General features: G+C 36.0%; 5 protein-coding genes and 3 long non-coding RNA genes across 22 annotated transcripts; 4 read left to right on the top strand and 4 right to left on the bottom strand.

Annotated features, from left to right (window-relative positions):
* Nucleotides 1–722: 722 nt before the first annotated feature.
* On the top strand, nucleotides 723–122,030 carry ChLD3 (Chitin and LDLR binding deacetylase 3). Of its 2 annotated transcripts, none has more exons than XM_043414876.1 (10): nucleotides 723–825; nucleotides 1,773–1,910; nucleotides 30,505–30,609; nucleotides 30,905–31,048; nucleotides 31,126–31,308; nucleotides 31,994–32,132; nucleotides 32,223–32,344; nucleotides 34,723–34,952; nucleotides 121,056–121,226; nucleotides 121,346–122,030. In XM_043414876.1, exons 1-10 carry the CDS (start codon nucleotides 804–806, stop codon nucleotides 121,622–121,624), a joined length of 1,533 nt encoding a protein of 510 aa, XP_043270811.1. In that variant the 5' UTR covers nucleotides 723–803; the 3' UTR covers nucleotides 121,625–122,030. The 2 variants fall into 2 exon arrangements, with proteins under 2 accessions (XP_043270811.1, XP_043270810.1); XM_043414875.1 differs by having other exon boundaries at nucleotides 734–861.
* Nucleotides 116,402–117,458, bottom strand: LOC122408226 (uncharacterized). The gene is made up of 2 exons (XM_043414877.1): nucleotides 116,962–117,458; nucleotides 116,402–116,880 (listed from the first exon to the last, which is right to left on the bottom strand). Exons 1-2 carry the CDS (start codon nucleotides 117,284–117,286, stop codon nucleotides 116,669–116,671), a joined length of 537 nt encoding a protein of 178 aa, XP_043270812.1. The 5' UTR covers nucleotides 117,287–117,458; the 3' UTR covers nucleotides 116,402–116,668.
* An 8,482-nt stretch (nucleotides 122,031–130,512) lies between the features above and the next one.
* Nucleotides 130,513–132,611, bottom strand: LSm7 (U6 snRNA-associated Sm-like protein LSm7). The gene is made up of 4 exons (XM_043414878.1): nucleotides 132,373–132,611; nucleotides 132,274–132,288; nucleotides 132,004–132,187; nucleotides 130,513–130,859 (listed from the first exon to the last, which is right to left on the bottom strand). Exons 1-4 carry the CDS (start codon nucleotides 132,376–132,378, stop codon nucleotides 130,720–130,722), a joined length of 345 nt encoding a protein of 114 aa, XP_043270813.1. The 5' UTR covers nucleotides 132,379–132,611; the 3' UTR covers nucleotides 130,513–130,719.
* A 1,406-nt stretch (nucleotides 132,612–134,017) lies between these two features.
* Nucleotides 134,018–142,502, top strand: LOC122408230 (uncharacterized). 10 transcript variants are annotated; one of them, XR_006260398.1, is made up of 16 exons: nucleotides 134,018–134,266; nucleotides 134,543–134,755; nucleotides 134,872–135,045; nucleotides 135,349–135,606; nucleotides 135,781–136,060; nucleotides 136,180–136,263; nucleotides 136,330–136,679; nucleotides 137,195–137,561; nucleotides 137,642–137,852; nucleotides 137,930–138,087; nucleotides 139,726–139,925; nucleotides 140,041–140,299; nucleotides 140,986–141,193; nucleotides 141,521–141,674; nucleotides 141,776–142,065; nucleotides 142,301–142,502. It is a non-coding gene; the product is annotated as an uncharacterized lncRNA (long non-coding RNA). The 10 variants fall into 10 exon arrangements; XR_006260399.1 differs by lacking the exon at nucleotides 136,330–136,679 and having other exon boundaries at nucleotides 134,020–134,266; XR_006260403.1 differs by lacking the exons at nucleotides 136,180–136,263; nucleotides 136,330–136,679 and having other exon boundaries at nucleotides 134,026–134,149; nucleotides 134,231–134,266.
* Nucleotides 142,503–144,451: 1,949 nt separating this feature from the next.
* On the bottom strand, nucleotides 144,452–151,924 carry LOC122408231 (uncharacterized). Of its 3 annotated transcripts, none has more exons than XR_006260408.1 (3): nucleotides 151,879–151,924; nucleotides 146,629–147,048; nucleotides 144,452–146,488 (listed from the first exon to the last, which is right to left on the bottom strand). It is a non-coding gene; the product is annotated as an uncharacterized lncRNA (long non-coding RNA). The 3 variants fall into 3 exon arrangements; XR_006260407.1 differs by lacking the exon at nucleotides 151,879–151,924 and having other exon boundaries at nucleotides 146,629–146,786; nucleotides 146,856–147,436; XR_006260406.1 differs by lacking the exon at nucleotides 151,879–151,924 and having other exon boundaries at nucleotides 146,629–147,436.
* A 10,094-nt stretch (nucleotides 151,925–162,018) lies between these two features.
* Nucleotides 162,019–167,439, top strand: LOC122408481 (uncharacterized). Its single transcript, XM_043415274.1, has one exon. It carries the CDS (start codon nucleotides 162,019–162,021, stop codon nucleotides 167,437–167,439), a length of 5,421 nt encoding a protein of 1,806 aa, XP_043271209.1.
* A 2,488-nt stretch (nucleotides 167,440–169,927) lies between these two features.
* Nucleotides 169,928–234,398, bottom strand: LOC122408223 (uncharacterized). 3 transcript variants are annotated; one of them, XM_043414871.1, is made up of 10 exons: nucleotides 231,993–234,398; nucleotides 231,060–231,291; nucleotides 202,232–202,322; nucleotides 200,102–200,197; nucleotides 199,876–200,013; nucleotides 196,122–196,204; nucleotides 193,568–193,698; nucleotides 190,908–191,073; nucleotides 187,659–187,728; nucleotides 169,928–177,137 (listed from the first exon to the last, which is right to left on the bottom strand). In XM_043414871.1, exons 1-10 carry the CDS (start codon nucleotides 234,147–234,149, stop codon nucleotides 176,666–176,668), a joined length of 3,636 nt encoding a protein of 1,211 aa, XP_043270806.1. In that variant the 5' UTR covers nucleotides 234,150–234,398; the 3' UTR covers nucleotides 169,928–176,665. The 3 variants fall into 3 exon arrangements, with proteins under 3 accessions (XP_043270806.1, XP_043270807.1, XP_043270808.1); XM_043414872.1 differs by lacking the exon at nucleotides 190,908–191,073 and adding an exon at nucleotides 189,407–189,566; XM_043414873.1 differs by having other exon boundaries at nucleotides 231,144–231,291.
* On the top strand, nucleotides 197,738–199,134 carry LOC122408232 (uncharacterized). The gene is made up of 3 exons (XR_006260409.1): nucleotides 197,738–198,010; nucleotides 198,118–198,250; nucleotides 198,417–199,134. It is a non-coding gene; the product is annotated as an uncharacterized lncRNA (long non-coding RNA).
* Nucleotides 234,399–243,793: the final 9,395 nt, after the last annotated feature.

Here is a 243,793-nt window from a genome sequence, read left to right as displayed (position 1 = left end):
GCGTTAAAAATAGTCCGCTGTTCATTTTTAAATAACGGTACCGAAAAAAGAAAGAAAAAAGATGTTAGTTACACAAATGAAGTGTTTACTAATTTTTCATGATACGGTGAATTTTCACCTCACACACTAAACATAACTAGAAATTATCCGTTGGAAAGATCATGGTAAATTGTTACTTTAAAAGAATGGATGCATTCTTTTCCAAAATCAAAAATGGTTCTTTGAATTGATATATCAACCAAGAATATGCGGTTTCTAGCTGAAAAATGGAAAACATTGAAGCAACTGTCTTAACATGCAATACCCCCGTATGCTTTGAGAAAAAATTATCTAGTCAAACTGGAGACTTTTCCCATAATGGCCATCCTGATATTACTCACGCACAATAATATATAATATATATTTTTTCAAGCGCCACGGAATCAGTATTCAATAAGCTTGGTAGAGGATGATTTACACTTCAATGATCGCTTTGATCGGTCGTAAATGAAAAAAAATATATTTCGAAAGTTATCGAAAACGGCTGAAAAACTCTATCGCTTCTGTAAAGCTTCTCTGGAAGGGACCCGTAATAACATAAATGTACTTGTCTCAGAGTCGCTACCGCGACTCTAGATTAAATGAGTATAAAAAAAAACGGTCAGCAACGATTGGAATGGGAGACTGGCGCTGTAAAACCAGCTATACTCATCATATAAGGCTGAGGTTTCGATGGGAGGTGTATCAGTTCGAAAGTTTCAAGCTACTTTACACGAAGGTGCTCGTACACTTTGATTCAAGTTTTGCAGGATAACGCTTGAGACATGGAGAACCCTTGGATATTGGGTACAGTGTTTATCGTGACATTTATTCTTCATCCTGGTAATTACTTACACCAATCAAACATCAAATTTTTCGGTGTATAAAATATAATTATAGGATAATATTTATTCTTTATTATACTAACGGAGTGCTAATGTTTTTGAAACTAATTTAAAGACACTGTGACCTACTCTATAAAAAAGATGAGCAACGCAGATTCGTGTTCATAGACTCTCGAGCTATAGTGGACGCTTCCTGCTAATGATTCATTCTGTACAATCATCTTAATGCAACAAATAGATGCAATTACTACAAAAAAATGAATCATTATCGAAAAAAAGTATCACACCAGAGGTTTCACTTGCTCTCGTGTTACAAAGTGAAAACGCTACAAAGACTATAGGACAACCGCTGAACGTTTTCTCCCACTAAATATTCCAGAATGTCTCATTATACTAATATTTTTATTATTATGGCTGTACATTTGCACGAGTTAAGCACCTGTCAAAATAAGAAAGTTCTCGTGAGAAATCTTATTTACATCGTGAACATTTTACCGATGTTACCTTCTGTCTCTCCATGGAATGTTTACTCTGTGCGCGTATTGGCTGTGCAGCGTATTATTTCTCCTCAAATAACAAAAATTATCAACTCATGTTTAGAATCGTTTGATGAATGCATTTTATCATTACTATTTTAATTACAAAAAAATCAATTAGAAACAAACGTTAGACAGTGAAATGACAAAAACACATGAGAGAGGAATGCATTTTCACCAAATTAAAGAGAAATAGTTGGGAATCTACAAAATGGTAATATTATTGTTGATGATAGTAATAAAGATAATAATAAATAGGGAAACAGGTGGTATAATTTTTCCCGTTATTATGAAAAAAGACAAAAAATTATGGTTAAAAAATTCAGGATACGCATCGACGTAACGTTTTCTCTCTTCTGATTTTTGTGGACAGAAATCTTAACGGTAAGAGGAAGAGAAACTTCAACTCAGACGCCTTGTATTGAGGACAGCAAATTCTACAGAAATCCGAATACCCCGGCCCACAGCATTTGGTCACTAACAGAATGTGCCAAGTACTACTTGTGCTTAGGTAAATTTCATTTTAATTACAATATCATTAATACGAGTAATTACGAGACAATCAAGAAAATAAATAGGATAAATCAAACTCATTAATAACAACGTCGATCAGAAGATTGAATTGTCGTATTTTTATGAAAATCCATTTAAAATGGCCTTTTGAACGACTCATTTTTGATGATTTGAGAAAATATCTACGAAATTGTGATAATCTAACTTATTTAGGTTCGATTCAATTATTTGGTCTAGTAAAGAATTTAGATTCTGTTTCAGTGATAAAAAAAAGAAATATGTTTATTGAAAATGGTTAAAATTTAAAAATCTTAATAAGAAAAAAAGAAAAGCCAAAAGCATGTTCAAAAGTCCACTAACCGTCAGAGCAGTCTGCCAATATGATTATTATTGTAATCTTAAAGATTATTAGAAAAACGGACTTGATCCCTAGAGCATCGTGACGTTAAATATTCAATATGAAATTCTCAACATAAGGTAAGGTAAAACTCGCTTTAAACTCCAAGTTGTAGCTCGAGTTGTTATCGAAAAAAAACTTGTTAGAATTCAAATTTGAAGGAAATAGGACCCTAGGTAAAACTCGATTATATATTATGAGAATTGCGGGTTGAAAGTACGTAATTGAAGAAACGATTTTCCCAATGATGACGGTAATCCAGTTTACGAAAGCTTCGTGCACGGAAAAATCCATTCTCCGCAATAAGATTTTCTCGCACCCAACACCTCTCAAGTGCAATGTAAAATGGTGTGTAACGAAAAATAATTACAAACATAATTTGTAGAACTTCATTGAAATTTCATACAATCATAGAGTAAAATTAAGAGTAATGTATTGACAGTTATATAATATATATATAATATATTAATATATGTACGGATTCTGTCGTACAATTTCCTTTTTTTATAATTAATTTTTATTTTGAATGGAAAGTGATGGGCCGGATAAGTACTTTTAACACATATTTAAATATAATTTGTATTGATCCGATCGACGTCGACTTTTGTAAATAATACCAGAAGATCCTGAAAGAATCAGTTTTCTTATAAGTCTCTGTCACCGTGGAGTAACAAATGACTTTAGCTTTCAGGTGATTTATTTGGATTTAAAATCTTCTCAGAACAATTTCATAATGTTGAAATTTGGAGTTACTCATAAATTATTTGTTCCCGAATGATGTCATGAATTTTAGTGCTGCGCGTAACTCAAGTGGTAACTTTTTTCAATTTATTAGAAAATACTTGGCCTCTAATTGATATGATAAATTCTAATGCTGCAAGTAATTTAGATCGAATTTTTGATTCGATTGATTTCGTTGTTAGAATAAGATAAGAAGAGGGGCATCGTTTTTCAAAATGTTTTCAAGCGCGATATTTCGGTTTTTTATTTCTCATGTTTTAGTTGAATTTTTTTCACTTTACAAAAAAATTACAGATTCGTATTTTTTTCCAATGTGATGTTTTTCAGGATTTGTGAAATTTTTTTCGAATTGTTCCGTTGAAATTATTTACAGTTGGTTTCATAATTTTTTTTATGGTTTTTTTTTTACATTTGTCGTGATATGGTCAGTAAACAAGGGACCATCAATGTACTTGTCCCAACTTTTTTTTCCCCTAGGGGAATTTTGGAGGTTTTATATCACGTCTTTTTTCTCAAGAGTTCTGCAATCTTGTTTTGGGAATCAAATTAAGCTAAACTAACCACAATCACGCTAAATTCGAAAAATAAAAATAAGAACTATATATATCCTGCGATCAGAAAATTGAAAATTCGATTAAAGCTATCTCTTAAAAAATATTCACGTACGAGACAAAAGTGCTCGTCACATCTAGATATTCTTATACCTCCTTGCTCATTTATTTTGCAAAATCAAAAAAATCAATTGACTATTAGTATGCAAGAATTTCAATATTTTCAGTATAGTCGTAATAGTAAAAAATTCTCTTTTAAATCTCATGTAACTTGCAATTAATGAGCTCAAGAACAAAAATCAATAGAGTGTGGAATGCGAAATTGAAACATTGGTTGATCTATCAAGGAATACTCTGCCATATATGCTGAAATAAATAAAATTTTCGTAAATAATGATTTTCTCATTTATTTTAAACCAATAAATCCAAACGCCGTATAACCACAAATAAATAATTATAGTCAACAATTCAAACCATGGACGTTTGTTTCATATGTCCAATGTTTGAAATTCGATTCAAAACTCTCATTAACATTGAAAATACCGCATAATCGGTATATTAGTGGATAATATTATTCACTAATGCTGTAGGATTGTAGTGGATTCGAATATTTTTTCACGGTTTGAAATCATTTTCATTATGAGGTTTGAGAATTTTTGTTTACATTTTTTGTGGTATAATGCGAAAACGGGCGATCATCGATCTACTAGTCCAAATTTTTTTTCCCAAGAGAAATTTTTCGGTTTTATATCAAATCGTTTTTCTGTGATAGTTCTAAACGATATCAAAAATTTTCAATAAGGTGTTTTAAAGTTTTAAACATTTTGATTGTGATTTTTAAAATTAATTTCTCCAATGATTTTAGTCAAGTTCTGTCCATTTCATAACAATTTTTATATTATTCAAATGTTCGTGGTGATCTCCATAATTTTTCAACGATTTTGAATGTTTCCTCCATTTTGTGAGATTTAAATCATTTTTCGTAAAGTTTACGAATTTTTTCCATCTTCGTGAAGTTCTTTCGCCTTATTTAGAAATGTTGCTTTCAATTTTTTTGATGAAATCATTTTGAATGAAACAAATGTATTCGTTGATTTTCCCCAAAATTTACCGGAGAGAGAGAGAGAGAGAGAGAGAGAGAGAGAGAGAGAGAGAGAGAGAGAGAGAGAGAGAGAGAGAAAACATATAATGCCCACCAAGTCCACCAGAATGGGCCTTTTTAAGAAAAATATATTGCATTCCGAGGCTATAAATTTCTATTTCATTAAAAAATGTGCTTTCAATAACTTTTTGAAGAATTCTTTTCTATTCACATTACGATACCCAAAGATAGAAAGTTGATGCCCACATTTCGATGCATAAAATTTTCAGTCTCTATGTAGACACCAAGATTCAACCGGAGAAAGAAAAAGTATAAAACGTTTCAAAACCAATAAAGTTGCTTATTTTTCTATATATGCATTGCATTCTGAAACCATAAATTCTTATGTCATTCATAAATGAGCCATTGGTGACTTTTTGTAGCATTTTGAATTATTCTTATTATCTATTTTTTCTATTCACATTCCAAATCAAATAATAGGAAGTGATTATACTTGCTGCACATGTCAATACACAGAATTTTCATAGTTTGCAAGTATCCACTGTGGTTTATTCAGCTAAATTTTCTTACCACAAAATCATTAAATTAATCATGCCAAAACTAAAAGTAAAGAGACAGCGTACTGAAAAGCGAACAGAACTTCAAATTACTTGATGTATATCTGCATTGGCTTTCGACGACAACAATTACAGCCCTATTCGCTGAATAGGGCTGCCTTTTGTTAGCTACGAATTTTTTTTGAATATTGTTTTTTTTTTATTTGAATATATATAATGTTGTGTCCGCGAAGACCGTCGCGAAGGGACGAGTTATCAAGGACGAGTAGTTAAGGGATTTAGGCCAAAAAAGCTGAACTCCAACTCGATACTTTTACAACAAGTTAACAATAGGTTATTTAAGAAGTTACAAATTCGAGGTTTTATTACCTCGAGACCGATCGTTACAATTCTCGTCAAAGACTGCCGAATTTTGCTTAGTCGGTAAATTTATAGAATCGGGGGTTTTCCCCTTCTCGTGCGAGTATAACTTAGATTTCCTTCTGGAAGTTTCAATGTTGATATCGAGGGTCGATGCGCTCGTTCGGGAGCATCGATATTTAGCCACTACTGCGTTTGCGCTGTGAGTGCTTAATTCGTTTTAATGAGTGCGATGTACGGACACAACAATAACTTAGTGAAAAATCAATCGAAACTAATTCACCGGGGCTCAAAATTTTTGTTTTCTAATAGCCTTATGTTTGATACTACGTCAAAGATTATCAACGAATTGATTCAAGCAATCATATCCGTTTTAAGTCAGAATTTTTTTTGTTCACTGTGTTAGTCCCCCTGGATTTTCTTTGTAATTTTTTATAAAAAAGGTTTATTTTTTATGAATTTTAAGCCTAATTACATCATGGGAAAATGCTAAGTTCTATTTTTCAAGAATTATAATAATAGTTTCGTCTCCAATTGCCTGTAAGGCGATCATAAATTAAATAAAGTGAATGCATGAAAAGCTAAAAATTCGTGATTTGAAAAGTATTTCCACTTAAACATACGTCATGAACTATTGAAAAATTATGTTTTCGAAATTTTTTTCGAACAAAAAAAATATAACGATTTTATAATTTTATCTGTCAAGAATTCATATCTTAAAATTAAGTTGGATTTCAGACTAGTGGTTTTTAACATTTCTTTCGAATTATTTATTTTTGGCTTTTAGTTTTATCGGTTGTAAAATTTTATTCAACTATCAATTTATTCATTCAATATTCATCGATATTTAATTTTCACGAGATAAATTTTGGAAGTTGTTTAAAACGTGGCTCGAACTCGTGTTATGCCTGCCATACGTGGTTATCGGAGCTGGCCTGTTCTCCACAAATATACAGGTATAACTACTTGTCCTTAGTAGCGGTCAAGGATTTATGTGTTATTGTTTTCGAGCGCTTTGTCGTTTTCATTTTTCACGATTCTTTGATGCTTCAATTTTTTGACGATTGATGGAACCCAAAAATTGCATAGTGTGATTCCAGCCGGAGATGGTGCGTTAAGGGTGAATGATACAAAAATCGAAATAATTAGAAATTGATCAAATTTGGTGATAATGTTCTTCAACATCAAGTGCGAAAACACAAATTTTTTCAAAATTTTCTTCTGTTTAGTTATCGAGTAATTACGCATTAAAGCAGATTTTTTATGTCTGGAATGTATACCTATATATATGGAAACGCTATGCTTATACACGTGAACTTTAGTGATCAATTACTCGATAACTGTACAGAAGAAAAATCTTAAAAAATTTGTATTGTCAAATTTGGCACTAAAGAATATGTTGACCAAATTTTATAAAATTCTGATCATTTTGAATTTTTTTATGTTTTTAGCATGGTTTTGCATGGCAACATTGTATCGCCTGTGCAATATATCCTTAAAGGTGAAACTATTTTCACGGTCAGACAAATTCCGCCTGTGTAAAATTTTTAAACGTAAAAGAAAATGAATATCGGTTTCGCAATAAACATGGGGTTGCTCAATTTTTTCCACGACTAAATTTCTATTATTTCAGCTTTTGGAGGTGGGGAATCATCATAACAATTCTTTATACACAATGGAACTGATAAATATTTTATAATGGTAGTGACTACAGACTTACGAAAATTTATAAAAGAAATCGAAGCGACTTTTTCAGTATTTTTTTTATTCTGAAAAAAGTTATTGAAAAATAATTTTTTAATATTTGTTCGCGTATGTTTAAGTAAAAGTTTTATCATAAAACACGAGTTTTAAGACTTTCATGCATTTGCTTTAATTAATTTATGAACGCTTTGTAAATAATTGGAGATGAAACTATTATTATAATTATAAAAAAATAGAACGGAGCATTTTTCTACGATGTAACTAGGCTTAAAATTCATCAAAAAAATAAACTTTTTTTATAAAAAATTATAAAGAAAATCCAGGGGGACTAACACAGTAAACAAAAAAAAATCTGACTTAAAACGTATATAATTGCTTGAATCAATTCGTTGATAATCTTTGATGTATTATAACCAGTTTATTGTAATTTCGTAGGCCATGCCTTAATTTCGTATACTAAATTGTGAGGTATTATTGTAATATAAAAATTTTCGCTTTACAAAAAATCTCCTGAGCTCTGCAATTCTAGAAAATGACATGCCAACCCCCACCACCGCGAATCGTTTTATTCAGAAAAAAGATAGTCTCGGCGAGAGCCTCAGCTCAGCAGACGACAGGGCTGTTAAGGTAAGAGTCGCGCGGCAGGGTGTCAGTTGGACACCATGCAATTCTCCATCGTGGCATTTGCCCCGTGCTATTCTCCACTGTGTAACTCTCCTAATGTGTCATTTGCCCCCGGTGCCAAATGCCCAACCGGGCATTTGCCCCGTAGTTCTATTGACCACCGTAGCAGTTCGACATTTCCCCGACGCTCAAGTATTCCCACTTTTCGCACCGTCAGGCTCAGCCATCCCCACCATGCCCGATATGCCTTCGTTGTACATCCCCTCTACTGTGGCAATTGGACACCGTGGCAAATGCCCAACCGTGCATATGCCCCGTAGGACTATTAGCAATTCGGCATTTTCCCGACTCACAGATGTCCGTATTCCCTATCAGCTGTACTTTCCGAATAGAATCACCCGTACCCGATGAAAAACGTCATTCGCGAGAAAATAGAAAAATTTTATCGTTTGGTAACGATTAAGAACACATCCTAGGCAAAGTATTGTTCACTTAATAAAAAGAATTGGCAAGTCATGGAAAGATCGTGTGAGAAGAAAATTGTTTGACGAATAACTGGAAAATTATTTATTGTCATTAGACACGAAATTATATTTCGTAAAAGGATGCTGGATTCTTTTTTGAATTTCTTTCGACTATCATCTTATTTTGAAATGTTTGTGCAATAATGTATGCAAAATAAAAATTTTCCTCTATTGAATTTTTTGCAAAATTTTGTAATCAACTTTTGAACCAATAATATTCCGTATGATAATTTACAAGAAATTTACTTCATGGAACGATTAGTAATTAAGATCTTTTAAAATATTCTTTATATGTAGAAAATCAAATTAGAAATGAAACCATTATAAAAATATGCAGAGCATCTTCATCAGCAGAATCTTGCAAAAAATTTTCCTTGCAAAAAGTATTTCATTGATTGGTATAAGAAAATTTTTTGATTTTCACAGAGCTTCTGCATATTTTTATAATGGTTTTATTTCTAATTTGATTTTCTACATATAAAGAATATTTTAAAAAATCTTTATTACTAATCGTTCCATGAAGTAAATTTCTTGTAAATTATCATACGGAATATTATTGGTTCAAAAGTTGATTACAAAATTTTGCAAAAAATTCAATAGAGGAAAATTTTTATTTTGCATACATTATTGCACAAACATTTCAAAATAAGTTGATAGTCGAAAGAAATTCAAAAAAGAATCCAGCATCCTTTTACGAAATATAATTTCATGTCTAATGACAATAAATAATTTTCCAGTTATTCGTCAAACAATTTTCTTCTCACACGATCTTTCCATGACTTGCCAATTCTTTTTATTAAGTGAACAATACTTTGCCTAGGATGTGTTCTTAATCGTTACCAAACGATAAAATTTTTCTATTTTCTCGCGAATGACGTTTTTCATCGGGTACGGGTGATTCTATTCGGAAAGTACAGCTGATAGGGAATACGGACATCTGTGAGTCGGGAAAATGCCGAATTGCTAATAGTCCTACGGGGCATATGCACGGTTGGGCATTTGCCACGGTGTCCAATTGCCACAGTAGAGGGGATGTACAACGAAGGCATATCGGGCATGGTGGGGATGGCTGAGCCTGACGGTGCGAAAAGTGGGAATACTTGAGCGTCGGGGAAATGTCGAACTGCTACGGTGGTCAATAGAACTACGGGGCAAATGCCCGGTTGGGCATTTGGCACCGGGGGCAAATGACACAGTAGGAGAGTTACACAGTGGAGAATAGCACGGGGCAAATTCCACGATGGAGAATTGCACGGTGTCCAACTGACACCCTGCCGAGTCGCGCGACTCTATGGTCAAATGACTATTTATTAATCGTCGAAATAAAATAGGTTATAAGAAAGGTTTTCTGTATTGAATAAATCTTGGGGCCTATGATTAGAAATATCTCATGATTGCTTATTTGACCCGGTTTTTCAATATATACATATATATATCGGTTCTGTTCTCACCTGAAAGTCGAAAGATATCATAGCCTCCAAACTCGCCGGCTATCACGAAAAGTATTGTAACGAGACGTCCCACTGGCACGACCCCTGGGTTATGACATCCATCCTTACACCTCAGCGCTCTACGCTCTGGCGTGATATCCTTCGAGGGCTCGGCGAGGCCTCGTGAGACCGAGCTCTTAGAGCCGACGCCTCGCAAGAAGCCCCGCCTCTTAGCACCATCGGTAGTCGTTCTTGCCGAACTCCGCCTAATTGACAACCATCGACGCTCTCTGAGCCGCACCTCTAAGATCCTAAGAGCAAGAAGTACCTCTTGCTATCTGATAGACGCCTGATAACCCAGCGGGCTGGCTCCCGCCACAAATTGTTTATACCAAGCTCTCTGACCGATCCAGCAGGGGGATCTTTGCAAAACCTCCCCTACCCGGACCGCTCGAGCCCCTACCCGGTAATCCCACCGGTCACCGATCGACCCACTAAAGAAGGGAGGATTCTCCTCTCTTCCCTGAGGCTATTTAAGGACGAGCACGCCGATCTCCGCACGTTTTATTCTTCAAATATTCAATTGTTCAAAATCACCGTGGGCAGTCCTCATCGGGTAAAATCCCGATATTTATTATAGAGCCCATCTCGCCCTTACTAACTTCGCCCTGGAGCTCGTGATTAGGACTCCAACTCCTGAGAAAGCCCCAGCATTGCGTCTGGAAGTCTAACTCTGGAGTTGGAGAATCATCTTGGTGATCTCAAAAAGGCAGAACTAAGCCAATTTCCCCGTATGGAGTTTATTCGGGAAGCTATAAAATTCCTCACTCAAGAAGGAGTGCGATAATTAGAGTGTTTTCTCAGATCCCTTCACGGATTACACAAACTCGGGAAAATATACCGCTTAGTTCTTCCTGTCTCTTTCTAGAACCTCTAGACCGACACGTTCTCCAGAGGTTTTGCCAAATCCTCGAATTTCATCCAGCTTCTCTGGTTTCGAATACGGACGTTAGCCACGCTCGTATTCCTCGAGACGGAGTCTCAATCGGCTAAATTATCCGTGGGCCGAATCTCGGACCCACACATCTTGTTCACGTGACGCCAGCCTCTCTGGCGTGAGTAAGAATAGTTTCCTTAGCTATTCGCCCGAATGTCGGGATCCTGAAATTCGCGATCCTCTAAAAATTTTAAAGGAACGGAATCCTTCGCATAGTCGGAAAAGCAGTAAATCTCGTCACTACGCACAATCGTGCGAGCCCCGCGTCGTTGCACTCGTTCTCGAGCAACAAGACATTGAACCGCCTAGACTCTAGCAACGATCTCACGGGGCGTAGAGCGCGGAGCGCTCCGAGAAACACTCCTTCGCCTCCTTCTATCCTGCTCGTATTCCCGAGCCTCTCTCAAGCTAATCTTCAAAAAACAACCTCAAAAACACCGTGATAAACTAATCTCCAGTAGCGAATTGCTCTTCTCTGACTAACAAGTAGTCTCTCAATTAAAAATTCAAATTTTGGTATTGTTTCAGTTAATTATAATTATATTCCTTTTGCAGCAACGATCTCTCTCCATCGTGTTGATGCCGATGATGAAGGGTCGATATTGTCACACATGAAAGTGACACCTCTACGCTGAGGCCATTTTTAACAACCCGCGTGGAGAGATTCGCTGCCTAGTCAATAAGACAAACCTCCCACAGTCCTCTATTGCTAGGCTTCTCTTTTATCCACAATTGGAAGCGACTCGAGCCCGAACTCCTTTCCTTCCTCCCTAACTTTCGTGTTTCGGAGCTCTCCTCGTGATCGAAACGTTTCAGTATATATATATGTATTAGGGTGCTTCAAAAAAAATCGATATTTTTTTTTTTCGTGGGCCGAAGAGGGGTGTTAGTACATGTAAAAAAAATGATTTACTCAAATTTTCAGATCTTGTGAAAAATATATAACGGTCCCTCAAATGACTTTTCTGTTCATATGACATTTTTGTTCGTACTAGTGCACTTGTACTTGTTACATTGTAGACCGTGAAGCAATATAAACAGAGCTACTGTGACCACGACAAGGACAAAGCTCAACAGCTACATGAGCTAGGAGCTTCGCAAAAAACATGGGAAAAATATGCTTCATATTCAGCGCAGAGAAAAATTATTTCCGAGCTAAATATTCAAAAAACATATAACATAATTTTGCAATGAATTTGCGTAGTATACTGGAATACACATGTTCAGCGCATTATTCAATGTATTTTATGCTCACAATATTTCACTTATTCAACAAAGAAAGTGCATTTTATGTTTGCATAACGTTTCATGACTTTTTAAGACTTTTTCCATGACGATTTTCCTCAAAATAGGAAAAAACATAGAAAAATCGTTTGTGGGACCGCTAAATATTTTTTTTTTAAACTCAAAGTTTGGGAAAGTCACTTTTTTTATATGTACTAACATCCCTCTTCGGCCCACAAAAAAAATCGATTTTTTTTGACGCACCCTAAAAAACATATAACATAATTTTGCAATGAAATTGTGTAGTACACTGATGTTCAGCGCATTATTCCAATGTATTTTATGTTCACAATATTTCACTTATTCAACAAAGAAAGTGCATTTTATGTTTACATAACGTTTCATGACTTTTTAAGACTTTTTCCGTGATGATTTTCCTCAAAATAGGAAAAAACATAGAAAAGTCGTTTGAGGGACCGCTAAATATTTTTTTTTTAATCTCAAATTTTGGGAAAGTCACTTTATTTACATGTACTAACATCCCTCTTCGGCCCACGAAAAAAAAAAAAAATCGATTTTTTTTGAAGCACCCTAATATGTATACATTCTTAACGTTGCCAAGTATATCGAGCCACTTCATGGCAGTCGATCTTCTGCCATTTTCTGAGTTTTCATCGAGATTATTTTAAAAATTCTCTTCGAATTAGTCGATGGCCCTATATTTTTATGGTCGCATTAGAATCTTTATAATATAATCTATGAGGAGCAATTTTAACATAAATTATATCTAATCGATAAGGAAATGAATTCTGCAATCATAGTGTTGGCGGGATGGGTTTCTCATACGATGCCGTGTTATATTTCTATTTTTGATCGTAAATTTTTTGATATAATCTTCGGTAATCTATTAAATCCTTTAGCCATATGAAAGTTTATCACGTAAAAATGATATAATTTAAAAATCACGAGTTCGTTTAATATCGATTGTCGCGCGACTCCTACCTTAATGTACTTGTCCCGAGACTTTACCGATTCTCTTCAAATTTTACCCCCACCACCGCGAATCGTTTTATTCAGAGAAAAGATAGTCTCGGCGAAAGCCTCAGGCTAGCAGACGACAGGGCTGTCAATGTACTTGCCCCGAGACTCTACCGAGTCTCTTTAGTCCAGACGAATAAGCTATAAAATCGACTGACTTCTATTCTGGAATGACGTACGTTAGCCAATTTTTTTCTTGGTTCATTAGATATGGACGAACATATTTTAACTTATGCCCCAAAAAGTTAGGTCCGGAAGTTGTTTAAACTTTTGGAACCCCACGTTTTGTTAAATAACGTCTTTGTTATGGGTTGTAGATGGAAACTGTTCAAACAAAAGTTGCTCGTCTCATCATTCTTGAAAAAATGAGCCGTCATGAGATCGATTATCATTATTTGTTTAGTTGCAAAACCCAAAGTCCCGTGAAAAAAAAAAAATTACATTTTTCGTTATAAATTGATAAATAAACAACATGTGGCTTTGAAACTCATGATACAAGTAATATAAGGTGTGTTCAAAATTATCGTACAAATTTTTTTTGCTTATGTTGTACAGTTTAGCAACAATCCGCAACAAGCCAAAATCCGTAAATCGTCTGCCCAGTCTGATCGCATTGGCCTACAGGTAGCCAAAAAATCATGGAGTCAGATCATTACTAGTACTTTTCATACATGGAAAAAAAAAATTTTTATACACTAAAATCACAACCTTGGGAAAAAAAGGTTGGGACAAGTACATTGATGGTCCCTTGTTTCTGGATGACATAGAAAAAAGATTCAGAACCAGGAAAAAAATTCTATAGAAATAATAAACGAAAAATTGAAAAGTTCAAAAAAATTCAACAATAAAAAACAATCGAAAAAAATTCTGTAAAGAAAAATAAAAATTTTCAGAAAAATTCATAAATATTGAACAAATTGAAAAATGTACTATCCAAGTTACATGCAGTATAAAAATGTATGATATCAATTAGAGGCCAAGTTTTTATTGATAATTTGGAATATTTATTGAACAAATCGGAAACTTTAATTGAAACTCATGATAATTATTTTCAAGAAAAAAGTTAATGAAAAAAAAGTCATAACGGAAGTTACGTGCAGTACTAAAATGTATTATATCAATTCGAGGTCAAGTATTTATCGGTTATTCGAAATATAATCTCCGGCGACAAATGAGCGTTGAGAATCCTTGTCGGGCTCACAACGTTTTATCAAAATGACTAAAAAATTAATGGAAATGAAATCATTAAAAATTCACATGAAAGTCATTCGTTACTTCAACAAGGTACACACTTTAAATAATCGATTCCCCTCCGACTTTCAGGATCCCCTGGTATTATTCACAACATTCAACTTCGATTGGATGGGTACAAATTATGTTCAAATACGTCTTAAACGTACTTGTCCGGCCCATCACTTTTTATTCAAATTGCTCATTCGAAAACAAATCAGGGCTGCTCTAAAATGACAAATATAATAAAATCGATAGAAATAAAAATAATATCTCCAAGTAATTTGAACTTGATTGTTCGCAAGTTCGTATAGCAATATCCACTTCTCATTTTCTTCAGTGAACACATACCATTCGGTAAGAACCAATGAAAATGAGAAATAATCAGGCACATTACAAGAAATTTTCGAACCTACTCAGCCATGCAATGTTTTTTTTCTATAGTCACGTACACATTTTGATAAATACCACTAGTCGAGTACGACACGTGGATTCCTGAAATTTGGAGAAAAATTATTTTGTTGTGAATTCTGACTTCATATGATATAAATAGATTAATCAACTTTATCTTTCATTTTCGTTTCATTTTGACAAGAGCGATTCGAAGGAAAATTATTTTCTCGGGAATTACTGTTCCTTAATATTAACACATGCATTAACTTTGTTTTTGATTTGTTTTCGAATGAGCAATTTGAATAAAAAGTGATGGGCCGGACAAGTACGTTTAAGACGTATTTGAACATAATTTGTACCCATCCAATCGAAGTTGAATGTTGTGAATAATACCAGGGGATCCTGAAAGTCGGAGGGGAATCGATTCTTTAAAGTGTGTACCTTGTTGAAGTAACGAATGACTTTCATGTGAATTTTTAATGATTTCATTTCCATTAATTTTTTAGTCATTTTGATAAAACGTTGTGAGCCCGACAAGGATTCTCAACGCTCATTTGTCGCCGGAGATTATATTTCGAATAACCGATAAATACTTGACCTCGAATTGATATAATACATTTTAGTACTGCACGTAACTTCCGTTATGACTTTTTATTCATTAACTTTTTTCTTGAAAATAATTATCATGAGTTTCAATTAAAGTTTCCGATTTGTTCAATAAATATTCCAAATTATCAATAAAAACTTGGCCTCTAATTGATATCATACATTTTTATACTGCATGTAACTTGGATAGTACATTTTTCAATTTGTTCAATATTTATGAATTTTTTTGAAAATTTTTATTTTTCTTTACAGAATTTTTTTCGATTGTTTTTTATTGTTGAATTTTTTTGAACTTTTCAATTTTTCGTTTATTATTTTTATAAAATTTTTTTCCTGGTTCTGAATCTTTTTTCTATGTCATCCAAAAACAAGGGACCATCAATGTACTTGTCCCAACCTTTTTTTCCCAAGGGGAAGTTTATGGTTTGATATCACGCCTTTTTTCTCAAAAGTTCCTCATTTATGTTATGACGGTTATAGGATTTTAGTTTAAATTTCTATGAATTATTTGCTTAGTACATTTTTATAGATTCCATTCTAATACGAACATTTTTTTATGGGATAATCTTTTTCATGAAATTATCAGCAAATAAGGGACCATCAATGTACTTTTCACAACCTTATTTTCCCTGGGTATGATGTTCGGCTTATAAAGTTGGTTTCCACCATAGAAAACCAATTTTTCGTAAAAATTGTAGTGAAAATATTTCGTCACAAGCCTGCCCTTGAACTTTGGCGATTTTTTCTCTTATACTGTAATATGTTATGCCTATTAGGAACTCAACAGCATGGAGGAATCCGGGATGAGGCCCGAGAAATTAATTTCGGTTTATAATGTTGGTTCCCACGTAAAAGACCAATTTTTCTTCAAAATTGTACTGAAAATATTTAGGCACTAGTTTGGTCTTGGACTTTGGTGATTTTTCTCCTTGTCTTCTAATATGTTTTGTCTATTGGGAACCCAAGAGCATGAAGAAATGCGTGTTGTGGGCCGTAATATGATTTTCGGCCTATAACGTTGGTTTCCACGAAAAACAACAAATTTCTCTTCAACATTGTACAGAAAATATTCCGTCACAGGTCTGTCCATGGACTTGGGCTAGTTTTTTCTTCTACTCTAATATGCTATGCTTATTGGGAACTCAAGAGAATGGTAGAAAGCGGGTTGGGGTCCGAGATCAAGAGACTCGGTAGAGTCTCGGGACAAGTACATTGACAGCCCTGTCGTCTGCTGGCCCGAGACTCTCGCCGAGACTATACTTTCTCTGATATACTTTCTCTGAATAAAACGATTCGCCGTGGTGGGGGTAAAATTGGCATGTGATTTTATTGAATTACGAAGCTCAGGAGCCATTTAGCAACTTGAAAATTGAAGTTTAAGCCAATTGAGTAATTCTCTTCCGTTTCCGCCCTAAATCAGCATGATCGGTGTTGTAATTGCTGAGGAAAAACTTTGCACGGGCTCAAGATTATGCAAAAATTACCAACACATTCAAGAATTTATACGTCTGTATTTATAAACACCATCAAAGGCACTTTGATGCTCTCGAGTTTCTGATTCGTTGGATCTGACGACATCCATTTTTAGACGTTGTGATTGGTTGTTGAAATTAGTTGTTGATGATTGGAAATCTGACGTCAACTTCAGAACGTAGCACACGGCGCAGCACAGCTGGTAACAGCAGTCATAAATTCGACCGATATACATATATATATGTACAAACCATGTGTCAGTTTTTGATCGTATGAACAGAGTTTCGACATTACGAAGTGCGTGCGGGATCAATAAAAAAATAATTTTCATCATCTAAAGAAGTGCATATTACTATTTATTTTGTTATTTGTGATATATTAAACCGGTATCAAAGCGGCCGCGTAAATGTAGTCTGTGATGTGTGTGTGTGAAAAACAATATAAAAAATGCGCGATGCATATATGTCAACGAAACTTTTCAAGATTTCATTATTTCGTTCGATTGGAAATAAGTGTTAACTGAAATAATCCTTCAATTAAACCAGAGTACGAGAAATATTGTCCAGTGCGAATAAATTGTCAGTGGCGTGGTTATATATCATGTGTACATAGGTTATATATACGAATAAATAGAACAAAAATACACGCAACTGTTAGAATTATATTAGAAACTTTAATTCAATAAATATTTTCTAATTTATTTCTTGTGTCGTGATTATTTTTAAACATCCCCATATTTTGCTTGATATTCAGTTTGGCTCTGCCCTCTCCGATCCTTGTTTTCACCCGCTCAGTTTGCAGCGAATCGATTCATATTATTAATTCGTTCCCTAATATGTGTTCTATGATTTTCTACTCCTTCATGATGATTGTGGTAACATGATTCGAGAGGTTTCTAACCATGATCTTGAATTGCACATTTTGTAAATCAGATTTTCAAAAAAAAATCTGGTCTTGGTATAGTGTGTAGTTATTCTTTTCCCATTAGGTCTGTCGAGTGATAAATTTGGAAACTTTTTCAGAAAGCCTTTGGATGCTTTTTTTGCTAATGATATGAAAAGTCGTATCTTAGGAATGTGGTATGCAAACACAAATTTTGATAACAAAACTTATAGAATGACATGTATGTTGAGTATTTCCACTTTGCAAACTACAAATATGAAATTATTATAAAAAAAATTCATACCGATAAGTCTACTGTTGCTCAGTTTTGGATGCGATCAAATATGATGCCTACCAACATCCCCAGAAACTTACAGAATTGCTGAATGCAATGTGCGCTATGTCATTTTAATGTAACATCATGACTTTTGACAACTTTTCATTATAATGCTGTAGATTCGGATCATTAAAATACTGCAAAAATCTGCATTCTATACAATTTAAATACTGTGCCATTCATTTTACATTTTGACTCTAACTGTAACATCTATATGAAGTAAAAAATTGATTATAAAAGTCTTCAGTTGCTCATTTATGGATAGATTTGAAATTGCTGTCTTCGAAGCTCATTGCGCAGATACATTGAACCGCAGCAGATACCTGCGAACTCTGAAATTTCTGTGGATAAATATATATGCAACGGATCACCTCTTATCTTTGATTATGGTAATATGTAATGGAACTTGGTTCGGCAAGTTTTTAAGTGTTCCTTTTCAAATAGTATTGAAGTTTGTATGACTGATATACAGCGAATACTTCCAAACTTTGATATTTCTGTGTTGCAGCATATGTGCCAATCATTCAAATCATTTCCTCCAACCGTATCATGTAATCTAGAAAATTCATCACAAAAGTCTTCCGCATTTCTAGATACTTTAATTTTCCTTTTTCTACTCCATTGTGAGTTTTCGAATTTCTAAATTAATTTCTGAATTGTCCTGAAATGGTTTTTCTCCAAAACCAATGCAGGTACCTTAAACGTCTTTGAATTCTGTTGCTTTGTTGAATTAAGTTCGCTTAGTTTTTTTTGCTGCTTTGAGTTCTGGCATAATAAATGTTAGAAGTTTTCGGGTACTTTATTTCAGCAACTATCAAACTGTGGATAATTAGACCTCAGCGGCCACTTACAAACTTTGGAAATATATTTCATTGAGGGCACGTTTTGGATGAAATCAAATCTCTAGATTCAGAATGCAAAAGCGACATTTAAAGTGGGCAAATCTGTTGGATTTTTCGTGTCTTGAATTTGATCTATCTCTCGATTGAATTTTGAAGAAAAGGGATAAATAAAATCTGTTCTATTAAGGAAATCTTTACATCAGTTCTTTCTTGGTATGAAGACTTGGAAAAAATCGCCAAAGGCCAAGGACAGACAGGTGACGAAATATTTTCAGTACAATTTTGACGAAAAATAGATCTTTTGTCGCGGAAACCAACGTTATAAGCCGAAAATCATATTACAGCCCACGAGACGCATTTCTTCACTCTCTTGGGTTCCTATTACACAAAACATATTAGAAGATAAGGGGGAAAATCACCAACGTGGAAGAAGAAACCAGTGCCGAAATATTTCAGTACAATTTTGACGAAAAATAGGTCCTTTTTCGTGGAAACCAAAATATTCGGCCCCCAACCCGCTTTCTACCATTCTCTTGGGTTCCCAATAAGCATAGCAAATTAGAGTAGAAGAAAAAAAATAGCCCAACTCCATGGACAGACCTGTGACGGAATATTTTCTGTACAATGTTGAGAAATTTGTTGTTTTTCGTTGAAACCAACGTTATAGGCCGAAAATCATATCTCGGCCCGCAACACACTTTTCCCCATGCTCTTGGGTTCCAAATAGACGAAATATATTAGAGTATAAGGAAAAAAATCGCCAAAGTCCAAAAACAGACCTGTGACGAAATATTTCCAGTACAATTTTAACGAAAAATAGATCTTATTTCGTGGAAACCAACGTTATAAGCCGAAAATCATATTATGGCCCACAACACGCATTTCTTCATGCTCTTGGATTCCCAATAGACCAAACATATTAGAAGAAAAGGAGAAAAATCACCAAAGTCCAAGACCAAACCAGTGCCGAAATATTTTCAGTACAATTTTGAAGAAAAATTGGTCTTTTACGTGGAAACAAACATTATAAACCGAAATTCATTTCGCGGGCCTCATCCTGGATTCCTCCATGCTGTTGCGTTCCTAGTAGACATAACATATTAGAGTATAAAGAAAAAAATCGCCAAAGTTCAAGAGCAGACTTGTGACGAAATATTTTCACTACAATTTTTACGAAAAATTGGTCTTTTATGGTGGAAACCAACTTTATAAGCCGGACATCATACCTAGGGAAAATAAGATTGGGAAAAGTACATTGAAGGTCCCTTATTTGCTGATAATTTCATGAAAAAGATTATCCCATAAAAAATGTTCGTATGAGAATGGAATCTATAAAAATGTACTAAGCAAATAATTCATAGAAATTTATACTAAAATCCTATAACCGTCATAACATAAATGAGGAACTTTCGAGAAAAAAGGCGTGATATCGAACCATAAACTTCCCCTAGGGAAAAAAAGGTTAGGACAAGTACATTGATGGTCTCTTGTTTCTGGATGACATAGAAAAAAGATTTAGAACCAGGAAAAAAATTCTATAAAAATAATAAACGAAAAATTGAAAAGTTCAAAAAAATTCAACAAAAATAAAAAACAATCGAAAAAATTCTGTAAAGAAAAATAAAAAAATTTCAAAAAAATTCATAAATATTGAAGACATTGAAAAATGTACTATCCAAGTTACATGTAGTATAAAAATGTATGATATCAATTGGAGGCCAAGTTTTTATTGATAATTTGGAATATTTATCCAACAAATTGGAAACTTTAATGAAATTCATGATAATTATTTTCACGAAAAAAGTTAATGAAAAAAAAGTCATAACGGAAGTTACGTGCAGTACTAAAATGTATTATATCAATTCGAGATCAAGTATTTATCGGTTATTCGAAATATAATCTCCGGCGACGAATGAGCGTTGAGAATCCTTGTCGGGCTCACAACGTTTCATCAAAATTACTAAAAAATTAATGGAAATAAAATCATTAAAAATTCACATGAAAGTCATTCGTTACTTCAACAAGGTACACACTTTAAAGAATCGATTCCCCTCCGACTTTCAGGATCCCCTGGTATTATTGACAACATTCAACTTCGATTGGATCGGTACAAATTATGTTCAAATACGTCTTAAACGTACTTGTCCGGCCCATCACTTTTTATTCAAATTGCTCATTCGAAAACAAATCAGGGCTGTTCTATAATGACAAATATAATAAAATGGATAAAAATAAAAATAATATCTCCAAGTAATTTGAACTTGATTGTTCGCAAGTTCGTATAGCAATATCCACTTCTCATTTTCTTCAGTGAACACATACCATTCGGTAAGAACCAATGAAAATGAGAAATAATCAGGCGCATTACTAGAAATTTTCGAACCTACTCAGCCATGCAATGTTTTTTTTCTATAGTCACGTACACATTTTGATAAATATCACTAGTCGAGTACGACACGTGGATTCCTGGAATTTGTAGAAAAATGATTTTGTTGTGAATTATGACTCCATATAATATAAATAGATTAATCAACTTCATCTTTCATTTTCGTTTCATTTTGCCAAGAGCGATTCGAAGGAAAATTATTTTCTCGGGAATTATTGTTCCTTAATATGAACACATGCATTAACTTCGTTTTTGATTTGTTTTCGAATGAGCAATTTGAATAAAAAGTGATGGGCCGGACAAGTACGTTTAAGACGTATTTGAACATAATTTGTACCGATCCAATCGAAGTTGAATGTTGTGAATAATACCAGGGGATCCTGAAAGTCGGAGGGGAATCTATTCTTTAAAGTGTGTACCTTGTTGAAGTAACGAATGACTTTCATGTGCATTTTTAATGATTTTATTTCCATTAATTTTTTAGTCATTTTGATAAAACGTTGTGAGCCCGACAAGGATTCTCAACGCTCATTTGTCGCCGGAGATTATATTTCGAATAACTGATAAATACTTGACCTCGAATTGATATAATACATTTTAGTACTGCACGTAACTTCCGTTATGACTTTTTTTTCATTAACTTTTTTCATGAAAATAATTATCATGAATTTCATTAAAGTTTCCAATTTGTTGGATAAATATTCCAAATTATCAATAAAAACTTGGCCTCCAATTGATATCATACATTTTTATACTACATGTAACTTGGATAGTACATTTTTCAATGTCTTCAATATTTATGAATTTTTTTGAAATTTTTTTATTTTTCTTTACAGAATTTTTTCGATTGTTTTTTATTTTTGTTGAATTTTTTTGAACTTTTCAATTTTTCGTTTATTATTTTTATAGAATTTTTTTCCTGGTTCTAAATCTTTTTTCTATGTCATCCAGAAACAAGAGACCATCAATGTACTTGTCCTAACCTTTTTTTCCCTAGGGGAAGTTTATGGTTTTATATATTACCATAATCAAAGATAAGGGGTGATCCGTCGCATATATATTTATCCACAAAAATTTCAGAGTTCGCAGGTATCTGCTGCGGTTCAATGTATCTGCGCAATGAGCTTCGAAGACAGCAATTTCAAATCTATCCATAAATGAGCAACTGAAGACTTTTCTAATGAATTTTTCACGTCATATTTATATTACAGTGAGAGTCAAAAAGTAAAATGAATGGTGCAGTATATAAATTTTATAGTTTGCAGATTTTTGCTGTATTCTAATGATCCAAATTTATAGTATTATAGTGAAAGGGTGTTAGAAGTCATGATGTTACATTAAAATGACAGAGCGCACATAACATTCAGAAATTCTGTAGGTTTCCATGATGTTGGCAGGCATTATACTCAATCGCATCCAAAACTGAGCAACTGTAGACTTATCGTAATGAATGTTTTCACCAATAATTCCACATTTGCAGTTTGCAGAATAGGAATACTCAACATACACGTTATTTCATAAGTATTGTTGTCAAAATTTGTGTTTGCCTACCGCATTCCGAAGATTTAACTTTTCATATTATCAGCAAAAAAAGCATCCAAAGACTTTTTGGAACAAGTTTCAAAATTTATTACTCGACAGGCCAGGTGGAAAAAGTATAACTACACTTATATCAACACCAGAAACTGTTTTGAGAATCTGATATACAAAATGTGCGAATAATGATCATAGTCGGAAACCACTTGAATCAGGTTACCACAATCAGCATGAAGAAATGGTAGAAAATTAAAGAACACATATTAGGCAACCACTTAATAATATGTATCGATCCGCTGCAAACCGATGGAGTCAAAACAAGGATCGGAAAGAGCAGAGCCAAACTGAATAGGAAGTAAAATTTGGGAATATTCAAAAATAATGATGACACACGAAATAAATTAGAAAACATTTATTCAATTGGAGTTTCTCACATTATATACTAACAGTTCCGTGTGTTCTTGTTTTATTAATTATCAACCATAATATTTCAGATCGCAAAAAGAAATCTTGACACATTATAGATTGACGAACATTTGTCCTTACAACTTCCAGACCTATTTTTGATAAACTGATTTGCCTTATTTATATTATTATTCACTAACTGTGCGAACGTTTGTTACATTTGTTCCGCACTTCGTATAACGTCAAACCCCGGCCGGTTCGTTACGACACAGCTATCAAAGGGAACTCGCATATATAACCTACATTATTACACATGATATATAATCACGCAACCGACGATATATTTACACTTGACAATATTCCGCGCACTCTGGTTTAATTGAAAGATATCTCAGTTGACACTTATTTCCAATTATCGAACGAAATAATGAAATATCGAAAAGTTTCGTTGACATAAGCATCGCGCATTTTTTTATATTTTTCATTTTCACACACAGATCACAGTCTACATTTACGCGGCCGCTTTTATACCGGTTTAGTATACCACAAGTTTTAACAAAATAAATATTAGTATACACTTTGTTAAATAACGCGAAAATTATTTTTATTTTCCCACACGCACTTCCTAACATCATAACCCCAAACGTCAATACGCCGTAAAACTTCGGCTGGTGACTTTCGAGTGATTTCGAGCTCTCGAGCTCCTCAGCTTTCCGTCAAACTTCCTTGCTCTTTTTATTGAATGTCATGGGCCCAAAAATTCTCTCACCCTTCATTGGTTGCAGCAAAATTTCTCTCACCAGGGATTGGTGATCATGGGGGCCAAGGGGCCTATGTTTGTAGCGGGTGGAGTACGCGTATACAGATGCGTCAAATCCTGAATGTGTTAGTAACTTTTGCATAATCTTAAGCCCGTGCAAAGTTTTTTCTCAGAAATTACGACACTGATCATGCTGATTTTGGGTCCATTCGACAGAGAACTTCTTAATTAGCTAAAAGTTCAATTTTCAAAGCCGTACATAACTCATGAGTTTCGTAATTTAAGAAAATCACAAGCGAATTTTACCCCCACTACCGCGAATCGTTTTATTCAGAGAAAGTATAGTCTCGGCGAGAACCTCAGGTCAGCAGACGACAGGGCTGTCAATGTACTTGTCCCGAGACTCTACCGAGTCTCTTGATCGGTTAGTTCTTATACCGAATGGAGTCCGTTCGCTGGAAGAAACGAGAAGTAAAAATTGCCGTCATTGAATATAAACTGGGGAGTTATTTCGGAAGTTTAGACATATTTATTGTGCAAAATGTTTTTCATTTATCAATCCCTTGTGTATTACAGGACAATTCGTTTCCCTTTTTTTGTTAAATTAGTGCAATTGAGTAAAAATTACTTGAAGAAGATAATTCTCTCAATTCCCTCTGTATGGATTAGGGTGTGCGGAAAAAAAACGATATTTTTTTTTACTTTGCATCCAGCCGAAAAAGGTCATTCAAGGTGAAAAAAAAGAATCCCAGAAGGAGAGGTCACCAAAAAATTTTTTCGATTGGCGCTTCGCGTTTAAAGATTTTCCATAAGAATAACCCAGGAAATGATTGAGACCTCTGATCATTGTATCATAACTCTTCAGGAAAAAATCGCATAAAAACGAAAATGATATGTTTTTATAGAAAATCGATTCCCCTACAAAAAAAGTCCTTATAAACATTCAGCTTGGAGCAACCATTCTCGTGCTATTACCCTTCGAAGTTGGATCGATAGAAATAAAAATTTCATAAAACTGTCGAAATCAAATTTTTTGTTTCACAAACAAACTTCTAGGAACTTTTTCGTAGAAAATTACTTGCTGTTTTAGAAAATCGTTATTATTATTCGAATTTTATAATTTGAATAAAATTAGTTATTTTTATGATTTTCATCAAATTATTGTAAACATGTTTCGTGCTGGGTTTCCATAGGATAACAATGATTTCCACTAAAAAACCCTTAAATATAAACTTTCCATCTCGTTTTCATTACAATTGGGTATGAAAAGGAATAATAAAAGAAACGGCATTTATCAATAATCGGGTTTCAAAAGTCTTTACTTTTTGCCATGATTTTTTTTCACCCGGTATCATACATAAAATTACAAATGAAAGTAATTAACACTTTTTCTTACACGGGGTAAGATTTAATAATATCCATTGCTATTTTTAATTGTGCCTTTATTGCAATTGGGGTATTTTTCACGATGAGATTGCATTATTTTCAATAAATATTGTAACTGCTCTTCGTTTTCGGTCAATGAGCCGTTGTAGGCTTCTATCAAAGCGATGCCACGTTCAGCCACGTCATTGACATCATTCAAATTAAAAAAAAAAAAATCTGAGCAGCTCAAATAACTGGCATTTTCAGGCCATAAGTTCATATTTACCCTCAGAAAGTCATGCGGTAAATTAAATTGGTTGAAAAGGAATAAGGATTCTTGTGTGACGAAATAGCTTATATCCTTTGACAGCAACGTTTTGTAATCACTTTTTTTAATGATTACTCGCTCCGAAGGAATTTTAGATTTAGCTCAAGATTGCAATATTTCAGCCTTCATGCTCACTGGCACAGCATTGTTGAAAAGAGCATTGTTCGAATAATAATAACGATTTTCTAAAAGAGCAAGTAATTTTCTACGAAAAAGTTCCTAGAAGTTTGTTTGTGAAACGAAAAATTCGACAGTTTTATGAAATTTTTTTTCTATCGATCCAACTTCGAAGGGTGATAGCACGGTTTGAAGAGTTATGATGCAATGATCGGAGGTCTCAATCATTTCCTGGGTTATTCTTATGGAAAATCTTCAAACGCAAAGCGCTATTCGAAAAAATTTTTTGGTGAACTCTCCTGGGATTCTTTTTTTTCACCTTGAATGACCTTTTTCGGCTGGATGCAAAGTAAAAAAAAAAATATGTTTTTTTTCCGCACACCCTAGTATGGATAATTGTAATCCATCAGATCTAGGAAAGCCGTGATTTTTATTTTAATAAAAAATATAGATGGAAAATGATGGGCCGGACAAGTACTTTTAACGATTATTCAAACATAATTTGTATCGATCCAATCGACATCGAATTTTGTGAATATTACCAGAAGATCCTGAAAATCCGAGAATTGATTTTTTCATAAGTCTCTGCCACCATAGAGTAACAAATGACTAGCTTTTATGTGATTTTTTTCGATTTTAAAGCTTCTTAGAACAATTTCACTATGTTAAAATTTAGAGTTACTAATAAAATACTTGTTCTTCGATTGAAATCATAAATTTTAGTGCTGCACGTAACTCGAGTGGTAACTTTTTTCAATACATTTGAAAACACTTGGCCTCGAATGTACTATTTTTTCAAGATTTGTGAAATTTTTGTTCGAACTGTTTTGTTGAATTTATTTACAGTTGGTTTCATAATTTTTTGTATGGAATTTTTTTTACATTTTTCGTGACATAATCAGGAAACAAGGGACCATCAATGTACTTGGCCCAACCTTTTTTTCCCTAAGGGAATTTCGGTGGTATAGTAGATATACATATACAAAGAGTGATACGTTACGTTGTCAGTAATACGGTTGAAAATCAAGTGAGACGAAATTCATCGATTGCTCGGTTGAGTGACAGTTTGGATCGATTGAATCCCTTTACAGGGGGGAAAATCCCTACTCCTTCATGATGAGCATACACTACATCTTCATGCACTACACGCACACGCATTCTTCATAATCACCCATACACTATCTTACAGAGAGAATTTCGCGGTCGAAATTTCGAAGCAACTGATACATCCCCTTATTCCGTGATATTCATCTTTTTCCGGAGTTATACTTAGAGACCTATGTGTTTTATTTAGAATCAGTTCTGTACCAGGAGAGCATCTTATTCGTCGAGCATGTGTTGGATTATATAGCGGTCCATTGGCTGCTGGATCGCCTCCACTGCCTCCATCATTCATATTACTTCCATTCATGCGGTCACGTAATGAATTGGATCACTTCACCTTGAACATTTGGGCCACGGATATACATTGAATAGATGTACAAAAACACTTGTCGATTAAATGTAAACGCGGTAGGCTTGCTCGCAAATACGTCCGTCATCAACGGTGGCTCAAGCGAACTTATTCGGCATCATAAATTTTAATGTTAAACATAACTTGGATTCTAATTTTTTCAATTCATTTAGTTTTTCTTCTTTTAAAATAAAATGGGAAGAATGGGACATCGGTTTTCAAAATGTTTTCAAGCGATAGTTTTTGGTATTTTACCTTTGCAATGTTTTTAAGTAGTGTGTTTAAATTTTTCTCGCGTTTTATTTGAATTTTTCTTCGATGTGTATTTTTTTTAAATATAATATTTTTCCCTCATTTGTACTTGTTTCTCTCAATTGTTGTGTTGATATAATTTTCAGTAGGGTTCATGATTTTAATGCAACGTCTTTACACTTTTTGTGCGATGACGGGGGATCATGAATGTACTTGTCCTAACTTTTACTCCTAAGAAAAAATTTTTAAAGTTCACCAATTTTTGTCGAAATCGTTTAAAAATGAAAAACATTATTTTAATATGTCCACATATCATACTTTTTTGTAGATATAGGATACAATATTGAAACGGCACTCCCTTTTATTCGAACGAAATATCACATTTGAATCCCGCGCCACGCGAACTCGTACTTAGCCGCTCGACACGACTCTCCGTGGCTCGGCGTAAAGGCGATCGTCTTATTAAATAAACTCTTTTCTCTCGTAATTACTTTCATTTTATGTTTTAAATAACCCAATTAATTTCATTTTGATACAAGGCAGGATTCAATTAAACAAAACAAATTAAAAAGTCGGTGTCAAAAGCAATAGTAAGCGTTCAGAGAAAACTTGTCCAGAAAAGTCCAATTACACACTGGATCCAACGGAAATGGCCAGTCGCAATCAAGCTATTGGTTCCAGGAGAAATAATCATTGAAACGATCAGAAATTATCAATTTAACAATAACAAAAAGAAAATTTGATTTATTTTAGAAAAAGCAAAATATGAATTTTTGGTCGTTAAAAACATTTATTTTAACACAGTGATCATTAAGTTCTCAAAAGCGAGGGAAAACAGCCTCTAGTTTGTCCAGTCACAGTTCGAGCGGGAATTGGAGAACCAATCCCAGAATTTAGGAATCGAAACTCTGGTTCGAGATTATTTTCCAAGAGAATCAAAGTCCAAGTTATTTTTAGACTGAATTATGATCATTATTCCTTTGTCTAAATCAGTATAAAAGGCCGTGCGGAGCAGCAACGGCAGCTCATTCTTGAATCAGCTCTCGCTTCGAATACAGAGGTAGTGAGTCTGGAAGACAAGCTCCAACAAACCAACACCCTATAAAATTCCAAATTTCACGCCGAGAGGGAGGGGATTGTGCGATTCCGTACGATCTGCAGATTCGAGGGTGAAATTCCTTTCCAATCACGCCGAGAGGGAGGGGACTGAGCGATTCCGTTCAGGCCAAAGATTCGAGGGTGATTTCCCATTCATTCAGTTAGAGAGGGAAGGGACCTTGCGATTCCGTGGGGTCTGAAGATTCTCTAACTTGATCCATCTTTCCTATGCTAAAGAGGGAGGGGACGGTGCGATTCCGTACGGTCTGCAGATTCTTGGCATAGGCCCCTTTTCCTCAACCCATTTTTGATTTTATTTTGTTGGAAGCAAAAGATTAGTTTAATTCGAAAATAAAAGCTTCATGATCCTCTTGGAGGCGAGAACTGATTCCATTCTCCAAATTATTTCAATTATTTAACAGAGACAAAACTTTGATAGAAAAAGAAAATTTATTTTTGTTTGTCCAAAAATTAATCAATCTCAGTTTAATTGTATCGAGCCAAACCGCAAGTTTGTTTAAAAATTGTATAGAGCCACTTAACAGATCGGATTGATTGGACAAAATTATTAAAAAATTGAGTGAGTTAGTGAATAACAGGAAGAACTATCAGATTGTAGAATTTATCGAATTGGACAAGTTTATTGAAATAAAAGAGCTATTTTGTCAAATTGGACAAGTTAATTGAAACAAGAGAGCGAGTCCGTAAAATTGGACAAGTTAATTGAAACAAGAGAGCGATTCCGTAAAATTGGACAAGTTATTGAAATAAAAGAACAAAATTGCGAAACTGGACAAATTAGAGAAAGAATTCAAATCTATCACAAAAACACCAACGATTTGCATCACAATTTCTTTTTGTATACTAAACCCGTTGTGAATAAACACGATCATTATAATTTTGAGCACAAATTTTCACTCTCTCGTTCATTTCATGCCTGCTCCTAAATTTTAGTAGCTCGAAAACACGCGTAGCGGGTGACGTCATAAAAGCTTACCGTTACAATATAGATATAGGATACAATACCAGTCAACCCGTTGATTCTACGCAGACGAATTTGCGGGCAGGAGCTATAATTGTATAAGAAAGAAATGTACAATTTCAAGAATACTTTGAATAATAAAAAAAGGGCGAAGTATTACAAGACCGCAACCTTAGTTTTGAACAATGATCTTTCTATATTTTCATTATCAATTAAAAACTTCCTTCTGCATTATCTCGCTAGGCACGCTACTACGAGTAAGAGAGAGGGAACGAGGTTTTGTGCGCTATTTCTTTCGCTCAATGGCGCACAAATAGAGGGAATAGCCGCGTTCAGTGGAGTGAACGAAAGGAAACGGAACATATGTCACATATCGCGACAAGGGCGTATGTTCAAATGTAAACAAACGCTACTTAAGTCTTTTTGTCTCCAAAGGACTAAACTTCCCAAAACACTCGATAGCCCATATAAACATTACATTTTGATAACCGAAATTATCATATCTCGGGATTTAGTGAACGGATTTAGTTACAAAAAAAACCTCAACTGCAATGGTTCGTCCGTCCAAACGATTTTAAAAACACAATGACACTATATATCAGCATCTTCGTATATATAAAAGTGCGAGAGGCCTCGCAATGGCTTTTCTTTTATACGCTGATTTTTTTTTTAATGCTTAGCGACGAGCCGCTACTGCGTCTCAGGATATACAGCAATAAGTATTGAAATCAGAGTCCGTATTCTCGCACTGTGAGCTAAAGTTAGAGATAGTAGAGACTCGTACTTCACTTCTTAATTAAACTTTAGTTGAGGTTGCAAAAAGCATAGCGGCGTACCTTTAAGATAAGGCACCTGAATATTTAATTTGATTAAGAATGTCGAATACATTAAATTGCAGACAATGAGGTTTTCGACTTCAGATGTTCCGAAGGCTTATTATTCGACGTATCCCGACAAATATGTGACTTCAAACATAACGTCGATAACTGCGACGTGACTACAGGTATGTAATCAGTTACAACAAAAGGTTAATCAACCGTCAAGGTCATTGAATTTTACTTCATTTCTAAATGTTCGATGAATCATGGCAACTCGAGTCAAAATTTTCTGCCTATTTTAGGGGTTTTTGATCCCATTTAAGTTTTATTTGAAGCTGCTTAATGCTCTATGACCCTTGAAATTGTAACAAAATCAACTTCTGCTCCTCCTTTGCTGCTCCAGCAGAGTTCATCTCCTGCTCCAATCCTTATAGTCCTACGCGAAAAAGATTGATTAGAATTCCGAAAAGTATTTTCTAGAGGAAAAATCACCAGAGCCACTCTTGGAAAAAGGCGAGTGCAAGGAACACAGTCTCGCTTGTGGAGACGGTACTTGTTTACCCAAAAACTATTTTTGCGATGGAAGTGTCGACTGTCCCGATGGATCCGATGAAGAATATTGTGGTAAGACAACGGTCACGAGATATTTCCAATTTTTTTCTTTCTCATAAACTTCAAATATCAACAATATGCCATTTTAGATGGTAAAGTTGATCCAAATTCAGCTACTCTATGTGATCCTTGGAAATGTAAACTACCGGACTGTTGGTGTTCCAATGATGGTAAAAAAATACCAGGCAACCTATCGATCTCCGATGTACCTCAAATGATAACTATCACTTTCGACGATGCGGTTAATGCCGACAACTTTAATCTCTACACGAGTATGTCAATATCAATGTGAAAAAAATGATCTCCGCATTATTGGTCGTATGTCATGGTTGATGAATTTTTCCTGCCTCTGAAAAAATAGGCATTTTCGAACTAAAACTATGCAATAACGTACACGGTTTATTGACGACACCTTTTGGTGAGAAATTTCACAAACTCCGGACATTTATAAAACTACACCAGACAGTTCTCGAAAAAATTATATAGCCTGAAATTTGGTATGGGTGATTTTAAATTTATTCTTAACATCAGGTAAAAAACAACATCAATAAAATGATACCTCGAATTTTCCAAAAACCATGATATTCGCACCATGATGCAACTGATTAATACAGTCCCAGTAACTACAAGCAAGTCGGAAGAAGATGTCAACTGAAAATAATCGTATATAGAACAAAAAAAATGTTGCAAATTAAAATATGAAAATTGCTTCCTCAAGGTGGTCAAGATGCACGGTGCTGAAGATGCACGATACTCAAAGCTTACTCTATGAGTTTCTATATTTTTCATTTTGGCTTCCTCATAGAGGAAGCTTTGAGCATCGTGCATCTTGCGTGTGCGTGTGCACACGCACACGCGCAGGCACGCACGCATGCACGCACGCACACGCACACGCACACATCCGGACTTTTTTTTCTAGATATGATTTTTCGATGTTTTGGGACATTTTGTTTAAAGAACTATTTAGCAATGATCGAAAAAATGCGAATGGTTGTCCGATCCGTGGAACTTTCTATGTGAGCCATCAGTACACGAATTATCGTGATGTGCAATATTTGTGGAACGTTGGCCACGAAATTGCCGCTCATTCGGTCACGTAAGTAAAAATAAGTTTCACATGAAGATAATTCTAATTCATGATGAATTACATCCGAAATTATGACAACTTTTTTGAATATACCTAAAGACATCGAGGTCCCAAAGAATGGTGGTCAAAAAACGCCACCATAGAAGACTGGTTCGACGAAATGGTCGGCGTAGCAAACATCATCAACAAGTATAGTGCCGTTCGTATCGGAGATATCAAAGGTAATATCTATTTGACTTCTTAGAAATCATGTTCCACTTAATGACGTGTAAGAAAAAACAACTGCTATACTCATTTTCAGAAATTGGCGGAGCATTTTGATATTTGATTATAGTACAAGTTGGTAATCATGGAATCGCAATAAATAGTAAAATTACTGTAAAAATATTGGCAGGAATTTGAAATTTAGTCGGAAAAAAAATTCGGGGGTAGTATGGATCTTGCTAATGTAAGTACTTCTTGAAGGGAATACGCACATGCTGTGGTTGTAAAAGGGACGCAAACTATACATTGTGTAATCCTTCACTCCGACAGTTCTTGATTCGTCACTATAAAGCGGGTTTTCCTTTCCACAGTGCCAAAAAGTTTTAGCAGAGATAATAAAAATATGGTTATCTTACCACTTTTCTCTATAATTTTTTTCACGTCCACGTCATATTCGTAATGGGCATATTCGATTACACAATCGCTGGACCCAATGTCGCATATCGATCTATATATTTAAAAAATTTGAATTAATAATCAATTGATGGAATCTATCTGAAACCCGCTGCGTAGATCATTCAAAGAAAAAAAATGCGTCACAAGAAAATGGTATAAGATCAATGAAGTTCTATTCTCAGCTCATTTTCATCATTATTGCATCTCGTAAACAACTCTTGCATGTATTGCAACTTACTCTCGTAGACATAGTTAGGATTAAGGGACTCCGAATCCAAATTCAGTGCCTTAAAATATTTGAAAATCATACTTCCTTTAGATAAAAAAAACGTTTCCCTACTCCACATTCGGATTCAGCTCCTCAGAATCCATAAATAACATACTGATATTCGAGGTTAATTCATTTTTTCTCATTCATAACTGCGATTTTTCGCAACTTTTACTCATTTTTAGACGTTTTTTGATATTAACTCGAAATTTCGAAGGTACATTAGACAATTTGCCTCTGGATTAGAATTCAGCGCGTTAAAATACATAGAGATTCATCGGTCTAGTCAAATGAAAAGACCATATTTTTGTGTGGTGATGCATGTCATTCAGTGGTTCAACATTCCCAACGCAAAAAGTCGTCAATTACAAATTTTCAAACTACTATAACCTAAAAAGAGCTCGGTAAATAACCTTAAAAAAAATCATGAGAACTTTTGGTGGCATGTACTTTGATCAAGGATTGGCAATTACGCATGAATCAGACACCCCGGGATAATTTCATTGAGTGTGTGGTAAAATGACTCTGTTGAATTGACAAAAAAGCTTGCACGAATTTTCATTAATTCGTAATCTCAAAATGAAACATTTCTCTCTAATATTATATCCCGAACTCCATGATTCTTGAATCACAATACTTTCTTTTACTTGGCTTCGAACTAAAAATAGCGAAAAAAACTGTCTTTAACAAGAATCATACGTAATCTTACGAAAAACAAAAATGGAGCCTTTCTCATCCTTTCTGCAGTCATCGTGACAAGAACTTGAGAAAAATGACTCTTCTATAAGAGTAGCCAATTTTTGAAAACTGAAAATCAACAGAAAAAAACTACCCACCAAATTGTGCATCCAATTTGCAACAGCCGAGAAACATCCATAAGTTCAAATATCATCATAAATAATTATAAAAAGCAAAGAAAGATGTATGTCTTTCAAAACTGCGTTTGCTAAATTCGAATAATTGATTTTTTGACAAAGTAACCCCAAATAAAGACCACCTTAAAGTTAATGTAAAAAAATCTCATGGTTTCCTCAACCAAAAGTTAATTTGTTAACTCTTAGCAACGTATCATCAGCGCTTATTAAGATAAAAATTTTTTTTTAACTAACCATGTTCGATAATGTATATCAACGATATGTAAAATGAAATTGCCTACAGTATTCCAAAAAAAATTGAGTGCGTAGAAGCCACGCAAATGAAAAGAAATATTCGAAGTAACGTTTTCAAATATATTTCACAAGTGATGCATTATTTATTAAAAAAAAAAAAAATGAATCGATAATCGTAATTAGTTTTTAATTTTTTATGAATTTTATTATTGACAGTAACTATCAGAGAGACAATTGGTTCATGATAGCTAAAATACAAGACAAACGTTTGTCTCCCTGTGCGTCCGCTGTATCTAGCATATATAATACACTAGGCTACGAACGTATCCCCCCCACCCTTCCAAACACCGTCTTCCCTATTCCCTAACAGTCTATACGCTCGAGTGGTATCGCCACTAACGCGTTCCTTCCTCTCCTGATTCCTCCGATCACGTATCCTAACAATTCCCCTTACCAGATGATCGTTTTCGTAACACTCGAAAATTGTACCCCTCTCACTAAAGAAAATCACTTATGAAAACGATCCACTGACATAATGAATAATTTTTCTCATCTTCGGAAGGTTTAAGAGTACCGTTTCTCCGAATCGGCTGGAATCGTCAATTTTTGATGATGTCGGAGTTCGGTTTCATTTACGATTCTTCGATCATAGCGCCATTTACGGATCCTCCGATATGGCCATATACCCTCGACTACAGGCCTCCACACGATTGCTCATCTTCGGGACAAAAATTTCCAACTAGAGCATATCCTGGTTTATGGGAAATTCCCATCAACGAACTAACAGCCGGGGTAAATACAAACTAATCAATTATTATCATAGAGATATGTGTGAAGAAATATGGGCTGAACTTTCGAAAAACGGAATCCAAATTTCAAGCTGAAATTTTACTTAATGCTTCTTTTTAACAATATAAGACTTATTTTAAAATGATTTTCAGCAACTCGCAATATTTATCAAAATGTTAAATTTTAAAGCTGCTATTTAAAAACGAGCGAGTATCTGAAGACGTGGCAGCATCTTCACGTCATGCCAAGTATTAAAAAGAAAAATTTTGTTGACAGAGCGAGTCACGACGGACCATATCTAGAGACGCGGCAGTGTCTTGACGCGAAGTGTTAAAAAGAAAAATTCCGTAGGCAGAGAAAGTCAAGACGAGCCGTGTACTTTTATACGAGGTTGGTCGATTTCCCCTCACTCGTGAAGTTGAAGTGGCCGCTATTTATTTGAAATTTCTCAGATGAACAAACTAATAGTGCTACATGATAATGTGATTTATGGGCTTCGTGTGATAAATTTTTTTTACTGAGACGTTGGAAAAGTGTTTAAATGCAGTTGTAAAAAATTAGGGGGTGCGATTTCACGATCGAAAATTTTCTTCAACAATACATATGTCGGAAGCAAGTAGAAATAAATACAAATAATAATTTTGAGTGTAAAAGATAACTTGAAATATGATTGATATTCTGCGTTGAACGTTATTTTCAAAATAAAAAGAATCATGGTTGCTTAGCAACAGAATTGAGTTTACTCAAAAACAACGTTCGGATGAAGTCGAGAGTCTAGGTTGTGAAGTGACAGGAACGAGACGTGTTCGGGATCATCACGCATATTTTTTTATTCGAAAGTTTATTAAAGAAGGTACAATGATTCGAACAGCTAAATAAATTTTAAAAAATTCCATCTCATTTACGTGCACCATTAAAATTTATTATATCAATTCAAGGCCAAGTATTTTCTAATAAATTGAAAAAAGTTACCACTTGAATTAGGTGCAGCAAAAAAATTTATGATATCAATCGGTGGACAAGTATTTTATTAGTAACTCCAAATTGACATTATTAAATTGTTCCAAGAAGCTTATCAATCCAAAATAAATCACATGAACGATAGTTATTTGTTACTTTATGGTGGCAGAGACTTATAAGAAAATCGATTTTTCTGAGACTTTCAGGATCCTTTGGTATTTTTCACAAAATTCAACGTCGATTGGATCGATACAAATTATGTTTAAATATGTGTTAAAAGTACTTGTCCGGCCCATCACTATACATTCAATAAAAAATCAATCATAAAAATCAAAATTGTACAGCAGAATCTGGTCAAAAATTTGTTGAAATACGATTCATTATTAGTTTAATGTTCTTAATAATAGTATAGGTTAGTTCTTATTCCGAATGGAATTCGTTCGCTGGAAGAATAACTGGGAAGTAAAATACTTGTAATCTGCATGAATACTTGTGATCCATCAGTTCTAGACAAGCCCTGATTTTTATTTGGATAAACTATTTAAACGGAAAGTGATGAGCCGGACAAGTATATTTAACACATATTTAAACATAACTTGTATCGATCCAATCAACGTTGAATTTTGTGAAAGATACCCAAAGGATCCTGAAAATCTGAGAAAAATCGATTTTCTTATAAGTCTCTGCCACCATAGAGTAACAAATAACTATCATTCATGTGATTTTTTTTGGATTGAAAAGCTTCTTAGAACAATTTAATAATGTCAAAATTTGGAGTTACTAATAAAATACTTATCCACCGATTGATATCATAAATTTTAGTGCTGCACGTAATTCAAATGGTAACTTTTTTCAATTCATTAGAAAATTCTTGGCCTCGAATTGATATAATAAATTTTAATGTTGCACGTAAATGAGATGGAATTTTTTTAAATTGATTTAGCTGTTCGAATCAAATAAGAAAAATGAGGCATCGGTTTCCAAGTTTTTTTTTATGGATGGAATTATCAGCAAACACGACACCATCATCAATGTACTTGTCCCAACCTTTTTTCCCCTAGGTGAAGTTTATGGTTTGATATCACGTCTTTTTTCTCGAAAGTTCCTTAATTGTCTATTGATGACTATATAATTTTAATTTTAATTTCCATGAATTATTTACGATTTACTACCAATAACGTTGGTTTCCACGAAAAAAAAAGACCTATTTTTCGTCAAAATTGTGCTGGAAATATTTCGTCACAGGTCTGTCCTTGGACTTTAGCGATTTTTTCCTTGTACTCGAATATGTATTGTCAATTAGGAACCAAAGAGCACGGTGGAAAGCGAATCGGAGGCCGAGATATAATATTCGGTTTATAACGTTGGTTTCCACTAAAAAAGACCTGTTTTTCGTGAAAATTGTATTAGAAATATTTCGTCACACGTCTACCCTTGGACTTTTGCAATTGTTCCCTTTGTTTTGTCCATTAGGAACCCAACAGTATGGAGAAATACGTGTTGCGGGCCGAGATATGATTTTCCGCTTATAACGTTGGTTTCCACGAAAAAAGACCTATTTCTCGTCAAAATTGTACTGGAAATATTTCGTCACTGGTCTGTCCTTGGACTTTGGCGATTTTTTTCCTTGTACTCTAATATGTTTTGTCAATTGGGAACCCAAGAGCCATGGTGGAAAGCGGGTTGGAGACCGAGATATGATTTTGGCTTGTAACATCTGATTCGTCGAAAAAAGACTGATACCGCACAATCAGTATGCTAGTGAAGAATATTATACACGAATGCTGTAGGATTGTAATATATTTGATATTTCCTTACGGTTCGACATCATTTTTGTTGTGTGATGTAAGAAGTTTTGTTTACATTTTTTGTGGTATAATGCGAAAACGGGCGATCATCAATGTAAATGTCCAAATTTTTTTTTCCGAGAGAGGATTTTTACGGCTTGATATCAAATCTTTTTTCTGTGGTAGTTCTAAACGACAAAGAATATTCTTAAATAAGATTCTCTAAAGTTCTCCAATGTTTCTATTGTGATATTTAAAAATAATTTCGCCAATAATTTTCTTTAATTTTTGTACAATTTATAACAGTTTGATATTCTTCGAATGTTTGAAGTGATACGTTCAATTTTTCAACCATTTCGAACGTGTTCATAATTTTGTGGGAATAAAATCATATTCCGTAATGTTTTTCAATATTTGGTATCATTCTGGAATTTTCCCCCGTCATTTATAAATTTTGTTTTCAATTGTTTTGATGAAATCATTGTGAATTAAGAAAATATGAAGATTTTTCAATGAAACGAATTTTTTGATTGATTTTCCTTAAAATTTGACAGAAGGAGAAAGAAAAAAATGTATATAATGTTCACCAAGTCCACCAGAATTCGCAATTTTCACATATGTCTATTGAATTCTAATGCTAGCAATTTTTATTTCATTAAAAAAACGTGTTTCCAAGGACTTTTTAAAGCAATCTTTTCTATTCATATTATCATACCCAGAGATAGAAAGTTGACGCACCCACGTCGATGCACAAAATTTTCAAACTCTGCATGTAGCCACCAAGATTCAACCGGACAAAAGAAAAAGTATGAAGTGTGTCAAGACCAACAGAATTGCTTACTTTTTAATATGAGCATTGCATTTTGAAAACATAACTTCTTATGCTATTCATAAACAGGCCATCGCTGAATTTTTGTAACATTCATCATTATTTTTTATTATTGATTACTATTTATAATCTATATCCAAATCCTATAATTCACGTATAATTTTTATTATTTGTAGATATCCATATTCCATAATCAAAAATAGGAAGTACTAAGTACCTAGCATGCATGTCAATACACAGAATTTTCCAAGTTTGCAAGAATCCCCTGCGATTTATTCATCTAAATTTTGATACAGACAGAAAAAATTACCACCGATTCATAAAATTTATTATGCCAAAACTAAAAGGTTAAAAGACAGCGCACTTGATAGTGAACAGCACTCATAATTGTTTCATGTATCTTCATTCATATATTACAGTTGGAACCAAAAAGTTAAAAGATTGGCACACCTACCGCTTCACAGGAATATCTAAGTTCATAGGTACTCGCTGCGTACCAGTAATACAAACTTTGGTGCTATGGGGCAAAAAACTTCAAAATTACCCGAACCACATTTTTGAAACTTATTATGGCATATTCAAGAAATAAAGTGACAGATACACTGCATGTTGAAGTAAATCAAATAGTGTAATTTAGTATGTCTCCATGGTTATACACAGACAAAATATTTGATCACATCCAAAAATGATCAGGCGTAGACTCACACATATGAATTTTTTAATCCATAATGCCAATCGTAAACATGGCCTGGAAATACTCAATGCATGTCGCTTCATCATGTTATCAAACTTAAGGACGTTCACGAGTAAGTCGATTTTCTATAGATTTTCTTAAAATTTAGATGACACACTATTTATAGCTTCCTTAATGTACTTGCAAAATTTTGAAACCATACCCGTACCAAAGTGGAGATATTCGTTGTTGAAGTTGGGAAATTTAACATGCAAGGTATAAGCAAATCATGAGTTTAAGAGACATTCTAATTAATAGCAGTCACAATTTTCTATAGTATTTGATAAAAAAATGCATCATGATAGATATTGATATTAGGAATAAAATATAAAAAAATAGAGATGCTCAGACGTGTCGTTCATACGTAGTAACGATTCAAAGCTATAAATTTGACGATTTTGCGAGCGTGATTTTGCCACGGCATGAAAGAGATGACGCCGTTATGTAGCGGCAACACTGCCGGGCAACGATACGTGAGGGCAAGGGGGAGGGACTTCACGCGCATGCACACTGGCAGGAATTTATTTTCATCATATTCAACGATTTATCTCATAAAGAATTGTCAATTTAAGCATTTATGGCTACACATTTTAGCTCTCATTTTTGGAGACTTTTTGGGAATGACACATTTTTATAAAAATAAGTTGTTAATAAATATGAATGTTCAATTTAGCATTCGAGATTATAAATATTAAAATGAGATATGAAAAATGATCAACAATAACAAATAAATTAATTTATACAAAATGGAATACTACTGAAAGTACGTGGCAGGCAAGCAAGGTTGCCAGATTTCCGCATCGCTCTAAGGATCCTTGCATTGTATATTTATGATAGGGTGCGCCAGAGCCTTATTCGTATTAGTGCATAGAGTCCGTACTAAAAGTTTCGAAGTAGGGAGAGGGGCGCGCGCTACACAGTGACAGTTGAACTAAGCCGAGAGAATACGGAAATTTTGTCTTCGATTATCAGTCGTGAACGTCCTTAAGAGGTGTTCATTGCATTTCAAAGATACAAATTTTGATATTACGAAAAATAAGCAACCAATGACTTATTGAAATAAATTTCCAAATTCATCATGCAACAATTCAAGTCAATATACGACGCTGAAGTTTCCAACGTTGGAGTCTAACGAAATGAACGAAAAAAACGTTTGTAATTAACCAATTTTTTATTTCGCGAATCGTTGATGCAGCTTGAAAAACTACGAATCGCAAATTTGGCAGGGAACAAAATAGGAGAATTACTGGAATTATTGGAGAGTTTTTTTCGATAATTTCGTTGGACTCCAACGTTGAAAACTTCAGCGTCATGTCAATATCTATGTATTTACATGGCCCAAAGATTTTTTCAAACTTTAGTTTATAAACAAGCCATCATGAAAACTTTTTGTTATGAATTTTCCAATTTATTGAAATCAATATGAGGAAATAGAAATACGAATGTCACTCGAATTGTCTAGAGAATGAATAGAAATTGGTATGGATACACTGTAAAAGCTAAGGAGGTGGGAAAAAGGGCCCGGTGAATACAACCAAACTAAATGAAAGAAAATATGACAACAATACATTGGATTAGACACTTTTCCTTGACCATAGATTTTAAAAATTTATTTAAATTCATTTACATACAACCACGCATATTTTTTCTTTAATGTAATTACACAACATAAAATTCCTGTTTGGAAAGAACGTTTGAGGTTATAATGAACGAACGTTTTATTTCTCATTAATATTATTATTATTCAACACTATATAATTAGTCACGTCATTAATAATATCGATTCCTTCCATTTTACAATAACCATTATTATTTTTTTACACTCCGCACGCAACAACACTCTGGGGATCATAACCTCAAACGTCAACATGAAGTGTAATCTCGCAAATGTGCTATCTTCGTATATATTACGATAATTGCACAAAACAACTGCAATTTCTGAGAAACGTCTGTTTTTTTCTTTTATTCACTCAGTTATTAACTGTACTTTTTTTTACAATCACAGCTAGTTGTACACTGACACTCGCCTTTCGATCGAAATTATGTCTGCTATTAGGCCCGCTACACACGGTCAATAATATTGCACAGTAATATTGCACAATAAGTTTATATGGTATGTAGTGCGCCATAAATTTAAGATAGCTCAAACTTCTGTTCAATGATTGCGCAATGTTTCAATCATGGACGTAGGAAATACATGGACGGAGCCTTAGCCGCGGGCGGTGAAGCCTGAAGGGTGAGGGGAATGAAAGTCTATTTTCACGGATATGATCAACCATGATGGCGGCGGCGATGTATATTCTCACGGCGAAATCGTATGGTGGGGATAAGCAGTTTTAAAAAAGTTAACCTCCAATAAATTATGACACGCAAATAAAAATCTAACCTTCAATCGATTAAAAGACACGAATAATTATATTTCGTAATTCAGATATCATTTACAATGATGAGTTAAGCAAAATGTTGGTTAGTTAAATGAGGGATGTATTGAAAAAATACACTGGTACGCATTGTACAAAATAGCTATGAAATTTATTTTTTTTCAATAAATAAACATTGTAGACGTCCGGAATTGTACATCATTGGCCTTTAAATAATACCAATTTATTGTATCTTTGTCGTTTGCTCAAGACATTATGAAATACGTTACGTCCTACGTGATACAATCGAATTTTTATATACTTAGCAGCTATTGCTTTCATTAAATGTATAGCATGATTTTCGAAAGCATTTTGGTCATGGGAATGATTCTCTAAATTGTTGAACAGATTAGTATTTCCAATAAAAGATTACAACACTTGATTTAAAAGAAAATCTGCACCGTTTTTTTGCAAGTATTGACTGCCACTTTGCTTCAGAGCCTGACGGATAATAGTTTCTGTTTTATTACAAACTGCAATTACATTGTGTGAGGGATAAATTAAACCACCACAGTTTTTGAGTTTGATTAGTGAACATTCAATGTGCGATTCATTACCTATAAGGGCCTCAATGCAGGTTTCACAGTGTAAAGTTTTTTTTCAAATGCCATATAACAAAGCCCGCAATGTAAACTATCACTCGCATTGAAAATTCAGTTTGTGTCGCACTAAGGGGTAAATTGGAAAAATCTTCAATATTCTCTTCGAAATCTGTCGCATTCATTATACGTGATTTTGGGGTTGATCTGAATTTGCAGAAACATGTAATATTGATATCTCTTCAAGGGGAATACAGTTTCCCGTCGAAGTTTCTTTAATCTCCGTATGTACGAGAATTTTTTTATACGCAGCTTTCAATTGTCGAGCTGTCGGATTGTTATTACAATGTCCATGGACTCTTAAGATGATGGATCAGTCGGTAATCACAACCGTGAGTGCGAGAGAGATAGCTGCAAATTTTGAAAAGAAATTTTTTCCACATCGTTCGTCTGATCGAAAAAATAAAAATGTCATCGGATTTTTGCGATCGTGCTGCGTACGATGACATTTTTATTATTTTAATCGGACGAACGATGTCAAAGAGTTTCAATTTCAAAAATTCGAGGTGTGATTACCGACTGATCCATCATCTTAAGGAGGCTCGGTCGCGAATGCCTGCGCAACAGAAAAAAATAATTTTTTAATATCTCATAGTTAGATTATCAATAATGACATGTGCAAAATTTCAGATGGGGTCATCGACCATTTAAAAACGAAAAAAATAGTGAAAGTTAGGATTTTTAACACGGGTCTTATGGAAGAGTCACTCTCAAAACGCGTGTCCTAAGGAATATATATGCACTTACGCAACAGAAATAAACAAAAAAATAGAGTATTGTTCTCCAAATCGTAAGGATTCAGAATATATCAAAAAAGTTTGGAGTTATCGACCTATCTAAAAAGATATTGACTGTTAAAATGTGTACAAACTCGATGTTCTGGGACGTTTCGTGACGGTGAGACGATTCCGCAACGTCGCAGAAATCAGACGTTCAGCACAGCGCTGAAGCGCATGCGCGATATTTGAAGCATCGACTGTCTAACCTGGAATTTGTGAAAAACACACGCACGTCCGGGCGTGTGTATACGCGTACATAGAGGTTAAAAAACGAATTAATTGTATAAAAACGTCAAGTTTTAACGATTAACACACAATTTATATACTTATTTTTCAACAATAATAAATAATGTTATATATCACAGGTAATGAGACCGAAAAAAAACGTAATAGATCGTTGAGTATTTCTGTATGAAATCAAGTCATTTTCAGCTGTTGAATTATTTTCTCTATATTTCGACGTTGCCACTTTTTTGTGAGCAGGATCGTAACGTCAAACTGTGCCTTTTTTCTGTTCTTTTTTGATTGATGTGTGACTGATTATTTCTGTTTTAAATGATTAATAATCGTTTTATAATGCATTGTGGTAATGCAAATATGCGCATTTAAAAAAAAAAACGGGGTGCCCCGTTCATGCACCCACAGAACCCGGCCCTACGCGACCGAGCTCCTTAAGCAGCCGAATACCAATTCGATATGGTCCTGATTGAATTTATAGGCCGGCAAGTACTTTAAAATATCTTGATTGACAACCAATTCTTCATAAATGACTGTTAAACTCTTTATACACATCATGAAACCGATAATGGCAGTTTTTTTTCTGGTATGAATCAATAACTGCCCTTCGCACGTACGCAATTGTAACAAATAATTGTAGCAATCGGTTAATTTTTCCAAAATGATGGTTGCATTTGTTTCATTTAATGGTTTTTTGAATCCAAGCTGTTTCATATTTTTTGAATTCCAAATGTCAAAAAGGTCATTCACTATTGAATCGTATCGTGGGACCTGCATCTGCAAATTCGGGTAACTGCAAATCTGTTCTACAGAGTTCTAAAGCATCGGCTACGGAGGCACTAAAAGTTTGCGCCGCAAGTTTAACTTTCATTTTTTGATCGTGATACTTTACATGCGCTGTGCGTAATTTATTACCCAAATGCAATCCTTCCTTGACTTATATGTCATTTAGGGCCGCAAAAAATTTCCATTGAATGTTATCTCCATTGTCATCTATTAACGCTTTGCATTGTTTAAGAAGATTGCGTAACAATTTTAAATCATGACACGCGTCCACAAAAATAACAACTTTCTCATTTGTCGTCGGATGCGAGAAGTAACTCTGGAAAGATTGATAATTTAGGTTACACCCTAGAATTGTACACATGGTTAAATTGGTAGGAGCACCATCAAATGTCACAGCTATTATATTGATACCATGCTCATGCAATGCTATTAATGCTTGACGAACCAATTTAGCTTTTTGCTCAGCAGTCAGGCTGCGAATTAAGAAGTATCCAATAGGAATTTTCCACGATCCGTTAATGCAATTCACCAAAAAAATTAATGTTTCATTCGAAATTGTTCCGTAAGCGCTATCAATATGAGGCCCCATGTCGACGTACCCTTGAAACTTTTCGCCATCATACTCGACATGTTGTCTGATAGCCATTTCATCGAATATCAGTACTCCGAAAAGCGGATAATTCAATAATGCAGCACGTTTTTCAATCGCTTGCAGAGCTTCTTAATTAAAACCAGGCTCACCATTAACCGATTTGTACCATTTAGAGAGCGTCTTTGGATGCGGCAGACAAGTGTAAAATTTCTTTCGAACATATGCATACGCGCGAGGCTAATAGTAATGCAAAGTCAACGCAAACAATCTTATTTCTGGGGTGTACGTTTTTGGTACTGATATCTTATTAACTTTCGAGATTTGATGTCTCAACAATTGCTCATTAAAATTACCTATGTCCTTCAGAACATCCGACTGCTGCGCATCGAGTAAATTTTTTTGCCGCAAAGCTGCCAATACATTTTTAAATTTTGCAGCGTACGTGACGATCCTCCGTTTTTTTTTGCTGGATCGACCTAATTTTCTTTTTATATGCGATTTTTGTGTTATTGAGAGCAGTTCGCAGTACCATTTTCTGCGGGGAGTTATCGGAAATACGTGGAGAGACTGCAGTTCCTCGCGTAATGCGTCTTATAGGCTCTGGTGAAGTACATGCATCCTTGCGAGACACTGCTACAATGGGTGCACACGCTATTAGTACAGAACTTTTACTTATATATATTTTGAATGGTAAATTTGCAAAGGACATACACAATATTTTTTCATGGGTAAAAAAAATGTAATACCTTCAAAAGTAGAAGGAACGTCGGTTATTTCAGGCATTGTCATGCATCTTTCAACTGGAGAAATCTCATATTCTTTGGTAGGCGCAAATTCTGTCAAAAAAGAAGTGAATAAAATTCAGCCATACCAATAGGATACTGTTCAAATTTATTTATAAGGTGTAGAGATTTAGAAGACTTCTAAGAATATTAACATACCTGTTTGCTCAATATCAATTATGTGATGCCTTTTTAGAAGAGGTTCATTTTTATTATCCGACACCTGTAAATGTTCAGGAGATTAGTAACCTGTAAAAATTGTTTAATGCAATTCTGATACACTTACAGAAACACATAGCAATGGAGTAGCATGAGGATATAGCCTGATGCTATTAAAAGATGTTCTGTCGAAATCTTTTTCATTGAAATGTAAAGAACACAAAGCTGCGGTCTCCGGTACAGTATTGAAATCTAACCTCATTGCATCTAGCCACTTCTTTCGTTGACCTGGCTCCTTAGGTATACTGTGGTAGATTTACAAATTTTCAAACAGATATGAGAACCCTAGGAAAAAAAAGGTTGGGACAAGTACATTGATGGTCCCTCGTTTGCTGATAATTCCATCCATGAAAAAAACTTTAAAAATATTTTCTTTTTAAATTGTCAAAAAAATGATTTTATAAAAAAAAATACAGAACAATTCGAAAAAATTTTCACAAATCTTGAAAAAACATTATCTGTAAAAAAAACTAATCTGTATCTATTTTTTAAAGTGTCAAAAGAATCAAATAACAAGTAAAAAATAAAAAACCGAAAAATCGCGCTTGAAATCATTTTGGAAACCGATGCCTCATTCTTCTTATTTGATTCGAACAGCTAAATCAATTGAAAAAAATTCCATCTAATTTACGTGCAGCATTAAAATTTATTATATCAATTCGAGGCCAAGTATTTTCTAATGAATTGAAAAAGTTACCACTTGAGTTACGTGCAGCACTAAAATTTATGATATCAATTGAAGGACAAGTAATTTATGAGTAACTCCAAATTTCAACATTATGGAATTGTTCTAAGAAGCTTTTAAATCCAAAAAAATCACATGCAAGCTAGTCATTTCTTACTCTATGGTGGCAAAGACTTATAAGAAAATCGATTCTTTTCAGACTTTCAGGAGCTTCTGATATTATTCACAATATTCGACGTCGATTGGTTCGATACAAATTATGTTTAAATATGAGTTAAAAGTACTTGTCCGGCCCATCACTATTCATTCAAATAAAAATCAATCATAAAAAAACGAAATTGTACGGCAGAGTCCGGTTGAAAATTTATTGACATGCGATTTATTATTAGTTAAATGTTATAGTTATACCGAATGAAATTCGTTCGCTGGAAAAAGTGAGAAGTAAAAATTGCCGTCATTCCAATACCAACTGGGGAGTTATTTTTGGAAGCTTGAACATATTTAATGTGCAAAATGTTTTTTATTTATCGATGCACAATAACATCCCTTGTATAGTACAGGACAGTTCGTTTCCATTATTAATCAATTAGTGCAATTAAGGGAATATTACTTGAAGATAACTCTCTAAATACGCTCTGCATGAATATTTGTGCTCGATCAGATCTAGAGAAGCCCTGATTTTTATTTGAATAAACAATTTTGATGGAAAGTGATGGGCCGGACAAGTACTTTTAACTCATATTTAAACATAATTTGTATCGATCCAATCGACGTCGAATATTGTGAATAATATCAGAAGCTCCTGAAAGTCTGAAAAGAATCGATTTTCTTATAAGTCTTTGCCACCATAGAGTAAGAAATGACTAGCTTGCATGTGATTTTTTTGGATTTAAAAGCTTCTTAGAACAATTCCATAATGTTGAAATTTGGAGTTACTCATAAATTACTTGTCCTTCAATTGATATCATAAATTTTAGTGCTGCACGTAACTCAAGTGGTAACTTTTTCAATTCATTAGAAAATACTTGGCCTCGAATTGATATAATAAATTTTAATGCTGCACGTAAATTAGATGGAATTTTTTTCAATTGATTTAGCTGTTCGAATCAAATAAGAAGAATGAGGCATCGGTTTCCAAAATGATTTCAAGCGCGATTTTTCGGTTTTTTATTTTTTACTTGTTATTTGATTCTTTTGACACTTTAAAAAATAGATACAGATTAGTTTTTTTTACAGATAATGTTTTTTCAAGATTTGTGAAAATTTTTTCGAATTGTTCTGTATTTTTTTTTATAAAATCATTTTTTTGACAATTTAAAAAGAAAATATTTTTAAAGTTTTTTTCATGGATGGAATTATCAGCAAACGAGGGACCATCAATGTACTTGTCCCAACCTTTTTTTTCCTAGGGGAAGTTTATGGTTTGATATCACGTCTTTTTTCTCAAAAGTTCCTTATTTATGTTCAGTTGACTATAGGATTTTAGTTTAAATTTCTATGAATTATTTATGATTTTCGTCTTATAACGTTGGTTTTCACGAAAAAAGACCTATTTTTCGTAAAAATTGAACTGGAAATATTTCGTCACAGGTCTGTTCTTGGACTTTGGCGATTTTTTTCCTTGTACTCTAATATGTTTTGTCAATCAGGAACACAAGAGCACGGTCGAAAGCGGGTTGGAGGCCGGGATATGATTTTCGGCTTATAACGTTGGGTTCCACTAAAAAAGACTTATTTTTCGTAAAAATTGAACTGGAAATATTTCGTCACAGGTTTGTTCTTGGACTTTGGCGATTTTTTTCCTTGTACCTTAATATGTTTTGTCAATTAGGAACCAAAGAGCACGATGGAAAGCGGGTTGGAGGCCGAAATATGATTTTCGGCTTATAACGTTGGTTTCTACGAAAAAAGACCTATTTTTCATCCAAATTGTACTGAAAATATTTCGTCACAGGTCTCTCCTTGGACTTTGGCGATTTTTTTCCTTGTACTCTAATATGTTTTGTCAATTAGGAACCAAAGAGCACGGTGAAAAGCAGGTTGTAGGTCGTGATATGATTTTCGGCTTATAACGTTGATTTCCACGAAAAAAGACCTAAATTTCGTCAAAATTGTACTGGAAATATTTCGATAGAGGTTTGTTCTTGGACTTCGGTGATTTTTCTCCTTGTCTTCTAATATGTTTTGTCCATTGGAAACTCAAGAGCTTGTAGCAATGCGTGTTGCGGGCTGAGATATGATTTCCGGCTTATAACGTTAGTGAAAAAAAAGGAAAAGACAAAAGATAGATCAAATTCAAGACACAACGAATACAACAGAATTGGCCATTTTTAAATGTCGTTTTTGCATTCTGAATCTAGACATTTTCGTGTCATCCAAAACATGCCCCCGATGAAATATATTTCCACAGTTTGCAAGTGGCCGCGGAGATCCACTTATCTACAGTTTGATAGTTGCAGAAAAAAGGCACCAGTAAACATTTATTATGTCAGAATTCAAAGAAGTAAAAAAAACTGAGCGTACTTGATTCAACAGAGCAACGGAATTCAAAGACGTTTAAGGTACCTGCATTGCTTGTGGAGGAAAACAATTTCATTTCAGGATAATTTAGAAATAAATTAGGAAATTCAGAAATTTAGCATAGAATTTAGAAAAAGGAAAATTAAGATAATTAGTAAAGCTGAAAACTTTTGTGATGAATTTTTGAAATTACATGTTACAGTTGGAGTAAAAAATTTAAATAATTGGCACACATGCTGCGACACAAAAATATCAAAGTTTGAAGGTATTCGCTCCATACCGCAGTAATACAAACTTTAATACTATTTGAAAAGAAATACTTTAAAACTTGCTGAACAAAGTTCCATTACATATTACCATAAAGATAGGGGGTGATACTTAGCACATATACTTATCCACAGAAATTTCCAAATTCGCAGGTATCTGCTGCAATTCAATGTATCTGCGCAATGAGTTTGGAAGACAGCAATTTCAAATCCATCCATAAATGAGCAACTGAAGACTTTTGTAATGAATTTTTCACTTCATATTTATGTTACGGTGCGAGTCAAAAAATAAAATAAATGGCACAGTATATAAATTTTATAGTTTGCAGATTTTTGCTGTATTTCAATGATCCAAATCTATAGTATTAGAGTGGAAAGTTGTTAAAAGTCATGATGTTACATTGAAATGACATAGCGTTCATAACATTCAGAAATTCTGTAGGTTTCCATGATGTTGGCAGGTATTATACTTAATCGCATCGAAAACTGAGCAACTGTACACTTATCGTAATGAATGTTTTCACCAATAATTCCACATTTGCAGTTTGCAGAATAGGAATACTCAACATACACGTCATTTCATAAGTATTGTTGTCAATAATTGTGTTTGCCTACCGCATTCCGAAGATTCAACTTTTCATATTATCAGCAAAAAAAGCATCCAAAGACTTTTTGGAACAAGTTTCAAAATTTATTACTCGACAGACCAGGTGGAAAAAGAATAACTACACTTATATCAAGACCAGAAACTGTTTTGAGAATCTGTTGTACAAAATGTGCGATTGATGATTATAATTGGAAACCTCTTGAATCACGTTACCACAATCAGCATGAAGAAATAGTAGAAAATCCTAGGACACACATATTAGGCAACCAATTAATAATATGCATTGATCCGCTGCAAACCGATGGAGTCAAAACAAGGATCGGAAAGAGCAGAGCCATAGTTAAAAAGAAAAAAGACAGCGCAATTGAAAGAGAACAGAAATCAAAATTGTTTCATGTATCTGTGCATTAGTTTCTGAAGACAGTAATTTCAGATCTATTCAGAAATAAGTAGATGAAGACTTTAGTAATGAATATCTTCGTTAATATATTCCAGTCGGAACCAAAAAGTTAAAAGATTGGCATACCTGCTATTTCACAGAAATATCAAAGTTCATAGGTACTTGCTACCTACCAGTTATACAGACTTTGGTGCTATAGGGAAAAACACTTCAAAATTACATGAACCACATTTTTGAAACTTATTATGACACATTCAAAAAAAAAGTGACAGATACGATGCATGTTGAAGTAAGCAAAATGCTGTAATTTTGTATGTCTCCATGGTTATCCGCAGACAAAATATTTGATCACATCCAAAAATAATCAGGTGTAGACTTACAGACATGAATTTTTCAACCCACAATGCCAATCGCAAACATGGTCTGGAAATATTCAATATACATGTCGCTTCATCACTTTGTCGAACTTTAGAGGTGTTCATTGCATTTCGAAGATACAAATTTTGATATCATGAAAATTAAGCACCCAATGACTTATTCAAATAAATTTCCAAATTTATCATGTAACAACTCAAGTGATTCTATGCATTTACATGGCCCAAAGATTTTTCAAAACTTGGGTGTATGAACAAGCAATCATGAAGGCTTTTTGTTATAAATATTTCAAATTATCTTGTTGAAATTAATATAAAAAAATAGAAATGTTGGAAATTTCCAGGATCTCAAAGAGGTTATATGAAATAAAAATTATACTCGGATTGGTAGGATAAGTTCTGATAAATTTCTCTTTATTTTTAACATGAAAAACGTGTCTTTCTTCGTTTAACAAAAACCGGAAACTGAAACCTTCTCACTCATTCTCTCCCCTCTCTGACACACTCACGCCCCTGGCGTCACGCTCTCACACTCGTTTGTGGCAGCACCCCAACGAGGCGCGAACTACGAATGCGCTAAACTCTCTCTCACCCATTCAACACACTCACCGTTTGAGCATTCGTTATTGCTAACATATCACACAGCCGGCCGAACTGTACTCTCGGCAGAGCCTTCGTAAACATATCGGCTTTTTGGTTTTCCGTAGACACATATTTTACCTCTACAACGCGACTAGCAACCTTTTCTCTCACGAAGTGAAACTTTACATCAATATGTTTTGTGCGCTTATGAAACTCGGGGTTTTTTGCGAGTTTGATTGCACTTTGGTTGTCAACCCAAATCACAGTCGGTTTGTCACTACACACTCCTATTTCCATAAGTAGTCTTCTCAACCACACTGCTTCGCGCACTGCTGCAGTAGCGGCTACATACTCCGCCTCTGTCGTACTAAGCGTAACGAGCTTCTGCCTCTGACTCGCCCACGACACAATTCCACCGACATACATGAACGCGTAGCCCGTTGTTGATCGACGCGTCTCCACGTCCCCTGCGAAATCTGCATCACAGTAGCCAACAAGCTCCGGTTCAATTTCTTTACTTTTGTAGAGAATCCCGTGATTTTGCTTCCCGACTAAATAGGAGAATATTCGTTTCACCGCCAACCAGTGCGCGCGGCCATGCTTGTTTAAGAATTTTGACACACGATTTACCGCGAACGCGATATCAGGTCGCGTCACGATCGCGAGAAACATCAGCGACCCTACAGCCTCACGATACGGAACGTCCAAACATATTTCTTCATCGTCGACAGGAGTCAGCACCGCGTTCGGGTCAGCGGGCACGGTCACCGATTTTGCATCCGACATCCCGAATTTTTCCAGAATTTTCTTGGTGTACTCGGTTTGATGCACGAACATTGTTTTCTTGACACGATCCCGTTCAATTTGTAGCCCTACGAACCGCGACGCGTCCCCAATTGTAATTTTGAACGCACTTTTTAAATGTTCAATCACCGCGGCTAGCACTTTGCTCGACTTTGCAGCCACAAGGCCGTCATCAACAAATAGCGCCAGGTAGACCTCCTCTCCGTCGACGCACCCTTTGAAGATGCATTGATCCGCCTCGCCCTGTGCGAACTTGAACTTACGCAGGAACTCACTGAATTTCAAGTTCCAGCATCTGGGCGACTGTTTCAAACCATACAAGGACTTGTTTAGTTTGCACACGTCGTCCTGTTTCACCGAGAGACCTTCAGGGGCTTTCATGAGTATCTCCTCTTCGAGATCTCCATACAGGAAAGCCGTGCACACGTCGAATTGCGTTAGATCGTAGTTCTCTTGTGCAGTCTTGGCCAGAAACACGCGGAGTGAGTCATAACGTATGACCGGAGCGAATGTTTCGTTGTAGTCCACCCCCGGCCGCTGCAAAAACCCCCGCGCACACAGACGTGCCTTGAAACGACACTCACCCGTTTTTGTCCCCCGTACGACCTTAAAGACCCATTTCGAGTCTATTATTTTGTCCCCCGGTCTCTTGCTGACCACCGTCCAGGTGCTGTTTTCCTCATGGGCTCGAAGCTCTTGGTCGGTAGCCTCCGACCACTTCTCCTTCTCGGGACCCGTGATCGCTTCTTGGAAAGTCTCAGGTGCATGGAATTCTACGAAATCTATTTCATACTGGTACCTTCTCGGTCTCTGAATTCGATTTCGATCTCTGAGTGCCCGCTCACCTACTCCCTGGCGTTGCTCGACGTCTTCTTCCGGTGGCGGTTGTTGAGCATTTGGTATCGCGCTTGCTTCTTCTTCCTCGTCTTCTTCCAGTGAGTCGTCCTGAACCTCGACCACTTCGGGCTCACGTTTCATTGTTAAACCCCCTTCGTCGGAGTCACTCAGACGCATACCCTCATCAGCTACTTCCTCGTTAAACACGACATCACGAGACACGACGATTGCTCGCTTTTCCGCGTCATACAAACGATAATTGGCTGACTCGTCTTGATACCCTACGAGTATCATTTTCTTCGCCTTGTCATCGAGTTTTCGTCGGAGTTGCCGAGGAACATGTACATACGCCACCGATCCAAAAACTCGCACATGGTCCAGCTTTGGTCGCCTCCCGGTCCATGTCTCATACGCTGTTTTCTGGTCCTTTCTGCTTGAGTGCGTTGTTCGGTTAATCACGTACACCGCTGTGTTGACCGCCTCAGCCCACAACGTCTTCGGTAGTTCTTTCGCTCGTAGCATGGTTCGGGCACTCTCGAAGATTGTGCGATTCGCTCTTTCTGCTTTTCCGTTCTGTTGCGGAGAGTACGGTGCGGAATTTTCCATCGATATGCCTCGGCTCTCGAGATACGCTGCGAACTTTTTGTTCTTGTACTCGCCTCCGTTGTCCGATCTCACGACCTTCAGCCTCGTCCCGAACTTGTTTTCGACGAGCCGGTCATATATCTTGAACTTCTCGAGTACTTCATTTTTCTGTTTGAGGAAATAAACAACGCAGAAACTCGAAGCTTCATCAATGAACGTTACGAAGTAACTCGCGCCCCCTTGCGATTTTACCTGGATTGGCCCGCAAACGTCAGAGTGTACGCACTCACCGGTTTTCATTTCTCGCAAGCTCGATTTGTTTTCTTTGAACGGCAGTTTATGGGCCTTGCCGAGCTGGCATGGCTCACAGAAAAATTTTTTCACATTTTTTAGCTTCACGCCGGTCACCAGATTGTTTTTCACCATGTCCTCGAGCGCACGCGCCCCGACATGACCTAAGCGCTCGTGCCACGTTTTCAAATCCGCCGTTACCGCGTTTATTTCCGTCGTTGCACTTGGAATTGACACACGAACGAGCATCTGGTAAATCGCGTTACCTCGGTTTACCCCTACCATCACGACTTCATTTTTTTTCGACACTTTTACACTCTCTCTGTCGATCGTGACTTGACACCCTTTTTCCGCACACTCGCCCAGCGACAGTAGATTCTTTTTTATTTCGGGCACAAGTAACACGCGTTTGAGTTGTACTTTCTTCCACCGTCCGTCGATACACGTTTCGATATTGATGCTTCCTTCACCCTCGATTTTACACTCGAGATTGTTTCCCAGCACCACTGTACCGTAGTCACCCGTGTGCAACGTCTCGAACCACTCACGCCGATGAGTCACGTGACAAGAGGCCCCGCTGTCGCCAATCCAGGCGTCTGCCTTATTGACCTCAAGTATACGTCTCACTTGTTCTGCCGAGATACCGGCGCATTTTTCCGACGTCATCATCCGAGCCTCGTTTACCTCGGCCACAAGCACAACTGTCGACGCACTACTTTCGTCTTTCTGACTGTTCATTTTTTTCTGAGGACAATCGTACGCGTAATGTCCTTTTGCGTGACACTTGAAACACTTTGTGTTTTTTAGATCCTTTTTCTTTTTCTGATCATTGTTTGCTGTTTTCTTCTTGATACCAGCCTTTTTTATAGTAGCTAACACTTCGATCGCTTCACCGCCCGATTGTTGTCTCGCTTCCTCATTCACCAGTCGCTCTCTCAGTCTCTCCACGGTTTGTTTTTCCTCGTCGACATTGTCCCACGATGATAAGAAACTGCTGTAGCTCGCCGGTAACCCGGAGAGTATCGCCGCCATGACAATATCGTCAGGCATTTCTCTACCAACTTCCTTCAGCTGTAACGCCAAATTTTTTATTTTCGACACATACTGCACCACCGTGTCTCCCGGTTCCATTTTGAACGACTGAAAACGCTTCAGAAGAAGCAACTTGCTCGAGGCTGATTTTTGCTCGTATTGGCTACACAGCGAGTCCCACATTTCTTTCGCGGTTTGACACGTTACCAACGAAATTTTCTGAGACCTCTCAATTGTCGTTGAGATTAACACTCTCGCTGTTGCGTCTTTTTCCTCCCATGTGTTCCTGACCGCCACCGTTGCGTCCGGCGCTAACGCATCCGTGCCGCTTACAACCTCGTGCACTTTTTGTGAGCGGAACACCGCCATCATCTCGAATTTCCACGTTACGAAATTCGTTCCGTCCAGTTTTTCAATATTTCGAACTGATAAGTCTGACATGTTTCACAACTGTCTCGACCGCGCACACTTTATTCGCTCAACTGCCTCAACACGACGCTGTTCCTCGAACGAAAAAACCAAAAAAAAAAACTATGGCTGCCACGTGACTCGCGATACGACCGACCTGTTGCCGCACACAAACTCCCGAATTTTTACGTTTCAACTCCTCTTTTTCAAAAAAAACGCCTGGGCCCATAACCTGTTGGAAATTTCCAGGATCTCAAAGAGGTTATATGAAATAAAAATTATACTCGGATTGGTAGGATAAGTTCTGATAAATTTCTCTTTATTTTTAACATGAAAAACGTGTCTTTCTTCGTTTAACAAAAACCGGAAACTGAAACCTTCTCACTCATTCTCTCCCCTCTCTGACACACTCACGCCCCTGGCGTCACGCTCTCACACTCGTTTGTGGCAGCACCCCAACGAGGCGCGAACTACGAATGCGCTAAACTCTCTCTCACCCATTCAACAAGAAATACGAATATCTCTCGTATTGTCTGGAGAACAAATAGAAATTGGTATGACAATATACACTGTAAGCTAAGGAGGTGGAAAAAAGGGACCGGTGAACACAGCCAAACTAAATGAAAGAAATTATGACAACAATACATTGAATTACTTGACCAAAGTTTTTTGAAATTTATTTGAATTCGTTTACACACAACCACCTCTTTAATGTAATTACACAACATAGAATTTCTGTTTGGAAAGAACGTTTTAGAGGTTATAATGAACGAACGTTTTTTTTCTCATTGTTATTATTATTATTATTCAACACTAATTAGTCACGTCATTAATAATATCGATTCCTTCCACTTTTCAATAACCACTTTTATTTTTCTACACTCTGCACGCAACAGCACTCCGGCGGTCATAACCTCAAACGTCAACATGACGCGAAATCTCGCAAATTTGCCATCTATGTATATATTACGATATCGAAGTAGAACAGATAATTCTTAATTTTCACGACACACATTATTCACGTTTTCACTTCTCAACATTTTACTCACTCTCAGTACACTGTATGAGATCAATTAATCCACTTTTGAGGTTTTATTTATTATAGATATTATTGTCGTGAATTGGGCTCGAAACTTATTGAAACTTCTTTTATGAAAAAAATAAAATTGATTATATCCACTGCTATTTCCAATAATGTTTTATTTATTTAAACGAAATTTGCAAATCTTGCACCGTTGATCCACGGGGCTACGATCGCAATCACTTTATAATAACATAACAGACGATAACAGACGGTATACAAGAAAACATTGAGGACTATCAGAAACTTTCTCATCGGCGATTGGTCAAGACGGATAGATTCTCACCGGTGATTGGTTATGATGGGCATCAAGAAGCCCTTGTATGTATCGGTCTGAACCCATATACGGATACGTCAACTGCGTAAATGTGTTGGTACTTTTTGCATAATCTTGAGCCCGTGCAAAGTTTTTTCTCAGCAATTACGCCACCGATCATGCTGATTTTGGGCGCAATCGAAAGAGAATTTCTTCATTAGCTGAAAGTTCAATTTTCAAATTGCGACATGACTCCTGAGCTTTGCAATTCAAGAAAATGACATGTCGATTTTACCCCCACCACCGCGAATCGTTTTATTCAGAGATAATAGTCTCGGCGAGAGCCTCGGGCCAGCAGACGACAGGGCTGTCAATGTACTTGTCCCGAGACTCTGCCGAGTCTCTTGATAATACTGTGTCCGAAAAGTTGTTTACACTGACTACCTTACACATACCGTGGAACGAAATTTTTCCATGCAATGCCTCCCATTCCAATTGTTTTTTATTTTTCCGACTTTGAGTCCTTCTACTTTTGCAACCTTTTGCATAGCAATCCGGCATTTATAATAAAAACAGAATAAAGTTTCAGCGCGACTGTGGATCACTGGAAACACTATTTGACGTTGGTGTTGGTGCATAACCTCGAACTAATCAAAACTGCTCGCCGATATTTTCTCTGCGATCACGGGATAGTTTTGTTATAATCACGCCGCGCACCGTGAGGATAGACACGAATCTGACCAACCATGATGGCTACCGCGGCTTTTCTCCTTGCCCCTGAGGCTTCACCTCCCTCGTCTAAAAGGGTACTTAAGACTGCGTCAATGTATTTCTTACGTCCATGGTTTCAATACAACATCTACACGTTCAATAATATTGTGCAATCACCTATATTGCGCAATATTATTGACCGTGTGTAGCAAGCCTTTCCGTGCTACGTCTTTTTATTTAAATGTCTGCTGTACTGCCGTGCTACGTTCTGAAGTTGTCGTCATATTTCCAATCATCACCAACCAATTTCAACAACCAATCATAACATCGGTAAATGGATGTCATCAGATCCAACCAATCAGAAACTCGAGAGCATCAAAGTGCCTTTGATTGTGTTGTAAGTACAGACACATAAATTCTAGAATGTGTTGGTAACTTTTCCATAATCTTGAGCCCGTGCAAAGTTTTTCTCAGCAATTACACCACTGATCATGCTGATTTAGGGCGGAATCGAAAGAGAATTACTCAATTGGCTTAAACTTCAATTTTCAAGCTGCTAAATGGCTCCTGAGCTTCGTAATTCAATAAAATCACATGCCAATTTTACCCCCACCACGGCGAATCGTTTTATTCAGAGAAAGTATAGTCTCGGCGAGAGCCTCGGGTCAGCAGACGACAGGGCTGTCAATGTACTTGTCCCGAGACTCTACCGAGTCTCTTGATCATGAATAATGATGATTCACATGATTCGGTTTAATTCCATGGTATTCCTTTAACATACAAGGTGTCCAATTTTAATCTTACACCTGACTTTTCTCGGAAAATATTGCTCGGATCAAATATTGTGTGGAACAAAACTTTTAGGGGTTGAAGGGGGACGTTTGATAAAAATTGGTTTGTGGATCCAAAATTCAAAATGGCGGCGTTAGAATGGCCGACATGTTTTTTTCGAATGGAAACATAACTTTTTTTCATCACCAAAAAATTTTTCAGCGCAAAACCAACAACTTTTGTTGGAAAAATTTTTTGATTAAGTTGATATTTTTTAAGTGAGAACATCATTTTCAACTATTTTAGAGGTATCCAGGATGCACCGCGAAGAGATCTTTAACGTACCAAGTGCAAGTGCGTTTGCGTGTGCGTCTGCATATGCGTGCATACGTGGAGGTGCATGTGTGTGTGTTTTTTATTTTCATTTTATTTTTCAACTTTTTTTAAAAAGAGGGGCATGCAATGCCTTTATGCCCATAGGTACGAGCTCACAAGGATTAGGTCTCTGCGGTTCGTCACTACCGCAGTATTTTCGGACTCCAAACCCTCCTTGTGAGTGTACTCTGATCCCTCCCTAGAGATGTTCAAAGATCCCTCCATTCATGTTTAAACATGCCTGAATTCTTCTCTCAAAACCATCAACTGTGCGTAGGAGAACATCTCTCGGGATCGCACGGCAGGCAGCTCTTATCCGCTCCTTCATGTTCTCTCGTGTTGTTGGAGCTTGACGGTAGACAGCGTCTTTTAAGTACCCCCACAAAAAGAAATCAGGAAACGTAAGATCTGGTGACCTTGGAGGCCAATTTACAGGACCGTCTCGACCAATCCACCGTTGACCAAATGTTGTATCCAGATGATTTCGAACAACATGAGCCCAGTGAGCGGGTGCACCGTCTTGCTGAAACCACATCTGTTGACGTGTTTCCAAATCCAGATCTTCTAGCAAAAGAGGCAGTTCATTTTGTAGAAAATCAAGGTAACGGACAGAGTTCACATTTCCCTCGAAAAAATGGGGACCTATTCATTGCCCGTTCACAATACCACACCATACGTTCAAACTCCATCGATGCTAGTGATCGATCTGTCTCAACCAATGTGGATTCTGATCAGACCAATACCGAAAGTTCCATCGGTTCACTTGACCACGGTTGTTGAAAGTGGATTCATCACTGAACATAACGTATCGAAAAAAGTCCCTGGATCGCTCGATTTGTCTCAACGCCCACCGACAAAACGCCACTCTTCGCAACGGATCTGGATTAGGAGTGTCTTGGTGGAATTGTGATCGGTACGGGTGAAGTTTCGCACCTCTCAATACACGGTGCACTGTCGATTTGGGAAACCCCAGTCGTTCCGAGATCACTTTGGCACTCAAATGAGGATCAATTGCTATCATGGCTAAAATAGCCATGTTTCGGGCTTCATGCAATCCACCAAAATTATTGACGTTTGGGAAATGTCGACGGTGGCGGATCATCCGACCTGCCCTCGCTCGCTGCTCAAGGGTTTGGATTGTCTACCGTGATGGATGACGACGATCAGGATATTCACGTCGATACAAATTTTTAGCTCGGAAGTAATTGCCCCGACACCTCCCTAAAATAAGGAGCATATCAACGATTTCGTTGGGACTGAAATCAGCCATTGTTGCTAATTTTCAGAATTTTCCTCTAATTTAAGAACTTTTAAAAATTTTGAGAATCAAGAATTTTTCTCTGATTTCAGAACCTTTACAAATTTTCGATTTCGTCTCTTGCTAATGGCTGCGAAGTCAGAAGATAAACGTTTCAATTAATTTTTCATCCGTGGGCGATCACAATGACTTCTAAAATGAAAAATTCTTTTCTGATTTACAACTCAAAAGTAGGCGTAAGTCTTGCTTACGTGAACTTATCTTTAAGCGTAAGCCTCGCTTACGATTAAAGGTAAGTTCACTTTGTAAGAGATTAAAGAAAACATCATTGGTAGTACTGACGTAGTCTGACTTTGCGTAGTTCTCTTACTTTGGAGTTTTAAATCAGAGAAGAATTTTTTATTTTCGAAGTCATTGGTGATCGCCCACTGATGAACAATTGATTGAAACGTTTATCTTCTGACTCCGCAGCCATTAGCAAGAGACGAAATCGAAAATTTGTAAAGGTTTTTAAATTAGAGGAAAATTCTGAAAATTAGCAACAATGGCTGATTTCAGTCCCAACGAAATCGTTGATATGCTCCTTACACGCAAACGCACTTGCACTTGGTACGTTAAAGATCTCTTCGCGGTACATCCTGGATACCTCTAAAATAGTTGAAAATGATGTTCTTATTTGAAAAATATGAACTTAATCAAAAAAATTTTTCAACAAAAGTTTTTGGTTTTGCGCTGAAAAATTTTTTGGTGATGAAAAAAAGTTATGTTTCCATTCGAAAAAAACATGTCGGCCATTCTAACGCCGCCATTTTGAATTTTCGATCCACAAACCAATTTTTATCATACGTCCCCCTTCAACCCCTAAAAGTTTTGTTTCACACAATATTTGATCCGAGCAATATTTTCCGAGAAAAGTCAGGTGTAAGATTAAAATGGGACACCCTGTATGTTTATCGTTATGATTTACATAAAAACCGTGATTTCAATGTGCAAATGCCATTAACCCTTACTAGTCACACCTCAAGATTCTGGCGTAATAGTCACACGGGGTCCAAAGTACCCCACTCACTTTGGAGGACGATAAATAATTGAAAAACTGTAAAAAAAAAATCAAATAAAAATACTACAATGTATTTTGAACCTTTAAGAAATGACCATAACGATTTTATTCTATTCGTGTTATTTTTAATATTAAAAAAAATATCAAAGGAAAGAATGCAGGAAAAATAACTTTTTTTCCAAAAATTGATATAGAAATCGTAATTTTCAATTAAAAAAAAATCAACTCGTTCTATAAACCTGAGAAATCACGCTTTCAGGTAGTATTAGTTAAATTTATCACGCTGGGGTGGATCGGACCCCAGATCTTCGCACGGTCTGACTTGATCGACTACCAAAACTAAACTAACGGGCCCTTTCAAATAATAACGATGAGGCTCTCTTCTCAAAGGTTCGAACTATCGACTGAGGGCACCACAAGTCCCATTTCCTCGAAATTTTTATTTGGTATCGTCAGTCGAAAAACGGCTGGGGTCCAATATACCGTGTGATTATTAAGGGTTAAAGCTCAGTAGTAAGGCTATACCAGTTCTAACCCATGGGGCTCTCAGGGGGGAGCGCGGACGGGGGAGCGCGTGGACCGTTGCGGGGCTGCGCGGCATGTGGAGGGGAAGGTTCTCGCACAGCGGGGGTGCGGCGGCACTTTGAAGAGACAAAAGATTTTGTTACACCATACCCTCCAATGACTGATTTATGTTTCTGGTATATCAGATTGGACGAAATTTTCTTTTTAAAGTGCTCTTGCCGAAGATGATCTTAATTATCGGACTCCGTGACGAAAGATGTTTACATGTCACACTAATGACAAATTTATGTGTCCGGTGTTACGTATTTTGTATTGTGGCGCAAGTTCCGACAAGATTTCTTTTTCAAAATGCCCCTCCCCCAATATTTGCTTAGAGGAATATATTGTTTTTTTCTGAGAAAAAATGAAAGTTTGCATCAGACTGGAAGTATTTGCTCTCAATGACAGATTTATGTGTCCTGTGTTACATTCCTGAGTTGGCGATTTCTTTTTTCAAAATGCCCCTCCCTCGACAAATTTATGTGTCCTGTGTTGCATCTTTTATATTCCTGAGATGGTACAAGTTTCGACGAGATTTCTTTTTTCAAAATTGGATCATTACTGAAGTCGAGGTCGAGATGGAAAGATGTGCAAGTATGTATGCTATCCACCCGGCGAAACATCCATTGGCATTAACAGCAAATGAACTTGAATCATTACCGAAGGCTTTGCTTTTGAAGTATTATAGTGCATTCATTCCTGTTTTATGGAATCGTTTACCCAAGTATTTGCAGTGTGATAGTGAAGTTCAATCATATCAATTGTGCTACGATCATTTTAATCAACCCTGGCTACATACGCATATTGATTCTTGTAGACCTAAACGTCGAGTTTGTGAAAAGTGTCACATAATGGAACGACTTGTGAATATCTATACGACTCTACGCATAAAAAATCCCTGTGAAATGACATCGGAGGAGCTCCAAATTATATCTCCTACCGTCTTTAAACAATGTTTTAGTGAATGTACAGATATTCTGTGGGATCGTTTACCCGAATATTACAAATCCGATAGTGAGATTGCATTATTACGTCGTTGCGTTGAACATTGGAATGTATCATCGATGGACGATCATATTGACGGTCCGGCTCCGCAACGTCGAAATTGTAGGAAATGCTGTGAACGTGTTTGAACAAGTTTAGAATGCACGTGTTCATAACGTCGGCGGAATCAAAGAGCCTGTACAGAAAAAAGGACCACCGGAGGAGATTGCATCGATTCCAATATAGATCACGTTTGAACCTGTTTGAAAGCGTGTGGAAGGGGTGATCCAGTTTTGGGGTAGGGATAGATGGAAAAACTACAAATAGCAGAGTCCAGAAGAAAAAAGCATCACTTCACGTCTTCGTAAAGTTGAGTCAAGACTTGCTCTTTGTGAAAAAAATCTCAAAAAAAACAAATCATAATGGAGTTCTTCGCCATCAACAATATGATCGCAAAGTCAGAGTATCTCCCCGCCAAGAAACTGAAAGAACTCCAAGTCAACGAGGAATATCTCGTCTCGAACGTGAGGACAGCAAACACCAAGTGGGGAAAAAGATACGTTGCCGAAATCGGGAATGAATTCACCGTATTCCTGCCACCGCGAGTTGTCAAGGCATTCGATCAGAATCCAGCGGTATTCGAGAAACTTCTGGAAACGGCTCAATGTGGACAACTATACATGAAATATCTTGGTGGTGATTGGAACGCTATTAAATTTTCTCAAAGAGATTTCTAATATTCTCAACGCAAAAATGTATATATCTGAATCAACGAAGAAATGTATGTTGAAGAAGGAGGAGGAATATTGTATAAATAAAATTACACATTTATGAAAAAATTGTTTTGTTTATTCCAAGATCCCTCTATTACATAATGCATGATATACGTATAACTAGCTTTGCAAAGATTTTACATTCTTCGTTGCACAATTAAATTTCGATTCGTTGGTGTGGTGATGGTGGTCGCATTTCGATGGAATTTTCGGCAATCTTTTCAACGATGGGCAGTCCAGAGTTTCCAAATCGACAATCTCCGTTGACAGCCATAAAGACTTTTCCCAGCCTTTTACGAAGATGGTATGAGCGCCGCGTAAGATAGTTTGAATTATTCCTCTTGCCGCATCGTATGGTATTACACCAAAATCCCATGATAATCCGTGGAAATTACGTTCCAGCCATTTGTTTGTCGTTTTATACTTTGTCGGCAGAGAATCCCATGCATACGGTGGTGCGAAGAAAAGTGTGAGAGGTTCAGCATTCTTCACGTCCGCACGAATGATTGAAATTTCTTTGAGTATAAACTCATTGATGGGTCCTTTGAAGCCTTGTAGATCGATGACAAAATCCATGATGACTGTTGGCCGAAGAAGTTGATGGTACGGTTTTATACCAATTTTCTCACCCCACCGCTCACTGGGTTGTATTCAACGATGCGATCGTGTAGAATGAGACAGTATGCGCATGTTTGTGCTGGAATATTTGTGCTTGTTTCAAATTCGAGGCGCACATCAACAGGTCCAGACTTGAGAGAATCGTTCTGCTTCGAGCAGTCAATCACAATGAGAGGTGCAAATTTGAGAAAATCCGCTTTTGTAAGCCATGGTTCGGCTTCCTTATTGTAGTACATCGGTTGAAAGTTTGTATACATATCGTAGAGTACTGCATACTGATTTTGTTCTATATTCAAATTCATATTACCATAAGGATAGCATTGTGAATTCAAGTATAATTTTACATCAGTAACGTTGCACTGATCAAAATTACTCGCATTTTGCCTCTTATTATTCTTTCGTCCTATTTGGAATGCCAGGATCACATATCAAGGTTTTTCCAGCTGCGTTGATGTCTTGACTGACCACACGTGTTTCGATGTCGCCGGTAACATTGGATATTCATACAATTCCCACGTACGAAAACTCATTGGAATTGGGGTATCTTTGGCGATGAATTTCAACAGTTGAATTTTCCGTTTATCCGCAACGGTGACGTATGGAACGAGCCATTCAATTTTCCGTAGTGTAATTTTATAATCTTCAGCGGCTGGTTGAACTATGGCATTATCATCGGAACGTGATCTAGTCAAAATCAATTCGTGCTTTGCATTCACCACCATTTTTCGATAATCTTCAGCAAATCCCAGCAGCATGCTCAGTGGTATGCATACGTCAAAGTTGCCTGCTGCGTCCACAATCGGTTTCGTCTCATCGACATCGACCCAACCGGTGTTCTCCAGCATTGTACTTCTCGCCGACGAATGAGATGTATATCCTTTCATAAGATATGTGATTCCCACATTCTTATTACGATCGATTTCAACGGCGTTAAGTTCATAATGCACTTCCTCGAATAAATGACAAATGGCATTGTTAACGAAATTCGTTGCAGCTAACGCTGTACCATCCGCCGTTGTCAGTTTGCCGCAAATGTGAATTGAACTTTTACTCGGTAGAATTAATAAATCTTGATGCTGGATTGAAATACGTATTTCATCACTGTTGTTGTATATTGACGACGCGTATGGTTGATGAGCATGAACCTCATAATGTATGATGGATTCGACAAACATGACGGGTGTCTGGATGTTTACGATTTCTTCCTCCATTGCAGGCAGCAGATGCACAACGAGCAAAGCAGATAATTTCTCACACGCGAACTCCACGAATTTTGAGACCCAAACTCTTCAATAGCAGAAGGTTTTGAGGTATTAGCTCTTTGAGCGTTAATCGACGACTGCTTTCGCGATCCCATGTTGGCTTATTAATATTGCCAATACGATGATTGTAAATTATGCCCATTGAGATTTTATATGAAGTCTTATGGTGATGACTTCACCGCGGAAATTGATCAAATCTCCGTCTTGATCGACAATACGAAGCTGTATATTGTCAATGCGACGAGTTGTGATTGGTAGATAAATGACGGTACAGATGGGAAAAATTCGTGAATTGTATGAACTTTTCGCCCATTGATGTATGCACCAGTGGTTATGTTACACTCGACTCGAATGGCGTTCACTTTGAGAATGGACACGGGTAGATCGGACACATGTCTTTTATTGAGCTCCAATCGACGCGACGTAAAACCCAGCAAAGGTCCAATCGAATTTTTGGATGTAAAATCAATCGATTGATTGCACTCAATTTCACTGCGTAGCGTATAATTATTCGGCTTAAGCTGAATTTGTATGTTTTTAGATGCCAACTCAGTTTTCAAATATTTTTCAATATCTTCAATTTCATAGCTGCCCGTTGGAATGGTCACCACATGATTTCCAACGTGAAATTCATTGCAACCAATGTCGATATTTGGAATCGAATTGAATGTGAGCAGCTCGACGAGTCCAAGAGTATAATTTTTGTCGAGCGATAGTTCGATGGGTGGAAAAAATTGTGCCTCGAGTATGGAGGATGATCCAGTAATGGTGATCGTCAAACTATCATCCATGATGCTCGCAGATTTAGAACTAAACACGCAGCTCCATAGTCCTCATTTATATAGTGCATAATTGTCTCGTCGATTTAGTTGCCCACATAAAAATTTCAAACATAAATGTCCACATATTATTGTATCGTATTCCTGATACTTTTTATAATTGTATTTCACGCTACCAACATTGAAGTATCTCATGAGTTCGGGTGGAGGTGGGAGATTGCCGAAACTATCAAAGTATGTGATTCGTTGCGCAGTCTTTTTATATGCAACCCAGTGTGTCCCAGGGCCCACATTTTCATCCAAATTCACGATTGCTGATTCTTGCTTGAGTGGTCCATTTTCAGGTAAAGTGTCACGCATGAAAACGCCACGAAAGTTACGAATTTTCATGGCTCTCGCATACTTTAGCAGATCGATGTCGGTGAGTGGTTGATGTGGTAGCGTGATTATACGTTTTTTGTCCCGAGGTAAAGACCCAAACCCTGTTTGTATGGTTTCAGATGTAAACCTTTACCCAAAGCGATGGCCTCGAGTGTTCTGTTGTGACGTTTACTTTCCTCCAATTCCTTTTTAGCCGCTTGAGCAGCATTTACAGCTTTGACTATTGCAGCACTTCCACCAGACAGTGCACCAACGGCGCTAAGGCCGGCAAAGATGGGTACGAGGAAGGGCAATAAACCGCCGATTTTGCGAGGTACAGGTAGAACCCGAGGCGTGCGTACTTTAACACCTTTAACACTGGCACGCGCACCTTTCAATGCTGACATGACGATTTCACGGGGGTCACCACTACGAATCATTGGCTTTCTTTGCGGCACTAATGATCTTTTTCAGGCAAACACTTTTTTTGGTCTTTTTCGTCACTCGTTTCATACCTAGACCAAATTTCTTTTTCCCCTTCATAATGTTTGTCACGGCCCAAGCACTTGCTCTTTCACCAAGACTTGCGTCTTTCGAGGTTACACGTTGCCAGGCTTGTTCAGCCAAAATTTTATCCGCCAGATGTCGCGCTTCCAAGTTTTCACGATTTTTCGAATATGCGATATCGTGTTCTTTACACGCAGCGTCCAGCGCGTTTATACCAGGATCACCACGAGCAAGACGTTTGATCAATTTCGTACCAGGTCCACAATATTGAGGGCCCGGTAGATGTAGTTCCACGGGAAGATTGTTGATTATACTGTTTACCAAACCTTTACCAGGTTTATCATGTATAATCATCACTCTGCAGTGGTTACAACTCGACTGACTATTCCAACATTATAAAGTTGCATTTATATGATTTTTTCAATCAGTCGCATGCGAGATGAAGTCGAAGAAACAAGTTTCGAGCGGTCAACTCCCTATAATAAATTTCGATGAATTTATTGTTGGAGCGGGTAGTGTGAAGAAGCGTCATGGAAACTTACTACCTAACAGCATTCGAGCCGTATTTTGTGGCCCCTCGAATTGTGGAAAAACGAATGCCTTACTCACGCTCCTAATACATCCAAATGGTTTGAGATTTGAGAATATATATCTATACTCGAAATCGTTGAAGCAGCCAAAATACCGATTGCTCGAGCAAATGCTTACACCTGTGGAAGGAGTGGAATTTTTTCAATTTAACGAGCATGAACAAGTTGTGGCACCTAGTGAAGCTCGCCCAAACTCCATATTCATCTTTGACGATATAGCGTGTGAGAAACAGGACAACGTGAGAGCATTTTTTTCCATGGGAAGACACGAGATTGTGGATAGTTTTTATCTCTGTCAGACGTATACTCGTATTCCGAAACATCTCGTGAGAGACAATGCAAATTTTATAGTGCTATTCAAACAAGATGATATGAACCTCAAGCATGTATATAATGATCATGTCAATACGGATATGACTTATGCAAGTTTCAAAAAAATGTGTGTCAAGTTTTGGAAATCGGACAAGTATGGATTCATCACGATTGACAAGGACAGTGAGTTGAATGCTGGAAGATATAGAAGGGGATTTGATTCTTTCCTCACTGTCGATGATGATGATGATGATGATGATGATAAATAATTGTTCCCCTGGATTTTACAAGACAGTCTAAAGTCTGACTTACTCGTGTCAACATGAAGCGCAAAGAACTTTTAAAGGAGACGGCTGTATTGAGTGAACTTGCCAAGGCGAGTGATGCAATCAGACGAAAACATCGAATGTTGAAAAGTGGACGTGATAGTGCTCAGCAGAAAATGCAAGATGTGTTTAAACCGATTGTTGAACCATTAGAAGAACTAGTTTCATATACGAAAAAACCTAAAATTAAGAATGAACGTGTAAATGTTAAAAAGGAGGAAGAGGAGGAGGAGGAGGAGAAGGAGGAAGAGTCTCCAAATTTTGGAGAAAATAGCATGAAGCAAGATATTTCTTTCAAAGATGATATTTGGCATGATGCAATTACTGATGAGAATGTCGGTGTACCCTTAACTAAAAATAGTGATAATGATATTCATGAAGATAATAATGATGATGATGAGGACGATGATAACTTAGAATCATCTGGAGATGTTGATAATTTGATACGTGAATATCTGGGCTTACTGCATAGTAATAACAAAACAAGATTAGATGGCGTGTATGGAGTACGTTATCTCGCTCAAAACAGATTAATGATTGGTGATTCACCAATTCATTTCGAACTCGATCATATAGTGGTTGGAGATGAAAAGTATCCCAAAAGTATTGGCTTGGTGGAACTGTTGTTTAAAAAAGAGCCCGAACTCAAATATGTAACACCAAATGACTTGGAGAAATATCAGAAAATTATCATCACAACGAATGCTCATAAAAAATTTTATAAACGCACGGGTGCGGTACGTCAGGATAAAAATAGTAAATTTAAAAATTATGTATCCCAAATGCTCGGTAGCAACGATAAGAAAGGTGGTGCTCTGCCTCAGTATAAGGTAGCACGAAAGCATACCTCTGTCGACTAGATCTAGATAGATCGTCTTCGCTTATTGCTCGCATCGCAAGCTGCTGGAAATTCATCACATTCGAATGAAATTATATCGATTATCGAGGAGTTGCGTGAAGCTGAAATCATTTATTAACATGTGATGGCTTGCTTTCATCCACATTCCCAACATGAGCGTCAATGTGTTTGGACGAAAGTTGAGTAGACGTGGTGCAGGTCCTCCGGGTAAACCAGGTGCTGGATTCAAAATTACATCGAACGGTCATTACGACTTGGAACGAAAACGACTGAGCAACGTTGGTGAGCCAGTAAATGCTCGAGATGTTGTAACACTCGGTGCATTCAGCAAACACATTCATTCTATAACTCATAGTGTGACTCATACAACGAATCAAAAGTGTGAATCGAATGTGGCGGCTGCAGAAAAGCGTGTGAGAACCGAGCTCGCCTATCTCCGTGAAAAAATTGATAATATAAAGAGAGAAATCTCAGAACTTCATGATGATATGAAGTTTTTACGAGATCATCTAATGATAAGTCAGTGAAAAATCCTCCAGACTCTTATCTTCTGCAATTGATGAGGACCGTGGGGGGGGGGGGGGGGGGGGGGAGAAGAAAAAATGAGTGAAAAGAAGCTTGCGGTGGTTGAAGAACTGCATAAGCCAGCTCGGCGGAATTATCCACGTCGACATGTGGATATACGTGGCCTGGATGAGACTTAGCAAGCTGATCTTGTAGATATGTCTGCATATGCACAACACAACTCCAACCATAAATTTCTCCTCACCGTCATCGATATATTCTCCAAATTCGCCTGGGCCGCACCGTTGAAGAGTAAAAGTGGAAAAGATGTGAGTGCTGCAATGGAGTCGATTCTCAGCAAAGGACGCATACCGAAAAATCTTCACGTCGATCGAGGAAAAGAATTTTATAATATGAACTTTAAGGCTTTGATGAAAACGTATAATATACACTTGTATTCTACATTTAGTAATTTGAAAGCATCAATGTGTGAGCGCTTCAATCGTACACTTAAGAATAAAATGTGGATTCAATTTAGTTTTCGCGGAAACTGGAAGTGGATCGATATTCTCGATACATTAATTATAAAATATAATGATACATTACATCGTACGATAAAAATGAAACCGAAAGATGTGAACGCTGAGAATGAAAAACAATTATTGCACAATGTATACAATAGATCTGAAGTAGAAAACCAAGCAAAATTAAAAATCGGCGATAAAGTGCGCATAAGTAAATTTAAGAATGTATTCGAAAAAGGTTATACACCAAACTGGGCAACTGAAATTTTCACAATATATCGAGTGAGAAAAACTGATCCAGTTACATATAATATAAAAGATCATCAAGATGAGCCCATCGCAGGTGGTTTTTACGAGCAAGAGCTGCTTCGAGCAAAATATCCCGACATATATCTCATTGAAAAAGTGTTGAAGAAACGTGGTAGTCAGTTGTTTGTAAAGTGGCTAGGTTTCGACAAAGCACACAATAGTTGGATAAATAAAAATGATTTGTAAACAATAAAGATGGAAAATTCAAAGTCTGATTTATTTTTACGACCCTTTCCCAATCAAGTTCTCCGCACGAAGAGCAGGTTGAAGGAAAAAGAATGACAATTTCACAAAAAAATTTATTTAACATCAATTACAAAATATATATATTCCAAATGTACAAATTTTTGAGGAGAAAAGTCCTCCATTACAGAATTTTTATTACAATGTATAAATGTATAATTAATTAAAATGTATAAATGTTGAGAACAAGTTCCCACTCTCACAATTTTTCGCATTCAATGTACAAATATATTCTCTCAATCTTTAACACTCATGAGCACACATTCGTATGATCTATGACTCCATAGCTTCTGGAAATTCAGGAATACTGTAATGGCCCCATGGCAACGTGTCTACCGTTCCAGGTATGACATACCGCTTGCCATCGTGTGGACTTAGAGCAATTTTTGTCTCTGTGATGGTATAGACATTGTGTAATGTCGAGCGAATTGAAGATTGAGAACGTTTCATCTCGATCTGCTGATTAAGGCATGTCACGTAATCCTCAAATCTTATGGTTCTCGCAACAACATTACTTTTTACTCCTTTTGCTTTTTTAACATCGTTCTTACCTTCAACTCGCGTCGCATACATCTTCGATCTAAGTCCAACGAATTCAGTCATTATGGCCCCATTGTTTTCATCTTTCATGAGACCCGGGACCTTTTTGTTTACTAGCGGTATACCATAGATGTTGTCATGGGGATAGTCACTAGTGTCATATTTGTCGAGATTACATTTCATGTCCTCGTACACATCTTCACATTCAATATGGTAAATTAAACTATCAGTATCCGTATACATGACTTTACATTTATTTTGATACATCGGCATCATGAACTCGTGGTGGAATTCATATAAACAAGTATTTGAAATGTCTAAAATAGACATGCCAACATATATCGGTTTGTTAAACATAACTTGGAGATTTTGCAACTCTACAGCGATTAAATTTTCCGCAAAAATACTTCGACTGTGAAAGTTAGGTTTAGCCATCATAGCCTCTGCTCCATATCGACCTGCCCATTGCGTTAACAGTTTAACTTGGACGTGACTACGAACATCCTCCATAGTTTTTCCAAACACAGCATTATTCATTAATTTGAATAGATTTTTTTCAAAATCATTTTTCGCACGTGTACGAAATTGTGTATTCAAATCAATGTATGTTTTGAGCCAGGAAAATTGCTTAAACTTCAAGACTCTGTGGATTTTCGTGATTTTCAAACCATGTTTTAAACACTGCTGCAATGCACGATAATGTATGACATATAGTTTTTTCGCATTCACCGTTGCAAGATGCTTCTCTTGCTTCGAGCCCGGAGGTTTATCATGCGTTGGACAAAATGGCAAATCACTATGTGCATTGTGCAAGTGTTTTGGATATTCCAGATCAACTTCAAGTATATAACCAATTTCAGAGTCTGATGGCAGAGATTCAACGTTGAAGTTTGCAAGATCTTCAATCCATTCGAAATCTGCATAAGGCAATGGTTGACTCATTGCCCATCCATACAAATTGTTAACATCAAAATACATCAAGTATGATGATGGAATAGATGGGTCATATGAGTTCATGTACTTGTTATTGGCACGAGCATGTCTTTTGGAGCATTGACTAAGACCACCTCGAATACCTCTCTCCACGAACAATACCATGTCGATGTCAGTGAGCAATTCAAACTTTACCTTTGTATATTTCATCATGGCATCCCAAGTATATCCGGGGAGAGTATAGTAAAACGCAGGGTCAAGACCGTAACTTTTCAGGCAAGTATCGCGGAAATTCTCAAAGATATCGGCTAAAAGTAATACGTCAGTCTTTAAGTATAAATCGCTGTATTCACCGAGCGTTCGCGTTGAAAATCGTTCCCACACATTTTTCGCATGTGCATACTCCTTTTCGGAAACTGTTGAATCAGTTAAAGAGCTGTAAAATGCTTCTCGCGGTGGAAGCTCCGTTTCATCCAACTTTTCCAAACTATCAATGTACTCGTATGGAAAGACACCTTTTCGTGTTAATAAATGAAAATGGTCTAAATCTTGAAATTGTGATTTTAAAGTTAAGAGTTTGTCCGCAGTTAAAAATGAAGCTAGTTTATCGAGACTTGTATTGAGAAATCTGAAAGAGTCGATGAAACGTAATTTTATATTTTTCCGCGTGGCTTTAGATGTTTGAACCGTTTTCGAGAAAGAGATGTACTTTTCTTTTGTTATTGGGAGCAAATCGATTTTCCCCGCGAACGCAGTTGCTACTTCTTTAATTATAAAATGTGCATCATAACCGGATAAATTGTGGAAAACTATTGGCATGAAAAACGAATTCTGATAGTTTAAATTACAATTTGAATGAGCCGGACCTCTGAATTGCCCTGTCAGGTGGCAATGATCGCGAACACGCTCATCACCCTCGACAAAAGGCTTCTCACAAATATGACATTCTTTTTCTTCCCGAAATTTCCTCCACTCTTGCGGAGACAATTCTTTCATTGGAACGTTCGTAAGAAGAATCTTTTCTACCCGCAAAGCTAATTGCTTAAGTTCTTCTACGAACCATTCCAAACAATCCTCACCTCTTCGTTCGTGGTATCCCGACAGCGAATCATCGTAGGAGCACTTGACATAATATCCAACGCTGAAGACACGATGATGTTGGCTCTTATTTTTCTCCCTCTCATCAGCGTTGGTCACGGGTACCAATAATTGAGAACACTTTTCGTCTCAACTGACTTTGCTATGCAGGAAACATAAATCTGTTATTGGGCATCAGCGAATTCTTTTTTCCTCGAATATACTTTTGTCTATGCAATGCCGCAAGCAGGACCACTGCATCCCCCCTCCACTTCCTCACTACCCTGAGGACCTCCACACAGCCCCCGCAACGCACTCCCCCTGAAATCTCTGAGTTAAAACTAGTTTTTGAAAAAAGAAATTTCGTCGAAACTTGTATCACCTCAGGCATACAAAAGATGCAACACAGGACACATAAATTTGTCGAGGTAGAGGCATTTTGAAAAAAGAAATCGCCATCTCAGGAATGTAACACAGGACACATAAATCTGTCATTGCGAGCAAATACTTCCAGTCTGATGCAAACTTTCATTTTTTCTCAGAAAAACAATATATTCCTCTAAGCAAAAATGGGGGAGGGGCATTTTGAAAAAGAAATCTTGTCGGAACTTGCGCCACAATACAAAATACGTAACACCGGACATATAAATTTGTCATTAGTGTGACATGTAAACATCTTTCGTCACGGAGTCCGATAATTAAGATCATCTTCGGCAAGAGCACTTTAAAAAGAAAATTCCGTTCAATCTGATATACCAGAAACATAAATTAGTCATTGGAGGGTATGGTGTAAAAAAATCTTTTGTCCCCTCAAAGTGCCGCCGCACCCCCGCTGTGCGAGAACCTTCCCCTCCACATGCCGCGCAGCCCCGCAACGGTCCCCGCGCTCCCCCGTCCCCGCTCCCCCCTGAGAGCCCCATGGGTTAGAACTGGTATAGCCTTACTACTAAGCTCCTAATCAACATTTACAATTCTTGAAAAACTTGATCAGATACAAGGACATAAATCCAATAACTTTGAACGCAGCTGTCACAACATTTTCTAGAGACGGATGGTATTTGTCAAAAGAACTCGCTTCTCTGTCGTTTTTTGATAATTCCATATCTCAAAAAATTAAACGAAAAATTATTCGATCGATACGATGCGCCGTTTGAAATAATTTTTTGCGGAGCTCTACTTTTGGCATTCTTTTTTTTCACCTTCATTCAACTTTCTTTGCTTGATACAAAAGAAAAAAGAAATATCGTTTTTTTCCGCCCACCCTAATATACAGGGTGGCCCATTTTAACTTTATCATTTTAATATCTCGAAAACTGAACGATGTCGATGAAAATTTTTCAGACAAAATTGACAGGGTTGCGTGGGGGACGTCTAACGACGTTAGCAATTTTGACCTGTAGTAGCTGCCTCAGGGTTATTTGAACGTGAGACCGGTGTAATAGATTTTCGTTTATCTTTTACCCCGACACCTGCCGCGGCCGTGGTCCGATCGGCTGACAGGGCTCTGAATGTAATTTTATAAGTTTATTGGGCGCCAGTTAACGAAATGTTAACAAAAATGTGAATGGTTACGGCTAGCGAGAGCAAGAGAAGAGGGTTCATTTGGTAGGGCCCTTGAAGACATGCCTAGCGAAGCGAAGGGATCATGCAAGCAGAAAGTGAAATAAAATGACTTACTTGGTTTGAAACGTTTATGAAGACAATTTATTCAATCTATAGTTCTAATAACGCCTGATTTCGTTAGATTTGACAAACAGGTTCCAAATGATGGCTGGGTTCATTTGACAATACTTTTTTTACGCACAAAGTCGAACATGACGTGAACGCAACCAGCGTCACCGCGTTCACTTCAAATCGAACACGTTTTAGCGTTATTAACGCTATTAACGCTGTCAGCGTCCAAGTAGAATGTACCCATAGTCGACACTGGCCTAAATTTCAGTACTTACGTAAAGGCGCGTAATTTAACGCTAGCCCTTTTTCTCGAGTGAAGGAGTCGAGGATAGATTTTCCTGTCTCAAAGGTCAACTTTGTTTTTTTTATAGAAGTTACGAATTTTTTATCGTGGATTCGTATTTTATATTAGAAAATAAGTAACTTTTGTCTGAAAAAGTTTATGCAAAAATTTCACATTCAAATCGAAAGTTGATATTCTAAGTTTTGAAGAATAGTATCACCCATTCGCTTCACCGCTTCACCATCAGCATCAGCGTTACCCAGTGTGCACCACGTGGAAGTTGCTGATCGAATTTTACACATCACTTGGCCCTAGGAAGGGCCGTTTGTTTTTTTAACGGCTATAGCTGCTTGATCGAGCGCATTTCGTGTTCAAAATGGCCTCTATTGCTCTGGATGCACAGGTTGAGCCTATGTCGGAAATTAATAATCATTGATCTGATGGTGTTGATATTGATTGCCGTACACGCTCTTCGAATCAGCTCCATCGTATCCACTCTTGTGCTCGGTGAATTTTCGTAGACTGCGTTTTTGAGATAACTCCACAGAAAATAGTCCTGTGAACTAAGATCAGGTAATCTTAGGAGCCATGCAAGAAGTCCTCCTCTTCCGATCTAACGATTTAGGTATTGGAAATCTATGAAGTTTTGCACGCTTTCATAACCCCTTCGCAGTGAGGTGAAAATCACATTTTCGTGCTATTTTTGTGTTGGAAAAAAAATTTCTTAGATTTGTCTCAAAGTCACAGCATAAAAGTTTGTGGGATTGCTGATTACGAATTCGACATCAAATTTTCAAAATTCAAAATGGGGGATCCAATATGGCGGACGTAAATTCGAAAAATGGTTTGATTTCGACGAAAGTGAGTAACCTCATGGTTTTTGGGGTCGCTGAATTTGAATTGGACATCAGATTTTCAAAATTCAAAATGGCGGATCCAATATGGCGGCCACAAATTTGAAAAATGGATTAATTTTGACGAAAGCGAGTACCCTGTAGTTTTTGGGGCCGCTGAATCCGAATCTGGAATCGGTTTTTCAAAATTCAATATGGCAGATTCAATATGGTCAAATACGAAAAATGGTTTATTTCCAACGAAACCAAATATCGTACAATTCCGGAGCGTTGAATCCGAAGAAGAAATCCGATTCTAATAATTTCAAATAGTAGATCCACTCTAACAAGAGAGGCTTTGAGTTTTGATTCAATTGAGTTGATTTAAACTCGAGCACCTAAATGTGAGAAATAATTCAACATAATATAAAACAATTCACAAAATCAAGACACAACACTCATACTCAATATAGATCAGTTTCATTTGGCTTCATACGCGTATTTTCGTGCTCGATCAGTTGAAAATTAATTTTATCGCTACTCTTCATCTCATATCTGAGTCCTCTGGACCTATGTCTGCACTATTGTGCTTCTACAATGTTCCCGCTACACTTATTGTGGCACGCAGATCGAGAGTACCATCCTAGGAGCATCCACTATACACTTGAATCGCTCTCTTTTGACCCGAAGTTGAGCGATGATCCCATCGTAATTCTCTAGTAATCAACTCACCATCTCACACATGGTCATCGTCGAAGGAAAAACCCAAAAAAAAATAAAAAATACAAAAAAAAACAAAATGGAGTCAACAACCGCCACGTCCAGGGTTCGTGACTCTGGGTTCAACTAAGAGCGGGATATAAGGCAAAAAAAATATTCTTTTACATTCTTTATTATGACTCGTTTGTCGTACATGATTTGCCAAATTTTTATCCATTATATTGTATCCGAGCTTCACATACGTGGGGTCAGGATTCGAATTCGATATTCGCGACCATAAATATCTGAAAATCGAAATCAATCCATTTTTCGTATTTGCGCCCACCATATTGAATCCGCCATATTGAATTTTGAAAAACCAATTCCAAATTCAAATTCAGCAGCCCCGAAAACCATAAGGTACTCATTTTCGTCTAAATCAATCCATTTTTCGTATTTGCGTCCGCCATATTGGATCCGCCATTTTGAATTTTGAAAAACCAATTCCAAATTCGAATTCAGCAGCCCCGAAAACCATAAGGTACTCATTTTCGTCTAAATCAATCCATTTTTCGTATTTGCGTCCGCCATATTGGATCCACCATTTTGAATTTTGAAAATCTGATGTCGAATTCAAATTGAGCGCCCCCAAAAACCATGGTGTACCAAATTTCAATAGAATCGGTGCAGTAGAAATATGTTTTCTTTCAAATGCCCCTATATGTGTCATGACACAAAAATGGCACGACTTTTTTTGCCCCTATGTGTGTCACTCACAGTTAAGGGGATAATAGTGAACAGAAGCGCCATCTTGCTGAAATCACAGCTGCTGTCGGATGTTCAGCGGAACGTTCTCGAAATAGACTGGAATAAGATGGTGTTGAAAAAAATATAAGTACATTTCACCATTGATGAGACGATCGAAAAAATATGGTCCGATTATTTGATTGTCAACAATCTCTATCCAAGTCATCGTCTTTCAATGTTTATGATTTTTTAAAAAGAAGGTTGATGGCGGTCGTGATAGCGCTGAGCATAAAGAATGGCAGCTTGTCGGTAATTTCTACGACATTCACCAAGCGTCAGTAAAATGTCGACTACCTCATTAGGATCGTAATTATCCATTGGTTGAATCTTACCGCCGACTTTTATAAGTTCGGCTTAACACCAGCTTAAAACATCATTAACACGAAAGCAAAAAGCGTTATCGCACATGAATCGATAGGGGCAGAGTGTCAGCTCAGCCCGGAGCTACTCTCTACTGTGTCAACTGTGCCGTGCAACTCGCTATTGTTTAACTCACCAAGTCTAGCAACTGTACCCTATGCAAAGTACCAACGTGTTAACAGCACCTAGCCAAGGGGGTGATACTCAATGCTTAAGGTATAGGGCTTATTTGGTATTTCCCGAAACGATTGTGATTGGTGGAAAGTTTCGGGAACTCGGTTTCCATTACCAACCACATAAAATATGGTTCCATGACATTAGATCACACGACAAAATATCACCACGACAAAATATTACACGACAAAATGTCACCGCGACAAAATATCACACGACTAAATAAAAACACACACACACACAAACAAACACGCCTAAATACAAACACAAACACGCACGCACACAAACACTGTAACGGTACGCTTTTAGACGTCACCCGCTACGCGTGTATTCGAGCTACTAAATTTTTAGGAGCAGGCATGAAATGAACGAGAGAGTGTGAACTTGTGTTTGAAAATATAACAATCGTGTTTATTCACCGTAATTTTGGTGTACAAAAGAAAATGTGATGCAAACCGTTGGTGTTTCCTGGTATAAATGAAAATATTTCCCTAATTTCAATGAACTTGTCCAATTTTATGATTTCTTTCTTTAATGTCAAGAAACTTGTCCAATTCCTAATTTCGCTCTTTTATGTAAAGCAATTTGTCCAGTTGTAATTATTTCTGATCTCTTTTGCTAATTCTCGTACTTTCTTATCTGTGAGCTCAGAAACTAATTCCCATTTTTCTCTATTTTCAAATTTAATCAATCCGATTAACTCTGTGCGTCTATACAATCTTAAATAATATTCGTGGACTGGTTCGATATAACTCAACTGAGATTGATTAATTTTTTTTTTTGCAATCAAATTAATTTTTATTTTAATCAAACATTTTAAATAATTTGGATAATTGAAACAGTTCCCGCTTCAAAGAAGATAGTGGAGGCTTATGCTCTCGAAATAAATTATCGATTGCGTCCAACAAAATAAATTTTAAAGGAAAATTTTTGAAAATGGTCCTATGCCAAGAATCTGCAGACCGTACGGAATCGCACCGTCCCCTCCCTCTTTAGCATAAGAATGGAAGGATCAAAATTGAGAATCTGCAGACCCTAAGGAATCGCAGGGTCCCCTCCCTCTCAATAATGAATGGAAAAGGTGCTCACACTAGAAATCTGCAACCAGTACGGAATCGCACCAGCCCCTCCCTTCTTCGTGTGGGTGGAAAGGAATTTCACCCTTGAATCTGCAGATTGTACGGAATCGCACAATCCCCTCGCTCTCGGCATGAAATTTGGAGTATTTTTGGTAGGTTGGTTCGTTGGAGTTTATTTTCCAGAGTCACTACCTCTGTACTTGAAGCGAGAGCTGATTTAGAAATGAGCTGTCGTGGTTGCTCCGCACGGCCTCTTATACTCATTCAGACAAAGAAATAATAATGATAATTCCGTCTAAAATTAACTTGAACTTTGATTCGCTTAGAAAAATAATCTCCAACCAGAATTTTGCTCTCTAAATTCATTGATTGGTCGGCCGATTTCTATTCCCACGTGGTTGGACAAGCTTGAGGTTGATTTCCCTCGCTTTTGAGAAATGAATGGTCCCTGAGTAAAAATAAAGCTGTGGAAAAATTGGAGACAAGTACATTTATGTTTTATGCCATCCGGGCAGTAGTCTCAGTGAAACCCCATGTGACACTCGTGTAGTTCAAAACACAAATGCACGATGATTTATAAGAAGTTGTTGGATCTATTCTCTCGAAACTTGCGTCAAATGGCCAATTCATTACTGAAGGTTATAAAAAAAACCATTCTAAACGTAATGAATAAAAAAAAAAAAATTTCTAAATCTTGATAATGTATGAAAAACGTTTGATTCAAAGGAACAAAACGTTGTCAAATAAATGCAAAAGTGACGAGTACATCGGATGACGAATGAAAAAAATTCAAAACATAATGGTATGTAAAAAAAAAAATTACGAAGCCAACTATAAATAATTTCAACAAGACACTTAAGGAAAGCTTTCACAAATCATGAAAAAACATTATATTCAAAAAAATACAAATCCATGAATATATTGTAAAGGAAAAAAAATTCAAATAGAACGTGAAAAATTCATTCCTATGGGAAGCATCCGGAACTTGAGAAAGTTCTAGTTAATCAAAAAAGTTACCATCTGAGTTATGTGCAGCACTAAAATTTATAACATCAATCGGAGAATGAGTATTTTATTAGTATATAATTCACAATTTTTCACAATATGAAATTGTTCTGAGAAGCGTTCAAATCCAAAAAAAATCAGGATCCCCTGGTATTCACAATATTCGACGTCGATTTCGTATCGGTACAAATGATGTTTAAATATGTGCTAAAAGTACTTGTCCGGCCCATCACTTTTCATTCAAATAAAAATCAAACTAGACGTTAATAATAAGTTTTGTTCTTTTCATCCAAAATACGTGGCGTAGTACAGTGGTACCGTGCCATGTTTGTAATCCGATAGTCCGGGGATCGAGCCGCACTTTCGGCGACTGGTTTTTTGTTCCGATCTTTTTCGCATTTTTTATTTATTCAAATTCTATTTGTTGTGCTATTGCTGGCAATACAGCGGCACTTGATCTAAGTGTAAATTTCAAAATTTATTACTAAAATTTTCAACATGGTGTGCAATTGATTATGAAAACAAGTCTCGGATGTGCGTATATTGTAACGAAACGCTCTCGCCGACCTGGCCTGAACCTGGCCACGCATCGGTTCGAGCAACCTTAATAATAAGGAGCAGGTATGAAGGAAACGCGGACACTGTTAATTTTGGTAAAATATAAAAATAATCAATTTTATTTAATTATTTGACCGAATTCTGACAAAAATAAAAGAAATTTTGCGCCTTGGCTCGCTGATTCTAAAACAATTTTGTGTTTTTGTTTTTAAACTGTCTTGCTTTGATTAATCGGATATGGTGAGAAAAAGACCCGAAAACGTTGCAAATTCTCTGTCTGAGATAATTAAATTCTCAATTTTCGGAATTTCAATTGTACAAAAATAGTAATTAAATCTGTCTTAAATTTAATGGTTGCATTTATTCTAATCTTTCGATACGCCTCAAACTTAATGCACGCCAAGTTTGTGTGTAATAGTGACAATGAATTTGTGCAGTACATCGCATAGATACAACGTATGCACTTGTACACGTATTTGCGCTTTTCTTTATAAAAGGTTCTTGTATCATATTGTGTAAAATGTTTTAAGTTTATAACCTGAGCTAGCATAAAAGCAGATGATAATTTCTTAAAAATTGCAGAATCATTCTGGAATCCTTTGTTGCTCTGTAACGCTTGCTGGAAAATTTTCCTGAAGAAGTGAGTGCTTAGGGCTAAAAGTGTACACGAATGAATTCCACAGGAACCTTATTTCATTCACTGTACTTGGCTACGTTAGAAAATGATCTCATTTTTTTTTTATTTCCAAAGTTCTGAATTCCTACAAGAAACGTAATTTATTCACTGTATATGTTACAATAGATCTCATGATTTTTCATAGTTAATAATTTTTTCATATTTTTTTATTGACAATACAAAAATAGAAAATCATTTAAAACTACGGTCGCGACCTTTTAATACTTGGCGTGCCTTTTTTACTTTTTGAAGTTTTAATATTTACTGATTTCACTGCTTTTTGAGAGACGTGACAACTATATAGGAACCATATGTCATTCACTGTATTTGGCAACTTCAGAAAACAATCTCATTTTTTTTTATATTTTCAAGTTTTTTATTGATAATACAAACATAGAAAATCATTGGAAACTACGGTCGCGACCTTTTAATACTTGGCGTTCCTTTTTTACTTTTTCAATTATTTTTTTTCTGAATTCCCTTATTTTTAAGGAGCGGGACAATATCTATTTAGGAAAAAAAATACATTCCTCGTTTTCAACGAAAATTTTTAAAATGATTTGTTTCAAGTTGAGTGCTTTTCTCTATGTGACAAAAGCAATCAACACTATTGTACAGCCGATTTTTCTACGTAGACGGACGAAAACTGTGCGGTTATGTTCATGTGACTTGAAATCTTTTACAAGCAATAATGGCGACGATTTTGATAATCTATTCAGCAAATCAAATTTTCCAATGAAAATGCGGGAAATTCCTATGCAACGGGATGATATTTTAATTTTCTATTCCTTTTTTTGAAAAGCTCCATTTGTTTACTTGAAAAAATGATTTTTGAAATCATCTTCTTCTTCTCTTTCAATGGATTCCATGTTGACATGGATACTGTCAATGGTTTGCAATGTCCAAGGAGATATTTCCATGGTATTCCATGTCTAAGACCACAGCTTTATGGTTATTGGGGTCCAGTGATATTTTTTCATGGTCTTCTGTAACGTCTGAACATTCCTCGTCAATGTAAACTATTGAATCGCAGATATAGATATCGATAACTATAACGAAATATATCGTAAAACCACTGTACCGTTTACCTAAATATCGGGAAATATAAAATTGTCGAATATATATTGAAAAATACGAAGGCATCCAATTAGACGTCGAAAACCCTATAGTCGCCAACCTAAACATCGAAAACTATAGAGCCGTCGATCGAGATATCGAAAACCATGCGGTCGCCAACCTAAACATCGAAAACCTAAGAAAAACTCACCACACTATCGGATACTATGGAGCCATTGACTTTCATATCGAAAACTATGGACAAATTCACCTCAACGTCGGAAACTATGAAGCTTTCGACCGGGATAGTAAAATTTATGAAACTAGTCCACGAAAACAATGGGAAAACATACCTGGACATTGAAAACTACGGAGCCGTTGATCTAGACCTCGAAAAGCATGAAAAAACATACCAGGACGACGAAAGCGATGGAGAAAGCCATCGAAAACCATGGAGCTGTCGACGTAGATATCGAAAACAATGGAGCCGTCGACCTATACCATGAAAACCATGGAGAACCATATCCAGACATCGAAAACTATGGAATTGTTGACCTAACATCAAAAACCATGACGGAATATACCTAGACCACGAAAACTATGAAAGAACATACCTAAACATTGAAAACTATGGAGAAATATACCCGGACATCCGAAACCATGGAGGAATTATCCTAGACCACGAAAACACGAAAGAAACATACCTGGTCATCGAAAACTGTGAAGCCGTCGACCTCGACTTCAAAAACCATGGAGAAACCACGAAAACCATGGAGGAATCTACCTAGACCACAAAAACGACGGAGAAACGTATCCAGACATTGAAAACCATGGAGGAACATACCTGAACCACAAAAACCATGGAGGAATCTACCTAGTCCACGAAAACCATGGAGAAACATATCCAGACATCGAAAACCATGGAGGAATATACCTGAACCACGAAAACCATGATGGAACACGCCTAGGCGTTGAAAACCATGGAGGAATATACCTAGACGTCGAAACCCATGGAAAAATTATCCTCGACCACGAAAACCCGAAAGAAACATACCTGAACATCGAAAACTGTGGAGCCGTCGACCTCGACTGCGAACACCATGAAGAAACATACTGAGACCACGAAAACCATGGAGGAACGTACCTAGACCACGAAAACCATGGAGAAACATATCCATACATCGAAAACCATGGAGGAATATACCTGGACCACGAAAACCATGAAGGAACATGTCTAGACATTGAAAACCATGGAGGAATATACCTAGACATCGAAACCCATGGAGGATTTATCCACGACCACGAAAACATACATCGAAAACCATGGAGGACCGTACCTAGACCACGAAACCTATGGAGAAACATATCCATGAAAACCATGGAGGAAACATACCTAGACATCGAAAACTGTGGAACCGTCGACCTCGACCGCGAAAACCATGAAGAGACATACTTAGACCACGAAAACCATGGAGAAATATACCTAAACATCGAAATCCATGGAGGAATTATCCGAGACCACGAAAACCATGGAGAAACATACCTGGACATCGAAAACTAAGGAGCCATCGACCCAGACCTCGATAACCATGAAAAAACATACCTAGACGACGAAAGCCATGGTGGAATATATCTGGACATAAAAAACTATGGGGTCGTCCACCTAGAAATCGAAAATCGCGATAGAATGTACCTAAACCTAGTCCTCCAAAACCCATGAGCTATCGCCCTAGACATCCTCGAAAAATCCAGCGGTGTCGACCAGAATTTTATATTTTTTAAATTTTATTATTTATTATTTAATTTTATTTTATTATATTATTATAATACCACCCATAAAAAAAACTTTAAACAAATTTTTTTTTAATTGGAAAAAAAATTATTTCATAAAAAAAAATACAGAACAATTCGAAAAAAATTTTACAGATCTTGAAAAAACGTTATATTAAAAAAAAACTAATCTGCATCTATTTTTTAAAGTGTCAAAAGAATCGAATAACAAGTAAAAAATAATAAACCGAAAAATCGCCCTTGAAATCATTTTGGAAACCGATGCCTCATTCTTCTTATTTGATTCGAACAGCTAAATCAATTGAAAAAAATCCCATCTAATTTACGTGCAACATTAAAATTTATTATATCAATTCGAGGCCAAGTATTTTCTAATGAATTGAAAAAAATTACCCCTTGAATTACGTGCAGCACTAAAATTTATGATATCAATCGGTGGACAAGTATTTTATTAGTAACTCCAAATTTTTACATTATTGAATTGTTCTAAGAAGCTTTCAAATCCAAAAGAATCACATGCAAGCTAGTCATTTCTTACTCTATGGTGGCAGAGACTTATAAGAAAATCGATTCTTCTCAGACTTTCAGGATCCTCTGGTATTATTCACAAAATTCGACGTCGATTGGATCCATACAAATTATGTTTAAATATGTGTTAAAAGTACTTGTCCGGCCCATCACTTTCCGTTCAAATTGTTTATCCAAATAAAAATCAGGGCTTGTCTAGAACTGATGAGTCACAAGTATTCATGCAGAGGGAATTGAGAGAATTATCTTCAAGTAATTTTTACTTAATTGCACTAATTTAATAAAAAACGGAAACAAATTATTCCGCAATATAGAAGGGATATTATTGTGCATTGATAAATGAAAAAAATTGTACATAATGTATATGTTCAAGCTTCCAAAATAACTCTGCAGTTTACATTCGATGACGGCAATTTTTACTTCCTTCTTATTCTTCCAGCGAACGAGTTCCATTCGGAATAAGAACTAACCTATACTATTATTAAGAACATTAAATTAATAATGAATCGCATTTCAACAAACTTTTAACGAGATTCTGCCGTGCCATTTCGTTTTTTTATGATTGATTCTTTATTGAATGAATAGTGATGGGCCGGACAAGTACTTTTAACACATATTTAAACATAATTTGTATGGATCCAATCGACGTCGAATTTTGTGAATAATACCAGAGGATCCTGAAAGTCTGAGAAGAATCGATTTTCTTATAAGTCTCTGCCACCATAGAGTAAGAAATGACTAGCTTGCATGTGATTCTTTTGGATTTGAAAGCTTCTTAGAACAATTCAATAATGTAAAAATTTGGAGTTACTAATAAAATACTTGTCCACCGATTGATATCATAAATTTTAGTGCTGCACGTAATTCAAGGGGTAATTTTTTTCAATTCATTAGAAAATACTTGGCCTCGAATTGATATAATAAATTTTAATGTTGCACGTAAATTAGATGGGATTTTTTTCAATTGATTTAGCTGTTCGAATCAAATAAGAAGAATGAGGCATCGGTTTCCAAAATGATTTCAAGGGCGATTTTTCGGTTTATTATTTTTTACTTGTTATTCGATTCTTTTGACACTTTAAAAAATAGATGCAGATTAGTTTTTTTTTAATATAACGTTTTTTCAAGATCTGTAAAATTTTTTTCGAATTGTTCTGTATTTTTTTTTATGAAATAATTTTTTTTACAATTAAAAAAAAAATTTGTTTAAAGTTTTTTTTATGGGTGGAATTATCAGCAAACGAGGGACCATCAATGTACTTGTCCCAACCTTTTTTTTCCCTAGAGGAAGTTTATGGTTTGATATCACGTCTTTTTTCTCAAAAGATCCTTATTTATGTTCAGATGACTATAAGATTGTAGTTTAAATTTCTATGAATTGTTTAAAATTTCCGGCATATAACGTTGGTTTTCACGAAAAAAGACCTATTTTTCGTCGAAATTGTACTGAAAATATTTCGATAGAGGTTTATTCTTGGACTTCGGTGATTTTTCTCCTTGTCTTCTAATATGTTTCGTCCATTGGGAACTCAAGAGCATGGAGCAATGCGTGTTGCGAGCCGAGATATGATTTTCGGCTGATAACGTTAGGAAAAAGAAAGGAAAAGAGGAAAGATAGATCAAATTCAAGACACAACAAATCCAACAGAATTGGCCCTTTTTAAATGTTGCTTTTGCATTCTGAATCTAGACATTTTCGTGTCATTCAAAACGTGTCCCTGATGAAATATATTTCCAAAGTTTGCAAGTGGCCGCTGAGATCCAATTATCTACAGTTTGATAGTTGCTGAAAAAAGGCACCCGGAAACATTTATTATGTCAGAACTCAAAGAAGCAAAACAAACTGAGCGTACTTAATTCAACACAGCAACGGAATTCAAAGACGTTTAAGGTATCTGCATTGGTTTTGGAGAAAAACAATTTCAGGAGAATTCAGGAATGAATTTAAAAGTTTAAAAACTCAGAATAAAATAGAAAACGGAAAATTTAGGAATTTAGAAAAGCTGAAGACGTTTGTGATGAATTTTTGAGATTACATGTTATGGTTGGAGTAAAAAATTTAAATGATTGGCACACATGCTGCGACACAAAAATATGAAAGTTTGGAGGTATTCGCTTCATACCGCAGTAATACAAACTTCAATAGTATTTCAAAAGAAATACTTTAAGACTTGCTAAACCAAGTTCTATTACTCATTCTCATAATCAAAGATAGGGGGTGATGCTTAACACACATATTTATGCACAGAAATTTCAGAGGTCGCAGGTATCTGCTGCGATTCAATGTATCTGCGCAATAAATTTTGAAGACAGCAATTTAAAATCTATCCATAAATGAGCAACTGAAGACTTCTGTGATGAGTGTTTACTTCATATATATGTTACAGTTAGTTTTAAAAAATAAAATGAGTGGCACAGTATATCAATTTTATAATTCGCAGATTTTTGCTGTATTTCAATAATCCAAATCTATAGTATTATAGAAAAAAGTTGGCAAAAGTCATGATGTTACGTTGAAATGACATAGCGAACATTGTATTCAGAAATTCTGTATGTTCCCATGGATGTTAGCAGGCATTATATTTGATCGCATCCAAAACTGAGCAACTGTAGACCTAGCGTAATGAATTTTTTCACTAATAATTCCACATTTGTAGTTTGCAAAGTGGGAATACTCAACATACATGTCATTTCATAAGTATTATTGTCAAAATTTGTGTTTGCCTACTGCATTCCAAAGATTCGACTTTTCATATGATCAGCAAACAAAGCATCCAAAGACTTTTTGGAATAAGTTTCAAAAGTTGTTACTCGACAGACCAGGTGGAAAAAGAATAACTACACTTATATCAAGACCAGAAACTGTTTTGAGAATCTGATGTTCAAAATGTGAGATTGATGATCATAGCCGGAAACCTCTTGAATTACGTTACCATACAATCAGCATGAAGAAATAGTAGAAAATCATAGGACACATATTAGGCAATTAATTAATGATATGTATCGATCCGCTGCAAACCGATGGAGTGAAAACAAGGATCGGAGAGGGCAGAGCCAAACTGAATATGAAGCAAAATATGGGAAACATGAGAAATAAATTAGAAAAAATTTATTCAATGAAAGTTTACAACATCATTCTAACAGTTCTGTGTGTTTTTGTTGTATTTATTCATATATATAATCTGACGTCTTCATATATATAACCTAGCCTACTGACGATATATTTACACCGGACAATATTTCTCGCACTCTGATTTAATTGAAAGATTATTTTAGTTAACGCTTATTTCCAGTCGAACAAAATCATGAAATCTTGAAAAGTTTTCGTTGACATATGCATTGCGCATTTTTTATATCCTTTTTCGCACACATATCACAGACTACATTTACGCGGCCGCTTTGATACTGGTTTAGTATATCACAAAATTTAACGAAATAAATAGTAATATGCACTTCGTTAGATGACGAAAATTATTTTTAGTTATCCCGCACGCACTTGATAACATCATAACCCGAAACGTCAACATGACGTGAAACTTCGGCTAGTGACTTTCGAGCTCTCGGCATGTGACGTCAGTCCGCGACACCGCCGCGAAGTTAGACCGAGGGACATGAGGCCTTTGATGGTATTATATACAGACATGTCAAATTTCTAAATGTGTTAGTAACTTTTGCATAATCTTGAGCCTGTGCAAAGTTTTTTCTCAGCAATTACGCTACTGATCGTGTTGGTTTCGGGCTCATTCGAAAGAGATTTTGAAATTTAGTCTCCAAACTAATTTTCGCTTAACAAAACATCTCTTGAGCTCCGCAATTCTAGAAAATGACATGCCAGTTTTACCCCCACCACCGCGAATCGTTTTATTCAGAGAAACGATAGTCTCGGCGAGAGCCTCAGGCCAGCAGACGACAGGGCTGTCAATGTACTTGTCCCGAGACTCTACCGAGTCTCTTGATTATATTATATATTCTATAATATTATATATATATTTTATTATTAGTTAATATTATTAATAAAATATATGTTATATATACTGTGACCGAAATTTTCATATTTTCAAACTTTGTCACAAAACTCTCCGTTTCTCTCTCTCGTCGATTTTTGTTTCGGGAAAAATCCCGTGGGCGCCAGTCGCTGAGCGACTCGACGAAAAAGAGAAAGAGAAAATGTTGACCGGCTTGGCTGGCAGCGGGATGGGGGTGGGCGAAAGGAAGAATAACTTGGAATCTCAACTCACAATTTGATGTTACAATTTAAAGATTAGTTGAACACTTCGTTTATTCGTATATTTGATTAACAAATTTTTATATCGCTGGTGAGAATTTTAACGGGACTACCACGCAATTCGGGGGAAAACGTCGCGAACCACATTCACACACGATCGGGATCCTACACACTTTATAATTTAATATCGAGCTCGTTTCGTCCTGTCACAGAACTACTTGTGGTCAGGGAATTCTTAGATGGAAAATTACGATGCACCAATTATTTACGGGATCAAAAGAAATCACCGAGCCCCCGCTGATCGGTTACTCGGCCGAGCTGTTTTCCCATCGCACGCGTAAGCGAATCCGATCCACTCACTCTATCTCACTCAAACTTACTCAAATATTCCCGACTTTTTCCCCACGAATCCTCGCACAATTATCACGACACGGAGATTTTCGAGCACGGCCACGCAAGCTACATTTACTTTACATTTAATTTTGTCGGAAAACCCCGCTTCACTAGCTGGGAACGCGGGTACGAACAGAAAAAGAACAAACTCTAAGCTTGAACAAAAGTCGCGAGGCGAAACCGTCACCGTGACCGTATTTCTCGAGAGGTTTTGGCTCTTTTGACGGGATTAATTGAATTTAACTTTCCGATACGACGAGTATACAATTCGCCGCGAAGACAATAATGTTCGGATAAATTCTTCGAGAGGTCATCGATTACAGATCAATGAAAGAAAGCGGGAACTTACAGTCACACTCAACTCTCGAGATCTCCACGTCTGGCTCGCTCGATACTTCACGAAAATCTAACGAGATCGATCCTCGTTACGCAGCGTGTCACCACCCCTCTTTCTCCTTTTGTTCGATTTTCGCTCAACTGTTAGCAGGTGCGTCGCGTCAATTTTCTATAATGGGCGCTAGACGGGGCCCCGAATTTTCACGGGAGTAATTATTAATTCAACAGCGTTTATAATAACCCCTAGCCCGAATATGACATACGACGTAGACTAACGACGGGAACAGAAATTTGCCGATGTTTAATTCCCATCTCAATTGACGATTCTGGAACTCCGAAAAAGGTTTGACGCCCCTCTAGACGGGACTCCCCTGAGATGTGTTTGCGAAACCAATCCAGAATTTGAAATTTCAATCGTCCAGAATCTTCGGGAATGTTCTGTAACGGGCGGCCTGTAATTGTGTGTTTCGATGTGACAAGAATGTGTTTTGCGTACGAGCCCTGCTCGAAGTACGCCGATTTTGTGATCTTTCCGGGAAGTAACCAAGTGTATGAGCTCCACTCGAAATACACTGATACAACGATGACTGGTTTTCCTCTCTGAATTATCGAGATCTTAGTTTTCGGGACGGCTCGCATGAAAAATAATAAAAATAAATCACGGGGTATAAGTTCATTATTCTTAAAATCCTTATTCTACAAAAGGTTTGCGTGGTCGTGCGTGGTCGAAGCAACGAGCGAGAGACGGGAGACTGCGAAAGACATCTTTTCATGTCATATTTCCGTTTGTGACAATCGCCGAAAATAAAATTGTCACAATACATATGTTATGCGTAAACCAGGAGCTGGTAATGCCCCCGCTGTGCGCTCATCCTCTGTCTCTCTCGCTCGGCGACGCACAGGGAGAGGGGATAGCCGCGTTCAGCGTAGTGCGTGACTTAGCGCGTGACAAGATGTAACCAATCGTGCAAAGGACGTAAGTCCAAATGTAAACATGCTTAACTTACGCCCGTCTGTCTCGGAGAAATTAAAGTTCCCGGAATGATGGATTTTAAATCACTAACGTTACATATCCCAGGATCGACTGGACGGATTTACTTGCAACAAAGACCAATAGAGAGGGAAAAATCGAAAAAAAATCATCACCAATTTTCAGGTTTTTTCATAAAATGGTTTATTTGTGAGAGCCGTTTGAAAATTCTGTGACGTCATAAAACCGGCATATTCGCGTATATAAGAGTAGCGGCAGAGCTCGCGCTGGCTTTTCTTTTGCGCTGCAATTTTTCCTTTTAATACTTGGCGTCGAGCCGCTACCGCGTCTCTTGATATAAGAGTAGCGACAGAGCTCGCGCTGGCTTTTCTTTTGCGCTGCAATTTTTCCTTTTAATACTTGACGTCGAGCCACTATCGCGTCTCTTGATCATTTATTCTGAATCATGGTACACAAAAGAAAAAGACTGGATAGTTAAGAACTAATGCGGCTATCGCTTTTAAGAGAGAGAGAGAAAATGCTGATGGAGTTCAAGAACAGATGGCGGCGGCCACACAGGCCCGCGCTCACACTGCGCACTCTCGTATATCGCCACGTGGATACGATCTTCCTCGCACACAGCGACGGCCGCCACCCACCCGATGCGCCTCCCCTCGTTCTTGGGGATAGGTCTATCGCCCGCCCACGACACACACGAATACCGAGAATCTCCCACGCCACACGTATAAGGCTCTCGATCCCCTTGTACCTATTTTTTACTCGCTCACAATAATCGCGACCGTTGCTAATCGCGCTCTCTTTTACAATGGCCTCTTGGCGGCCGGATCTCTCACGAGAACGAGCGCGCAGCTAGAGGGCACTAGTGCCTCAGCGGAAATTACTAACTACTTCGCGGTTCTCTTGAAAATCTTTAACATGTATTAAATATCTTTCTTTCTTTTTTACGATTACTGTGATCAAACAAACGTATCCTTATCACCAGTGAAAAATTCCGCATTGATTTGACTTTAATTAAACCTCGCCGCCTCTATGGGAATTAAAAAAAGGCTAACCTTGACAGAATTTTTAATTTCGTTTTTGTAGAATTAGAATCAAACAAACATTTTAATTGATCAAACAAACACTGTCAAACGATTGGCTTTAGAAAAAGTTCGATTGGCGTTCAAAAATTCGAAATAGGAAAGCTAAGTTTAAGTAGCCATCTCTCTCAACCGACAAGAAAAAGATGTTTAAAAGGTTATTTTATGGCAATGATCGTTATATGTTTTATTTATATCAGTCGATGTGTACATTTGAATTAATAAAAAGAATGGATCTTAATAATACTTAACAAGATTATATGTCTTAAAAAATCAAGAGACGCGGCACCGGATCGACGCCAAATATTTAAAAAAATATAAACCTAGAGAAACCAACGACTTCAAATGATTTCGAATTTTCTTTCAAATAATTCTTTTAATAGTTATAGACTTCATTTTTTTCCAATTTCTCAATTTTTATTTGCTATTATAACTAATTTTTCGCCCTATGAATAACTATCGAACTTGTGATTTTTTCCACACAACGGAGATCAGACTTTACTACATGGTTTTCGTTTTAAAAAAAAAAATTTATATGATAGACATTTCCGTGGGTTAATTCTGAAATCGGCACCTTTCAAAAAACTTTATTGACAGCTCTCATGAACAAGTAGGATTTTCTTCCATCAAATCATAATAATAATTGGGAATCAAGAGACTTGGTAGAGTCTCGGGACAAGTACATTGACAGCCCTGTCGTCTGCTGGACTGAGGCTCTCGCCGAGACTATACTTTCTCTGAATAAAACGATTCGCCGTGGTGGGGGTAAAATTGGCATGTGATTTTATTGAATTACGAAGCTCAGGAGCCATTTAGCAACTTGAAAATTGAAGTTTAAGCCAATTGAGTAATTCTCTTTCGTTTCCGCCCTAAATCAGCATGATCGGTGTTGTAATTGCTGAGAAAAAACTTTGCACGGGCTCAAGATTATGCAAAAGTTAGCAACACATTCAAGAATTTATACGTCTGTATTTATAAACACCATCAAAGGCACTTTGATGCTCTCGAGTTTCTGATTCGTTGGATCTGACGACATCCATTTTTAGACGTTGTGATTGGTTGTTGAAATTAGTTGTTGATGATTGGAAATCTGACGTCAACTTCAGAACGTAGCACACGGCGCAGCACAGCTGGTAACAGCAGTCATAAATTCGACCGATATACATATATATATGTACAAACCATGTGTCAGTTTTTGATCGTATGAACAGAGTTTCGACATTACGAAGTGCGTGCGGGATCAATAAAAAAATAATTTTCGTCATCTAAAGAAGTGCATATTACTATTTATTTTGTTATTTGTGATATATTAAACCGGTATCAAAGCGGCCGCGTAAATGTAGTCTGTGATGTGTGTGTGAAAAAGAATATAAAAAATGCGCGATGCATATATGTCAACGAAACTTTTCAAGATTTCATTATTTCGTTCGATTGGAAATAAGTGTTAACTGAAATAATCCTTCAATTAAACCAGAGTACGAGAAATATTGTCCAGTGCGAATAAATTGTCAGTGGCGTGGTTATATATCATGTGTACATAGGTTATATATACGAATAAATGGAACAAAAATACACGCAACTGTTAGAACGATATTAGAAACTTTAATGGAATAAATATTTTCTAATTTATTTCTTGTGTCGTGATTATTTTTAAACATCCCCATATTTTGCTTGATATTCAGTTTGGCTCTGCCCTCTCCGATCCTTGTTTTCACCCGCTCAGTTTGCAGCGGATCGATTCATATTCTTAATTCGTTCCCTAATATGTGTTCTATGATTTTCTACTCCTTCATGATGATTGTGATAACATGATTCGAGAGGTTTCTAACCATGATCTTGAATTGCACATTTTGTAAATCAGATTTTCAAAAAAAAATCTGGTCTTGGTATAGTGTGTAGTTATTCTTTTCCCATTAGGTCTGTCGAGTGATAAATTTGGAAACTTTTCCAGAAAGCCTTTGGATGCTTTTTTTGCTAATGATATGAAAAGTCGTATCTTAGGAATGCGGTAAGCAAACACAAATTTTGATAACAAAACTTATAGAATGACATGTATGTTGAGTATTTCCACTTTGCAAACTACAAATATGGAATTATTATAAAAAAAATTCATTCCGATAAGTCTACTGTTGCTCAGTTTTGGATGCGATCAAATATGATGCCTACCAACATCCCCAGAAACTTACAGAATTGCTGAATGCAATGTGCGCTATGTCATTTTAATGTAACATCATGACTTTTGACAACTTTTCATTATAATGCTGTAGATTCGGATCATTAAAATACTGCAAAAATCTGCAAACTATACAATTCAAATACTGTGCCATTCATTTCACATTTGACTCTAACTGTAACATCTATATGAAGTAAAAAATTGATTATAAAAGTCTTCAGTTGCTCATTTATGGATAGATTTGAAATTGCTGTCTTCGAAGCTCATTGCAGATACATTGAACCGCAGCAGATACCTGCGAACTCTGAAATTTCTGTGGATAAATATACCTAGGGAAAAAAAGGTTGGGACAAGTACATTGATAGTCTCTTGTTTCTGGATGACATAGAAAAAAGACTCAGAACCAGGAAAAAAATTCTATAGAAATAATAAACAAAAAATTGAAAAGTTCAAAAAATTCAACAAAAATAAAAAATAATCGAAAAAAATTCTGTAAAGAAAAATAAAAAAATTTCAAAAAAATTCATAAATATTGAAGACATTGAAAAATGTACTATCCAAGTTACATGCAGTATAAAAATGTATGATATCAATTGGAGGCCAAGTTTTTATTGATAATTTGGAATATTTATCGAACAAATCGGAAACTTTAATTGAAATTCATGATAATTATTTTCAAGAAAAAAGTTAATGAAAAAAAGTCATAACGGAAGTTACGTGCAGTACTAAAATGTATTATATCAATTCGAGGTCAAGTATTTATCAGTTATTCGAAATATAATCTCCGGCGACAAATGAGTGTTGAGAATCCTTGTCGGGCTCACAAAGTTTTATCAAAATTACTAAAAAATTAATGAAAATAAAATCATTAAAAATTCACATGAAAGTCATTCGTTACTTCAACAAGATACACACTTTAAAGAATCGATTCCCCTCCGACTTTCACGATCTCCTGGTATTATTCACAGCATTCAACTTCGATTGGATTGGTACAAATTATGTTCAAATACGTCTTAAACTTACTTGTCCGGCCCATCACTTTTTATTCAAATTGCTTATTCGAAAACAAATCAAAAACGACGTTAATGCATGTGTTAATATTAAGGAACAGTAATTCCCGAAAAAATAATTTTCCTTCGAATCACTCTTGTCAAAATGAAACGAAAATGAAAGATGAAGTTGATTAATCTATTTATATTATATGGATTCATAATTCACAACAAAATCATTTTTCTCCAAATTCCAGGACTCCACGTGTCGTACTCGACTAGTGAAATTTATCAAAATGTGTACGTGTCTATAGAAAAAAAACATTTCATGGCTGAGTAGGTTCGAAAATTTCTAGTAATGTGCCTGATTATTTCTCATTTTCATTGGTTCTTACCGAATGGTATGTGTTCACTGAAGAAAATGAGAAGTGGATATTGCTATACGAACTTGCGAACAATCAAGTTCAAATTACTTGCAGATATTATTTTTATTTCCATTTCTATCCATTTTATTATATTTGTCATTATAGAACAGTCCTGATTTGTTTTCGAATGAGCAATTTGAATAAAAAGTGATGGGCCGGACAAGTACGTTTAAGACGTATTTGAACATAATTTGTACCAATCCAATCGAAGTTGAATGCTGTGAATAATACCAGGAGATCGTGAAAGTCGGAGGGGAATCGATTCTTTAAAGTGTGTACCTTGTTGAAGTAACGAATGACTTTCATGTGAATTTTTAATGATTTTATTTTCATTAATTTTTTAGTAATTTTGATAAAACTTTGTGAGCCCGACAAGGATTCTCAACACTCATTTGTCGCCGGAGATTATATTTCGAATAACTGATAAATACTTGACCTCGAATTGATATAATACATTTTAGTACTGCACGTAACTTCCGTTATGACTTTTTTTCATTAACTTTTTTCTTGAAAATAATTATCATGAATTTCAATTAAAGTTTCCGATTTGTTCGATAAATATTCCAAATTATCAATAAAAACTTGGCCTCCAATTGATATCATACATTTTTATACTGCATGTAACTTGGATAGTACATTTTTCAATGTCTTCAATATTTATGAATTTTTTTGAAATTTTTTTATTTTTCTTTACAGAATTTTTTTCGATTATTTTTTATTTTTGTTGAATTTTTTGAACTTTTCAATTTTTCGTTTATTATTTCTATAGAATTTTTTTCCTGGTTCTGAGTCTTTTTTCTATGTCATCCAGAAACAACTCCATTACCTTGGAGTCACTATCACGAGAACCCTCAAAATAACACCGCAACTCGAGAAAAGACTCGGAATCACAAAATTTGTGGTCAACTGCCTCCAAGGAATTATAGGACGCTACAGCAATGTAGACGCATACACAAAATGGAGAGTAATCAGGGCATGTGTTCTTCCATCACTAGATTACGGAACCGCTGGCCTACTGCCGCTATACAATAAAACATCTCTGAAAAAAATGGAGACACTGTACAAAAAAACGCTTAAAGAAGCCGCCGGTCTGCCGATTACCTTCCCAACTGCCGATTTGTGGACGATGACCGGGGAAAAACCCTTCGTCGAGCGCCTATGCGAGATACACCGGAACAACCTGGACAAACTCCGAAACCACGCATGTCCGTATCTACGGGGACTTACGCCAGAGGACCGTAGACCATACGACAACTCATCGGCGAAAGCCAACATTCTTTGCCCAATCCAACCCCCCCTCCTGTAACCCCCCTCCTAAATCACCTACTCCCTTCATTAATTTTAAGAAAAGTATGTAAAAAAAAACAAACAAAAAATTTAGCCCAAAGGCAAAAACAAAGCAGCACAACTTTAAGTCATAACAACAACTCTCTATCCCATAAAAGTATAGAAACCTCTGAGGAAATAGTCGTAGAATGTAAATGTAAACAGTATGAACTAGAACAATAAATTTACTTGAAAAGAAAAAAGACTTATTCTTCCAGCAAACGAATTCCATTCGGAATAAGAACTAACCTATACTATTATTAAGAATATTAAACTAATAATGAATCGCATTTCAATAAATGTTTAACCGGATTCTGCCATACAATTCCATTTTTTCATGATTGATTTTTATTTAAATGAATAGTGATGGGCCGGACAAGTACTTTTAACACATATTTAAACATGATTTGTATCGATCCAATCGACGTCGAATTTTGTGAATAATACCAGAGGATCCTGAAAGTCTGATAAGAATCGATTTTCTTATAAGTCTCTGCCACCATAGAGTAACAAATGACTAGCTTTCATGTGATTTTTTTGGATTTAAAAGCTTCTTAGAAGAATTTAATAATGTCAAAATTTGGAGTTACTAATAAAATACTTGTCCACCGATTGATATCACAAATTTTAATGCTGCACGTAATTCAAGTGGTAACTTTTTTCAATTCATTAGAAAATACTTGGCCTCGAATTAATATAATAAATTTTAATGCCGCACGTAAATTCAATGGAATTTTTTTCAGTTGATTTAGCTGTTCGAATCTAATAAGAAGAATGAGGCATCGGTTTCCAAAATGATTTCAAGACAGATTTTTCGGTTTTTTATTTTTTACTTGTTATTTGATTCTTTTGACACTTTGAAAAATAGATATAGATTAGTTTTTGTTTTAATATAATGTTTTTTCAAGATTTGTGAATTTTTTTTCGAGTTGTTCTGTATTTTTTTTTATAAAATAATTTTTTTTACAATTTAAAAAAAAATTTTTTTTAAGTTTTTTTTATAGATGGAATTATCAGCAAACGAGGGACCATCAATGTACTTGTCCCAACCTTTTTTTCCTAGGGTACAGAATACTTGTGATGAACCAGTATATGGATAGGTAGACAAGTCAAAAACTCATACGTGGCTGGATGAAGGATAACGAAATAAAAAACAAATGAATTAGTGGGCATTGAAATTCGCTCTAGATGCAAACGGATGGAGCATTAGCATTCCTTCGCCGAGCTTCCATTTGAAAACCATCCACGCCAAGTTTGTGTGTAATTTTGACAGTGAATTTGGGCATTAAATTAGAATAACAATATCTTAATCGCAAAATCATTCTGGGAACGCTTGAAGTCACAAAACTCTTTAGCCGGTACAGTTGGAGGTGTAACATGATTCTCTGCAGAAATCGAAATTTATTCAAAATTCTTGGCTATGCTAAAATGATCTCATATTTTTTTTCCTATCTTGATTTCCCTACTATGTCATTTTAGCAATAAATAATGGGAAAGGAAATTTTTCACTTACTGAAAACATATTCGAAACTAAAGGGGCGGTTTTTTAAGGAGGGTGGCTACGTTCGTCAAATTGATAAGAAATTGATCAAATTTGGTGATAATGTTCTTCAACATCAAGTGCGAAGACACAATTTTTTTCAAAATTTTTTTCTGCTTAGTTATCGAGTAATTACGGATTAAAGCAGATTTCTTATGCCCGGAATGTATACCTATATATATGGAAACGCTATGCTTATACACTTGAACTTTAGTGATCAATTACTCGATAACTGTACAGAAGAAAAATCTTAAAAAATTTGTACTGTCAAATTTGGCCCTAAAGAATATGTTCACCAAATTTTATTAAATTCTTATAATTTTGAAATTTTTAATGTATTTAACATGGTTTAGCATGGCAACATTGTATCGTCGGTAGCCAACCTCCTTAATACTTGGCGTTCTTTTTTTACTTTTTTGAAGTATTTTTATAGTGATTTCGCTTTTTTTTAGAAGAGTAACAATTACTAAATATTTTGGAAAATTATACTTTTTTTCTTATCTCCAAAAAATTTTTTACAAATGATTTGTTTAAAGTTGAGTAAGTATCTTCAGGTGGCGAAAGCAATCAACGGTATTAAATAGTTATTTTTTCTACGTTGACGGACAAAAATTGTTTAGTGAATTTCAAATGATGTAAATCTTGTCTATATTAGAATGGTCTTATATTTTTTTCCCTATCATGAAACAAATAATGAGGAAGAAAATTTAAAATTAACAATGATAATATTTGAAGATCATTCAAAACTAAGGTTGCGGTCTTTCAATATTTTTCGCTCTTTTTTTTACTTTTTTTCAAGTGTTTTTACTACCGGGGAAAAATTTTCGAATAAAAGACCAAAAATGTTCCGCGCTCTTTTTTCTTCTACTAGACCACTGGTTTAGATCTCGAACATTTCGTCATTTCGAAAGACGTTGATTTTTTATTTGTTGGATTCTCCTTTCAATTGGACCGCGTTTTCACATGAAATTTTTTCTCCTCAATTCCACGAGCGAATCCTCAAAAGTTGAGGTTTTAGTTTCAATTTTTTTATTGGAAACGATTTTTTTCGCTCTATCATCGCGTTTTTAGCGAAAGAAAAATTTTGAAAATGCCCGCGTATCGTGAGAAATATTAGATTGCACACGATATTTCAAGCATAAGAAGAGTTGCGTCAGCGATTGTTTATTTACTGAATTTTTTTTTACATTTTCCTCCGTCCAATTTCCAGTGAAACTTCAAGTACCTTGATTGTCGTAACTCTGAAACAATGTGGTTTTTTTAATGAAATTTGAAGGGAGAGAAAAGTTTTACCTTCTATTCAATTTCAGCTCATGAGAATGTTATCAGATTTTTAACATTTTTTACTTCAAATAGTTATGGATTGATCTAGGTTTTTCGAGAATCATGAAGTCCAAAATAGAAAAAGTATCATTTTTGTTTTTGAATTTTTTATTGAACGATTTCTTTTATAAGACATGGCATGAAGTACTGAAGAGCATTCCTAAAAAACTCGTAGAAAAGATACCGTGGATTGCGTAAAAAGCATCCATCAAATGTTTGTCTCATATCGAAGAAACTACCTTTCGTATGCAGCACTTTTTTACATTACAAAGTTTTTTACATTACATGGAAATTGCAAGTTTTTTAGGACACTAAACTATTTTATTGAAATGAAAAAAAAAAATCACTATTCCCTAAGAGGTGAAAAATAAGGTTTGAGGGTGAAATTTCCAGATTTTTCAACGAGAAATTTTATACTTTTCCACATAAAAACTGTATGTTTTTTGTCGAGCATGACAGTCCTTTATCAAAATAAACCAAAACTCCCGATCTTGCCAAGGGGTGAAAAATGAGGGTTGGGGTGCATTTCGATAGAAGAGGCTAGTGTTCTAAAAAACTCGAAATTTTCATGTAATATAGCACAAAAACTCCCCATTAAGAAATCTAAAAATTTCATCCCCAAACTTTATTTTTCACCCTTTCGCAGGTAGCGAATTTTATTTTATTTCGATGAAAGAATCTGGTACCCTCAAAAACGAACATTTTTTATGTAATATAACATAAGAATTTCCCATTGAAAAATCTGAAAATTTTACCTCCAACCCTCATTTTTCACCCCCTCGGGGATCGTGAATTTTGTTCATTTTCATCCTAAAAAATTTGGATTTTCCATGTAATATAACATAAAAACATGCCGCTGGAAAATCGGAAATATTCACTTTCAACCCTCATTTTCATCCTTTTCGAAGGTAGGTACATGAAAATTAAGATTGGGAATGAAATCAGCAACCTCGAAAATCCCCAGAAACAAATTTTCAGGTATTTCGGTAATTTATTTGCTCGTACCAGTTTTGGCACGGAAACCAGAAAAAAAAAGCTTACCAGTCAACCGGTTAATAATAAAAAATCAAATGTAAAAATGAAATTTTTTCCACTGTATATATTCTAATACGGCTCTATAGTTCTCGAAAATTCCAGATCAATTTATTAACGTACAATGTAGAAATTTTTGGTTGACAAAAATTTTCAAAAAAATCTGATAAAATTTGTATGTGTTGGAATCGAAAAAGTAAAATTTTTTCTCCCAAATTTTCCAAAAAACCCCATTGTTTTACTGATTGAAATTTCGAACTGTGCGAAATCAGAAGGCTCAAAATTCCGAAAATCCAGCCGGTACTACGTAAATATAGATATATTGCACTAGAGCGATTCTCGAAATTTCAAGCCATCTGATTTCTCACAGTTCGGAATTTCCACCCGGCCCCGTTTTACTGCAGTTAACACTATCAATGTATCCGAAGTTCCGCTGAAAAATAAATTAAAAAAAAATATATCGAAAAATTGAGGAGACAAAATGTTTTATCTGAACTTGCGGCCCAGTTGAAAAAGAAATAATCAAACGAACCAAAATATCAATGTTTGTTGAAACGATATAGTACCCGTAATGAAAGTCGTAGAGACTTTTCGAATACATCAAAGTAAAGCTAAATGCCTTCCCTTCAAAATGCGCCTTGTTGGATCCAAATATCCAAACCAGCGGTGCAGTAGCATTAAAAAGAACGTAAGAACATTTTTGGATATACGTATAGATCTCTCGCCACGTTACGACGAGTGGGAGAGAGAGGGAACGAGTGTTCGCGCGCTGTCTCTCGCGCTCGATCGGGCACGAATAGAGGGGATATCGCGGTCAGTGGACTGGGCGAAACGAAACGGGACAAAAGTCACGTTTCGTGCAAAGGACGTATGTCCAAAGGTAATCAAATGCTACTTAAGTCTTTCTGACTCCAAGCGACTAGCGCGTACCGAAACACTCGATTTTAATCGTCTAAATCATCATATCTCGGGATTGAATGAACGATTTACTTGCAACATGGTTTATCCGTGAGAACAGTTTGAAAAACGTTATGACGTCATAAATCGACATATTCGCGTATATAAGAGTGCGGCAGGGCTCGCGCTTATTTTTCTTTTACACTCTCGTTTTTTTTTTTAATACTTGGCGTCGAGCCGCTACCGCGTCTCTTGATTATGTGGCGTTTTAGTGGGACACGAGGGCGAAGTATCGAGCGAGATTGCGGCCGATACTTCCCGTGTTTCCAGTCTTTTGATAATGTCGTTTTGAGGGGCTCAGCTTGATCAGTGGTTCGTTATTAATTTGGTCTCAGTTAATTCTTTAAAGTTTCGCGTTTAAGTAGAGTAATTATAGAGTTCGAGTCTTTGTGAAATTGCGTAGTACGCACTGGAATATTCCACGCGACGACACCTCTCTCTCTCTCCCTGCACGCGCCGAGGCTCTAGCGAGCACGTTACCTCGCGTTTGTTTGCGCTCTGTCTCTCTCGCTCGCGCTGGCGAGCATCGTTTATACGGCGTTATATTTTATCTTTCGTATCAAATCTTTTTCAACCGTTATTTTTACCTTCGCCTACATTGTTCTTTCTTTATTTCGTGTGACGCTTACCGTCTTTGGATATAGTTCCGAAAGGGACACTTCGATTTGAACAGCCAACTTTTGCACACATAGAAAGGAGGTTAAAACAAGGTCACACCTAAAATTTCAACCGCGGCAAATGATTTTTTCAATTTTTATCATCATTTTTGTGTGTCGGCAGCTAACTCGCAAAGACATGCACCAAGCGAATTTTCATATCTTTACATATACGACAAACGAGTAGTTTGGTGACTTTTTGAAATATTAATCGAGTATTTTGATGACTTCTGTGCACTTTGGTGACTGTCACCGAAATACCCTCATTAGATCTTTCCGGCGCTTCGCGCCGGTTAATAATTAATTTGAAAGTTACATGGTTGGCAAAGGTTGCACTCCTTGGCTGGGCCACTCCGGGAAGACCCACTCGTTTACTTTTCAAGAATTTTTTTCTTTAATTTTTTTAATTTGAACAAAGAAAAAAGAAAATTTTTGAGAAGTAAATGGGTGGGTCTCTCCGGCGCTTCGCGCCGGGGAGACGGGATTTTTAGGTCAAAATCCCCGGAGTAGCCCAGCCAAGGAGCGCAACGTTTGCCAACCATGTAGTTTTTAAAATGTGTCATCAAAATACTCGTTTGTCTTACGTATATATATCAATGTAGCAAAATAATACTCTTAATTTTAAAATAAACAGACACGATATTTCAGACGTAAATCAATCCGAATGTTAACCATCGTTCGAAGAACACAAAAACTCATTTACTCCAAGTCTTATATATTGAACTTACAACAGACTTTGTCTGAATATACACAGTTACTTTGTCATATTCATACGAACGGAACCGAATATTTCAGACATAAATCAATTCGAATGTTAGTTACCATTCAGAGAAAGAATACAAAAACCCATTTACTCTAACAGTCACATGTATTAAACTCACAATAAACTTTGTCTTAATATATATTATTATCTTCTCGTATTCATACGAACGCAAACGAACCAATGACTAATACTCAACCAAATACAGATCCTTTGCAAATTCTTGGAACCTGCGTAGACTTCTTCATGATGTACTTTCTGATCGAGATACATGCATCAAATGGGCTCAAACTGTTCAATTATTACCCACAAATCGTAAATGCCCTAAAAACGGAAAAGAACTTATGAAACTCATTTCATCGACTCACAAGTACACTAATGCAAATACAGCAATTGGTATCCGATTTCGATGTAACAAACACAAAATCGATCGGACAATAGCCGAGAAAACATGGTTTGAATTTCACAAATTATCAATGGAGGATGTCATTTTAGCTACATACTTATTTTCACATAAGTTTGATTACAATAACGCAATCTCCGAATTAAGTGGAAATCGAGAAACGAAAATTTCGCGTGAAACATTGGCAGATATATATTCTTACTGCAGAGAGGTATGTATGCTTTAACTCGATGAACTATATACTGACAAGGAAAGGTTCTCTGCTGACGTCCTTCGATTTTGATGAAATTTAAATATGTTATTCTACATCAAAATCTAAAAGACACGTATTTTTTTTTATCGGCGGAAAAACGTTTCTAGGGGTTGAAATCACCCTTCAAAGTTGAGACCTCCGAGGGGTACTTTTCAGGTTTCACCTATTTTCACCTGAGATAATAGAATGCACCCAAATGGATAATTATCTTAATGATAAACGATGAAAAATGCAACTGGTTTCATATCGGAGGGTTGCATAGGAAAAAAGTTATAGGGGTTGAAATTCACAAAATCGTTATAACAAAAAAAGTATTGCACCTATCTCGATGAACTTAATTGCATTTCGAAGAGGGCAAAAAAATAGTAGATACGGGTTTTTGCGTTTTTCTCGCAAATCAAGTTAAGGGGGTGAACTACCCCTATATATGTTTACATCAAATCTCAATAAAACGGCAGTAATTTTTTGTTTTCCTTATTTCTTCTGGTCGTGATACGTTTTTCCTTCACATTTTCAATATTTACATCTTAAATGATGGATAGATTTTTCTCGAAATTACATTTTCATAACTAGTGAAAGTTATAGAACCTAAAGTATGCGTCCAATCCTTATGGTTTATTTTTCATTTGAAGGCAATCTGACTCTTCTAGTTATACTTAGAAGATTCTATTCAAAATTTATTTAAACAATGGATTTTACCTAATTGAGCAAGAAAAATGCGAGAACATCAAATTTTTCGGTTGAAAATTCTATCACATCCATAGTTTGAAAGAATTCACTTTTTCCCGCCAAAAATTACTGATGGGATAACTTCTACAGATAACAATTTTTTTTATTAGTTAATATTGAATAACCCCCAAGACAAATTCCAAAAATATCTATTCCTTATGTTTTTCACAAAAATTCGGTAAATATTGACACATTTCTATAGTTATCATCAATTCAAGTTATCATCAACTCCCCCCCCCCCGTCCCTTTACTTGACGGTGTTATTTGGAAGTCATCTCTGTTCAGTCTGTGACTCGCTCCCAAAATTAGATTTGAAATACGACGCGGAAGCAGTGATAAAACTGCGATCGCGGAATATATTCACCACAGTCGGTTATTTTTATTCTACACGAAAGAAGTGCCTTACAATTCGAGACTATTTAAAACGAAGTTGCAAGTATTAATCAAAATGAAGATAAATCCTTTGAACGTTATTAGAATGCTTCTCGCAACTTTTGAAGTCATGCATTTACCGGATTCGCCAGTGAATAACGATGAAATACAGTTGAAAGAAAACTTTGAAAATATTTTGTTGACTGCAATGAACGAATACAGTGGTTTTGAAATGGTAGAAGAAAATTCTTTGGATTTTGAAGAACCGTTCAAGGATTGGGAAATGGAAATTGTTGAAGATAAAGAGTGGGCAAACGCCTTGCATGAACCAGAACTTCCGCCTGATACATGCACTCGTGATGACGAAGATTTATCTTACGAGTACAAATTAAGGGCCGTTCAGTATTGGCGCAGCGGGAAGAAAGGAAATTTAAGTCTGGGCAGTGTTAAACAAAAGTTCAAGAGAGTGCAATCTATACGACAGTTGCAGCGGTGGGCACACAATTCGAACAAGGGTGGGACGTACAAAGAAAAATTAGCACGAATTTGTAGTTACACTTTGGAAAATTTCAAAGCTGCTGTGAATGCTGGTTTAATAGTGCACGATTCCGATTTGAAAAAATGGGCCTTACATGCTCAAAAAGAAATAGGGCATTCTGATTTTCGTTTCAAAGCATCTCCTAAGTGGATAAAATCATTTAAAGCGGCTCATCGTATCGTATCGAGAAAAATTAATAAGTTCATTACATCCAAAACAATTGAAGATGGAGAAATCTTGGAACAACAAATTCAAAAATTTGTCTTTGACGTAAAGCAAAATATTGCAACATACAAATTGTCAAATACATTGAACGCAGATCAGAGTGGCTTCCAGCTAGAAATGCATTCCGGAAGAACTTTAGCAATCGAAGGAGAAAAGCAAGTATAATGTCTTGTACAATCAGTCTCATCTACGACCCACAGTTATACGATTCAGCCGACTATATCAGCTGACGGCAAACTGCTATCTCCTCTATTTTTGGTTTTAAAAGAACCAACCGGCAAGATTGGTCCAATAGTGGAGAAAACGCTTTTCAGACCAGATAATGTGTACATAGAAGTATCCAAGTCTGGGAAGCTTACTTCAGGTATAAATTACACCCACTGTTTGTGTATAGATATTTTTTCGAATGAAAAAAATACGTTTTTCTAATTTCAGATCATTTCAAAATTTGGTTGCAGCATGTGTTTTTCCCGAAAATTGGTTCAAAATCTTTATTACTGATTGATTCTTGGACTGGACACTGTCCCCAAGCTGTACTTGATGTAAAACCTTCAAATAGAGATGTCAAAGTAATGATTATACCTAAAGGAACTACCGGAAAAATCCAACCCCTCGATGTTTTTGGATTCCGAGTATGGAAAAATTTTGTTAGACATTTTTCTGATACTTGTCTATTGATGAATTATAATATTGATTTGCATTTGAGAAATAATATCATAAAGCTGCAGTCATTCGTTCATACCCAACTGTCGTCACCACGTTATATCGATCTTTTCAAATATTCTTGGTACAAAAGTGGTTATATTGAAGAAAAACCAGCCAATTTTGAAAATCCTGTAGACTTTGCATTTGGAGATTCTTGCAACTCACATTGTGAAGTTCCAGGATGTGAAAATGTTGCTATTGTTCGCTGTTCCTGGTGTAAAAAGTCGCTATGTTTTAAACACTTTTTCGATGACTATCATTACTGCAGTACTTACAACGGCTAATAGAGCATACGATTATATATTCGCTTCTATTTATTGCTGTTGACATATTATCAATAAAAGGTATAAGCATATTGTACGCTCTCTTTTTTTTTACTTGACTACGCAATTTTTCTATGCGTCATCCCAAATCTTGGTCTTATCTACCGAAACGAATATGTGTAAGCTCTCATCGTATGCCTGTGTTATCTCATTGCCAAATATAAATCAGTCAGAATTATCAATAAGGAAAAACGTATCACGACCAGAGGAAATAAGGAAAACAAAAAATTACTGCCGTTTTATTGAGATTTGATGTAAACATATATAGGGGTAGTTCACCCCCTTAACTTGATTTGCGAGAAAAACGCAAAAACCCGTATCTACTATTTTTTTGCCCTCTTCGAAATGCAATTAAGTTCATCGAGATAGGTGCAATACTTTTTTTGTTATAACGATTTTGTGAATTTCAACCCCTATAACTTTTTTCCTATGCAACCCTCCGATATGAAACCAGTTGCATTTTTCATCGTTTATCATTAAGATAATTATCCATTTGGGTGCATTCTATTATCTCAGGTGAAAATAGGTGAAACCTGAAAAGTACCCCTCGGAGGTCTCAACTTTGAAGGGTGATTTCAACCCCTAGAAACGTTTTTCCGCCGATAAAAAAAAAATACGTGTCTTTTAGATTTTGATGTAGAATAACATATTTAAATTTCATCAAAATCGAAGGACGTCAGCAGAGAACCTTTCCTTGTGAGTCTGGTCCTATCGGCGGCATCGGTTGTATAGTTGAAATTGATGAAATGAAATTTGGCCGAAGAAAATATGAAAGAGGGCGCATTGTTGAAGGGCAATGGATCTTTGGTGCAATCGACTGTAAAACTAATGAGTTAAGGTTGGAGATCTGCCCGGAAAATAAACGCAATCGGGACACTCTTATCCCTTTGATAAAAAAACATATTGCACCTGGCACTACCATCTTCTCTGATTGCTGGCGTGCTTACAAAATTTTAAAATCAGAAGGTTACGAACACCTATCGGTGAACCATTCTGTAAACTTTATTGACCCCGAAACCAAAGCAAATACCCAACGTATAGAATCTCAATGGAGACCACTCCGAGCTAGACTCCAACGCGGAGGTATTCGACAAGACGACCTTGATTATCATCTATGCGAATACTTGTGGAGAAGGGAAATTGAAAAAAAAAAATTAGATCCGTTCGCACAGATGGTTCGTTGCATACGTAAAGTTTATCCAGGTATAAAAGCATAATCCTATTAATTTTTTCTTTTGAGCATAAAACAATGTGCATTTAATAAAATTAATCGAGATGCACTAGCGGCTCAACGACAAATACTTCAATAAATAATAATTACAGATCATTGACAGACAAATCAAAAACGGAGAAAATTCAAAAACAAAATAAAAAAAAATTTTAAATACAAAATACAAAAAAAAACCAAAAAAAAACAAAAAAAAACAAAAAAAAACAAAAATGGAACTAAAAACCTGCCACATCCTCGTCGTTAGTTCTGGATAATGCTAAGTGCAGGAGCTGTGTGAACAATTCTCCACATACTATTTTTCGATGCTGAATACACTCAACGATTCCAAATATACATCGAAGGTGCTCCAGACCCACCCAACGATTCCGCATACACATCGAAGGTGCTCTATGCGCGTTCTCGCGAGTTGGCTGCCGCCACACAAAAATAATGACAAACATTGAAAAAATCATTTGCCGCGGTTGAAATTTTAGGTGTGACCTTGTTTTAACCTCCTTTTCATGTGTGCAAAAGCTGGGTGTTCAAATCGAAATGTCCCTTTCGGAACTACAGCCCCGTCTTTTCTGTTACCTTTTTGGCGAGCATTATTACCTCGTATTATTGCATTATCTTTGTTATCTTCGCCAATATTAATCCGATGCCCATTTTCCCTATTTTATCGTATTCTTCATTCGCGTCAGCTCGTATTACTTCCACTGCACGCGCAGGAACTTCGGCGTTACCTCGCGCTTGGCCGAAGTTCGTTCCGCTGTTATCTTCGGTTACCTTTCGTCGCGTATTGCCGGACTCCTCGCGGTCGAACGGGTGTCAATTACCTTTTACCTTGGATTACCTAAGGCACCGGCTGTCCTGGCGTTGCTTACCTTTTACCTTTTACCTAAGCCCTCCGCCCGGCGGATGGCTGATTACCTTTTACCTGCACACCAGAGCATCGGTTGTCGATTACCTACGGCACCCGGGCGACCACGAGGCGAATCGTTAACCGCGTTATTACCCGACGAATTCGGGCGCGCCCCGCGCGAAGTCCCTCGTTACTGCGCGAGAGGTCAAAGTTATGCGACCTGACGTCTCCCCGAATTAATTTCGCTCAAACTTTATTTTGTATCGAGTCCAACCCTGTTATAATTTATCTTTTTGTTGCTGTATTCGAACTTATTCGGCTACTTCGAATAAAGTCTGGAATCTGTCCTGAATTCTGCTTTGTCTTGGCTTATTCTTTTGCGTTGAGAATTGCTACCTTTTCCCCAAGGATCCCCCCTCTACCTTTCAGTATCTCAGAAAATTTTTAAAAATGTTTAACTGTGAAAAAATATGAGATCTATTGTAACATACACAGTGAATGGATTACGTTTCCTGTAGGAATTCTGAATTTTGGAAATAAAAAAAAATGAGATCATTTTCTAACGTAGCCAAGTACAGTGAATTAATTAAGGTTCTTGTGGAATTCATACGTGTACACTTTTAGCCCTAATCCCTCACTTATTCAGAAAAATTTTCCAGCAAACGTCACAGAGCAACAAAGGTTTCTCGAATGATTCTGCAATTATTAAGAGATTATCATCTGTTTTTATGCGAAACCCATGAAGGAATATACCTAGACATCAAAACCCATGGAGGAATTATCCTAGACCACGAAAACCATGAAGAAACATGCCTAGACATTGAAAACCATGGAGGAGTATACCTAGACATCGAAACCCATAGAGGAATTATCCTCGACCACGAAAACCCGAGAGAAACATACCTGGGCATCGAAAACTGTGGAGCCGTCGACCTCGACTGCGAAAACCATGAAGAAACATACCCAGACCACGAAAACCATGGAGGAATCTACCTACACCAAGACAACCATGAAGGAATATACCTGGATGACGAAAACCTTGAAGGAACATGCCTAGACATTGAAAACCATGAAGAAACGTACCTAGACCACGAAAACCATGGAGGATTGTACCTAGACCACGAAAACCATGGAGAAACATATCCATACATCGAAAACCATGGAGGAATATACCTGGACCACGAAAACCATGAAGGAACACGTCTAGACATTGAAAACCATGAAGGAATATACCTAGACATCAAAACCCATGGAGAAATTATCCTAGACCACGAAAATCATGGAGAAACATACCTAGACATCGAAAACTGTGGAACCGTCGACCTCGACCGCGAAAACCATGAAGAGACATACTTAGACCACGAAAACCATGGAGAAATATACCTTAGACATCAAGAACTATGGCGAAATACACCTGGACATTAAAAACTATGGAGAAATACACCTGCACATCAGAAACCATAGAGGAATATACCTAGACATCGAAATCCATGGAGGAATTATCCGAAACCATGAAAACCATGGAGAAACATACCTGGACATCGAAAACTAAGGAGCCGTCGACCCAGAACTCGAAAACCATGAAAAAACATACCTAGACGACGAAAGCCATGGAGTAATATATCTGGACATAAAAAACTATGGGGTCGTCCACCTAGAAATTGAAAATCGCGATAGAATGTACCTAAACCTAGTCCTCCAAAACCCATGAGCAATGGCCCTAGACATCCTCGAAAAATCCAGCGGCGTCGACCAGAATTTTATATTTTTTTATTTCATTATTTATTATTCAATGTTATTCGTATTATTTAATTTTTTTATTTTATTATATTATTATCATTTTATATTATATATTGTATAATATAATATATATATATTATGATATATATTAATTATAATAAAATATATATTATATAATTATATACATATTTTATGCGCAAACCAGGAGCTGGTATTGCCCCCGCTGTGCGCCTATTCTCTGTCTCTCTCGCTCGGCGACGCAGAAGGAGAGGGGGTAGCCGCGTTCAGCGTAGTGCGTGACGTAGAGTGTGACAAAACGTAAGAAATCGTGCAAAGGACGTAAGTCCAAACGTAAACATGCTTAACTTACGCCCGTCTGTCTCTAAGAATTCAAAGTTCCCGAAATGATGGATTTTAAATCACTACCGTTACATATCTCAGGATCGACTGGATGGATTTACTTGCAACAAAGACCAATGGAAAGGGAAAAATCGAAAAAAAATCAACACCAATTTTCATGTTCTTTCATAAAATGGTTTGTTTATGAGGGTGGGGGTCGAAACAGCGAACGGTCAAAATCCCGAACAGGCATTCTGTATATCTATATATGCATATATAGATATACAGAATGCCTGTTCGGGATTTTGATCGTTCGCTGTTTCGACCCCCACCCGTTTATGAGAGCCCTTTGAAAATTCTGTGACGTCATAAAACTGGCATATTCGCGTATATAAGAGTAGCGGCAGGGCTCGCGCTGGCTTTTCTTTTGCGCTGCAGTTTTTCCTTTTAATACTTGGCGTCGAGCCGCTACCGCATCTCTTGATGAGCTGAGTAGCCGGACCGTCCTCGGTCACTCGTATCGCTCGTGCCCTCTGTGTCTTATATTACGTTATTTGACGTTACCATCGTTGAGAGCGGATAAATTAAAAGTCGAGTAATCGGCGGTACTTCGTACCTGGCACCCAATTCACTCTCATGGCCGGAGAGTGGTGCGAGAGGACGAGACGGGTGAGCCGAGAAGGGACGTGATCGTACCCATCGCGGGAAAATATTACGTTACAGTGCTAAATATCACCTCCTATCTTTGATTATGGTAATATGTAATGGAATTTGATTCAGCAAGTTTTAAAGTGTTTCTTTTCAAGTAGTATTGAAGTTTGTATTACTGCGGTATGGAGCGAATACCTTCAAACTTTGATATTTTTGTGTCACAGCATGTGTGCCAATTATTTAAATTTTTTACTCCAACCGTAACATGTAATTTCAAAAATTCATCACAAAAGTTTTCAGCTTTACTAATTATCTTAATTTTCCTTTTTCTAAATTCGATGCTAAATTTCTGAATTTCCTAATTTATTTCTAAATTATCCTGAAATGAAATTGTTTTCCTCCACAACCAATGCAGGTACGTTAAACGTCTTTGAATTCCGTTGCTTTGTTGAATCAAGTACGCTCAGTTTTTTTTACTTCTTTGAATTCTGACATAATAAATGTTTCCGGGTGCTTTTTTTCTGCAACTATCAAACTGTAGATAATTGGATCTCTGCGGCCACTTGCAAACTTTCGAAATATATTTCATCGGGGCATGTTTTGGATGACACGAAAATGTCTAGATTCAGAATGCAAAAACGACATTTAAAAATGGCCAATTCTGTTGGATTCGTTGTGTCGTGAATTTGATCTATCTTTTCTCTTTTCCTTTCTTTTCACTAACGTTATAAGCCGGAAATCATATCTCAGCCCGCAACACGCATTGCTACATGCTCTTGAGTTTCCAATGGACAAAACATATTAGAAGACAAGGAGAAAAATCACCAAAGTCCAAGAACAAACCTCTATCGAAATATTTCCAGTACAATTTTGACGAAATTTCGGTCTTTTTTCGTGGAAACCAACGTTATAAGCCGAAAATCATATCACGACCTACAACCTGATGCTTTTCATCGTGCTCTTTGGTTCCTAAATGACAAAATATATTAGAGTACAAGGAAAAAAATCGCCAAAGTCCAAGGAGAGACCTGTGACGAAATATTTTCTGTACAATTTGGATGAAAAATAGGTCTTTTTTCGTAGAAACCAACGTTATAAGCCGAAAATCATATCTCGGCCTCCGACCCGCTTTCCATCGTGCTCTTTGGTTCCTAATTGACAAAACATATTAAGGTACAAGGAAAAAAATCGCCAAAGTCCAAGAACAAACCTGTGACGAAATATTTCCAGTTCAATGTTTACGAAAAATAAGTCTTTTTTAGTGGAACCCAACGTTATAAGCCGAAAATCATATCCCGGCCTCCAACCCGCTTTCGACCGTGCTCTTGTGTTCCTGATTGACAAAACATATTAGAGTACAAGGAAAAAAATCGCCAAAGTCCAAGAACAGACCTGTGACGAAATATTTCCAGTTCAATTTTTACGAAAAATAGGTCTTTTTTCGTGGAAACCAACGCTATAAGCCGAAAATCATATCCCGGCCTCTAACCCGCTTTTCACCGTGCTCTTTGGTTCCTAATTGACAAAACATATTAGGGTACAAGGAAAAAAAGCGCCAAAGTCCAAGAACAGACCTGTGACGAAATATGTCCAGTACAATTTTGACGAAAAATAGGTCTTTTTTCGTGAAAACCAACGTTATAAGACGAAAATCATAAATAATTCATAGAAATTTAAACTAAAATCCTATAGCCAACTGAACAAAATAAGGAACTTTTCAGAAAAAAGACGTGATATCAAACCATAAACTTCCCCTAGGAAAAAAAAGGTTGGGACAAGTACATTGATGGTCCCTCGTTTGCTGATAATTCCATCCATAAAAAAAACTTTAAAAATATTTTCTTTTTAAATTGTCAAAAAAATGATTTTATAAAAATAATACAGAACAATTCGAAAAAATTTTCACAAATCTTGAAAAAACATTATCTGTAAAAAAAACTAATTTGTATCTATTTTTTAAAGTGTCAAAAGAATCAAATAACAAGTAAAAAATAAAAAACTGAAAAATCGCGCTTGAAATCATTTTGGAAACCGATGCCTCATTCTTCTTATTTGATTCGAACAGCTAAATCAATTGAAAAAAATTCCATCTAATTTACGTGCGGCATTAAAATTTATTATATCAATTCGAGGCCAAGTATTTTCTAATGAATTGAAAAAAGTTACCATTTGAGTTACGTGCAACACTAAAATATATGATATCAATCGAAGGACAAGTAATTTATGAGTAACTCCAAATTTCAACATTATGGAATTGTTCTAAGAAGCTTTTAAATCCAAAAAAATCACATGCAAGCTAGTCATTTCTTACTCTATGGTGGCAAAGACTTATAAGAAAATCAATTCTTTTCAGTCTTTCAGGAGCTTCTGATATTATTCACAATATTCGACGTCGATTGGATCGATACAAATTATGTTTAAATATGAGTTAAAAGTACTCTAAAAATAGATACAGATTAATTTTTTTTACAGATAATGTTTTTTCAAGATTTGTGAAATTTTTTTCGAATAATATCATCTCAAGTTAAAAGTTCGATAGGCTTACATTCATTTTTGTTTAGCGTTTTCTTTTCATTCCATATATCTATATCTATATGTTTCTATGTAGAAAAAGTAAGGTTATTCTTCTTCTTCTTCTCTTCCTGAATGGCTATCTCCCACTGAGGGCATGTGCCACAAGTAAGGTTATTATTTCAAAGCAAACGCTTTATGCGGTTAAGGAAGTTGAGGCATTAGAATGAAAATGATGTCATCGCTTTTAAACCGATTGCATCTTATAAAGCGAAGTGTAAAAAAAAATCAGTTAAATTTTCAGACAGTTTAGGAGCGTCGTTGCTGAGAAAAATCAATAACAATTTGGGCCAAGTAACATGTAACCTTATGGAAGTCAAGACACATTCAGTGATATCTCCGTTAAAAAGGGTGCTAAAAATATGAAATTTTTTGGACAACATGAGCAAGGTGTGCTGAATAATTTCAATTTTTTCAGATTTATTAGATTTGCTGAGATTATATTAATAATTTATTCCTACGGATAAGACAGTAGCCGAAAATCTGGCAACGTCGCATTCAGTCCAGTTCGTACGCAAGCCAGTGCGTCGCGGCGGGAATTTTGAAAATACCTTTCCACAGCTTGGGAGAAAATATACCGAAAGAGGGGTGGGAGTAATAAATCAAATTAATTAAATCAAGTGAAGATTTCAATTTATTGCATGCGTTCTTGCTATGCGTTCTCATATATATTTCAGGAAGTTCACATTTCATACATTTTTCAAAAACTCAACAATTTTATGTATTACTCTACGTGACTTAGATACTCTGATTACATTGTTCTCATCCTTACCAAATAAATTTTCAATACCGACTTGTCCATTTGTGTGGAACGTGTCAACAATGAAATCATAAGAAATGTTAGCTTCTGCCAATTTTTTTCTTGTTTGGAGACTTGAGCAATCTTTCAGTGGTGATAAACCGTGCAATAATTCTACAGATCTTTCTTGAAATTCTATTTTCTTCACCCAAAATGCCCAGCTTTGACTTTCATCGACAATTTTTTTATGTGGAATCTCCATTTTTTCAATAATTTTTTCAAGCATAATAACATCGCTAACTGCATTGTGTGCTCCATCGGTCGTAATATTGAATGACTCGGCTAATCCACCTAAAGTATTTTTACCTTTTCCATTCGTTCCGGTGATGGATTTGATGATTTTTAACGAGTCGGCAAAACCTTCAATCACGGTTGCAAAATTTTGGTCCATTGATAAATTATAAATAGCACGCAACAAGCGAGGAGCATCGAAATTACAATTGTGAGCGCACAATATGCATCGTCTTTGGAGGGAAATTAAATATTCTAAAAATGCATTGAATGCGACATTTTTGGGTTTTGAATCGACACGAATTCCGTGTAACTTTGACTCTCCTTCGACGTAAGTCAACCCAGTAATTTCCGAAGCCTGTGGCGCAATTTTTTGGGTCAGATGTATGTACACGGAAAATCTTGAGTCTTCACATTTTGCAGCTATTTGCAAAATTGTTGCGTTTTTATGAAATCCCGAGGTTTGTAAATCAAAGTAAACAACACACGGTTCCTTTTCGAAAATAGCTGATGAGTAGGCTGTGCGCTTTGGTTCTACAACTAATGTTGAAAGAAGTCCCATACTACTGCTATAGGTTTTTCCTTCTGACGCTTCTGTTTTTTTGCGTAGTGTTGTTTTTTGCTTTCTTAGAAACAACCGTCTTCTTTTAAAATCGGGATTTCGAGCTTTTTCTGCTCTACGTTTTGTAGTTTTTTCTACTCTGTTTACATGAACCTTAGTATTGACACCTGGCGTCAACAGTAATTTTTCTTTTACTACTTCAATATACTCTTCACCAATATTCTTTTGGCTCACTGCACATGCATATCTGAAATCTGCGGACTCCGATTTACTGTAGCATCGGGCTTTAGGCGCTTTGCTGGCCATAGTACAATTCAAACTCTCATTCGCTTGACTTGAAGCACCTGAAGCGTACCGATGAACTTTGGATGCTAATTGTTCGAAAAGTTTTTTCAACTCTTCGAACAACTTCGGATTTTTAAAGTTTTTATCAGGTACATAAATGGAAGGATTTTGTATATATTTACACCAATCCTTATCGCAATTGTTGTGATTATTGAAGCAGTGATAAGGCACATTTTTTATTGCAGCTGCCATTGCTTCCGGTTGACCTTTATTTTGGGCCATTGCATATGTGAAGCAACGATGCAATTTCTGGATAGCGTCTCTGTTCAAATCACGATATTTTTTTTTTATTTCATACAGGTGATTAGTTACACCTCGACTTGTATGATTTTTGTCGGAGTGTTTAACCACTTGGTGTTGACTGGCATTACGAACAGCTGTATTGTTGAGCTGTCATCGTCGCCTATCAATACGCCAACTTCTAAATTAAGATTTTTCAAAATCGAACTTTGTGTCGTGATTTTGACAGCAGCACTTGGTTCCATCGCTTTGGCACTGCCGGAAAAGTTCAAACGACAATCATGATCGTTACTTGGATGGCCTTTGTCGCACATGCTGCATTTCCTGTTTTTTGTCTCGAAATCTAAAACCTGTCCTGTCATCAGCCCGATTAATGAGCCATAACCGTTAAGACTGTTATAATTTTTTCCATTGCCTCTAGTACTCCAGCCCATATCGTACGAACCAACTACACGCACAACCTCAGAGGATTTCAAGGTTTCTAGTGGTGGACTTTTCGGGATTGTTTTATTAGGGAATTCTTCCAGGCTTGATTCTTCGATATTGCTGACAGAATTCTGTGAATTACTGTTGTTAAGATTCGAGTTTTTAATTAGGAAATCGGATTGCAATTCAAGGGGCCTAAAACACAGTAAGAAAAAAAGTCGCAGTTACTATCAATTCTTTATTTTTTTAAAAAAGAGATCCATATTTATCTAATTATGAGGATTTAATAAAAAAAAATTCGCAGCACTATTTTGTATATATAATAATGATTTTGTATATAATAATATATAATAGAAAATTACTGAAATAATATTATACTATAGATAATTAATTGCATCTATAGACGCGGCAATATCTTGACGTCAAGTATTAAAAAAACAATCTTTTGAAGACGAAGACAAGTCGCGCCGCATATCTGTATGTTTATCTATATTTAATTGTACATATAAGTGTATATATATTTATCTATATTTAATTGTACATATAAGTGTACATATATATATATATGTATATATATTGTATTAAATTAATTCATTTTTTAGTTTTATTCAATACGAAGCCAAAAAATACTTCTAGGATTAAAGTAAAAAATTGATGACATGATTTAATTTAGTAACCACCTTGTAAAACGTACTAGTTTGAAAATTCTTAAAAAAAATCTAATATATATCAAACTTCAAATTTAAAAGTTTTTCATCCAATCATATGGAAAAATTCTTACAGCAACGATGCTAGTTCATCCGCATTTTTAATTGTTAATTCACGCTCTGTTTCTGCCCATTTCGAGCAACTTTCTTTGGCAACCGCTTCCACGGTTTTTCCAACTTCTCTTTCGTGGCGTTTGAACAATTTTGAATCTATGACAGGCGAGTCGATGCATGCGAGGAACTTGTTTAGGTGAGAGTACCCCATTCCGGCATGTAATACTCCTGTAAGTAAACAAACGATTAGCATTGAAGAAAAATAGAAAATAAATATTTCATTGTAGTTATAAAGATAAGAATACGTACCAAGAGCAGCTTCCGTATTTATATTGAAAATTTCCTTGCCAGCATTTGACACATGCTTGGCATTTGTCTCGACTACGTTCATCGTCGTACATTTTTTACATTTTATTTTGAATGCCGAAGCTAGACCGATCCGACGCTCATCTTGAATATCGCATAAGGATAGAACTTCTTGACATTTAGAGCATACCAAATTTTCGCTCAGTGTTTGAACGTCAATAATCCGTTTCTCGTGAAATTTTTTGAGGTTAGGACCGTCACCGTCCGTGTTTCCGACTGAGCTTTCACCAGTTTTTTGTCTTTTTTTTCCCGATTCCATTTGGCTCATTCGCTAATTAAATACAGCCTCCGTAACTCGTTTCCTTTTCCACGTAAATATTTTTACACCGTTTTTATCTATTGTAATTTTTCCGTTTACACTCATGATTCCTCGTTGAGAGACAACGTCGAATTGATATGAGAAAGAAGTGTACACAAGTACACGCATAACACACATCTTTAAAGTGCATGCAACGTTGCCAAACTGTAAACGGGCCTAACTTTTGAAAGGTACAGGTCATAACTTTTCGTAAAAAAAATGACGGTACGGCTTCAACTTCCTTAAAATCGGCGCCGTCGGCGCAATGTCTCGACCATCCCCTCCAACTCTGTCGTAGAGCTCATATCCCTCAGGTAACCTCAGGTCTACCACCCTTAGTGTACGCTTTCACCTTGAATAATTTCGTATCTGTAAGTTGGCTATGATTTTGACGCTAAAGCCAAATAAGAAGAGTGGGGGGTCTGGAGTGTCAGACCCCTGCACCTAGCTCATCTGGAAACGTAGTGGCACATGCCCTCAGTGGGCGATAGCCATTCAAGAAGAGAAGAAGAACTGGAAGCGTAGCACAAATCAACACTTTCCCGCCACTCCCGTATCCCCACTTTCTACCGCCGGGCATAGATCCTCACTGGCGATGGGCATGGTATATGTGCACCTGACAGCAGGCGGGAAAAAGTAGGGATACGTGAGTGGCGGGGAAGTGTCGATTTGCGCTACGCATCGAGTTGAGCTAGGTGCTATTGACACGCTTGGGCACTTTGCACAGGGTACAGTTTCTTCACTGGGAGAGTTAAGGTTGTTGCTTAAAATTTTTTAGATGAATTGATGAAAATTTTCCTATTTGTTGATACATATTTCCTGAATACACTGTTTCAAGGAAAACTGAGGTTACCGAACCAGTTTCGGAGAAATAAAAAGTTGAAGTTGAGCAAAAATGTCATTTCATTACATCTGTTGAATGGGACAGAGTCGTTGCCTTCACACTTTTTTGCTTATATCACTCTTATGAATGAAGAAATTCATTTGAAAAACGATAGTTCGGATCAGGACGATATATAGAATGATTTCATTAAAAAGAACAGCGAGTTTACCGACTAAAATAACAAGAAATTACCGAAAATATGTGACTGCATCACGATCATATCGGGTTAAGAGACTGCCGTATAGAAATTCGGCAACGTTGCAACTACGACACTAACGGGAGCAACTCCGTGACAGATTCATGAATCACACTTTTACAATGCGACGGCCCTCGACATCAATTGATTCGAAACTTTTGACATTCTCGCCACAAATCACTTTTCGTTTTTTTTCCAGCTTTAGTGAGCATAGTGCGATGCTTATAAATGCGAGAACTGACAAATCGACCATTCCATCGATGAGTTTGAGGTTTTTTTGAATTTGTTTCCCCATCATTTTCGTTTACCGCAGTCGTTGATATGATAACCTCCAAAAACGCCGGACGGAAAAAATGACACGAAAACACAGAGGCACAGGTCTCACTGCATCGAATCTAAGGCAGGGTGTCAGTACGTCACTGGGCATTTGGACCCGGCATTGTTCTCGTATATATATATATATATATATATATATATATCCGAACAATGCGGGGTCCAACTCGGCATTGTTCTCGTATATATATATATATATATATATATATCCGAACAATGCGGGGTCCAACTGCCCGGTGACGTACTGAGACCCTGCCCAATCTAACAGCTGCATATAAAGAAATCACACAACGTTACCAAACTTTGTTGTTATTTCAACGCAATTTTCAATCATCAAGAATAAATTTTCTATCAACTTTAAGTGATTAAAATGAACGTATTTCTGAATTATAATCAACCCTAGGGAAAGAAAAGGTTTTGGGACAAGTACATTGATGGTCCTTTGTTTCTGAAAGGAATAGAAAAAAAATTCAAAACCAGGAAAGAAGTTTATATAAATAAAAAACCAAAAATAAAAAACAATCGGAAAAAATTCTATTAAAATTTAAAAAAAAGGCAAATAAAAATTTTTTTAAAATCAATTGAAAAGAATTCCCATCTAAGTTACGTTCAGCATTAAAACTTATGATATCAATTCGAGGCCAAGTATTTAAAGATAATTCAGAATATTCATTCCTACGGGTACCATCAAGAACTTGAGAAAGTTCTTATGAATCAAAAAAGTTACCATTTGAGTGCAGCACTTAAATTTATGATATCAATCGGAGGACAAGTGTTTTTTTAGTAATTCTAAGTTTTAGCATTATGAAATTCCACTAAGAAGCGTTTAAATAAATAAACAACACATCAAAGGTATAGTAATTTGTTACTCTTTGGTAGCAGAGACTTGGAAGAAAATCGATTCTTCTCAGATTTTCAGGATTCCGTGGTATTATTCACAAGATTCGACGTCGATTTTAGATCGGTACAAATTATGTTTAAATATGTGTTAAAAGTACTTGTCCGGCCCATTTTTTAAAAATTGAATTGTTTATTCAGATAAAAATCAGGGCCCTTCTAGAACTGATGCTTCATAGGTATGCGTACAGAGGAAATTGAGGAATTTATTTTCAAGAAAGTTAATTAAATAAAAAATTCAAACGAATTCTCCTGTAATGTACAAGAGATATTATTGTGTATCGATAAATGAAAAATATTTTGCACAATAAATATGTGCAAGCTTCTGATATAACCCCCCCGTTTATATTGCAATGAGGGCAATTTTTCCTTCTCATTTCTTCCAGCGACCAAATTCTATTCTTTATAAGAACTAACTTATAGTTTTATTGTGAACATTCAACTGATAATAAATCGCATTTTAATAAATTTTCAATCGGATTCTGCCGTACAATTTCGTTTTTTTATGATTGATTTTTATTTGAATGAATAGTGATGGGCCGGACAAGTACTTTTAACACATATTTAAACATAATTTGTACCGATCTAAAATGGACGTCGAATCTTGTGAATAATACCAGGGGATCCTGATAATCTGAGAAGAATCGATTTTCTTCCAAGTCTCTGCCACCATAGAGTAACAAATTACTATACCTTTGATGTGTTTTTTTTTTTTATTAAAACCATCCACGCCAAGTTAGTGTGTAATTTTAAAAGTAAATTTGTGCATAAAATCAGAATAACAATCTCTTAATCGCAAAATCATTCTGAGAACCCTTGAAGTCATAAAACTCTTCAGCCGATACCATTGGAGGTGTAACACGACTCTCTGCAGAAACGGAAATTCATAATATAAAAGAAATTCACTATATATTCTTGGCTATACTAGAATGATCTCATTTTTTTCCAATCATGATCATCCTACCGTCATCTTAGCAATAAATAATGGGGAAGGAAATTTTAATTTGACTGAAAATCTAGTAAAGATATATCATTTGAAACTACGGTCGCAGACTTTTAATACTTGGCATTCTTGTTTTACTTTTTTAAAGTATTTTTATAGTGATAGATATATTCGCTAGAGCTTAAATAGCAACTTGAAAATTTTATATTTCGGTAAATATTGCGCGTCGCAAAAAATTCCTGTAGAGGAAGTCTTATATTGTTAAAAAGAAGCAGTGCACAAAAGTTCGGCTCAAAATTCGGTTTCCGATTTTTGGAAGTTTATCCAAAATTTTACAATATATCTCATTATGTTTTATATTTTAGTATGTATTTAATCTTGCGGTTTTTCCAAATACTCATAAGATCTATAAAAGCTGTACTATTACTCATAAAAAAAAATTGTCTTTGCAAGATATAAATTTTGAAAATATAACGATCGATCATAGGAGTTCACGTGCACATCAGTAGAGGATTGTACGCAGAATATGCCAGGCGAAGAAATCTACAAGATGTTGATGTTGAATTTTAAACGGCATTACATTACGAATCGTGCACCATTTGGTCTTCACCTTCACGCAGCTTGGTTTAAAACCTCCAACAATCTTTATGCTTTCACAGTAAGGTCGATTATGATTGCAACTCCATCTCTTATTGAGACCGATGGAGTCAGATTTTTTTTCAATTCTTCGACCGAGCGATTAAGTAAAAAAAATATTGCTACTGTTGTTTCTTACAGAAATTTCTGGACGATGTCCTACGGCTACCCGACGTTTATTTTGTCACGAGCTACCAAATTCTTGAATGGGTTAAAAAACCCACCGCTCTGAGAGACCTTGATGGTTTTGAACCTTGGAAATGTCGAAAACGACGTTATGAACCTCATGAAGTCGCTTGTGACCTGCCCAGCTCATGCAGATTGCCTTCTCGAGTTCTTAAGTCCTACAGATTTTTGCAAACGTGTTTCGAATGTCCCAAACAATATCCTTGGCTCAGGAACGAATCTGGAGCTGATTGAATTCCCTTCGAATATTTCAGAGAGCACACTTACATCTCTACCAGAAACATCTCTACTAAAATTCATTTCTACCCAAAAAACAACTGCTGTAACATTTCTACCACTATAAAACACTACCCCGTAATAACTCAGCACATTTATATCTCCACCAAAAACATCTCTACCAAAATTCAATACTACCAATAACATCTCCTTTGTATTCGTTCATTGCAGTCAACAAAATATTTTCAAAATTTTCTTTCAGCGGTCTTTTATCGTTTTATATACTGGCAATTGTTGTGCCTGTACATCGCACTCATTAAAATAAATTAAGCACTCTCAGCACAAACGCAGAAATGGCGAAATATCGATGCTCCCGAACGAGCGCATCGACCCTCGATGTCAACATCGAAACTTCCAGAAGGAAATCTAAGTTATATTTGCACGAGAAGGGGAAAACCCCCGACTCTATAAATTTACCAACTAACCAAAATTCGGCAGTCTTTGACGAGAATTGTAACGATTGGTCTCGAGGCAATAAAACCTCGAATTTGTAACTTCTTAAATAAACTTATTGTTAACTTGTCGTAAAAGTATCGAGTTGGAGTTCAGCTCTTTTGGCCTAAATCCCTTAAATACTCGCCCTTGATAACTCGTCCCTTCGCGACGGTCTTCGCGGACACAACAGCATAACTTCAAAAGTCCCGAGAAGCATTCTAATAACATTGACAGAATTTATCTTCATTTTGATTAATACTTTTAATTTTGGTTTAAAATAGTCTCGAATTGTGACTTCTTTCGTGTAAAAGAAAAAAAAATAGCCGACTGTGGTGAATATATTCCACGATCGCAGTTTTATCACAGCTTCTGCGTCGTATTTCAAATCAAATTTTGGGTGCGAGTTATTGACTGAACAGAGACAATTCTCATAATCAGAATAAAACACCGTTAATCAAGTAAGGGGGGAGTTATAATAATATTGAAAATATGTCATTATTTACTAAATTTTAGTGAAAAATATATATCATAGATATTTTTGAAATTCGTCTTGCGGCTATTGTATGCGGCGCGGAACGGGAGGATTGTTCCCGTTCACGTAAGAGAGTAAGTTGGTGTAAACGTTAATTCACTGTTGTTTTCATCTTCAAAATTGTACCTCGATTCATTCAAATTGTAAACCGTTTTGTAATTTTTTCTTTTCGCATATATTTCTGTTCTCGTCGAACCCTCTATTTTTCATATCTTATTAATAAATCTAATTTTCTGTTATTTGTTATTTAAGCGACCCAATCTCCTGCTTTGTGGCCCGTACGGGACCATACAGGCACCCCCTTGATTATTCGTTTAATTATTTCGATCATTAATTATTTCACTTATTGCAAGATTTCTCCTATTCCCTTAATTATTCAATTATGTCTATCTCATTCACATAAAACGAAATATCCATTAAAATATTTTACATTGATAAATCCTACACTTTGTGTAGGTTGGTGGCAGAGAAATTGAATAAATATGCTTTACCTACGTTAGTCCCTCCCGGAACACATCAAAATCGAAGGAGGTCAACGGAAAGACTTTCCTTGTCAGACAGCTGCATGTTTCCACGATTCACGGGCTTCTGAGGGTTCATTTGTATGTTCGTATAGGTGCATATGGCATGCAGATATATTTTAACAGGCACATACGCAAAAGAAATCTAGAGTCGCGGCAGCGACTCTGAGACAAGTACATTTATGTTATGACGAGTCGCTGCCAGAGAGTCTTTACAGGAGCGATAGCGTTTCCAATTGTTTTCGAAAATTTTCAAAATTTGTTTCTTTAATAATTAAATAATTACAGTACTTCAGAGAATACTATAAGTTGACGTATACTTTATTTTTTTCTTTCGTTTGCGACCATTTCGAACTCTGTAGCTCAACGCATTGAAGAGATATTAATTATTTATTTTTTAATAGCATCAAAAAATGGGTCGGAATTTTGCACACATTTTTGATGTTTATTTGTTTTTCCTTTAGTGACAAGTTTGGTGCCATAATACAAGTATATACCTATATTAGGGTGGCCCTTAATATGGGTAAAAAAAAAATTGACCGCGCCGCCCCCCAAAACGATTCCAAAAGATAAAAAAAAATCTTCGCAAAGCCGTAGCTATGTCCGATAAGAGGAAGATGTGCCTGTAAGCATGAACTTGGATTTAAATTTCAATTTTTCTGCATTATTTAGTAACTTTTAAAAATGTTGTATTTCAGTGAAAAATGGTCGTATCGAGGTCTAACAAAACGCATTTTGAAGCCTCAAGTTTCTAATTTCCAGATCTTATGACGAAAAAAATGCGGCGCTACATATTCTGTGCAATTTTGAGAAAAAGTGCGAGAAAAAAAACAGCAAATTTTTATGCTTTTTTATCAATTCCACAAGCGTGGATTTATTGTTTTCAATTAAACCATGGTATGGACCGGATAGTTGGTTTATTAAGCTTCAATTTGCTTTTTGTAAAACTTGGGTAGGACCATTTTTTGCTGAGATGTTGAACTTTGAATCAAGACCTTATTATTTGATCTGGATATTGAATACAATAGCTTTGGAAAGTAGGAAAAAAAATTAACACATAAACCAAATTTAAAAAACCGGAATTTCTCCAATCATGCAGAAAAATTGATATTTGAATCCAAGTTCATGCTTACAGGTACGTGTTCCTCTTACCGAACATAGCGGCGGCTTTGCGTAGAATTTTTTTTATCATTTGGAATCGTTTTGGGGGGCGGCGCGATGAATTTTTTTTTTTTACCCATATTAAGGGCCATCCTAACCTATATATTTTGGTAACGTATGGCGTATCGTTGTTGTTTATTGCTAATAGATGATGAGGTTATAAAGATCGCGAATTTGACAGTTCACCGATATCCCGATCTGTAGTACAAGTATATACCTATATATTTTCGTTATGATATGACGTATAGCGTGTTGTTTAAATGCTAACTAGATGAGGTTATAAAGAAAACCCCATGTGACACTCGTGTAGTTCAAAACACAAATGCACGATGATTTATAAGAAGTTGTTGGATCTATTCTCTCGAAACTTGCGTCAAATGGCCAATTCATTACTGAAGGTTATAAAAAAAACCATTCTAAACGTAATGAATTAAAAAAAAAAAATTCTAAATCTTGATAATGTATGAAAAACGTTTGATTCAAAGGAACAAAACGTTGTCAAATAAATGCAAAAGTGACGAGTACATCGGATGACGAATGAAAAAAATTCAAAACATAATGGTATATGTAAAAAAAAAATTACGAAACCAACTGTGAATAATTTCAACAAAACAATTAAGGAAACCTTTCACAAATCATGAAAAAACATTATAATAAAAAAAATACAAATCCGTGAATATATTGTAAAGGAAAAAAAATTCAAATAGAACGTGAAAAATTCATTCCTACGGGAAGCATACGGAACTTGAGAATGTTACGTCCCGGTATAAATTGTTATTACCGTGGTCATAAACGATGCTTCAGTTTCGGTCAGCTGGGAGAGACCGGGGATTGAAGCGATGTCGCTTGACAAGCGGATCCTTTTTGGTTATATTTTGAGTAAAACCCACTTACCTTTACGCTGATGCTTAGAGTTACGTGGATTGTGCTCGACGTCTGCAAGACGGACCGATCCCTTGTTCTCGGGTCGCCCGGTATGTAGCCGACGGTGATTAGAGAGAGATGAGTAGAGGATAACAGGCGTATCCGTTGTTCGCGGATATATTCGCGCGGGTGCAATAAAAACAAAACTCCGCGCGTTAAGTATTTAAAACAATAAAATTATATTCAAAATAATGAGTTGATGATGCGATACAATTTTGAATGCGTTTTAATATTTTGTCAGAGCGACCAAAGCCGGAGGAGAACCGATCGATTTAGTTCGCGAATCAAGACTAACTGCCCTTTTTTTCATTTTTCCCACTGACTCCGGCTATCTTGTACGAGTCAGTCGAAAATGCTTAGGCCGAGGTTCCCATGATCTTGGATTGATGCTTCAGCATTTTCTCATGGCAAACCGTCTCACGGCGTTCGTCGCTGCTGATTTGCGTTTTCTTATCGCTAGGTGAGACGGACCGCGAGCGGTTCGCCTCTTCGAATAATTATTCTATTAACGTAATTTACTACGTTAATTATTTATTATATTTCTATAGATTCTGTTAGGCAAAAATCAAAACGAATCTCCACACGGAGAGAAGAAGATAGTATTGGTTACTAAGCCAGATAGTACTCAGTGCTATCCGAAAAAAAATAAAATTTCAGATTCTACCCAATGCTATGCGGATAGTACTGGCTACCATTCAGATACTACTCCGTACTATCTCAGATGTTACTCAGTGACATCCAAGATTATACAGCGTCAGATGGCACTGAGTACCATCCAGATAGTAACCAGTAATATGCCACATAGTATACGCTTCTGTGTGAAGATGTTACAGTGTCGTATCTTGTTGGCTAATTTCATACGCATGCGCATATAGTATTTGCACGTAAGTCACAACACGTAAACTTACGCATATGAACTGCGCATGCGTATGAAATTAGTCAACACGATACGACTCTGTAACATCGTCACATAGAAGCGTATACTATGTGGCATATTACTGGTTACTATCTGGATGGTACTCAGTGCCATCTGACGCTGTATAATCTTGGATGTCACTGAGTAACATCTGAGATAGTACGGAGTTGTATCTGAATAGTAGCCAGTACTATCCGCATAGCATTGGGTAGAATCTGAAATTTTATTTTTGTTCGGATAGCACTGAGTACTATCCGGCTTGGTAACCAGTACTATCTTCTTCTCTCCGTGCAGGACGTAACAAGAAAGTTCTAGTTAATCAAAAAAGTTACCATCTGAGTTATGTGCAGCACTAAAATTTATAACATCAATCGGAGAATGAGTATTTTATTAGTATACATCCTCATTACCATTTACTGGAATAAATCCAGATTCTACAATTTTTTATAATCCCCAATTTTTCACAATATGAAATTGTTCTGAGAAGCGTTCAAATCCAAAAAAAAATCAGGATGCTCTGGTATTCACAATATTCGACGTCGATTTCGTATCGGTACAAATGATGTTTAAATATGTGCTAAAAGTAATTGTCCGACCCATCACTTTTCATTCAAATTGCTCATTGAAATAAAAATCAAACTAGATGTTAATTCATGCGTTATTTTTCTGAAACTAGCATTAACGCTGGCGTTACACGCCCACTTGAATTTAGACATCATTCCACATATGCTCGGCGGCAATTATCTCTTCGCAACAATTCGGGACAACGAATAAACAAAACCATTGCAACGGATAGAAGCTTTACATTTCGATATTTCGAAATTTTTTTCTTTAAGAAAGGTGGAATAGTAATTCCATCACTTTTCATCGAATTTGAAGACACTTTTTCATTAATTCACAATAATATCTCTTGTATATTACAGAAAAATTTGTTTGCATTTTTTCTATAATGAATGCAATTAAGTTAAAATCTCTTGGAGGTCATTTTCTCAATTCCCTCTGTATGCTTACATGTGATCCATCAGATCTAGAAGAGTCCTGATTTTTATTTGAATGAGTGATTTGAATGAAAAGTGATGGGCCGGACAAGTACTTTTAGCACATATTTAAACATCATTTGTACCGATATGAAATCGACGTCGAATATTGTGAATACCAGGGGTTCCTGATTTTTTTTGGATTTGAACGCTTCTCACTCAGAACAATTTCATATTGTGAAAAATTGTAGATTATATACTAATAAAATACTCATTCTCCGAATGATGTTATAAATTTTCGTGCTGCACATAACTCAGATGGTAACTTTTTTGATTAACTAAAACTTTCTCAAATTCCGGATGCTTCCCGTAGGAATGAATTTCTCACGTTCTATTTGAATTTTTTTTTCCTTTGCAATATATTTACGGATTAGTATTTTTTTTAATATAATATTTTTCCATGATTTGTGAAAGCCTTTCTTAATTGTTTTTTTGAAATTATTTACAGTTGGTTTCGTAATTTTTTTTTACATACCATTATGTTTTGAGTTTTTTTCATTCGTCATCCGATGTACTCGTCACTTTTGCATTTATTTGACAACGTTTTGTTCCTTTGAATCAATCTTTTTCATACATTACCAAGATTTAGCAGATTCATTTTTTTTATTCATTACGTTCAGAATGGTTTTTTTTATAACCTTCAGTAATAAATTGCCCATTTGAAGCAAGTCTCGAGAGAATAAATCAAACAAATTCTTATAAATCATCGTGCATTTGTGTTTTGAACTACACGACGAGTGTCACAATAGGATTTCATTGAGACTACTGTCCAGGTGGCATAATAGTATATTACGCACCTAGGGAAGGAAAGTAGACTACTTCAAACCGCGTACAAGCACGCGGTTTGAAGCAGTCTAATTTCACTCCCGTGGAGTTTATACTATTTTTCACCACACATCTACCGAAAATTCAACCTTCCGATTTTAGAAAGTTAAACTTTCGGCGCATGTGCGGTGAAAAATATTAAAAAGCCAAAATAACCAGCAATTAAAAAATTTTAGTAAAATATTGTAACCATATATTTTTTTTACTGATCATTGACAATAATTTGAATGATTTTTGGAACATATTTCACAACGAATAATCTTCACACAGAAACTTTATAGCACTCTACTTTTTATATGGGATTTACCTGTCGAACTATCTTAAAACACGTTATTACAAATATTTATTAATATAACCGAATTTTACAGGCTAGTTATCCATCATGAAGGAAATTATTTATTTAATTAGTAACGTAAGAGAAAATGTATGCGGAAGAAAATTGCCAAATGTACGCGAGGTTATATTCGTATTTTTTTATGAGCAATCAAGTTTCGGCTATCATTGATATGTTAAGGAAGTGGAGGCATTAGAATGAAAATGATGTCATCGCTTTTAAACCGATTGCATCTTATAAAGTGAAGTGCAAAAAAAATCAGTTAAATTTTCAGATAGTTTAGGAGCGTCGTTGCTGAGAAAAATCAATAAGAATTTGGACCAAATAACATGTAACCTTATGGAAGTCAAGACACATTCAGTGATATCTCCGTTAAAAATGATGCTAAAAATATGAAATTTTTTGGGCAACATAAGCAAGGCTTGCAGCAAATAATGTCAATTTTTTCAGATTTATTAGGAGATTTGCTAAGATTATATTAATAATAATCTGTTTCCCGTGCAGTTTTTTGAGGCTAGGATCGTCACCGTCCGTGTTTTCGACTGAGTTTTCACCAGTTTTTCGTCTCTTTTTTCCCAACTCTTCTTTAAGGAGGGTGGCTACACTCGTCAAAATGATAAGAAATTGATCAAATTTGGTGATAATGTTCTTCAACATCAAGTGCGAAAACACCATTTTTTCAAAATTTTCTTCTGCTTAGTTATCGAGTAATTACGTATTAAAGCAGATTTCTTATGCCCGAAATGTATACCTATATATATGGAAACGCTATGCTTATACACTTGAACTTTAGTGATCAATTACTCGATAACTGAACAGAAGAAAAATCTTAAAAAATTCGTATTGTCAAATTTGGCCCTAAAGAATACGTTCACCAAATTTTATTAAATTCTTATCATTTTGAAATTTTCAATGTATTTAACATGGTTTAGCATGGCAACATTGTATCGTCGGTAGCCACCCTCCTTAAAGTGTATGCAATATTTCCAAACTGTAAACTGGCCTAATTTTTGAAAAGTACAGGTCATAACTTTTGGTTAAAAAAAATGACTGTATGGCCTCAACTTCCTTAAACCAATGAAATGTTAGTTTTCATATTAGCAATAGGTTTTGACACGACAGCTGTGAACACAGGTAAAATTTTACATTTGTGGTATAATTTGGATAATGGTATATTACGCACCTAGGGAGGGAAAGTAGACTACTTCGAACCGCGGGCAGAATTGTCACCCAAGTCGAAGGCAAAGGTGACAAGCATGCGGTTTGAAGCTTCACTCTACGGTTTCACTCCCGTGTAGTGAAATTAAATCAACCTTCCGATTTCGGAAAGTTGAACTTTCGGTGCAGGTATGATGAAAAGTAACTTTATAGCACGCTTTTGCATGACTAATTTGTTTTTAACCGGTTTTAAATGGAAGAATAATACTTACATTAGAATTTTTACTCCAACATCTTTCATTTCTCATCTTTAAGAATCAATTTCTTTTTTTTTAACAGAAGATAAAAAGGTTAAAAAACTTCTCGTACATAGTAAAATTCTCTTAAAAATATAGAAATAAGCACACATTAGTAATATACATTTATATTGAGAAAATTTGAGCAATGAAAATAAATAGTAATTTGTATAGATTCAGTGTTGCACTTTGCTGCAGTTACAAATTCAGTAATTCAATTTTTGCAATGAAATTCTTTAAGACTTCTAATACTGAGGATGTAATCCATTACTTTGACTTTACTTCACTAATTTTCAATTTCATGTATGTTTCACCAGCATTACTGACAGCATTTTTTTAAGTAATTCTACTACATCTCTTCGGTAACATGACCAAAAAAAGCCATGAAAACTTAGAGTACACAGATTTAGATTTTTCTTTTAATATTGTCGGTTAACAGCATAGGAAACTCAATTTAGTCACTCAATTGAGTATTTCACTACGTATCTTGAGAGATCGAAGGGGATCCATAGCGCATTCATATTTATTGGTACACTTTTATCATTATTCTCTTTTCAATTCCATCTATTTTTATTCAGAAAAATGCTTCTTAAACAAAAAGTATAACGAAAAATGAGATGTCTCTAATTAGATTTCGAGTGCTTTAATTTATTTAAAATAACACGAAATGTATGTATTTTGAAAAAGAAAATATTAAAATGCATCTATTATAGAAAGGTTCAAATTTTATTGACTCGGATACAGTTATATGCGGAGGACCACATTTAATCATAAAAAACTTCTCTCTAAATGTGTCTGTATATATGGATGTTTTATGTAACAATGCCATTAGGAGAACATCTCTGTGGGTGCATTCAAATCTGTGTGGAGTGAGATAAAAATATGGACATCTGGTGATGCGTAGAGCAAAAGATTCAAGCATCTTGTTGTATAAACGGATTTTGTATCGATTCCATACCATCGACGGGACATATCAGAACTACTGAAGTACCTCGACACACTACAAGCCCCAACATTCTCGTACCTTGATTGAGTTTATACGGATCATCAGGATCTGTCAATTAAATGAAAAGAATGGTTATTGACTGGATCACATAGAATTATGAAGTTGATATCTAATTCTTGTTTTACATGGTAACCATTATAGTACAGCATGGTTGCGTATGGTAATTATGAAATTAAAATCACTAGTAGAAAATTTTCAGTTCACATTGATATTCTACTCATTTCAGGGAAACCAAGAATCCAGCCTGATTGAATTCTAATCAATAATTTACCAATTTGCAAAGTTATTGATCATGAATTTTGATGTGTAGTGTTCACACTCATTGAAGCTTGCTATAAACATTTAAGCAGGTCTCTAACATTGAACCTGTTTGGATAAAAATTATTAAAGCACGCTATTGAAATCAAAAGTCATGGAAGCAGTTCAATACAATGCATTGAAGAAAAAATCAGAGCAAGCTTTGTTCTAATTTTTTTAGATCCTTTGATAATCTCATACTATAGTTTTCACATGATTATCCACTGCATTGTATTTGTCAATAAAGTAGGCCCAAAAAATTGAAATTGTTCTATATATATTTTATCTTGCTCATAAGAAACATAGAATCAAAGTGGTCACCATATTAAACCTTTTTGGAGATTGGTAGAAAACGTGTACGATATACTTTTGTGATGTGCACACATTTTTTCTACCACAAAAATAATGTTGTGTGCGCAGGCTTTCTTGATGTCCAAGTGAAATTGTAAGAAAATACATGTTATTTGTTTGACACTAGGGGCAACCAATTCAGTACGACGCTGAAGTTTGCAACATTGGAGTCCAACAAAATGAACAAAAAAAACATTCGTAATTCATCAATTTTTTATTTCACGAAGTATCGGCACAGGTTGAAAAACTTCAAACTGCAGGTTCAGCAGGAAACAAAATTGGAGAATTACTGGAGGGTTTTTTTACATCATTTCGTTGAACTCCAACATTGCAAACTTCAGCGTCATAATTCAGTACCATTTCTTACCAATAGGAAGATATCTTTAAGAATTATAAATACAAATAGTATGAAAAACTCAAGAACTTATTTACTAAGATTTATTCATACCGTTGTATAGGATTACTTTAACTGATGAAAGTGATCATACTTTACTAATGTACAATACCATTTAAATCAGGTAAAACATAGAGTAAATATTGATACCTCTCAAATACTCCGTTGTATTGTCTAGTACGAGATTGAGTAGAGGATCATAACCTTTGAGGATACCAGCGGTTTCCCTGCCACCAGCAAATTTCACACGTATATTTTTCTCAAGGTACTTCGACAAGTCTAAAATGCTCTCTTTCCTTTTTTTCTCCTTATGATCGCCATGAGTATTCTGAGGCTAAGGAGTAAAAAAATGATTGAGTTTCAGAAATCATACAGCAATTGCAATTTTTGGTTTACTATATTCATTTTTTTTAATGCTACCTGTTGTTTCACCACCTGAAAAGAATGCACAGATAATAGGTTAATAATGTTTTGAGGAAACGTAATTTTCTTCTAATAGGTTAAGGGAACGATTCTTACCGACATACTAGTTCTGATTTGATGCAGAAAAAATATTGAAATATTCAGTGATATAATTTTATACACAAATACATACGAAATTCGTATTAAAAACAACGAAGCAGAACGAAGAAAAAAAGATTCGTAGGGACGGTAGGGACAGGGACGGTCAATTTTACCGAAAATGGCATTTTCACTATTTCCGATCAGCCGAAAGGCCGAAAGTCACTATTCACTATCCAAAACATCCAAAATAAGTGCAGCCAGATAGTCCTAGGTGTAAGCATTGATGTCGCAGTAGATGTTTTCGTGTAACGAATGCGTAATTAGTCACCAGAGTGCGCTGATTTCTGCGCTAGGAACCGCGAATTTGCGAATTTCGTACTTTAGCATTTTATACTGATTTGATAAATAATTTGATCATTGAAATGTTAATAAATGTGACCGTGACGGACTTGGGTGACTATATATATAATATATAGAGATATAAGTATAGCATAAACAATAACCGCTAGTCGATAAGAAATATGAACGTATTGACTAACTCATTCTTATAGTTTACGTTATAATAATCTCCATACGTTGAAATGTATCGAAATAAGGCTTTCTTTGATTTCTTATATAAATAGTTCTAGTATTCCAATACGATACTTTTACCCACTTTCATCTTATAAACATTAGGCTAGGACATATCCTTCGTCACTCTTATGCTAAGGACCTAGAATAATAAGGGCATTGTGTGGTTGCGAAGCGAGCGTGTGAAACCGAAGCGTGGGTCGCGAGACCCCAGAATTCGAATGAGTGGGAGAATGAAGAACAACGTGATTGGTCCGCGTATGAGCGGAGCGTACGGAGTCTGCGCGTGAGAATCAAAAGATTTGTGAGACTAAAAGTCGAACGGAATAGAATTAAGGGAGAACATTATTGTCAGCCGAAGAGTCAAGATCCACATTTTCGTCAATATATTCATCAAACATTTAAATCTTTGTCTTGAGTTATTGAAGATAAATTCGCAAGGCGAGTTTCAACTCCTTATCAATCGAACCCACCCAAAACTAAATCATTCGAAATAATAGTTACTATAATTCCCGCTCGGAGCGTTACACTACAACGAATGTAACGCTCCGAGCGGGAATTTGTTAATATTTCAATGATCAAATTATCAAATCCGTATGAAATGCTAAAGTACGAAATTCTCAAATTCGCGGTTCTTAGCGCAGAAATCAGCGCATTCTGGTGACGAATTACGCATTCGTCACAGTAGCTGCTCAGTGCCAGGCGTCCGCGGAGACGACCTCCGTTAATTTGGCCCCCACATTTGATTATTTCAAACTTTTATTAATGCAAATCGTTTGAGAGTCGTTAGAGAGAGTATGAGAGAAAAGGAAAATTGTTTGAGAGTGATTATTTTTTTCGTAAAAACAATTTTATTTTTTGGCGTGAAGCTGGCCCCCATTTTTTTTATCTCCTGGAAAAATGGACTTGGACGTTTCATTTTTTTTTTAATCGTTTGAGAATCATTTGAGAGAGATTGAGAGTGAAAGAAAATCGTTCGAGAGTTGATATTTTAATGGATATTAAATTATTTATAATTAGGTGATTTCACCTAGGGTCCCTAGAACTGGGACACTTCCGACGTGCGCAGCGGGTATGCTCAGTGCACTTGCGCAAGCACATGCTGTAATAACATGCATGTGAGCATGTGGGAGTGGGATCAGCTGCTTACAGCAGTCGACAATGATAAACGGATCAATCAACAAACCTACATTTTATACTAATATATTTTAACGTTTTCCAAGTAGGCTATCGATCAGATAAAATTAACTGCCGGACTGATTGATCGCTACAAAATATTAAAAGTTTTATCCCTTTTCACCAGCCAACATGCTGAGGATTCATTAAAATCAGTTATAAGGTAAGTTTTTTATTATATTTCCTCTTTGGAACAGCTTTACCAGCTGTTTTATCTCCAAACTCCTGCAATTTGCTCATTGTCGTGTTTCTTTGAGAAAATTTGAAAAAACATCCGAGAAAATCGATGGTCGTGCATTTACAGGAACGAAAACGTAGGCGAAAAATACTGGAGCAAAATGCAGGATTACGAGCCTTGCCCGCGTTTCGCTCATCAGCTGGTCTACAATTACGTGAAAAAAGTTCACTATTTGTTCGGTCGTTCTTGGTCGGAATTCAGGTCGTTCTTGCTTACCGAAATTACGTTCGACTACTTTTGGCAACTCCGCTCTGCCGACCATCCCGCAAACAAATATTACGAAAAAGCAAATTAATCATACGAAAATATAAGTTCGAAAAACTCGCCATGACGGACAGCATCGAGGCTCTCTAGTATCTTCAAAATGAAGTTTCCGATATCATTGATAACGATAACGAGGAGCAAACCAAACAGGTTTTTTTTATTCATTGAATAAGCGATTTTATGAAAAATGCAAATTTTCGTATTCACTAATTTCGTTATTTATAACATTTAGAGTTGATCAAAATTGTGTTTTTTTTCCAACACAGTTTCAACTACTGGTATCCGTCACATTCCGGGAACAGGAGGAAAAAACGCAAGAAAACTTCATGTCCGTCAAACCAAATTGTATGGCAAGTTGACAGAATTTTTTTCCGAATCGCTCACGCAGCCTCGGGACAATTTAATTGATTTATTGCCATTATGATGAACGAGTGAAACCGGTGAGATTTTTTATGAGCCATTTTCTCGCTTAAATAAAAAAAAATAAAAAACACTACAAATATTTGACAATTCAACAATCCAAACCAATTGGTTATTGCAATATGTGTTTCAATCATTTACTAATCTCTTTCGTCGTACTTGAAGAAGAAACTGAAAAATTTGAATTCGAGTCAGAAAAATTCTCATTTCTTTTTGCTGGGCTACTTTTTTTTTTTTTTTTTTAATTTTGTAAAAACGAAAAGTTATTGGAATACATTTATATTTTGGACTTATCATTGAAGAAAGAATTTTTTTCTAAATAGGGTAATCGACAACTCATTGGCGATTGACAATGATCAATTGAATTTGGAGTAGAGGAGATTAGTGAGCGGTTCAAAAGGAGCAGTCACTGCGTGGCTCAAGAATGTCCAAAATTATTGCGCAAAGGTCTTCTGGAGTTGTTCCCTGGCTGTGTCGAAGTGGCCTCACCGCAGTTTACCATTATAACTGTTGATCAAAAATTAAATGATCAAAGTCACCTGTGGAGCAGGAAAATGAAAACAGAGAAGCTGGCTATAGTCGTAAGTTTTTCCAGTTGTTACCAGCTTACCAGCTGTTTTCTCCAAACTCCTGCAGTTTGCTCATTATCGTCTTTTTTTGAGAAAATTTCAATAATTCATCGTGAAATTTTGAAAAAACACTAATTTTGAACAATTGAAATCTAAACTATTCTTATATGCATTTTTTTTCCACAGTTACATAAATATTCTTGTGATTGGTGATTCATCATTGGCGAAATTTCAGCTGTGTTTTGCACTGTTCCAAGAGCTATAGCAACAACGGGGCGAGGTTCGTTCGGGGCTGGTTTTAACAGTGGCTGGTACATCCGATCAAGAAGCTGAAGAACGTAGGTTGGAAGCTGGTGCTATGGTTTTTATGACTGCTGTAACTGCCAGCCATTGAATTACGAAGATGCACAATCCGAAGTTCAGCCTCCACCCTTCTACAAGGACGTTTCATCGTAAATTCAAGCTGGTATAGTTGAATATTTTATTCTGGAACTTCTTTGTTCATTTTTCAATTATCAATTTTCATTGTTTTATTCTCTGAAAAATTTTTCTTAAAATTTTTATTTCGATTCATTTTGTTTGTAGGAAAATAATTTTAGAGTCGAGATATATGATAGTGAATTTATTCGGAGTGACGCTGAAGAGTAGAATTATGCAGTACTTCCTAAGGTATTGAAAGGACAATTTTATTGAGACGCAAGACGCATGCTTAAAAATTTGATATTCGCTGCACAGACTGGGCATCTCTGGGAACAATCAGTACTTGGGAGGATGTTGTTGGTTATCCAATCGTTAACGTGAAATCCGTACTCTGTTTTCATCAAGGAATGAATGCATTGATGAGGAATTCATACAGAACTTTTTTAGAGAAACTTGTTGAATATAACCTCAAAAATTGATATTCCATTACTGAATGTATCGCAGTAAATCACTTCCGAGAAATTACATCACACCTGTCAGCGTCAAAGATGAGTCTGAGTTCTTTGGCTTAGTGTTGTATAATAGGCTAAATATTCTCGACGAAGCGCTGAAAACATCTGACAATTCGTACAAACTCATCAAAAGTCGATACGAGCCTCTGCGTGGTAAATATTTGACTTTTGCAAATCAATTTGAACTTCTCTACTCGATATTTCTCTTTTTAATTGCAATAATGATATTCTACTATTTTGTGAAATATCATTCAAATGTGTTCCTATATACAATGAAATCAAAAATCGTCATTTTATCTTCGTAACCAGGTTAGAAAATTAGGTTATGTTCGGGAGCTTCGTGATGCTCTACCATTTTTTTTTCTTTATTTCGGGGACTATTTATTATCTTCTTCGGAAAAGTGGAGCTCAATTTTCCGAAAAAAATGATTCGTAGTACATATCCATATTTTCGGTAAAATAGATGAGTTTAGAGCAAATCGTACCATAAACTATGCCTCATAAACTATTGTTTGTGAAAGGGGATCGTTAATGAGATTTATTCTGTGTCGGTATTTTTATTATGTTTAAAAATGTAATAACAAAAGTTTAATGCTACTGGAATCTGAAAAGAAGCTCACCTATTTGGTTTTGATTTGTTACATACAAAAGTTTGAGTGTTCTTACAGATCTGGATGACACAGAGCTGGCGTCAATCCAAATTGGGAATTTATTACCAAGGAGTGCAGGTCGTGGATGGTTAGATGCAACCAAAACAGCATATGTCGAATGTCGTGCTCCATCTGTCAGTGGTGACAATGAGTTGCCAACCGAATTCGCAGTACAGGAAATTAGTAAGTGGTTCAAAAGAAGCAGTCACTGCGTGTCACTTCAAAAGAATGTCCAACATTGTAGCGCGAAGGTCCCCTGGAGTTGTTCCCTGGCTGTGTCGAAGTGGCCTCACCGCAGTTTACCATTATAACTGTTGGTAAAAAATTAAATTCTCAAAGTCATCCATGGAGCAGGGAAATGGAAATTGAGAAGCTGGCTATATTTGTACGTTTTTCCCTTTTTTATCGACTTATTCCAGCAAATTTTATAAAGGTTTAAATATAAAATTCTTTAAATTATTACAGTTTGTTCTGACAGCATCTGACACCTGCACGCAGTCTAAGATGGGCGGTTATTGGGCAGATTTCATAAATAGCGGACAACCCTATCTTAATCTCCTCAAAATTAGTACCTCATACAAAACTGATCAACGGTTCCGCTGCTTGGGCTTCAAAATAGAGCAAAAGAATCATTATCAAATAATATCCATTGATAATGATCCGAGAGAGTTTCCCGGTACGTTCTTTTCTTCTTTGCTATTTTTATTTTGTTCAGGTGTAGAACGAGTTCTATAACTTTTCGTTCGATTTCAGGAAGTATCTATACAACCGTTTCTTCGAATATCGAGTTCCTCAAAGAAAGCCGCCTTAACGATCATCTAGTTCAGTCTCGTACCCTTTTGAAGAGAATGTGATACGAACCTGATAGTTAGTCAACTAAAATACAAGAAATATCAAGAGTTTACTTTAATGTGAGTATTGCTGGCGAATAAAACGATTGAAAAGTGTAAACACTCGCTTTTTCGTGATAATCTGAATGACCATTAAGAGATCTGATTAAAAAGTTCAATCTATATTTTCAACATTCATCAACGTCCTTTTTTCTGTTTTCTAAAATTTTCCAACCGATCTCATTCTCTTGATTGAGCTACTCGAAAGACTAGGCTCGTGTAACCCTTTAACGATTGAAAAATTACTTTTGCTGACTACATTTTCGTACGAAAAGCGATTTAAGTGGCATTAACAAAGGATAGCATTAACATTATTTAATTTAACTTTAACCTTTTAAGCGGCAGAACCAATTCGCCTCATAGTGCCCAAAATGCGGGAAAAAAAAAGTATTCAGATTGTTACGAAATTTAGTACTCGGAGGTTTTTGGGGTCGCTGATTACGAATCCGCTCTCAAAATTTCGTAATTCAAAATGGCGGATTCAATATGGCGGCCGAAAATAAAAAATTCGTTTGAATCGGATAAAAATTGGTACTCGGGGGTTTTTGGGGTCATCGATTACGAATCCGCCCTCGAAATTTCAAAATTCAAAATGGCGGATCCAATATGGCGGACGAAAATGAAAAATTCATTTGAATCGGATAAAAATTGGTACTCGGGGGTTTTCGGGGTCACTGATTATGAATCCGTCCTCAAAATTTATAATTCGAAAACAATATCTCATATGCCGACCATGCACGGGGCAATTTTGAATAGTATTTGTGTTACATTTATTCACATATAAAACTTGAAAAACTCAGGGTTAATATAAAATCAATATGAAGAGAAAGGTGCCATTGCAAAAATTTTACATGATCAATTCATATGTGTCATAGAGAATCTTCTATTTTCAATTTATATACTCCGTAATCAGCGACCCCGAAGAATACTAAATTTCGACCGATTCAAATGAATTTTCGGATTTTTGACCACCATATTGGATCCGCCATTTTGAATTTCGAAATTTCGAGGGCGGATTCGTAATCAGCGATCCCGAAAACCCCTGAATGCCAATGCCTATCCGATTCGAATGAATTTTTGCATTTTCGGCTGCCATATTGGATCCGCCATTTTGAATTTCGAAATTTTGAGGGCGGATTCGTAATCAGCGACCCTAAAAACCCCCGAGTACCAATTTTTATCCGATTAAAATGAATTTTTAATTTTCGGCCGCCATATTGGATCCGCCATTTTGAATTTCAAAATTTTGAGAGCGGATTCGTAATCAGCGACCCCGAAAACCCCCGAGTACCAATTTTTATCCGATTCGAATGAATTTTTGCATTTTCGGCCGCCATATTGGATCCGCCATTTCGAATTTCGAAATTTTGAGAGCGGATTCGTAATCAGCGACCCCAGAAACCCCCGAGTATCAAATTTGGTGATAATTGATTGACTTAATCACGAGATAATCGATGTGCGCCATATGGCGTCATTGCCGCTTAAAAGGTTAAGAATGGAACATTCATCATCATATACTCTGTCCATAAATTCAATGATATTTCTAAATTTTTGTTAGAAAATAAACAGTTATGACAAAGCCAACACGAAATAAATTCTAAGAACGTTCAACTTCATTGTGAAAAATGACACTAATCAATTTATGTTATTGACTGACAGGGGCTCCGAGTAATCAGGGGATAAAAATCAAGTAACGATTCTTGCTGAAGTCTTGTGACAGCTGGAAAACGCAACGGGATTCATTGAACGGAAGTCCTGGTCAATTTGATGATTTAGGTGTACCGTTTGTTTGCAGTATAACTCCTCACTTAAAGAATTTTAATCATACTCAGGATATCGTTGATGCTATTATGAAACGGGTGAGTTAATCAGATATAAATTATATTTGTGTTATTTTTTATTTATTGAAGATACAAAAATTCACGTTCTTATTTATATTTATTTGAAATATTTCTCTTTCTCAATCGATCAAAGAAAGTAACTTTCGATACATTGAAGCTCGTTTGTGCGCTCATCTCGACACTGTGGATACCCCTTCCGATGATGGAAAGAAGTCAAAAGAGATTTGAGAGGCATCAAGGGTGACTTGAAAAGGCCGTTTGAAAGAGCATGGAAAGGTTACGATACCAAGTACGCAGAAATGGAAAAGGAATAGAAGCAACACCAAGTACCCAGAGGGTGACCTCATCCGCTCGGAAGTTACACCCGCTGAAATTGCTGACTAAATGGAAAAGTAGGGACGATTGTTTCAATTACAGATTTGCGGGGTTAGTTATATAAAAAAACAAACGTCAGTTGGACAAAAAAGGAAAACTATTTAATCCTCATATTTTATTTTCTAGTATCTGATTAAGGTCAATGAGATCAAAACGAAAAAGGGTATCGAACTTTTGCAGCATCTTGCGTTTACGAAATCATTTTTTTTTCTATATGATACTTTAGGAGTAAGCTCACGGGGAGAATTTCTTTTCCCCATCCATTTCCTGATCTCCCCCATGATAAAACACTCGAAAATAACTGAAAAAACGTGAGAAGACGGCGAAAGGAAATTCAACGATTTCAAAGTATAGATTTTGTCTCTGTCACACGTTCAAAAGTTAATTTTTCAGTCAAATTAAAATTGAGAAATATCGTTATTATTTCGTATTACCTTCAGAACAGCCTAAAGCTTCTAATCCAATCGTTAAAAAGCAATATTCTAAAGGGATATAATATAATAATATTATGTAAAAATAAATAATAGATTTTTCGATATGGCCCATTATTGAAATACGGTTGCAGCTGCTTCAAAACTCTGAGAACACCATTTACCAGCCGTTTGAGAGTAAATAAAATAATGAATATTGCGAAAAAATTAAAAGTACAATTGAATTGTTTATGATGGCAAAATTTACGTCAAGATCGTTTTTTGTATTTCAGATTCGTTCGCAAATGTCAAACGATGGCCACACGAGATTGACTAAAACTGCAATAGAGTCAATAGGGTTCTCGCGGATAACAAAAATGATGCTCCTAACTAGAAAGTTGTACTGACCAAAGATATTGAACGTTTTCCCACCTAAATGGATATTTAACTCGGTTAAATATCCATGAGACCTCGGTTAAAGGCATCGTCAATGTTGAAGAGGTATTGTCTGGTCTTGTCTTGTCATTTCCTCACTTTTTTTTCGAGATGTTCTTTTCTAGGCTGTATGGTTGTATAGGATTTTTTATGAAATGTCCTGCAGTCGTTTATGTGAAATTGATCACAATTAGAACCGATGGTAAAAAAGTAAACTCGAATTTCGAACAGAATTTCAAATCGATAATTTAACTAATATTTTTGTACCTGTATGAAATCAAAACTTTTGGAGATGAAGGAAAAATTGTGACATTTGTTGTAACCCTTGAAAGCAGATTGAAAAAAAAAACTGGATTTCGTTTTGAACTTGACTTTCTATTTTGCTGATTCAAGAATGTTTTCATCTGTATGCTGGGCTCGACATAAGTAGAATGTTTGCTGATTCCTCGGGAGAACGACAAAAAAAAAGGATAAATTTATACCAAATCCGCGAGATTTGGCAAAGCGCTTCAATTGGTCGATGAAATAATTTAATGGCATCCTAGATGTGAGTTGTGCGACAAATTAGCTGAATAGCGGCTGCTATATCGTACAAATGGAACATGATGATTGGTCAAAATTCATATTGATATTTCATGATATTTCCAGGCGATCCAGGGCGATTCGACGACGACGTCACTAGTAGCGGCAAAGTTATCGGCAACTCCAATGGCAATTCGCATGGGAACCTCGAGTGATTGGACCGGTGGCTTAACGAGATCCAATCCAAAACATGATGCAAAAACCGTGATGACGGGGAAAAGCGAAACTCGAGGACGAGGGAATTGTTAAAACGGAGGTCTGAGTGAGAGAAGATAATACACGGAGACAACTTCAAAGACGGGCCAACGAACCCCATTATCGAGTGGAAGGACAGAGAGGAAAAACACGATACAAATGTAATATAATTTTTGTAGTATTCACGTATATCCTACATATAGTGTATAAAAATGAATACGTATATAAATAATTGATCAATGGGTATAAATAACTCTATGCGAGTTATATAATCGTTCCGAAAAATGCTGCTCAGCACTCGTTTTTCATATACCAATATCGCGAGCCAAATTCAAGATACCATTGAACAGCTTATTATGGAAAAATTTACATGAAGATTGTTTTTTCTGTTTCAAGATGCGAAGCACTGTGATACATTACGAAAAATGTATTTACCAACGAGAAAGTCACCGAAAATAATACCAACGTATATACTCCAATTGATGCGCAAATGATAGACGCGTCAGTGGAGGAAACTTGAGATCGACAACCTTCTTTACTCTCCATTCTATGAATATGGATTTATCTGTATTTGTTAATAAACTTGTAATTCATCGTATCCATATACATATTCGATATATACAAATTCGTAACACCATTTCCTTTCTCATTTCGTTTGATCTTTCAGCGAAAATGCATTTAAAAAACGAATGCGACATAGAAAGACACTAATAACTTACTCCAATAACAGAAGTGAGTCTTTGGTGCGGTGACGTGTTCGCATGATCAAAAAACTAACGATATTTTTTTATAATTCAAATAAAAATTTATTTTGAAAACTAAATTAAAAATTGCGTTCCCACACCTGATTCAAAAACCACTTTCCAACATACACGACTCTTGGTAGTTTTATTCAGCTCGAATATTTTTAGTTAATGCGTAAAAAGGCATTTTAACGTCCCATTTTTCACTCAACCACCTCTTTGAACGATTTAAAATTATTAATTGAGCCTCACCATGCTGAGAAAACCTGGAAACACTCAAGAAAAGAAGAAAAATTCTAGAAATATTCCGCAAAGGTAAATTTGCAAAGTGAATTGGAATATACGTCTGTCACAGATGCGAAGGCTTCAGCATTCTCATACCTCACACTCCGGGAAGGTCTCGTTTGATTTATTCAGTGGCCGAAAAGTTACAGTATAAAAGATAATAAGGAAACGATAGGAATGGAAAGAAATGTGAGGTCGAGGATAGCTGTACATTTTTATCTGACTAAATTAATAATTGAGTAAACTTAAACGGTGTGAATACGAGATTCCATATCGCAAATTGAAACTTCAAAAACCATCCAATGGGGACTTTCAATTATATGGAATTTGAAGTGAATGATTGCTGAAGATTCTCAGAGGAAAATGTTGAATCATACTATCCCAATTAAAAAAAAAAAATTTAGTCGTCTTGAGAAGGTGCCAACGAATTCCAGGCTAGCATATACGATTGAAAAATTTTATATAATTCACTAATTGCTCGATTCATTATTTCTACTCACTTTTTTCTAAAACCTTCGCGAAATGACAGAGAAAATGAAAAAATCGAGCTGGAATATATGATTCAATAAATTGCGTCTACACGGGAAATTTTAGTGTGGTACAATTACGTAAAGCAACGCAATGTAGCTGAACGAAAAAGAAAATCAAACAAATATGTAAACCAAACGTTTCGAAAAATGAAGACGTAAAAATGGATATTCCTTTGGTTTGATTTGCAAGCTAAGGTTATTCATGAATAAAGAAATCTGAGAAAATTAAAAAACCATTGGGATTTGAATTTTTTTTTTACAAGTAATATTTACAAAAATGTAGAAATAAATCTATAAGGTTCACACCTGACAGTTTGCAATTTTTTAGACTTTTTCCTTTAGCTTCGAAAAGTGGAATATATTCATATTGTTTCTCGCCATCATTTCTCATTTATTATAAGATACTCGAAATAATTTTCTATAGTTTTTCCAAAGTTGTAGGGTTTTCTTTTAAAGATGAACATACCCAACTCAATGTTTTATCAATCAATAAAGTTTGAAGAATAGTTATATAAATATTTTATATCACGCGGTACGTAAATGGACGCTTTTGCGTACGCTTCGCGTACACAAAACCCCCATTTCCGCACCTTGTAATATAAAATTTCATATAACACGCGTACGAAAAACTTTTTCGTCCTAGTGTTATAATGTATTATTGTGCATGCCATTTATTAAATTAAAGATGGTCATCGAATTGATAATAAATTTTGGTAAAAACTTTTTCAAAGTAAAAAAACGCCAAGTATGAAAAAGTGGTGTTCCAGTAACGAATTGGCATTTTGGTTTCTAATTCGATAAAAATTGAAATCACAATTTTTCAATATAATTCAACAATTATAATGGAATAAAACATCGTTGCAAATTTGCATACACGAATAGTAATCACTAGTAGTTATTTATGTTACTAATATTTTTAAAATTAATATTAGAATGACTATTTATCAACGGGATAATGAATCAAATAAAAAAAATATACAAAACAAAAGTACAGCATCCGATGGATTTTTTATTTACTTGAGTGTAACATCCAAAACATTGTTTCTTACAGACCATTTTCGATGTTTTGTCGATGATACATTGTATGGTGCGCTGTACCAATGCCATCGCCAAATGAAAGCGCGCGATCATTATTGTTCCACGCGCGAAACCGTGAGCATCGATAGTTGTTTCTATTTCGTTCTACTTTTTTATTTTTAGTTTTTTTTTCGTGTTGCTTCCCGTATTCAACAATAATTTTCTTATTTCCTATCATATTTTTTTGGTGTTTCGAATTCATGATTGTCCGGTGCTCATGTTTTTAAACTCTTTTTAATCCATGGTGTTCATCAAAAGTTTCTGTTTTTATACGCGCGTAGTGTATTTTTAATTCGTAATGCCACGAGAGGTTCTTGTGCCTGTGGAAGAAGCCGTGCAAAGTTTAAAGAAGTTTATTTCTTACTTTAATACATCGGAACTGCCGAAGTATTCGGACAAAGTATGGGAAGAAATTAGTAAAGATCTTAATAACAGGTGGAAATCACATAACGTTTATAACAACGTAGTTCAGGATCGCCGGAATATCCTCTCTCTTGCACGAAAGGAAAAAGGTATTAATATTCCATTGCCCAAAGATGAAACGGACACAAAATCTGCCACGAGTGCAAGCGAATCTACAACGTCCGGATGCGACGACGAGTCGTACGTCGATCAGAGAAATGCACCGGAAAAAGGTCAACAATTATTCACAGTGCAGCTCTCAAATGAAGAATGGGATGCAATAAGTCCTCCAAAGAGTACGTATTGAACATTTTTCCTTTCAGTTAAGGGAATATGATATTATGATAATACTAAATTTTACAAAATTTTTTAATGTTTTGAAGATGTTTTATTTTTTGAGATCTGACAATTGTAACTTTTCTAAAAGTAAAATTTATTTATAAATGTCAACTGGAAAGCGCAAGAACTTTTCAAATAGGCATGATAAATGTTATTGAACCAAAATTTCACTTATATATGGCAGATGATATTTGACTAAATGATTAAACCATGTTTCATTACGTGAAATATTTTAAATAATTTTCTTTATATACCAATTTATAGGAAATTCCGTATTTTAGGCGCCTTTTTGTTGAAATTTAACTTAGTGTATAATAAAAATTGTGAAGTATAATGAACTCGTAACAAAATAAGTTTCACAGACAGCGCGTTTTCATTTTAGGGTTTTCAAATTTTGAATCTTGAATTTCTAGGCAATAGCACTAATATTTTAGAAATTTTCACCCAGAATAAAATCTGGAAGAGAAAAAAAAAATACTTGAATATGTATCAATGAGATTGCAATGTCAGATTGAAATTAAGTCATAATACAAAAATATTGTCATTACAATAATTCAATATTGATTAATCATTTCAGTTCTCCCTTTTGGAAGTCAAAAACCTACGCTGCAGAAAGGAGTCTGGAATAATGTCATACCGATTGCTATTTCACGTCAAACGAAAATCCCATGTGCATACGTTTTTAAACGTTCCAAGGTTTCAAAAGCTACAAGCTGTATGACTAATTTTGTCACAATTTGGGGTCGATGTAAATCAAAATCGTGTAGAAATAAGATCAAAGCTTACATCAAAGAGAAACCAGCCGATGACAACAGTGTTAAGCTCGAATTTTTAACCCGAGATACGCGGAATGATGCTACCCATGAGGTTGTGAAGTGTCCACTGAATGGGAAATATAGAGAAGATGTTCAAAAAAATTTGATACATGAGGGTTCATCAAATTTTCGCAAACGCAAGGCGCGCGAAGAGATGGTTCTTGGAGATAACGAGCCGCCGTACCTTCCAAATATAACAGTGCTGCGTCAAGCAAAAAAGCAGGGTGTTGACAAAAATTTGGGACTTGACTCACTGAAAAAAAAAGATCTCAATGCTTCGATTGAAGCCATATCAGAGCAGCCAGAATTCATGGGAAAAATTGAACTCATCGGATCATTTCCTTTTATAGTCGTTTATCGCACTCCATCTCAGCTTCACGCATATAAGGAATACTGCAAAAAAACCACAAACAGCACAGTAATGATTGATGCAACCGGCAGCTTAGTCAAAAGAATTGATCGGAACAATAAATCAAGATGCGGCCCAATTTTTTTGTACAGCATGGTAATTAATTTCGACAAGTTGACAATACCAGTTCATCAGATGCTGTCGGAAAGGCATGATGGACATTCGATAATGACGTGGATTCATCTTTTCATACGAACGGGTGCCCCAAAACCAAAAATAGCGATATGCGATTATTCAAAAGCTCTTCTCTATGGAATGTGCAGGGAATTTAACGAGACGTCACTGAAAAATTATATTCAGAAATGTTTTGAAAAATTAATAGCGAACGAACCAATCAATTTCCCTACTTACCTACGTGTTGATGTTGCACGTATACTACATGCTGTTTCGAACTGGAAATGCTGGAGAGCCATTGCACACATTGAAGTTAAACAATTTTTCCTCAGATGTGCTGCACTCATGATACAAGCATCAGACGTGGAATATTTCAAGAAATTGTTGACTTACACATTTGCAGTTGCAGGTCAAAAATACTTGGATTCCACTGTAAAAATTTCAAGCAAGCACAACAAGACTGATTAAGAAGTTTCATCCACAAACAGTGTCCTAGAAATCAGAAACAATCTTGAAACTTTAATGTCAAAAACAGGTATCGCCATGAGAAAGTTTGGATCCGACACTACCACAGACAGTGAACATCTCCGGCCGGTTGACGATCTCTGCGATTATGTCAGAAATGAGTCCGATGGTAGTAAAGTAAAATCCATTGTAGAATGGGTTGACAAAATATTGACAACAGCTACTTCAACTGTAACGGATGGGCATGAAATGAATGCATTTTATGTACCTGCTTTCAGTACATTTTTAACCGGATTCTGCCGTACAATTTCGTTTTTTTATGATTGATTTTTATTTGAATGAATAGTGATGGGCCGGACAAGTACTTTTAACTCATATTTAAACATAATTTGTATCGATCCAATCGACGTCGAATATTGTGAATAATATCAGAAGCTCCTGAAAGACTGAAAAGAATCGATTTTCTTATAAGTCTTTGCCACCATAGAGTAAGAAATGACTAGCTTGCATGTGATTTTTTTGGATTTAAAAGCTTCTTAGAACAATTCCATAATGTTGAAATTTGGAGTTACTCATAAATTACTTGTCCTTCGATTGATATCATAAATTTTAGTGCTGCACGTAACTCAAGTGGTAACTTTTTCATTTCATTAGAAAATACTTGGCCTCGAATTGATATAATAAATTTTAATGCTGCACGTAAATTAGATGGAATTTTTTTCAATTGATTTAGCTGTTCGAATCAAATAAGAGGAATGAGGCATCGGTTTCCAAAATGATTTCAAGCGCGATTTTTCGGTTTTTTATTTTTTACTTGTTATTTGATTCTTTTGACACTTTAAAAAATAGATACAGATTAGTTTTTTTTACAGATAATGTTTTTTCAAGATTTGTGAAAATTTTTTCGAATTGTTCTGTATTTTTTTTTATAAAATAATTTTTTTGACAATTTAAAAAGAAAATATTTTTAAAGTTTTTTTCATGGATGGAATTATCAGCAAACGAGGGACCATCAATGTACTTGTCCCAACCTTTTTTTTCCTAGGGGAAGTTTATGGTTTGATATCACGTCTTTTTCCTCAAAAGTTCCTTATTTATGTTCAGTTGACTATAGGATTTTAGTTTAAATTTCTATAAATTATTTATGATTTTCGTCTTATAACGTTGGTTTTCACGAAAAAAGACCTATTTTTCGTCAAAATTGTACTGGACATATTTCGTCACAGGTCTGTCCTCGGACTTTGGCGATTTTTTTCCTTGTACTCTAATATGTTTTGTCAATCAGGAACACAAGAGCACGGTCGAAAGCGGGTTGGAGGCCGGGATATGATTTTCGGCTTATAACGTTGGGTTCCACTAAAAAACACTTATTTTTCGCAAAAATTGAACTGGAAATATTTCGTCACAGGTTTGTTCTTGGACTTTGGCGATTTTTTTCCTTGTACCTTAATATGTTTTGTCAATTAGGAACCAAAGAGCACGATGGAAAGCGGGTTGGAGGCCGAGATATGATTTTCGGCTTATAACGTTGGTTTCTACGAAAAAAGACCTATTTTTCATCCAAATTGTACTGAAAATATTTCGTCACAGGTCTCTCCTTGGACTTTAGCGATTTTTTTCCTTGTACTCTAATATGTTTTGTCAATTAGGAACCAAAGAGCACGGTGAAAAGCAGGTTGTAGGTCGTGATATGATTTTCGGCTTATAACGTTGGTTTCCACGAAAAAAGACCTAAATTTCATCAAAATTGTACTGGAAATATTTCGATAGAGGTTTGTTCTTGGACTTTGGTGATTTTTCTCATTGTCTTCTAATATGTTTTGTCCATTGGAAACTCAAGAGCATGTAGCAATGCGTGTTGCGGGCTGAGATATGATTTCCGCCTTATAACGTTAGTGAAAAGAAAGATCAAATTCAAGACACAACGAATACAACAGAATTGGCCATTTTTAAATGTCGTTTTTGCATTCTGAATCTAGACATTTTCGTGTCATCCAAAATATGCCCCCGATGAAATATATTTCCAAAGTTTGCAAGTGGCCGCGGAGATCCAATTATATCTACAGTTTCATAGTTGCAGAAAAAAGGCACCCGCAAACATTTATTATGTCAGAATTCAAAGAAGTAAAAAAAACTGAGCGTACTTGATTTAACAGAGCAACCGAATTCAAAGACGTTTAAGGTACCTGCATTGCTTGTGGAGGAAAACAATTTCATTTCAGGATAATTTAGAAATAAATTAGGAAATTCAGAAATTTAGCATAGAATTTAGAAAAAGGAAAATTAAGATAATTAGTAAAGCTGAAAACTTTTGTGATGAATTTTTGAAATTACATGTTACGGTTGGAGTAAAAAATTTAAATAATTGGCACACATGCTGCGACACAAAAATATCAAAGTTTGAAGGTATTCGCTCCATACTGCAGTAATACAAACTTTAATACTATTTGAAAAGAAATACTTTAAAACTTGCTGAACAAAGTTCCATTACATATTACCATAAAGATAGGGGGTGATACTTAGCACATATACTTATCCACAGAAATTTCCAAATTCGCAGGTATCTGCTGCAATTCAATGTATCTGCGCAATGAGTTTGGAAGACAGTAATTAAAAATCCATCCATAAATGAGCAACTGAAGACTTTTGTAATGAATTTTTCACTTCATATTTATGTTACGGTGAGAGTCAAAAAATAAAATGAATGGCACAGTATATAAATTTTATAGTTTGCAGATTTTTGCTGTATTTCAATGATCCAAATCTATAGTATTAGAGTGGAAAGTTGTTAGAAGTCATGATGTTACATTGAAATGACATAGCGCACATAACATTCAGAAATTCTGTAGGTTTCCATGATGTTGGCAGGTATATTATCAGCAAAAAAAGCATCCAAAGACTTTTTGGAACAAGTTTCAAAATTTATTACTCGACAGACCAGGTGGAAAAAGAATAACTACACTTATATCAAGACCAGAAACTGTTTTGAGAATCTGTTGTACAAAATGTGCGATTGATGATCATAATTGGAAACCTCTTGAATCACGTTACCACAATCAGCATGAAGAAATAGTAGAAAATCCTAGGACACACATATTAGGCAACCAATTAATAATATGCATTGATCCGCTGCAAACCGATGGAGTCAAAACAAGGATCGGAAAGAGCAGAGCCATAGTTAAAAAGAAAAAAGACAGCGCAATTGAAAGAGAACAGAAATCAAAATTGTTTCATGTATCTGTGCATTAGTTTCTGAAGACAGTAATTTCAGATCTATTCAGAAATAAGTAGATGAAGACTTTAGTAATGAATATCTTCGTTAATATATTCCAGTCGGAACCAAAAAGTTAAAAGATTGGCATACCTGCTATTTCACAGAAATATCAAAGTTCATAGATACTTGCTACCTACCAGTTATACAGACTTTGGTGCTATAGGGAAAAACACTTCAAAATTACATGAACCACATTTTTGAAACTTATTATGACACATTCAAAAAAAAAGTGACAGATACGATGCATGTTGAAGTAAGCAAAATGCTGTAATTTTGTATGTCTCCATGGTTATCCGCAGACAAAATATTTGATCACATCCAAAAATAATCAGGTGTAGACTTACAGACATGAATTTTTCAACCCACAATGCCAATCGCAAACATGGTCTGGAAATATTCAATATACATGTCGCTTCATCACTTTGTCGAACTTTAGAGGTGTTCATTGCATTTCGAAGATACAAATTTTGATATCATGAAAATTAAGCACCCAATGACTTATTCAAATAAATTTCCAAATTTATCATGTAACAACTCAAGTGATTCTATGCATTTACATGGCCCAAAGATTTTTCAAAACTTGGGTGTATGAACAAGCAATCATGAAGGCTTTTTGTTATAAATATTTCAAATTATCTTGTTGAAATTAATATAAAAAAATAGAAATACGAATATCTCTCGTATTGTCTGGAGAACAAATAGAAATTGGTATGACAATATACACTGTAAGCTAAGGAGGTGGAAAAAAGGGACCGGTGAACACAGCCAAACTAAATGAAAGAAATTATGACAACAATACATTGAATTACTTGACCAAAGTTTTTTGAAATTTATTTGAATTCGTTTACACACAACCACCTCTTTAATGTAATTACACAACATAGAATTTCTGTTTGGAAAGAACGTTTTAGAGGTTATAATGAACGAACGTTTTTTTTCTCATTGTTATTATTATTATTATTCAACACTAATTAGTCACGTCATTAATAATATCGATTCCTTCCACTTTTCAATAACCACTTTTATTTTTCTACACTCTGCACGCAACAGCACTCCGGCGGTCATAACCTCAAACGTCAACATGACGCGAAATCTCGCAAATTTGCCATCTATGTATATATTACGATATCGAAGTAGAACAGATAATTCTTAATTTTCACGACACACATTATTCACGTTTTCACTTCTCAACATTTTACTCACTCTCAGTACACTGTATGAGATCAATTAATCCACTTTTGAGGTTTTATTTATTATAGATATTATTGTCGTGAATTGGGCTCGAAACTTATTGAAACTTCTTTTATGAAAAAAATAAAATTGATTATATCCACTGCTATTTCCAATAATGTTTTATTTATTTAAACGAAATTTGCAAATCTTGCACCGTTGATCCACGGGGCTACGATCGCAATCACTTTATAATAACATAACAGACGATAACAGACGGTATACAAGAAAACATTGAGGACTATCAGAAACTTTCTCATCGGCGATTGGTCAAGACGGATAGATTCTCACCGGTGATTGGTTATGATGGGCATCAAGAAGCCCTTGTATGTATTCGGTCTGAACCCATATACGGATACGTCAACTGCGTAAATGTGTTGGTACTTTTTGCATAATCTTGAGCCCGTGCAAAGTTTTTTCTCAGCAATTACGCCACCGATCATGCTGATTTTGGGCGCAATCGAAAGAGAATTTCTTCATTAGCTGAAAGTTCAATTTTCAAATTGCGACATGACTCCTGAGCTTTGCAATTCAAGAAAATGACATGTCGATTTTACCCCCACCACCGCGAATCGTTTTATTCAGAGATAATAGTCTCGGCGAGAGCCTCGGGCCAGCAGACGACAGGGCTGTCAATGTACTTGTCCCGAGACTCTGCCGAGTCTCTTGATAATACTGTGTCCGAAAAGTTGTTTACACTGACTACCTTACACATACCGTGGAACGAAATTTTTCCATGCAATGCCTCCCATTCCAATTGTTTTTTATTTTTCCGACTTTGAGCCCTTCTACTTTTGCAACCTTTTGCATAGCAATCCGGCATTTATAATAAAAACAGAATAAAGTTTCAGCGCGACTGTGGATCACTGGAAACACTATTTGACGTTGGTGTTGGTGCATAACCTCGAACTAATCAAAACTGCTCGCCGATATTTTCTCTGCGATCACGGGATAGTTTTGTTATAATCACGCCGCGCACCGTGAGGATAGACACGAATCTGACCAACCATGATGGCTACCGCGGCTTTTCTCCTTGCCCCTGAGGCTTCACCCCCCTCGTCTAAAAGGGTACTTAAGACTGCGTCAATGTATTTCTTACGTCCATGGTTTCAATACAACATCTACACGTTCAATAATATTGTGCAATCACCTATATTGCGCAATATTATTGACCGTGTGTAGCAAGCCTTTCCGTGCTACGTCTTTTTATTTAAATGTCTGCTGTACTGCCGTGCTACGTTCTGAAGTTGTCGTCATATTTCCAATCATCACCAACCAATTTCAACAACCAATCATAACATCGGTAAATGGATGTCATCAGATCCAACCAATCAGAAACTCGAGAGCATCAAAGTGCCTTTGATTGTGTTGTAAGTACAGACACATAAATTCTAGAATGTGTTGGTAACTTTTCCATAATCTTGAGCCCGTGCAAAGTTTTTCTCAGCAATTACACCACTGATCATGCTGATTTAGGGCGGAATCGAAAGAGAATTACTCAATTGGCTTAAACTTCAATTTTCAAGCTGCTAAATGGCTCCTGAGCTTCGTAATTCAATAAAATCACATGCCAATTTTACCCCCACCACGGCGAATCGTTTTATTCAGAGAAAGTATAGTCTCGGCGAGAGCCTCGGGTCAGCAGACGACAGGGCTGTCAATGTACTTGTCCCGAGACTCTACCGAGTCTCTTGATCATGAATAATGATGATTCACATGATTCGGTTTAATTCCATGGTATTCCTTTAACATACAAGGTGTCCAATTTTAATCTTACACCTGACTTTTCTCGGAAAATATTGCTCGGATCAAATATTGTGTGCAACAAAACTTTTAGGGGTTGAAGGGGGACGTTTGATAAAAATTGGTTTGTGGATCCAAAATTCAAAATGGCGGCGTTAGAATGGCCGACATGTTTTTTTCGAATGGAAACATAACTTTTTTTCATCACCAAAAAATTTTTCAGCGCAAAACCAACAACTTTTGTTGGAAAAATTTTTTGATTAAGTTGATATTTTTTAAGTGAGAACATCATTTTCAACTATTTTAGAGGTATCCAGGATGCACCGCGAAGAGATCTTTAACGTACCAAGTGCAAGTGCGTTTGCGTGTGCGTCTGCATATGCGTGCATACGTGGAGGTGCATGTGTGTGTGTTTCTTATTTTCATTTTATTTTTCAACTTTTTTTAAAAAGAGGGGCATGCAATGCCTTTATGCCCATAGGTACGAGCTCACAAGGATTAGGTCTCTGCGGTTCGTCACTACCGCAGTATTTTCGGACTCCAAACCCTCCTTGTGAGTGTACTCTGATCCCTCCCTAGAGATGTTCAAAGATCCCTCCATTCATGTTTAAACATGCCTGAATTCTTCTCTCAAAACCATCAACTGTGCGTAGGAGAACATCTCTCGGGATCGCACGGCAGGCAGCTCTTATCCGCTCCTTCATGTTCTCTCGTGTTGTTGGAGCTTGACGGTAGACAGCGTCTTTTAAGTACCCCCACAAAAAGAAATCAGGAAACGTAAGATCTGGTGACCTTGGAGGCCAATTTACAGGACCGTCTCGACCAATCCACCGTTGACCAAATGTTGTATCCAGATGATTTCGAACAACATGAGCCCAGTGAGCGGGTGCACCGTCTTGCTGAAACCACATCTGTTGACGTGTTTCCAAATCCAGATCTTCTAGCAAAAGAGGCAGTTCATTTTGTAGAAAATCAAGGTAACGGACAGAGTTCACATTTCCCTCGAAAAAATGGGGACCTATTCATTGCCCGTTCACAATACCACACCATACGTTCAAACTCCATCGATGCTAGTGATCGATCTGTCTCAACCAATGTGGATTCTGATCAGACCAATACCGAAAGTTCCATCGGTTCACTTGACCACGGTTGTTGAAAGTGGATTCATCACTGAACATAACGTATCGAAAAAAGTCCCTGGATCGCTCGATTTGTCTCAACGCCCACCGACAAAACGCCACTCTTCGCAACGGATCTGGATTAGGAGTGTCTTGGTGGAATTGTGATCGGTACGGGTGAAGTTTCGCACCTCTCAATACACGGTGCACTGTCGATTTGGAAAACCCCAGTCGTTCCGAGATCACTTTGGCACTCAAATGAGGATCAATTGCTATCATGGCTAAAATAGCCATGTTTCGGGCTTCATGCAATCCACCAAAATTATTGACGTTTGGGAAATGTCGACGGTGGCGGATCATCCGACCTGCCCTCGCTCGCTGCTCAAGGGTTTGGATTGTCTACCGTGATGGATGACGACGATCAGGATATTCACGTCGATACAAATTTTTAGCTCGGAAGTAATTGCCCCGACACCTCCCTAAAATAAGGAGCATATCAACGATTTCGTTGGGACTGAAATCAGCCATTGTTGCTAATTTTCAGAATTTTCCTCTAATTTAAGAACTTTTAAAAATTTTGAGAATCAAGAATTTTTCTCTGATTTCAGAACCTTTACAAATTTTCGATTTCGTCTCTTGCTAGTGGCTGCGGAGTCAGAAGATAAACGTTTCAATTAATTTTTCATCCGTGGGCGATCACAATGACTTCTAAAATAAAAAATTCTTCTCTGATTTACAACTCAAAAGTAGGCGTAAGTCTCGCTTACGTGAACTTATCTTTAAGCGTAAGCCTCGCTTGCGTGTACTTATCTTTAAGCGTAAGCCTCGTGTACGATTAAAGGTAAGTTCACTTTGTAAGAGATTAAAGAAAACATCATTGGTAGTACTGACGTAGTCTGACTCCGCAGCCATTAGCAAGAGACGAAATCGAAAATTTGTAAAGGTTCTGAAATCAGAGAAAAATTCTTGATTCTCGAAATTTTTAAAAGTTCTTAAATTAGAGGAAAATTCTGAAAATTAGCAACAATGGCTGATTTCAGTCCCAACGAAATCGTTGATATGCTCCTTACACGCAAACGCACTTGCACTTGGTACGTTAAAGATCTCTTCGTGGTACATCCTGGATACCTCTAAAATAGTTGAAAATGATGTTCTCATTTAAAAAATATGAACTTAATCAAAAAATTTTTCCAACAAAAGTTGTTGGTTTTCCGCTGAAAAATTTTTTGGTGATGAATAAAAGTTATGTTTCCATTCGAAAAAAGTATGTCGGCCATTCTAACGCCGCCATTTTGAATTCTGGATCCACAAACCAATTTTTATCAAACGTCCCCCTTCAACCCCTAAAAGTTTTGTTCCACACAATATTTGATCCGAGCAATATTTCCCGAGAAAAGTCAGGTGTAAGATTAAAATGGGACACCCTGTATACATATTTTATGCGCAAACCAGGAGCTGGTATTGCCCCCGCTGTGCGCCCATTCTCTGTCTCTCTCGCTCGGCGACGCAGAAGGAGAGGGGGTAGCCGCGTTCAGCGTAGTGCGTGACGTAGAGTGTGACAAAACGTAAGAAATCGTGTGAAGGACGTAAGTCCAAACGTAAACATGCTTAACTTACGCCCGTCTGTCTCTAAGAATTCAAAGTTCCCGAAATGATGGATTTTAAATCAGTAACGTTACATATCTCAGGATCGACTGGACGGATTTACTTGCAACAAAGACCAATGGAAAGGGAAAAATCGAAAAAAAATCAACACCAATTTTCATGTTCTTTCATAAAATGGTTTGTTTATGAGAGCCGTTTGAAAATTCTGTGACGTCATGAAACCGGCATATTCGCGTATATAAAAGTAGCGGCAGGGCTCGCGCTGGCTTTTCTTTTGCGCTGCAATTTTTCCTTTTAATACTTGGCGTCGAGCCGCTGCCGCGTCTCTTGAAAAACCGGCATATTCGCGTATATAAGAGTAGCGGCAGAGCTCGCGCTGGCTTTTCTTTTGCGCTGCAGTTTTTCCTTTTAATACTTGGCGTCGAGCCGATACGGCGTCTCTTGATTATAAAATTATCTCTAATGGTTCCCTCATACAATCCTAATCTTACATTTTATCCAGAGTTTATCAAGAGACGCGGTAGCGGCTTGACGCCAAGTATTAAAAAAAAAACGAAAGTGTAAAAGAAAAGTCAGCGCGAGCCCTGCCGCACTCTTATATACGCGAATATGTCGATTTATGACGTCATAACGTTTTTCAAACCGTTCTCACGGATAAACCATTGTAGTTAAAAATCTGAAAATTAGTGATAATTTTTTTTCGATTTTTCTCTTTCAATTGATCTTTATTGCAAGTAAATCCGTTTACTCAATCCCGAGATATGATGATTTAAGCAATTAAAATCGAATGTTTCGGTACCCTCTAGTCGCTTGGAGTCAGAAAGACTTAAGTAGCGTTTGTTAACCTTTGGACATACGTCCTTTGCACGAAACGTTACTTTTGTCCCGTTTCGTTTCGCCCAGTCCACTGAACGCGATATCCCCTCTACTCGCGCCCGATTGAGCGCGAGAGACAGCGCGCGAAGACTCGTTCCCTCTCTCTCCCACTCGTCGTAGCGTGGCGAGAGATCTATACGCATATCCAAAAATGTTCTCACGTTCTTTTTAATGCTACTGCACCGCTGGTTTAGATATTTGGATGCAACAAGGCGCATTTTGAAGAGAAGACATTTAGCTTCACTTTGGTGTATTCGAAAAGTCTCTACGACTTTCATTACGGGTACTACATCGTTTCAACAAACATTGATATTTTCGTTCGTTTGATTTCTTTTTCAACTGGGCCGCAAGTTCAGATAAAACAATTTGTCTCCTCAATTTTCGATATATATATTTTTTTTTTCATTTTTCAGCGGAACCTCGAGTACATTGATTGGGGTAACTGTAGTAAAACAATGGGGTTTTTTGGAAAATTCGGAGAGAAAAAATTTTTCTTCTTCAATTCCAACACATTCAAATTTTATCAGATTTTTTTGCTAATTTTTGTCAACCAAAAATTTCTACATGGTACGTTAATAAATTGATCTGGAATTTTCGAGAACTATGGAGCCGTATTAGAATATACAGAGTGGAAAAAATTTCATTTTTACTTTTGATTTTTTATTATTAACCGGTTGACTAGTAAGCTTTTTTTCTGGTTTTCGTGCCAAAACTGGCACGAGTCAATAAATTACCGAAATACATGAAAATTTGTTTCTTGGGATTTTCGAGGTTGCTGATTTCATTCCCAATCTTAATTTTCATGTAGCTACCTTCGAAAAGGATGAAAATAAGGGTTGAAACTGAATATTTCTGATTTGCTAGCGGCATGTTTTTATGTTATATTACATGGAAAATCCAAATTTTTTAGGATGAAAATGAATAAAATTCACTATCCCCGAAGGGGTGAAAAATGAGGGTTAGAGGTAAAATTTTCAGATTTTTCAATGGGAAATTTTTGCGTTATATTACATAAAAAATGTTCGTTTTTGAGGGTACCAGATTCTTTCATCGAAGTAAAATAAAATTCGCTACCTGCGAAAGGGTGAAAAATAAGGTTTGGGGATGAAATTTTTAGATTTCTTAATAGAGAGTTTTTGTGCTATATTACATGAAAATTCTGAGTTTTTTAGAACACTAGACTCTTCTATTGAAATGCACCCCCAACCCTCATTTTTCACCCCTTGGCAGATCGGGAGTTTTGGTTTATTTCGATAAAGGACGTTCATGCTCTACAAAAAACATACAGTTTCTATGTGGAAAAGCATAAAATTTCTCGTTGAAAAATCTGGAAATTTCACCCTCAAACCTTATTTTTCACCCCTTAGGGAATAGTGATTTTTTTTTCATTTCAATAAAAGAGTTTCGTGTCCTAAAAAACTTGCAATTTTCATGTAATATAAAAAACTTTCACATTGAAAAATCTGAAAATTTCACCCCCAACTCTTTTTTCATCCTTTCGCGGGTGGTGAATTTTATTTTATTTCGATAAAAGAATCTGGTATCCTCAAAAACGAATACTTTTTATGTAATATAGCATAAAAAATTCCCATTGAAAAATCTGATAATTTCACCCCAACCCTTATTTTTAATTTCTTCGGGGATAGTGAATTTAGTTCTATTTCGACAAAAGAGTCTAGTGTGGAACTTGGAATTTTCGGGTAATATCGCATAATAACTTTCCATTGAAAAATCTACCTAGGGAAAAAAAGGTTGGGACAAGTACATTGATGGTCTCTTGTTTCTGGATGACATAGAAAAAAGATTTAGAACCAGGAAAAAAATTCTATAAAAATAATAAACGAAAAATTGAAAAGTTCAAAAAAATTCAACAAAAATAAAAAACAATCGAAAAAATTCTGTAAAGAAAAATAAAAAAATTTCAAAAAAATTCATAAATATTGAAGACATTGAAAAATGTACTATCCAAGTTACATGTAGTATAAAAATGTATGATATCAATTGGAGGCCAAGTTTTTATTGATAATTTGGAATATTTATCCAACAAATTGAAAACTTTAATGAAATTCATGATAATTATTTTCACAAAAAAAGTTAATGAAAAAAAAGTCATAACGGAAGTTACGTGCAGTACTAAAATGTATTATATCAATTCGAGGTCAAGTATTTATCAGTTATTCGAAATATAATCTCCGGCGACAAATGAGCGTTGAGAATCTTTGTCGGGCTCACAACGTTTTATCAAAATTACTAAAAAATTAATGGAAATAAAATCATTAAAAATTCACATGAAAGTCATTCGTTACTTCATCAAGGTATACACTTTAAAGAATCGATTCCCCTCCGACTTTCAGGATCCTCTGGTATTATTCACAACATTCAACTTCGATTGGATCGGTACAAATTATGTTCAAATACGTCTTAAACGTACTTGTCCGGCCCATCACTTTTTATTCAAATTGCTCATTCGAAAACAAATCAGGGCTGCTCTAAAATGACAAATATAATAAAATCGATTGAAATAAAAATAATATCTCTAAGTAATTTGAACTTGATTGTTCGCAAGTTCGTATAGCAATATCCACTTCTCATTTTCTTCAGTGAACACATACCATTCGGTAAGAACCAATGTAAATGATAAATAATCAGGCACATTACAAGAAATTTTCGAACCTACTCAGCCATGCAATGTTTTTTTTTCTACAGTCACGTACACATTTTTATAAATACCACTAGTCGAGTACGACACGTGGATTCCTGGAATTTGGAGAAAAATTATTTTGTTGTGAATTCTGACTTTATATGATATAAATAGATTAATCAACTTTATCTTTCATTTTCGTTTCATTTTGACAAGAGCGATTCGAAGGAAAATTATTTTCTCGGGAATTACTGTTCCTTAATATTAACACATGCATTAACTTTGTTTTTGCCTAGATATTTTTGCCGATATTTTTGCCTAGATAACGATCCTAGAAGCTATTTTTGAAAAACTATACTTAAAAATAGTTTTCAGTCCAATTTAAACAGTACCATTAAAAGGAGCGACCTCGAAAATAGGGAATGATACACGCGAAATCTGGGTAGGTGACGTTAGAAACTTCAAACTGCTGTAATCGTTGAACGATTGATTCTAGGCCAATGACTCTAACGACTTTTTTTTGTAGGGAATTCAATTTTCTACAAAAATACGTAAGTGGAATATCTGTGAAATTTTTTTTACAGATGATATGGAACAATGTTCACCGAAGTTTTTTTTTCACATGTTATTCTTATGGAAAATTTAAGTATGCGGTGGGCCGGCCGAAATAATTTTATTTTGAGCTGTCCTTTTGGCTAGCTTCATCGTTTGGCATAACAAGAAAAAAAATGCTTGTAAAGCCCGAAAAAAAAAATATCGATTTTTTTCGACGCAACCTAATATACCTATATCTTTTCATGACGTATAACGTATGGTGTGTTGTTTATGCTGATAGATGATGAGGTTATAAAGATCGCGAATTTATCGCGAATAAACTGGGGAATTAATTTGGACGCTTAACAATTTTTATCGTCCGTAGGGTATTTTTTCATCAATACACAATAATATCTCTTGTATATTACAGAAAGATTTGTTTGGATTTTTTATAATGAATGCAATTAAGTTAATATCTCTTGGAGATAATTTTCTCAATTCCCTCTGTAGGCATACATGTGATCCATCAGATCTAAAAGAGCCCTGATTTTTATTTGAATGAGTAATTTGAATGAAAAGTGATGGGCCGGAAAGTACTTTTAGCACATATTTAAACATAATTTGTACCAACACGAAATCGACATTGAATATTGTGAATACCAAGGGATCCTGAAAGTATGAGAAGGATCGATTTTCTTCTAAGTCTCTGCCACCATAGAGTAACAATAGTATATTACACACCTAGGGAGGGAAAATAGACTACTTCAAACCGCGGGCAGAATTGTCACCCGAGCCGAAGGTGAGGGTGATAAGCTCGCGGTTTGAGGTGGTCTAATTTCACTCCCGTGGAGTGTATACGATTTTTCTGTCCGACGCAGGCGGAAAGTGGCAACTTTCGGCCCGCGTCGGACAGAAAAATCGTATACACTCCACGGGAGTGAAATTAGACCACCTCAAACCGCGGGCAGAATTGTCACCCGAGCCGAAGGCTATTAGAATTATTATTACTATAGAAGTAGTCTATTTTCCCTCCCTAGGTGTGTAATATACTATTACCTTTGATGCGATTTTTTGGTAACTTTTTGATTCACTAGAACTTTTTCAAGTTCCGGATGCTTCCCGCAGGAATGAATTTCTCACGTTCTATTTGAATTTTTTTTTTCCTTTACAATATAATTACGGATTTTTATTTCTTCTAAATATAATGTTTTTTTCACAATTTGTGAAAGCTTTTCTTAATTGTGTTGTTGAAATTATTTACAGTTGGTTTCGTAATTTTTTTTACATATCATTATGTTTTTAAATTTTTTCATTCGTCGTGCGATGAACTCGTCACTTTTGCATTTATTTGACAACGTTTTGTTCATTTGAACACCAAACGTTTTTCATACATTACCAAGATTTAGCAGATTCAATTTTTTTTATTCATTACGTTTGAAATGGTTTTTTTATGACCTTTAGTAATGAATTGCTCATTTGAAGCAAATTTCGAGAGAATAGATCGAACAACTTCTTATAAATCATCGTACATTTGTGTTTTGAATAAAATCTTACTTCAATGAAGTTAGTTGCGTAATTGTTTTTACTGAGTAAATAAAAAAAAAGCATTCCGATTATCATATGTATGTATATAATTATGTCTTATTTTGGTAGATTGATAGATCATTAAATTAGTCAATGTAGAACCGATATAACCTCCTCCTTCGGCAAAATCGTTTGTAGGAAAATTCTTGTTTACATATACAGCTAGGGGGATACCTTTCCTTGTCAATATTATGGACTTCTAAAGCTAATCAATTACACATAGCTTATGGCATACCTTATATGACTGTATTCGTGTTTGATGTTTGTGAACGTTATTCGTGGCATTTAAACGGTTACTAATTCGGTAATTTCCTGAAGAAAAGTGAAAAAATGAGTGATGCAGTAGGAAACAATGGAGATTTTGAAGACACGGTTGGTCCCGATGAAAATAATTCATTGATCAAAAAAATAAATAATCGTACAGAACAGCCAAGTCGATGGTATCGATTTAATGTATTAACTAAATACTCGGCAATTCTACGAGGTTCGTATGCTATGAACGACATGCATTTTAAGCAACGTAGTCGGGGTTATCAAGCCACTTCGTGTTCCGTAGTCGCAATAGTTTTCGGACGTTTATTCGAGCCTAAAGATTGGACGAAAGATTATGTCGATCAAATTTTGGAATACGGTGACAAGTTATTCCGTAGAAGCATAACCAAGAACCATGTAGCTCCTGGCGTTTATTTGACAACGAATCTCATTTATCCAGAATTTTACATAGATGATTATAAGTGTCTAATATGCGTTGAGGAGGGCATTGTCCACGGAAGTCTCTACAGCGCGAGCACTGGCTGTCCAGATTTTGCAGAAGGTCTTGGTCGTTTTTTCAAACTGAACGATTCAGGAGTAGTGACAACGCAAGGAACTTCGGTAGCAGTTTGGAATCACCCAAAGGCCGGATATATGTACTACGATCCTTCACCCTGTGATAAAGATGGTGCTAAGAGCAAACAAGGTACCGCGTGCGTTATAAGATTCAAGAACATCAACAAAATGACGGAATTGTTTCTAAAGGGTCTCGATCATCGATACGATTCGAGATATTGTATTGACAAAGTGAACGTACTACACGTGGCCCTCATTGATCGAGGAGCTTTCGAAAGCGAAGATCAGCTGGTCGTGGATAAGAATATTCTGCGTACCCTCAACTCAGAAGACGTCGATGATAATAACAACTTGGAGTGCACTCGTCCTACTCCAAAACAGCAAAAATCTTCGACGATAACATCAGGAGTTATACAAAAAGAACCGGTGAAAGTAACAATTTCGAATTACAAAATCGATGAACGTCTAGCTACTGAGCCTTTGGTTGATTTTAAATCTCTCGACACCGGCTATCCTTATTATGACATGGAAGTGAACATTCCGTCAACTTTCAAGGTATTGTCCGATAAAATGGCCATCCTGCATGGCTGGACACATGAATCGAGTGACATATACAAGGGCAAGGGAGCCCAGAATGTGGCGAACTGTATTTCTGCTATGGCTATGAAACAAGTTCATCCGGTGAAAACATGGTTACGACCAAAACTTGATGAAATATTAGCCCAAGGTGATATTTTGTATGCTCAAGTGAAAACGGATAAACCTAGCATGAAAACAATGACAGCTGCCGACTTTGATGACACTACAATAAAGATCGATAACAAGAGAATGTTGATCGACGTCGATCTGCTTACTATCATTGGAACAATAAGTTCCAAGATTCCTTCTGTGCTAAGTCTAAAAGAGGCCTTGGAAGAATTTTTTCTCGTTAATAAAGACGGAATAATCGAGTGCAGTTCAATGGCTCTTGCCGTTTGGACACAGGATGATTACTATTATATCTTTGATCCGCGTCAATGCGATGCGACGGGTACGCGTATCATTGTGGAAAAAGGCAAATCAGCGAAAACTTCTAAAAAAGGCGATTCTTCGGTAGTAGACAAAAAGGTCAAAGGAAAGTGTTGTGTTATACGCTTTTCCGACATCGATTCTTTAGTTGCCGTTTTTCTGAATAACGTTGACCCCGCTAAGAAGAACGATCGATTTACACTTCGGGGTATAATAGTGACCGACGATTTACCAGGCATGAGAGTGTGGAATGAATTTCAGCCGGGTGAAATCGGTAAGACTTGGATATTGCGTGGTGGTATTTCTAATCAAGACGACAGATTTGAACCTGCAAGTCGAGGCGTTCAAGGTATCGCGATGCCGATCGTTGCTCTGGTAAACGCAACTGAAACGTTGCCAGAAAAATGGACCAAGGACACGGTCGATCAGGCTGTTAAAGATGGTGACGAGTATTACCGTTGGTCTGTACCACTAGAGGGCGAAGGAAATCAAATTTTACGAGTGGGCGATGTCAAGAGAACTCTCTACGTAAAAAAACGTAAGGTTAAAATCGAGTTACAACAATCTTCGATTGTTGGTAATCTCATCGCGAGCGATGACAGTAAGATGCCAAACTTGTGTCGAGGGCTAACCCGTTTCTTTGAAACCCATCAATATGGTATAGTTGAAGCAAAGAATTTGTCGGTTGCCGTATGGAAGTCTGAGTATGAACATAAAGACAAAACGAAAGCAATTTTTTATTATTTATACGACGCTAATCCGAGAGACAAACTGGCCCGGAGATCTTCCCGAACTGACGAGGAATCGGTGGCCTCTGTTGTCCGAGCAATCGATCTTGCGGAATTGGCTCGACTCATCGAGACTAGTATCGATCCGAATGACACAAACAACGATGAGTTTGTCATCCACGATTTCAAAGTTACCGCAACCAGTGAGCCAATGACTGATGAAGAGATTGACATCGATAAAGCTACACCTGTAAAGCCCAACTTGAATAATTACATGGAGATCGATGAAAACAGTGCTTGCTTGAACGGCAGTTTCGATCAAAACAATGAGATAATGTTCAAACATCAAACACGAGACAAACAGCAAGCTGCCAATGGTTTAGTCGCATTGGCAATGAAGAAACTCTATGATCCTCATCTTTGGCATAGAGAAGTCGTGGATGATATTCTGAAAATAGGAGATCGAGTGGCACAGCAGTATTCTGGAAACATACCCGAGCCAGAAGAGGAGCAAGAAGAAGAAGGAGCTACAGCTAGGGATTACCTTCTACCGATCGAAATTGGCGAAACATTCGATATAGGTGTAAATCAGATAACGGTGAATATCGATGAGGCTTTGGTAATGGCAGAAATGTCAGAGCTCACGACAAATTTGGAGAACTTTTTCGCCGAAAATTCTATGGGAATATTTCGTCAAGACAAAACGATGTTACCAATTTGGAAAGAGGGTGATGTATTTTTCACGATGGACCCTAGAGGTCGCGACACTACTGGATCCCCGAAAGAAAAAGATGGCACAGCAACGGTCTTATGGTTTACTGGGATTCCTGCGCTCGCTTCCAGTCTTCAATTATCCGTCGCAAAAACCGATGGCAATTTCATAATTGACTCAGTAACACTTGCACATGATTTTAAGAGTCGCGTAAAGGAAAATGAGCGCCCAAAGAAAACTACGTCAAGCGAAGATCTGTGGCACAATTTTCCGAAAAAAATTGAGGGTATATGGGAGCTTGAGGGAACTATAGCTCTGGATGATGAGAGGTTCGATCGGAGCAATTGGAATAAGCAAACAGCGGCAATATCTATAATGGCAGTCATTTTTTCTAAAGCATACGAGCCGCGTCAGTGGAGCAGCGAAGTGCTCGATGAAGTCGTGATCACTGGTGACAAATTCCACACCCAATGTCTGAAGCGTTTGGGTTACACATTCATACCAAATATTAACGAAATGACCAGAGAATTTTTTCTTTCGAACCGTAGAATTGATTTGACTATGGAGGATAGCGTTGAGGCCGGGTATATAACCGGAATACCGCCAAAGGTTCAAGATATACGTACAGGTCTTGACAAATTTTTCCAACGTTACAATTCTGGAGCCGTTACATTCTTCAATGATTTGAACATTGCAATATGGAAACAGAACAATTTTCATTTCTCCGTAATACCATTTGAAACATTAACTGTTGGTGGTGTCATTCAGGGTCGAGTGCGCATCAACCGTTACGCAGATGTGAATATTTTGGGACGGCACCTACAAGAGTTAATGGGTCCCGATGGTGATTACATAATAACAATGATCGACGTAGCTGATTCGTACCAAAGTCCGTCCTGGAAGTCCGACCCGAGCCCAGCTATACGCCCATCCAATTTACCTCCGTTAAACGCCTATCACAAACTATATGGACTTGAAGGTGAAGCCCGTGCCATTTTGCGTGGTGAAACCCATCAAGGGGCCCATATATTTCCGGAAAAAATTCGCAATAGGCAAACAGCAGCTAACTGCGTTGTAGCGGTGGCAATGTCAGTTGTCAAGGATCCAGTGACATGGACCAAGAAAACATTGGACGAAATACTCACAATCGGCACAAATCTACACTGTGAAACAGAAAAAACGTCGCCTATGAAAGATAGATTAAAACCGACCGACATCGTCAGAGTTTTTCACTTAGGTCTCAATGTAATGACAGCTGACGTAGAAGAATCAACAGTTTCGGGCCCGGTTGCCGTGCCTCCACCAGAACCAGAAGTTAAGGGTAAGGGGAAGGCGAAAAAAAAGAGAACACCCAAGCCGAAGAAAGCTAAAAAGGGTAAAATCAAGAGAATACCAGCCCCTCCATCGCCGCCGATATATCTCGAAGAGGCATTACCGAAGTTTTTAGAAAAAAATCGCGCTGGTGTTATTGTAACAGGTCGTTACATGGCGGCTATTTGGAAGGAGCATGGTATCTACTTTATGTTTGATCCACGTTCCTGCGGAGATCACGGGTTACGGGATGATAACGGTACATCGTGTGTTATGTGGTTCGCTTGCTTGGAACCGCTGTACAATCTGATATTCGCTAATATCGACGATAATGAGAAATACAGTCACTACCATATAAACCGAGTGATTGTAAGGCGAAATCTCCTCGAGCCGTTACCATGTCCCGCTGGATTCCGACCGGTTCTCGAGTGTAACATACCATCAATTCCAGTCACCTCCACCATAAATACTTCAATCCTGAACGTCGAAGTTCTAACAGAATACAAAATAATTGACGCCGACGTTGCAGTTCTACGCGGTAGTTTGCACATGAGTGATCGCACATTTGACATAAAAAGTCGTGGACTTCAGAGTACCGCAATTGCTGCCGTTGCGATAGTCGTTGCTGTTTTGCATGTTCCATCGACTTGGACATCTGAGCTGGTTGATGCTATTCTTAAATACGGTGATCTTCTCCACGCGGACACGATCAAAGTTGTTCGTCCGGGAGCTCGAAATCTCTCTCCCATTGAGCTACTAACTGTCTTTGTAGTCGCTGATTTTCGTGCTAACATTCATATCCATCGACATACAGCCGCTGGAATCCTTCATGTTTACGACCTCCTTCAAACTCTAACACTATTTTTCCGCAACAATTGTTCGGGTATTCTGCACACTCCCAATATCGCGGTCGCTGTTATGCAACATTATGGAAAGTTTTATCTGTTCGATCCTTTGGCTCGTAATGACTTGGGCCGTCAATCTCATGATGGGGTCGCATGCGTCGTTAAATGCCAGAGTGTCGAGAGACTCGCCTGGCACTTTGTGACCAACTGCAACTATAAAGTACCCACTGTTTATACACTCAACGCCGTTAATGTTCTCAATCTACATTTCTACGAAGATACTAGAAGCAAATGTCCACCATTCTGCGATAAACAATGATGTATCCAACTATATTCTTCACTGTAGTTCAACAAATATACGAGATTGATCTTGAATGTGCGTTTTCATACATTTTGAGTGAAGATACTTTATCTTTCAAATATTTATCAGGAATTAAAGATTGCTAATCACATCGTAACCGTATACTCACACAGGAGATGCTAAAGCCATCATCACTTGACAAAATGATAATTTCATCAATTTCGATATTGTACTGTTTGCTTAAGGTTGCTTCTATAAACGAGAAAACTAAATGTCATAGAATCTACTGACGCGATGTTTTTTTCGCATATCGGATGTTATAACAAACTCAGTATTATACTAAAAAACGTACACTAAACTTGATATATTTGATCGATCAAAAAGATAACTATTAATATTATAGCTGTTTTTGAATGATCAGTGGACAGGGGACTGTGATTGACATTGAACAAGGACAAGGGGACAAAAAGTGTGAGTGATATAAATCGAATCTCGCAAATAAACGCGAGCTGGTCCGCAAATACATAAATATGATCGCCAATTTTCAAAAACAATGTACCTCTGTCAAACACTTGGTAGAAAATTATTTTGTGATATAGAATCAATTACATTGAATTTTTTACGAAAAATGATGACAATATAATGGGAGTTTCTTTTATTATAATTGAAAAAAATCAAGCTTACTTTATAAATGTTTGTGCATTAGGATACTTAAAAAAAAGCGATTTTTTTCCCTCGGAGCTCAAACGGAAATCGTTAGTACATTAAAAATATGTAATTTTCCCGAAATTATACATTTTTTAAAGAATACACTAGGCACAACAATTAAAGGATATTAAAAAAATTTCAAATCTTTAGATGATATTCAACAGGCTGTAATTCGGAGGAAAATAATCGCACAGAAAATTAAAAAAAAGCAAATTTTAGCTCCAAGTATCTTGTTTCCGGATCTGCACTCGAAATGTTTTTAGCTTGAGCGGGAAAATATCGAAAAGTGCACTATCTAAACATTTTTTTTTAATTTGAAATTTTGGGAAAATTTCTTTTTTTTTTATGTACTAACGATTTCCGTTGGGGCTCCAAGAAAAAAAATATCGATTTTTTTTGCATCACCCTAATGATCATGATAGAAAAAAAATATACAATTATTCTAGCATAGCCAAGAACAGTGAATGCATTACGGTTTCTGCAGGGAATCATGTACATCTTCAACGGTACGGGCTGAGGAGTCTTGTCGCCTTAAGGATTTCCAGAATGATTCTGCGATTATTGAGAGATTGTTATTGATTTTGTGCGAGTTGAGGATCATGACTGTATAACACAATATCACAGAAAACGATATAAAAAATATTTATAAAGAAAAGCGCCAAACTTGTATAATGTACGCATTATCTCGATACGTATTTACTGAAATAACAAATTCAATGTTAACATTACACACAAACTTGGAGTACACGTTTTTCAAATGGTAGCTCGGTGAATATCTTCGAATAGATGGCTAAGTCATTGACATTAAAAAGTCAATCATAGCTTACAATGCCTATGTTCATTTATTGAAGAGTAATATTCGCTCGCCTGCGGTAAGTTTAGTTTAAATGAATTGTGTCAAATTATTTTATCACGGAACATCGTGTAAACGACCAAAATGAAGGAGGGTAGCAAAAATTATAATTCGACTTACCTCTGGAGAGCTGACCAAGAGAGATTTTGAAATCAGCTTTGTACTCGCAAACTTTGAACGACCATAAAAACTACCAAGATAGTCAACCATCACCGATTTTTCTGATACTCTTTTATTTGTGAAAGGGTAAAAAAATTAATAACGCGAATGGTTCCATATTCGCTTGGGAGTAAAATTGGAATTTAAAAAAAAAAATCTACGACCGTATAAGGATTTTGTGATACTTTCCGTGTAAGAATCGTAGTACTTTTGTTTATTGTTACTGACAGCAGTGTGATCTCTTAGTTACAAAAATCAGAAGGAATAAAAGATAATTTTTTCTGTGTTTTTCAATGAGAAATCGAAAAGTGCGATGCAGACAATTATAATATGAATATTAGTGGCTCATATTTTAACTTTCGATACTTAAACGAAACTTTTGAGCTTGGTTCCGAAACATTTTTTTTCTCTTTAAACACCCTGGGAACATACATTAGTCAAGTTTTTGTTATACAAATATATTTTGCATTCTCAAATCGGAAAATAACAATAAAAATCTGTAGTATTAGATTTATCTCAGAATTTTCCTTTTCATATGATTTTTTTTCAATTTGTGCTTCTACTTAAAGTTTAATTGAATCCTAGGTACTTCAGTTATTCGAAACTCTGTGCAATCATGATAGAATAGAAAATATTTTCCTTAAAAATGTCAGTCCGTTGATCGAGCATGAAAGAAATGTAGGAGATCTTTTAACAATTAACGAACGGAGTTCCTCGTGGGAAAATTTTCAATTGGAAGAAAAATGTGTATTATTATGTTTTCTAAAATGCATTAATCACCTATGATTGACAACATTCTCAAATTGCTAATTTTATTCAGAGTTTTTTTTTATGACACAAATCACTTTTAGCATCTACATGAGTAAGATTACAGGCTATACGAGGATGAATTTGATACATATCACTTATCTAGCGTAAATACAATGTGTGTATGCGTTTTGCTTCCTTATTCCTGAATTGTTACACGATATAAACTAGATACTTAGAAAACACTGTACAACGCAGCAAGAACTGTCGCATACTTTACAATATAATACAAGCACTTCTATCTTCTTCACAATTTTATTCCTTTTGCGGTTGCTTCTTTTTCAAGAAAAGCGCGTCCACCGAAATGAATTTCTCGTTTCCACGATTATGTTGTCTATTTTCTTTCTCGCAAATGTTACCAGATTCTTACTTAACGAATCACACAAACACAAACACACACACTCACACTCACACACATACACGCGCACGCGCTAATCTCATGCATACACGGAAGGCTCGTACTGACCGAAATTCTTAACAGGAGTCTCTACAAATCAGCACGGACTCTAGGCCCTTATTGTGAATTATAATTTGGTACCTCCAGACTATGATCCATGGATTTTCTTATTTTTCTGTTTTTTTTTTTAATCTGAATTCGCATTCAAATTTTAATCAGCATTTAAAAAAATGCAATAAATCTCTAAACTCTTGAAATAGTTTGGCGTACATCAAGTCAGCAACCTCCACGATCAGCTACCAGTCAGTGAAATTCGGATTATATCGTTCTTCCGGCCTATTTATCTCCTCCGAGTGTTCAAATTGGTCTTTTTAATGACGAAACATTCCTTAAATATGAAATTGGAGTCGGTCACGATATCGCGGTACACCAGGCTGTTTTAATTCCCGTTGATAAGTCCGCTTGAAATACACATCATCTTATAGCAATCTCTCTTCACGCATACGAATACATCATACAATTTTTCATGGTTTTTTTTACGCTCTCTTTGTTAATAGTTACTCGAGGCTACATTGATTATACTCTGTCGTTTTATGCTGTGTGTTTGGTACGAGAGCTCGCGACCAAAATTTTCGTCTGATAGCTTAACAGACGAATTTATATGAAATTGATGAAACTTTCATCCTAAAAATACAATTTCAGTATTTCGAGCATCACGTCTAAATTATGCGCATTCCCAAAATTCCAACAGATCTTACTAAATTATAGCATAGCAATGATTTCCGAATTCACAGTTCTGATTTACCGATCATACGCTACGTTTTCCAGCCGGTGATCAGCTTCGCACATACTCAGGAGACCATTATAGTTAGAAAAAAAAATAACAGCGACCCAACCGAAAATCATTTTTATAAAAATATGTAACAGTTGATGTGAAAGATTCAATATTCAGAATAAAAATTTACTTTCCTTCTATATCTCACATTTGGAGAGCATTTTGAAAGTGTAAATATTTCTACCGATTAGTCACATAGCAATTCCTCTAAAAGCTACTGAACAGAATAAGAAGACCTCTGACTGATTATATATTTACGCAACGACAAACAACGTATCAGAGATGGACATTTTTTTTATCTGAAGTTTTTTATTGATAAAAATTTTTTCAGTATTTGTTGGCAAATTGTTCATTTCGGTTCAAATTCGGAAAATCGCCAAGTTAGTCAATCGATGTAACGTATCAGTTTTCGAACGGGAAAATAATTATTTCAATAGCGAAAAGGGGGAGGGAGAAATGAGGGAGTAAAAAAATAAGAAATAATTATAAAAAAAGTTACGTCACTTGTGCCCCTTTTATTCGGATAATTATTTTCTCACGTAAAACCTAGTACTTTACGTCTATTGAAAGTTTCAGCAATTCTCCGAATTTTGATAAAAAAAAAAAAATTTCAACTACAAATTTTAATTAGGTACCCATTGATTGAAAAAAAACTTCCAATAGAAAATTCCCCTTGCTGATACATTCTCTGTAACCCCATGGTTTTCAACTAAAATCACCAAACTTATTAGAGTTTCGACTGGAAATGACGGAAAAAAAACGGACAAATTTTGGTCGGTCGATAATAATTTTATGTAACTTATTTCCTTCAAGACGATTTTCATTCCAACCTTGAAAAAATGTTCTACGTGTGGTTTATTTATTTTTACACATCGAAGAAAAGCCAGAAAATAGTGAATTCATAAATGCGTATTGGATGCAAATAAAAAGTAAATAATATTTTGAAAAGGGGATGGAAAGGTAAATTTTTTCCCTTGAAAATCTCGTTTGCTAAATTGAAATATCTTCATTTTTCGAGGCGTTATTGAACCTTTGGTACTGCTGATATTTGTGCCAGGTAATCGCGTACTTTTGGCTGGCAGCGCATAAGGCGTACAATTAAGCACGAAAGCAAAACTTTTTCATTTTTTTTTTTTGTTGTCTGGTATTTTTTTTACACTTCGGTCAAATTTATTAACACTTTGAAAATGCCCTCAGTTCAGATACGATATGGTCAATGTTTGGAAATAGTACTTTGGTAATCTTAGTAGACATACAAAAGATTTAAAAAAGGATAAACCGCGCTGCTATGGTGCAGGCTCGTTAAACTTTTCTGGCAGTCTTGAGAATGGGCTTGAACTAAATTCTGCATGGATTCTAAATTGCGACATTTTTTATGTTTAATACGTACTTAATTGCGTCTAGCTATTTATAATCTAGTAGTATTGTATGGTTTTAGCAGTAAACGCTGATGCATGATCATGGTCTTGAGCTCTCGCACTAATCGTCCTGATCTGCCGATGATTTGACCATGCTCATTGGTATGGTCGCGATGATAATTTTCGTTAATGTTCTTTCGTACCCGAGTCTGAGATGCACATCCATCGAGAGTGTACATTATTTATTCATTAAAGTTCCACGTTTGCAAAGAAAATTAACATGAACTATTTTTTTTCGTTAGAAACTCCAATAAAAAGATGAATCTGAGATATAATATTCACATAGTTCGATGTAAAAGTCGGTATCATATAAAAAGAAAATAATTTATTTTCGTCATCGGTCACTCCACTACTCACTTATTGTTGCAAGATGAAAAATTTTCATCAACCACACAATCCCTTAGATCTTAAATTATTTTGGCAACAAGGGTTTTTCTTAATTATTAATTACGAAAAGTGATGAGGGCGGATAGTACAAGTAGATCATTTTGAAAAGTTTGCACACTCTGATTTGCTAAAATAGATGTTCATAAAGATTGATCGATGAACGCAGATCGAAAGGGATCGTTAATGTAAAAAATACATATCATCAACGCTATTGGCATGATGTTCTTATGGCACGTTTAGTTTACTATTCGCAGAAACGCGTTACAATTATTATGATTTTTTTTTTCAAATTTCAATTATTTTCGTTTGCATCGCTTATTACGCTTTTTTCATCTCAACTTCCGTCATTGAATCATTTTTCGACGAATTTTCGCATTCGCGGTTCGTTTCCCCGACTCCACAGCGTATACAATTTACCCCCCCCCCCCCCTCTCCCTTCCTCTCAGACACAGACACAAAAAGTTCCCTCTTTCGCAATTGCACTTTTCCCATCTTCACAATAAATGCATCATCTTAAAAGTATTTCATTATGTACAACAGCTGCTCCTTGTTTCTAGTGAACGTTTCATACAATCATGTCTAGAATACTATTGCATTTTTGGTTGATAAAATCGTTAAAAAAAGGAAAAAAAAATGAAGAATTATAGAAACGAAGAAATTGCACTGAAAGAACATGCAATACATTAAAAACAGAAAATAATTGTTAAGTCATAGAATCTATAATATTAAATTTATCAACGCTTTACACTTTTTTGCTCGTTGATGATTGTTCCAAAAGGTCAGTTTTCGATTTCCTTACTTATATACCTGTTCGCACGGCACGTGGATGTTTTTAACGTCTGCTCTCTCTCTCTCTCTCTCTCTCTCTCTCTCTCTCTCTCTCTCTCTCTCTCTCTCTCTCTCTTCCCTCTCGCTCAAAGTTACTCGAAGCCATGTATACCTTTATGATTGTAAACTGTGTCATAAACGTGCATTTATCATTAATTTCTAAGGAAAAAAATATTTCATTAAAAAAGATTTTAACGAGAATAAAATTTTGAATCGTTCTAGTATTGGAAGAAAAAAAACTATGCACATATAAAAAATTGCACTACATCAGCTTTTGCCTAGATCAATCGTCATGGAATTACCGTAGCAAAATTATATCGCAATGGATCATTGGCCAAAATATAGATATCGACAATCACCCATCAAGTGGAAAAAGAAACTACAACTCAAGACGTAAGCGCAACCGATAAAATTGAAATACGAAAGCAAATCGCAAACACGTTGGTCCGTAATGGCGTCACGTTTTAATTTTTTGTTCACTTCACATTGGTCACTGTGCAATAAAGCAAACGAGCTTTTTTGTCATTTCGGAAAAGTATTATTCGGAATTTACAATTGACCCTTAATAATGTTCCACAAACGTCTTCAAATTCTCTTGCGAATGCTGTCAGAAGAATGAACTTGAAGTTTTCGCGTCAACATACGATTTGCTGAATATATTTGCATGACAAATTGGAATATCCTCAAAATTACGAGGGTAACTCATAGGCATAAATTGCCTTGTTACAAGAATGTTCAATTACGAAATCAATTGATTAATTGAAACTAAAATTACACAAAAAAAATCAGAGTTTGATGTTAAATTCAAGAACAGAACTCATTGTTCGTTATGTTTTTTTCAAAATTTCTAAAATATCTCAAATCAATAATTTATGCTCAAGACTTTTTTAAACACACTATAAAAATATAAACGAAAAAAAATCGCGACAACGATACTCAATTTAAGAACTCGCAATCTTAAAATTTAGGAGCGTCGATGAGTTGGTCAATTTCGAAGAGTAAAAAAATAATCTTATATGCATCTACGCGATTGGCGCAGATTGGAAAGAGTGGCGGTTTAGGGGAATTGTAATCTAAAAGTAATGAAAGAATTTCGTACTTAATCGAGAATCCCTTAAAGGCTAATTAATCGCAAAATGTGTATAGACTTTTAAAAAAATAACAAATTACATAGAGAGGATAGGTATTTTGACACATCGAGTCTCGAACGAGAAACGAGAATGAATAATAAACGTTTTCCGCTTGATTTCACATTAGTTATGTCCGTGTTAATAGCTACATTTCCTTCCTCATTCTCTTTTTGTTTTTATTTTATTTTATTTTTTTTTTCTTATTTTCGCTTTCAATAGAGTTAAAAGAGTACCTGGCACAGGAACATGACCTCTCAGTCATTGGCATCACAACGTAACAAGGACTGCAATATGCCGTCAAGCGCACTTTATTATTTTTTAAATTTTCATTAAAAAACAATCAAAACTCAGTCGGTCACTTGGCATCATTGCACGCTGCCTCCAGATGAATGGGTGACTACAGCCAGACACTTGGTCCTGAGTATTCTGCATCATTAATCGCGTTACATTTTGTTCGTTTTTTTTATTGTTTTTTTTTCTGTCACCCCTTCATAATTTTCATAATCCGTTTCCGTTGCATTGCATTCGTTCGTTCATTCATTCCTTAACATATTTCGTGTAATAATTGAGATCTATTGCAACGCTATCGTTCGGCTTTTACGCACACGTTACGCGTTCGTTCCCTCGTCCCCGGTGATAATTATTCACAATTGCAATTTGTTTGTTACTGAATGGAGTGGATGAAGTTTCCAGGATTCGCGGGTTAAAATATCAGTTTCGTGATTGATTTTCATCTGAATAGCTGATTAATGCCCATCAAAAGTATGGATCGATCGGTATTTCGCCACTGTAAATACGAAAAAAAAGATAGCTGTTGAAAATGTTGAAAACGAAATTCTTCGACACAAATTGACCAATTACAGAAAATTCTCTCAGAAAATCGGACACGCAACAATTTTCAGAAGCCAACGAAATAGTTCAATATTCCGTGTATAGAGTTTACGTTGAGTAATAAAAAAAAAAAAAAAAAAAAAAAATCAACTTAACGGAATGAAATACGCTTCATCAAATTCGTGAGTTTCGACTCAAAATTTTTCTAGACACAGCATGTGGTACTAGGCATTGAATTGAACGTGATTCGAAAAAGAAACCGTAATTCAAATGAATAAGAGTGAGTTTCGTTCATATGTCACGGAGAAAAGTTTGCTCGTTCAACTTTAATACATCATCGTAAGCATGATGAATATCCTGTCACGAATAAAAAAATGAATATACATTGTACGAAAAATTGTTTGATTTTCGGGATAAGGCCGACAACAGTGAATAACTTGAGTGAATATTACCGGGAACGAGAGATCCTTAACGTAATTACTCTTGGCCTCTCGTAAACTTGTCGAACGCGTGTGGAAGAACATTGAGAAAATTCGTTTAATCGAGCCACCCAAAAGATTCAGCATGATTACGCGAGAAATTGGCGAGTGTTCGTAAACAAAATTAGGAGGGCGAGAGTAAATAAAATAAAATAAAAATGCATGAATGAAAAACAACCAACGAACACAAGGAAACAGCTTTATAATCTTAAATTAATCGTTGGCACGTCATACCTCGGTGTGGCCTTGCAAAGTCTTATCAGTCACAATATGATTGACAAAGAGACCCACCACCACCGTCTTGGCAATTATTGCTGAGACAACCTAGTCTGTTCAGCCTTACCGAAAGTATACTTAGTTTAACCCCGATGACACCGATTTGTAGAGTCTTGTCACTTGGGGCGGCCCAGGGCTACGTGACACTTATTGCCGGATTGGAAGGTCCCGAGGGACCACCACCACCAACATCATTTTTTATACACTGTCCCGTAAGTTGGTTAACGCTCAGCGGATTATTAATGTCATGGGGATTCGTACCGACGGGATTGCGATGAGGAGGCGGCACTGACTGTATTGTATTTTGATTTGAATTATTCGTCAACGACGTTGATTGTACAGGCGGTGTTAGAGGACAAGGACAAGGACTCGCCAGGCTCGAAGGCGATGGTAGTACCAATGATGGACTAGCGAGACTAGACAACGCCGATAGACCGCCTGGACTGCTAAGTGACTCGTCGTCCTCCGGAGTGCCGGCCTCACCGACGCTACCAAGATTATCCTCGGAATGATCGTCGTCAACATCGCCGTCCACCTCACCGTCGCCATCCCCGTCACCGTCTCCGTCTCCTCCCTCCCCCATGTACCTGATACATTTCTTCTTGCGTCTGAAAATAATGTTAACGAGTTTTTTGTCAGTTTCGTTTAGTTGTTTCGATAGAATCGTGTAGTATCGTATTCAAACAAATCGGGTAGTCGTGATTTTCACACGCGATTATGCCATGGGAAAGCTACACGAGGGCTGGCCAGTATTTTTTCATTTTCTTTTCTACTAATTATTTCATACGGTTAAATTATTTGTTTTTTTTTCCCCCGATCCTTGGCATCGACGAATTTCCATGAAAGTACTTCCAAACCTCGTGTGTTTTTGCTTTAATAATTAGTACTTCTAGTAAGTGTACAAAAAATTCATATGTAATACATAAACATAAATATAATATTCACATAATCTAAAATTGTCTCATGCTTTCACACGTCGTACATCGATTTATAAATGAAAAAGGAAAAACGAAATAAAAAAGAAAAAAATGTACATATATATTACATCAGGCTCCGTACGCAATTACGCGCGATACAAACTGTTTAAATGTTTCGAATTTCCCGTCGTCGTTAGGAACTTTCCCGATGTGTGATTCTCTTTTAACAGTGAATGCGTATCGTTTGTATGAAATTTTCATGAAATTGGTTCTCATCGTTACTCGTGTACTTTTTACGAACGGGAATAAACGTCGTTCTTTCGTTTTTTTCTTCGTGTGCGTTGTACTTAGTGTTACACCCTGAAAATGCCATGCTAGAAAATATTTTATAAGAACAAGCGGATGGGATTGCGACTACTGTGAAGATTAGGACAAACCACATTTCAAGAAAAGCCGTTTTTTTTTTCACGCTGTACGAATAATAAAATTTAACTGACATTTTATAATTTCTTATATAAAATCTTCATTATAGTTGGTTAGGATATAGTTGGTTAGGATGATTTGAAAGCTTGCACTATTTTAATTAATCGCCGAAATCTGCTGCACAGTCTTTGTATATGATGCATACGTACGTATTTTAAGATTTTTATTTCATTAAGGCGATCATTAATATATTACTTCATGCACAGAGCATTTGGACAATGAAAAAGGCTAGTCATCGACCGAGCCAAAATTACGAAATGATAAAAAAATTGAATTGCTCAAATCTTTTTGATACCCTAAGCAATGAACGAATCAGGTGGAAACTCTGTGATGAAGGACAAAAATAGTTTTGTCAGAACATGATGCGCAAACACGGAAGAGTTTCGAGTTTCGAGGGTATCGGATGGTAGAAAATGAGAATATACGAGAGCACGAATGAATCTTTTGATGACGGTCATAAAATGCATTTAAAAATTTTATCATTTCGTACACAATTTTATTCTATGAGTTACTAAAAGTGTAAGAACTCCGGTTCGTGAAAGAATATAAAATGTAACTACTGCGGAGGCATCGGCACAATATCATATGGATAGCATTTCGCAACATTTCTATATTGTTCAGTTGTCCTTAATCCTAGTTCATCCACGTGAATTTTTTTTACATATTTTTCTTAACGAAACGAATCGTACATTAATCAAGGTCTTTTCAATTTTTCGATTCCTATTATTCTACCAAGCGCATTGGAAATTTTAACTTTTCATTTGATCCCTCTTCCTTGGAGCTACATAAAGTCGGAGTTTTTTTGCAATCTAAATATAACTAGGAGCAACATCACGAACTTTTTTGAATACCGTCACTGAAGAAAAATATACTTCAATTATTAAAGAAAAAATAATTATTTCCAAATATATTACTTTCCAGAATAAAACAAGTGTTCTCCGAAGAGCATTTTGCTTTCTAATTTTAATTTTTTCGAAAGAACAACACCACATTGATAAACTTTTCAGCGTTAGCTCATGCAGTTAGTCAATTTCACGGTTACAGCTGATTGATTTTTTTTAATTTTATGTATAGTAACTAAATATATCGGGACCCCGATTTCGTAAACAGCAACATGTTTTGCTTTTCGACACACTTGCAACAACTCAAGGTCGAACAAAATTCAAGTCTTCACGACTAGATTGGAGGCTACTACGGATGGGATTGGGCCGGGTGCTTCTCACCGAGTTCAAACCGATCGAAATTCAGTGTGTTTATACATTGAATAGGAAAAAAATGAATTCTTTTCACATATGAACTGTTGATAAAAATAATAATAATGTTATGAGACTGCCAAGAAATCAATGTGGAATCGTCTTGAGAATTCTATTTTGGAAACAAAAATAATCTAATATGAGCAGGTGAGTTTTGTAAAACCATGCCATTGCAGGTTTATACCGAAAAGATAAAAATAACATAAAAATCACATGAGATTTTTGTTCGGAAAAAAGCGATTCTGATTGAAACGAGATCTGTTCTTGAAACACCCAATTTGGTGCTTAAAAAAAAAAAAAAGAGATAAAAATCAAATTTTCGGTATTGATGCCTTCTCCACCTGGAAGTACATTCAAAATTGCGGAAAATCGAGTTTGGTCATAATTGTTTATGAGCTCTTAGTTAACGAATTATTTTGTCTAAACTAAAAATGATAAAAGAAAAAATGATACATTTGTTTGACTATGTAAGTTGAAGGATGGCGCATGTGAAATCATTTTCACACAGAAAATCATACATGAAATCGTTCATGCGAATGAAAACGTGTGTACACGTTCGTTCGTATCTAGATGTAAAAGCATTTCGATTGAATGAATAAATAACGGGAGCTTCAACGGGAGCCCGTTGAAAATTGCAGCACTGCAGTCGAGACAATTACCGCTCTGTCATTGGCTCTCATTATTAAATCTCTCAGCTAACTAAAACAACTTGAAAAACAGTTGAATATTTCGTTGACATTTTATTTTTAAGCTATCGACGTTGACAGACAATTAATTATTGTTCCACAGAATGCCAGAAATGAAAATAGGTGTATTCAGAAATAACGACAGGAGTTTTAAGCTGCAATCGTCATTGGCTTCGTGAATACGTAATCAAACGCATTTGTTTACTTTTCGTTCACAAACTGGGCAAAGTTTTCATAGCAATCAGTAGCAATGAAGATCGCTTAACAATAAGGCACTCTATGGCATTGGCAAATTAACGTTACCAAAAAAAGAAATATGCGTTGTATCAAACGAGCCAAAAACAAAAGATTCAACGGGTTAGAAAACAAATTCAAAATGATGGAAAATTATGTGGACCACTAAAAACATTCTTAACGATACGTATGAATATTATCATTATGGTAAGATACATATATAGGAGAGACTGGGATAAAACAGGGTACCAAGGGAATATCCTGCTTTTTAGAAGTTTGAGAGCCTTTATCTAATGCTTACCTTCATACATTAAGGTATTCCTTTCACAAACCCGAATATTCTACAGATGACTGACTTTAAATTACAGTAAAGTAAAAGTGCATGCGAATAGATTGGCGAAATTTCAGGTCAAGTTATCGAACATTTAACGATGAATTAAAACTTCAAAAATCGTAAAATTTATACGGGCGCTTATGGAGATTCCTTCATTACTACATTTCTATTCTATAACTATTATACTAAATAATTCTAAAATCTTGATACAAACTGTCTCACAGATAGAAAAAAATTTAAGGAATCCATAGCGACGATAAAAATAAAGCGTTACCGAATGCTTAAAAGAGATATTAACGATAGAAGTTGAAAAAATGGCAAAAGCAGAAGCTTTTCCTATACAACCGCGACTTCTCGGAGGTTAAGAATCAGTCCGAATTTCGAGTGCCCCAATTTGCGCCACCCAAAAATACCGTCATGCGAAAGGAATACCTTAAGATACGTACTATATTTTTTCGCAATTTTCGAAAAAAAAATTCTTGAGACACCATGTGGTCCTTTTCAAAAGTTGGTGAAATTTTATGTTTCACTACAATTTCAATTCAATGCATCTTAACTGATTCTACTAAAAAGCAGCAAAAAAAATTCAAACTCCTATACAATTTCTCATTGTTTCTAATGGTTAGTTGTTCGAAATTTCTTCATTTTCTTCGTTTTAAGTTTTTTCTTCGGAAAAGAAAAAATTATTCCTTTTTTGCATTTTTATGAAAAAATATACAAAATTGTAAGAATGAAAGAAAAATGAAAATAAAATTAAAACAAATTTCGAAATTTTTGCCCTGGTCACCCCTATATACGTATGTATATATATATATATATATATGTAAGACAAGTGAGTATTTTGGTGACACATTTAAAAAAATACATGGTTGGCAAACGTTGCGCTCCTTGGCTGGGCTACTCTGGGGTTTTTGACCTAAAAATTCCGTCTCTCCGGCGCGAAGCGCCGGAGAGACCCACCCATTTACTTCTCAAGAATTTTCTTTTTTCTTTGTTCAAATTTAAAAAATTGAAGAAAAAAAATTCTTAAAAAGTAAATGGGTGGGTCTCTCCGGCGCTTCGCGCCGGAGTGACGGAATTTTTAGGTCAAAAACCCCAGAGTAGCCCAGCCAAGGAGCGCAACGTCTGTCATCCATGTAGTTTACAAATTAACCATTAAGTAAATTTTTCCGGCGCGAAGCGTCGGAAAAATCTAATTGAGGCATTTCGGTGATAGTCACCAAAGTACACAAAAGTCACCGAAATACTCACTTTATATTAAAAAAAGTCACCAAACTACTCATTTGTCATATATATATGTAGTGACAAACGATTGCCATGCGACAAGAACTGAAAACGCATAAATCTACGAATAGAATAATTTCTGCGCCGAAAGGAAAACGTAACAATATATTATTGCTTTTTTTCATATTATACGGTAGGGAAGAAGTGAGCAAAACGAGACATCACAAAAAAGAGCTTCACAACCTTGACGAGATGAAAAAACTTTAGTCACTTCGAATCATCCACTAAAAAGTGCACGGTCCTCATTGAGACAATCCACAATCCATTTTCGGAACTGCAATACCATCCAAAGTCGGTTTATGAAACTTTTCGTCGATTTTTTCGATAGAAAATATAATTATTGCCGATATTATGAAAATGCGCAACATGTATAAGCCGATTACAAAAAAAAATCGTGCTATTTATTTTTGTACAGCGCTATAAGACAAGAATATAATAAAAATATTCTGACAACATATGGTTTTTTTCAATTCGTTTTTATTGTTTAATTTAACTTTATCTTATTTTTGGCCAACTGATATTCTTTTTGGATTGATAGGATTTCCTTTATCGAATTCTAAATAGCACTGAACATATTTGTTATATGTAACTAACATAAGCCCTTTCCAAAAAATTAAAATGATGAAAGCGCGAAATTCAATAAAATAAAAGCATTGAAATTCTCAATTTTTGTATTCTGTCTGCAATCCTTCATTTTTCACCAAATTATGGAGGTTTTGATGCATTTTTTCACGTTTCGCTTCTTCCTAGAGGGTAATGTTCAAGAATCTATATTTTTGTATATACGATAGTGTTGTATCTCTTTGGAAAAATATGTGCAGAATAGTCGCAGTTTTCGAGATTTCCTTTCGATTTTCAAAAAAACCTGATATAAATTCGTGTGAAATATATACAGCATGAGGCAATAACTATTAGCAGTAGAAACATTACTTAATTTTGCACACTTAAGCGAAAACTTTTCATACAAAAGTTGCATGGTTCGTAGGAGGTCATCAAGTAGTGGCTACGAGGTTCATCCAGTCGAAGGCGATTCAAGCATTTCAAGGTCACCATCATTTTTTCAAATGGGTCCACTATTTTTTTCTTCATTTCATCGAGAAACTGTGGATGAGTTCACACACCAAATTCAAGCATGATCGATCAAGAGATATAGCATTAAAAATCGATAAAATGGAAATTTTAATGTTTTCGGTCTCGGATCAATTTGAAAAACGGTGCAAGTACTTATATACCTTTATAAAAGATACTCGAAGTGATGGTCACCACTTTCAATGCATACTTGCAATCTAATTCGCATTGATAGTATGATCCTATTAATAACGTTAGTCTGTAAAAGGCTTTAATCGAAGTTTAATCGAGCATGGTTATCGAGGTAAGCCGTATGACTTTGTTTACTTTTTGTTACATCGTTCGCAACAGTGATTTTCATAAGACTGTGTTATCTTCATTGACCAGTACTACCGTGACGAAATTTCTTGATCGATCATGATGAAATTTGGTGTGTGAACTTATTCACAGTTCCTCGATGAAATGAAGAAAAGAAAAAAATGGTGAACCCGTTCGAAAAATTGGTGGTGACCCTGAAATGCTTGAAGGGCCTCCACCTCGATGAACCTCGTAGCCACTACTTGGTGACCTCCTACGAACCATGCAACTTTTGTAGGAAAAGTTTTTTATTAAGTCTGGAAAGTTAGGAAATATTCCTACTGCTAAAAGTTATTCCCTCACCCTGTATACAGGTAGACGACGAAACTTTTTTTTCCATGACTATTGAAGTCTGACATATGAATATGGAATTCGTATTTGGAATGATGATACATCGTCATGATATTAGTATCATGATATTGCATTATGACATTGATCATGAAAGTAAATGGAAGCTCAGCAAATATCTTCAAAAAATTCGAATAATCACTTGGAAACGTAAATCATACTTCAATGTAAACAATATTTAACAGTTCGAATGTATATCTGATTACTTTCAAACATATATTCCGATCAGTCGATTAGGTGCCGGCTTTGAAGTGGTTGAATCATTTTTCAAATAGTTACCAGGGGTGGCTGACTTTTTACTGGTATCTCACATTGCTCGACTTTCCTCAATTATTGTATGAATATATATTATGTACTATATATGAGCCATGCTACGGGCGCAATCAAGTATCATAATGGAACGTTGCCAATTAAGTCTAACAGTTCAACAATTCAAAAAATGGAACACATAATCAAGAAGAACCAGAGATTACATGAAAACAAAATCGAACCAAGGAATAAAGAAACACGAAAGTTATAAGCAACAACAACAGCAACAGCAACAGCAACAGCAACAGCAACAACAACAACAAACAACAACAACAACAACAACAACAACAAAAATAACAACAACAACACCACCACCAACACCAACAACAACAAAAATAACAACAGCAACAAGAGCGACAACAACGATAGTAAAATGTAAAGCTGTAAAGAGCCACAACAATGAGAAACAATGCGAGCATCGGGACGTCGCTTGGCTGATCACTATGCCATCCGCTCGTAAGTGTCTATTTCTTCTCCATTGTTCTTGCACTAAAATAGTTATTTATTCGAATAAATTTGTTCCTCATAAAACGTTATAAAATTGATTGAATTTCAACGTTCAATTCATGACGGAATTTTGGGACTGGTTAACTAAGAAATTTCTTAAAAATATGACGGAAAGAAAAATAATTGGAAAAGACAGACGGCGGCGATCGGCATAAGTGAGCAGTTGCTAGTTCCGTAGGTTTAAGTCGGGACTGACCACTGTTTAAGAAGAAGTGTTGCAGTAGAAGGGAGGCGATAGGCTTGACTAGAGATTAACATAAGTGGGTTCTTGCTGAGGCGAGGAGGCATTGGAGGCAGTGTTAGTGTTCGGTGGGGCTGTTGAAGCTCCGACCGGCCCACCACCACCCCCTCCAGCCCCGACCCCGGCCCCCGCGCTACTTCCCACACCGTGATGAATTATGCTCGCGTGGATGCCCATCCCCGCTCCATGCTCCACTGGGCTGCCAAAACCAACCACCAACCATTAAAGGGGCGCCCGCATCATCGACATTATTTTGTATTTTTATAACTCTTTTCTCTTCATTTTATTTTTATAATCAATAAGTTTCTATTCTGAAATTACATCTGGTTACGAGTTATATCTGAAACTTGACAGTCCCTTTGTACATAATAAAAGTGCATGTGAAACATGATGGGCTCGGAGTTTTGACGCGTATATACAATTCTCAATGACACTTTTGGGGGCTTGCATCTTTAAAGCAAAATCGTTAAGAGGGTATAATCATTTTTTGATGCACATGCACGTTTGCAGTACAGCGCATGGTTCGAGCCCAATGCATTATCGAAAACTTTGATTTATCAACTCTTTGTGATGTCATTTCAAAAATGTATCTGAACTGCATTACAAATTTATCCCAGTGGAACAAATTATCCTTCAAAAACTCAAATTTGTAGAAGAAGAATCGTAATGTGCTTTTTTAAACCATCGTGCACGTGTTTCGTTTTTTCAACTCTTTCATAGTCAGATATAAGCCACCTATCCCGGACCCAACTTCGAGGTTTTTTTTTTTCTTAAGCCGCACTCAATTTTTAGTTGTCAATTGTCAAAAGTTTTATCCCCTGTCGACTTTTTTTAATTGCGATCCAATTTTTCATTTACAAAGCAAACTCTATAATTATGTATCAGGCTACAGAGCCACATTGAAGGAATTCGATTGTACCAAATCTCATAGATATTGTTCCATGAAAAAAAAAAAAATTGAAAAAACAAACTCTTGTGACGCCTTCGATTCGGATAATTATTGATGAAAACATTTGTGAAATATTTCTTTTACGTCTCTTAATGATAGCAATAATATTCATGTAGTTGCAAGTTTTTGCATAAATCACAGAAAGGTGGTTCAATAGAAGCATTTTCTTTTTGTGGAAAATTCAATCGTAAGGGACATCATTTCGAATTATTTAGGCATCCTAAAGTTTTGGAAAAGTACGTTGGTATACAAGGTAATTCTGTTATTACGAGTAAAACTAACAAAATTAAATAGTAATTTGAATTGCAACCGCCGTAATGGGAATATGTATATTCGTTCACAGTTACTCTCGCTCGAATCCCGGTACCGTATTCATCGTCACCCACACGCATCGAAGCTCTCTTTACTCTCAGCGTTTATTCGTTTTTAGATTTAGTCCAAACACTTTTAGAACAGGGGTGTTGGCTGACTAAGAGTTATTTATTTTTTCGAAGAATTTACCACTGTGTTTTGTACATTAAACTGGATCAATCATTTGAATTTGAAATTTGAACTCCGATTATGAAATATTTCGAAAGTCTATAAACAATGGATAATTGTAATTCTGAAAAAAAAAAATTCACTATAAAATTTTAACATGAGTGGGCATCTCATAAAATTGACAGTCATTAGAATCGGAACATCAAAATAAAAGCTAGAAATGAGATTGAAAAAAACATCACATATGCAATGGAATGCTTCAGAAAGTACAATTGAATTGATCGAAAAAAATTATTTAAGGATAGGGCTGGGAATGCTGACAGAATCCATATTAAAGATTTTGTCATCAGAAAATATGTCTCCCAAATGTATTTTTGGATCTATTTTACTAAGGTCTAGTTTGATACTTCGAACTTTGAGAATTTTTGATAATATTCCAACTCTAAATGCCAAGCTCATGTACACAGCAATTTTTTTTTTATTATTTAGTTATAATCTAATTTTGGAGCTTTTAAAAGAACAATTTTTCGTGTTATTGAGTTCTACAAGTGAAGCAAGCAAAAACATCGATCGGTATTTCAATTCGTGTGTTCGCCCCTCTAATGAGGTCCATGACATTCACAAACCCAGCCGGGACGTGGAGGCGTATTGAGGGCGCTCACTATATGCAGTTCGGTATTCCGAGGTACTAAACGTATATTTGATAGTTTTATATACCGCAAAAATAACTACAGTGTGGTACTAGAGAATGAGAAAGAAAGAAAGAGAGAGAGAGAGAGAGAGAGAGAGAATCAGAGTGAGAAAGGTTGGTGATAGAAAAAGTTGTTTATATATATATACAAGCACCAGTATGTGCTTTATTTTGTCCCGATATTTAGCTGGAGTGCATCTTGAAGATTAACGATATTAGATTCTCTTATATTTCGTTATTTGTATACTGCTCTTTGGAAGACACATTTTCTGACGCGATAACGGCGCTCTCTAGTTATGAATTCGTCATTTTTCGAGTTTCCTATTGTCACGATAATGAACACGAAAGTTGACAATGATGATCCACCTTAAATGGTATTTATACTTCTCCACTTTCAACCCCGTGTTTTGCAAAAATTTATCCACGATAACATGTGGATGACGAGACGGATTCCGAGGATTACCTTTATTTTTTGTATACGTACAATCTTTTCAAAATTATTTATCACCACAAGAGTGCAGAATAACAGATCACATAGTGTTGGTTATAAAACATAAGAAGAGAAAAGACTTTCAGTCCGGAGGCTTCGAAGAAGAGCATAATATTTGATATTCTTAATAATGATAAATATTTTGCGCTCGGTAAGTTTTGGATTGGAGATATTGAGTCGAGATTTTTCAATACTAACCCGATGGGTTTTGACTTAAAGATGATGCTTAATCTAAATTGGCAATTTTTTTTCTACCAATTTGAGTTTTTCAAAATCTTTATACCTCCAATCTTCTTAATTAAGTTATCGAAAAAAAACTCAGAATTTCTTTTCGTAAGTCTTGCCACATTGCGCTATTTTCTAGTTGCGTTTTTTTTTTTTTTTTTTTTTTAATGAACGGGGTATTTTAAACAAATTCATATGTAAATTTTCGCTTCCAAAATTGCAAATATAGATGAGGTACATGGAAAAGTAACGACAGGTGAACAATGGACGTACCTGCATGGTTTGCACCACTGGCTCTGTTGGTCTAATCCGTATCTTGCGCGGCACTTCTTCATGTTATTTCCTAAAAGTGAAAATTCATCCGATCAATATAAACGTTACTTTTGCTACCTTGTGAAAACTTCCTAGACCCTCATAACTCGACATGAACACTTAAAACTTTCGTTCTTCGCCTGTCAGTCATTTATATTAGTACACAAAGAGAAAGAAAGGATAAAAGAAAGAGATTAAAAGAACAATGTAGTTAGAAAAATGTATATACGCGTTACATTTCTTAACGATTGACACGATGTAAATGACTATTACTGAAATGATTGTGGGACTACTTTGATTTAAAAATAAAAACGAAAATCGACGTTATATTTGATGTCTATTAAAATATGGACGTTCAGATAAGGTTTTTCTCTTTTAGGTTCTATTTTTTACAACAAAGTAGCAGTCATCAGGCGTGCAGTCCTTGCAATCCTTGAATGAGAACGAATATTCTTGTTTACATTTCAGTCGAAACAACTCCAGCATTCCTTCGTTATGTAGGTAAAAGATATCACCAGACAAAATGTATAGAAAATATGGTCATGCGAAATATAGATATAACTGAAAACATTTATTGCTTGAAAAGTTAAGAGAAACGTTATAATGTATTAAAGACAAAACGAAAGGTAATATCGGAAAATCGTAGAAAATGTGAAAAGTATGTATAGGCGTTTTGAACGAAAACTTGTAAATGAGGGTCGAGTATACTTGGGTTGAGTAACACGAGGTATCTTGAATACGAAAATAAACTTTTAAATCGAATGTTCCGATTGTTTTAAATATTAATTTATATCGAGGATTCAGGCAACATTGAAACGATCGAAGGAAAGACTGTAATAAATTTGATTGGAAGGAATTATCAAAATAAAAGACTGAATAGTAAAAATTAAATGCTTTGAAGGATTGTCTGATTGGCGGATTAGGTCCCTGTAAACAAAAATGCAAGATGGCCAGCGTCCCCGAAGTTGTATACGTAATTGATATATGTATATATTTGTGAAAGAGGGAGAAAAGGGAGAGACGATAAATATCGACGAACTGTGGTCAATTCCGGATAGCTCAACTTTTAAACTTTCATGTAAATTTATATTAAAAAAGATAAAATCTGAAGAGGCATACAGCGGGATTAGTTGAACGTTTTCAACAAGAACAAGAATTGAGCTTTCAGGCGTCAACCGGTGTCCATTAATACTCTCGCCTCTTCGGATAAATACTATGACGTGTATGGAAAATCATCACGTGATATGTAATGAAGGCGATTCACACGTAATCTCATTCGATGTAAGATACGTATATACAAATACGTACGTACATTCACGCGCGCACGTATTCGTATGTATTTATAAGTATCCGTGTGGTAATTGTGTGTACACGCGCGCGCCTGTGTGTATGCGTGTATGTGTACTCTAATATGTATGCGAGTTGATGTTCATCATATTGTACTTTTTGATAATCGTATATGAAAAATGTCTTTTCGCACGGGCGCGTAAGTGTATTAATAATAAGAAATCCCCGAAACGAAGTGAAGACATGCAACATAATGTAGTGTAGCAATAATAATTGTAGTGAAAACAGTATATATGTATATAACAATCGAAGGGCGGGGGTGAGGTTGAAAAGGGTGGCAATAAAACGGGTTATTTCGTTATTTCTTTTTTTTTTCTTTTGTGGGGGATTGTAAGAATGTGTGGAGTGAGGCATGTGGGTACCTCCAGGATCACTGTTTGTGTCTTGTTTGCGCTTCCTCTTCTTAGTTCGGTTGGTATTTGCGCGGGAAGACCAGTCAGGGTACAGCTGCATGTGCAACTGTCTCTCCCGTCGTGCCAACTCATAATACTTGGCCTGTTCCTCTCGCCCTAGCGCGTGCCACTACCGAGAGAGAACCAAACACTTTTGTAATTGCACAGAACCGTGGCTAAACAATTATTCAATCAAGAAAGAGAATCAAGAGAAAAAAAAATATTAAAAAAATATTCAAATAAAAAAGAGTAGATGATAAAATATGTGTTTGCACTATTCTACTGCCGCCACCCTGTTGCCATTACTCAAGTTAGATCATCTATTGACTCGTACATAATTTCTTCATACGTATTACTTTGGACTTATATGTAGGCACATATGTGCCTGTACATATATACATATACTCGTACGAATATACATATATAGGTTATACACATTTACTATCCATTTTTTGTCATCATGTGGTATTTTGTTTCATGTATAAGTATTTCGTTTATTCAATGGAATGAAAACCAATTAAAAAAAAGCATTTTAGTAGTAACATTGGGGTCCCTACTTTCCGTTTAAAGTGCTAGAAGAACAGTCTAGTTTGCCCTCCTCGGTTGCACTACTATATTCGTCGATCGGTACCTAATCTTTGAGTCTTCGAACTACTGTTTGTCTCGTACAGGGTGTCTGGTACAATTTCCAATCGTGAGTACACGTTCTCTGATTCATTCTCGATCGAGGCTTGATTTCTTCGAGATTAGCCATCGTGATATCGATGTGTTTTGCAGATTCATGCTGCTACCTAAAAGACCGAAACTTTAAATCCGCCCCTTTTTCGGACTGTCCAACGCCAGTCGCGTATCTCGTACGATTCTCAAGAATGTGCTCTCTGACCACACCCGAATTTTATTTATGCGATGAGAACGAATAGCAAAAATAACAATATGAAAAAAAAAAAAATTAAAAGACCAAAAAGAAAAAATACTCCTGCATCGCACAATTACACTTCGGTTTACCATACCAAGACACCCGGTACACAAAAGAAATTACTGTTAATTTCTCGGCTCGATAAGTTTCATTGATTATTCTCTGTTCCGTGACGAATACCGCTTTAGGGAGTTGGCCGGACAATCATTGCATGATACCACGATACTTCCGTTTTCGTATTTTCTTTTAATTTTTCTCTTTCTTCTCAAGTCGTTTTTTTTTTATTCCCTTTCATCAAAGAATCTTCCATTTTTTTCGGTTTTTTATGCCACATTCCACAATCCCCACAGACAATCCAAATTCAATTTGATAATATTCCGCTAATCAAAGAGAATAATAAGAAAAACAAATGAAAAACAAAAACAGAAACGCTGAATTTTTGATCGTTTCATTTTCACCAATATAGATACTATTTAAATCAATCAGAACAAAAAAATAAATAAAAAAAATTGTTATTATTCAAGGGCCTGCTGTTCTAGCACTGGAAAGTGGTACCTCCGGTGGGATCTGCGGAGCGCTCTTTCTTCCTCTTCTTCTTCTTGCTGCCGTATCCGTAGTTATCCCTGGCACTCCAGCCGGGGTAGCGTTGCTGGTGCAGATGCCGTTCCTGCCTGGCGGCCTCATAATACCGCGCCTGCTCCTCCCGACTTAGCGAGTGCCACTGCATGTCATATCCCCAAAATGTCTTCATATTTCAAATTTCTCGAATAAATAATTTCGTGCACCGTGCTCTCCTATTTATATCTTCATTCTTTCTATTTTAGTTGTTATATTATGATTATCAAATCGAACTATCACGACTCAATTAAAGCAGGAAACGTAAGACACCTTGTGACTCCCATATTCAAAAACGCCATGGCCCTCCCCACCAGCACGCGAAACCCCGCTTTCAACTCTCTTCATCGCATAAATTGTTTTGTTCTTTTTTTTCATCATCATCATCATCATCATCATCATCATCATCATCATCATCATCATCATCATTATCATCATCATCATCATCATCATCATCATCATCATCATCATCATCATCATCATCATCATCATCATCATCATTATCATCATCATCATCATCATCATCATCATCATCATTATCATCATCATCATCATCATCACCATCATCATCATCATTATTATCATCATCGTGTGAAGTGATTTATGATGTCGCTGTATCGAGATTCCTTAGATCCCACCTACAATGCTCTATTTCAACTAAATTATATATGTATTCAATTATTAATGCTTATATATACATATACATATAAATAAATATATATATATATATATATATATAGATTATTGTTTTGGTTAGTCGGATACGATTACGCGTTCACTGATGAGACAAGCGTTAGTTCGAAACATGCACAACTTTTATCTACACGCCGTTCTACGGACGCATCGAGTCAAGATTCTGCTGTCGCCGATATGCTACTTTCTTCTCGTTTTCTCGTTCATTTTCCTCCTTCATCTTCCTACTTTCTTTGACTGTTGTTTATATTCATATGGACGTAGAACTCACAATTTCACTTCTGTCTTCAATTTTTCTTCATATTGCATCGTAATGCGCATCTCAAATGGAAAAGCCTCTCATACTTTTTTTTTTCTACGCGATATTTCAATTGTAATTATTTGCGAAATAGGGTTTTATCATGGGACAATCGATAGAGCACTCTCAAAATGAAATTATCTATCTTCGTGGAATATTTTTAAAAAATGCAAGCGAACGAACGATCGTATAGATGACAATCTTTCAATAAACAAATTTTCTACCCATCTAAAATTTCCAAATGCATTATAGACGGCTTTTATCGTTGGCACGCTGTGGGAGAAACCGGACGAAAACTCTTTTTTGTGAGGCAAGGAGGGCAAAATTTAATAAACACACAGGACATCATTCCAGAACTATTAGTAACAACCCGAAATGTCCTAAAATAATAGGGGAGAGTGGGGCAAGGCGGAACGACCCCCCGAAAATTTAGAATATTTTTTTCCTCATTGAGAAACTGTAACGTTGCGACATTCGCCTGAGGACGTCTTTAAAAGACTTACTATTCATTAGAAAAAAAAAAATTTTTTTTTTCAAAAATTGAAATATTTTATAATCAATAGATTAGGCATATTTGGCTGAAGATGAGCGGTTAAATAAGTGCTATCATTGAAAGCATGGATGTTGAACACATATGTAATAATAATACGATGTTATCGCATTCAAGATATCTTCATCGTCGTGCTCTCATATTTTTGAAAATACCCACTTGAAAGAGATATAAAATCCCAATTCTTTTGCCTTTTCCGGTAACGCCAATGAAAATGATGATTATTATAATATATACTGAACCAAACAATAACAATTCAAAGGGTTAAAAAAGTATTGTCTGTATTTATCGGATATGTATCACTTTCAAATTTTTCCTCTCTTCAACAAAAAATGATAGTATTTTCTTTTTTTTCTTCTTCAAATATTGAGTCATAAAAAATGTTACGAGTCAAAAGATCTAATTCTGTAACATACCATTAAAAAAATGTCTTTTTCGGGGGTGGTGGTGGTGATGGTGTTCGACTTTGCCCTACTCTCCCTGATATAAAAATATATTTGTCGTTCAATTTTGTTTACTCCATCCGTCTTCTGTTTTGCAGCTCCTCACAAATAATTCTATCTCGCCACAACGCAAAATAAAAGAGCACTCCGCAGTATTTTGTTCATATGCAAACACGTACGTATATTATCCATAACTGTTGTTTCGAAAGGCGAAAGTGTGTGTGAAATTGCTCAAAAAAAAACTTTCTTTTTATTTAAAAGAAAAGGTTGAGGTAAAATTTTTCTCCGAATCCTCATGATCGCATACAGGATAGCATTTTTGTATATGTAAATATACATTGATATACATATAGTTGCCGGCAAAAACAAAATCTTGACTCAAACTAAAAATGGATGTTTCCCGCATCAGGATGGACGGCAGTGAAAATAGCTTGAAATCAAAGAAATTATAGTACATTGTGTGAATGAAATGAACAAATATATAACGGAAGCGAGGCTCAAGTGTTGAAGTTCTGTAGTCCTGATGCGAAAATGCCCGTTTGATAAAATTAAAAGTAGTAGAAAAAAAATGGATAAAATAGAAAGTTTCCGTAGACGTAAAACTTGTTTTACTCACCCGCCTTCCTAGTATTTGGTTGATAGCAGCGCTTTCTTTTAAGGTACACTCTGCCACAACTTTCGCCCTCATTTCTTTCATGTACAGCATAAACGCATTTAAAGGCTTTTTTATGTGAGGTTTTTTTTTATCTGTGAAAATAAATCAGCGATAATTCCAAGTGCAACTCCCTTTTTACGTTTCCGACGATTACGTTATTATAAAAACACACAAATATATCCGAGAAGCAGAACATTTGTTATCTACAAACGATTTTTCAATGACGTAACAATCCAAACTTAAATTGACTTTGTTAGAAATTAAATAAAATCATAAAAGATGGTTCTAATTGCGCAGCTCGCGGTGCGAATCGAGACAAATTTTAACGAAGAGTTTTAGATCTCTAATAGTTTCGGATATGTAAGCCCTATGTTATGTATAACGAATACGTATATTAGGGCGATTCAGAAAAAAAATATTTTTTTCCCCTCAAAGTCATAAGTGATTATGTTAATACGTAATGTCAAAGTAATTCTCTCAAAACTTGGGCCATATAAAAAAATATTTAAAGGTGGCGCCAACGACGTTAAAATTGTTTTTTCTTTCTTAATGAAAAACCGCGATAAATAAGTTTGATTCGGTGTTCCAACAATAAAAGTAAGCACTCAGTCATGAGTTGAATTTTTCAAAATTTGAGTTTGAAGGAATCTAAAGGTCGTCCCAATGGTTTATCTAAAGCTTTTTTTTCGATTTCTCGTAAACGTCTTGAGATAAAAAAATGATTCGCTTTGTTTAGCAGGTTGATATGTTAGCATATCATAAAAACATTATTTTCTCAAAATTTGAACCACCTGACAAATTTTTTAGAGGTGGTACCAGTGAAATTTATATATTTTTCATAATTTCGGATAAAAATCGAGATATTTTTAAGTAAATTCTTATTATATATCAAAGTTTGAATGCTGGGATTTCATGAAAAAATAGCTCTTTCAAATTTTCAACGTGAACAAAAATTATTACAGGTCAGATCCAACAATTATGATTTTTTTTCGCATTTCGATTATTTCGGCTTAGTGAAGTATCTCCGAACTAGAATATGTGCAGTTGTTTGGACTAACCGTGATACAAAAAATGGTGCTCTAAGGAATTACACGCATGCATACGTCCTTGTATCATTAGAAATTGACGGGCTGTTGCACAAATTACAACGCTGCTTTCACGCTGATAGTACCACCGCTTACTTGACGGTCACTCCAAACAATTAAAAATATAATATATAATGTACAAGGTAATTCCGGCAAAATTCAAATCTTCTAAAAAAATTTTTAGTGGTGCCTCCACCAATGACCTTCAGATATTTTTATGTACGTATTATGAACCTGCGAAATGAAAAAATTCACTTTTGTGTAAGCCAGATTTTATTAGGCGAAATTAGAAAAAATATCTCAAAATCAATGGGATATCCCTCAATGAATTTTTTTTTTGAGAAACAAAATTTTGTAAATGTTACTTTTTTACTTGGTACTAATAATTTTTAGTTGCTATACAAACAAAACCGTTGACTGTTACAATTTACGCCCAAAATTATGAAAAAATATATAAATTCCACTGGCGGCACCTGGAAAAAATTTGTCAGGTAATTAAAATTTTAAGAAAATAATGTTTTCATGATGTACTAACATATCAACCCGTGAAACAAAGTGAATCATTTTTTTTTCAAGATGTTTACGAGAAATCGAAAAAAAAACTTGAGATAAACCATTGGGACGACCTCTAGGTATTTTTTCTGCAAGCTCAAATTTTGAGAGAATTAATTTTTGATTGGATGCTAATTTTTGTCGTTGCAACACCGAACAATTAAACTTTTTTTATCGTGGTTTTTCATTAAAAAAGAAAAAACAATTTAAACGTCGTTGGCGCCACCTTTAAAAATTTGTTTATATGGCCCAAATTTTGAGAGAATCACTTATACATTACGTGTTAAAATAATCACTTGTGACTTGAAGAAAAAACATTTTTTTTTTTAATCACCCTAATATATATATTGCATGTAGGAGAACCGAGTTATTCGATGGCACTTTTGAGAAACATCCGTGTAGTATTCATTGAAATTAGTCCACTTTGATGATCGTCGCGTAAAAAATGCACTTTGATGCATGAAAATAAATAAGAAAAAAAAAAATTCAAATACCAGATATAAATAATAGTTTCAGGCATTGAACGAATTTGACTGAACAAAGCTGGAGAATTTACTTCAGTTTCAAGCTCAGGTTATTATATAGTATGAGACTACAATATTTCTAAGAGAATAATTGTTCCTGGCGGTTGGCATGTTGATGATTGTCATAAGAGTTTCATGTTTTAACAAACTATATATACACAATAAATAACAATATGTATGCATGAACAGCCCTGATTAATCAACTCTTGTGTACACAAACATTTTGAAAACAACGATGAAGTTCACTTTTCAAATATTTACCAAAGTTTTTCCCCTCATGTAATGTTTGTGAATGTTTCAAATCATGTTGAATCGTCTTACAAATATAAAGATTTTTTTGCTGTTTGCATTTACCTTGATTATTTTGTTGACCCGTATCTTGGGCTTTTGTGTTGTCGGAAGATAACGAAGTCGAGTTTTTCTGATCCATCGAAGATCTGAAAAAAAAGAATTTTGAAGATTAGGAAGATTTTGAAGAACGACTAGCATCTTTCGATTAAATGTTTGGAAGTTGAACGTGTGAAAAAGAAAAATTGAATGGTAATATACCGTTTGGAATAGGACTGTTTAGTTTCATGATTAACCGAATCACGTTTGTCTACCGGTAAAGAGTAAGCCGTAGAAGAATTTTGCGACGAACACAATTGTTCTGCGAGGTTGGAAGTAGGAGCGTCGAAGTAAGGCTGTGGCAATCGCAGCGGATTTCTAATAAAATGTTGCGGTCCGGACCAGCTCATTTGTTGGCACATCATTTGTTGAGCTTCAACCATCGCCAACAACTGCATGAAGTAATACTGAGTTCCATAGACAGGTGGATTTACACCTCTGGGTAGGCTCAAGTTTGACATTTGCATCAAATTACTCATATGAAGCGCCGTGAGGATTTTCTGGTCGGTAGGTGGAATTCCGACTTCACTAGACTTGACTGCTTCTTGGAGTATCGCTATGTTTTCTTGAACCTCTGTGACTTCTTGTTCTTCCGTGCCTCTTCTGCCAGCATTTACAAAATTGTCTTTGATGATAGTAGCTTCTGTGTTGTCACTGCTATTTGCATCCTTCTTAATCACCAAGTTCAATGGTTCCAAACACTCGGACTCCATCGCCCCTTGGGATTTTCTGTAGTGATGATAGATTTACGGACTTCTCTTATATGCAAATCAATTCTTGTACCGTTCTGACACAAATTTCTGAAAGTCTTGGACTTTCAATTCCAATGCGACAATTGGGCACGGTCGAGTGAATAATAACAATGAGGGAAGAGGACCGGGGGATAGCCAGCACAAAATATGCTAAGAAAAGTTTCAATTTTTAATTATTTCGCTGAAATTTACAGACATATTTTTTTATGTCTTTACTTTTGTACTTCGCATTGCAGTCATAAGATTTTACTACCAATTTCGGAAGAGAATTTCAAGTCAAGTTAAATGTACACATTATTGTTCGATGCTCGTATCGGAGTTAGTAACACTGTATCACTTGTTTCACCTATAGCGCACAATTGTCATAAATCTTTATCCAAAAAACTCAATTTGTCATGGCGATTATAGTGCAATCCGTTCGTTCCTTTGATGGTTGACGATAGTTTTGTTGAATATTTTTCATTTTCTGATGTTCAATCACCTCCCCTTGCCTCTCCCCCCGCCCCAGCCGCCACGGACTATCCCACCTCTTTCTGCAATTTTAATGTCTCCATCGCTATGAATGATGCTTTATTAAAACTCAACATCTCTCGACGAATCCCACGTATATGTATTTCCTCTACGCCTTTCCATTCGCTCGATGATGTCCCAATATTTATGCGTGAATTTTCCTGCCTCAGAGATAACAAGTATGTGTATTATGCGGTGTAATTTACGCAATTTCGGTACAACGTTATAGAAGAAGTCGAGCTATCGTTTCACGAATTCTCGTCGCGGTATCTCTCTTTTGTGTCTCCGCGTCTCTCGTCGCGTATAGCCGCGAATCACCAAGCGGGTGTTACGATTGATTATCCGAAGGTGGGGGAGGCGTCGGGTGCACGGGCCATCATTGCAATTCATGGCTCTACAACTACATCTCGCAGTGCCCTACCAATGTATAATTCTCGAGGGGCGGAGGAGCAGGGAGTGAAGATAGAATTTTTTTTTGGCGGGCTATGGGGCGCTGCAGTCGCTCGTATTAGGATGGGATGGTTATCCGGGGAGAGTCGAGGATACATAGAGGATAATTTTTATTATTTTTTTTTCGCTTCGTCAGACCCAACGGTGCTTATTATTGTCGTTCTAGGCAACGGCATATCCTTGCCCGAAGCTTCCATTTTTTTTTTCACCGAATATTTACAGCACTCATTTATGATATTTTTTTGTCGCAGTTTTAGTCGTCGCAACAATTCGCAAGAGTATACGCAGTAAAAGAACAAATTCAATACCACCGACTAAATAACTTATATTTAACATCGCTCGTTATTATTTTATAACTTGACACTTGCAGTTGCTTATTACATGGTAAGTACACTACGCTTCTTGCTGTCTTATTCATGAGTGTTTCCGTAATAAAGAATGCATTGAATAGCAATCCTTCCGATAGCTTATAGAAATTTTCATATACTGATATATATGATCGCACTAATACGCATATAAAGATTTGTCTTTTGTTTTCGTTTATTTTTAGCGTTCCGGATTTGTATCTATAAGGGATCGTGGCACCCATCACTATGATGGAGACAATGATGGGAGACTTGTTTCAAAAGATGTCCGCTCTTCTCTACCATCTGTGGCCGCTTTCCAGAACCGCGCGAACAAATTTATATATAAATATATTCGGGGGCTTTGAGCTTCCTTATTTCATGGTTCGAATACTGTCCTACGGGACTCCAGTCCTCGAATCATCAAATATTTAAATCTAACACGATCGATTAATCCTCTGAAATACGTGACATCGCCTTTTGCTTACATCATATTCAACCGATAATTCTTATTATTAGCCTTGATTAGCCTTGAATAATTACTCTTATTTCTGCTTCCGTTTTGGCGGTGCTCGCTAGGTCACATAGTGGCAAATCATCATGATCGTTCAACGCACCACCTCTTCCCAGCTACTGCATCTCTATTGATAAATATATATATATATATATATACGCCGGGTACATTTCGTCTGACGTCCGCGTCGACGGGCCTGATGACTCCTTTCGTGATGAATTCTCCCCTCACTCCTTTCGTTACCGTTGTTAGCTACCGTGTTCATTGACATGACATATATCTCATGCCTGCATATTTGTATGCATCAGCGTATAATTATATCGAGTACCAATGTAATTTGTGTAACGTTAGACGGGTAATGATCAATACACGGTGAAAACTGGGCGCAGACGCTGCGCTTTGACGCCCGAGCTTCACAGTCCTTTCTGATTCACTCTCCCGTTCCCATTTTATATTTCTACATTCTCGTCTCTGTTTTGCTCCGACAGCAGAGCTACGTTCGCCCCAACAGTATATCATTTGATAAGTGTTTTCACAGTCTCGTCGATTTACCGTACCGTTACTTCGAGGGGTTAGCTCCTCTTGGGTCGTGCTACCCTCTACGGTAATCACCGCAACTACATCGTTCTCTCATCAAATAAACTCTTCTTTATCTACACAACCAGCTGCATTATGCAGGTTTTATGCTCATTCGCCACTGCCCCGTAGTCTCACCTCTTTTCGTTTTTCCTTCCGTTTCTGCTCCAACATTGCATGCACGACTTGTCATTCCTTATCGACAGAGTCAGAATGAGAAAAGAGTGGACACTCTACGTATGATACTCTAGACGGATTGTTTTGTTTTCTGTCACGGCGAATGTTTATCGAATGCATCACTGTTGCACTTGGGTGCTAAGCACTCGGGGATAAATGACCGATCGTTGATCAAAAAATATAATCATTAACTTCGTTCGGCAAAATCAATTACTGCAACACATCCATTGGTTCGAATAGCTGTTTTTACAAACGTTCCATCGATGGAGTATGTGATCGTGCGATTATATTAAACCCTGCGTTCGGAGCTGGATGGGTCCGAAACACTTGTCACAAGCAGAGGGGAAATTAAAAAAAATCACTGTCCCTCCGTTGACATGGAGTTGAAATGAAATTACCTGTGATTGTGGTCTAAGGTCGCATGGTCAGATTTCGGTGCCGACGATACCAAGGCATGAGATGCTAACGCATGAGCGTGTGGACTCAGCCCAGGATGGGGCGGCATAAGGCCCGTTGGCGAAAACCGGTAAAGATCACTAATGAAAAACGTAACGTTTGTTTTATTTGTGAATTTTTTTTTATCTTACTATGTAATCTTATAGATTGTTAGTGAATAATACAAACCTCGGTAAACTGGAACTTGTGATGGGCAAACTCGTGGGATACGGACTTCTGAAGCCAGCACTTGCCGGGGAGATCGGATACATACTTGGGGTATGCCTGTAGATCAGAATAAGATGGTCCATGGATTAAATAAATTGAAAGAAACTGGAGACGTGCATGAAAGAGCAATCGCGGGTGATAAATTAATTCGTTGGACGAACTTTTAGGCTCGGAATGTATAGTCGAAAATTCTATTTACTTCGACGTATACAATTTCGTAGAGGACAAAAATTCGGGAAGAAAGGAAGGAAGGAAGGAAGGAAGGAAGGAAGGAAGGAAGGAAGAGAGGCAGGGACGACGAAAGGGAGGAAGGAAACGAGAAAAGGTAGGAAGGAAAGTGCAGGGTATCCTAATTGAGGAAAGGCGATCAAATGATCCGTGGAAAATCTCAATTGAGGGTGATTCGGGCAGATAGCAAATAACAAGGAGAGAGAAGAGATCGAGAAGTGAATTTCTAGGAATTGAGGGTGTATTCGGTCTAATAGACCGGAAAAGAAGAGGCTTGACCGCCTCAACGACCACTGTGCTCTTGGCCGTACTTAGTTCCAGATTTTCCGTTTAATCACCCAACCTTTGAAAGGAAAAGACGGAACTATGTGTGGCTTTCATATCATTTTGAGAAACGGTAGCGTCTTGACGCCATGTAGGGGAACATGGGGCAAAGTGGTCACTCGGGGCAAAGTGAATTTTTCTAAAATTGTAAATTTTGGAGGAAAGTGGACTTTCCAAAAATTGAAGATGAAATAATTTTTCAAAATCTTTTTTTCAAACTCAAGATATGTTTTCTTCAACATTTTTCTCAGTAGATATTAATGTGTCATTGAACAATAAATTGGAGATAACTAACCGAAAAACATAGACCCTAAGAAATGAAATATTCGAGTATTTCTCTATATTTTGTGAATCTTTAAAGTTTAAGTAACTGAGATGTTTATTTCATTCATATGAATTTTATACTAATCGCATTGATAACCAACATCATCATCATCATAGATAAATATGCACGAGGTGAGAGCCTATTTGTAGGTTACATGTCAAAATAACACTGCGACAAAATAACCGGACAAACTAACATGCGTCAAAATAACACACGACAAAATACCACAAAGACAGTATAAAATATGACAAAAGAATATACGACAAAACAACCTAATGATAACCGTACACACATCGAAAGTATTCCAAACCAACCTAACGAAACACTTATGATGTGTGTGCGCAATCGTTGGGTAGGTCCAGAGCACTTTCGATGAGTGTGCTCTGAACTTGTTTTTTTGAACATTATAGTTTTTTTTCATTATTTGTGTTATTTTTATCGGACATTATTTTCTTCATGTTATTTTGACGAATGTTTTTATCTGGTCATTTTGTCTTTGAGTTATTTTGATGTACACCCATTTACTTTTTACTTTTGACATGACGTGCAATGAATCCAGCTTTCAATTGATTTCAAATAGAGTACCTCGCAAAAAATACGGGAAACATCTGTTAAATAAAATTTAGTAACCTTTGCAGCTTTTTTCTTTTTCGTTAGCCAATTCGACCTGACATGATGGCCAAAATTCGAAATAAGCTTTGTCTCCGTATACACACTCGCGTGTTAAAATATTACAACGATAGTGCGGACTGAGACGGCGTTCTAACAAAGAACTTTTCACGAAATTCAAAATAAATTAAAAAATGGGGCAAATTGGACGACAATATTAAAAAACTGCTCTACTGACGATTTCGACTAATTTTCTCGAATTTACGATGAAATTGAATAAAATCTGAATTTTATGAAAAAAAAAAAATTGGGCAAATTTCATCGTACATTCGAGAAAATTAGTCAGAAGAGTCAGTAGAGCATTTTTTTTCAAGGTAAAGTCCACTTTGCCCCATAATTTTTTTTTTACAGGATATGGAAAATAAGTGTGAAAAATCAATTTTTTAACACAACAGTAATTGACAGCACATATGTAAACCGACACATCTAGCTTAATTGCTTATGGTGTCCACTTTGCCCCACATTCCCCTATTAAAAATAAATATTTATATCTCCGCACTTGGTTCAAACATGAAAATTAAGTGAATACGAAAAAAAAAACTTACCAGGAAGCGGCGACTTGCGTCATTTCTGGGCTCAGCATTGGGTAGGGATATTGCCCCGTCGAAAATGGATACATCGGCGCCCTCGTGAGACCTGTAAAAAAAAAAGACATTTTCTTTTCTAGCCGAAACCCTTGCTTAAACTGGTGAACCTGTTCAATTAGCCATACGAGTGTGTCATCAATAATTATATCGATTTATATTGTGCGAAATTCTTATTTCTCTTCTCAAATCAACAGTTCTCATTGAGCACTGACATTAGGATTTGTTCGAATACAACCTCAACCAACACTGGTTGTATATTTCTTGTAAATGAATACATATCCTTTGATTCCGCTCGATCGAGACTATATGCAAGTCACTATCAATCGTATTTCTGAAAAAAGGTGCAGACGGATAAAACGTTATAAGGGATGATCTTGTATTTATACAAAGACGAGATCAAAGAAGTTGGAGGGTTTGAATCGTACGCAAAAGATCAAACTACGAAGTAGATAGTATGTAGATTCGATACATGTAGATCGACGATGCAAATAAATTGAACTGCGCAGAGTAGCATTCGGAGGCAAAAGGGTGGAAAAATTTAGCGAATAGTTCCACGGGCTCAAAAAAGTTCAGACAAAAATATGAAAAAAACCCGTACCTGCGCATAAACGCATTATGCGAAAAATTATCCATTTGTTATGAATAGTTTGGCGTATAAGTACTCGGAATAATTTGGATTTGAAGATTGGACGCGTAAGATGTATTCAATATCTAGAGACGTGGCATCGTCTTGACGCCAAATATTAAAAAAAAAAAAAATTCAACACGATAAGTCAAGACTGTTTACAATGTTCATACCTCTTAATAATTCTAATATTTTTTTATTAACATAGGAGATCAATGATCATTTATTTTCGTCTCGGATGATTTTAAAAGGAAAGCGTGAAAAAAATTGAGGAACCAATTCATGACTATAAAAATGATACCCATTACAAGACAATATCACTGGTATATACCAGTTGGAGATAATTCTTTCAAAGCAAATGTAACGTTATTCGATGCCAACTCAAAAGTAGTTAAGCTTATAATATCTAAAAAATCATTTCTACAGCACGAGCTAGCGTGGTCAGAAGTTAAATGTGAATGAGCACTGCCTCATCCGCGGTACAGATCAGTCCGAACACGTCATAGCATAAATAATTCTTGATACAACAGTTATTCCTAAATATAAATCATAAATAAGAGGATATATGAATAATCATCATGAATACCGCGTTTGAAGCAAATAATAACTAATGATTTCGAAGGGGCAATCGATTGAATACTCGAAAAACATTCAAAAAAAGTGAGTGTGCTTTAGACCACACAACTGAAGTAAAACTTTTTTGCGAAATGTACAGATATATGGGTCATTCCACCAATTGTGGAATTAATTTGTGCCGGAGGGTCTGAATTATGCATAATGTTCATTGCTTTTCAAAAGAACGTGTCACTGTGAGCTTTCATGATTTTTTTCAAATTTTTTTGTCTAGTCGTTTCTAAGTTATAGAGGTTTGAAAATTTGAAAATTTACAATTGTTAACTTCTCGTGTTAGAAATATACGAACCCCTGAATTATTTTTCGGAACACTAAACGTAGTCATTATTATGTGAAAAAATCTCAGCTTTTCGATAAAAATATTTTAAATATTCTCAGGGATCAGATAAATCCTGAAAGAGCAAATATAACTTTAAAATTGCTTTTTTTCCTAATGTACCATTTTTAAAAATATTCTAGAATATTTTTTTCGTAAAGTTCAGACTTTTTTTTACAAAAGAACAGTGCTATTTCATTTTAAGATTCTTAAAAAATCAACTATAAAACAATCAAGTTGAAAGATACGTCATGACTTATCGGTGTGTACCGTACTGCAGCAACGGTCGTCCCGTCATTTATGGGTTGAAATTCAAAGATCTCGACGTATAATATTATATTCAGTAACTGTGTACTTGAATATGTATATAAAAAACATGACATTCTTGTGGTTTTTCGTAGAGGATTACTTTCTTTAGTAAAAAAGTGTTACAATTATTGTAAATTTAAAATTTTTATAAAATCACTTATTTTTATTGTTTCGTGCTTGGTTTTCATATCGTTCGTGTAAAGCTACTGAACTCAAAACTCACACACGCTTTTTTGGGATGTATATATTTCATGGCAATGAGAAAAAGAGAGAAAGAAAATATTCGCGCGAAATTTCTATCACTTGCTCCTATAGAGCTTCTATCAATGATAGTTTAAGGAGGCTCGGTCGCGAATGCCTGCGCAACAGAAAAAAACAATTTTTTATTATCTCATAGTTAGATTATCAATAATGACATGTGCAAAATTTCAGATGGGGTCATCGACCATTTAAGAACGAAAAAAATAGTGAAAGTTAGGATTTTTAACACGGGCCTTATGGAAGAGTCACTCTCAAAACGCGTGTCCTAAGGGATATATATGCACTTACGCAACAGAAATAAACAAAAAAATAGAGTATTGCTCTTCAAATCGTAAGGATTCAGAATATATCAAAAAAGTTTGGAGTTATCGACCTATCTAAAAAGATATTGAATCAGATGTTCAGTACAGCGCTGAAGTGCATGCGCGATATTTGAAGCATCGACTGTCTAACCTGGAATTTATGAAAAACACACGCACGTCCGGGCGTGTATATACGCGTACATAGAGGCTAAAAAAACGGATTAATTGTATAAAAACGTCAAGTTTTATCAATTAACACAATTTATATACTTATTTTCCAACAATAATAAATAATGTTATATGTCACAGGTAATGAGACCGAAAAAAAATCGTAATAGAACGTTGAGATCAAGTCATTTTCAGCTGTTGAATTATTTTCTCTATATTTCGACGTTGCCACTTTTTTGTGAGCAGGATCGTAATGTCAAACTGTACCTTTTTTTCTGTTATTTTTTTATTCATGTGTGACTGATTATTTCTATTTTAAATGATTAATAATTGTTTTATAATGCATTGTGGTAATGTAAATATGCGCATTAAAAAAAAAAACGGGATGCCCCGTTCATACACCCACAGAACCCGGCCCTACGCGACCGAGCTTCCTTAAATCAGGCTAACGCACTAACACTGCGTAAATGAGAGAAAGAGAGAAAGAAAATGTGCGTGCGCATCACTCTTTCTCTTGTTCCTACAATACTTCCAAGTCAGGGCTCGAAACTAAATGTAAGAGTGGAGACGATGGGCCTACACTGTGTATTATGTATTTCTATCTCTACCAAACGTATATCTCTCTCTCAATTATCGTTCGCCTCGCCCAATCACACGAGCCCATGGCAATGAGCGTGAGAGGGAACGAAAATGTATATGCGCATGCGCATTCATACTTTTCGTAGCACTTCCGTTACACGCTTCCGTAACAAGATTTTCACCAGTTTAGCCCCCAAGCCCAGCGCGCTTATAGAAGTTTTACTTCAAAAATTTCGGCTAATGATTGTTAGTTACTGCAATTTTCTTGAGATCACCGACTAAACTTCACCGTATTGTCCGATCATTTCACCAGTGGTTCTTTATTAATTCTGTTTGTGCACATACGAGGGATATGAACGAGTGGGGGCTCATGCTGTGATTGCTCGGTGCGTCGAGTGACTTTGCGGAGAGAGCTGTACAAAACATAACCCTTATTTTATTGCGACTGACTGTAACGTGGGTCGAGTCGGTCGAACGAGTTACATGAGCCTCCTACAGACGGAATAATTGGCATGATAAGATCGAAAAAGAGATTGCTAGGATAGTGGTCTTTAAGCTGAGACTATCAGACAAAGCCAATTTCCTTTTTTACCATCTTGACTATTTTTTAAAAACTATGTATACGGCCATAAAAATATCCGTATATGGATACATAGATTTATAAAATTTTCCATAAATAAAGTACCCTCATCCGCGTCATCTTGAAATGACGTGGATGGTGATGGCTCTTTTAAACCTTTCTACCAGTCGAGGAATATGGATTTGTCATTCATCTACGCAATGAACGCTATGCCACTGAATTCTTTACATTCATTTCATTGAGCTCCCTCGGCTGCTCCTTTCCCCCTTTACCATGTATTTACCTCCAGGCTAAAATTTGCGGACGCTGAGAACTATGCGTGGTTTCTTTCAATCGAGCCACTTCGAATCGCTACCCTTCTTTTTTCATCGAAATTATTATTAATGACAAGTATCTGCGATAACGAAAACCATACGCTTTTAATGAATATGTCGTCCTTGCCATGTTTATTTAAGATATGAAGGAGTCCTTCATATCTTAATAGAGTATATTAAAACAGTAGGTTTCGTAAAACCTTGTACGTTTCGAAGAAATAATTGATAATAAGGCAGCAAGACTCCTGTTAACATGCAAAAATAGATTTCTCGACGATAATTAGAAAAAAAAAAACAATCATTTTGATAATACTCGGTGATATTTATTATGTATCTCTACCAGTTTACCTACTCGAAATCAGAAATTCGTAAGTGACACCGGTTTACGGAGACACAAAACATGCTTCCTCAATACGTTATATGGCACGCTCGATTGTTGATACCGTCCGTCTGACCACGTCACCGTTGTTCGCGGGCGGCGGCCGAACTGGTGAGCGATATAAAGCATTTTTTTTATTTTAATAATTAAAAATCAACGCGATCTTTCTCAATAATGAAAATCAATAATAAGAATTTACTAAAAATACTCTCGTCCATCGAATTTTCAGAATAGATTTGTGAAAAGAATAAAACAAAAATGCGCTTTACAGCGCTTACATAGATCGAATGTTTGAGAACAAATCGCGACGCAAACAACATTTTTTCGGTCAAATTAAATTCGTATTAATTAATTTTTGTTATAAAATCAAACTTTTGTAAAAATCTTGAAACAATTAATCCTAATCAATTGTGATTTTTTTTTATTGTAAAATAATACTGTAAATTGTAAAAACTTTCGCACATCTCACGGTCACTGTAAAACTGCGGCGAACCAATGAAAATGCGAGAATGCGGACTCTACACCCATTAAAACGCTGAGAAACATAAAATATGGGCAGAAAACGATTTGAGATTGAAATTTGGCGCTCAACTCTTCAACCCACTCGAACTAAGCTCAAGATACCCCGCGATTCGACGCCATGTTTTGGCCGAACGCGAACAACGACCGACTGACTGCGTCACTGTTGTCAGACGGTGGCCCGCCAGCAAGCGATACAAAGGTCCGAAACAAGCCATGAGGCGCGACACTAACAGCGTCAAGCGTTAAAAACTGGAACTAAAACATCGAAAATTTGTCTTTTTGTTTTATTTTTATTAATTAAAGAACATTGCGACTTTTGTTCTTAACGTAAATAATAACGTAATTAACGTAACGCTCAAAGTAAATGGGAAAATACACGGAATTGAGTGAAAATACTCGTCATAAAATTTTGCAAATAAATTTGAAAAATTAACAAAACAAAAATGCGGCTTACAGCAAATGCGTAGATCGAACGTTCTCCAATAAATTGTGATGCGAACAACATTGCTTTTGTAATTTTTAATTGTCAACTTAATCAAATAATATTTTTTTCTTGTATAGAATGAAAAAACTTATGAATTATCGAATTTTTTTTTAATTCTTGTTTTGAAATAAATGTGCATTTTCATTATTAGAAATTTAAGTCGAACATAAATCGCAAAATGAAAAATCGATTTTACATAACACTGTGAGCGCGAAATAGAATTTCCGATAATCGGCGAAAGCGATCACGAATATATATTTTAACGAAAATAAATTAACAACAAATTGTCGTATAAAAAAGGTTAAAATTCAATAAATTCGAATTGTTGAAATTTGGAAAACATAAATTCCGCGTTCTCACGATTCTTCGATACTTGTTCCTTTTTATTAAGGTAGTTCGAACCGACGCGTGGTGGGGTTCAGGCCAGGTCGTCAAGAGCGTTACGTTACAATGAAAAAAATTATAAAATTGTGAAAAGAATTTTTTTTAATTATGAAACTGAAATCTTTGTGAGCAGAGACGCAAAATTTAAAAAATGTTCACTGCATCGTTTGTTAACAATTGGCACTGCCGAAAGAATTGTGGAAACGCATGACAGCTCTCCTAACCTGTGTGTACAACGAAATATTCTTTCAATTCGTTGGATGGACGCTTAGGGCACGGCCGTCAGCGTACTATTTTTTACAGTTTAACTTTTAGACGGCCAGGTTTTGAGAGTTAAAATCGCTCTTAAAAAGTGCCCAAATTAGTGTCTGATATCACGTATCAACCATATACAAAGTTCATTTAGCGGGGCGAGTCGATATATCGGCTTTCCGATCCTCTAGAGGTTGACAATGTACCGTTGTCGCAGTATCGGCGATTATTGAATATTATTATGTAATAAAAATTTAGTAAGTCATTCAACATTAATTTTAAATCATGGAGGTATCCATCTTGTCGATTGCCTCTTAAAGACAGTCATCAACCTTCTTAATGCCTTTCAATTTGTCATGAGGATTGTAAATTAGCCGCGTGAACTACTGTCTTATGTTATGTCTACTGTATTGCTAAGACATTCAGAAAAATAAATAATTTTGCTTTTGCACCCTCCGAGTCAACGGAAACATAATTATTTTGAATGTGAACTTATGCAACTTGTTGGTTATGGAGAAACTTGTGCTTTTCATTGTATTCAACACACCAAAAGGGTTATATTACATCGTTCTATCTTCTGTCTATCCCTGCTTTTACCGATTACACGACAAAATATCACACAACAAAAAATCACCGCGATAACATATCACACAACGAAATATTCCAATGATTATGCATCGAAGCCAGGCATGGATTTTTCAAATTGATTGATGCGTAACACTGTGTTTTGCGTGCACTATTGTGTACACAAAACACATAGCGTACAATGCATCTTGACCATCTTGAGGAAGCGATTTGCAAATTGTTATTTTCATTATTTTTTTTGTATACAAGGAAATAATGTATTTCCTCTACCTTCTTTTACGAACATAAATGTATCTCTTTGTTTAAATCCAAAAAAAAACTGAATGACGAGCCATCAGAAAAAACAGTTTGCAACTTTCAATTTTCATCGTTTTTCTATTTACATTTAAATTAAATAATTCCGACAACTTTGCTGGAAAGTATAGAGGAAGTACAGACTTATACATATCTTACAAAATTTCCAAAAATTGAAGCGGTTAGACGATTTTTTGAAACACTCATATTTTTGTAAAATTCAAAAAATTATAAAACTTAGACCGCTCAACCGATATGTCCCAAATTCAATACCAACTTTCCTATTATGATAATCTATTTATAAAAAAAAAATTAGTAATAAATCTTAAAATTTTCGGAAGTTAGAGCGTCGACACTCTTTGTATGAAAATTTCAAAACGTCGTAGGATTCATATTTTTTTACAAATTCTGACAAAATTATCAGAGAATGAAGAGCTTGTATAGATTAACATCTGGGCAAAACGGTAGCCCTGTTTCTCAAATCGCTTTCGAATTATAAGCGTTTTAATTTTGCAGTGGCATAATACATACACACACACACATCCGGTCATTTTTTCTAGATATGATTTTTCGATGTTTTGAGACATTTTGAGCACATTGACATTGAAAACTGGAAAAAAAAAATTCATTATCACATAGCTTCTTTATGGGGAAGCAAAAACAAACGATATATAAAAAATATGATTGTGTTATGAAGTTATATATTTTCGGGCATATTCATACGTTGATAATGCGTGCTAATTTTTAGTGCTGCTCTGCATGCATTGTTGCTGTTGCTGTTACTGCGTCACTGTTTGTTTTTTTTTGTTTGGGCTCATGCGCGCGTTTGTGTATGTGTGTGCGCACGCGTGCGCGCCTGCGTGGAACATCGAAAGATGTCTGGACTCATTTACTGAATCGACACACGCGCGCGCGCACACATGCACACACACCCCCAAAGATCTTCTGGATCCACCCCATGATTTCGCTCACACATTTACTCGACGATTATGATGATGTTGTTGTCGTTGTTGATGATTATCATTTGTCGCCGGCATATTTTGTCGTGTGATATTTTATCGCGGTGATATTCTGTTCGTGATATTTTGTCGTGCAACGAATAACTCCGTTAACCGAAAATATTCTACTCTAGGAATAATAGCCCAACGTGGCACCTATTAAAGGTGACTCCAGTGGATTATCATTTCTGAAGGGTTTCAGTTAATAAGTAAAAAGTTGGGACGTTTTAATAAGCCGGTTATTCAGTTGGGCATATCGTTACATAATTCAATTGCGTCAGGAAAAATCTGTTTTATTTTACCCGAAGTCCATCGAATATCGAGTATATCATCATTACCCTCTCTTTTGCTCTCCCTCTACCCAATACGTACAGTGAATATACAGTGAGCGACGAAAGTATTCGTACAGATGACATTTGGTTTAACATATCCTCTGTACAAATAATTTCATCGCTCACTGTATGTACCGGAGATCCGCATCAATGATATTTCTGCCACTAATTTTAATAGATACATCATCAATTGTCCAACAATCATCTTTTATAATCCACATAATGTCGATTACTTGAAAGTTAGTCATTTGACGGGGGATATTTCGAAATGCTTAAAAAATTGGCACTTCACCAGAGTCCATATGGCGAATTTATTAAATATTCTCAATGTTTGAAAAAAATATCAATCGTGAAAATAGTTGGTAATTGATGAAAAATGTATTGCCAAAGCCCTTCTTAAAAATACATTTCGATATATGGAAATATGAAGTCTTTATTCGTTTCCATGGTTTTGTTTATTCATTGCTATGGCCGAATTGCTGCGAAGCATCATTAGTTATCCCGGAGCATATGTTAGATGTCAAAATTAAAGCAAGCGCGTAGCATCCGCGTTGCTGTTAGTGACTATAAAATTTGAGATCGGAGAAGATATTGCAAACTGGCGATAAAATTTGTGATTTTGAATATTCCTTCCGTTTGTATTCTTTCAGAAAAAATGTTCAAGAAAATTCGTAATGGTCGGGGCCACGGCTGAGCAAAATGGTGCAGAATGCCTTCTACCCAGTGGGAATTAGCCTGTTATTCCCCATAGTTCATTTTATTCCGATATGAGCTTAATTTATTCAATAGATTTTCTATAACTAATCCGTAACTTGTTGCGATTTTTCTCTGAATCAGAAAACGAATAATAAAAAAAAAAATTTTTATCAAGATTGTATCTCCGTACTCAAGGAAAGAAGGAATAGAGATGAATCAAAGGATTACATTTCTATTATTCAATTATGTCTCTAGTCATTCGTAGAGAGAAGTATAATAAGTAATGGGGTAGTTTTTAATTGAGTTAATGAATTTGGTGGATGTAAATCTGTGTACCGGCACTGCTGTTGGTTGGCTAGAGCAAATTCATAATAAATAAACGCTTATGTACAGGATGAATTAGAAAAGGGATGGGAGGAAAACTAATGCTGTGCCTTGAAGAAAATGGGTACGGAGACGACGAATATTCGAATCAAGGAACCGTGAAGTGAAAGGAGGCAGATTAAGAGGGGGTATGGAGACTCGTAATATCCCAGCAAATTCACGAAGACTTCGTCATGTATGCTTAATCACTTTCCAGTCGACTCGGCAGTCTGCAACCCCATTATCGGCGCCTCACCACCCGGAAAATTACTCTTTTATTCCGGGCAACCCCGGGTGATCCGGAGTTGCACTGTACGATAATTCCGAAGAAAATTCAGCGACTGTGGAAAAAAGAGAGCAATCATGTATATATGTATATATATATATATATATATATGGTAACGTGGCAATTTTGCTCGTCACTAAAAATGCATAATTCGACAGTAAATGGCTCGGGGGAATGCGTCTTTCGACATTGTGTGTGAATTCCTCTCGAATGAATAATATCAAAAGTCTCATATGTGATAACGTAACCATTTTTGTAAATTTTATTTTTAATTTTTTTTTGTTCCCATTTAAATACTTTTATGAACGAGCGACGAGTCTCTAAAGAAGAATCGAGAGCAGAGAAATTGGGCAGTTCAAATGTAGAAGATCGTCCGTCAATTCATCGTAGATCTCGTTGGTCATCGAGTACGAGTTTCAAAACATCGAGCGGTGGGACGCTAACTTGAAGCCCTCACCCTGAACCGTCGAACTCGCGATGCGTCTACAGCATCGAGATCCAACGTCGAAATTTGTCAACATCGAATATTCTCGAATGACTAATTTGATTATTATGCGAATCAATCTCGAAGATTCTCGAAAAAATCGTTAGAAGTAGGATCAAACGAGGAGACTAAAGGTGGGGGGTTAGGTCTCAAGAAACCGCGTTACGAAATTTCGAATTTCGAATCGATCTCGTTATTCGAAATTGGGACCACAACAAGGAAGGACGTATTCTCTTGAGCCTCAAATTTTACCGTAGAGAAGCCAACGCCCTGAAGTCGAATAATAATTCTGAGGATAATTGCCGGAGTTAAGATTTCTGAAATCATTGCGGTGAGCCGTTGTCTCGTTCATATTTTAGTCTCGTTTTGTTATATTTTGCGTGCAAACATTTTGTAAATCGGTGAATTATTATCGAAGAAAAGAACGATATCGAATGGTTACTTTGTCGCACGAGCGAAGTAAATTCTAACGTCCTTTTTGAATTATCTTTCCATCAATCGTATTTTAATTAATTATCGTTGTGAAATTAATAGAATTGTCGAGAGGAATTCGTAAAGTTGAACTTTACATCTGGACAAGAGTCTTGGGTTAAGAATTACCGTATTTTTGTGTTCCGTCACCGAGAACTTGTTTATCGTAATTTCGTAGGTGAAATTTACTTTCGTTTTATTAAATTGTGAACTACTATCGTATGGATTATGTCCGAGAACGAATATTTAATAGAGGCAAAAATTGTTAACAAAATTTTATATTGCCTGAACTACTGAAATTTTTGGGAAATATCTAATATTATACTTGTTTCCAATTTTCTATTATAATAAATAAAATTTTGTAATCCCTTCTCTTCCATTTTCCGGGTTATTTTCCTCCAGAAAACTCACGCCCCTCTACCGAGAATATCGTAAACCTTTCTAGTCGGGTCGATTCTCGAAATTATTTCTATTGTTTTATTAAATAAAAATTTTGCCGAAGAGAAACCCTCGACTGGCGCCCAGCAACGAGAGGAATAATTTAATTTGGCGCTTGATCTGGGAAAAAGCGTTACAATATATATATATGGGCAGATCCATTGTTTTTCGACCACAGCTTGCACGGTTGGGTCAGCGATTTGGATACCGATTTTTTTCCCGAAAAGTAGGTTATAAAAAAAGATGGTCCCCCAAATTTGAAGTCATTTAAGAAAATTTTGAAGGCTGTAGAAATTTTTGAAATCCTTATGAAGTCATTTTTTTTAACCATTTTCACGATATTTGCATGCGAACTCTATGAAACAGAAAGACTCGTGTGAAGAGGCATTTTTATTCTTTAATCTTTCACTTTTCAGAACAAAAAGGGTTTTTTACTTCAAACGAAAATTTTTTGCACCTTTTTCTGAAATTACTGTTTTTACAAAATTTCCCGTATTTTTGAAACGTGATAATTTTTCAAGTAGACAACTTTAATACGGTTCAAATTTTTCCATTAAAGTATTACTGCAAACACGAATTTTTATGTTACCACATTCTTTTTTATATACGACTTTTCAAAGCTACTTGATTTCTGAAAAAATTGCTGTTTCCAAACAGCGGGAAATTTTTTCTGCCTGAATGGAATGGATTGAAATTTTGGGGGATTGTACCTCATTCTATACCCAAAGACTGAATAGTTTCAAACGCTAAAGATGATAATATTCTGGAAATGTGATAAAATATGAGAAATAAAGAATGTGAATATCGCGCTTAAAAACATTTTGAAAAACGATGCTACGTTCTTCTTATCTTATTCTAATAACTGAATCAATTGAACAAAAATCCATCTAAGTTACGCGCAGCATTAAAATTTATGATATCAATTAGAGGCCAAGTATTTTCTAATAAATTAGAAAATAGTAATTTAGTAAACATAATTTGTATCAATTCAATCGACGTCGAATTTTGTGAATAATACTAGAAGATCCTGAAAGTTTGAGAAATGACTTTAGCTTTTATTTGATTTTTTTGGATTTAAAAGCTTTTTAGAACAGTTTCATAATGTTAAAATTTGAAGTTACTAATACTGGTCTACCGATTGATATCATAAATTTTAGTGCTGCACGTAACTCAAATGGTAACTTTTTCATTAGAAAATACTTGGCCTCTAATTGACATCGTGGATTTTTTAATGCTGCACGTAACTTAGATGGAATTTAAAAATTGTTAAAAATGTTCTTGATAAAAGATTGATTTTTTAATAAAGGCGATATCTAAGACTGTCTGAAAATTACAGCAAACATTGGAAAAAATGCTAAGCTACAATTTTACAAAGGGATCCAAAGAAATGATCTTGTGTACCAATAATAATCTGTCATATCCCATAATTGAATCACTAGAGAGCAGGTCAAAACAAGTGACAGATACACGGCAAGGCTTAGAATTGAAAAAAAATTTCAACCATTTAAACATTTACGTAGTCATGAATAAGTGAATAAATTACGAATAAAACTAATTGGAAAGTTTGAATAATCATGAAATTGAATAGTGGAAAACAGTTTCGAGTAAAAATTGAACAAAAAAAATTCAAAAAATATAATTTGAAACATTTCTCCACGATGGCACCCACGGTGGCAACAGTTCTTCAATTTATCGAAGTTTTTGAGAAAGATTTTTGAAAAAAATAAAAATAGATAGTCAGCTTGAAAATAGATATTTTTTGCTATAAATTGAAACAAAAAAAACCCATGCAAGACAATCATTGCTGTGTTTTTTTGAAAGTGCTTTTAAAAATGAGAAAATTTTTTAAAAACATCGCAAAAGATACATTATTGAAAGAATTATAAGCATTGCAATATCGATATAGCGAGTTTTGAATGAAACAAATTACACAAAAAAGAGCGGGCAAAAAAAATGAAAAAAATTGAGAAAATTTCTCACATAATATAAAAATATAAGAAAAAAATGTAATGAAATCGAAGGGGGACGGGTCAAAAAGTGTCCATTTGGCGTGGGATGCCCTATATACACTGGGCTATAAAGCATCGTGGAGGGAACAGAGGAAGGTCGAAAAAATACCCAGCAAAGGGTTATTGTCATAGCAAAGAACACTGCTACTATCCTGTTCTGTTATCGTCGAATTTTAAGCTTTTTATGTTACCCTACTTCTTTTCATCCTTATTGCTGGTTTTGATTCAATCTCACGTTCTGCACATTTGATTTCTTTTCTGTACCCTCAGCACATTTACGCATTTACACGAACCCTTCTTAGATATTTCTATTTCTATTAGATTCGCTCTCTAGCTTTAGTTGTTTCTCGCGGAACGAACTGAGAAGCATTTTTTTCGATTTTTCGATTTTTATTTTTTTCGAAGAAATAAAAAAAAATTAAAGACGGCCCTGAATATTGTTTGATTATTTCTGATTATTTTTTTGATACCCAAGAAAACAGGTTATCAAATAATTTTGACTACAGAGTCTTCAAGTACATAAAAGAAAAAAGCGTCGAGTGTAAAAGGGAAAAATTGAAATGAATTTTATACCGATTAACCTACTTCTAAATTTTTAAAAGTCTGACCAAACATTGGCCATATCATAAATTTTATTCCATTTTCCTTGTTTTCGAGCGTAGTTTAGAAAAATATAAAAAATATTCAGGGCTGTTTTTAATTTTTTTTTCGAAAAAAATTTGAAAATTTTCCAATGATTGCCGATTTTAATTCATATAATTAGCATTGTTTTTCAACTTTTAAGGTTCTCGGTACATCCTAGAAGATTTCCAAAGTGATGTCGTTAGAAATAAGCTGAATTAAAAAAAAAAAATTTGAAATGGAAAAAAAGAATAGAAAGCGAAAAGATCCTACTTTTAAAATTTCAGAGAACTTGTGAAAAGTATCAAAGTTTCTTACGGAGAAAAGAAAAAAAAATTAAAAATGGTAATCATCCCAAAATTTTCATTTTTTATCTAAATTCTCAAAAAAAAGACCCTATTCTTCTAAGTCTCTTAAGAGATGTACAGTTGTTAATGTAGTATAGCATACAAACTTCCCATCGAAAAATCTAATAATTTTACCCTCAACCCTTATTTATTAACTCCAGACTGTCCGCAGGGCTAAAAGACGAGAGTTATGCGTTTCACTGTGATCAGTGGGTGGGGGGATATTCCTTTATCGCCAGTTTTCTCGAGAACGTTGATAATCGTCTTGGCCAATATTTAATATCATTTTCTATATGTGCTGGCCAGTGTTCTTATTTGTAGTATGTCAAGATTCATCGCGACCTTTTCAATTTATTTAAGGAGGTTGATCGCGAAATAAAAATGATATAAATTGGCTGAAAATAATATTATGTTCACGAATAATAGCGAAACACTTGTGCAAAATTTGAGATGCTTTGACCTCGTAGTTTTTTAGTAATAAATTGTTGAAATTTCGCTGTTACGCATAAGCACTTATGGCAATCGCAATACGATCACTCATATTTCAAGAAAACAGAATGAAAAAATAATAAGATGTTCGTGCAAAATTTAACAAAGGAAGAGTGGACTTTTAGAAATTATTTGATGCTAGATTTACGTTCCCTCACCTCATAGGTATTAAGAAATTAATGAAAACTCTCGATAAAATTCGAAACTTGATAATTACATTTCCATATGTAAGAAATGTAGTAATGACGCGCGGGAATTTGAATTAGTAGTATGTGCATGTGAGAGGAAGAAGAACATGTGTGAGCACGAAACTCGGTTGAAGCCGACGTGAGCCGAATTAACCCGACCAAAATTTCTCAATTTTTTGCTTACTACTCAAGATGTGGAGGATACACAGCTGATATCATCAGAAAAAGAATTTTGATGTTGCCGCGTTTCAACAAGTCATACAAATGAATTAAAATATATTTACGATTGATTTTTTAAAATAATTTGCAATACAATTCATCTCATATAACAACATTGTTATAGAATATAAATATTTTATCGATGCACTATCAGCAGTTGGTAATAAGCTTAAACATACAAACATGCATAAGCATACCCGTTTTTCTCTCACCGCCTGCCCCGCAAACTCGTGATCCACCCTTCTTAACTTTAACGTTACACATCGTTTGAACATATCCCATGGCCATGTATGGTCATATTCGATTATCTTCGATTATCGACAACTTCACACTGTTGTATGCTGCTACTTTCATTTCAAGCTGTTGTTTTCAAGGTAGGGTCCCAACTCGACAGCGGCTAAACTCCCAAGTTGCCAAGTGCGTCAATTCTACATCAAGAGACCCGGTAGAGTCTCGGGTCAATTACATTGACAGCCCTGTTGTCCGCTGGCCCGAGGCTCTCGCGGAGACTATACTTTCTCTGAATAAAACGATTCGCATGGGGGTAAAATTGACATGTAATTTTGTTGAATTACAAAGCTCAGGAGTCATTTAGCAGCTTTTATATATAAAGATATACGCGAACAATGCATTGGTGAATTGTCTAGTGTCAAGTTGACACCCTGCCGGTTTTTCTAATTAAAAAAATGATAACTTTAAAAAGTGTGAAATAAAAAAATGTTAAAAAAAACATAAAAACTCACGATTAAAAAACTTCACTTAAGGTAGATGGGTGAATATTCGCTATCCAAGATTACGCGATGATATTTTTGGTAGGCAAAAATGAATACGTACTGGACAGATTTGCAAAATTTCGTCGCTAGTTACTGTGTAGTTTAGCAGCAAATTAATTATTGAATATCGATTTTTCTGACATTTATCACTCCAGCATATAAAAGCCGTACACACATGAAAAGTTATTGAATTTTTTCGTTAGTTATATCCAAGATTTCATAAAAAAAATCGATCGTTGCATTTCGTGGATATTCAAGAATACATAAGTATTTTAGTTTTAAAACCTTACCGTTGAAAATCGGCTGAAATATGAAAAAATATCTGATGAGAAATCATTCGGATTACACGACAAATGGATCACTAACGTTTGACAACGCTGCATTCAATATATGGTAGTATGGGGCAAAATGGACACTTAAGGATTTAAGCAAGTTTTATTGATGAGCATATGGTCTTTGAACTATTTTTGAGTCCCAAAATTGATGCCCAGTCCTTGTTTCCCGAATTTCGTAAAAAAAAAAATTCGGGGCAAAACGGACACAGCCCCTCAGAGGCATAAAAATCAAAACCGACATTTTTCAAAATACAGCCGTTCCAAGCGACTGTTCCCGAATAGAATGTCAACTCGGTAATATGGGAAAAGAAATAGGACCATTCAGACTCCATTCCTTGGATGTAAATCAAAAGAAATATGCTGGGGCATATTTCGTGTTCGCACTATATCGGAGTCCCATCATTAATTCATGGTCCTAGTTTCCAGAATTTCTTCAAAAATTTTCCGGGGCACAACGGACACAGCCTCCAAGAGGCATAAAAATCGAAATAACGAAATTTTTCGAAATGTAGCAGTTTAGCAGACAGAAAAAAGTTCACCAAGGCAGCCAAGTCCTCGTCTTTTGAAGACGTTTCTTGCATTTTTTGCGAAGGGCTATATTCGTCGTCCTCCGAAGATTGGATTTACTGTGCAACATGCAAAAAATGGGCACACACCTTGTGTACATGTGTTGAAGACGAAGATGTCAGCTATGAGTGGGATTTTTGTAAAAAATGAATAAAAAAAACATTTTTTCCTTATTCGTACTTTGATTACTATTGTGGTTTTTAAAAATAAGTCAAAATGGCGAATAGATAGTGAAAAAGTAGTTTAGGATCTATTTTGCTCTGAAACTTGAATTTTTTGGGGATGTCACCGTGGAATTCAACAATTTACCAGGATCTATGGTCAGGACATGATTTGGAATCGAAAAAAAAATTTTTATGCATTTGATGAAATTTCAGTTTCGGGAAATGGACACTGTGTTCGTTTTGCCCCATGTGTCCATACGTTCACACGTGACGTCAGCTCGACCTTTTGGTCATATTTTGTCGTTCGTTAGCTTCGCCAGGTTTTTTTTGTAAATTTTTACAAAACGACGATTTTATCCCGGTAAACTTTTTGATTGTTCATTTTTTCATTTTCCTCCACTGAAATACTACTTTGGACAGTAAACTCACTTCATAACCCATAAAATTTGTAAACAAAACTGACAGCGTGACATCAACAGCAGCGGCAGCTGCTGCACCACGTTAGTCAAAATGAACTCAAACAAACGTTTTTTAAATAATAAAATTGTATAAAAATGTTGCTTCTTTGCCAATTATATTTCTAAAATAATAAAATTATTGTTTTCAAGCAAGCTTCGTCTTTTGAAATTTTCGAAAAATATAGTTACTGCAAAAATCACGTAGCTGTCACCCATCCACCTTGAGAAATTAGTAATAAACTTTAAAAAGTTTGAAATAAAATAGACGCACGCGCGCGTGTCTGTGCACGCGCGTTTATTTATTTCTGCGCCCCTTTACCTTATGGTTTCCTCCTCTTCTTTCTCTTTCCCTTCCCCTGGATACACGTCGCTACCCGGGCCTTTCTTCTATGGCTACTTCTTCTCTCATCCTCGTACCCATTCTCTCATCCCTCCTTCTTCTGATTCCATCGTCAGCTCATCCCATCCCCTTGTATTCCCTTTGCTTTTATTTCCACCTTCCTTCCTTTTTTTTCTCCTCCGTTGCTGTTTCTCTTATCATGAAGTTTGTCCGCCTTTCCCACCACGTACAGCCCTCCTTTACACTTACTCCCGTCTCTTCCATCTCCTTTCTCCTCCTTATCCTTCTCTTCTTCCACTTTCACTATCACCATCGCCTGACCTCGTACTAGCATCCTCTTTACAATTTTCTACACCTTCATATTCCCTTCCACCCCTTTTTACATTTTTCTCTTTCTCAGCTAAAACTATTCCATCCACCTTTCATTCTTCATTCATGCACACGTTTTTTTTTCTCTTTTCTTTTTCCGCTAGTTCCTGCCTTCATCAGCCTTCCCTTTCTCTTTCGGCCCATGTTCTATTCTTTTCCTCCTTCGTCGCTTTTTTTATTGCTACTGTTGCCTATCTTCCACCTCTTTTCTTTTCTTTCTCTCTTCTTCTTTGTTTCTGTCTCCCCTTTCCTTTTCTGCTGTTCTCTTCACGCTTCTCTACATTTCCCGATTTCTTGGCTTCTTTTTATCTCTCTCTCTCTCTCTCTTTCCCCTACCTTCATCCTCTCCATCCAGCCATATTCTTCGATTTTTTCTGTCGTAGCTCTTTTCTTCCGATTCTTATTCCAATTCCGCTTCCACTGTTCCCTTCTCTTACGTTTCTTTCTTCCTCCTCCGAGTCCACTTCTACGTCCTGTCTCCTAACGTCTTCTTTCTTCTCGCCCTTCTTTCTTTCAATTGTCTCACTTTTCTTTCCACTCTCTTTACTTTTCCTCTCCCTCCTTCTCTCATATTTCTGTCGTTGTCCTCCACCGATGTTTTCTTCCACTTGCCACCGCTGAAATCCTTTATTACTTCCTTCACCAATTCTCTCGACACATCCACCATGTTATTCCCAATCACGTACATTTTCTCGTCCATTACTCTTTCCACTTTGATTCCCTCTCCTTTCCAGACTCTTCGATTTGCCGGTACGATGATTACTGTCTTCTACCTCTGTATTCCTGCTCTGCTCTTCTCCCACCTGTTTGCTCCATTCCTTTGTCCCGCTATCTCTTTGTATCTCTTTACTCCTCTTCTCCTTACAACGTCTCTTTTATTTACTCTCGAAGTGCTTACTTCTCAAAATTTGGCAATACTCATAACGTAGTTTCGATTTTCGATGACTATTTGTTACATAAATACTTGAATGATTGTTCTCAATGATGATTGACATGAGTTTCGAGTACAATTCGAAGACTCAACATGCTTTTAAACTAGAAAAAAATAGTAGCCAAAGAAAAAGCAAACAAAAGTTTGATTGAAGTTAAAACGATGACCGGGCTTGCCGGCACCCTGTCCCATCGTCCCACTGACCCTAACTTTTTGGTGGTGTCTTTTTTAGTGATTTGGAGTCAAACTAGGGGGTCGATTTGAAAGACAAAAATTCCAACCCCAAATAAGGACCAGCCTACACATATAATGCATTAACAGAATGGGCCAGACTTCTTTTTGCACTATATGAATACCAGTCAGCCGGTTAAAAGTTGTTAAAAGAATTATTATTTGAAATATATTTTTTTTCTTCAAATCGAAAGATACGCTCACCTTCAAAAACAGCATTTAATATTTCAAATTTTAAAATCTTTATTAAAAACATCTCGACTATTTTTTTTTTAATTTTTTTCTGTAACGACCATATCAAAACAAAGATTTTGAAGAAAAAGTTTCAATTTGGACCATTATTAAGAAAGTTATAGACAAAAACCAAAAAAATAAGCGATATTTTAAAAATACGATGTAATCGAAAAAAAATTTTAATTTAACAAAAAGGCTTTTTTGAGGAATATTAAAATCCCCTTTTAAAAAGTTGGTGAGAAACGCCCGAAGTTGGTCACCAACAGAGGGCTTTGTTGTCGCTTTATTCGTACTGTGATTGGTCGCTGAAGCTCTCAAATATGGAGTCCTGCTGTCAGTTTGACAATTGTGGACTGTCAATTTGACAATTGTGTATACACGCGAGTGGTTATAAGCTTTTTTTGAGCACTGCAGCGCAAATAAACTCCTATACGCGCGCTTCAGCGCGCGCTGGTACACCCTAGTCCTTTGTCACGTTCCGCGTTTAGATCGATTTATTAAATATAATTTTATTGTTTTATGACGCGAGGATAATTCCACGCGTCAGGTAACACGAGATATGACCGTTTACTCTCAACACTAATATATTTTCCTCATGAAAAGTGCTGGAACGCTCTTGATTCGTTCTCTACGCGAAGCCTCGTGCCATCGCGAGTACAAGAAACCCCTGGGAATCCGCCGATTCGGTATCGCCTGATCGCGGCCTCCGAAGTGGCTCGTGGATGCCCCTGGTAACGACTGAAATGTTGATATGCACTGAAAACCCCATCACAGCGATTGCTTTTGGGCTCTCGTCGCTGTGATGAGGTTTTTGTACATTAGTTTTGATTGATCCTCAACATACAACCGGTCGTCCCTCGGAATAACTGCGTACCAATAGTGCTCGCGACGGTATCGTAAATCCGCTGCTTACCACAGAGTAGACCCGCGTAGAGACTGTGCTCCGTTAACGTGTGATTGAGCAGCACCAACCCCTGACTCAAGGACGTACCAATACAAACAGAGAAAGTAGCACTAAACTATTCACCTTCACTATTACCTTTTCTTCCATTATCAAAATTGTGGTGTGAGTGTGTGAACTCCCGTATCCGGTCTGTAAATGCGGGGTTCTTCTTCTTCTTCTTCTTCTTTCTATTTGGCTAGCGTCACGTATAATCCGTGAAGCTAGCCTGGCCACTGGTAATAAACCGCTTCGGCCAAGGGTCGATTTGTTTTGAGGTTGGTGTGAGCTCCTCTATATATATATATATGTGTGTAGATTGTTTTTAATATAAATTTATTTGAATGTAAATCTAAGATTATGCTGCGTTGTTGAGCAAAGGGGAAGGAACAATAGAATATCAATTACATTCCATGTTCTATTTCCCTAAGCAAACGCTATCTTTATGTTTATGTTGATAATTTTTTCCCTTCTCTCTTTATTATACTCCTCGTAAGCTGGATTAGCCTCGAGAGGTGGGGAAATTGGGAGAATATAGTGTGTCATTTTCTTTATACATTGATGTGGTTTAATATTTAGTTTTTATAATTTTAATGTATTATTTCATTTAGCTTTTATTAATTTTTGGTTTAATCGTTAAGATTCTCATTGCTTAATCATTGAGACTGGCCGGTTGTACTCATGGTTCCATCTTATTCTTGGTGTATTGTTGAGTCAATGAGAATTTATTTATTTATTTATTTATTTAGTTTATTTTTTACTTAATTAATTTTTTCATTTAACTGGTGTACACTGTCACTTTCATGTCACTTGTTCTAAAATTTTTAAATACACGGAACCTTTATCAGTTTCCGCGGGATCACGGAAACACGTCCACCCTCTTCCAGGTTCGACGGCCGAGTCCTATATGCGGGGTTGAGAAGGGTGTGATAAGCGGGGAGAATTGTCTTCGCCCGTCTCTGGTGTATATCGCTGTAAGTTCTCTAGTTATAGGAATAAAATTCACCTCATATTGTATTTCTGGTTTAACCTTCTCGCGTTAAGAGGATGGGTCAATCGGTAACCTCGCTTGGAATTTTCGAAATCGAAATTCTTTGACACAGTTTGATCGATTAAAAAAAGGCTCTGTCAGCCTACGCAGAACGATGGCAAAAATCGACTGATAGAGCTTTTTTTTTAATCGGTCAAACTGTGTCAATGAATTTCGATTTCGAAATTTGCAACTATCTCTCTCGCACTCATGGTTGCGATATACCAACTGATCCATCCTCTTAATAATTTGAGCGACCTCTCTGATACCTCCGGGGCCCGTAGGGGACCAAAATAGGTAATCTATTAAAGCCTTTTCGTGTCATTTCGAAATTTTAAATTTTCCAACGATATTATATCAAATCCTAGACGTTCCCTCCAGGTTGATGACAGCGTAACTCCAATCAGGTTTGTTTGTTCTCTTCTATTATTTATCTTATTACTCATTATTTATCTATTCATTCTCATTATTCATCTTATCATTCTTCCTAATATTCCTTAAACCGTTCGTCCCTCCTGAACGTTTATTAAAAAAGACATTTGAATATATCGGAATGTGAAGCCTATATTCGTTGCCATGATTATTTTTATTCGTTGGCATGAATCGTTGTCAAGCAGTAGTATTAGTTAGTTTTTGTGCCCGGCGCGTAGCGCCCGCATTGTGTTGCTAGTATGTTAATTATATAATCCAGGAGATGCGTGGCACATCTTTCTCAGTGTGATGAACTATGTTTCTGGACATAGCTTGTGAAAATATGTTCCAAACGTATTGTGTTAGAGTAGAAAAACTTTATCTTAAATAAATTGGAAGATTTTTTTGTTGATGGTTCAGAATCCGTTCAACTGTTCATGCTGTTGATGTTTCCACTCATATAGTGACTTTTCGTGAAAACCTGGCTTCATTTTTCGCCACCCGGAATTTACGTTTGAGGCGAGTAAACGTATACTTGTCTCAACTTTTTTTATCGCAATTATGTGATTTTCTTACGAATATTTGTGGACTTCTTGTATGAAATCTTCTGCTTATGGATAAAACATGTCACTAACTTTACACATAATCTAATGTTAGAATACATGATGTTCAGCAATTGAGGTACGATAAAAACTAATTTTCACAAATAAGTTTTCTGATTTACAAAGTGAAATGTTAAATCATGCTGCAAGGAATAGGATAGATAAAAAAGGTACAATATAGTATTTCGTTATGCTTGGACAATGCAAATTTCGATATTGTTATGGAACTATAATAATGATGGAATGATTTTGAAATTTGAATGATCTGAGAGCAAAATAGTATATTACACCACAAGGGCAGAAAGTTTGATATTCCTGCACTGCGCGTCACAATGCCCGAGGCGAAGCCGAGGGCATTTGACGCGCAGTTCAGGGCTATCAAACTTCTGCCCGTATGGTGTATACTATTTTTCTTCATAGCCGGTCGAAAGTACGTTTCTTCCGAAATACGCAACTATCGATAGAAGATGTTTTGATGCCTGCCCCCGACATTTGCTGCACGAGCGAAGCGAGTGCTGCTGGTCGGGGGGGCAGGCATAAAAAAAAACAGGATATTAGCAAAGATAATTAATATGAATATTTGCATTCCTATGAAGCTGAAAATAAATCATTATTCCGAACGACTATATTCATTTTATCAGCCTGGTCACTTTATTTTTGGCTTTCACATTGATTTTATCTGGAAGGATAAATGTATGTTATTCGTTCGGATTTGTACTGTTTTGATAATAGTGCTTGGAAATAATATGGCATTTCCATAACATATTTCCGAATGAATAACATAATCTTATTCGTACGGTTTGCAGATGACTAGACACAACCTTTTAAAAAACACGTAAGCAATATCTGTTCAAACGTCAAACGTCAAAAGTAAAAAAAATAATTACGTCAATCCTTTCGGAATGCAGAAAAAAGTTTTTGCTCCCGCCGAGACAAATGAAGCGCGTGCAGTTTTGACAGCGCAGAAATGTTATCTTTCGACTAAGGTGTGCAGAGAAAAATTTTTGCTCCCGCTGTCACAGCGAGCGTGTTTTTTTTTTACCAATGCAGGAATGTTGAACTTTCGGCCCTGAAATCGGGGCCGAAAGTGCGTACTTTCGACCGAGGTATGAAGAAAAATTACTTTTTTCATAAAGTATGGTCAAGAAGTTTTAAATTGATACAGTGTCAGAACCGGCTGCCCACTTTAATTCTAAATGTAGAATGTTTCGCACGCTTGGTCTTTCAGTTCATCCGCATCAAACGAATGATCACATCAGATTAGTCAGGGCATTCCCCTTATCTAATGTGAATCAATTGATATGAGTCCTCGTATAAGTGGTGTGGTCGGAGAAATTGTAAGAATTGAAGTTTCGATCGCGGTGGTAGCGAATGCCCGTTTTCATCTTCGGTAATTAAATAATGTTTTAAAAGATTTAAAAATTACATTTGCGAAAATAATTAGATAGAGCGATCTCAAACATATGGCGAAAAAATGTATTTTTGTCGCGATTCACGAATAAATGCGAACTCGAAAGTTATGGATAAAACCTTTTTTATTGCCCCCTCAATGTAAAATTTCAATGTGACCTCGATTGTTAAAGCAGCCGGTTCATGGATTGTCTCTAACGGAAGTGAAAAATGGGGAAAGATTTAAAACCGTGATAAGCTGCATTATGGAATATTTAACTGGCAGATAACAATTTATTGCTTTCATAATAAATCACACCCTTTGCTGCTACGATGATCGTTCTTTTTTTATCCTTCACGATTTAATCTTATTTCTTGCATTCCATTTTTTGCTTTAATTTACCAACATTCTGCCGCCAAAACGGTCACGTCAAAATGTTTTCGTAACGCACCTCTACTGTTCCAGCGTGATGATTTTCATATTCATACCAGATCTGATAAACCGGTGATGGTGCTCAGCTTTACAAATTTTTTAGAATTTCGTATTTGCCACGTAGAGTCAATTCTTTCCAATCGGGACGTCATGAGAATTAAAGTATTTTTAAGCCACCATATTTATAACGCATAAAATTCTTGAGAGTCAGAACATTTCTCAATTATTTGACGATTTGGATAAAAAATTTTAATTTTTATCTAAAGACAAAAAATCCAAGCGAATGTATTCAATTATCCATTTTCAGCTTCAAATTTATTTGGCTGGTAAATGATTTGACAGTTCAGTTTCAGAGTTCAGATTCAGAAAAAAGAGAGAGTTCATTGTATTCAAACTTTTATCTGACATTTTTCGAAAAGCATAATTATCCAAAAATTGTGGATTTTAAAATCGTTTTGATACCGCTAATTCGTAAATTTATTGCGATGTCGATAGTTATCAATACACCGACTTTTTTTTATTTCCGTTAAATAACTTCATGACAAAAAACAAAGCTCGAAAAAATATGAATTAATATGAGGTTTAAGGAGGGTGGCTACCGACGATACAATGTTGCCATACTAAACCATGTTAAATACATTAAAAATTTCAAAATGATAAGAATTTAATAAAATTTGGTGAACATATTCTTTAGGGCCAAATTTGACAATACAAATTTTTTAAGATTTTTCTTCGGTACAGTTATCGAGTAATTGATCACTAAAGTTCAAGTGTATAAGCATAGCGTTTCCATATATATAGGTATACATTCCGGGCATAAGAAATCTGCTTTAATCCGTAATTACTCGATAACTAAGCAGAAGAAAATTTTGAAAAAAATTGTGTCTTCGCACTTGATGTTGAAGAACATTATCACCAAATTTGATCAATTTCTTATCAATTTGACGAACGTAGCCACCCTCCTTAAAGGGAAAAACTAGATTTATGAAAAAAGATAGACATGTTTAAATTTGTCAGAACCAGTCTTGAAAACAATAAATCGATTATACGACTTTTAAGACAATTCAAACAGGGCCCCGGTTTTCCTCTTATGTAGTAGAATAAATTCGAGGGATCATTTTAATAATTTTAGAAAAACAGTTGGAGAGCGAGATTGTAAAATAGAACTAATTGGAAATGTTCATTGAATATTTAAGGAATCTTCAAGGTGCTGGATTGTCACCAATGGATTTGCGGTGAAATAAAAATATCACATTGTTGGAATACCTTTTTTTGGCTTTGTCAAAAGAAGAAAACATCGGCAAAAGACTGTTGAATCAATACCATTCTTTTCCTTATATTTTGCTGCTAGTTACTAAGGATCGAACAGAAAAACTTACTATGAACCTACGAGGTTCTCTTGTTCTAAGAATAAAACTTTTGAAACTCTTTCCTGCCCGGTAATTCTGGTATTCAGATGTCAAACCGTGACATTAAAAGAAGCGAGGGGACGATGTAGCTACTAGCCACAGTAAATCATTTTTTTTTATTGTTTCCGTTCATTGTAAATCTATATTGGGTAGCACACATTGGAATCGGTTGATTATTCGTACATACTGTGGCAGAAAAAAATTATGCACAATTGTGTAAATCACGACGATGATTTTGAAAAATTTGTATAGCAGGAACTTGTAACGGGGGAGAAAAATCTGTGTTGAGAGAACACTAATCCTTCATATCGCCATCACGTTTACTTGTGCCACATCCTCCGGATATACGGAGGGTACGAAGCAACAGATGTGTATATATTTTGCCACTTGACACAACTTCACGAAGAATCATCATGAATAAAACAAACAAAAAAAAGTTCATGAGTATGAGAGAGCGGCTGTACGCGTGGCTGATTAGCCTGATGGCGAGTCCTCTTCGGATTTTTCTACTTGACACCAGTCCGTGAGCTCTTCTTCTTTTCCTACTTTGGCGGTATCTCACGACTTCTATGATTCCTTTGTTAAGGTGGTTCGTGAGCTTTTATTATTATCTTTCCTTTATTTCACCTTCGCTCTGCTCCCTCTCTCTCTCTCTCTCTCTCTCTTTCTCACACACACACGCACACTCGCGCACACACACACACACACACACACACACACACACACACACACACACACTCATGCTCACTAATTTGTATTTTTTTTTGCGTTCGCGAGTTTCAATTTGTGAATTGCAAATCAAAATGTCCTTAAGGAAGGAGCGTAGGGAAAGCAAAAAAGAAAACGCAATGCGCTTCACAGTCGACTACTCGACTTGAAAAAGATATTCTTTCAATTAGTGTACCGCGGATAATATCAATATTTACGTCCTTGACTTTTTTGGAGGCCCCAAAGCCGATGAAGAAGCAACGAGACACCAGAAATCTGCCCTCGACGAGTTATTTCACATTCACAGAGAAAAAAAATTCTTTTCCAAGTGAATCCCTTCTCCAACCCTCGGTTCGAGAATATCGATGGTAGAAATGTCGTTTATGGTACCATAATAAGAGTACCATTGTAAAGGAAGATTAAGGTCTCGCGCAATCGTTTGAAGCAATAATTCGAGTGGAACGTTAAGAGAAGTAGAGTGCATTCGCGACAATAGACTATATCAGTGCAAAATATACGAGTAGGAAGAATAAATGTTGAGTTATTTATAAAATATTTTGCATTGGAAATTTCAATGAACTCTTTCATGTTGACATTTACTTATTTTTCTCTCATCCGGTTGCCCCGATCTGAGATGGGTTAAAATTCATGCGTGACACACTCGTACTCAGGTATTGCTGTTGTTCAAAGAATCGATGATACTTTTAAAAATATAATTGCAACCTCCACCTCAGCCACCGCCACCACCCATTTTTGGTCAAATCAAGAAATCCCAAACCGTTTCATTGGTGTATCGAACACATTTAAAAAATAATATGGTACGTTATGTGAATTATGCCAATGATCATTATTATTGAAATTCAATCATAGCCGATAAGACACGCATTATTAGAGCCGTGATATCAACCGATTTTTACAATATTGTTTGCTGTCGAAGTTTTCTGCTTCCTATGTCTTCTTAGCGCATCAGCGAACTACTTTATCGGTCAATTATATGGATTCATTAATTATAATGATGTGAGCAACGATTATAGAGGTGAATAGTAACGGATATTTATTGAGATAGAGGGCTCCACCTTGATAAGCCTTGATCTACTTGAATTTTTTTGACTGTTGATTGTTAGAAAAATGGAGTCGGTTTAAAGAAGGAACTCACGAAATGAAGGGGTTGTACACCAAATGGGAAAGTAGCTCAAACTAATTTAACCTCTCTTTATGTAGTCAAAGACAAAAATCAATGATTTGCATTGAAGATTGGAGATTAAAATAAATGCGATTTGCTATTGAAAAAGAAGAAGTGAGAAGAGTGTTATTGTGCAAATGGAAAAAGAAATTTAATTGTTTTTCGGAAAAAAATTGTTGTTATATACGACCATCAGCGATATGAATTGTGAAGTGAATGAAATTTTTTTTTTGCATGGGTACCGTCTTTCAACAATTTTTCGAGAACGTACATTCAAGAACGTTATTGTGGTAACCCTTCGTTCTGTCGAATCATTCACACCAGGGTTATCGCATATACTCTGAAAGTTTTTATACGTTTTGCATTATTTTGACAATTTTCATGCATCAGTGTCGACAGCGTGAACGATACATGTGAACGTGAATTTTTTTTATGATGAACTGTACGATTTTTTTTTAACTTTGTGTGCATGCTTAAGATAACCCGATCCATTATACAATCAGGTCCAATTGAAAATTAACACTTGGTTTCAACCCGATCAAGCCGGGCACATGTTGACTAATTCAAGAACAGCGGGACAGTATTTTTTATTAAAATTTGTCGGTTTTCAAATGAGTCTCTTCTCCTTCTGATGGGACGCAAACTGAATAACTTGCAGAACAGTTTCAGAAAAAACGCAAAACGCATTATTGAAATTTCGTTAACAACTCCACGTTCGCACGAGCGATACATTACAAAGATTATTTATAGCCATGAAAAACGCCACATTGATTATTTTATGTGTCTCACTTCTAAGTCGAGCTATGAGTTTTTGAAGGAAAACCCATTTTTTAGTGATATGTCGCAAATGAATTAGTCGATTCCGGTCAGATTTCGCAGAACATCATTCAAAATAATTCTTCATGACCGGATGATTTTGCTCAACTAAGAATATGCTTTCAAAATACAGACTTCATAATCCTCGCAGTGCACCAAAGTGTTCTAACCTATTCCGCACTGTCCTGCTGTGCCTGAGATCGGGTTAAAACCGAGTATTGTGTTTCAATTGAACCTTCACAGTATATCTAAAAATCAAGGACTTCCAACGTGGGGCTCTTCATCTAACCGATCATCCGAACGATTAATCAGGCAGTAAACGGGGGATCCATGCAGTTTTTTTTATGTTTTTTCCCTCACGATCTGACGCGTTCAAACGTACGTGAATGCGGTTTAGAATAATTTTATACGGAAAAACGTAAAAGTATATATATGGCCTACGTTGCTGAAACGAAATATGACCGACACATGTTTGAGAGGACGAGTTAGAATTCACTGTCTTCTTTTTTAGGGATGGTGAAGCGGCGTGGCTGACCTGTGGAGGCTGCTGCTGCAAGAAGTCGTTTCCAGTGTGCGGGATGTGAGGGTGGTCCGTGTGGGGGTGGTGGCCAGTACTCACCGGCCGCCGCGGCCGCCTTGCCCGCGTCCAGCGCTCCATACGGCGGTATACCCATGTGAGCTGGTGGCGGTTGCGTCAGATGATCGCCATTCGGACAGAAAAATGGTAGGCCACCAGGATGCGTTCCTGTGAGTCCCATTTTGCTTGCCTGTTAACAAAAAAAAACAAAACAAACAAACGATAATTGAATCATTCTCATGAACGTATATAACATTTTTTGACAAGATATATATATATATATATAACTAATCACTGAGTAAAGATTAACAAGAAAATATTTGCCACAACATAGTTTCCAGTTTATACCATAAAAGATGTGCTTAATATGCATGAACGTATCATAAAAAAAATCGGAGATAAACATCTGTATTGGAACTGAGTCCTTGGACTTTATCTACTCAACAAGGGCTCTCAAGGCCTTATCGTTTAGCACTTTTCTTATACTTTTTGTTGCCCCTCGACGTTTTCACCAATTCCAGGCGTTTCGAGTATTCTCAACTCCCAATCGGATGATTCAACGATTCATCCCCGCTCCCACCCCCCAGAAACGACCCTTGCCACTTTTTATTCCAATTATATTGTTCAAATTAGCCTTATGATATCCGAGCGCGTGGAGAGCAGCCTCGAGAGCACTGGGAAACCTAAAGTCGAAAAAACGAGGAATGCAAGGGCGCAGAAGCAATGCAGGATCGATAGTGAAATGAGCCTAAGTGGTCCAGTTGCTCAGCATCCAAAGTGAATAGCTCTTTAGCCAACCAAATAACCCGTAAAATTATCTCATCATGAAAAGAAGAATCATTAATGGAAGGGTCATGATTCACATCTACAACAAGAATCAAATCCGCTTACCATTATTGCAGCGGTTTCACGCATGGACCTAACGGCTAATAAAAGTCCTGGATCCAGAGGTTCTCTTTCCATCCACAGGAGAACTTTTGACAAAAGCCCCACTGTTTCCCTAGCAGTAGGAACATCTTGATCATCTAAATCCGGTTCAAAATTCTCTAAGTTGTTTTTATACAATTCAGCGTCTTCCTCACTGTCCACTAATTCTTTTTTCATCACGTGTTTAGCAAACTCGCTCGCTTCATCGTGGACCCATCTTCGCAAATCAGAATCATCAACATCTAGGCCAGCTTCACGCGCAAGATTCAGTAACTCTCCGAGTAAATTACCATCCTCGTTTTTGTGGACAACCCGCTGTGATCTCGATGACAAGGCATCCCCTATTGGTGATGAACTACGACCGTTACTTCTTGTACTTTCTCGTTCTTGCATTAATATCCAACTCCTAGCAAAAGTCTCCGAACGGATACCCAACCAGGCACGATGGAGTTCGGCAAAGGCTTCTTTCAATGTGAATCTTTTGACTCTCTCTTCGAGATCATTTGTAGTAATCTCGCCGGGAACTGTTTGACTTGACTTTCCAAAATAAGGAGAGTATCGAACACTCGTTAGTAATCCAGCTGCTAATCGCACTCTGAGCTCGTTTGCCACGATTCGAGGCTCGAGACAGTCTTTCGGCACTACGAAGAGTCGCACGAGACCGTCAGCCGTAACACACTCGACTTCGGGTGGCAGATAGTCAGCTGCCTCGGCAACCAATATTGCGCCATCAGGATGCATTGCCATTGCGGTCGTTGCGAATTCTCGATGAAACCACCATAAAAAAAGATCGGCCGTAAGAGAGCCACTGCCACCACCAGCGTAGACCACTGGCTGCGTGACCATATTAACCTTACTAAGACACCGAGGTCTCCAGTGTCGCCCTGCTACAAGGAGTCTTGTTCTGTGACGACCACCATGGTCAGCAGCTCCAACCACCCAAATTCTTTCACTGTCAACAGTGCGCCGACCGGGTAAATCTCTCCAATCGAGAAATGACACATGAGCAAGATATATTCTGCTGTTATCGTAACCTTCAAGAGCACTCTTCAGCGTATCTAACGGTGCATGCGTGATTGAAGTGACAGATCGATTTGGACCCGAAGAAGAAGTCGAAGTTATCACTTCGGACGTGGAAGTTCGGATCGAAGAAAAATTGGATGAAGATGTCGGTGAAGGTGATAAGAAAGATGAGGAAGAGGATATGGTGGAAGTCGGCGAAGGAATTATTGAACAGTGAGATGTACATTCGGAAAGAGCACCAGGTGAAGGATTGGTTGAATGCGGTGATGAAGGGAACTGCATTACTTTTTCATACTTCAAATCAAGATAAGTTTCCGATGGATCCTCGAATCTTTTTTTAGCAGCTCTTTTGGTACAATAGGTGACATTACTCTGACGGTTTTTAATTATATCAGTTAAATTTTTGTTTCCTCCTTTCTGAACAATACACCCTGTTTGAATTTTCGTAAATGTTGGGACAGTTGTGTGTCTTGAACCGTTTTCTTCGGGATCATCCGAAAATCTGGATTGCTTTCCATCCTGATTTTCCACTATAGAAACTGATTGGTTCGATGAAACCTCTCCATTCTCAGAAAATTTAGAATCATTATAAGTATCTATGCATTCAAGTATTTGATTTTGTTCATCAAAAATAAAGCGCTGATCATTTTTATCCGGCTTTAGAAAATGTAGTGCCTGGTTCTCGAGTGCCTTGGGATCCAGGGGTTGGCGCGTGCGCGTTCTGTCGCATCGACCACTCTCAATTTTAACTGGCGAGAACAGGGGCGATGGTGCGACGAGTGGAGTTCGGTCTATATCGGATGGTGAAGTAGCTATTGCTATTGTTGCTTTACTATGAATCACAGCAGTATCCGCGTTGGCATCAATTTTTGGATATTCCAAGTGCATATTCCGTTTTCCAACGAAATTTTGATGATCTAATTTCTGGTGCTTTTCGTTTCGACGCACCATGGTCGATCTTATCAATTCAGCGCGCACTTTACGAACCTTTTTGGCGATAACTCTGCTACGTGCACACTTGATTCTCTTTCGTCTCCCAGTGCTACCAGTTGTAATGACGTAGCTACTGCCACTAATATTGACAAGTCTTGGAAACATAATACATTCACGTACATGTGCATATACATATAAGTCACAATGTTTTTCGTTTAAATCCCGAATTACACTCTATTGTAATATTCGCAACGTTCAATATACTGACGTACGATCCCGTATTTTGTTTTTTTTCTCTTTGAACAAAGTTGTTCGGCAATTTACAGCAATTGTTATCAAAATTACTTGGTAAATGCGCGAGACCGAAGATAACGATATAATGGGCGCGTTGATAACGTTTTGGGACGTGCTGCATATCCGGTTGACGAAGAGATGCGGCCGCGGCGGCAGCGCCGGCTCGCTACCGAACGACGACTGAGCAAGCGGCCGCGACCCAGCCGTCAAAGGCCGGAGCGGGAACTAGGAGGCTTTGATGTACCACCGCCACCCGACGCGCACAAAGCAAAAGCGCCCGGCTACACGGCCTCACTGCTTCGTTGGCATGGCACACCACTGGGATCTGGGGGCAGCGAGGCTTCCACTGATGCTCCTCAACGGAATGAGAGAAAATGAAATAGCTTGTTTAATAAAGAGCGACAGAAAAGCAAAAGCGATGGATAAGGTAATACATAAATAGGTACGCCTCCAATGCTTGCGCGTGTGTGTGTGTCGAGGGGAAGGGGGAGAGAGGGGAGAAAGTCCGTGTGCGAAATGTAAAGCGAAAGACAAGACGCAAACTACATTCTTTGGAGTATCCCCTTGAAGCGTAGAAAGCTGTGTAATGAGCTGATATATACAGAGTCTCTCATCAACATGTGGGCGTGTGTGTGTGTGTGTGTGTGTGTGTGCGCGCGCGCTTTTTTACTGTCAGAATTCTTTTTTAAACCATCTGCGTTATTAAACTTTGCATCCTTCTCTTATTTGCATTACGTCGATTTTCTCCTTTCCTACACCTTTCTCACTCTCTTCTTCCTTTTCATCCCTATTCACACTGTCTTTCCCATCATAATAATGGCTCCTGCAACAGCAATATCAATACTACATCCGTAAAATGTGCATAGTTTCCTAGGAAACTGGTGGATAAGAATGTGTCGATTAAAATGAACTAATAATTCAACATTAGTACAAAGAGAGGAAATCACAGTGATGTACAATCAAAGAAAAAACAAATTTCCAAAATGTAGAATTATCCTGTCGTCATATCGATCTCGAGTCAACGTGTTCCCTTTTTGCGTAAGTAGAAATGAAAATCAAGTTATATAATGATACAATAAACGTTGCACGAGGTTGTACGAGCTGGTTTGCGCAGGTCTTCCGTTCATCTATCGTGTTTACGCCCTACTATCCTATGACAACATGGCGTCGACCTAATCCCGTAGGACGAAGTGTGATGCGCTCGAATAAAAGATTTCTTCGAAACTAAAAGGGGTTTTACAGCTACGTAACACAGAAAAAAAAACAAAACCGATGTATAATTGTGAATTGATTACGAAGAAACTGTTGACAACAGCTTTCTTTGTTATTTACTGCTACAAATGTTCATAGCCTATCGGAAGTATATTAATATTCGACTATATCAACATTATTAATAAACACGTTTCGGAGTGAAGGAATTTTGATATACCTTTCGTTCACCCAACATATCTTACAAGTACTCCGGTCATCAGTATGATTCAATTGATATGGATCAACAACGAGAGGATATATAGTAACTAGTTTTAAATGTATTGTAGGGAATTCTTTGTCGATTTAGCGAAGAGTCAATGTATTTGTTTATTGCGGTATGCCGATGAATTTTTTCTATGTACTACTTAGTGCACGTTCATTGTCTAATTTTTCGTCTCTTAAGTGGATGAATAACAATGGCTACACCGATGTTTTCATGCCATATAAGATTAACCGATTTGAGTCAATAAAGTCGCCGTTTATATAGCTTGGATAGAAAAATTGCACTCTGATTGGAGATATTTTCTCTTAATCCAACACGGGATAGTTATACTTATTAAATTAGAGATACAGTGGCCTTATGACGCGGAGAAGCAAAAGGATCATGATGTTTAAACCAATATGGAGGATACCTAGTATAATTGAGGGCCATGAATAGAGGTTTTATTCGTATCATGATAGGGAAATTTTGAAATAGTCGAAAACAGAGTATTACATAGAACTCTATAATATTGTATAACCAATGGTTAAATATAGCAGGGTCAACGACGGACTCTGTGTAGTACAAGGAGATTTGCAAACTATCGGGAGTTTCGGATACCACATGGAGGGCGATATTTCGGCACATAAGTATATGTATTCAGATTTGAACGTTACTCTGATTTCAATTTAAGAATAATTATTTATTAATACGAGCGCATTTATGTAAACATATTCGGTAGAAAAAGTTAATTGTACATTAACTAGTGTGAAGATGCAAATTATGGCATTTTCATCCTAATCTGTATCATCCTAATAAATGTATCAATTCTTAACTCCTACAAATTCTTTGGAAACCGGAAAACTGCTGATTTTTGGAAAATACCTCAATTGATCCTCAATCTCCTTTCATACACATTTTATTTTTCCTTCATAAGTTAAATAATCTTTGTCTTTAAACTCGAGTAAATAGCCTCGTGTGATCTTTCGCTCTCATTTTTGATAGACTATATTTATTAAATACAAATATATTTCGTATATTTTGGAGTGCTGTAATACCCAGCAGTTTGAATTTGATGAATATAGGAGAAAGAGAAAAACGGAGATGATGCTGTTTGTGCTTTTCACACTCTAGACTGAGTTTCCGGTTACCTTCATCTGAGCGTCTTGTGAGGGAAGGTCGGGTGCAAGGGCGTTGGATGAAGCTCATACTTAGAGGCGGTAGTGGCAAACCCCAAGCACGAGTTGCCGGGGCAACCCGGGAGGCGTACATGGTTGCGCATGCGTTCTCTGAAAAGCCCCTCCACTTGCATGGCATTGAAAACGAAAAAAAGTTCACATTCCCAGGAGTGAGGGAACATTTGTGCATATGACAGAAAAGGGGAACTCTGACGAAGGGGAAATTGAGGGAGTTGGAAGATTGCTGTAAGCAGTAGTGAGAAAGATGCAGCTCACGTAGAGAAAAGGGGAAGGTCGATGTCATTGTAGAAACGGATCTCGCCAAAAAATATCCGTTGAAAATAGAAAGCATAGGAAGGAAATGCGAAAGATGCTGAATACCGAATACTTCATTGACGAAATCAAGTTGATAGCTTTAATAAATAATCAAGCAAATTACTAACTATACACGCACACGCACGCACGCACGCACCCCTGTAAATACAAATGCAGGAAAGCAACTTCTTTTTTCAGTTTAGAGGGTGAGTGATTTTTGCGGCACAGAACAGTCGTTACTTTGCGTACTCTTCATCTTCCTGGAACACTGTTATTTTTAGTAGTTCATATTTTTTGTAGATATACCAAATAATGATTATGATCAAAGCGTTCAATTGCATAATAAGAGTAGGGCTTGGAATTAAAGCTACGAAATCTCTGTACGATAATATTATTATATATTTTATTATTATCTTTTTGTGTTCTTGTCAAAAATTGTCTCAATATAAGATATGGAAAACTGTCCCAGGTAAAAATTGACGTTTTTCCCAAAAAACTATCCAAAAAATCCAACTCATGATACTTAAAAAAAACTGTTCATGTTATCATCATGTTATCAAGAGAAAATCCAACCCCGTATTAAAATTTTTTTTTCTAAATAACTAAAATCCTGTAATGAAACATTGCTATAAAAATCTTTCAACAAATACGCCATCTGATAAACCAGATCACGTCAGCAATCACAATGATGATCGCCTCGAAAATTCCCTCTAATGAGTAATTCATTATGAAAAGTTATAAAAAAACTGTCTTGAATAAAATTGATCAATCAACTCAAACGTGTAAAATAATGGAAATCGATGTTTGCAAGACTTTGAAGTAAAAAAATAAAACGTCAAATAAATGTAGAAATCGATAGGTAAAAAAAATTACGAAACAAAACAAATATAGAAGCAAAAAATTAGAAACAGAAAATACCAACTCAAAACATTACAAAAACAAATTGAGATCAAGAACCAACGTCACAAAAATAAAAAAAAAAATAAATAAAAACTTACAAACAAATAAAATTTTTAATTAAAACTTCAACTTAAAAACTTTAAAAATTTAAACAAAAAAATTTCAGCGGCCGTACTCGTTCGATTTATCAATATAACATGAACGACCATAAGGTAATGTGAGCTAGGAAAAAAAGACCCGAAGGGCATAAATGTAAAGTAAGTCCAGCTAAATTCGGAATCGCATTATTCTCGTTATTTAGTACTCCGAATTAGTTTCCTTTTTTCTACTTGTCTCTAGATTTTTCACAGGAATCATGCTATATTTTAAGTTTATTTGACGACTTTTTGCGTACTGGATTTTGTGTAATCTGGACTTATGCGGAATGTATTGAAAAATCATACAAAATCAGGGCCCCATAAGTTTATTCAAAATTCAAAATCCGGCGAGACTATTAAGGAAACTTAAAAAAAAAGTTATTCATAGGAGCCTCGAATTGATATAATACATTTTAATACTTTATGTAACTTAAATGATAACTTTTTCAATTCATTAAGTCGTTTCTCCGGCAGAATAAAAGTAGAAAGATGGGGCATCGGTTTTCAAAATGTTTTTATGCTACCTTTTTGGGTTTTATAGGATTGTAATATTTTTGCGTGGTGTATTTGAACATGTTTTAAAATAATTTTCAGTAAGGTTTGAGAATTTTTTTTTTACAATTTTTGTTTAACGAGTTCGATTTCATCCAAATCGATTCAGTTGTTAAAAAAATAAATTCTTTCAATTTTTTTATTTTCTCGACTAGTTTGAAAACCAAATTAGATAGAGACTTCAAACTCGCAGGATCAACGTATGTGATCTATACCTACTTACCCTCAAAATATAGATCAGATACGTTTCTGTTGTCGGTTGGCTATGCTTATTATCCTATGATCTTAATGTTCAAAAAACAACGCCTGAAGGCGTATTTCATATAGATCTAGACATGTAAAGTTTTTAATTTTCCGATAGGAGGCATATATTTCGAAGTTGGAAGGATAGTCTGGTGGTCGTAGAGCACGCCTTACTGATTCCTCAGACGTGGTATGTCAATTATTGAGAAATGCCTGATTATGATCGAATCAAGCGCTCTATATGATCAGGTTACCCGTTACCCAACCTCATCACAGCCTGATTCCGAACATGAAAACCCTTATAAATTTCCAGGGGGTCAGGTCTCGGCTTTGCTATAAGACCAATATATATATACATCCATAGATGACCAGGAGATAGAGATAGAGAGAGAGGGTAAAGATGTTAATGGTGTGGAGGGGTGGATCAGCACAGGTGCGGTAGACGGAATATATTCAAGTGGAGTCTGTGGCCAATCCGAAGGAGCCGTCGCCATAGTTACCAGCGCCTGCGTCCATCGTCAGATTCTCTGGTACGCACACACCAACGAACTCAGAGACCTACAGTTCATAAGAGCCGCACATTTACAGAACATCCAATAAAAATACACATAAGAGAGAAGAGACTTCTTTAGAGTAGAGGTTGAAGTTAGAAATGTGTATCAAGTGCATATTTTAATGATGCCAGGTGTTAGGATGCAATATGCTCTCTCTCTCTCTCTCTCCCTCCCTGCCTCCTTCTCTATTATTCGCAAAAATTCTCTACTTAACTTCACTACCGATCGAACTACATAATCTATGTATACTAGGGTGTGTCGAAAAAAATTGATATTTCTTTTTCGGGCTCCACAAGCATTTTTCTTCTTATCATGCCAAACGATGAAGCTGGCTGAAAGGACAGCTCAAAATAAAATTATTTCAGCCGGCCCACCGCATACTTCAATTTTCCATAAGAATAACACGTGAAAAAAAACTTCGGTGAACATTGTTCCATATCATCTGTAAAAAAAATTGCACAGATATTCTACTTACGTATTTTTGTAGAGAATTTAATTCCCTACAAAAAAAAAGTTCTTAGAGTCATTGGCCCAGAACCAACCGTTCAACGCGGCTACAGCAGTTTGAAGTTTCTAACATCACCTAGCCAGATTTCGCATGTATCATATTCTATTTTTGAGATCGCTCCTTTTAATGGTACTGTTTAAATTGGGCTAAAGCCTATGTTTTTTTATATTTTTAAAAAATTAAGGAATAAAGTAGCAATTTTAGACTGAAATAGTTCGGCATTACGCTAACGTGTGCGCTTACAGCGCTCAAACGGTTCGGTATTACGCCAACATGTAATTATAATAAGTTAATCAATTCAATTGTAAGCACGGGAAATAAATTGAACTGTTTTCTCTCTCTCTCTTTTTTTATGTATATTTGTATCTGTGCATTCGGTTTGGTTAATTGAATTTCATAATTTATTCAAATAGTGGAAAGGTGACGTTAGAAACTTCAAACTGCTGTAACCGTTGAACGGTTGATTCTAGGCCAATGACTCTAAGGACTTTTTTTGTAGGGAATTCAATTTTCTACAAAAATACGTGAGTAGAATATCTGTCCAGTTTTTTTTACAGATGATATGGAATAATGTTCACCGAAGTTTTTTTTTCACGTGTTATTCTTATGGAAAATTGAAGTATGCGGTGGGCCGGCCGAAATAATTTTATTTTGAGCTGTCCTTTCGGCTAGCTTCATCGTTTGACATAATAAGAAGAAAAATGCTTGTGGAGCCCGAAAAAAAATATCGATTTTTTTCGACACACCCTAATGTATACTCTACTCCTACGCAATATATATATCATTCGGTTGCATCTTTATATTTATTTTTATTTTTATTATATCGTTATTTTTAAATAGTTTTTAGTTTTATACCCTTGTATATTATTATATGGCTAAAAATCTCAGATTAAATTTATTGTAACTGAGCTGGGTTTTTCCTATAGTATCTAACAGGTTTTCTAAGGCAAATAAACAATCGTCATCATTATCTCTTTGCGGTGACTTGCCCACTATCTGAATTTACTTTTTACGTATTAGCAGGTTTTTCTTTTTAAATGATATCAGGTATTACTTGTCTACGGATGCTACTTCCATCGTCTCTCTTCCTCCCTCTTGACTCTCGTCCCCTCCCTGCCCCATTCATAGTCGTATGAAGGGAACCTGGAACTTCGTTTGGCCTACCTTCAACAAGTCGTATGGTCACCATTTCCATGCATCACTTGGTTTTTTTTATCCCCTAAATGGTCTGCCAAAACTGACAAAATTGAAGCGGACAGGCTCCCAAATGCCCTTATGTAAATGACTCTTTCCACACTCTTTAACGTCTTTTGCATCCTTCAACCCAATATTACCTTTTTTGTAAATACTATGAAACTTTTTCTTTTATGGTGTATTCATGTGTCGCATTATATTGATGTATTTCATTCGCGTTTTCGAGGCTTTTTCACTTTCCGCATTCCTTGTGACCTTATAAATATGCGCAATGGATATCTGTACTTTACGCTCTCCAGTGGTGAGCTCACCAGTGAGTTCACCACTACAACCAAAACTTGTTGTAGTGGTGAACTCAAATTTCGAAGTAATTCGCTTATTTCAAATACCTATGAGTATTGCTACTCTAGTTTCCTCGTTTAAAAAATTATGTATATTCGCAGATGCTTGTATCTTTTTAAAAACGTAAATGACGAATGATTCTCAAAAAGATCCGAGTTCCCCGGAGTTTTGACTTCATTATTGCATAATGCATAATGCATAACTTATAGCTACCTTCGTTATGATATTGTATTTTGAGAGTTTATGCGAAAAAGGGTTACAGTACGTTTTTGTATACTTTCGATAACATAAAGGTAAATCTGTCATAGAAAAAGGTTAATATATAATAACAATAGTAAAAGGTAAAATATCCTTGTTAAAGAAATTATTTGAGATGAATTTTACACATTTTAATAATCAAAGTTCTAGAAGTATTCTCGTACTTTATTGAAGTTTTGAATAAACTAGAGGAGTTAAGGAGGGTGACTACGTTCGTCAAATTGATAAGAAATTGATCAAATTTGGTGATAATTTTCTTCAACATCAAGTGCAAAGACACAATTTTTTTCAAAATTTTCTTCTGCTTAGTTATCGAGTAATTACGCATTAAAGCAGATTTTCTTATGCCCAGAATGTATACCTATATATATGGAAACGCTATGCTTATACACGTGAACTTTAGTGATCAATTACTCGATAACTGTACAGAAGAAAAATCTTAAAAAATTTGTATTGTCAAATTTAACTCTAAAGAATATGTTCACCAAATTTTATTAAATTCTTATTATTTTGAAATTTTTAATGTATTTTACATGGTTTAGCATGGCAACATTGTATCGTCCCTAGCCACCCTCCTTACATTGTGTGCTAGATTTAGGTGAACTACTAAAGAACTGAGAAACTAAAGAAACTAAATGTCTATTTTTTTCGTGATTTAATTATTTTATTGCATTTCTTCTCTTATTTCACAACAGTTTTCTGTTCAATAGGAATCTCCAAAATAATCGAACGATATGTAACATGTTCGTAAACCAAATGCAGTCAATCAAATGTATTTCTCATCAACAAACGAAAATTATCAGATCTGGATGATCGTTAAATAAATAAAAGGATGATTCATCATTAGACACCGACCATTCATGAGAGATTTTCATACTCCATTAGATGATAACATATTCAAAAAGCTTCTCGAGATTCAATCAATTTATTGCGGAGGTCAGCCTTTCATAGAATATCGCTTTCTCTCTTTTAAACCTATAATTTACCTTTCGTAAAACCGCGAAGGAAATTTTTCATTGTGATTCGTACGTATAAAGCGTAGTCCCATATTATTTCTACTCTGCAATATTGCTGGTTGGTCATTCGTTCATATCAGGTTAACGTTGAGTTAACCTACAAGTTTCTTTTTAAGCGAAACTAATAAGTATAATTTTTGGAAGGAGTTTATTACGTGTTAAAGTCATTATAAAATAGATCGTGTAGAGAATAACATCGAAATAATGCCCTCAAATATATATTACTATAAATTTACATTTCTTTTTGAGGTTGAAATAAATCGGTTTCTATTGCTGGATGAATATTTAAACTATGGAACAACTGGTGCCTAGTGAAATAATGCATGACAAATCCAATGTCAGATTTTTCTGACATTAGAATTCGTTTCCTTTCTTAAAGATAATTACAAAAATGAGAATAGTAATAAAAATAGGAGAACTATATGAATATAAGAATTTCTCTTTTTACCGGTTCGAATTCCACTTTAGTTATTTTGTGTTGCAACGCGAATAATGCGCGCCGCTTTTTTATAAAGATAGACCGGAGCGGGGGGTGACACCGCTAGGCCCAGTGCAGGTAAAGGGCTGGGCGGACAGAGAGCTTATGGCCGACATGTGGCGTCCACTTGGGGCAATTGGAAATAGAAGATTTTGAAGTGGAAATTTTCACGCATCCGCCTCATAAACGTTTTTTCCCTTCTTTTTTTTTATTAGCAGCGTCAAGCTCCGCAAAAGTCGGTATGTTACGTTTCAGCAATCTACGCAAAGAATTCGAGTATTCTGTAGTTTTTACATTTTGTGAACATAGACTTTGCTCCCTCCTCTCTTCTTATTACAGTAGCCAATCAAAATTTCTCGTTAGTTGATAAGAAGGGGTACTTTTCCTTTT

Source organism: Venturia canescens, chromosome 3, assembly GCF_019457755.1.
Source record: "Venturia canescens isolate UGA chromosome 3, ASM1945775v1, whole genome shotgun sequence".
NCBI classification, from domain to species: Eukaryota; Metazoa; Arthropoda; class Insecta; order Hymenoptera; family Ichneumonidae; genus Venturia; species Venturia canescens.
This window is presented reverse-complemented; position numbering and strand designations above follow the sequence as displayed.

Coding starts and splice junctions, on each gene's coding strand:
- ChLD3 (XM_043414875.1), top strand. CDS start 804: ATGGAGAACCCTTGGATATTGGGTACAGTGTTTATCGTGACATTTATT. Junction 31,049..31,125: donor ATCCGATGAAGAATATTGTG/GTAAGACAACGG, acceptor ATGCCATTTTAG/ATGGTAAAGTTGATCCAAAT. Junction 32,133..32,222: donor ATTGCCGCTCATTCGGTCAC/GTAAGTAAAAAT, acceptor ATATACCTAAAG/ACATCGAGGTCCCAAAGAAT.
- LOC122408226 (XM_043414877.1), bottom strand. CDS start 117,286: ATGAGCCAAATGGAATCGGGAAAAAAAAGACAAAAAACTGGTGAAAGC. Junction 116,881..116,961: donor AAATACGGAAGCTGCTCTTG/GTACGTATTCTT, acceptor GTTTACTTACAG/GAGTATTACATGCCGGAATG.
- LSm7 (XM_043414878.1), bottom strand. Junction 130,860..132,003: donor TACAACGGAGTATTTGAGAG/GTATCAATATTT, acceptor TTTAATTGACAG/ATCCTGATGATCCGTATAAA.
- LOC122408481 (XM_043415274.1), top strand. CDS start 162,019: ATGAGTGATGCAGTAGGAAACAATGGAGATTTTGAAGACACGGTTGGT.
- LOC122408223 (XM_043414871.1), bottom strand. CDS start 234,149: ATGTTTCCAAGACTTGTCAATATTAGTGGCAGTAGCTACGTCATTACA. Junction 200,014..200,101: donor ACAAGTTCCAGTTTACCGAG/GTTTGTATTATT, acceptor GTTTTTCATTAG/TGATCTTTACCGGTTTTCGC. Junction 196,205..199,875: donor ACCTTAGACCACAATCACAG/GTAATTTCATTT, acceptor CTTTTTTTTCAG/ATCTTCGATGGATCAGAAAA.